This window comes from Lates calcarifer, linkage group LG16_LG22 (assembly GCF_001640805.2).
Source record: "Lates calcarifer isolate ASB-BC8 linkage group LG16_LG22, TLL_Latcal_v3, whole genome shotgun sequence".
Taxonomy (NCBI): Eukaryota; Metazoa; Chordata; class Actinopteri; family Centropomidae; genus Lates; species Lates calcarifer.
Genome location: NC_066848.1, coordinates 14,337,210 through 14,625,567, shown reverse-complemented (window position 1 = coordinate 14,625,567; position 288,358 = coordinate 14,337,210). Strand labels below are relative to the sequence as shown.

The 288,358-nt window shown below is 40.3% G+C and overlaps 10 protein-coding genes, 1 long non-coding RNA gene and 1 pseudogene across 13 annotated transcripts in view; 4 read left to right on the top strand and 8 right to left on the bottom strand.

Moving 5' to 3' along the window:
* Window positions 1-10,164, bottom strand: part of LOC108880541 (protein-cysteine N-palmitoyltransferase HHAT) — a 16,703-nt gene extending 6,539 nt beyond the window's left edge. Inside the window, 11 exon segments of the mRNA XM_051076646.1 lie at window positions 1,178-1,322; window positions 1,769-1,970; window positions 4,583-4,618; window positions 6,687-6,741; window positions 6,744-6,836; window positions 7,227-7,341; window positions 7,629-7,679; window positions 7,681-7,842; window positions 9,397-9,591; window positions 9,673-9,786; window positions 10,048-10,164. Of these exon segments, the coding sequence (XP_050932603.1) occupies window positions 1,178-1,322; window positions 1,769-1,970; window positions 4,583-4,618; window positions 6,687-6,741; window positions 6,744-6,836; window positions 7,227-7,341; window positions 7,629-7,679; window positions 7,681-7,842; window positions 9,397-9,591; window positions 9,673-9,786; window positions 10,048-10,119 (1,240 nt within the window). The 5' untranslated portion in view covers window positions 10,120-10,164.
* Window positions 1-11,913, bottom strand: part of hhat (hedgehog acyltransferase) — a 47,484-nt gene extending 35,571 nt beyond the window's left edge. Inside the window, exon 1 of the mRNA XM_051076575.1 lies at window positions 11,765-11,913. The gene's annotated coding sequence lies outside the window, so the exon portion shown is untranslated. The remainder of the gene's footprint in view (window positions 1-11,764) is intronic.
* Window positions 11,914-14,228: 2,315 nt separating this feature from the next.
* Window positions 14,229-19,329, bottom strand: LOC108896235 (myozenin-1). Of its 2 annotated transcripts, XM_018695271.2 has the most exons (7): window positions 19,218-19,329; window positions 19,049-19,085; window positions 17,248-17,334; window positions 16,573-16,760; window positions 16,061-16,343; window positions 15,174-15,333; window positions 14,229-15,092 (listed from the first exon to the last, which is right to left on the bottom strand). In XM_018695271.2, exons 3-7 carry the CDS (start codon window positions 17,330-17,332, stop codon window positions 14,858-14,860), a joined length of 951 nt encoding a protein of 316 aa, XP_018550787.1. In that variant the 5' UTR covers window positions 17,333-17,334; window positions 19,049-19,085; window positions 19,218-19,329; the 3' UTR covers window positions 14,229-14,857. The 2 variants fall into 2 exon arrangements, with proteins under 2 accessions (XP_018550787.1, XP_050932533.1); XM_051076576.1 differs by lacking the exon at window positions 19,218-19,329 and having other exon boundaries at window positions 19,049-19,211.
* A 2,946-nt stretch (window positions 19,330-22,275) lies between these two features.
* On the bottom strand, window positions 22,276-33,935 carry LOC108896233 (synaptopodin 2-like protein). The gene is given in 5 exon segments (XM_018695269.2): window positions 22,276-25,009; window positions 25,011-26,833; window positions 28,672-29,390; window positions 30,041-30,192; window positions 33,514-33,935. Coding segments are annotated over 5 exon segments (3,618 nt in total). The 5' UTR covers window positions 33,616-33,935; the 3' UTR covers window positions 22,276-24,187.
* Window positions 33,936-36,333: 2,398 nt separating this feature from the next.
* LOC108896234 (arylsulfatase I) lies at window positions 36,334-46,725 on the top strand. Its single transcript, XM_051076573.1, has 4 exons — window positions 36,334-36,438; window positions 42,777-43,319; window positions 44,116-44,448; window positions 44,533-46,725. Exons 2-4 carry the CDS (start codon window positions 43,033-43,035, stop codon window positions 45,617-45,619), a joined length of 1,707 nt encoding a protein of 568 aa, XP_050932530.1. The 5' UTR covers window positions 36,334-36,438; window positions 42,777-43,032; the 3' UTR covers window positions 45,620-46,725.
* An 8,749-nt stretch (window positions 46,726-55,474) lies between these two features.
* On the top strand, window positions 55,475-129,784 carry LOC108896225 (calcium/calmodulin-dependent protein kinase type II subunit gamma-like; annotated as a pseudogene).
* Window positions 123,559-131,456, bottom strand: LOC108896226 (uncharacterized). Its single transcript, XR_001963082.2, has 4 exons — window positions 131,336-131,456; window positions 131,010-131,128; window positions 125,677-127,943; window positions 123,559-125,364 (listed from the first exon to the last, which is right to left on the bottom strand). It is a non-coding gene; the product is annotated as an uncharacterized LOC108896226 (long non-coding RNA).
* A 949-nt stretch (window positions 131,457-132,405) lies between these two features.
* LOC108896224 (girdin) lies at window positions 132,406-197,437 on the bottom strand. Its single transcript, XM_018695260.2, is given in 37 exon segments — window positions 132,406-136,803; window positions 137,019-137,299; window positions 138,156-138,245; window positions 139,995-140,048; window positions 140,296-140,532; window positions 142,050-142,127; window positions 143,815-143,862; window positions 144,233-144,435; window positions 144,902-144,994; window positions 145,137-145,282; window positions 145,632-145,818; window positions 145,956-146,099; window positions 146,302-146,579; window positions 147,973-148,134; window positions 148,265-148,441; window positions 148,989-149,127; window positions 149,499-149,623; window positions 149,958-150,236; window positions 150,737-150,919; window positions 151,230-151,523; window positions 151,644-151,774; window positions 151,963-152,146; window positions 153,261-153,398; window positions 155,059-155,237; window positions 155,770-155,914; window positions 156,156-156,272; window positions 156,274-156,303; window positions 156,483-156,641; window positions 157,183-157,264; window positions 162,191-162,363; window positions 163,255-163,395; window positions 163,681-163,764; window positions 164,584-164,642; window positions 171,468-171,537; window positions 186,001-186,109; window positions 196,529-196,629; window positions 196,768-197,437. Coding segments are annotated over 37 exon segments (6,087 nt in total). The 5' UTR covers window positions 196,831-197,437; the 3' UTR covers window positions 132,406-135,879.
* Window positions 197,438-206,168: 8,731 nt separating this feature from the next.
* Window positions 206,169-214,927, top strand: LOC108896242 (polyribonucleotide nucleotidyltransferase 1, mitochondrial). Its single transcript, XM_018695280.2, has 28 exons — window positions 206,169-206,401; window positions 206,999-207,059; window positions 207,948-208,022; window positions 208,156-208,261; window positions 208,392-208,441; window positions 208,555-208,618; window positions 208,700-208,747; window positions 208,885-208,998; window positions 209,225-209,411; window positions 209,721-209,772; window positions 210,030-210,087; window positions 210,264-210,360; window positions 210,482-210,584; window positions 210,719-210,789; window positions 210,972-211,008; window positions 211,110-211,176; window positions 211,292-211,381; window positions 211,511-211,564; window positions 211,898-212,007; window positions 212,097-212,168; window positions 212,651-212,714; window positions 212,817-212,900; window positions 212,996-213,079; window positions 213,184-213,290; window positions 213,517-213,572; window positions 213,738-213,816; window positions 213,928-213,975; window positions 214,068-214,927. The coding sequence occupies exons 1-28, from the start codon at window positions 206,283-206,285 to the stop codon at window positions 214,221-214,223; spliced, it is 2,313 nt and encodes a 770-aa protein (XP_018550796.1). The 5' UTR covers window positions 206,169-206,282; the 3' UTR covers window positions 214,224-214,927.
* An 839-nt stretch (window positions 214,928-215,766) lies between these two features.
* ppp4r3b (protein phosphatase 4, regulatory subunit 3B) lies at window positions 215,767-224,873 on the top strand. Its single transcript, XM_018695261.2, has 16 exons — window positions 215,767-216,243; window positions 216,839-216,894; window positions 217,399-217,497; window positions 217,649-218,272; window positions 218,987-219,064; window positions 219,645-219,761; window positions 219,901-220,017; window positions 220,412-220,543; window positions 220,823-220,925; window positions 221,020-221,061; window positions 221,295-221,453; window positions 221,603-221,772; window positions 221,862-222,001; window positions 222,114-222,259; window positions 222,344-222,483; window positions 222,566-224,873. Exons 1-16 carry the CDS (start codon window positions 216,102-216,104, stop codon window positions 222,668-222,670), a joined length of 2,370 nt encoding a protein of 789 aa, XP_018550777.1. The 5' UTR covers window positions 215,767-216,101; the 3' UTR covers window positions 222,671-224,873.
* A 460-nt stretch (window positions 224,874-225,333) lies between these two features.
* Window positions 225,334-235,529, bottom strand: cfap36 (cilia and flagella associated protein 36). 2 transcript variants are annotated; one of them, XM_018695263.2, is made up of 11 exons: window positions 235,171-235,529; window positions 234,374-234,438; window positions 234,168-234,269; window positions 231,606-231,720; window positions 231,417-231,504; window positions 229,371-229,530; window positions 228,166-228,262; window positions 227,846-228,027; window positions 227,452-227,616; window positions 226,896-226,997; window positions 225,334-226,587 (listed from the first exon to the last, which is right to left on the bottom strand). In XM_018695263.2, exons 1-11 carry the CDS (start codon window positions 235,274-235,276, stop codon window positions 226,504-226,506), a joined length of 1,266 nt encoding a protein of 421 aa, XP_018550779.1. In that variant the 5' UTR covers window positions 235,277-235,529; the 3' UTR covers window positions 225,334-226,503. The 2 variants fall into 2 exon arrangements, with proteins under 2 accessions (XP_018550779.1, XP_018550780.1); XM_018695264.2 differs by lacking the exon at window positions 226,896-226,997.
* A 272-nt stretch (window positions 235,530-235,801) lies between these two features.
* LOC108896238 (inactive phospholipase D5) lies at window positions 235,802-287,518 on the bottom strand. Its single transcript, XM_018695274.2, has 10 exons — window positions 287,029-287,518; window positions 257,616-257,752; window positions 249,883-250,069; window positions 246,341-246,449; window positions 245,891-246,018; window positions 244,121-244,318; window positions 241,310-241,446; window positions 240,978-241,143; window positions 240,752-240,842; window positions 235,802-240,017 (listed from the first exon to the last, which is right to left on the bottom strand). Exons 1-10 carry the CDS (start codon window positions 287,032-287,034, stop codon window positions 239,467-239,469), a joined length of 1,710 nt encoding a protein of 569 aa, XP_018550790.1. The 5' UTR covers window positions 287,035-287,518; the 3' UTR covers window positions 235,802-239,466.
* Between the last annotated feature and the right edge of the window lie 840 nt (window positions 287,519-288,358).

Below are 288,358 nucleotides of genomic sequence, written 5' to 3'. Positions count from 1 at the left end.
AATCTATACGTCAGGGCAGAGCTACCTTTGGTGTTGCAGTGTTCAGATTGTACACCTCGCCACTGGACTCACTGTTCACACTATTTTACCTTTACCGAGCATCAATTCATATTAACATGAAGAAAGCATATCTGAGTTTCCAGATATATATTAGTCTAATTTAAAGCTGCACAAATAAATTTTTTTATTGTTAATAAATAATAATTACCATGTGTGATTTGAAATGGACCATGGTTTTGGTTTAACAACCCCCTGTTTTAGTTCAGTGTCACGACTCTCATCAATTCCCATTTCCAGCAGCAGGCAGCTGTTCTCAACAAAAAAAAAAAGCTTTGATAAAACCCACTGTACTCCTTCTGCTCAGCACCAAACAGCAGACAGACAAAGTTAGCGACCAGCTGATGAGCACAGTGGAGCCTTTAGCAGCTAAAGAGCCAAATATTTCCCTTAGGAGTTAGTGAGGCGAAAGAAAGAGCTACAAGGAAAGTAAATATTGGGCCAGAAACACAACTGTGTAAACAGGCAACAGTGGTTCCAATTTTATAATATAATGTCAACTAAATCAATTACACTGCTTGAAAAATAAGTAAACTATGAATTTTAATTCAGCATGAATCAAAAGTCCTGATTAATAAATTATATAAATTATATGGTGATGTGTGAACACTAAGCTGAGCTCTCAGCGCCCAAACCAGCGGCGATTGCAGCTCAGACTGCTTATCATGTGTAGACAGGCTTCAGGAGGGCCTGCCATCTTGCTTTAGGTACCAAATGAGCCAAATAAAGACACAGGGAGCAAAACAGGGACTGGCACATCCATGAAGCAGATGTCTCTCTATTTGGAGGAGTTTGCCCACGCAGATGCATAAAATTCCCCAGTATGACCACAGCCTCGCCCATCCACTGAAATATACAGACCCACTGAACAGCAGCATTTTTAATCACTGTATTATATTTTATTTATGATTTTACTTTCAGCCTATGTGAGCTGGCCTCTCGGTTGCTTTACACACACACTATCTTTAGCTGCTGTCACTGGAGGAGAATCTGTGATGTCCTCCAATTCAGCTAAATGACTGATGCTCCACACCGCTGACAAATTTATAAATGCCAACAATCCTGCAAAATAAAGGCACAAACAAATCCTATTGAGCAAGTGTTGTGGAAGACAATTTACCTTGAATGAAGACACGCTTCCAGAAGATTCTGCCAACATGTATCCCCCCAAGGAACACCAGATTAGAGAGGATGAGCATGGCAGTGGAGAAGGCAGAGAGAAGGGCAATGATTCGCCTTTTCATCGCCGCAGAGAAATTCTGCTCCTGGGAAATCAGTAAATAAATAAGCAAATTGCAGGAGAACCACAAAGAGATTTTCATCGTAAATCTGAAATACAAAGAACACCAAAGCACCTGGCACTAATGAACTGTGTGACCATAAACTAGGAGGACTACACAGCACGCCAACAGAGTTTATTACTATTTCGAGAACATGAACCTTCTCCCAAGGCTAGAGGCCAATAAAGCAAGAACAGCCTGGATGAATCTACCGGAGACAGACTTTTCACCCTCATTAATGTTGTGAGTTAGATGTGACAGAATCCAAGCAGTTTGTCTCCTGTCTTTACCTACTGTAGCATTATCTCTTATCTATTAGATTATATGACCCCTTTATTTCTGGTTACAGGAAAGATTTCGTCATGTCCACGCATCTTAACTGAACATCAAATCAATGGGAAAACCAGGGAATGCTTGGATTTCCAACTTACAACAATGGAGTGAATAAAGGATGACGCAAAGAGAGACTTCAGCCCGTTTTCCACCAGAACTCCAGCCCAGTTCATTAGGGCCCAGTACTGTAAGTAGTCATGGCCACCGTGCCAGTGGCAGACGAATCCAAACGCAAGGCCAGTGGATAATATTTTGTAAAGAGGGCCGTGTCGTGAGCCTCCCAACGGCACGTAGACATACCTGAAACATGAACACATAACATGAAAAAATAAGAACTTTAATGCGATTAGAAAAAATGTAATGTTTTAATGTTTTCAAGGAGATTATAACCTGTCCAAGTCAGTAAAAAGCAGTAAACTAAAGGTGGTAATAACAGACGGACAGACAGATAATTTAATGATTTAATTATTTTTCCTTAGTAGGACAGGAATATACTGCTGTCAGAGAATAGTGCAGCTGTAAAACAAAAGAGGACTGAAAATGGCACCACAATGCACAAATGAATTGCAAAGAACAACCTGTCACAGAAATGATTTTGTCATGTTCATTGATTTTTAATCAAATAAATGTTGCTCTGACGCCCAGTGCAAAAATAGAGGCACTCCAGGGAACATCAGTCCTGTAAAGTTGTTAATAATGCTGCAGCTGGGTTATTGATTCCAAAGTGGTTCCTATGACTGGAACATTTAACCCACTTTCTTGTTTTGGTTGGCTAAGGCCGGATGTCAACGAAATTGCTTATAAATTGAGGACAGGGAGTTAAATGAAATTGCAAAATTCATTTATTTTTTAATTTATCAAACAACTAATGTCTACAACGTAACACATGTAATTTTACAGAGGTTTTAGTGAGACATACAGCTGTGTACTCATGCAGTAGCCCACTTGATGTGAAGAATATCCCTCTCATCTGTAAAAAAAAATGTGTCACATCATGAAGAAAAATGGTCTCAGATACTCTGAGAACCTCATCTGTCCCAGAGGTACCGAGATTCTCAACATGCTACATCAGTCCAACACTTAGAAACAAACAACATGTTCTATCTAGTGTTGCTGAGCTAGGAACTAATTATCTCAGCCACCCTGTGGCTAATCAATGTTCCTGAAAGATGAGCCAGCATTTTCTGAGCCTTAAATAGAGTGGCCAGCTTGGCCATATTGGAGGATGAAAGTAGGTGCAAAAACAGATGGAGAGGTACCAGTGTTAGAGCCAGAGCAAACTGAATACCTAAACATACTCAGCATCCGTCCATCTGTTTGAATTATTTAGATGTAGATGGATTTGAAACAGATGTTAATCAAAATATGGTAATTTTGAGATGTACATTAAGACCTGAATTATCAGTGTGTTATGTAATACCTGAACACTGCAAGCTGATGGAGTAAGCAACATACAGGCTTTATAGACTAACAATGGAATTAACAGAGGAATTAGAGTCTAGCAACTATTAGTGTTGATTCTTAAGCTCTTATAGATAGTTCACTTGATCAAAGTGCAGTCAGAACCAGACCTGAATGCCAACCTCTACCCAACCCAACCATTGCCCCCCACTTCCTTATTTACAACTAATATTTCCCAGGATTTGGGCACTCTTTCTCATATGTAGCTGCACTAACTCCATCAAACAGACAGTAAACAGCTCTTTGTGTTGGCTGATAACTGTGTATGTGTGTGAAACAGAGAACCTGAGACACACCGTGGTGTACAGGCAGGGAGAGCGTAACGGAATGGCGAAGAATGAGCCACTTAGCTGCCCAGGGAGACGGGGTGTCAGTGAGTCATGTAAAGCACATCATTTAACACCTACGCACTCATCTAGCCCTCTTCAGACAATTTCAGCAGAATTTCAGAACTGCATTAAAACCTCTTTAAAAGCACTTTTCACAAGAAGGAACGTCGGGGCATTGTGTCATGGGTATCATTTTGCATCTGCAGTAGGATAATTGCAAGTGGTGCCATTAAGCAGGAGAAAACAATTTCCAATGGACACAGATTAAAATGGAAACTTGCATTTGCAATTTAAATTCTGGGATCTTACGCAAATTAATTGGGAGACAGTTAGAGACAGTCTGGTATTTCATATTTCATTCTAAACTCATCCCTAACATCTGAAAAGCTGACGTACACGTGCACCATCATACATGTCAAGCAACAGAAAACAACCAGTGAACACAAACACTAATTAGCAAACAATAACCAAGACAAGGGAACATTTTCACAGAATATCAGTGTAATTTCTGACAACCGTGCAAATGTAGCGTTGCCTTAATGTAGCAAACCGCGTCTACCAAATGGACCATAAACTCTCAATAGGCTGCATTCAGCCAAGTGTGCATCATTAAAAGCAGACAAACTAATAATGTGCGTTGTCCAAACTACAAGTGAGCAGGCACATAATGCTCCCATTACATATGCACATATTAAACAAGGAGGCATTTCTCCAGGGTGCAGGAGCAGTAACACAACAGAAGAACTGCTCACCAACAACACGCAACCTCATAATCATGAGAAAGCCTACATGCAAATGCAGCATCCTTGTCCATTATGATGACACATGCGGGCACACAGCTGGAGAATGGCACCTTTTTTTTTTTTTTCTAAGGATATTCAACCGACTACCTCAATGCCTCACAGGAAATAAGCTCTTAAATAACAGACACAGTACGATTAAACACATGCTAGTTCAAATATTATAATGAATAAAAACTAGATAGATAGATAGATAGATAGATAGATAGATAGATAGATATTCTAATATGAGAGCTATTATTTGATTTAGATGACATTTCACATTTTTAGTATGCATTAACATCTGAATTAGTCTGTCCACTGCTCATAAAGTGCCTCTTACCTGATGAGCCATCGATACAGACCCTCATCAAAGTGCCTGAGAGTGAAAAAAAAAATATTTGAGTCACAGATTTACATAATAATATAGCACTAACACCTGAGCACTGGGTTTTATAAACTGTGTCATCATAGGATGTATGTGTTTTTCTGTGCAAGTTCTTTGTCATTAAGAAGATTAGCCCCCCCCGCCCCCGTCTATATACTGGAGCTGTTCGGTCAGTGATGTCTGTCGACAGCTTTATGCATTCCATCAATGTTGTCAACATTGGCCAGCTCAGCACACACAGGCTGGATTGGAGTGCATCAGTGTCAGCACATCGGTCGAACTGGTCTACAGGCGGTGCATTTTTATTGCTAAACCAAACGCACAGACGTCCATCTCAACTTTATGTGCTCTAAATTAAGACTGCACTTCCTTATTGTTAATTACATTTAGGAACAGGAACTGATTTTGATTCTGTGACAAAGTGATACACAACACCCCCTGGTAATTTTACAGCTCAATCATACAGTTTTATTGTACATTATGAGGTTTGCATTTAATTGCACGTTTGCTCTGTTTAAACCACTCATACACTCACATGCCAGTTTATTAGGTACATCTAGCTGAAACTAATGCAGTCAACCCAGCCCTACAATAAATCCTACATTCATGAAAGTTATAATGTTCAGTTGTTGTTGAAATGTTTTTAGAGAGGTGTTATTCAAATTTATGATGTTTGTTCTTAATATCTGATCTAAATTTTTCACTGTCCTTACTTTTTATTTTATTTATTTAAATTATTTTATTGCCTCACGCCTGCTCTTTGTGAAGCTTTATAAAGTGCCATATAAATAAACTTTATTATTATTATCATTTCTGAGGCTGCAGTTTGTGGTGCTGTTGAACTGTATTGCATCACAAAAGAGGCACTTGTGATATGTGGCCTACCCTCATTGATAGAAATGGTCTAGACAAAATAAAAGCAACACCTGTCAGTATAATACAGTACAGTTCAACAGCACCACAGCCTCCAAAATGATCATGAGTTAAATCAAAACAGTTTCTACCAAAACAGAACATTTTAACTTCATGAAGGTGGGATTTATTAGCAGTACTGTTGTATTAGACTGGCAGCTTGGTGTGAATTACAGCATATTTTACAGCATATGAAACAAAAGTCTTTTTCTTCATCCAGAAGTGGTGAGCATCCTGGAGGACCTCGAAGCTAAATGGCAAACACAAATGGCACTGTAACACAAAATGTTCACAGTTACACATTCTTGACTGCCCTGAAATTCGGGCAGAAACTTTGTTGCCTTTGGCCTTTTCTATATTTGAAGTCTTGCTGATGAAGTTGCTTCATCCCTGTGTAACAAACACTGCAATGTGTGTGTTCATTAACTTGAGCAATTGTGACCCCTTCAGCATAAACAAGGCATAGTCCTTTGCTTTGTAATGAAAGTGTTAAATGAGGTTACTAAACATAGCAATCATCATGACATTTAATTTCATAATGTCCACTTTTTGTGGAGGTGGGTGAGACAAAAATAACTCAATATGAGGTGAGTGTGTGTGTGATTAAACATAACAGTTTTATGTTAAATGCTGGACTGTATAATACGCTCATAAGCTGGGAACTGTCAGATCTTATTTAAAACTGACATGCAGTTGTAATTTGCATTCTATTTTTGGTGATTTTAAGATGCAGACATGTTTTATGTTTAATGATTTACTTTATTGTCTTGGGAACGCTGCTACAAGCCTGTTTCTGTTTAGAGGGGGAAAAAAGGAAAAGATTTTGCCCGTGAAAACACCATTTGTACGACCAAACCATTTTAGCTCAAGCCTGAAAGAATGATATGATGTTCAGGGTGCAGGGGTGACCTATTGTTCTGATTGCCGGTAATAACAGAAGATGAGACATTTCTCTGTGCCCAGTCTGAATTTGATTGCCAAAGCACAGCAAGCACTTAAAGCACTTCACATTAAATGCACCTTTTCCTCGAGGATACTGGGGTTGCTAGCTTTTCCGGTCACTGACATGTTAAGGAATGCTGGCAGCGAAACCAGTATAGACCTGTATTAATTTCAGCAGTGTTAAATGGAGGTGGTATGATCTTACCTCCACATTCCTGTGAAACTGTACATGATGCTGACACAGGAAGGAAGCTTGGGGGATCCAGTTTATCCAAAGTAGCCAGCATGGATGGAAGACCAAACAGTACCAGATACTTCACATAGAAGAATTGGACGAGGGCCAGGGCCAGACCACCTGTGAATGATTTAATGATTAAGACAAGTTTTTTTTTTTTACTTTACTACAAATACCCAAGTATCTATAGACCACAGCAGCCACTTGCATAAACTATATATACTGCCCAAAACTTAATACACCAAGTGAAAATGAATATGTCAAATACAAACAAAATCACACTGAAAAAAAAAAATGGATAATGAATTGAGGGCAATGAAAACATCAGTAATCAGCATATCTGATGGAGTTTTAAAACCAGCAAAATCCTGTGTAACATGTTTTTTCATTCTGCATCTTGAAAACACATACAGTGTGTGTGTGTGTGTGTAGCGGCAGGGAACATTAAAGCTGAAACTCAATGTTATACTGTGCATGGAAGGCCAAAATATATACAGTATAAAGACTTACCCAAGGCCCAAGGAGGAAGAATTTGTAAGTAGGTCTCATTAGACTGGATGGAGTGCATGTACATTACATGGATCATGTACTCTGCAATGCACCACCACAGTAGGATCCGTCCGATCTGAGCACCAAGTAATAAGAGCAGATCCGTCCCTGTCACTCTCCTCGACAGGCCTCCGCATCTGCAAGTGGAAGGAAGAAAAAACCAGGATTGTAATAAAAGAGCAAACGCATACTGTATGAATATGTAGGAACTAGTTACTGTTAACTTCAAGTTACTGTCTGCTGGTCAATAGCCCACCACTGATGTGTTATCTGCTATGTTTTTAAAAAGCTGACCTGAGATACACCCGTACTTAGGAGCAGTAATCAGATTACCTCAGTAGTTGCCTTTGATGGCTCTCTTACCTGCTCAATGTAGTCTTTGTATGTGATAATGGGTCCATTGTAGAAAAAAGGGATGATAAAAGGTGTACGAAAACAACCAACAGAGCGGCACAACTCCACCACGGTCTGGAGGGCACCAGCAGTGCTCCAGGCTGAAGCTGATAAAGCGCAGACCGCAGACAGCAACACTGAAGAGCAGCAGATAGTACTCCTCCTCTGTCTCATACCAGCTTCTCTGAAATGCAGTGGGAAGGCCAATTATTTTTAACACATTTCAGGGGAATCCTTATATAAATAGTGACAGTTTGACACTAATTTAGATATGTTTTTAAAATCACACTTTACCTAGTAAGGCAGATTATAGAATATTTTGGACATAAGACTGCTTAAGATACTAACAAAAATATGCTTAAGACAACATTTAATGAGGTCTGCTTAACAGCATTGGGAATGTAATCGCTTTCAGAGTTGTGCTTGAACACATCAGTCAATTGTATGCAATTGCACTTGTGAAGGGGGGCTGAGAAGGGGAGGGGAATTTTTTAGAAGCGTGCACAAGTCTGTCAGGTCTGTTTCACTTTCTGAATTCAAATTTCTAACAACTGTGACTGGGAGCATAGTTTCCACGCTCTAACCATGCTTTATATGTCAAATACTGTGCAGTTAAAGGGTGTTTTTAGTGGATAGATTTGACTATGCTAAAAGTAGTGAAATACTAAGAGCCAGTTTCCATAATGACTAACCCTGAAATCATATTATTCATATTATTTACATCATTTAAATATCTTTTTGGTCTTTAATTCATTGCGTTCATTGTGGTGTATTGAATAAAAGGCAATTTAGTTAAATCTCACCATTCTGTGGTTATTCTTCATTGTCGCTTTGAGAATGAGGACTACTAGCATGTCTCCCACTGCCTCTCCCATTTCCACATTCTCGTAAGAAGATACTGAGCTCTTCCCAAACCTCAGGAAATACTAGAAATAACCTGCTTGATGTGTATGTTTTCAATAAATTCACTCAGCTTTTACAGATATAGAATTATGGAGCTGAGCAGGCTTTAACATTCCTTTAGTATCTTGCGCCCTCTTGTGTTTGTTGCAGATATTACATTTTGTGATAATCAAAAGGTAAAATCTGATTTAACTGCAATTCTAAAAATTCACTTTCAGTACCACAACATTAAAGAAACTGTAAATTTGTACGATGCCATTAAAGACACAGACACTTCCTCTGAATGGTACAAGTAGTGGCTGCAGTCAATTAGCTCGATTAGCTTGTTAAGGAACAGCCAATCTGGTGAGGAGAACAATCACCTATGCAGTACCCTTAGTACCAGTTTTCTGTTCTGCCTGGAGATTGAGACAAGGACTTGCCTTTCACAACTTTTGGAGTTTTGTGGGAGATTAATGGACTTTTTACATGTGTATATTGTGTGTGCAGCTACAGGTAAGTCTAGTTTCTTTATAGTTTAAAGTTAAGTGTTGTTTTAGGGCTGACTGAGTGTGTGAGAGATGCAGATCTTCAACAAATGAGATTGGTGGCTTTGTAAGGAAGTGTTTGCGTTTGGTTTAACAATTTTATCAGAGTAGAAATATAAGAGTTGTTAGAGCAATTTGTGGAGTTTTACTGCTGATGCAGTGAAAGCGATTTGTTTTTTTGCATGATTTCTGTTTTAGAGCCACATTCACATACTGAATGCATACCTACAGATGCTGAAGAAAAACTAGCTATCCTAGCCAAGATTTTATAGCCAGCTCTAGTGTAATCCAGTTGATAAACCACCCACCTGGATCTCTTGAAGTGGCTGGATGTGAAGTGTGGAGAGCAGCAGCAGGTTACATGCCCATGATAAAGTGGTTTTTCTCAGCTGGGCCACTGAAAAGGACAGGCCCAGATGTACCAGCAACACACTCACACCTTTAACCCCCAACACGCTGCTGGCTGCTAAGAGGCCATAGATCGTGAGTACTGGCACCCTGAGCTGTTGGAGAAACATGAAACGAGTTGGATTGAAATATAGCTCTAGAATCCCTTTAAGAGCACTGTAGCAGCTGCTTCCTACCTTGGGATAAAAGATGCTGGTCAGTCTCGATATGATGCCATGACCAGTCAGGGTCCACAGCAAAGACTTCTTAGCCCATTCAGTCCAGAAACTCCACTCAAAGTCTGATGGGTCCTAACAAAAACGATTAAGTTTAAAACACATCTGAGACCTGGGGAAAAGAGGAGCTTAATGGTGTGTTAAGGCCCTAATTTTTATGTATCAACCAAATAGATAAAGGCATTAAAAACTGAAATTGAAACTTAACTGAAATTAGCTTTTTTCTGTGACACAAAATAGTTTAAATTAGGGGCACTATGGACTTAAAAACAAACTTGACAACATAATGTTTGTTCAGACTAGGCTTTTAATCAGCAATTTAAATATTCTACTTACCCTTTTATAACCCTCAAGAAGACCCTTTTCCAACTGGAATTCTCTCTCTAATCCTGCTTCATGCTCTGACATACAAAACAGGAATTAACTTCATTATTCTTTAATGTCTCTTCTCAGTTCACCAAACCAACATTTGATATCTGTCCATCAAGCTTACGTTTGAGAACCTGTGCAATTGGTAGAAAGAATAGAGATGTGAGCCAAAGGACAGCACCCAATACGCAAGGATCTCTGTCCATGCAGGGGTGTCAACTGGGTCTTTGATTTAGATGTCATCAGGTAAAATCACTTTGCTATAAAGCACCTAAAACAGAGGGATTGAGAAACACAAACACACACCACACACACCACACCTTAAATCAGGTAATCAAATTCACAAGCAATAATTGGCACTAACACAGTGCCAAGTTGCTTAAAATCTGATTATGTAGGCCTATTACATGAATGTGAAACTGAAATTACTTATTTAGCTCTAGTTTTCAAACTGTCACAGACATAGACACAACAAATTGTACACGGATTTCTTTGATGGTGCTGTAGCATCATACTGTTTGATTCTTTTTCACATTTATTCTGGATTCAAAATTCACTTTCACGTGTCATAACCCGTTAAATGGTGCACTGCTGTTGACAAAAGTAGCGACTCGCAAAAGAAACTAGTTGTCATGTATTATTATGTAGTCTTTTACGATGTATTGTGTATTATTTCCACTGTACTACCTGGAGTAGCTAAAATTTCTTGAGTACATATCTAACCGTTATCAAACAGCAATCACTGCCGTTGCTAAGTAACACTGCGCCCAGACGTTGCGGACTATGACATAGCCCGACAATGGTGTTGCCAGGTTTGGTAGTTTTCCGCCCAGTGGGGCTACTTTTTCTTGAATCGGTCGGATAAAAATGGACCTGGAGGGGTTGTTATTATTCTGGCTGCTTGTTATATCATCGAAGTGGTTTACGTTTATATTCCAGGGGTTTAATCTGCATGGTGAGGTAATAATTAGCTACAGTGTGAGTTGAACAGGTCAACAGTTGAAGCTGCAGCAGTCGACTTCTTCAAGAACCTCAAGCGCCAGACTGCAGTACTTTCTGTCAAAAAGCGAAGTCTTAGCTCAGTTAAATCCCAACAGACCTAATACACCTGTTGTTGGATTCAATACGATTTACTCTTTCGGGTATATCATTATTCTGAAGTTCATCGCAAATTTACGTTTATTACGTTACGTTCTAAGAAATCATAGAAAAAAGGCGCTCCCCATTGCTCTGGAACTTGCCTGACACTCACTACAATTTTAAGTTTTCTTCAGTATCAAAGTGTTTCAGTGATAGCTGTCAGTTCACCCAATGGTGCACAATATACATAAACTGCTAATGACGAATTCGGCGTGCTTAATTTTCCAAAATCTTGACAAATCTAGGTTTAAAATGGGGCGATTGTATCGAATCGAATAACTTTTTACCAGTCAAATCTGGCAACAATGCCCCGCAAACGGGTAAAAAGTAAAGACCAAAGCAGGTAACGATACTTGGCATCATCTTGGCATTTGAGATCATAACGAGATCACTAAATACAAGTCGGTGTATTTGTACACGTTTCCGTGCTCGATTGGCCATTTGTTTTTATTCCCACATTGATGGGTTACCTGAAAACACGAGCTACGTTAGTAAGCTAACGTTAGCTAAGCGAGCTAATAATTTAAATAAGTTGCTGTGTTACCTAATAATACTGTGCTGGTGGTCATTGCGTCGCTGTAAATTGTAGACTGCACTGTCTGACGGTGCTTGGACCGTAGCAGCATGACGCTAGTAAACTCCGGTATCCATCATTCAAAGGTACTGAATTCTCCTTCTTTTTCCTTGTTTTACTTTGGCAAATGCCCTTTTAGAGCTCGATCGCCCCCACCTGTGTCGGAGTGGCCCGTTAGCTTATGCCAGGAAAACCGACTGGATGAACCGTGTGAAGTGTAAGTTCTGTAATTGAGTACTTTCAGTTTGTGCTTCTTTATTATTGTTATGCTACATTTATTTGAAAATTGTAGTTACTTTTAAGATGCATTTCTTGACTGTACTTTTGTCATCTCTACCTCTATTGTCCAGCAACAAGAGTACAACCTGTTTACTATATTTATTGTTATTATTCCAGTAAGATCCTGTCTCAACCTGGAAGAGAGAGACTTTCCTCCACTCCAGAGAGAGACAGTTAAACAGACAAAAAGAGAGGGACAAGAAAACAAGAGGATTCAGCCTCATAAGATGACTGCGACTGATGGACTGAAAAATAAAACACAGACAGTTGTGCCTCTGGAAGAGGCCATGTCCATTCAGCAGTCTGCGCAAAAAAAACAACGCACAGGCTGCATTAACAACCACAGTCCAGCCTGACATGACTCTAAAAACAGAGCCTGTGATAAGAATCCTTAAACGGCCTGAAGGGAATACCAAAGTCCCAGTCACAGAGACCCAGAGAGCAGAGCCTGTGATAAGTATACTCAAACAACCTGAAACAACTACTGAAATCCAACCTGCAGAAACTCCCACAGCAGAGCCTGCAATGACTAAGATAGCACTTCATCAGCTTATGGCTCAAAAGGACAACAAAAACTTACACTACCGTGGCAAGTCGAGCGATTAACACAACTCAGACATGTAGTGAAAGAAGCCAGTCAGGAGACTGGGGGGGGGGGGGATTATTGCTGAACTATACACAAAGGGAAAAAAGAAAAGGATGCAGTCTGAAATATAAAATGGAAACAAACAGAAAGAAGGTGCTTGAAGGAAACCTGGCCAGGCAGGAGGAGGAGACCTCTATGATTAAACAGACACTGGCCCAGGTCAAAAATGACCTGGAAAATTCCAGATGCCAGTGGGAGAGTGAGAGGTCCCATCTCCTCGCAGACCAAATCCAGGAAACATCTGCCCTCAAAGCTACATCTCTCCAGGAGCTGGACAAGACGACATCAGAGTGGGAGGAGGAAAGGTCCCGCCTGGTGGAGGAGCAAATGAAAGAAACCTACACCCTAAAAGCAGAACTTCTCCAGGACCTGGAGAAGAGGTCAGAGTAGGAGAAGGAAAGGTCTCACCTCCTGGAGGAGCAAATCAAGGCATCCTCCAGCTTCACAGCAACTCTGGCAAAAGCACAAGAAGACCTGGACAGAGAATGACTCCAGTGGAGCCATGAAAAGTCTGGCCTCCTGGATTCTCTTGAGTGTTTTCCAGCAGGCTCTGAGAGACAAACGAGAGAGAGAGAACTCTACAGATGGACTGATGAGTAGTGGGGGGGAATATGATGGAAGAGGTGCAAAGACATTCTCAAAGAAAATCTCTCAGGAAAAGATTCCTCCAGTTTTTCAGAAGACAGTAATATCACCCCTTTCCCATCACTAATTTCCTCCTGCTCTCTTCATCCCACACCTCCACCCCCACGCCCCCTTGACCCAACCGGTCAAGGCAGATGGCTGCCCACCCAGAGCCCTGGTGTTAGTAAATGGATTTTCTTTACCTGTGGACAGAGCCAGATTAACTTTTTCCAGTCTTTATAATAAGATAAGCAAACTTCCTGGTTCCAGTGCCACACTGAATAAACACACACTGTGGGAGACTGTCATCAATATTATCATCTAACTCTTGACAAGACAGTGAATAAGCAAATAACCGCTCAACATCACTTTGATAATCTTACAGCCACATAAGGCCTTAGTGTGATGGCATTATAAACAAAGCATTATAAAGTGTTTTCAGTGATTGAAGCTCTTTCTGTGGCTCTGTGGTTCTGATTCTGTGGTTGTACTGAATGGAAAGATATTGGCCATGTATGCCATTTGTGGACACTGTGACCCAGAGTATTTTGGTAGTACTGAAGAGAGTTGAAAGACACTTAATGCTACCTACATAAGTTAAAGAATCCTGGCCTGACACAAAAATGTTTCACATTCAAACTGAGTGATAAAATTAAACTCAGGGCTGTCTTTGTTTGGGCAAAGTTTTAGCAAGACACTTTTTACTTCTGTCATATACTTAAGTCATGAGTCTTTTACGCAACCTAGAAACACTTTTCCCATTTATAAGTTCTTCTGCCATGTCCTGAACAGATAGCTGAAATTTGTACATGCAAGTATGGGGAAAGTTGGGGAAACAAACAAACATGGGAAATTTAATTGGTAAGGATTTCCACACACACACAGTGATTTTCCCCTGACATTTTAATCACTCTGCTGGAGGATTGTTACAGTTTTACATGGTTTATTGAGGAAACTGTCGGTTAATGCATCAGCAACTGACTCTATACATGCATCCTGAATTAGGTTTGTAGCATTTTCATAGCTCAACAAAAGAATCTTAACAACAAAAAAGGCACTGGGAAATAACAAACATGGTAACAAGTTAACATTAAGACAGCATGCAAACAGTAACACAGCATAAATCTATCCCTCATACATGATCCATTCTTTCCTCACTGACAACATCTGCAACTTCTCACCCTGAACATTAACTTTTCTGACAAATTAAAGGAGTGTCTAGACTCCACTTATGAACTTAACAAATAAACATTTGATATTTCATCTCCCCGTAACAGCTAAGCCTATTTCTTTGCCTTACAACGAAATACAGAGCATAAGAACATGACCACATTTCATGTACGCTTTTCCGTTATCCACACTGAGAGATTCAAATTCATCAGTATAACATTTAATTGTAAGCTCATCTAGAGAGTGTGTGTGTGTGTGTGTGCATGCTAAAATGTATGCATGCATTCATGCTTGCCTGTGTGTATGTGCACAGAGAGTGTAATCACAGTATGAATATTGTTTTTTCACAGCTCGTCGGTCTCTCCATCGAAGGGCACGGCATCGTTCTCCATATGAATGCTGCTTGGCTCGCTGCTGCCCACCCAGCCAATAGGAGTGCGGTTGAAGGAAGGCCGGCAGCCGATGTCATGTTGGTATACCACTGCAGGTTCAGGCTCCTGTTTGGTCGCCTCAGTGTCTGGCAGCTGGAATTTCAGGAACTGGTTGGCCTTCTCAAAGCCGCCAAAGGGCATGGCAGACCTGGCAAGGTGAGGTGAGAAGATCATTAAAGCCTCCTAGTTGTCACAGAGCGCCTACAATGTCAGGTCTTGAGGGAAGTACCTGTTGAAGCATCTGTACTTGGGCAGTTCCTTTCGCTCAATGGGACCAGGCATTGCTGTTTTCAGGGTTGCTAACAGACCCTCATCACCCTTCATGGCCTTTTCCCATGGTGACACATACGTCTTCACAACAAGCTGCTTCTTAGATGCACCCCCACCTCCTGTGAAGGAAAAATCCACGGCTAGGGCTTATGACATGATGTTTATGGATCTTTAATGTAGATAAAAATGTGTAACATTTTTGGAAACATGCTTGTTCAATTTATTTCTTTATTTATTTTTGCTGAGATTTAGATGAGAATATTATTATCACTCTCATATTGGTACAAATATGTAGTTAGAGGCAGCATGGGAAAACACTTAGCCTGGCTCTATCCAAAAGTTGAAAACAAATCTGCCTACCAGCACCTTTTAAAGTTAACAACAATTATATCTCTGACACATTGTAGCCAAACTATTTCTTAACCATGCACAGCTGCTTCCTGGTATCTCTGCTGGGTGCCCGACAACATCATGATGATGACAGAATTGTTTTTGCACTTTGGATTTTGTATGGATTAAACAGACAAGATATACTGTTTCAGTTTGGTAAATTTTCAGAGGCACTGGTGGGTCGATTTTGTTACATTCAGCCAGAGCTGGGCCAGCTGTTTCTCTTCTTTCCAGTCTTTAAGCTAAGCTAAGATAAGCCAAATGGCCTCTGGTGGGAGCTTCATATTTACTCTACAGACTTAAGTTATCTCTCTATTGTTTGGATCTGTTAAGCAAAACCAAATGCATCACAGAAGATATGTGCTCTCTTGTGAATGTGTATTTAAATCCTTTCTGCAGCAACAGACACTGGAAAATAAAACAGAGAAATTACCAAAAATAAAAAGTGATACCAACCTTTTAGTGGAGACCACTCACTGGATCCTTCTCCTTTTCCACCTGTCCCATGTTCTCCACCAGCCAGTCCTCCTGCACCCCCTGCACCTCCTGCACCTCCTGCTCCTCTGGCTCCTGCACCTTTGCTTCCAGGCTTTGGAGGAGGCACAGGGGCTCCTCCTCCAGTGTTTAACCCTACAAAATTCAGCTGTCCGGCCTGCTTGCTTACATAATGCCCACCAACGTTTATCATCTGACCTCCCATTTGACCTCCCAGAGAGGGAACAAACTTCTGGAGGTAGTCCTGAAAGAAATGTGACCACAATAACCACATATGCCACACAGCACATTCATTTGTATCTACTGATTAACTTTGCTTCATCTTTATGTTGCACACAAACATTACCGAGCATTCTTACATATCTCCAAATTTCAAGGTTATTTCAAGGTTTATCTTTTTTCTGTGACTTTCCTCTGAAATTACGGAAAAGTGACCAGATTTTTTTTTTTTTCTCCACAAACTAGGCTCTCACCATCGACTCACTGCTGAAGACGTCGGGGTTGTTCTCATAGATGAACTTCTCCACTCTCTGCTGCCTCATCTTGAACATCTTGGAGCCGCGGTTCTTCATTAGGGAAAGCTCCTCCAGCATGATGTCTTTTGGAGTTCTGATCTTTGTTCCCAGGTCAAACTCAGATGCCTCTGGCTCCGACTCGTACTCTAGGTAAGGATCACCCGAACAAATGGGTGTAACATTTGAAAATGTGCGAGCAAAATGTTACTCAGAAGTAAAGAGGGTTTAAATCTTTTCATATTTAATCGGCAATTGTTTGTCCTTGTGGCAGGATTAAGTTTCCCTGTAGTAACATGCCAATGTGAAAAACTAGGGGAAAAAAATCATAAAAAAACTTAACTGATGATGATGGGCTGTTAAGATATTGACATAACTGTAATCATAACATGCATTTATTTGCATGTGTTTCCTCTGAAATAACAGAAATAATATGACCAAAGTTTAGCTGTTCAGTAACCACAGTTTACACACTCATTACATGTAGCATGTAGCATGTACCATGATACAGTAACTATTACCTATCATCCATCTATTTATGTATACTGTGTTTATATGAAAGAGCTGCACTGAGCAAGGTATCCTGACCATATGGAATTTTGGTTTCATGTTCGTGTCATTTCATGTCAGCCTTACCATCCTGAGTGATATGTGATAGGTCAGTTATGATCTTGGAGAGCTTTTTCCGCTTGTTTTGGGGGGCAGGTGCTTTCAGAGGCATGACTGGAAGGCCAGGAGAGAATATGGTGTTAGCAGTAATAATATTAGGGTTACAAACATACAGAGAAAATAACTTATTTGACACATGTACTTTTTGAACATATTCAGAAAGGATAGAATCAATGAAAGTCAACCTCTTTCTCTCAATAGACAAAACAAAAACAAAAAGTATCAAATGTTCAATACAGAATAAAACTAAAGCAAGAAAGGGAATTTAAAGAAAAATAGAAAAAAAAAAGTAAATGGTGTTTTTAGTGGAGCAACTTGAGGAAGTTCTGCTTGAGTCATATGTCACATAACATTGTGCCTATTCAAAGAAATTAATTGATAGTAATATGACTCTAAATCCACACAGCCACCGCCTCTGATTAAGGTTCAGCTGCACTTCAGGGAGTGTTTTTGTTTCTTCACCGTCAACACATACAGCCATCAACAACCCCTGAAAAGTGAGTCCATGGGACCTGAATGTAACAGACAGACGGACAACATGGCCCCTGCTCATTTTTCAGGTTCAAGGGGGATGTCAGTGACCTCAGATTCCCCACATTCCCCAGTGAAACACATGTCTGTGCCAACGGAAACATATAGCTTAATGCGTGTTTCAGTTGTGTTTGAGGTCACGAGATCTGTACACAGACTGACTCGACATAAACAGGAGCATGCTTTTGCATAGGCAGAAATTAGTGATCGATGCACCTTGGTGCTATTCTGCTGCAGTAAAAGTGATGGTCTCAGGATCATAAAATAGCAACGGCATTTATTCATATCATCTGATCATATTCCCCAATCTGCAGCCTGCATGGGAACATGTTGGCGGGGAAAGTGGGAGTAATACTTTCCTCTGTCTCATCTGTCGAGATATGAATCACTGTTGACCCCATATTAGCATTAATAATGAAATTTCTCATAACCTCCCTACTCTTGGATATGTATCTGGTTCTTACATTATGTTAGGTGTTTATGTTACAGTTTTTTTAACTTTCTACATGCATTTAAGCACCCTCCATTCTCAGTAGTTTCTTTAATTTCAAGTGGCAAAACATCACATCACATCTACTGGCTGTAACTCAACCCCCTGCAGCTATTTTTAAATGCCATCTCCAGCCAAGACATTTTAGCGACGTGTAATGGCGTCATTCGACTATCAAATGGGCTTGACACAACCCTTAAGGACACAATACACACCTCCAGAAAACAATTCAGAGTGTGTGTTCGAACCTCTCTCAAAACATGAGTGAGATTAGGAGCAGTAGTGGGTGTTAACGAGGAGGGTTTTGGACACTGTTTAAATTCCTTTAAATAATTACAAGCTTAGGGATCGCTCAGATTTACCACTACCCCCCCTGCCCCCCTCAGGGTTTGGTAACATCATATAAAATCTTTGCAACGCCCACAGAGAGGGATGGTCAGCACATTCACCCATTCCTTTGGTCATTTTAAGATGTACCAAGAAAATCTAAAAGCAGCAACGTGACTTCCAGTGCCATTTGTTGGTAGAATCAAAAGCATTTTCATCAAAAGCAAAGTAATAATTTGGTCTGCTGAGTTGTTGAGGTCGTCTTTTACGTTTTTTTCAGCTGCACAATCCACAGAAACTATGACTGGGATTATGTTGCACGTCTTCCCTCTTCCCATTTTTGTAGCAGCCAGACTTCAAATCCAAGCTGTTGTTTGATTAGTAGAACAAAGCACACCGATGGGATGCAGATCCACTCACCGGGTTTTTTGGTGTGATCCTGGGAGGAGAGACAGACCTATAAATACCAAACAGAGAAGAGGAGACACTGGGCTCAATTCTGGTGCTCTCGATCACAAGTTTACAAATCCCTCAGTGCCTCTGACCCCTCGTATGGCTGGACCCAGGTCCCGAGAAGTGCAAAACCCACCCTACGCTCAGATGGCAGATCTTCCAGAGGGTTGGGGGGTGTGGGTGGCAGCAGTGTTGGTGTCAAGACAGGAGGAGGAGGTGGTTGAGGTTAGGAGTATGAATAGGGATCTGGGGGGGTGGAGGGGTGGGAGGGTGTTGGGGGGATGTGTTAAGGCGGGGGGGGGGCTCTCTGTTGGCCTGCTGAAAGTGCTGATGGCGATATTAAGGGAACAAAATCATTCTCACAGATGGCTCAGAAGCCTATATTTAGTAGCAAAGAGTGAGGAGAACAGAACTCAGCTATAAGATAACCTCAAAGGACTCGGGGTGTGTTTGGGGAACACACAAGATTGATAGAGATGGCGAGTAGAGTATATACAAGCACACAGTTCAAGTTTAAGGTTAAATATATATGTGTAAGGGTCAGTTTGTGTTTCAAAGTTAGTGTTAGCTCCTTTACTTCCCGCATTACTCCAACCTGACAGTAGATTGTCACATTTTCAGTTTCTCTGAAGCATCATATGACTGGAGACAGTTATGTCAGACACTTGAGCAATATTTGCATGGCTAAAACAGCTTGTGCAAACACTACTAGAGAGCATTTTGTAGCTTTGTTTATTTTGAGAGCCCTGCAGTGTGTGAATGCATGAAAATTTTAAGTGTGCACAATTTGTTTGAAGACAAAATTACCTTAAAGTGAAATAATCTTTCCACAACTATGGACATCGGCCGTAGTTTCAGAAATACTAAAGTCATTAGTTCATGGGGTGAGCGCACTCACTGTACCTCATTGTGGCAGATCAGCATCTTGGAGCTGTGAATGGCAACTTTCATGGCAAACTATCAGATATATGTTGAGATATTTCAGTCTGCAACGAAGTGGGAAAACCCAAGGACAAATTGCAAACGCAGCTAAAAATCATCACACTCAAGAATAATGAGTAAAAAAGTCAACGTAGGTAATTTATGTGTCATTATAGAATGTAAACTTCTCCACTCATTACAACCTCCAAAACTGTAACTGAAACAATGCTGCCAAAAAAACTCTGACCCATTGGGGCATAGACTTGGGGTTTCCTGTGGTGTCTGGCACCGGGACATTGGCAGTGGATCTTCTGGGTCCTGTGGGTTGCGGGGTGGGGCCTTCATGGATCTGGTTTGTTCCAGTGCATCCCGAAGATGCTCAATCGGATTGGGATCTGGAGGGTTTGGGGGTCAGGTCAACGGGGCTTGGGCTCTTGGTGCGCTGTGGTTGTGCATTGTCCTGCTGAGGAAGGCCACCACTGTCATGGAGTGTTGTTGCCATGGGGGACAGTATATAGCATATCCTACCACATACTGCTGAAATGTCATTTCTGTGCAGCTTTTGTTGATGTGACTGAGTCTTTTTGAGTGTGTTTTCCTGTCGTACTTTAAATGTGACGCTGAACTTGCTGATCCATAGTATATTTATGGTTCTGTATAACTTGATATATAGCTGTCTAAATATGAAAGTGGTACATTTTGTAGCCTGGAATCTTGCCCAGCATCAGTGGCTTTGTTTATCATAAATGGTTCACCTATATTTAACTCAGTTCTGCCTTGATTTGAACATGTTCCTGTCCAGTCTGCTCTTAAAATACTAAAGTCTCGACCCTTCAGTTGTAAGTAATTTTAGACCCATCTCCAAATTTATATTTAAGCCAAAGTCTAGGGAAAGTTTCCTGTCATCTGCTGTATGATTGCTCAGTACAGTCAGCTTATAGTAAGCGAAGGATTTTCTCTGTGTCTTCCCTCAAATGACTTCTTTAAACTCACGTACTGTACATAGGCCTTCTCTTCTCTCTTTTATACATCAATCCAATCTTCCTGTTTCTGTTCCTGTTTTTTTTGTCATATTTTATTATTTTGACACACATCTTCGACAACTCTCTGAGGTAATTAATTGTTTGAGTGCTGATGTGACACCAAGAGAAGTGATAAATTAGAACATCTTATGAATAATTTTATTGTAGTCTATAGAAATTCAGACTACAATAATACATAACTACCAGGGAAACTACTGTACATGGTGTCTTCAGTAAATCTCTAAATAGAAACTTTCCGAAAACTGAGAAGCCAGTTTTGTTTATTTTTTTTGTTTAATCTTTTTAAGCAGTTAAATTAAGAATAAAGTTTTAATTACAGTAGCAACTTGGCAAAATGTCATTTTCACTATAAATAGTCTTCTGTTTGGATATTAACAGCCCTATATATAGGTACCCTATGAGTGTAGAGGTTGGAAACAAAATACCCTTCTGGTGGCACGCTCAGGCAGAGAAGAGTCCAACACAGACTCCACAGCACCTCTTAGTGGCAAACATTCATGCAGACAGTAAAAAAAAAAAACAACCCTCAATATGATGATAATAATAATAATAATATTCCCAGTATTTCCATGTATGAGCAGCTCCTATTCTGCAATTGTGAAAGGATAGAAACATGACCTTTCACACATTAAGCTGATATTTAAGGCAAAGTTCTCTGATTTACAAGAATTTACTGGATACGATTTAGATAAGAGAAATTTAAAATGTATTGGTATTATATATACCGTACACTTAAAATACTTTAAAATGCAGCAATTTAGAGCTCACCCAGATCTCACCAAATTTAGATTCAAAGGCGAATGAAAAACATGACTTTTGTTCTTTTCTGCACAGTGTTATTGTATTCAAGTGTTTTCCACCTCTCTCTCTCTCTCTCCCTCTCTCCCTCCCTCTCTCTCCCTCTCTCCCTCTAATATGCTTTGCCAGCCTCTAGTGGCATATTCATATGCAGAGATGGTTGAAAAGGTATGGTAAAAATGAACAGGCATATATGCCTCAAATAGTTACTGACAGTGTGTGTGTGTGTGTTTCCTCCTTTAAACAGGCACTTTTGAGTGTAGAGTTAAAAATCTTTTTTTATTAAAACTAATATACAGTTACAGTATTGCACTGCTCATTTATTAATCTTATCATTTAACGCATGCATGTACTGTACATTCAAAGAAAAAAGTAGGATCACACAGTCAACAACAGGGGGCAGTGTAAAATCAGACATGTCAGACAACTGGAGAGCTTTCAAATCTAATTTTATTCTTCTAAAAATGTCTCGTCTCTCAGTCAGTAAAAACTTCTACTAAGCATTAATAACAAACATTTCACACTTATTATTTAATGCAGCTACATTCAGACATATGTATTTATCGTATTTTACACCTCAACATAACTATATCCACAACAAAAATTCTGTAGCCATAATATTATGAAAACAAGAAAGAGCTGTAAGAGAAATTATATTTTAAAAATGGTAAAAAATAACAAAAGTATCTCCCCATGAATTCCACATCTGAACACAACATCTTCATTTCTTTCTTTCTTATTTGTTTCCATTAACATACTCAGTTTTGTCAAGGTATATAGCCATTAAATATGTTAATCCTTTACTTTTTCCATTGTTAATGGAAAAACTTCTGTGCCTCTTTCTATCAGCTTCTTTAGCTTCTCCAATACACTTCAGGTGCCAAACTTTCTTAGCCATCATTCTTTAATTTCCTCTGGCTGTGGGATTTCAAAACTATAAATAATCATAAGTCTCGGTTTTACTACATCTGATCATGAACTTTTCTGTGAAATGGACTGTGACCTAAAATGTTCCATCTGGGATTCCCATTCCCATACCTCCTCCCCACAGCCACTTTCATTCCTTGAACCCTTTTTGCAAATGCAGCACTCAGTTTATCAACTTCCCTTTGCACCCATTCAGATTGAATCGCAATTAAACAAAACAAAATACACATTCCTTCATCTGTGTTATTTGTTTAATAAAAGTTAAAGAATTTACATATATCTGCAAAGATCACACTGATACTAGGAAGACTCTGGTGTGCCTAAGTGGCAATTGGAAGCTGTGATATCCAGTGACAAGTGTACATTCAGTGACAGCCTGGGCACTTGTTGAATGTGACCCATGCTAAAAAGATAGCATTTCGCTCTCCGGCTATAGTGAGCAGAGGTATTTGGCACAACCTCACTAACGCATTTCAAGAGTAAGCCTTGTCTTCACATATAGTTCCACAGTGAGCTAAGGCGTTTAAAATCATTTTACAATTTTCAACTGGTTATGCATCACTTCAACCCCTGGAGACTAGGTCATCATAGGTTTCTTCTTGATAATGCTGCAGACAGTGGGTAAAAAACATTTTGTGCACATCATTTAGTAGGACAAATACTGAATAACAGAATACATGTTCAAAGATAAAAGCCTTTATCCACCTCCACCTGTCAACATGCTACAACATACATCTTCAGTGATTTAATCCTATGGTCAGAACTGCAACTATTCATTTTCAACATCTTTCAGACACTTCAAGTTTCAAAGAATAATTCAGTACAGGCTCTGTTTAGATGGTGTTTCTGCTTAATTAGTAGAAAGAGATCTCCAGTAGCCTTACACAAACCTCCCCCAGGACAGGCATATGGTGGACTATACAGCATACAGTATGTGCTAACACTCCCTTTTATTATTATTGTCCTTTGGATAATGTGTGAATAAATGTGTTGGTAGCAAAAAACATGTGATAAGCAGCATTTTGAACAGCAAGTAGATTATGATGATGTGTTAACATTAATCAAATACGAACACCTTTAATAAAAACGTGACTGGTTTCTGGATTTTAATGTTATACAGAATCACGCCATCACTTTATGTTTACAGCTAAAAATCTGTCTTAAATCAAGGGCTGAATTTTCATTTGTTTTTGTTCGACCAACCACCCAAAACCCTGAGATATTCCATTTACAAAGATCTAATAAAAGAAAAACAGAAAATTGGCACATTTGAGAGAGACTGGGGCATTTGGATTTTGGCATTTTTGCTTGCCCTAAATAATGAACCAATTAACATAACTGTTGTTGACTAATTTTTTGTCAATCAACTAGTCATGTCAGCACTAAATTCATAGTACATGAAGATGTCCAAAGCTGTTCACATTGCCCCTGGCCTCCAGACACGGGGCTGGACACCTCCCTTGGTGGCAACGAAACGCGGTTTGGGTGCTTGAACTGGACTGGACTTGAGTGAGGGCAGAGAGGAAAGAATACTGAGCTCAGGAGCGCTCTGGAACTGCTTGGCTCCCTGGAGCCCAGTGGTGTAGGAAACTGGAGTGTAAGGTGTAGCGACTGCAGGGGGCACAGGGTTTGGAAAAGGACCAGCAGAGAATTTTGGGAGGCTAGGCAGTCCAGCTGGTTGGGAGGGAGGTGAAGCTGGGGTCGGGGCACTGACCGGTGCTGGCGTCAAGAGAGAGGCCGAGCTGGGAGTGAATGGAGCATGAGGTGGGGAGGTCATGCCAGAGTGAGTCAAACGTTCTCCAAGGGTTGTGGCTGAGCGGGGTGCAATGACTTTTGGAGCCAAAGTGGGAGCTGACATGGGTGTGGGTGTGGAGAATCGCTTGATTTCATAGACGCGGGCTGTTTTGATGGGGATCTGCTTAGGTGAAGTTAGTGAACTGCCCACCATTGTTGTTGAGTACTCTCCCTGCTGCTGCCTCTGGGCCTGGTAAGAAGGCATGGCTGATAGATTAGTAGCACTGCCTCCATAGTTGAACATGGCAGAGTTGAGCTGGTAGGGCTGCCTTCTCATAAAATCCAGAGCTTTGATGCCCTCTCTTTGGGAGCCTCCTGTACCCCTGCTGTCTAGCTTTCTTGTATCCCTCTGAGGCCCTGTAGGGATAGAAGGGGCTAGGAGTGGATTGTATCCAATGGGTGGAGGGGCACGGACATTCGGGGAGTACTTCCACTGACTCGGGAATGGAAGGATTGAGAGAAGAGTCAAGGGGTTGGGCTGCACTGTGCATGGCCACTTCCTGCTGGTAAGGGGTCTCCGGTGGGGTGTCTACTACGTACATACCCATGCGGCTCTGCCTGCGGGCAAACAGCTCAGCCCCCTTACCCCCTGCTTGAAGAATCTGTGGGGCTTCGTGGATGACCCGAGGCTTGGGTGCCACTGGAGGAGGCACCCTCCCCATGCCAGCCTCACCACTCCTCTCTTCCTCTGCAGCATCATAGTTAGCCTCAGTGGGTGGTTGGCCATAGTTGTGTCGGTTGGACCTGTCATCCAGGTTCTGCACCATAGACAATAGCTCAGGATTGGGGGAGTTCTTTTTGACATCTGGCACATTGAACATAGGTTTGACTTTGGCACCGCGCCGCCGAGCCTCAAGCAAGATTCCTGTGCGACCCATTGGACCAGGAACAGGTGTTGGAGCTACAACTTCTGGTTGGGTGACCACTGATGCTTGAGCTACTGGTGCCATGGAAAATTGAGGTGGAGGTAGCTGAGCAGCTGGCACTTGAAATACAGGCACTGGAGCAGTTGTATCAGCTGAACCAGGAATTTGGGATACAGGAGGAACAGAAGTGGGAATCACTCGTGCTTGTGGAGCTTGTATGGAAGGCATAGACAGTGGAGGTGCAGTTGAAAATGGAGCCTGATGAACAGTTGTTACTGATGGTGCTGACTGCATTGTCTCTACAGAGGTAGAGGTGGCTGGAGGATGAAAGGTAACTGGAGTTTCTAGGGTTGTAGCCAAGGGACCTGGAGGTACAGAGGATAGTGGGAAGAGCACTGATGGAGCACTTGGGGATAGTTGTGACGTAGCAGATACAGCATTAATGGGTAGTTCAGATGCAGTGGAGAACGGTGGTGGCACAACAGCTGCTGAAGCAGGGCGCTGGGTCGTTTTTGTGATCGGTGGTCGAAACGTTACTGGGGCAGTTGCAGCTCGGATGCTGATGAAGCCAGGAGTGAAGGGACGTGCTGTTCTGTTGAGAACATTACTAGTAGGTAGTTCTGGTAATGGTGTTTCAGGGGGTTGTGCAGGACTGGTCAGAATAGTCACTGAAGCAGTGGCTGGTTTGGGTGCCACAGGTGGAGGTGACATCACCATGCTAGCTGTGCTAACTGTAGAGTAGGATAGGTCCCCATTAGACACTGCATGGGTGCCAGCAGCAGCTGGCCCTGTTGCTGGGGAGAGTTCTTGCTGCCTGGTTGTAGGCCCAGGTGGTATCGTCTGCTGAGGCTGGAGGTTTGGTTGTATCTCCGATTGTATCCCTGCATGCAACTGGCACATCTGAGCCTGTTCTTGGATTTGAGATTGTGGAGGAACCTGAGGTTGTGCTGCCTCCACCTTCTTGGCATGCTCAGCAGCTCTCTTCCTCTGCTGTTCAAACAGTTGAGCACCCTTGCCTGCAGTTTCACTCAACCCTGGACTCGGAGCATCCTCTGCCCCATCCCCACGACCTTCAGTGCCTGCAGTTGCCCTCTTTTCCAGCATATCCAAGTAGTCACTATCCCAAGTTGGGTCAGGAACTGAAGAGAAGCCATCTTCATCAAACTCTGATTCGCTGCCAGGGAATACACCATCCTCCTCTTGTGAGTCCTGACACCTGTCCTCATCCACACTACCAAAGCTGGTGAGGGTATACTTCTTAGAGCGCTGCCGCCTCTTTTTGAACATCAGTACCCCCTTGGAGTGAGGGTTTGGAGCATCAGTCAGCAGGGATGCAATTGTTCGGCACTTGCTTTTGGCTTCCTTTACATGCTTGTCTTGCTGTGTATCTCCTCGATTCAGTTCTACAGGGTATGAAAGCCATAACTATTAGAAGTTGCACAATAGCATACCATAAGTGGTGCAGTAAGGTCATGGGGGTCTGAATAAACAGATTTAAACTTTAAACCAAAAACTGACTCAGGCATGGCTATCTAAACCTTGACCACCTGGCCTTCAATAGACATCCGTCTCTTAACTTGCCATCACAGCACTTACGGTAAAATTCCAGGCAAGCCTTCAACTTGTCACATTAGCTGGGGTGAAGGAAAAATGTGCACATTATTAGGCTTATGTACCCTGACATCTAACTTGACTAAAAATATTTGCAAGCTAGTGAAAAGTTGCATGTTGTAGGTGCCTAGAAGGAGAACTTCAAAGGGTAGCCACCACATATCCTTTATCTTGTTATGGTATTAAGCAGATTATCATAGGCAACCTAAATTTGCTACCCAAATATGCACTGCCATTTAGTGTTAAGTGTTCCTAATTTGTCTTCAACAGGGCTCCTAAGTAGGACATAAGAATGTTAAACCGGTGCTCAGTGATGGCAAGGGGGATTTACAAAGTAAATTTATTTAAATTCTTAAAACAGCTTGTTGACTTCAAATAGCCCTACACTGTGCTTTTTGTGGGCCTATTATGGGTGATGGATAGGATGACAAGTTGTTGAAAAGAATGCTTTGTCAGTCTGAGTGGTTGTGTATTATGTCGTGCCACTGTATTATAACAATTTTTGACCTCTCCTGAAAGTTTGTGAAACAGTAAGAAATAACTGGTTGATTTTTCATGCTCTAGTAACTAGAATGATACATTACAATATACGGTATGGGAAGTCTTCACCTACAAGTCCAGGTGACTGTTCCCTTTTATATCTGTGACTTACCACAAATATATCATTTTCTCATAAATATTTGATAAAATTGCAAAACAAAAAGACGGCAAGAGAAATAGAGAAAGTAGAGAGGGCAAGTAAAATGAGAGTATCCCTGCTTTGGCACTTGATGCCTAAAAGCAGCTGTAGATGCTTTTCAGTGCTCCCAGACTGATCACTGGGGTTTTTACACACATAACTGGAGGTAAATATAGTAAACCATATTGGCCATGTGCTGTTCAACAGGCTTAACTTAGGTTGACACCCACTCATACTGGACTACTAAGGAAAATTTATGGAAGTTTTTTTAGTTATGGTGGTTGATTGTCAGATTAAATGACTGGAACACATTGATTTCCTTGCTTAGGATTCACATAAAGATTAAGACAAAATTACTCAAACACTATAATAGTACTATAATAAATGTTTTTTTTTTTTTTGTTTGTTTGTTTGTTTTTTTTTCAAAATGACATTTACTGCTTGCTGAACTGCCTAAAGGAGGTGGCAGTATTGTCAGTATGGTTCTCAAGCTGTACAGAACCTTCTGCAAATATCTACATTTCCTCTGAGCATATTTGTCTCAAGGAATGTACTGTACATATAATCTCTGCCTTGAGAATTAACTACTAGATAAAAGTCTAGTTTTACAATGACAAAAATTTCCTCTGTATTGGGAGCAAAATAGATCAGCAGATTTTATTTCTGTGCTACAAAGCAGATGCCACATAGAAATAGGACATAGAAAACAATTAGAATAATATAATGGAACAAACATGTATAAGGCAAAAAACAGTATCAAAAAGAACATGCTTGAAAAAAAGTATCTGAGTTTTAATGACATATTTATTTGTACAGTTTTGTTTGTGGAGTTAGAAAAAATTTTATGACGCTTGAACCGACAAGTGACATTTATCAGGAATGTATAAGTAAATGTGAATAACCTTTGTGGTGCACAGGCCCATGAGATTGTACTTCCTCATCTGTACTTACTGGCTTGCTTGGCCTTTTCCATGTAGGTTGTCGTAAGCTCCTCATCAATAGGTTTATTCACAGGACCCACCATAGGCACAAGCTGGCTGCGGGAGCCCAGCATCAGGGCCTCCTTTGCTCTCTCAGGGGATACCAGCGGCACATTAGCTATCTCTAGAAAGCCACTGTCCTCTTCTTGCCCTCCATCCCGTGGCCCCTGGTCATCTGCTGAGGAGATGATGGAGGAGGTCTCAGTGGATGTCTGGGAGGACCACATTCCTGGACCAGGAGGCTGATAAATCACCTCCCTCCTTGCCACCCCTGGCAGCCCTGCTCCTCCATCTCCATCTCCCCCGCGTCCATCCAGCAAAGTGGGGTAAACGTGGGCATCTGGAGCGCTGTCATAGCCACTCATCTCTGAGGTCTCTCCACCCTCAGGGGAGGCTCGTCCTGCCGGCTTCCCGGGGTTGGAATTGCTGGGGCTGCGGCGTTTCTGCCGGCGCTGCCTCTCATAGCCCGCCACGTCTGCATCACTATCAGTCTCACCATAGTAAGCCTCACTTCCAGGTGGAGATGTCAAGCCACTGGTTAGGGAGGAGCGACTACGGTGGACCTCTCGGACAGGTGCATGGTGGGGGTGGGTGGGTGACATGGCTTGCAGAGCAGCGCGATACTCTTTGTCTATACGGGGAGATGGGGCACGGGTCACAAGCACCACAGACTGAAAACCTGCAGGTGCCCTGCAAACAAGTAGAGGGTTTAACATGTTAATGGGGCCAAATGATGGCCCTTGGATGTGATATATAATCTAATTTCCTAATTCTATTATTTTTTATTTAATTATTTTGGGAATCTAATATAGTAGAGGCAAATATATGCACTTTGTAAATGGTGCATGTTTTGTGTCAGAACTGTGTGACATATATATAAATATCCTCCTGAGAACCAAGGGAAAAAAGTGTCTTACAATTTCTGTTTTTTTGTGATTTCCTATCTATTTGGGCCAAAAAAAACACCTTACAATTTAAATTTTTTTAAATATATTTTTTATTTTAATTTCACAGCATGTCCATTGTAGAGGACAACAGGACGATATCTGTGTGAAAATAGAACTAAATTTAGAAAACAAGAAAAAAGGAGCAGATTATATCTTTGGCTTGGAAGGGTAACTCCAAATACTTAAGAAAGATAAAGGTAAACAAAATGTCCATTATAAAGGACATAAATGAATGGGCCGGGTCTCAGGAGGATATATATATATATATATATATATATATATATATATATATATATATATATATATATATATATATATATATATATATATTTTTTTTTTTTTTTTTTTTTTTTTCTGGGTGGTTTATCATCAGTAAGACTTAAACTCTCTGACCTTTTGACCCGTATGTGTAACACCCCAGGGGAGCTGTCGATGAGGTTCATGGCCTGAGCGTGGGATAGCGTTCCACATGGCTGTTCATTGATGGACACCAGCTCATCAGCCTCCCGCAGCCCAGCTCTGCATGCCTTGCTGCGTTTACGCACCTAAGAGAGCAAAGGAAGGCAATGTTTCAAACACTTTATAGATGACAAAAAGTTAAACAGATGTTTGATAAGCTATATCAAGAATATTGTATTGAAGCCAATCTGTTGTAGTCTTTTGGGTAAGTCCAAGACAACTCTCAAGTCCTTCAGAAGACATCTAAGTCCTCAAGTCAAGCCTCAAGGCCTTGAGGACAAGCTCATATGAATTCCAAGGAATGCTTGCCTTTTAATATGTGAATGCAGGCAGTTAAAGGCAAGGATCCACTCATGCTGAAGTATTTATATTCTATTGTTCCAGGATTTATCAAATTTTATGAGTTGGATGTTTACACTTGCAATTCTGACATCAGATCTGAATGAGATTGAAGTCTCAATTAAGTAAACTTTCAGAGCAACTTGGCAAGTCCAAGTCTCAAGTCTACAACTCTGATTTGAAGAGCTGTGATGTAGAGACAACTGATACAAACATCAACACTTCTCAGGCTTTCTCTCACTACTGTTTTATTCTTTCCCACAGAATTGTATGTTTGGCTTTTGTAACCACAGGAATGAAAAAAAAAACAAAAACAGAGCTGTACTGCTGTCTTGTCTTGGTTTGTGATAGTGACTGACAGAGAGCAGATTTTGTCCTGACAGCTTGATCTTGCTGCGGACACATGCCACATATTGCAGCTTGAGTAGGGCACTCATACACACTTTAACAGGGAAATGCCAGCCAGCAGCCATCTTCATTTGGTGCTTTTCTATTTGTGCCCGAGGTCTGTTAGGACCATGGTGTTATGACCTAAATTGCCTAAGGTCTATGTTAACCGTGTCAACATGTCCCATAAAAGAAATTAATGCAGATGTTCAAAAACAATGACTGCAGTGTTGATTGTACTTTGTGAGAGCACTGCCCTATATTAAATGAATATTGTATGTTAGATTTCAGAGATATGGAAGTATTGCTTTGGTTGGCCTAATTAGTTTTCTTTCCAGCTATTCTGGTTTGGCTGTAATGAAATCCCACTTCTCCATTTAGCTAAGCCTTTCAAAGTGGCCTGTGCCTGTTAGCAGTAGAGGATGTCAGTTATTCATTTAGTCAGTCACCTTGTGGTTGCAAGTCATAACAGTTATAATGCCCTTACGTGCTTGCGCACGCACACTTATACTACATGCACTGATATAAAAATACACATAAACTCATATAAATAAACACACACACAGAAATCCAGCACTGACACACCAGCTCTTTCAGTGAAGCCCCAAACTGCTCCACCTGTTAGGGATGGTATGAGCCCTGACAAGATTACGCCTTCCTGTTCTCAGGGGTGAAGGAGCACACTGTTTTGGATGGTCAGACAGAAACAGCTGTCCGCTGCCGTAAAGGTGATTCGGTGTCCTGTAGCTCTCTTGTGTACCTACTGCTACATTCTGCACAAGTCAACTACATGTGGGATTAACATTTTCAAGAACATACATTCTTTAGATGTCAAATACTGTTTTGTGAATATGGTGAATATCTTAGAGGCTTTGAACCTGATTGAGAGGTACATACTAAAAATACAATGGTTTTCTTGGACGTAGACAAACAGAACAGCCTCCTTTATGATATTGTCACACAGTGTGGGAAAAAAAACAGAAGATTATTTGATCATTTATTCACAGTTCATGTGGTCCCTGAACTGGAATAATATGGAGAAACAGAGGTTTAACAATTAGGATTTCCTATGCATGTGAACCTACAGTAAAGGATTATATCCTCTTCTTTAGACAGCAAGATACTGAGTAGTCCATGTACAAAAATAGTGTATGAGGTTAATTTTTGAGCTGAAACACACACCTTGGCTGACCCTGTGACCTGCCGCTTCTTAACCAAAAATAGCAGCTCAGAAAAGTAGGTCTGCCCAGTGAATGGTTATTGAAAGTGTGTGGGGATATGTATGTATGTGTGATGTACATGTGCCCATGGATCATGTGTGTGCAGGTGTGCTGAAACCTGAACTGTCATATCCAGAAATAAGGTCTCTCTGTATAAATATTTTATTTGAAGAGAAAAGGAAGACCAATGTTGGTAGAGTGAGGAGCAACGACTATGGATAAATGATTTTTACAACTCGTGCCACAGATGGTGATGATGTAGAACATATTTAATACAAACAGCAAAGGATCAATATGAAATCAGAAAATGTAATGTTTTTAAGTATTTACTCTTTTTCTTGTTTTGTTTTTTCCATTCCAACCATTTTTCAGCTTTCTTTCTCAGAGGTACTATTTTTTTCTGCTTGTAAGCCTAATTAATCCTTTTATCCAGTATATGTTCTACTTTGGCTTACATATTAATCTATGCTTTCTGAAAAGGAGATCAAAATTCAAATCTGGACTTCAGTGGTGCTAAATGTGAGCACCAAATTCTTGTCCATGAAGAATTTGCTCTAGAGGAGTAAAGTGAGCTGAGCCTCCATATGAGAGTTGTAAGGTTAAATGTTTCCTTTACACAGTGAATATTTTCTTTCAGTGAACTAGAAAAAAAGTGGATATAATACATGTCTGTAATTCTCACAAAGCAGTGTAATTTTAGTATTTCACACCAATGTGACTCGAGTGTGGCCTGAACCACAGTGATTTTAACAACTGAACTAAATCCAGACTTTCATGACATTCATTGTTCACCTATGTGGTTTCCAAATAAATTTTGGGTAACCTGCCAGCTTAAACATGATCAAGCACAGCTGGGGTGACTTGAGTTTCTTATTGAAATGATGACATAATGGAAACATGCTAGTTTAGTTACACAAATCAGATCATGATTATGGGTGGATGATATGTGGAATCCATAAGCCCCCTCACAATTAAGACACATTAACAGTCTCTGCTACAATGTACATTTAACTGCTCGAAGCGCAGCTGAGGAAAATCATCAGAAAGTGGCAGACGGTCAAATTTATTTGTCAGATATTCCGGTCAGGATGACTCTAGTTTCACCTTTACCCAGTTTAATAGGAGAGGCAGCATTCATTAGAAGATATGCAACAGGACTGCCCTACATTCCCAGCTGAACTTGAAGTTTAAAGTTCACCCAATCAATCATCGGCGCACTTCTGTATGAAGACCGTTCTCAAACAAGATGATGACTCATATTCAGGCCCCAAACCAACCAGCATGATAGCCAATATTCCATTTCAACTATATTCACAGCTCTTTAAATCTCTACCTAATATATCTCAGCTGATGTTTCACTTCTCTTCAGCGAGACTGCTCAGTCTAATGCAGTTTTCTATTTTCTGTGTTCAACTCAGAAAACCATGACCTGACCACAACCTGCTGAGTGACCCATCTTACCTTAGCCACCTGGAGAGGTTTCTGATGTTCCACACCTCCCTGGAGACGAAAGCCCCACGGCGCTCCACCGGACAATGTAATTATCACTTCCTCTGCAACCATTGTTCTTTTCTGTTTGTCGTCTTTTTTTTTCCTTTTTTTTTTAGCTTTTCCTCTTCCTCTTGGTTATTTTACGTTCCTCTTTGGTTTTTATATTTCGTCTGGGGGGCCCTCAGTGCATTGGCCCCATGGTCAGCAGTCAGGGCCCCCTCAGAGAGCTCTGACCTGCTCTTCGCCTGCCACACTGTCCGGGTGCTGACTTCTGTCTGAGTCCAGCTCCAAGGCCAACACTCACACCTGAACGCACACACACACATGCGCTTCTGTGCGCCCACCCATACCCGGAGTGGGGCAACTATCATTGCCAAGGGAGAGGGAGAGGGAGAAGGAGAGAGAAATATGATGGGACGAGGGTCTGTGTCTGCTTACACTGAGGAATGCCTGCCCCAAATGAGCGAGGGGAGGGTCCTACGCAACACTTGTCCTGTCACTCAGACCTATGCCACTGGGTTGCTGATAGCCCTTCCAAAAATAGGACACAACCACCACCACCTCCACTGCTTTGCCTGCTCCTCTGCAGACCAAGGGAAAGTTAACATTCAGAGCATCCAAATGGCACCATTTCATATCTGGCTTTACAGCACTGAGGTCATTAGTAACCTTTAGTAGGGTTACAGCCACATTCTCCATGCTGAGACTTGCCATGATAGGACATTCCAGTCTTGATTAGATGCACTCAAATATCCTTTGATTTACTTGATGTAGACAATGACTACATTGATTTTGATGCAGGTTAGTCTTTAACCACTGCTGCGTATCGTTCCAGCTCTTCAGGATCTGGAGACATTCTAGGCTGTCATCGTTGAGCCTTTATTATCCTTCTCATGCAAGCTCTGGATGAACACCCTGCATAACTATATTGAAGTATGTCCCAAGTTAGAATTCCACAGTACTGACTGAATGACAAACACTTTGAAAGGGACCCATGGTTGGCTGTTTAAAAAAGAGACATGATAATATCTCTCTTTGTAGGTAGATATGGATTAATCCCACCACACGCTCAGGCATCTGTCACAATCTGGCCCCACATGCTCACACCCAGCCAAACTCTTGGATGTGGTGGCAGTTGTGGAGAGTCTGAAAGAAAGACATTTAGCACATAGAAACTAGTGGCTCTGTTAATCTGTCCTTAAATACAGTGGCACTTTGTGCTAAATTAGATTTTGAATTGTAATGAAAATATTTTTTATAAACTCTAAATTTTAATATCACATTACCTTTTTTTTCTTCCTTAGATTAATTGAATTTTATACTGTAGCTCATTGCAGTTGCAACAGTTTTTAACACTGCACAGTTGGAACAAAGACTTACTCACAGCCTTGCTTGAACTGAAAAGAAGGCTTTTGGGATGAAATCCATGATTACAACATAAATATGAGAGTGTAGGACTGAGCTTGTATAGGCACATAACACATAGCACACATGGGTCAGATATAGGTGTTACATCAAGGAAACTTACAAAATCCTACTCTTGTTAAAACTAAATGAAATGAGCTCCATGCTCATGAAGGACACTGACAAGTTTGATTGTAATATCAAAGATTAGAGAAATTGTGGTTATACATTTTTGATTTATGAATCCCGTGATCCAGTTCCAGTTATTTCCATTTCAATTATTTCACTTCTCTTCTCTTGTTCTTCTTCCTGGTCCTTATCTGTCCTGTCTTATCTACGTGTCCTATCTTAAACTCAAAACTTTCTTTAATCTTGATCTAGTGAAAGCACTGAAAAAAACAGACCTAAAAACTATCTGACAAACACAACATCACTGCACACAGTCTCAGTGGATGTAAAGCTTTGTTGCATTTTCCTTTGGGGCAGTGACAGGCATTTAAACCAGTGAATAAAGGTTGGATGATCCCCCTGCTAGAAAGGCAATGCTGCTATTATCAATGTTGCAGAAGGTTACCAATGATAGCTGCTCTTTTGCTTTGGCAGCCTTGCTCTGCAGCTGTCTCCAGACCTCAGGATAGTAACCAAGACCAGTCCTGGGTCAGACACTCAGAAAAAAAAAAAAAAAAAATGACACCCTCTCTTCCTGGAGACAGTATCAGATCTTATACAACACCACAGTTAAAGCAAACTCTCAACTGCACAGATACAACTAATCCAGTTTATATCAGATCTGTACTTACACAGGAAAAGTGAAATATTAGACACATATCATGAAACATGTAGTTGTGGATCAGTCATGACAACCACTCCCCCTAGTGGTTAAAAGTAGGATAGTCGTTGGCCTCTTGGACCTGTTTCTTCTCTGTTTACTTCTCAATAATTATACTATTTTAGGCATCTGTTTTGTGGTTTAAAAATAGCCAGAATTAGATTTGATGGATTTTTAAGTACCCTCTTGTGTTTTGTTCTGAACATTTCATTTCACAGCGAGTTTATGATACAGTGCAAGTAATTTGCACAGACCATATTGATTAAAATATCTTATTATATAAAGACACCAGTTGGCACCAGTATTTTAGCTTTATTAAGGTATTAGGTATCTGAACAGTAGATTCACTGGACTCATTATTTTCAAATTTTCACATTCCTCTGAGTCCAAAAAACACAACCCTAATCCTGTCCCAGTATTGTTGAGAGAGACTGTAAAGACCCTGTGACTTTGTGAGCAGGAAAGAAAATTTGTGATATTCTATAACAAACATATTCAGCTAAACCACCTGTTAGTAACTGTTTCCCTGTGAAACTGAGCAAAGGGACTGCACTGCAGAGAGTTGTGGCTTCAGTAGGCAGCCCTGCAAGAAGTCAGGAAGAGGTCTGCTAAGTCACTCTGCCCAGGACAGAAGTTGGCTGTCTTTCAAGAAAAGTAAAAAGGTCAAAATCCATATGCAGCATGGCTAGAATGTTTCTCCTTTCTGCTGTGGCTCCATATGTTTTTTTATTCTATAGTGTCTCTTTTGTGCTGTGGCAACAAAATGTCTCGCTGTTTGTTGCTTTAACTCAGGAAATGGAGGAAGCAGTGTTTTTTCCTGCGGACATGGGAGAACTGTTAAGTGAGGCGACAGCATCGTCCCTCTCATGTTCCCCCTGTTAATTAGCTTGTGTCTGCCTATCTCTCCTTTCAAGGCTTTCTCTCTCAGTCTCATAGTGTGTCTTATTTTCTCCTCTTTTTCAACCATTTTTCCCTGTGAAGAGCTTTGGACATTTTCTCTGTTCTCTCTGTTCTCTCTCGTTTTTTTCTGTTTAATGACTTCTCTGTAGGCCAACTTGCCTTCCCAAGTAGACTCTGACAGACAGATTTGTTGAGTAGCAGCAGGCGTAGACCCAGTGCCCTTTAACTGAGGCATCTGTGCCAGCATGGCTGACACTGCCAACCAGCAGCTGCCAGCGCTGCCATACAAAGAAACATAATGTAAACTGAGCTTTTGGAAAAGGCAGTACACAAAGTGAACAGTGTATATGTTTAGTTGAAGTGGATACAGAAAGTAAGGATGGTGACAAGAGGCTAAAGCAATCAAACAGGATGATGGGCGTTTTAAAAAAGTGAACACAAAACTTTAACATGTAAAGCATTGTAAACCTTCTAGTTTATTTTCTATGCAGGGAAATGCACACAGTAAATGTCAATTAAAAATGGAAGTTGATCTGCACAGTGAGAACATATTGTACTCGACATCATACTGTACCCTTTTTATGAAACACATTTTAAATGACCCCTGAGAGTCTCACATTTTTTAAATGTCAAGTTAAAAAGGTTGGTTTTCCCATCTAAGGAGGAATAATTCTGACATTTGGCAACATATTTTTAAACTCTAGCTTTTTGTAAGGTCCATAATTTGCAGGATTTCTTCAGGGAATTAATAATATTATTTAAGCAGAATCAGGCCCTGTGTGTGAAGACTGCCTCATGATACAGTTGATCTACTGTAATCTCATATAAATACATATGGTCCCTATTAAGTCATATGAATTATATGTGTATTTGATCTGTTTTTGGATATAAGTGCAACATTTCTGCAATTTTCAAGATGTCCAACTGTGTGTAGATGTCCAATGGCAGAAAATGTTTGAATAAGTTGGTCTGGCTTTAAGTTGGTCCAGATGTGAGTTTCCTGGTGAGTGTCAAGTCCCTCTTTCAGTTTTAATTCTTCCCATCACTAGGATGTCCTTTTCTTTACTTTATGAGATCTGTGTCAGCAAAAAGTTACTTCTCTAATTTCAGCTGCTTGAATTTTCCTTCACGCTGACAGACTCTCTCGTTCTGTGCCACCAGCCAGTTTCCCGCTCATACACTGAACTCCTGACCCCAGTATGTGACAGACAGTGCTGCATCTCTCCCAGGACTCCCACTGCCCTGGGAGAGATGAGTCCTGTGTCATCTTCTTCATGACACAGATGCAGGCATCACGCCAGGTGGCCCCTCATAACCTCTGTGTGTGTGTATGTGTGACACCCACTGGTGACAGCACACGGAGGTTACACACACTTCCAAGCTCGCATCAAACAATGGTGCAGACCATCTGTCTGAAAATATGTTATACAACACGCAACTCTAATCAAGCTCTGATTGGTCAAAGACAAAACCAGACGGATAGTTCACTGGTTGCTATGCAGTTTTTTTTTTGTGTGTGTGGTTAAGTGTCAGTAAACACTTCCTGCTTCCGTCCAAGCTAGCATTCATATGTAAGTTCTGTCTACCACTTTCAGGTGGTGGAAACTAACCACTGCATAAACATACAGTTATCCTTAATCAGTATTTATGCATTCTCAGTGACCTCAATCCTTCTTATCCAGTCCACTAAACTAATATTTAGTTGTACAGTATCACCATTACACCCATAATCGTGGTAATAGATATGTCTTTGTGGATGTTTGAGATTCAGTAAATAAATACTCTTTTTAAGTCTTAGAATAGCTTATTTTGGAGCAGTTCAGTGGCCGTCAGATCAGACTGTGTTCATACTGGACAGCTTCAGTGTGTTAATGTGCGTTTGTGAATGTGACATTCCTGAAAAATACCGTCACCGTCTTAGTTAAGTGTGTTAGCATGATAACATTTACCACTAAAATAGTGTTGGAAAAATTCAAATGAATGGTAATGGTACCTGAAACAGCAATGTAATCGAATGTCATGGCAATAGTTGTGAAGACATGTCACAAAAAACTAAAACTGTTGGTAGTGCAAGAGAAAAAGTCAGGGAATCAACAAAGGCAGTAGGATTCATTCTCTGAGGTGCAGACCTGTCCACAGAAGCCCCAGCTCTCTGCAGTCCATCCAATATTGAGATATTTCAGTCTGGACTAAAGTAATGGACCAATCGACCGACTGATATTGCCATTCATAGATCCACACTGATTGAATGTCTTAAAATTCTGAAAAGGAAAAGGGGATGTTCAATGAGGCAACAGTTTGACCATCAACATCAGGCAAATGTCCGTGTAAAAGAAAAGCTATATACAGACAAAAATCACAGCTCTACTTACATTTCCATCACGATATAAACAGTTAACAGGGATAATAGATTTTGCAGCATGCTATTTTTCACATACAGACCTTGATGGTTGTAATGTTGCTTCATTAACCTTTAGAGAGCTTGTAATATTTAATGTGAAGACTACCTCTCTCTTTCCTTTGTATGCTGCTTTTGTCCTTTTCCCAGCTGGTGTTGGATGTGCACTCTCTGCACCTTCTTTGCTTGTGACACTGAAAAGACCATACTTTGTTTTCTATCTATTTAGCGAGGGTTTTTAAAAAACTAATTTGGTGGTTTCTCTTTTACAACTAAGCCTTCATTAAACTTCATTTGAAGGAATAAATGCACCCTGTCTGCAAATGTAAGCACTCGTGCAGCACCCGTGCACACCCACTGTACCAGTCATTCTCACATGTTGCACATTTCCATGCCAACTTTCTGAGTTGAGCATATACTTCTTCCTCTCTGGTGCTAATTATTAGAATCAGCATCTATAGTAGCTGGATGAAAACAAAATCAGGAAGCTTGTTGGTCTCCATGGCATATTTTTGAGAAGCATGGCCTTTTCTCCTTTACCAACTTTGCCATTGAAATACATGCATTATTCCTTTAATCCTCACGGTGGCACTCTCCACTGACTGTACCAACACAGTACACACTCACACACTCACACTGAGCTTGTATAACCCCTTTCATTTTTGATGAGTCAAAGCCAGAACTTACTCTCCTTGTGGGAAATGTCTGATAGGTTGGAACGGCCCAGCCAAGGAGGTACTGTAAAGAGGAGGACGATAGCGCAGAGCAAAAGTTTACCCAAAGTTTTCTAATCTAACATAAGGCCACCAGCATCCTCTGTGTGGGTGGTATGTTTGATGGGATGAGACTGAGTGTTCCCCCACCCCCTCAGCCTCATCTTGTCAATCCATCACTGAGTAAGGTGAGGAGAATAGGGAGTGGATTGAGTTTCTGCCGGCTGGAAGATGATCCCTGAGCATTTCAGGAGCAGTAGAGCCGGGGTCTCTGTCAGCATCACATTCAGGGCTGGTGGGAGTCACTGTGTTTGTGTGATGTCTCGGAGCCCACTACTGAAGAGAAACAGACGTAACTTTAGACCACCTCACTTTAGATAGTGTGTATTTGTGCGTGCGCGTATTACCATTTTTCTGGGATGGTGCTTTAGTACTTTAATGGCACTTCTATCATGTTACACCGCCATTGTTGCAATTTTATAAAAATATTACCTGTTGTTGTTATTTAGCGCTGTCAGCATGCAAAATTACCAAGTTCAGCTTTAAATGCATATTTTAGGGAGAAAGCCAGCCCTGTGTTTTGAGTTAGGCAGGGATCCATAAATATCAATGATATCATCTACTGTACCATGAATACATCTGTGCTTATGGGGGACTATTTAAATTACCCCACAAAAAAAAGTCAGACGGGGACTTTTTAATAAAAAATTCTTTATTTTTTATGTGGGAAGATATGTTTTAAAATGAAAGTCATTTTTAGACGCAGTTTCACACACACACACACACACACACACACAGGCGAGGGCTTTAGCCCTAGCTCAAAAGAGTGACTCCAGATCGAGTGAGTCACTTATTCGTCGTCATGAATAAATCACACCCACTGCTACTCTCTTCTACTCTGCACCACTGCCTTTTCCAAAGTACACAGACACACACACACACACACACATACATATACATACATACAGAGATGTTCACACGCAAATCACTGTACAAATACACACTGGGCTGCAGTTTTTGCCCTTGCATAGACACTGACCAATTCTCCCTTTGTTGCACTGCAGAGTATTTTCCACGGTTTAGTATTTGTTGATGATGCAGTGTACAATATGTCCTGAAATGCTGCAAAAAGTTGAGCCCTTTTACCTTACTTTTAAAATGTTTATTTTTGACATGACATCAACATTTATTGTCATTTGTTTTTCTTTAACATGCACCTCTGCAGATAACATTATACAAAAGAAAACAACAGAATAGAGTTTTTGCTAATATATTTTCTTTGTGTCTCTGAAACACAGAGACAGTTGAGGGAAGACCACAATCCCTTGCTCTCTCTATTCCTCAAGAAGACATTTGTCACTTTCCATTTTTACAGCCTCCCTCCCTCCCGGTCCTCCCCCCTCTAAGCAGTAAAACGGAGTTCATGTCGCCCTGCATTTCCCTGAGGCAAACTGATGGCTACACCCAGAGACCCAGACGTACATACACAGCAAGACAAAGTGACTGCTCCTTTTATGCCACTTTGTTTATGTTGTCCTCCTTCATCTTAGACAGTGAAGCTCTCTTTCTCTCATGTGCACATTATTGCTTTCTGTCTCACTGTTATCCCTCTTTTTTTCCTCTCCTTTCCAATGCCCCCTGTGTCACTTTTACTTTGCTTTTTTATGTTATACGTTCCTTTTCACATGTTCCCATTTGCCACCAATTCTTTCATCTGATCCACTTCAATGCATCGCCCCTCCCCACTTCGTCAGCCTCATTCTTACCTCATCGTCGACTTGCCCTCTCCCGCTGTAGATCTCAATCTCTCCAGCATATGCCTCACTCTCACTGTGGGCAAAAAGCCTGTGAAATTTCCCACAGGGTAAGGCAACATGACTTTCCTTCTACAAAGTAGGAAATGGACTTGTATCTGAGGCATTGATTTCCTCTCAACATTATGGGAGGGAGATGGCAGTGAGGTGAGGGCTAAGAGCCCTGCGGTCGATACACATTCTCATCACAATACCGGATGTTCCTACATAGTCGGATTGGTTTCACTGCCCCAGCGCAGGCAGTAATTGTCATTGGGTGACTCTATTAATTGAGCAGTATCAAGCAATAAAAAAAAAAGAAAGAAAGAAAGATGACATAGATTATTTGATTTTCATTAGGGATTTACAATATATTTTGAAATGTGCAATGTGGGAAATCACAGTGGAAGTATTAGCTGCAGTTGTAATAGCACTTTTTTATTCAATAGGAGTGGCAGTCAGAGAAAAAAGCAGCAATGACATTATCAATGACAGCAATTGTGGTAGTGGCAGCAATATAGATTGGTTTTAAATGGTTTCCTCTGTAATAAGATATAACATATTAATCAGTGAGCTTTAGAGGTGTTTTTGGGCAGATTCAGTTAAATTCAGGTAGAGCCAGGCAACTTGTTGGCATCCGTTTCCAGTCTATATGCTAAGCTAACAGGCTGCTGGCTGTAGCTTCATCAATCTTTTCAGCTCACTCTCACCAAGAGAGAATAAGCGTATTTCCCAAAATGTTGAACTATGCCTTTAAGGCTATTGTTTTTATCAGCGTTTATTTTAAGCATGACATTCCCGAAGCTCTTTTGCTTTACTGTTCCTTTTAAACTCTCTTGTTTTTTGTCCTGCCAATCCTCCTACGATGGTGGCAATGAAGACAGATACCAGTATGACGAAAAGTTGACCATTTTGAGCAGATCTCAACTTTCCACAAGTAGTTTTACTTAGGTGTTCATAGAGCCATTTATAAAAGAATGGTTTAGGTTTTTAGCCAAGACCACAATGTCTGTATGTTCATGCATGTGTGAAACTGTATTTCAGTTATGCAGGTCTTCCCAGCCATCGTATGAGGCGCCTGGAAGTACAGAGGAATGTAGCAAGGGACTGTAAAGACGGAAGCCTCTCTCACTCTCTCTTTCTCTCTCTCTCTCTCTCACACACACACACCTGTACAAACTTCTTGCCCATCCTAGAGACAGCAGTTTTTCCCCACCCACCACAGCAGCTGGCACCAACTCAGCCCCATCTCACAAAACCCAAGAATAAGCCTCAGAAAAAGACGACAACTCATACTTAATGGACAGATAAGGCTTTTGGACGAGTTCCTCGGACACACGGATCTGCCTGTTTTTCTGCAGTTTGAGATTTACTGACTGCAGACTAAGCAGAACAGAAATATACAGACAAAATCAGACTTTAGTAGATATTAGCCACAGAGCATTTGCGGAGATGAGGGGAAGAATCTGCTCTGTGTTTTTCCTGGTGATTGTAGTGACCTTGCTCAGTGGCCTTAGCTGCCTCTGTGAGGCATTACCTTCAAATCAAAGTGTCGGGCCCAGGCCTCCTCACCTTATCTTTATCATGGTGGATGACCAGGGTTATGGAGATATTGGCTACCATGGCTCAGACATCCACACTCCTGTGTTGGACCAGCTGGCAGCAGAAGGGGTCAAACTTGAAAATTATTATGTCCAGCCTATCTGCTCTCCATCTCGCAGTCAACTCATGACAGGGCGGTGAGTAATTTCCTCATCATTACATCATTATTCTGGTGGGATAATCATTCAGCTACTGCATCAGTTCTTTTATAATGAAATCATGCATAGTATAGACAGGCTTTTTGTCTTTTGGTGACATCTGCAAGGGATTATTCAGTATTGAGGCAACATGCAATATATACAAGGCCAGAAAATATATAAAAAGATACTGTTTACCACCTGTAATGCCAAGATCAACCACTAGATTATTTGTCTTAGCTTATCACTGGAACAAAATGTACTTGTTTTTTGAGTTATGGATGGATAACAAAGACACTATTAATTAAAGAAGCATTATTTTCTTTCTAAATCCTGTTTTGTTGGAATAATAGCCTTTTGATTGATCATGATATTGGGTACAAAAGCAGAAATTATCTGTATGTAGGGATTGTCTGTCTTCAGTGCACACTGCTGGAGACACAGCTGTCTCACGTAATAGCAATATCAAAGCTGATGAGCTAAGATTAATCTAATCTTTAAAGGACAAATCCACAATAAAACACACTCTTAAAAAACATACCTTCCAGCAAAATAGCTATATATCTGAGTATGTTCTGTGAATAACTTGCAAACAGAAATTTTGCAGGTTGATGTAAAGTGGGTACAACAAAAAAGTCAAATTAGAACTCAGTACTTTTAAATCACTGAACATTTTAGTTTGATGAACACTGTGAGAGTATCCAAGGGTGCAATATTGCTTAAACCATCTGTGAAATTTAATATCTTATCAAGACACTGCTTTTGTCACATCTTTTCTCTCTCCCTCTCTTTCCAGCTACCAAATTCACACTGGACTCCAGCATTCAATCATCCGACCACGCCAGCCCCTCTGCCTGCCCCCGCACATTCCCACCCTACCGGAGCGACTGGTTGAGGCTGGATATGCAACACACATGGTGGGTAAATGGCACCTGGGATTCTGTAGAACGAGCTGCCTACCCACAGGACGTGGCTTTCAGAGTTTCCTGGGCACGCTGACTGGAAGCGGGGACCACTTCTCCTATCAGAGCTGCGATGGGGCTGAAGCTTGTGGGTTTGATCTGCATGACGGAGTCAGGCCTGCCTGGGAGATGACGGGCAACTACTCCACACTGCTTTACATAGAGAGGTGAGCCTGGAGGTATACATTAAATTAAATAAATTCATACATACAAAGAGACAAGCCTTTTTAATATTCCTTCTTTCCAACCAGAGTGAAGCAAATCCTGAGGAACCATGACCCCCATAAACCCCTATTCCTCTATCTGTCCCTTCAGGCCGCCCATACACCCTTACAGGTACCAGATAATTTTCTGCATTACTATGACTCCCAGGGCAATCGTCTCAGGCGCCATTACGCAGCCATGTTGAGCTGCCTGGATGATGGGGTTGGAGAAGTGGTCCGGGAACTGAAGACCAGTGGGCTCTATCAAAACTCAGTACTGATCTACTCATCTGATAATGGTGGGCAGCCGCTCTCTGGAGGAAGTAACTGGCCTCTGAGAGGTGGCAAAGGGACCTACTGGGAAGGGGGCATCAGGGCTGTGGGCTTTGTCCATAGTCCCCTCCTGAAGAAGAAGGGTGTAGTCAGCAGAGCACTGATCCACGTCTCTGACTGGTACCCCACATTACTGGGGCTGGCCGGGGCTCTGCAGTCCCACCATGGCCTTGACGGCCACAATGTTTGGGGTGCTATCAGCGAGGACCTACCCTGTCCTCGCACTGAAATCCTTTTCAACATTGACCCAGTCTCCAGGAAGCCCGGGGAGCCATATGACAAGGCGTTGGTACTCAACGGGTTTGGGATATGGGACACAGCCGTAAGGGCTGCAATAAGGGCAGGGGACTGGAAGCTACTTACAGGAAATGTAGGCGACGGGGACTGGATACCACCACAGGCTCTTCCCGTTGGTCCAGAACGGTGGCAGAAACTCGAGAAGCGGCGCAATGAGCTGGGGAAGTCAGTTTGGCTGTTTAATGTCACCTCTGACCCCTATGAGAGGTCAGACCTGGCGGAGGCTCGTCCAGAGGTGGTGAAACATCTGCTGACCAGGCTGGCAGAGTACAACCAGACAGCTGTGATGGCCAGGAATCCACCAGACGATCCTATGGCTGACCCTGAGCTCCATGGAGGGGTGTGGAGCCCATGGCTGGGCCTGGAGGGACAAGAGGGGGATAGTGTAGAGGAGGATGGCAGGAAAGAAAGGATGATGAAGATTAAGCACTGCAGAGTATGTAAATTAAAAGCTCTCTTCAAGAAGGTTGGATCACGTCTGGAGAGGAACACCCTGTTCTTCTAAATATCTCATCTAGCAACATTGATTGGACTGAAAGGCGTCAGTATGCTTCAAATAAACTAGGTTATATGAGGTGTCATCTGAACACATCCGAAGGCAGCTGTTAATACTGTTATGAATGACCACAGTCAAAGAAGGGTGAGGTGCTATGTGTCCTTCAGTAGGGAAATAGTCTCTCCTAAGAGGCACTCATGCGGTTGCCCTTTGTTTTGCACATGAAAAGTGACATAAGTAGTTGTGTGAAGGATAAAGTAATAAAAGAAAAACTTCAAATTATATATACTTTCTCCCATCAGGACATCTGATCAAGCATGAAGTTGGCATGCTTGTTGTACTGTCAATCTAAATTTGTGGAGGTATGAGGTTTCCTTCACTTCACAAGGTCATTTTTTGAAGCATACTGATGCCTTAACCAGGAGGAAGGGAGAGGAAAAGAGAGATGCAGGCAATGTAAAATACAGACCAACCAGGCAGGTCAGACAGACAAGATAAACCCACAATGAAATACTGAAGGTCGGCAGATAAACAGGCAGCCTGATAGACAAAGCAGACAGGGCTGTGCGGCTGGCTGAGCAAGCTGACTCACTTGCTGTCCTGCGGCCAAACTGCAGCAGGGTGACTTTGGGCCATCGTCGTTGGCCTGCAAAGGAAACGATGTGTGTGTCATCACTCATGTATGCCTGTATTCATGAATAGTTTGATTAATACAGATAGAGATAGAGCATGTGCATGTGGAAGTGAGGCCTGAAGAGATGGAAGAAAGGCACAGAGGATGACCTCTCTGTCTCTTGTCCTAATCATCCCAAGAGGACCCTTTAAGGATGACACAAAGACACCCACAGCGGTTGTTTGTCAAATGTCACCTTGTTCTTTTGTTCTTAGGGGTTATACGGATTCACACTCATATTGTGGCTCATTCCTCTGTCTTTGAAGGACCTCTGACTGTAATGTCCAGTCCCTGCAGCAATAACTATCTAACGAAAGCTCTGAAGCTGATACCATCAGTCTTTTCTTGGCTTTTAAATGCCTCTTAACTCAACTATAGTGTTATAAAAAGCTGGGAATATGATTCAAAAGATCTAAATAAAATGATGAATGCAAAAACTGAATGTTAGCATCTCATGACTACACACAATCTCTGCAGAAAGTCGTGGTTGTCTGTTGGGCAAATAAAGGTAGCTTTATTTAACAGCCCAATCATTTTCAAGATCTTTCTCTGAAGGAACTATATAATGTAGTACTAATTAAAGGGAAAATAAAGAGACTGTTACACCTCTGTACAATTAATTAAAATTAATTGCTGGTGTAACTTAGAGAGTATTTCTGAACATGCAACAATATGAAATTTGCCTACAGGCAAGCATACAATTCAACATATATGGACAATAACCTTTCCAGTGAATTAATAAATATATGAATAAATGAATGCTTATGTAGTGCCTTCCAGGACCTACCAAGTAAATTATGTAATAATAATAATAATTTCAACTATGTTGGAAATTAATAAGAAATTTACTTAATTACAAAAAATGCACAACCCTGTCATCAGACAAGACTGGATTATGTTCAATAACAGCATCTTAAAGATTTTCTGCAATATCTGTAGTTTGTTGAAGGTTAGGGGAAGATCATAGTGGCAATTAAAATATGACTAAGGAATTGTTATCTTAATCTGATAAAATAATTCAAGTAATGTCACTCACTAGAGTCAGCTGCTGTAAGGTGGGTCTGAAGACTGGTTTGAAAATGAGGAAAACCTGGGGGTGTGGGGTCAGAAAGAAGTGAACATAATGAAACATGAAGGTAATGGTGATGGTAAAAACAAAAACAATAAGCAAATGCTAATTACAGGTTTGTGACAGGACACGAACTCCTCCACCTCTCCACCCACACCTCGCTGCATAAGGGACACACTACTTCCTGAGCTGGCGTTGAACATTGGCAAAGGACCCAAATCATGAGGTGCAGAACCATATGGACATAAATTCCGAGGGACACTGGGCCAGGGAAGCCATAGTTTAGGCTCATGCTGTCTGATTAGGTGCAATGTATCTGCCTGCTGGTTAGGCTGCTGTTGTGCTGCTGATGTAGCTTGATAGGAATTAATCAGAGGTGGTGCTGCTGGGTCTTATTCAACATATTCCACTATAAACAGCTTCAGCATTGTTAGGCATAGATGTAGAAGTGTTTCTGGATGTGAGTGTCAGCAGCAGTCCCACACACAGTAGCAACAGGACTGTAGATTTCTCCCCAGTGGGTTGATAATGAATATTCAACTATCCTCACCATTTTTTCCCCGCTGGTCAACTCTCACATTTGCCTCCTCCTCCTCCCCCTCCCTCTGTGTCACTGTCCCTCCCTCCCTCCGTTTATCCCTCAGCTCTTTGCTCATTCCCTCTGCAAGCCAACCCCTCCTTTGTCTTTATTTCTCATTTTGTTCCTCATCCTACTCACTTGTTCGTGTTCATTTGAAAGATCGAGTTAGAAGTATTAGCCGTGTTTTGCTCAGAGCTCTGTGGCGTACAGTTAACTAAAAAGAGTGGAGGAGGCAAGAGAGAGAGGGTTCCCCAGGGGCTGCAGGGGGCTGTCATGTCTGAAGCGCTTGTAGATTAGATTAAAATGTCTTGTTTAGTGAAAAAGCCTCAGTGCATACATAACACATATCATCTAGTTACAGTAAGGATAAAATGAAACTTCAAGTCTTCAATTTTAAAGGATAAGGCTGGAGATATCCTATTTTTTGTTAACAAATCACATTAAATTCCACAATGCTTGACTTTGTGACAATTTCTGCCTTCCCTACCCTGTCTGTGGTTCTGAGCCAAGACCTCTGGTTTCTACTGAAGATGTAAATCTTAAAAAAAAAACAAAAATCAAAACAGATTACAAATACATAGTTACATTGTACAATGTATTTCTTAAACCAGTTGGGCACTTTTTTAGTAAATGTTACTTGCATAGGAGTAATTAGTGCATTTGTTTTGCACTATTTTCGCTCTCTAGTAAGTCATTCCAGCACCAGGACCTACCCTATTTTCTAGAGATTAAACCACAGCAGCAAATATATTTTTGTTTTGAAGTGTTGACTAACCATAGCATTAACTGTGTTGTACAATAGTTTTGAGAAAATACAATTTGTTGCTTGTGTATGTTAGTATGTTAACGTCCATTTTTCACTCCTCGTGACTACAGAAGGAATCTGCATTTTACATTTACATGGAGTCCAAGTGAATTTCCAGGGGCCCTGGAGCAGGTTATGGACATTTGCACAAGGATACCAACTGTTACAAACCAAATCTGTCATTTTAAAGTCATGGGCCACACTTTAACAACCCATCCATGCTGCCATCCAAAAAGAGAGAGAGGCTGATGGTTAGCAACACATTGCAAGAACGTGTGTGCCTGAGTGCATTGGTGCAAGATAACAGCTTAAGTACTATTAATGGGAACAGTATGTACAGTAGTAGGTGGACAAAACAGGAACATGACATCAGAAACTTTGAATTTACTGACTTACAAGTGCAGCAATTCAGGTCCGTCATGAGTCATGTGCACTTAGACTGATTTTAAGTGTTTTCAGTGCAATATGAAGGAAATGGTAGGCTTGTAAGGAGGAAAAACACATATTTGGTGCACAGAGTAAAGGCTTATCAATCACAGCAACTGCAGAGTTATTTCATTTTGTATAGATACCACTAAAAATCATGTCGTTTCTCAAACACAGACAAGCTGCGTCAGCACAGAGGAGCAGTGGAGCTTGTCAGCAGGAAAAGAAAGTTAACAGAGAGTTCTGTCACTAACTATAAAACCAGGTATGTTTAATGGTCTCCCTAAAGATGAAAGCCTTTGTTTTATTTTTTTTTTTGTATCATTTAAGTGAGAATGAAGATTATGTCTAATTTTAATTGCTTCTTATTACTGATTATATAATTAATTGAAGGCTACACATTTTAGTTAGTTGTCCTGCATTTCCATTATGTCCTCTCAGTTGTCTTTTAGGGAGGGAAACAAACTTATGAGAGTTATATTTCATCACTTAAGTGTCTTGTAAGTCCAGTCCAGTTGGGAATGACACAGACAACAACTATGGCTATTGTACAGTTTTAGCTATGCAACAGAATGGCTTTAGAGATGGTATTAGTATTGGTCTATCCACCACAGTGCTGTGGAGATAAATCTGGCTATGTGAGACTACTTGGCTCCAGAATGAAATATTTCAACAACTATTGGATGTCTTGCGCTGAACAACTGTAACTGGTACAGCCACTCATGGTCCCCAGAGGATGAATCCTGTGACTTCTTATCTAGCACCACCATCAGATCTAAGTTTGTCCAGTACTTTGGTTCATGACCAAATACTGCAAAACCAATGACATTCCCGTCAGCCTCTGCATTACTTTGTGTCCAGTACTAACTAGCAAATATTAGCATGCTATTACTGTAACCTAAGATAGTGAATATATAGTACTTTCTTAACATGGTAGCATTGTCACTGTGAACATATTAATGTATGCTAACATCAGCACTTAGCTCAAAGCACTACAGAAATCAAAAGCGTTTGTACATAGATGCAGCATAGATGCAACATCAGTTACATACAGTGATAATAACACAAACTTTCAGACAGTATCCTGGAAAGCACTGCACTGGGTTGTTCACACGAAAAGTGCCAGTTGTAGTCATGTAACACAAGAGAAAAGACAGCCAGAGACAGATGTTAAAACCCTAGATACTTTCTCCCCTCTGCACACCTGAATAATTGCTGCATGAAGTGGGTGTGAATGTGAGATTGTGGGTTTCGGAAACTTACCAAAACTGTCAGACACAGCTGACAGGGTATACAGGTGCTCAGTATACAATACACAGGTTTTGTTTACTGCAGCTAATTGTTCTTTTTGTGCCTGTTCATGGCCTTTTAACAAATCCCCTTATGTACTTCAAATGTAAGTGATGGGGAAGCTAATATGAGGCTTCAGCCATCCAGATTAGGTTAATCCATGGATATCTGTCATAGTTAAGGCATTTTAAGTATAAAATTTCCTCTTCTTGTTGCTGTCAACTGCAGCCCAACAGGGGACACAAAGAGGGAATTTTATACTAAAAGGACATAACTTTGAAAGATATCCACTTGATTTGACCAACTCAGGCAGCTTAAGCTTCATATTAGCTTTAGATAAACATTTGAATACATTTGTGGAACAGAACAAGAACAACTGGAGGCTTTCTACTCTCTGCACAGAGTTTGCGGCATATATGACATCACTCCAAGGAACATTGAAGCTGAAGGCACTTTGTTCACCTCCTGTATATTGGATGTGTACGCACAGAAAAAAAACCTCACACCCAACTAGACTCCAGTGATGAGATCTGATGAGACTGCTTTGGGTTAACATTAGCAGTGTTGCTCAGAGACCTTCAGAGTCCCATACATGTGAGAAACTGGTGAAGACAATGGGAATCAGATATGCCCACACATCTGATTCCCAGTATACTGCGATGGCCTGCAGAAATAAGGCACCGTCAGATGATATAAATCATGGAGGAGGTGTCACACACACACACACACACACACACCACACACACACACACACACACATGAATACACAGTGCTATCCAGTACGTGGGAGGGAGCTGTCATATCCACTGTTGGATAATCAGTTGAAGGTAAGGCTAACTTCAGATCTTAAGATTCTTTGGCGAAGTCGTGATGTTAAACACAATAGGCTCATGACACTGTTTCAAATATAACTTTTTTATTTTCCTGTGATGGACACTGTTGTACATAACAGTATGGCTAACTGTTCCATGCTGAAAGTAAATGTAGCCTTTTCTCAACACTCATTCAACAAGACACAGTGGTATCAACGACTCAGTGGGGACACATTCACTCAAGTCTCTTGCATCGTAAATTGCGGCCCATTAAGCATTGAAATAGCCCTGACGTACTATTAAATGCGTACTTGGGACAATGTGACGATTTAGTAATTGACAAAGAAAGGTAATAGATCCACTCTAATGTACTGTACATGACAGAGTGCTCCCAAGGAAACTGTTAAGATTAAAACCTGAAAAAAGATTTACTGAATGACATCCAGTCTCAGTGCAACTCAGCAGCAGATAAGAAGGTTTGGCCCCTTGGTGTTATGCTATGGAATGAGAGTGATCTCTCCCTGAGATAAACGCACACACACACACACACCTCAAGAAACATTAAAAGTCTTGTGATTTTACTGCTCAGCGTGAGAGAGGAGAGGCTCTTCAAAGATGCGCAGCCAAGTCGAAAACATTCCTGTTAAGTGAGTCATTCCCTTGTGGCTCCACAACACTACTATTACTGTATCATCAATACGGGTAGGTTTTGCATATTGCACATACAAAGATTACTCCACCCTGCCATGCTATGTTCTACAATGCTGAAGGTCTACATGACTACACGTTGAAGCCAAATCCAAACCTGCTGGTCTACCACAACAGTGGTTGCAAAGGGTTATGCAATAAGTCTTAGAGCTGGTGAGATGAGTAACAGTAAGGCAAACCTTTGGTTAGACAATATTATTTTTGTTTTTTAAGGACACAATTTATTTTACTCAAGTGACACAATCAGGTTAGAGGGGAAAGCACTTTTTGGTGACATTGCTCAGAACTCATGGGGATGTGCAACTTGTGACAAAGGTTTGCAGCTTTATTTTAAGGGGTCACATGGCTGAAAGGTTGGATAACTGCTGCTCTGTGCTCAATTGTTACCACCCACCTTTCAAACCTGCCATTGTGCAGCCTGTCCGAGACTCATCTGACAGGCACATCACAGAGAAAATGCAGCAATTCAGCAATTAATACGACGGTACCTCTGCACCCTCGCTAATTAGGCTTTCATATCAGAGCGGCTCCCTGTAATTATGGCAGAAAGTGGTTGCACTGCTCCTGTGCTCACTGCAAACACTCATTAATCGCCAGCAATGCTCTCTAAACACTGTTCCAAATATTCACTCACAGTTCAGGGGCAAGGCAGAGCGAAGGAGAAGAGATAGGAGATGCACATGTTTGCATTTACTCAGACTGAACATCTGAAATACGCTGTGCTGTATGATTTTAGCAGAGAGAGAGAGAGGAAAAAATGTATTCTGGGATTAAATAATACTCAGAAAAATTTCCCAAAAAGCCTTCCAGAACTCATTCTATTAATAAAAATGCTTGTTGACCTTTCAGTCTGCGTCATCTTTCAGTAATACTGGCAATAGGAAGCAGGACCGAAACACAGAGGCAGAGCAGAGCAGAGAGTGTTTTAAAGGTGTTTATAGGGTGGTAAGGTTACATACTTGAACAGAGCAGGCAGAAATGGCAGGAAGACAATAGCTACATAGCAAAAGTAATGATTTAGCAAACAAGAGAGGGTGAGCAGCTTTCTATTTATAGTAGGGAGCTAATGACTGAACTGAGAACAGCTGTGGAGGACAGTTGTTAGTCATCAGGTGATTGGCAGCAGTGGGAAAACCAGGTTTCCGACTAATAAACGTTTGTTCCAAAAGCTTCAGGTTGTGTTCCTTGAAGCAGCTAGTGGTGGATTTTAAGGTTTGCTTTGGGTCATTGTTTTGTTGTAGAAGCCACTGATGAAGATCATGTGATATGACCAAAACCTCCAGAACAGCTATTAAATTGATCTTGTGCTGAGAGGTAAAGAATGAACTTTGAACTTCTACTGCACAAATTACTTTTTCATCATATAGGACTAAAGACAAACACAAGTATCAGATTTATTAGTGCATCATCTAGAGAAAAAAGTTAGACAATTCTAATCAACAAACCATTTGTTGAGCTCACCCTGATAACCTTACTGAAGTGTGTGCAGCTGTAACAGACATACTCACAAACAGACGTACATACTTAAGCACAGTGGTAAAATTATATATTAATACCCTTCATGAGATATTCATGAAACCACACATATACCTTTACGGTGCAGCGGGCCATTACATAACACTTAGAATTCCCTGTGTTGTATATAATGATTCTCCAGCTTACAATTAAAATCTCTAAAACTATATGTACCAAATCGAAGTCTCAACTTCCTGAACAGGCAACGCTTAAGTTACTGATGCGTGGAAAAGTAGAAGGACAGAATGATGCATTGATAGTTAAAATAACTGCTGTCATTTTATTTGTTTATAAAATGACAGCAGTTATCAGAAAAATGCCCATTATAATTTCCAATACATTATACAGTGACATCCTTAGATGTCTTGTTTTGGTCAAAGATATTAAGTCAACTATCATGTGTTACAAAGAAATGTTTGAAATCCTCACTTCTGAGAAGATAGAAATATTTGGATTTTTTTTTGCTTAAGAAATGACTAAACAATTAATCAGTCATCAAAATAGTTACAGATTATTTCTTTGTTGATAAACTAGTCCATTAATTGACAAATAATTCCAGCTCTAAAACATTGCCAAACTAATGAAAATGTTAAAAGAAATATACAGACTTGTTTAAACAGCTGAAGTTTGTAAAAATATTTATATTAACTGCAGGTGTTTGGTGAACAGGAAGGTTTTTGTTGCTGAATATGATTAATAAAATGGTTTTATAGTTGGGCGACAAACAATCAGTAGTAGATGTGAAACAAAATCTTGATAGTGAATCATTGTTTCCTGATGCCACATTCTGAAGAGTTCCCCTTTTTTGGGAGGCCCAGTTTAGGAAATGAAAACCATAATATTGTGGCCATGCAGCTCATTGCTTTGTGCCAATATTAAAATATTGCGGCATCACAAGCAAATACACGACTTGGTCCATCAAGGATGCTGCTCTGGTGTCAGCTTTACCTTTGTGTGCATAGGATGAAAATGGATGAGAGAGATGGTGAAACTGAACCTGGATCTGCAGCTCCTGGTACGGCAGAAAAGATCTCGCGTGGCTTGCATCCCACCTCCACCACTTCTGCCAGAGATGAGAAAGTAGAAAGAGGTCTCACTCTACCATTATTTCTGGTTTTAGGAAATATTAAAACACAGCAGGAACATAGACATGTGTCACCTCCTGATTTATGTTGTTTACTTTGGTGAGCTCTGATGGTAGGAACCAGTATTACTGGACTAAAGTTCATTAGATGATGAACATCCACTTTTGCAAACCAGTTATTTTCCCCTTCTCTCTCCGCTTTCAGTCTAGACTTAAATATCTGTCTAGGAGCAGATGGATTGCCTCGAACTTTCATGTTCCCCAGCGGATGGATCCTAAAGACCTCAGACCATTTCCTTTAGAGCCACCAGTAGGCAAATGCTTTTACACCTTCGGGTAACCTGCTGTTGGCTGCAGCTTTATGGTACCTCTGTAATGGAGTAATACTTCTTTTCCCAAGGTTTTTGGAATGGTAATTACCTGTCACAGAGAAACAGCGGAGGCAGTTAGATAAAAGGCAAATTTACAGTAAATGAGCAAAATATAAATGGAAACCACTTCGGTTTTAAGACTACATTTTTGACTTAGGATCAATCTATAACACAACGCCACATCATGGAAGGTGGAGAACCTCACATAGTTCATACACCATCATACTTTGGTGGTTCTAATTTCTACCTAATGTTTGATTATTATGGAGACCCAAATGCTATGGAATAAAAATGGGGTAATACAACGTTGTACAAAGTGCATTTTCCTGATAATAAATACATACTTTTACTCAAGTAAAAGTTTGAATATAGGAATATTATATTAGATTACATTATGCCAGTTTTTGGTTACATTTTCATTTGTTTTTATTATTGTTTTTAAACACAGGGTGACACATCTTAACAATAGAGGATCTTTGTTACTACAGCTAGGCTCCCCTCTCTCCTCCCCCACCCTCGCTCTCCTCTCCTCTCCTCTCTCTCCCCTCCCACTCCCTGCTCCTCGCTCACAGCTCGAGCCTCTCTTCCCCCCTCTCTATCTTCACGAGTTCTCCTCCCGAAACCTGCGCGAGGCGGCCACTGAAGCGCGAGGCGATTCCCCCCTCTCCCCTTCACTTCAGTCAACATGGCTACAGTTGTAACCTCGACCAGATTCACAGACGAATATCAGCTGTATGAGGAACTCGGAAAGTAAGCGACCGTCAACACCACCACTACCACCACCGCCGCCGCCGCTGCTGCTCTTGTTGCATTCAGTCTGTGTATGTGTGTGTGTGTGTGTGTGTGTGTGAGCGAGCGAGCGTGTGTGTATGCGTGTGTTTGCACGTTTTTCTCCTCTCTGCTGCTGCTGCCATTGTGCGCGTTTACTTCAGTGTTGACAAGGCAGAGGGGGCTGTCAAAAAACGGGGAAGGGTAGGAGAACCTCCAGAGGCAGGTTCATGTTTGCACTACAGAGGCTTGTGTTTAATCCTCAGCGTGTTTTCAAAGGTGTATCGCAGCTTCGTAACCCGAAAAAGGTGTGAAACACCCGCTTATTGGACCAACTTGTTTGTCAGTGTATCCGCAGGCAGCACGCGTCGAAAAGTCGTTTGCATTTATCCGTTGCCTAGTGGCATCTCCAGGCTCCTGTTCAGTCATTCAGCTCTGTTGTTGTGCATTTTTGAGGAGACTGCAGGGCTACTGTATATGTCAAGCCCCAAAAAGATGAAGACAAGGCTTTGCTGCAAACAAGACTGTGGCGGTTGCTCATTTTGGCTATGCGCACCACCACTGTATTCATTTCAACATGAAAGGACCCATAGGTTACAGGGTATATCTTGGCTACAAAGCCACTCTGTAACATCTAATCTCTGCGTGTGGCTAATAGAGCTGCTCCACCTACCAATACAGCCGAATGTAAAGGAGGAGTCTGACAATCAGGCCTGAGAAGACACAGTTAAATGTTAATTCTACCTTTCAGTGGCTTCATTCTCCTGTGACCCTACTCACATTTCTCCCTGTGAGCTAATGACTGGGTCCTTTCACAATGAAACAAGCCCTCTCCTCCTCCCCCTGTCACGCACTAGTAGCCAGGACCTCTTCTCACATCTCATACACAGAATATCAGACTTTATGTTTTAATTATGCATGTGACACCCTTTCCCCCTTCTCCTTAGTTGTATGTGATTCATGCATTCCTTTAGTGTGTGACAAGTTCAGCGGCACAGCCGTGCACTTTCCCCCTGTGACACACAGATGTGATGGGCAGTTTTGTTACATTTGAAGTGGTCGTGTCGTCTCATCAATTTTTTTTTTCTCTGCTCCAGGGGTGCCTTCTCTGTCGTTCGCCGATGCGTCAAGAAGTCCACCGGGCAGGAGTATGCTGCTAAAATTATTAACACCAAAAAGCTCTCAGCCAGAGGTAAGTGCAGCTGATGTGCGTTGCGTGGCTCAGCATTACAGTCGAGGAGCCACATGAATTCATATGAACTGAAGGCTGACAACAGCAGGCTGCTGTCCACGCTGCTGTGGCTTCTCGGTGATGTCAGTTCAGCTGCAGGCTCGTTAGTTTATTTCCTTAAGAGCAGCGAGCCAGGCGCTCTGTCCCGTCCTTGTCAGCAGAGATTCCTGAAAAGCTCGAGGCCACTTGGCAGAGCTGTGCTGCTGTGGTTTGAATTGTACGGCGAGCTTCAGTGGGCTTTGGCAGTCGTCTGCGACCATTTTTGGTTTGTTATGGTTACTGTTGGTCTCTCGCAAAGGACTGTGTGTGCACCAGCTTGACCTTTAGCCTAAAATATCCTCAAGTCTTACAGCAGCTCAGCAGTCCTGGTTTAAAGCAACTCATTTTAATAGTTTTTGGACATAGTTTGTGTTGGTTATGAAAACATTGTACTCACACACTTAATTGCTGAAAATCTGGGAACACGACAACATTGATTAAAAGAGAACAAACAGAGCACGAAAGTCAGATGATCAGACAGGTTTTAAGCAAAGCCCGGGGTACAGACTGACTGTGCTCACAGTTTTCCTCAGCTCACAGCTGAGCCTCCATTTTTCTGGAAAGTAAATGTCTGACATTTTTTGAAAACTGCAGGACATTTATCTACACTTTCTGCTATTTTTAATCCTTATAGAGTCAACTAACTCTCTCAGTGATAACTTGCATGATGCACAATTTAAAAAGAAGGAAAAAACAAAGATTCTTAAACCATTTCTCAACATGCAGATCTGTTTTCAGATTAACATGTGTCTAGACCTGTTCGGTTTTGTTGTAGTGATGGTGACATGTTCAGAGATCTCAGCTGTTACTTTGGTGAGTGTAATGTTCTTGTAACACTTAGAAATTAAAAGCAAAAACTATGAAAATAAGACCCAAGTTATAATAACCTTGATTTACCCTTTGAGTCGATGTGATCTGCCAGTGAGTGAGTGAGTGTGTGTGTGTGTGTGTGTGTGTGTGTGTGTGTGTGTGTGTGTGTACGTGTACGTTCTCACACAGCAACACATGTTGAAATACCACCGCCTGTTCTTCAGTATTTGTGGCAGATTTGTTGTCCTTGTCATCAGTCTGCCTGTTGCACTGTGCGTGTGTCACAGTATTTCTTCTGCCACGTAGCTGAATCCAGGCATTTTTGTCTGTTGACTGTTTTGATTGTCACATGTGTTCATGTTTGCGCACGTATTTCATCGATCCCTCTCTGTAGCTCTTCTTGCCTTGCTGTGTGAGTGCAATGCAGACTGTGTGTGTCTGTGTGTATGTGTGTGTGAGTGTGTGCACGCACGCTGTATGTTTTGTCCAAATGAGCATCAGACCAGGCCACCAAAGGTTGACTGATGATGGGAGCAGCAGATCAAGGGCCAGTTCTGGACTGATTGGGCTGCTCTTTTCCCAGGGGCTGAATTTCTGTCTCCCCCTCTGCCTCCTCGCCTCCCTCTGTCTCTCGCAACCACCCCCACCCTTGTCATCTTCCTTCGTTTTCATGTTGTGTTGTTCTGTCTCCCGTCCTCTCCCTCCCATCTGTAAACAAAAGATTGATTTGAGGAAAGATTTTAAAAACCCTTCTCACCAGACGATTTTGATCTTGTGTGTGTGTGTGTGTGTGTGTGTGTGTGTGTGTGTGTGTGGAGGGCTGTGTTGGCAGTGGTCCGGAGCTAGTAACCCGGCAACAGCAGGGGTGAAACTCTTCATCCTAGAGGCTGTCTGGCAGAGAGACCGCTTTCTCTGTGTGTGTGTGTGTGTGTGTGTGTCTGAGTGGTAGTCGCAGTTGTCACACACACACACACACACACACACACACACACACACACACACACACACACACACACACAAACACATATGTGACTGCTCTTTTCTCACTTAAAGCACAAACACAGTTGCATACATTTTCCTCTCACCTACTTAATGGTTCTCACCCTTAAGTATATGCATACAAGCCTTCACTGTACACACAGTTTCACATTGTGAAATACACAGGCATTAGTCTCTCCACCAGTGCGCAGTGCCCTTAATCAGAGCTGAAATGCTCTGGCACTGCCAGTGTGTTTTTCACAAATGCAAGAAGCATGTTCTCCCTCCCTCAACCCCCCTACACACACCATGCCTTCAGAGCTGAGCGAAAGGCAAGGAGAAATGTGTCACAGGGACAGGCACCCTTGTGTTAAAGAATAATTCTGGTTTATTACTTAGGCCATTGAGATCTGGGAATGCATCAACATTGCTTAGAAGTCAGACTAGTTAGAGAGACTAAGCTCCTGGGTTAGCCAAATGGATTTGGAGACAAAAACAAATGCGAATGATACCATTATTAATCAAGCCATCTGTTAAGATGCATAAGAATGCATCACAATTTACAGACTGACTGCTTTGACCTGTAGTTTCTCAGTAGTTTTGTATGTACACTGTTTTTTGTGCCCCCATTACGTTAGAGTAACAGAGCATACAATAAAATCATTACACTGTCCATCACAGTCTTCTCAGTTTAACTTCAGCCCAGTGTCTGACCAGCGGAGTAATAGTGAGAGACTGAGCTGTTTGTCTTGACTTTCTTCCAAGTAGTAAAAAGATAGCAAGTTCTCTTTCTGTCCCCTAATTGCGACATGCTGCTCTTGTGGCCAGTTTCCATGCAACTTGTGATTTCCTGTCATGTTGATTTTGACACCTTTTATTAATCTCAAAACAGACACCATACTTGTGACCTATGCATGAGCAGGCGAGAGCCCTGCAGGCTTTGCAAATTCATCTGCAATTTGCGAGTGACAATGATATGTGTAACAGGACGCTGCTGCCATTTGATGTGATGATCAGTCAGTCATTGCCATGTGCTGAGCCAAATCTTCATACACTTTGTCTTGTTATCAGTATAGTTGATAGATAATATTTAAAAACAATTTGCCAAAATTATTAAATACAGGATCCTGTAGTGTGTAGTCATTTCCTCTGACATTTGTGGTCAAGCTCATTGTTGCCATGTTTGTAACTTTGTACGATCATCTGATACAAAGCTGCAAATATTCTGATAATTGATAAATCGTTTTGAGACACTGAGACATGTCAAAATTCTCTGGTTTTAGCTTCTCAACTGCTTCCTGGTTTCTGGTTTCTGTAGTCCTCTAGGACTGTTTATCAGACAAAATAAGGCATTTAAAGACATTACTTTGGGAAATTGGGATGGACATTATTCACAGTTTTTATTGAACAAACAATATTCATTGAGAATACAATCTATAGGTTAGTCAGTTGCAGCAATGTTGCTGTGTTCCCAGACCTCAGCAACTGCTTTAAGTACAATGTTATCATAACTGTTGATAGCCAAAAAATGCAAAAATAATCCAATTTACAGTCAAGATTACACAACTGCAATCAGAAACGTATCTTCATTTAGAGTAACAGCCATTTAGATTTTGCTGTCTCCATGCACATACAAACATTAATATGTCTGGGCTGCTCAGTACACACATAGTACTGTCACTATGTTGTACTGCAGCAGCTAGAGGTTCAGGATCTTGCTCTTAAGAACTCTTTACAGTGGTATGTTAACACACACACACACACACACACACACACACACTATACTGTACATGTTTAGTCTGGCCTGTGTGTTCCATGATCAGTGTTTGCAAACACTGAACGTACAGTATATTGGATTTGGTGGTTTGATGTCTGGGGAACTTTGGAGTATCGCTTGTACTTACGAAGTGTGTTTGTGTGTGTGTGTGCGTGTGTGTGTGTGTGTGTGTGCAGAGAACAGGGGATTAAGCCCTGTTCTCTGTGGCTCAGGCAGGGCACATTGGCTGGCGGTGAGGTCAGTGATTATGGCTGGGTCGTGTGGCGTCACGTGCATGCGCACAGTCGCTCAGACAGATACTCACACATTCACACGTGGTCTGTCACTTCTACTGGCATTCATACACGTGTGCATCGTCACAGACACACAATGTCAAGAACACAAGTTTAGGTATCTCTGTATTATATATTATATTTTCGATTTTGGATAATACATCATCTCATTATGAACCATGTTAGCTTTTTATCTCAGCTAAGTTTATGAATTCTTGAAACTGCAACAACAGATGATAAGATTGATACCACTCTCATATCTTTCTGGTTCAATATAAGGCTACAGCCAGCAGTTGGTTAGCTTAGCTTAGCATAAAGACTAGGAGCAGGGGGAAACAACTAGCCTGAATCTGTCCAACAGTAACAACATTCACTTACCAGCACATCTAAAGGTCACTAATTCATGTTGTATCTTATTTGTTTTTTTGACAGATATATTTTTATTGACAGAACAGAACAAATTTATACACTTTACAGTTCAGGTTTACATTGGCCATCCCCTCTTATTCTTGTAACAAGGGTATTGAAAGGTACACCTGTACATTATTTAAATATCAGGTACTGTTAATTTTCCAAACTACATTGACTCAGAGGATGTGTCATACAAGATGTGTATTGATGCTGCGCTGCTGTCAGTAGTTGCGGATGTGTTGCTCAAACTGCTCATCATGCACTGTGAATAACTGGCCACTCAGAAGTGTAAATGTTCCTTTAGTCCAAAACTGATACTTAAAGCCGCAAATGCGGTAATGCTGTATTTCACAAGACAAGCGGTAGTGACAGTAGCATCAGTTCACAGAAGTAGGTAATGACAATTATTGTTAGCTAGAGTCAGTAGTGACTACCTGATAAAAATCGTGGGAAGCAGAGGTCAAGAAGGGAAGTGGGCCCACAAGCTTATATTGCTTTTACCTTAGTGGTGGAGGGGCTCCTGCACACTGATGAGGAGGGGAGATAGAGTTTTCTCTTCTTTGTCGCTTTTGTGAGTAGCCATGACCTCTGTACACTTTCAGTAGAGACTTGAATCCATTTTGTCCAGAGATAAAGCACCAGAAGTCAGTGGCTAGATTTTAAAAATACAAAAAAAGGAAGATTAGCAGATATTTTCATTTCTCTTTCCTGATAGAGGGTTCAGCACAGCAGCTCATCTTATTTTGTAAAAACTAAACCAAGCATATCCACGCATACACTGTGGAAGGAAGTCAGCGTTTGCTTTTGCCTGCTCAGCTTTCGTCTGCTGCTTTCCATTTACGGAGCTCACTTTCATCACCAATCTTCTGCTTTTACTGTGTCCACTGATGATGTTGCAGTAAATTTACAAAAGCCCACTTTGGACACGTATTCTTTAATTTGAATGGCAGCTTAACATGTTGGTCTACTGAGTCATTTTTACGTTAAAGTCACAACTGCAGTCTCTCTAGGTTGGATTGAGTAACATTTTCATTTTTTTGTGAATGCCGTCATGTTAACGTACTCTTCTCAGATCTGAGTAATTTAAAGAAAACTTTTACCCTTGTGGTGCAACTTGAGCAAACGAGGTTTAGAAAACCCTACAGTAATAATCTGACCAGCACTCTCTCTGTATATCTTCAAATTTCATTTGTGTCAGGTACATGGATGAACAAATGAATATCCAGCAAAGGTTTTCTGGGCACGTCCAACTGGTACGAGATCCTGGGGTAGACCCAGAACACGCTAGAGAGACTATATAGCTCATCTAGCCTGGGAATGTCTCAGGGTCCCACAGGAGGAACTGGAAAATGTTGCTGGTGAGGGGGGGTGACTAACTTGCTTCACTGCTGTAGCTGCAACCTGGCCCCGGATAAGTGGCAGAAAAGCTGAAAGGCTTTACATACAGCAGAATAAAATGAGAGTTTTAACTTAACATCCTGTCACTCAGCCTGTCCCAGCTGTCATTGGGCGGGAAGCATGGGACACCCTGTATGGATTGTCAGTCCAATGCAGGGCCAACACATAGAGACAAACAACCAATCACACTCACATTCACACCTTTAGAGTCACCAATTAACCTAAGTTGCATATCTTTGGACTGTGTGAGGAAGCCGGAGTACCTGGAGAGAACCCATGCAGGCACAGAGAGAACATGCTCCACACAGAAAAGCCTCAGGCCTGAACCGGGGCTCAAACCCAGAACCTTCTTGCTATGAGGTGACAGTGCTAACTACTGCACCACCATGCACAAGACATACAAAGACAAAACAAACAACAACAATAAAAATAAAATAAAAATCACATATATGTACACATCTACCTACAAGCACACATAGTATAGTGATAATAATAATAATGATAATAATAATAATAATAATAATAGTCAATAACAATAACTAACTAACAGATATTTCTCCTGTAACCAGTAATCATCAGTGTCCTACTTCAACCTCTGTACAGACCACATACAGAGGTGGGCTAGGCCTGCATCCCAGTCTAACAGAGGAACCTATCAATCCTTCCTTAATTTCACTCCCCCAATCCAACAAACTTTCCAAATTAGTATGCTCAAGATAGTGAATAAAAGGCACTCATACTTTTTATTTTTTTAAATAAAAAGTTTTGTTTTCCTTTCAAATAATAAGTACATTTTTCTAAGGATACACATACAGACAGTTGTGTTAACCATTTACCAATACTTGGTCTATATACATTTTTCCATTTTGCTTGTAACAAACATAGATCTACAATGATCTGGTCCTTCTTTCTTAAGGTATGCTCTTTGGGAACAGAGCACTTTTTACTCCACTACAGTTATTTTATGGCTTTAGTGACTACTTAGAAACTGTTAAAGCTTCTTCTGCCAAAATATATGTGAAGCTGAAATAATTTTTCCCTGCTACATGCCAACATTTCACGTTTCTAGCTTCCTGTGGTATTAGAACTTTAATACAGGATCTGAGAACTTCCTCCGCCATTGGTCATGTATCAATAAAGCTGTAAGGAACATTAATGTGAATTATGTCTGAATGACAAAAAGCCGTCACTCTAACAGACAGCAAGCCAACAATTAATGTATTCATGTCTTAACACATGTTATTGTAAGTGAAATGCAAAGCCTACTGCTGAGGTTGTAAATGCTTCCAACACTGAGTCACATAAGGCTGAAATTCTCCAGAAAATCAGTGATCACAAAACAGGTATATCAGCTTTGCCAGGAAATGGAAACACCTGCTGTGACATCAGTGATTGGGGGTGTGGTCTGAGGCACAACATGCTTAAGAGCAGTGCTGCAGTGGTTTAGGCTCATCAAAGTTATTGAAATGAAAATATGGATGTACAAATCTTTTGTTTCAGTATAATCCCACTTGATAGAACTCTGTGACGCTGTTAGAAAAGCCTGTTTAAAAGCTCTGGAGCTCTGCAGCTTTTGTCAGAGCATACAACAAACAATAAATGTGTCAAGCAGTCATAATGGTGACTGTTGTGACTGGTGAGAAAGTGCACACAGTTAGAAGATTTATATTGGAAAATATATAAACTATATTTTTCAGCTTTGTTGTAAATTAGCACTTTTCTCAGAAAATGTAACCATTTAGTATTTTCTACATTAAACAAATCAATTCAATATGTTATATATAGCTTCTTGGCATGAATGCATTACTGGGCACAGGCCCAGGGGTCAGAGAGGTCAGGGCTCCCTTGGCTGTTAATATTTCTTAGTCATAGAGCTCACTTAAAATATACAAAATAACTATGAAGAGATGCACAATGATCCCAAAGAGACAAAGCGATCACAGAGAAAACCACAAAAAGACCGTAGCAACAACCGTAAAGACACATCTCCCACAAAAACAGACACATGACCACAAAAGGCCACTTAAAAAAAAAGCAAGATGACTATAAAGAGACAGAAAATAACTACAGATGACACTGTTGGTGTTGGTTGGGGGTCTTTGTGCTCAGGTGTTCATTTTCTCTTAAACTGTCTATGCTTCTTAGGTGACAGTATACAGATAAACGCAAGTTGTGTACCTGTTCAGTTGGTTTTTGGTGTCAGTTTCAAGGTTCAGTTTGCCTTTGCTTTCACCTCTTAGTTGTTGTCTCAGTGAAGTTGGGACTGACAGTGATCAAGCTAGTCCTTAGTGGCATCAAAATTGGAACTATCTTAAAAAACCAAAAAAATTGCAAGGGACTGCGTTGATGGAGGCGTGTTGCTACAGGTACTGGTGAGAAGATGAAATGCAACCTGGAGAGGCCAGTTTGGTTAATATATCCATGAGTAATGCTGCACAGTAGTTCACACAACTACTAGACAGGTTTTTCAACTCAAGAAATTTATGACAGTCACTCTCACTTCATGTATTGAGATATCTACTTTTACTTGAACAGTGTTTTATGAATGACATCAGCTAGAATTACATTTGTTACTTTTTGGTTAGTAGCCTCTTCTATGTGTGCACAAGTAAAGGACAATAAACGCAAGGTCTGTAATTTTAAGAGGCAACACCTGATTTTGGGGTCACTCCACACCCAGAGGTGACACTAACACCCTGTTTATGCAGAAGTGAGTAGTAGAGCAGCAGCTACAGGATGCGTTCAGGTGCTGTATGGAATACAGGTCACCTGTGTTTTGGCAGCGCTCAGAACCAGGTTTATGTTTACCTGACTGATTAACATAAGAGTGTGCATGATCAAGAAATGCAGCATCAACTGCTGTTCACAGTGAGATCTAGCTTGACGGTGTGTCATGTTATTTTTAGCTGCAATTATGTGCAAAACCGTAAAGCGCGTGTATTTTTACACTGTTATTAGGTAAGGCCTTGTGATGTCAGAGAAAGAGGGAGGGAGACTGAGGGAGAGGCTGGCGGCACTCGTCCCACTGTTTAATTATTGAGGTGCATGGCTGCTCTGCTCTCGCTGAACATGGACAAGAGCTGAGAAGTGGCCCCTCAGACTCCTTTTCTTTGCTTCCTCTCTTCATCCGATTTTCCCTCGCGTGTCTCATTTTTTCGTCAGCCACCATTCCTTTCCTTTTTTGTCTCACTGTTTCTTTTGCCACTTCTTCCTCCCTCTTTCTAGTCATTTCCTCCCCTCTCTCCCCTCCCTGCCAGGCTGCCGCATCGCAGGCCATGCAGGCAGACAACGTGTGTGTGTGTATGTGTACGTGTGTGAGAATGAGTGTGTGTGTTTTCAGGCTTTTGGTGGGCTTCTAGTGCACTCGCTGGAGGCTGATTGGCGGAGGGCAGATAAACGTAGCAGCACTGTGTGGTGAATGTTTAATGGGACCAAATGTGAATATTTGATGAGAGGGAGAGAGTGAGAGTCATATATGGAAAGAGAAAGATGTAGATATGGAAAGGGAGAGTGAGATGGTCAGGGTTATGTGCTCCAAAGCAGAAATAGTGCATTGTAACACATCACATGGTGTCAGTCTTACTCCCACAGCATGCAAACGGTCTTCTTTTCTTATAAAGGCTTTGATACTGTGTGTGTGTGTGTGTGTGTGTGTGTGTGTGTGTGTGTGTGTGTGTGTGTGTGAGAACTGAGGTTCAGTGTATATTTCCAAGACTTTCCTCCTGTCATATTCATCTTGCCCTCTTTTTCTCTCTCATCTGTTCATCATTATCCCCCCTGTCCGAAGCATATGGCATCTTGTGAGAGCCAACTTGAATAAAATTTTCATTTGCCATATAGTGCTGGACAAGGACGGGGGATGCTGACTAAGATTGTTACTTCTGAGGGGATCAGTGCGTCACTAGAAGCTAGATTAATGAGTCAGTAGGGCTGTGACTAACAATATGATACGTACAGTAGTAATAGTAAGGCTACAGCTTGCAGTGTTTTCATGATCTGTTTTCCTGATTTATTTCTCAATTACTTGTTTGGCCTGTAAAAAGTGTCAGTCCTCACATTGGAGAAGCTGGAACCAGTGATTGGCATTTCTGCTCTGTAAATGGCTTTAACAGTCAATCAATTAATCATTTTAGCACAGCAGTAATGTGACCCTGCTCTGTCCTGTTCTGTTTGATTCAGGCTGGGTACTGCTCTGTTGTGCATTTGTTTTATCTTGAGGATTTTTGGTCATTTTGTCCTTATTCAACAGTAGAACATAGAGATGCACAGAAAACATAGGGAGAGAGCACGGCTGGATTAACAGACTGGGCACAGGCTGAGGGGCCATATTGTCTCTCTATGACTTTCTCAGTGTTTGAAAGTCATAGAGAGACAATGTCAAAAGAACATAAAACAACCAAAAAAGTGCAAATGACCACTAAGAGAATCAGTGTGATAACAAAGAGACACAAAACAACCACAAAGGGAAGCACCCTCTTTCTAGTCATTTCCTCCCTCTCCCACGGTGTATTGTCTGGGGGTTTTGTATAGGAAAGTTGGGGGGCAGTTTACCTGTCGGAGCTCAGTGGCTCGTTTTCTTGTAATCCATCCAAGGAATGACTTGCAGCAAAAATCTCCAGTGACATGACAGATTGGTGGTATACATCTTGGACCATTAGGTCACCAGTTAAGTGTTGTTGCATCTCTGTGTTCTAGAGCTGAGAGAATTACGTTGATTAATCAGTCAGTCAATCAACAGAAAAATTTCAACAAAAATGCCAAACATGATGTAAATTTAAGCGTCTTAAATGTGAGGATTTACTGCTGAATGTCTTCAGGCTTTAGGCTGTTGATGGACAAAACAACAAATTTGAAGACATCATCTTGGGCTCTGGGGAATTACATTGACAGAATAATAAATCGATTAGATGAGGAAATTTTTAGGAGAATAATTGATCGAGTTGATTAATTGAATAATCATTGGTCGCAGCCCTACTGTGTCTGCCTGCCATTGGATTACATTACATTAGAGAATCTCAGGTTTGTGTGTGTGCATGTGCATCCATCTGCGTGTATGTTTGTGTGTACTTGCTTGTCACTTGCTGTCACGTCAGTGTGTGTGTGTGAGTCATGGAGGAGGTCTTGTTTGTGTATCCCTCTTCTTATATTGGCAGCACGTTCGTTCATGTATGAAGATTGAAGAAAGTCAGGCTTGCCTCACATAATGACTGTTGGACATACTGGAGTGTGCTGATGCTCATGCTATTATTTCTATTGTAGTCTAGCTCCAACGCGTAAAGTCATTCGCTTCTAAATAGCTCTTTGTCACCAGCTTCTTTTTGTTCTTTCTTATGTATTGTCTCTCTATTGCCACTGAAACAATTAGTTGATTAAGTGATTAGTTGTGTCCATTTTGATAACCAGTCAATCATATAAGTTGTTTTTCAAGCAAAATCATCAGCTGTTCTCTGCTTCTGTGTTGTATGACTAAAAGTAATTTGTAAAAGTGGATCAGATGTAAAAGATGATCAGTTGATTCTCAAAATGGTTGCTGCTAACTTTCTGATCATTGACTAATTGATTAATTGACAAATTGTTGCAGCTCTGCACACAGTATAGATTTGTGTTTGTCCATGGTTGTACAGCACCAGAAGTGGTTGAATTAACTGTGTGTAAGATCTCTCTCTGTCACACACACATGCATATAACAGACTCATATTCAGCTGTGAGACGGGTGCAGTAATTAAACTTAACAGGTAAGTGAGTTACCGACAGTGAGATAATACTGTTTCTTAAATAGAGAGGTTTTTATTGAGATTATTTATTGCGACAGTTTGAAGATTGAGAAGGCAATAACGCAGGGTACACACATGGGAGAGGCATCCAGCAATAATGTCTGAGACTGTGTGTTATTGTGTGTGAGTGTGTGCGTGTGACAATGAGATCACATCATGTTGGCAAGGCTCTTACTCTCCAAATTTTACTCTGTGCCTCCCTTGCTTTTCTTTCTCTCTGTACCTATCCACGTTTATGTAACAATTTGTCACGTGCACAAATTCACTGCATATTTTTTGGGTTCAGTTTTTTTTTCTTTTTCGATCAATTGATTAATTGTTTTTGTCTATAAAATGCTAGAAAATAGAAAAAATGCCTTTCATCATTTCCCGCAGACCAAGGTAATGTTGTCAGTTTGTTTTGTCTGGTCATCAGTCCAAAATTAGCAGATATTTTGTGTACGTATTTAGGTGGTTTAGGTTTATGTGTAAGATAAAGGTGTCAAATCCTCATATTTGAGCTGGAAACAGCAAATATTTGAAATTTTTGCCCAGAAGGGACTGAAAAATGGTTACTTTTGTGCTTTTGTATCCTGAATCTTTTTGGTTAGTTTGGTAAGTTAGTTTATTTTTGCATTTTTTGATATTCAGATTAAACACAGATAAATTCCTAAGAAGATCATCAGCTATGTCTGGCTGTGTGTATGTGTGTAAGTGTATATACGAATGTGTGTCCACGGCTCTCCAGGCTCTTCAGACATGCCAGGGGATAATCTATTCCTGATCACACACACTTACTGTCAAGCTGTCAATCAAGCTGCTCGTCACCATGGTAACAGCCACCTTACATGCATCCTATCTTTCACACCTGACAGCCAAGATTACATAAACTTGGTCACCATATTCACGGGGTGTCATGTACAATGAATAGTAACACAGTGCAGTCAGATTTACCATTTAACTCTCAAGCCTTAAGAACGCCCGACTGTCAATCAGACAAATTGGTGTTTAGCATTGCACCCATATAACACTGTCTGGAGATATTGTCTTTTTTATTCTACGCATTTGTCCTTGCCTACATCACCAACAGTTTGGTGGGAGATTTGCGTGCATGATTCTAGTAGCAGCTAGTGTAGCCTCTGTCTGCTAACCCCGAGAAGAGATGAGAGACTGTTCACTCACTTTAAAAAAAAAAAAAAATCTTCTTGCAGTCATGTGAGACAGCATCAGTATTTTACAGCAAATGCCCCAAAATGACATGTTCATGTTCAAGTGACAATGCCCTCTAGTGGCTGTAGTTATTATGGCGGGAGAAAAGGAGGAAGTCAGATGAAGTTAACAATAATCAACAAAACATTATTCAGCTGTTTATTAGCCATTTTAAATAGACAGTCAGTGTTGTTTCTTTTAAGCATAGATGTTAAATAATCTTAACCATGTGTTTATTATTGTAACCATGGCGATGAATGTCCTTTTAACCTTAATGAAATAAGTATTTCAACCCAAACTAGGATCTCTCTTTAAATCTGCCAGATCTATCCCAGAGTTTGGTCGTTTGTAGAGATGAGGCACTGGCTACAGAGGTCAGTAACTCCGCTCCTTCAGATTTTTTTCACTTTCAGACTTGAAGTCTTCAGACCCAACTGATGCTTAAGTAATGCCACTTGAGTCACTTAATCAGATTTCACGCAAAAGACTTTTTTCACGTTTGCAGTATTACTCCCCTGGACCTGTAAATAGACATTTACGTATAAAATCAACAGCGTTCCCCTTTAAGCTATTTAGGAGTGTGGTCAGTACAAACACGGTAAGTCTGGGCTTGTGTTAGTTGTCCCAGTGGTAGGTGAGCTACACTACCTTACGTGTATGTACTTTCAGCCAGATTCCCTGACTAACAGATGCAAAATCTCAGCTGCAGCAGCCTGAAACTGAAAGACCACTGACTGTCAGCGGATCCCATGAGAATGCATACTTTCCTACTCAACATTACCCAAACAGGAGTAAGTTCTGCATTTGCTGGGGACTATTTTCTGCGTCAGATTAATAAACATTTGGTGCTCTGTAGATTTTACGTTAACAGTATGGTGTTTGTGGGATTACCTCAAACTTGAAATGAGGCTGCCTTTATAACACTTGTTAGTAGGATGTTGTTGGAAGGTTGTTGGTTTTAGTCGTGTCATTGGATTTGTTAACAGTAAAAAAAAACAAAAACAAATGTAAAAGTGCATAAGAGCCAAGTGTTTGTGAGCTGTCGGTAGCTTTCGTGGGTCATGAATATGTGAGGCCTTTTTAGTAGGAGGAACAATGTTAGTCTTGCACGGAGTGGAAGCTTTGAATACTTTAGCCTCTTATGGTTGCCTTAATATTTCATTTATTTTGATACTGCCAAAGCATACTTCATTGTTATGGGTCGCATATTTCTAAACACTGCTATTTCTGCCTCATTTAACTTTTCTCTTTTGGTCTCATTTCACTCCGTAATCTCCTTTTAAAAATTATTTATACATGCAGCAGACGTTCTGTCCACAACATGTTACTTTGCATATCTGATCATTTTATTGGTGTATGCTTTTGACTTTTCATTTTACAAGATGCAAACCAGGTATGATATAACCAAAACCAGCAAACCGCACTGACATCCATATTCGGCTCTAAATGCAAGGAAACGCATTCAAACACACATATGCTACCCCATGCTCACACAGCATAGTGATCTGTGTCAATATTGATTCACCTTTTGTTGTCATTATCTCCATTTACACTAAGGTTTCTTTGCTCAAGGCTGCTTTTTTCCCAAGAGGAGGATGTTTGACCAACCACACACACACACACACTCAGTTTATTATTCTCTCCTATTTGTGATGCCTTGTCAGTTATGTCTGTTTAGTCGTAGTTTAACCTTAACAGTTGACACCTGCCTGCAGGCTCTTGGCTTAGTCAAAATCATTTGGTAATCCCTGCTGAAAGCTGCTCTGCAGCTCTAACAACAGCTTGTAGTATCCCAATAAATTCAATAGAGTTGAGTGTACGGCTACATCATTTGGTTGAAGTATGTACTCATGTTGACTGGCGCACCACCAACACAGTTGGTGCGTTTGTGTCTGCTTCCAAGGTTACAATCAAAACAGCCTTTCATAATAAAAGTCTGCTCACAATAAAGGTCCTACTCAGGGCCTGCTGCTTTGACACACTTTTTGTGAAAATGTGGGCAGCGATGCAGGTTTTGTGAAGGCTTTAGTGAAATGAAGCACCACTTGATCACCAGTGGATTGTAATTACAAAATGAGCTGCCCCAGTATCAAGAGAGTTTGATGTCAGCACTTTTTCAAATTATCCAGAACTAGGATCATTTTAGAGCAGAAAATAGTAACTTACTTAATATTTTTTCCTTAATTGGCTCAAATTGAACACATTTTACATTGAAGTTGGTATGTATTTAAAAAAAAAAAAAAAAAGGAAAAAAAAAAAAACCTTATACATATGCAATGTGTCCCATCCCTCCAGGTGTGTTAATATTTGTCTAGGTCAAAGTCTTTTAATCACTTCTTTAAACCCTTCAGGAAGACTAAATTCAGTTTCAGCAGCTGAGCAATATTTGTGAATGGAAATATAAATAAACAGTAATTATATAATTTATAACTGGCACCAAACATGTAAGCATAATAATCCTATCCAACCTGTGTAGCTCTGAAAAACACTCACTTGAGCACAATGTCATAAGAGCGAGCACAGCTCATTGCAGCTCAAGTGTTAAGGACCTGCACTGTGTCCCTGCTTGTTAAGGTTGGTCTTTGTACATACAACAAACAGGACCTGTTACACAAGCCCCAACATAAACATCGAACAATGTGGATTTTGCCTGATAGGAATTGTAGAGCATTCCTGGCACATGTAAAATAACATTATTATTTGCTTTTTATGGAGGATTAACTTAATCACACAGACTGTATCACTGCTCAGCTGTCAGACATGATCTATGTCAGCTGTTGCTCTTTCCACAGCTTTACTGGCTGCATTAGATTTTTGTTCTACTGAGGATGCATGTCCATGTGTGTCTCTTGATGTCTTACCATAAGGACTGCAGTCTCAACACACAATAGAGGTCATTATCCCTTCGCTCTGGGAATAATAAGAGATAAGTGTGTGTGTGTGTATGTGTATGTGTGTGTGGCCTGTCAGCCGCTCATCAATGATTAGTTATCACAAAACGAGGATCAAGGCTGCACTCTGACACATCAAGGCCTGGGAACCTGGGCAGTGTTATTTATGAGATGGAATAAAGGTGCCAGTATTTGCCTTCAGATCTATTCTTAGCACTAATTTGGATGTTGTCATCGCACTGTTTTTTTTAAACATTCCTCTTGTCAATAGCTTGTCTCAGCTAGAAAATTAACATGCAGTGTGGGAAACACAGCTGTTGTACCTCTCCAGTTAACACTGGCCAGCACAAACAAGTGATTGTTAATAAAAGCCAGGTAAAAACATTGAAGAGAGATGGACATATCTATACTCAAATAGTTTACATGGTAAATTATGTATAATGTATATTTCCATAGCACTAAAAGAATACTCCACCAATTTAGTACTGTCAGACTCAGGATGAGTGGGTTAAAAAAAAGGATCAAAATTGGTGCAGCAGAACCAGAGTCGTGTCTGTCTTGTTTATTCCATGCCTTTTGCTTCTTTGTCAAAACCTGTGGGCCACATTACCCACAATGTAACCTGCAGAGAGTTTGGTCGGAGACTGGCTAATGTAGCCTCAAGCTGCTAACCTCAAGCAGAGGATCGGGCTACATAGGTCTTGGTCATTTCTTTTTAAGACCACACCTTCAGAAAGTTTGTAGTCTTCAGACCCAACTGATGCTGCCTCCCATCAGCACAACAGCTCATGTCATAGAATTTCTCTTTTTAACAGAAAATATTTTACTTTCACTAATTATTTTCAGTTGCCTTCACACTTATGTTTTTTCAGTCGTCATAATTAATGAAACTCTGAACTTCCTGTACACATTTCACATTGAAAGCTTGTCAGAAACAAATGATACCCTTTTAGCCGCTGGGAGGCTACTGTTGGGAAATATTGAGTTTCATTGATGGTTGTGTTAAAACAATGGAAACGTTTTGAGAAAACTTAATGAATGGTAGGAAACAAAACTTAGTCGTATAAACAGCAAATTAAAACAGGCAGATCAGAAAATAAAGGAATGTGTTTACTTTGATTCTCAATTTTAAAAAAGTAAACTCAGTGTCTATAATCGTGCACATTTTCTTAACCTCACAAACTTTGTATAGTCGTTGGTTTAAACTAGTGAAAGGATCGTGCTCACAGCTCTAATGCTGATAAGCTTTCAAATGTACTTAATGACATGTGGCATCGTGAGTTAGCAGAGTATTTGTGATAAATCAAATTTACCTTTAATCTTGTGTTGTATTTGCTTAGCCGCAGTGCAGTGTGGTTGAGATAACAGGAGGGAAAAAAACAGGACTTGCAGCAATGTAAGAAACCACAGGTGGCTGCTGTTTATATTTAGATGTGTTACTACTTTTAGGGGTGCTGTGATGTCACTGTGTAATGTGTTTTCACCTCCATTTAGCGAAGGGAGTGTAAAACTTTCACACGCTGGACAGATTTCTGCTCTGATCCATTATTTTAAAAGAACAGTAAAACTAAGAACATTAGTTTGGGGTCACTGGACAAAAATGATGAGATGATGATGCAGCACTAATGCCCCGGATTTTCTCAGTTCAAATTTAATGAAAAATGAAGGTTAAGAAGGGATTCTGCACAATACCAGAATAATTTCTATAAAATATTTTTCCCTCTTTGGGGCAGAGGTGTTGGTACCTTTTTAGGGGATGACAGTGTTTTCTTTATTGGCTGGATTTCTATTAAAACTGGTTCATGATCCTTGAAGGATGAATCTACCTCTAAATCTAACATCCTAACATGCTGAACTTCAGTATGTCATCATGCCTATAGGTAGCATGACAGTAGTTGTTTGGGGCATCCCGGGTTCCATATGAAATAATTTGTTTCATTTTCTGCCCAACCAATCTGACATGGAGAATGTCCAAGGCTTGGACCTGTCTTACAAAATATCAAATTCTTTGATAACAAATCAATAGTATAAGCCTGTGTACATAAAAACACAGAGGAGATGGACTGACTACAACTCCCAAAGTGCATTTTGGTTATAAACATCCAGCCAGACAGCTTTCTCTTTGTTTTGTGAGCTAGTAATGTTGACTTTAAACTTGATAAAACATTCAACATCTTAAAATAGGTTCACCTTTGGATTTTAGGTCAAAATTTGTATGAATTCAGCAACTATGATGCAGTCTCTTATTCCCAATATCATCAGTATGTGGATCAAGTAGCTTGTTAAAAATGTGTCCGATGAAGATTAAAAACAACATGTCAAATCGATATCTGGTGTGGCCACTCTTTGCCATCTGTTTCAGGAACCCTTGTTCTTTTTGTTGCTGGAGATACTTCTTTATGACTCTGGCTGTATGTCTGTGGTTGTTATCATGCTACAGAATGAATCTGGGACCGGACGCCTCCCAGATGGTAGTGTCTGATAGATAAGCATCCCTAAACATCTAAAGTGCCTAGCACTAGTGCACAGTAGTATAGTTTGTTTCAAATATAGGTCAACCTTTACCTACTGAGTGTTGACATGCTGTATGCTGTGTAGTATGTTTAAAATCTGGGCTGGTTCCGAGTAAGGTGGTTGTCAAACCAATCCTTGTAAGGATTTGTGCATCTGTGTACAGATGGTAAGGCAGGATCTGAGAAGGTAATGTATGCTGTCACATGTTCGTTCCCTCTGTGTTTGCATTTGGTATGAAACAGGGTGGTGGTGGTGGTGATGATGTATGACTGATGAAGGTTACAGAGCAGACAAAGGCTTTGGGGCAGAGAAACAGACAGTCGGTGAGCACAAATGAATAAGAGTCCCTGTGTATCTACAGACTTACTGTAGATACACAGGGACAGAAACAGAGATGAAGGTGTGTGAGGAGGAGACCGTAGAGAGATGTTGCTATGGCCTCACTTTTGTCTTCACTACCACTGTTGATGTTAATTACAGCCGGACTGTGTGTGCCAAAGAAAGGAAGCAAATACTCTGAATCACTTTGAGTATCTGTTGTGTTTTAAAGCGGATAGAAAAAGTATTATTATTTATACTACTAGGTGTAATATTGAGAGGTGTAGTATATTCAGAAATTGTTGATAGGGTTGTAGCAAATAATCAAATTTGAGATGCTTGAACAAGAGAACAATTAATTAATAGACCAATCAGTTCAGTTTGAGCCACATCAATGAGCTAACTAATTGATTAGTCAAGTGGGAAAATGAATCTGTAATTATTTTGATACTCAATTCATTGTTCAAGTCAGGTTTTCAAGTCAAAAAATGCCAAATATTTTATGCTTTCAGGTATTTAAATGTAAGGAATTGCTTCATTTTGGTTGGACAAAACAAGACATTTGGTGACTTGGTGTTATAACACATCAGGATAGATATTGCCGATGGATGTGTTTTCTTACTAAGAGTTAATAAGAGGAGTAGATAGGAAGTGTTTCCTGCCCTAAAAATTATAGTATAAAACCATGGATATTTCCCTTTAGAAAGTAACCTTAAATTACCTTAATTTGCAGGAATACTTGATGGATTAGTTGTGTGGTCAACCTGGTTAGTTTGAGAAACGGCCCCCTCCAGCCCTGTCTTGTGTATTCCAGCATATGTTTGATTATCCCATAACAACATTGACATAACCCATGCTAGCCAGCATGGCCACAGGTCAGTTGTAAATCCACAGTGTGTATGTGCAGCAGTAAGCAAGGGGTTGTGCAACCTGTTGCCATTCACTGTGATGTTGAGATCTGTTCACTGTAAACAGTTTCAGAGAAGGGGAGAAAGAAAGAAATCTACTTCACATAAGACACAAAAAAGATAAATGATTACATGATCGTGGCTTATCACAGCTGAAATCCATTTCATAATGTATTTCATTCATTCAAATGTATTTTGCTTGTTATGTGTCACACCAGAAAGCAGGACTTTGGTTGCTAACAGGACTATAAATTCACACAGTTCACTCAAACCACAGTCATACTTTCGACTTCTATAACTGTCTGCAAACAGTTCCTCTTTTCTTGGGCGGTTTATACTGATAGAGAATGTTAAATTAAGTGTATGGTGCAGCACAGCTTAAAGCTATGATTGCTTCCTCCATTTTGGACTCCACAGTCCGTTCCACCAAAGGTCAGAATGTCAAGATCAAAAAATCAAATGGATTCAAAATCACTGCTTGTGGTGATTACATTGACATGATTTGTATAAAATGTCAGAAAAGGATGAACAATGCCCATCACCAGTCCCCAAAGTCCAAGGTAATGTCTTCAGATATCTTGTTTGTTGCAACCGAAAGGTATAACATGTATGCACTCATTGAAACAGTAGTTAGTTCATTTTCTGTTCATCAACTCATTGATTAATTGACAAATAGTTCAAGCTGTAATTGATTTTGATGCAAAAGTTTGAGCGGAGTGAAAGTGACAGCACACAGTGATTCAGAGGGAGAGAATGTGGACGAAGACACTCTGAATTTAAAATTAACTTAAAAAGCGTTTAATGTAGATCAAGCTGAGTGCATCATCTGTCCATGCATATTTCAGAACATCATGCTGTTCTGTCTCCTGTCTATAAAGGGACAGAACAACAAAACTGCAGAGTGAAGAACATACAAACCTGGGTTTCACCAGATGCTACAGTATTCTGTGACGGATTATGTGCAGAACATTGATGATCCACCATACACTATTTGTCTGTCTAGAACAGGAGTTTTCAAAGTCTGTCACTCCTATATATATAAAGATACATAAATATAAGCCCCTATTTTGGCGTATATTGGGCACCTATAAAAGTATGCTGAATTAGCTGTTGTTGGTTACTGTCCATAAATCCTGTGTGAATTTGTGGACATCAGAGAATATAAACTGTTTGTTATATCTGTGTGCTCAGATCCGAGAACCTTAATTGCATGAGTTGCGTGGCAGACTCTGCTGCAGCTCCAACTGCTGACTGTGTTGATACGGAGGACAAATAAGCAGGTCAAACTACAATAAATAGTTAACTTAGCATTGTTTTTAACACCCTGTCATGCATCTGTCACCTCATGTAGTATCTTTGTCTCATGTCTCACCCACCCTGCTCTAGGACATTTCAAAAGGAAAAAAAATATAACTCTCCCTCAGTAAACGTACATGTGCTCAAATAATTTGGCATGTGTCATGCGGACGCCTTAATCAGGTTATCTCACTCACATCAAGGCTTATCTGAGTACGCATAAATTAATTAACAGAGCTCAATTATTTGTTGATCTTTCATATTACTGTATAGTATACACCCTATTTTTTGTGTTTTGATTCTGTGCATGAAACAGATCAATGAGTTTGCCAGATCATAGCCGAGTATTTGAAAAAAGTGCAGCATGTCAAGTGATTAAAAAAAAAATTTCCAGATGCAAATGACGCTGCAAAAGAGGTGGCAGGTGCTAGGTGCTCTGTAAATCCATCAACAGTAAACGCTAAACACCAAGTGGTCGACCATATGGGTTTTTCAGTGGCTGATGCTGATGCTGATATTTAGAGAACAGGGCAGCTGATATATAGCTGAATATATAATGCTGATCATGAAGTTGTTGTTGTTGGTTCTTTTTTCCCCATTTAACTACAAACATTCATATGTTTATATACTGCTTATAAATTATGAATAGTAGGGGGTTAATGTCTAGTGCTACCCAAATTGCTTATTTGTCTGAACAACAATCCAAAACCCAAAGATATTAATTTACATCTTTTATATCACATACGATAAACAGTGAATCCTCATAACAGAGCTGGAACTAACCAATGTTTGGTATTTTTGATTAAACAGTCAACTATCAAAATGTTTGGTTTTCTGCCAATCAAAGACTTTGAACATGGGTGGGTGTTCTCCATAAGACCTACCAGGAGCCTTTAAGGCAAAGGTCAGGACCTCAAAAATAACCTCATTCCCCCTTGATGCTGGAGAGTGTTACTGTTACTGCTGCCGTCTTCCCATGGTGTAAACACCCCCAGCTATTGGGATCATAAAGAAGAGTCCATACCCTCCTCTACCATTTCCCAACAGGAGGAAGTTTAAAGGAGGTGAAGCTGTAGTCATAGTTGCTATCCCGTTGGTCAGAGTGAACTTTTCCAACTAAACGCTGCAAGGGGTCCTGGCAGGGATACACAGACTCTTTTCACAATGCTGAGCAGCAACCTAATGTTAATGGTCTCTCCCAGCAGGTCAGCTAAGGTCTGTTTAAGCTTCATTTAATGGTTCAGCTTAACACACCCAGTGTGCCACACACACTGACTGAAGACTCTTTCTCTAAGCATACAGAACATAATGCAGAACTGAGAACACTGTAGCAAAAAACAAAATGACAGGAAAGAAGGATACACAGTGTGTCACTACATGTTTTGGTTGAGTTATCTCTCAGACCACAGCACACACAAACGCACATACAGACTACTGTGCTGCTGTTGTTTCATCCTAATTTTGAGAACAGAAAAGAAAAAAAATAGAAGAACTATGACTGAGCATGTCCTTTTCTCATAATCATAAGTTAACTTGAACTACAGCGTATTTCACAATATAAACACGACTTGTGTTCAGAGCAAAATTTGAAAGGACAGGGAGCAGCCACGGGGTCAGAACAATTTAAACTTGAATGACCATGTTTTGTAGATGAGGCATGCTCGAGAGGAAGTGGAAATAAATGAATATTTTTTTACAGCTGTGCAAAGCTGCACACTCAAAGCTAAGCAAAGGCCAGGACAGTCTCATTATAAGTGATGAAAGCTGTTTGATTTTTGCATTACAGTATGCTATGATCATCAGGGGATCATCAGGAAAAGGGGGGGGGGGTTATGGAGGCTGACTTTTACCTTCACCTGACCTTTGAGTCTTCTTGGAAACCTGTTGTAATGTAGGTTAACATTTAAGAACCACATTTTGTTCATTTTTAGATATTTGGTGTTAGTCCCGACTAGTGTTGGGGAAGTTACTTGAAAACTGTAATTAATCACACATTACATATTACTCACTGAAAAAGTTGTCAGCTGCATCAAAGGTGCCTTCACTTATTCCAAACTCTTCACACCCCCACGTCTTCTTTTGTATTTAATGTGTAGAAATAGAAAGCAAGACGTTAGTTTAACAAGTAGGCAGCCATACAATCTGGAGGGATTTTCTGACCATCCAACAGCTAGCTTAACCTCGGTGACTGCACACAGCTCTCCCAAAGTCCTGACCTTAGAAGCTCAGTTACATGCCCTCCAGCTTTAAAAAAAGCATGCCTCTCCTGAATTCAATTCAAGATTCATGTGCAGGACATACAGAAAAATCGATAAAACATTTCTCTTTCTAACCGATATCAACCCTCAATCAAACATAGAATAAGACAGTGAACAATCCGACCTAACAGACCTAATTTAGAGTTACTGGGATGAATAACTGTAATGTAAATCACAATCCTGAAATAAGTCTAAAAAAAATGACAAAGTAATGTGTTACTGCTCTGGTCATGACTGATTGAAAAATAGTAGAGAATGAAAGAGGTACCAGTTTTGTTGTTTAATGCTTAAAACCACAAGTATCAGTTTGGGTTCCATTACCATAGTTGGTATTATCACCACTGTCACCAGACTTTACAAAACTGTCATGCTTACATCATTACGCTGTTGGCTTTGAGTAGGCAACATGAGCTTCAGCTTTGACCCACTAACACCAGACTGACCTCTCATGGCAGCGGGACCTCAGACTAGAGTCACTTGTTGATGGAGAAAGCAGCAACAGGAAGAGAACGAAAGAGAGATCTTATAAAGTCATTGTCAGACACTCCCCTCCTCCTTTTTCGTTTCTCTGCCTCCATCTGTCAGTCTTTCTCTGTTTCTGTTGCTGTGTCTCTCACTTTCTGTCTCATTGTGTCTCTGTCTCTGTGCTTGGTGATGCAGGGCGGGCCAGGTCAGCATGATTCAGGGCTGTAAGCCGGAGGAGGATTGGATCTATTTATAGTCTTGTCTGCTCTGGGCCACACTGACCCAAAGTCGCTGTCTGTTTTTCTTTCTTTCTGTCTGCCTGTCGGTTTCTGTCAGTCTGTCATTCATTTATTTCATATCAGCTGATCTTCCTTTTATCCTGTCTCACCCTCAGATAGGGAGACATTACCCTTCGACCATTTAATAGTCTGCCACACAGCGCAGCAATGTCTTCAAGATGCTCAAACTCATACTCAGGTCTTGTTTCTTCTTATCAATGAATTGTTTAATGCATTTATTAAGCCAAATGCCAAAATATTTGCCAGTTCCATCTTCTAAAATGTGAGAATTTTCTGCACTACTTTGTCTTATATGATGGTAAACAAAAAGTAATTTGGCTTTGGACTGAGGGTCAAATAAAACAAACAAAAGCTGGACGCCCCCCGCCTTCCATTACATATTTTAGATAGCATTGTCTTAAAATGATTAGCATTTTGCCATCACATGTCTGTTATGTAAAATATGTTATGTTACATACAGTAAATGCCTTATATAGATATTTTTAATATTGGACACATTTGCTGGCACTATTCCTCTGCATGGTAGCAGCATAATGTCTCTTATTAGTATCAACACTGAATCTCTGTGTTTTCTATCAGTTAGTTAGGGACACACCCAGTTTCAGGCAGTGTGTTTGTTTCAGAGAAGGACTCATAGAATCAAATGTCCAAAAGTGGTCTGTGTGTATTTGGGTTGTGTTGTTTGTTTTCTGTGAGTGCAGTGAGGGAACAAGGTTGAGAGCCATGCTTTTAGTGGTGCTCGCAGCACTGTTTTCATTGACATGACTGGAATGTCGCTAAAGGCTTCAAATGGAATCGCTAGGTTATCTAATGGGTTTGCTCGAATGAAAAAGACATGTACCTCAACACTAACACACACAAACAGCTTCCAACAAAAAGCAAATGCTCTCTCTTTCTCTCTCTCTCTCTCACACACACACATGCACACACACTGGCCTGAAGATTAGGTGAGTGACATTTTAGTATGTTACGCTATTTTGTACCACAGAGGGTCACAGATGTCTGACTTATCTAACAGCATTAGTGAATGACACTTCATCTACACATACATATGTACACACGTGTGTCTGTGCATGTGAGTATCAATATGCCTACATTCACCTGTAAAATATACCTATAAAAATATACCTATAAAATAAAACCAACAGATGCTGAGAGTGGTAGACAAAACACATCCAAATATGTAAGTGAGCAGCATGGTTTCCTACATGGTCAGCTGTGATATGAAGTGTAAGTGATTTATAACAAATAGGCTCAAACCTAAAAAACCACTGGTGCAATAGCAGTTATTTCTGTCAGTTCATGGCTGTTTTACATTTAAATCAAAGCCATGTGTAGATGTTGTGGTTTGCTCAGACTATACTGTCCATAAAATTCTCACAGACTGTGAGCATAAATAAATAGGCATACTGTAGTAGTTGTAATTTTAAACTGGGGGGCATAAGAAAAATCAATTCCAAGCACTCAAGTGCATGGTTAGAAATACAAATACAAACTGTAATTGTACTGTAATATTGATGAATTCATGCATCTGGAATTATTATTTTTTGCCAATTTGGGGTTTGTTTTCATTTTAAGCTACAGAAATATTGTTATGGATATTTTGATGTGTTGTCAACTGCTTTGCAGTATATCATGTATCCCTGACTCATCTGTATTGTGTTGATTTCAGTAACCTGGGTGGTGTGTCGTGACAGTATTGTAGGGATAGTTGTGTGTGACTACTTTGACACAATAGCGGCCGTGCATGAGTGGCTCTGTGATAAAGTTGTTTAAAATGGAGAAGCTGTTCTCTGTGTGTGCTGGTTGTGCCTAATCAGGGACTCATCATGCTAATATCAAACTATGCTTAGGGAGCAGATTGCCAGGTTTGTTCCAATCAGATGATGAAGAATAGTACATGGCAGCCGTGATCTTTGTTGACTCAGGCTGCTCAGTCTCTGACAGTCCCTTAGGAGAGCAGACTTTGACAGAACTGCAGACTGACACACTGACTATTTAAAGACCAGTAGTGACAGTTATAATCTTGCCAATGTCCATCAAACCTGTGACATGCATACTGTAAATAAACATTTTGCCATTCACTGTTTCCTGTGATAAAACTCCGCATCATTGCCATGTTATCTTATTGGGGAAAAAATCTCTAGGGAGCAGGATTTTGGTGCAGCTGGAAGAAGATGACACCATATTTCTTAGCAGCTACATGCTCTTACATTTGGCACCAAAATATAAGAATAACAATGTCAAAGTTTACCCGTAGGTGTTTTTGGCTGAACTCTTGTGTTCAGTTTGGCATTTATTATGAAGTATTGTCTGTCTCTTTCCCTGCAGGCAGAAGTTAATTGATGTACATGTGGAAGGGGGCATGGGTCATTTTTCAAACAGTGGATGTGGGCTGAAAGAAGCCATCCATCCATCCATCCATTCATCCATCCATCCACTACCCCAGTGTGTTCAGAGCTTCTAGATGAGATAGTAATAAGGGGAGGGCTGGATGGATAAATGAATATGATGATGTGCCATGCCGTCAGTCATCACTCAATCCAATTGGGCTAAGTGCTGTGTGTTCTTCTCTCTGGAGCAGACACTATGATATCACAGCTTCTCTCTGGATAGTTTTAAAAGGGGTGGGGGGTGTATGTGGGTGGGGATGTTATAGAAATGCCATGGCTTCTGACTTGAATATGTGATAATGTGATTTAACATGGAAAAAAAAATATAAATAATAAATAAAATAATTAATATGATTTTACTGTAAAATGGTTAAACTGCTTTAACTTGGTAGTCTCAATGAGTCAATTGTCAGTTTGGGTCCAAAACATTGTTGAGCCTTGAGTGAGCCTTACACACTGTGTAGCCACACACTTCATAGCTTCCTAAGATTTTCCTCAGGCGACTCCTCATTAAGAATGAGTGCATTGTTACAGAATTTATTTGTGTTTATATTGATGTTTGTGTTAGTTTGTAGCATGCAGTTTGATACAATAGTCTTGCAATAAATCCTACCACCATGACAGTTATAATGTACCGTTGGTGTTGAAACTGTTATAGAGAGGATGTAGTTTGTGCACTTTTGAACTGTATGTACAAAGAGATGTTTCTTTTATTTACCCCACCCTCATTGATATAAATGGGGTAGATGAGGGCAAGATGAAGATCTGAAAAACTTGCCTCAAAGCTAGTCCAAAATGTTACAGAGGTAGTATAAATTCTGAGGTCCTAATGGAACAAACTGGGGAATCCTGCTGCTATGTTAATCTAATATGTTTAGGTTTGATGATCAGCTTGCCTTTTGTGCTGATTTTACCAAGGGCTACTTGGCTGCAGAGCTACGTTACAGTATGGGATTGAATGCCCAGTAACTACTGTTTGTCACATTGAAAGGCTATTACCACAACAGTAAACAGTGAAACATCAACATTCTGAAAACAGTTACATACTCTAATTACATAAAGTCTAGGTTTACTGAAAGTATACTGCAAGTCCAGGACAAGTGGGGCTCTATGAGATTCTCTAATTGGCCCCTTTCAATTATGCGTCCCTCAGTTCTAATTACTCTCCACTGGTTGTGTTGGTTCTACAAAGAGCCTGCAGTTGCCTTCTGTATTTGACACTGATCAGCTTCTGTTAAGCTGTTGTCAGTTTCTCTTTTTTCCATTCTTTTCTATACAATTTGTTCTTTTGAAGCCTGTACTTAGTCTCTCATCTCTATTGAAACTCCTCAGTCAGCTCCTAGTGTTTCTAAGCAGCCAGCTGCCAAGACTGTCTGCCATCACAAGCATAATAAAGCCGTCATCCCAGGCCAGCATTGAAAAATAGTCCTATTTTTGCAGGCAGATCCAACTTCTAAGAATATAAGCAGCCAAAATAGCCCATTATGGCTCTGAGGAGAAGGTTGAGGAATGTCTGCAATATGCTTTGATTTCTCATCCTCTCAACACACTGGTCAGATTAAAGCTTGTGTGTGTGTGTGTGTGTGTGTGTGTGTGTGTGTGTGTGTGTGTGTGTGTGTGTGAGGTCTGAACAAAAGCATATTGAACTGGATATTGAACTGAACGGCACAGACCTGCATGTACACATGTCTGTATAGAGGATAAAAGCTGCAGCTGATTGGCTTAGCCCTGTGGGTCAGAGGTTTGGGGTCAGACTCGGGGTAGTGTTTTATCCCTCTCTGTGCTTTCCAGCAGGAGCTTGTTGGTGGTGAGGACAACTAATGCAATAGGAAATGACTTTAAAAGAAGAAGTGACTTTACATCCACAGGTGTACTGTACTGCACCTTTTAATTAGCAACACTTAGTGGCGAACATGGAATAACTGTTTTTTCTATCCTTCTGTCCAGTTAGATATAACTAAGCATGCTTACACAGCACTTTTACAGCAGTGTGATGTTGATTGAAGTTGTACTCATGAAGTTGTACTGGAATACACCAAGATTATTTTCATCATCGATTCTAGAGTTAAAACAATTCATTAGTGGGTCTATTGGCAGAAAATTAGTTTGCAGCCAGTCTGATCATCAAACATTCCTTGCTTGTTTTTTCAATTAATTGATTTAATTATTTGGTCTATAAAATATCAGAAAAAAAGTGAAAAATGTGTTACAGTTTCTCAGAGTCCAAGACAGCATCTTAAAATAGTTTGTTTTGTCTCAGTAGCAGCCTAAAACTAATTATATAAAACTAAGACAACATTTAATCAATTATGAGAATTCTTTCAGAATCATTTCAGTGTTAATTTACATCTTTTTGCCCAGTCTTCATTGTTCTTATCATCGCAGCAATCATAGCAAAACATTTCATCCTTCCCAGTCCAGCCAGACTTTTACTGCATGTCATTCCCCTACTCTCTCTCCCTGTTTCCTGCCTTTCTTCACTGTCCTGTCCAAATAAAGGTGAAAAAGCCTAAAAAAAATTATAATAATAATAAAAAAGCAAGCACATTGAGATTTGTGATAAATACTGAGTTTTACTGAATTAGGAAAGGATTCTTGAAATGCTAGCTCTCCTCAATGACTATACTGTAAATAAATAGTAAGATTATCAGTGTTAATTCAGTATTGCGGCCCCACCATAGCCAAGTGCCATTTAACTGTCACACATTTCAAATGGTTTGTATGCACAGAAGACCACAAATTACACATTTACATTGTAGTCATGGAATTGATTTTCCTTTGCCTCTTGCAGGCCCCCTCAGTGTTTGCTGTGGAGGAAGGAAGTATTTCCTATTCACTTTTCCTGACTGTGTTTTTCCAGCCAGCCAGGGAATTTGAACAAACTGATGCTTTATCTAACCTCTTCTTTACCTCCACCCTATTAGCTGGGGTCATTGATTACATGCAACTTGATAAATTTCCTCTCCAGTGGTGTCTGAGTTTGGGATTTCTGGTTCAGACGATAACTGCTGCCACAATTGTCAGAGTTTACTCCCTGTACAACTCCAAGTGAGGGACAGCTTTGCTAGTATACCATGTGTTGTTTGTGTTGACATTTTGTGTAGCTAGCTCTCCTAATCATTCAACAGCTATTACATAAGTTTGCTGACTCACCTGGGTTGAACATGGTCAACATAGATGTTTTCTCCAGGCAGGTTTGAACAAGACTCCTTTCTTATCTTCTCTGTTCTTCTCTTCTGTTTTTCCCTGTATCTACCAGCTACTGTTATGAGAATATATTTGAGAACAGGATAAGATTAGATAATTACTCCAGCACTATTAACTCTGATATATCATAACACATAGGATGATATTTGTGCTATTTTAACTATTTAATTTGTCACCTCTGACTCAGTTGTGCCTGTGTTGTTTTTATCAGCTGTGGATAAAGAAGGGGTGATGCAACAAGGGTCACTGTTGGCTTTGCTGTTATGAAGCAGGATATGCATCCTAGACACATTTTTTTACTTCATGTAACAGGAACTGACAGCAAGCCATTGGTTCTGTGTACTGTATAGTAGAAATTAATATAGGTAAAATAAATATGTATTCAAAGTCATGTCCGTCCACCGAAACTCAGGGTGTCCACAAATACTGAATGCAGATACAGTGTCTTTGCTATCCTCTATTTCTGCCCAAATTTTTAAATCTGTCCAACACCTACCTCGCTGCTACCTCTTTCAGATAATTAAGGTCATATTGTGCGCAAGGAATTGCTAACACTAAAAACTGAGTTGTGACTGAATAAATACCACAGCACCCCTTACTGCTGTACAGTACATAGCCTGTAGCTACTGCTCTGGGCTGTGTTTGTACCCTTGTGTCAGCTCTATATGCAGATGTGTTTACACTGTGTCTGTGTATACTGGTGCTTGAGGCTGCATGCTACAGCAGGTATTAATATGTTTGATTATCTAGACACTATGACACTGTCCAAAGCCTTGGATGGGAGGACAGTTAGGATAGGCCAACGTGACTGAATGATGTAACTTACAGAACAGCAGAAACTGTGACTTTTACAGTGACATTCCTGCAGAAAATGAATTAAATGTGGTCATGACTAATACTCAACTATCAGGTTGGTGGTGGGGCCCGGATGGGTACATTCCTCTTGATTAGTATGACAATTTTTCAATTTTTGTCAAACTTAAAAATATTTTGCAACATTAAGGCTTAAGTTTCTTTTGAATGTTTTTTCATCAACAAGTTTGTAAAAACAGGTAGATGGTGATGGAACTGTCAGAAAAAAAAGTGCTGCACAACATTGACATTATGACTCTGCACATAGCCTGTAGCCAGTGTTCTGGGTTGTGTTTATGTACATGCAGGTATGTTTGTACTATGAGCATGTATAATGCTGCTCATTACATTATGCTATAATAAGTAGTAATGTGTACTAGAGGTGAGGCAGTTCATCATTGAATGTAAGAAAGTAAATTTGTGATAGTGACTTTAACAGACAGGAAAGATGAGCAGAGAGACACAGACATGAGGTCATGAGGTCGGCTGCAACTAATGATTGTTTTTGTTAATTAATCTGCTGATTATATCCTTGATTAAATGATTTGACCACAGAACGTCAGAAAACACTTGAAATGACCAAGAAAAGCAGCAAATCTTAAATTTGTGAATTGATTGAATTTGATTTGATCAAAACAGTATGTGATTAATTTTCTGTCAGTGACTAATTTTTTAAACTAGCAGCCCTAGTTATTTAACCATTTATCTAACCACCAGTCTTATTTAAGCAGAAATGCCAAAAAAATTATAGGTTCCAATTTCTCAGATATTAAAATTTACTGGTTCTCACAGTTTCCTATGATACTACAAATAATTTTGGATTTTGGACTGCTGGACAAAACAAGCAGCTTGAATCTGTGAACTTTTAGGAAACAGGCATTTTCCACACTCCACTTCCATATTCTGGCATTTTTTGGAACAAATGATTGAATATTGAAAATTATCACAGTTGCAGCACTGTTGTGTTTGATTATTATGATACCATGATGCTGCCTAAAGCTTTGGATGGGACAGGGGATTAGGGATGTCCAGTGTCTCTCCTTCTCTGTCATGCACGCACACCCAAAACACATAACACACACCGGCATGTGCTCCCACATAAGCAGCCCATCTGTCCCCTGAGACCAGCAGCTGGTGGGTGGCAGGAAAGTCCAGTGTGAACTTGACCTCTAACACCCCTGCAACAGGAGACGCCATCCACTGTATCTATCTACTGTATCTGTCCTACAACCAATCTGTTTGTCCTAAATATGCAGCTGCACACACACACATAGTATATGCACACGGACATCCTTCCCTCGCCATTAGAATCATTAACTGGACACTGATTATATTAAGGCCGGACCCACAAGACTAATTTCACTAAGTGCAAAAAAGCTTGTGCTAGACGTTTTGTGTGTGTGTGTGTGTGTGTGTGTGTGTGTGTGTGTGGTGTGTGTGTGTTTGTGTGTGTGTACAGTATATAGCTGTCTGTCTGTCTACTTGTGTAAGCTCATCTTAGTTGGCAGCCACTGGCCTTCTAGCTTGTCTGGTTTGCTGCGTGTCTTACCTTTATGACATCCTGTCACCGTTGCTGTCCCCTCCAGTTAAAATCGACTTGATTTTAGTCACAACATGGCAGGTTTAAAGAAGCAGGAGCAGTCGTTAGTGGAGCGCGAGGAGCAGGAGAGAAAGTAGATTAAGTGTGTTTATGTGTTATAGCTGCAAAGTTGAAAGAAAATTTTTAATCAATTCACACAGTTGCTGGTGCGGGCGTTTTATGAAATTCTCCCAAACAAGATATCAAGATTTAATGGTTGCAAAAATCTTTGCTTTAGAAAAACTAAACAAATGATTTATAATTTAGTAGCACTTAAATATTGAACATGTATTAAAAGGTTACGTAGAAAAATCTATTTTCAAAATGCTTTTTTGCAAAAGTGATATTGAACAACATCAACTGCAGTCAGATGTGGTGAATGTTAATCTGCCCTTATTTTTGTGCTTGGTTTTGTGTTGACTCACAAAAGTGGGTTTACAAGAACTGTGTTTTTTTCCTGGTATTTTGGTCACCGTAGCGCACATGTTGGACAAAAACAAAGTATCATAAGTGCTTCTCTTCCCGGTGCTGACACTGTGTCCTTACTGATTCCCCTCTCTCTGCTCTTCTCTGTCCTCAGATCACCAGAAACTGGAGCGGGAGGCGAGAATCTGTCGTCTGCTGAAACATCCAAACATAGGTGAGTCACCTCTTAGAGCCAACAAACTAATGGATTAGTGGAACAGCGGTGTTAATTCAGAACTTTGGGAAAAGATGTTTAGAATGTGTCATTTTCATTTCATTTCATTAATAAACTATGAATGTTTAACCATAAAGCACCATTAACTTACAGAGCACATACCTACCTGCAGTTATTATCATTATGACATATAAGGCACCTTGCATATTACCCTCAGTTTCCCTTAAAGCTGAAGCTTCATAATGATTGTCTTATTTTATATCCAGTGTGCTGGAATACAAAGCTAAAAAAACAACATCTGTATCATTTTTAGGTAGTTAGGTCACCTCAGTGTTCAGTTTAATAATATCACTGAAGCAAATGGCCTTGGATCATAGGCAAATCAGCCAGTTACCTGGTATATCATGGAGTGTGACATTTGCATGGTGCAACTGGCCAGCAGCCAAAGAGGAGAAGTGAGTCTGAACACCAACACATGCACAGTCAGCTGGTCGCACTAATACGATCAACACTGTGTTTACTTTGTGTACTCTGTGTGTGTGTGTGTGAGTGAAGCTGGATGGTTAATGGTCACTAGATATTTGTCTCAATATTCACAGCATCCCTCATGTTGGTTTACTCTGTGGAGAGTAGAAAGAAGTATTTTTTCCTGTTTCTTCATTCGATCTTCATCATGTAAAAATGCTGCGTTGGCATTTCGTTTCACAATTCAGAGGTTTGTCTGCAAGCTTGATGGTCCTCATATTCTGTAACCTTGGGAATAAAGAGACTGCCCTTACCAGGAGCAGCATGGGTTGTTTGTTCAAACACCAATGTTTTTGTCACCACTGTAGTCTCTAAGTAGAGTGATGTTGTGGGGGACGATTGTTGGGTCAACAAAGCATATGACTTTGACACTCTAGACCATGGTTAATGTCATGTTTCATACAGTCAACACTGGGCCCTTTTTTCCCCTTTTCCCTAAGAAATAAAATGAGACTGTAAAACAAACACTGTGGTTTGGTACATCTGAATGACTGGCAGTAAAATGGATAATCCTTAATCATAATGAACTGGAAAATATGGATCATCTTACAAATATGTTGTTCAAAGAACATATGAGCTTATTAGCAGATTTTACCCACCAATGAAATCATACTGGACAAAGTTAACAGTGGGCATATATAGAGACAAACTGTATATAAATGAAGGATATGAACATTTTTGGGCCCTTACCCCATCTGCATGTGTGTCACTTCTTATGTACTGTGTATGTTGAATGTTTGGGTATGTCTTATTCTGTTGCCCTGAATCTGAACACACAGACACAATATGCATTAGATTCTGTGTGATTTACACTTTGCAAAAAAAGTAATTATCCTTGATTGTCCAGTGTCAACAAATCTCCACAACCTGCCTAAGAATCATTGTGTTTTTAAGTTTTCTGAAATATCAGTGTAATCCAGTGACACTTGTCTGTACATCGATGGGTACATTGTAAACAGGAACAGCTAATGGCTAATTCGGCATACTTTTAATGGTACCAGCGAGATACCAGTGCCATAAAGAGCTAAAATGCTTTGTTTAGTCTCTGTAGCAATGTATTGTCAGGTTTATAGATTTTTGTGCCTGTAAATGTTGAAAATCTGTCTTGAGCTTGAGTTTCAAATATCTTGAGATTCTGTGTGTGTTCTTGAGTGTGAAATCCAGACAGTAGGCAGTGGCCCATTGGAAAGGAAGGAAATGGTGAAGTATCTTTGTTGCAGAACTGCAAAGTGTCTTATCATAATGTGCCGCCCAGTCCAAGTGCAAATGTACACACACACACACACAGACACACACGCACGCAGAGTATGATAACGGCATAATAGGTAGTCTGTTGCTATCATTGGTCTCTCCTTCTTTGTACCGACCTGATTTCTGCTCCTTCATCATCCTATTCTTCCTTTCTTTTCCTCCCATGGCTGCTCTTTTTTATCCAATTCTCAAGGGGAGAGCTCTTCAAGTTTTCTTTTCTCTAAATGTGCGTCATCTGAAGGAGGAAGGCAGAGTAACATACATTTTCAGGCTTTATTCTAGAACTTAAGCACCTTCACCCACCTTGACACAAGCAATTTACCTGTGAAAACCCTGTTAATAGGGTTGCTGTATTTCCAAATTGTATTGGCCTCAGGAGCTGTTGATTAAAGAAAGCTGTTGGTTAATGTTCCTTTTGGCAATAACTCTTCCAGTGTGAATAAGAAATAACCTTTCACTCGTCTGTGCACAGAGGGGTTTACTGCCTGATTTTGTGCTTCTTTAACACAGAGGAAACCTAAAAAGGAAATTAGCAATATCACATCAGCTATAAATGATTAAAATGTGGCAGCTATTCTGTCAGCTTTGCCATCAAATAGCTGATTCCCTGTTGCCAACCGTCCAGGTGGCACTCAGATTGTAGAAACCTACTGTCAAGTCCTGGAGTGGATAATTTCAGATAGGAATGAAAAAACAGTTCAGCTTGAAACCTCGTGTCTCCAGGGGAAGAATCACATTGACCTTGTGTATTTTCAATATGATTGTGTAATGAACATATCATAATAACATTGTGCTGATATGTGTTCTCGTGCCAGTCTGAGTGATTAATGAATGTTATTATTAAGGATGTGTAGATTGTCTGCCACATCATGATAAGTAGTCATTAATATACCATCCAGGTAAATGGCACCTTTTATTGTGCCTTCCCTTTCTCGTGAAAAACACACTGGGATGGTTGCTCTTTAAATGCACACTGCAAGTATTAAGCAGCTGGATTTTTCACCTTGAGGATACATAAATATTGTTGTGCCAACTTTGCACTTTTTCCACTAACATGTTCCTTTAATGATCAGATAACTAACACTGATTATTTTATCACCGATGATTTACATCCTTAGTTATAGGCAGTGCTAGGCAAGTTACTTGAAAAGAAATGAATCACTCAAAAAGTTAGATTACTCATTACTTTACTCAGCCCAGTAAGGTGACTTTAACCTTCCTTTTATGTCAGTATGACCCATATCTGCCTCTTCTGGTTACCCTCTCTTTTCCTCCATTAAATTCCTTGTTTTTTCATCATTTAGGGTGTAAAATGTGGACACACTTATGTGTTATGTTGAAATGTCTTTTACTGAATTTTCTATGCAGTGTTGATGTTAAAAGTCAATTTTCAGATACTGTGGTGTGCAGATCTGGAATGCCATTGTACTTGTTATGAAGAGCTTTGAAAAATTTAAAAAGAAATTGTCATCACATTTAATACATAATGATTAAATACTTCCTACTTCCTTATGATAATTCTTCTTCTTTTGATACAGTTATTGTCTCTTGACTTGGTGAACTCTTCTGTTTTTGTATGTTTCTTACTGTCATTATTTTTTTTGTATATCTGCTATATTATGTTGCATTACAGCTCAAACACTGGTTATAAACCACAAGTCATTTTAACCATTACTGTCCCCCACACACTCATATACCGACAGAGATTCTTTGTAGGTGATGGCTCCTAGAGAGTTTCCGTACAGAAGATCATGTACCTTATCAGTTGTTTCTAATTGAAGACTCTGTCTCTCTGTTTCTCCATCACTAGTACGACTCCATGACAGCATCTCAGAGGAAGGTTTCCATTACCTTGTCTTTGACCTGTAAGTAAATCACATTAACACACACGCACACACACACACACACAGGTCATAGGTTCAGACTGGAGTACTGCTCCAGGATGAATTGCTTCACCTAAGCAACAAGTAAGTCTAAGTCATTTTCCCTCTTTATTTTCCATGACAGTCATCATTCACAGCAGCACAGTTCATCAGTTTTTCCACCACGAAGCTGATATTATATGACATGTAAGTGAGTCTTGTAGAGGCTCTGGTTGGTTGCAGTGATTGCTAACATCAACATAAATCAATATCCTTTCTCGAAAGCCTTTAGTTGTACCACCTATCACACCAGAGTCAAAGAAAGGCATTATGATATTCTCTGCAGCATGCATTTTCCATTTGTCTCAAGTTTTCCATAGTAGAAAAGAGGAATAACAGTCCCTGTTTTGTCTATGTGTCTCTTTGCAGTGTCACTGGAGGAGAGCTGTTTGAGGACATTGTCGCTCGAGAGTATTACAGCGAGGCAGATGCCAGGTACAGTATGTCGTCATAATAATGTGCGGACATGTTCCGTAGTGAATTAGTCAATTCAGTAGTCAGTTTTCCTGCAAATTATGTTTTTTTGTGGCCACAGTAAAAATTTCAGGCTGCCAAGGCAGAAAAGTTAGAGGGTGATGAAAGCACAAAATGTTTTGCCCGTTTAAATCTGCGTTAATGTACTTTGTGCTTCGGCAGCAGAGGAAACTCTTGTTCAGTTCTCTGAGTTGTTGTTTTCAGTACACCGTATATACTTTCTCCTTGACCGTGTGACTCAGGGTTTTTAAATTTAATTTCATTAATAAATAATGACAAAGCTGTTCTAAGTTTTGAAACTTTATTTTAAGCCTGTTCTCCAAGGTAACACTTGGAGGTTTTTGAGGTTTTTGTTGTGCAGCACATTACCAGACTTGTTAAACCATAAGGCATGTTGTTGGTCAGTCATGTGGCAGTTAAACAAAAAATTATCTAACAACATGGTCACAGTCCAGTGGCAACCTATGTGATGACAGGCTGAACCTTGTAAATGTAAAGCTGAAGTTATCTTTAATACAGAATCTACTAATTGTTTACAGTGAATGGTCAGTTAATTCTGAGTTTAGTTCACAAGACGTCTTATGTTTGCTTGTTTCCCAGAAGAAAAGGTGGTAGGTGAGAGCTCATGACCCCAACAGATCAAATAAAAAACACAATGCTTCATCTTACACAAGAACTTGGCCTGTTTGCCTCTTACTACGGCCTGTACAGGTTGTTGACACAGGCCTGATCTACGCGTCAGGGTGGATGTGTAGGTTCTCACGCTGAGCAAAGTTTTCATCCTGGCTATGTGGGGGGTCTCAGCTTAAGCCAAGCCTCATGTTTATACAAAGAAGCAGAAAAGATAGAGACGTGAGCACTCAAAACTTTCTACTAAAAACACAGCTTGTGATTGACCAGAACAGAATGAAAACACGTGTTATTATACTCACGAAATGTATGTTCAGTCAGTCAGTTTGAATGCCTCACTTTGAAGCTGTGTAGAAATAACAGCTAGAAATGTTATTTACAAAGTTTATGTTTCACATTGTATGATACAGCTGTTTGTTATATTCCTAGCCACAGGACTTGTCAGGGCTGCCAGGCTCTAACTTTTGGTTGTCTTTTCTGATATTGATCTGTATAGGTGATCCTACACCAAAGACCCCATTTTCAGCCAGAAAAAAATGAAGGACAGAAGAAAGAAAGGCAGGTCAGATATTAGCTGAAGAGTAGCGGAGACAGGGAAAGGGAAAAACTATAACAGTGCTTAGGAGAATAAAGATAGCAGCAAGGTAGTTTGATGGGCACTATATTAGCTGCAGAAGTGGGGGAGGCAGATAAAATGGGTCTAGTGAAATGCTTAAATGAGTATGAATGTGTGTGTGTGTGTGTGTGTGTGTGTGTGCGCGTGTGTGTGTGTGTGTGTGTGTGTGGTGTGTGTGTGTGTGTGTGTGTGTGTGTGACTGTCTGGTTAAGGAAAGGCTAGAGGAGATATGCAGAATAAAATGTGGAGTCCAGATTTAGCCTAATTTGGACACAACGCCAGGAGCTTTTCTTTTGATTCTGTCTTACAGAGAGAGGACACCACTCTCCAAAAATCTGTCTGTCTACACCCTCCTGCTGCTGACCCCAACTTCACCTTTACTGATGTCAAGCTCGATTTAATTTAGAAGAAATAATAGTAATTTTAACTGCGCATCAGACCAGCAGAATTGCTGATGTGCAAGCTTAGGACAAGCTTACATAAGATACCCCACACTGCCTCAACAACAAACACACGCACACATTCTTGCACACATTCATTCACATAAAAATGCACCAAACTTTACTCCTGTGTGCACTACTTAACATTAATTTACCAACTGTTATGATTGAATTTGTCAAAATGAGCAAGAAGAGATGATCTAATGAACAAAACCCCTGGTTGCAGGGTTTTGCTCCCATTCAGCCACAAGAGCATTAGGGCTGGGTAATGCTTGAACAGAACTAGTTCATATGACGCGTTGTCCAACCACATTGCGAATCAAAAGTGTGTAGAATTGTTCCAAATAGCCATGCTGGAAGGCGGAGTGAAAAGCCGGTTGTCATAGAGAGGGGAGAGACATGATATAATTTAAATAATGGGATAATGGCACACAGTTTCAGACAGTCTCTCCTCGAAAGCACTCATAGTATTGCACTCGGTTGTTCACATGAAAAGTGACAGAAATAGTTGTGCAATGAATGAAAAAAAGAGCTAGTGAGATGAGTTCGAACACAGGCTCCTTTCACTCTCACACACTGTGCAGCCGGCCAGTCCAGGTGTGAGGCTGGTGTCAACGTCCGATTGTCTGTTTTGGAATGTTATGGAAACGGTCAGACACAGTCCCACCAATCCGGTATCAGAAAAGCGTTGGAAGGAAATGGTTTTGTGAAGCTTTTCCACCATCCAGCAAACAGTTCTGATGAAGCATACTGCCACTTTAAGTGATGTTGTGTGGTTGTGTGGGTGTCCACATACTTTTGGCCATATAGTGTCGTTTTTAAAATGTTCATCATTTTGTGGCCTGCCACTCCTTCACCCACTCCATCTTGTTATCTCCTCTCATTGTTGTTGACCTTACTGGGCACAACTGGACAGATTTTAACTTTTCAAAGAGTCCGCTGGTAGTTTCTTTCTTTCCTGTTGTAAGAAGTCACCTAAACCTTCTCTAGTATCTCGATTCAAAACATGAGAGCTGAAATAATCAGTCAAGCAATCATTTAGTCAATCAGTTTGAGTAATTTTTCTCGCAAGAATATACAGAAATTGGCTTTTTTTTTTTTTTTTTTTTGCTCCTCTGATGTGGGGATTTTCCCGTTCTTCTCTGTTTCATGTCAAAGAAAACTGAATATATTTGACTTTTGGACTTTATATCAAAGTAAATGAGACATTTAAGATGTCACCTTGGGCACTGTGATGGATGTTTTTAATTATATTATCAACCACGCAACTAATCAATTAATCAAGAACAATAATTGGCAGATCAATCAACGATGAAAATAATAAAATAATGGTTAGCTGTCTGTACTCCAGTGTCATGTACCTGTTGTGAATTGACAGGTGTGTTTCTCCTCTGTTTCTCATTCCTCTCTGTCTCCTCCAGCCACTGCATCAATCAGATCCTGGAGAGCGTTAGTCACATCCACCAGCATGACATTGTGCACAGGGACCTCAAGGTGAGTTATTGTATACCAGGGGTGAATATGGGAGGACTTTCTAAAATGCTAGTTAGACACACACAGAAATCTCTTATAGAGATGTAACAATGTGTTTTAAATGAAGATGAAAGGTATCGGTGCAGACTCACAACTAGGGTCTGAACGCACACAAGCACACACACTCGCGCAGACGTCACGCTGTGACGTTAAGAACTACTTAAGGGATGAGCGTCATCCTTCTCATCACCTGCTTTCTCTCCTCCTTACTTCTCCATTCCCATCTTCCTCTACATCTATACCCCCTCCCCTTTTTTCACCCCCCCACGCGCTGCTGAGGAGTGACGAAAGCAGACCAGCTGCTATTAATAGCGGTTCAGTGGGTGAGATGACGGCCAGTTGACGATTTCCCTTGCAGCAAAATTGTTCACCCCTAGCAGAAACCAACGGCACCCTGACCTCTTCAGCTGTGTTATTTCATTTTAGTGTTACAGTGAATGAAGACAGCGAATTAAGCTGAGATTTAAACACCTGGATAATTGCACTGCATTTATTTTATTGCCAATACTAGGTTCACAGTCCTAAACTTTAATAGTTTACCTAATAATCTGGTCTATTACTTTTATGTGACAGTGCAGAATTAAACCATTACGCTAGGGTAAATAGACAAACGTAATTGGAAAATAAACAATCTGTTTCTGTGTGCGAGTGGTGTAAATGGACTTACATTGCTTTTCATTGATTTTTACCTTGCATAGGGATCTCTGTATCAAATGAACTTGGAGAGGGAAGAGTTTTAGAAAGACAATAATGATGATAGATGATGAGGGCAGTGGACAGAAATCATTAGTTGCTAATGTACAACTCTCTTTTAATGCAATCAAACCACATTCGTGCATCAGTACTGCAGTTTGTTCTTGAATGGTGTACTGAAAAAAAAATCAATATTTCTAGAAATAACCCATTGAACCTCACTGGCCTGCTGTTAGGGCAGTCTTTATAAAGGCATGCTGTGCAGCCAGATATTGTTCATCCACATCTAAATATTGTAATAATATTTTAGATTTTAGCAATGATGCCAAAGTTTCCAGAAATATTAAATATGTGTGGCTGAATTTGAGGGAAATTTGTCTAAAATGATGCACAAGACATCTGGAACATTAATATTTGATGGAATGAAGCAACATTAAAACATGAAGTCTTTTATTTGAATATTTCACTCAATATAAACATCATAATTCATTATATTATTACAGTATTTGGCAAATGCCTTTGCCTCTGTGTTGTCTAAAATGAAAAGCTGGAACAAGCAGATACAGAATATATATCAAACCTGTAAGACTGAGTGAAATAAGATGATTTTTCCAACCTTAAACCTGCTATAAACGTGTCAAACTCTGATTTATTGTTCAGGTTTACTGTTGCACAGCCTTGTTTCCAACAGCAGCAGCAGTCAGCTGCAGCAAAAAAGCTCAGATAATCCATATGCTACTTTTTCAGACAGTGTTGCTTTGTATTTGCTGGTGATGTATGCAACTATTTGCTAACATGTTAACCATATTTCGGTGTTGTGTTTACAGCCCTTATGCAGCCCAATAAATGAATGAATAACTAAAGAATTAACACTACTTTAAAGCATTAATTTAGAGAGTGATGACAAAGTTTGCCATAGCACTTAGTCCAATCACCGGACAGCTAGAAAGAAAGCAACATCTGGTTTTATTGTACTTTTTATTTTTTCAAAGAACTTCCCAGGGATAAAGCTGCCAAAAGTGACATCTGTATTGGAGCCATAAACATAGTACTAATGCCAACAAAGTGTGCCACAGAGAGGTGTGACCTCACGCTTGCACACACACACACACACACACACACATCATATCATATTTTTGCCTCCCTGTCATCTCAGGAGGGCCACTCGCTGAGGGGAAAACAAGAATTAGAGAGAAAGAGTTGAGTGCTGTTGGCTGGTGGCAGGCTGGGTTGCCATGGTAACTGTAGGGTGAGGTCACCCGGCTGCTGCAGCGCCAGCGTAGGGACTCATTATGCCACCTCCCATCTATCTATCTCTATCTGTCTCTCTCTCTGTTCTCCTGTTGCTTTATTTCCAGCTCTGTCCCTGTGCAGTCCCCCTTCTCCTCCCTCTCTCTCTCTGCTATTGTTTCAGCTCTGCCTGATAGAGGGGAAAAATGGTAGGAAGATGGGTGGATGGATGTATGGATGGATGTATGGATGGATGTATGGATGGATGGATGGATGGATGTATGGATGAATGATAACTAGATGGATAAAGCGCAAGCAAGACTGACAGATGAAAAGAAACAGACTAGAGCACAAAGACAGTTGGTACAAGTGTCAGACATCTGTCCATCTGTCCGCATTTAAGGCAATGAGGCCAGCTACTGCTGCAAAGTCTTTTGCCCTCAAGACACAGACACACACACACACATACACAGGCCTGCCATTTTAGACCTGTATTCTAGAATGTAGACACACCCCACTGTTTAAGCGACCTGGAGCCTGTCCCAGCATGCACTAGGTACCAGTCTTTCAGCACATAGACCCCTTTTACACCTGGTATTAACCTGCTATTAGTAAGAGTTCTCGTTATCTCAGTTCTCCTCACACTGTGATCAGATCTTAATTCTTAATGTGCAAATTAGGTAGGCAGAAAGGAGGACATGTCAGTGAACATGGTGTGTGTTAGGTAAGATACTCACGATGGATGCCAACGAGGTGAAAGATGAGGGTTGTGTGACAGATGCAGACAGCAAAAGACTAACTTGCTAACTAGGCTAACATTACTTACATTCTATGAGGTTAATCAGTGTCAGTGTAGAAGCTTGCTAGCTCTAGCTTGGCCACCATCATCTGACCCTTGAGTTGCATCTTCACTGTCTCCTGAAGCAGAGCTGCTGTGTATATAGTTTTTTTTTTATAGTTTCTCTCTTGCTGAGGAAGACGTCATCTCTTTGACAAGCAGCTTGAGATAGCAGGAAAAGGAGAGTTAGGAGACCTTCAATGGATTTCCTCTGTTAAAAACAAAGTCAAACGTCACACATTTCATTTACTCCTGGCTGAGATCTGATCACAGTGCAAACCAGATTTGATTTGATTGCGTTCCAGTTGCAGTGTGTTGTGCATGTGTTTACATCAACATTATGGTACAGTAAAGTACATGCTGGACACTTTTCTTAACTCTGAAATTCTGCTGATCTTCTTGAGGGAATTAACACTAAACACAAAAACACAAAAGAGCTTTCAAGAAGTAGTGAAGGATCACATAACAGAAAGTCCACAGAAACGCCCCTGTCCGGGATTTCCCATTCCTCATACAACATTTGGGGCCCTTTTATTATTAAACTGATAATATGTGAGTTAATGTCTGGGGGTTGTGGTGCATTGCGTCAAGGGTGGACTTTGCAACTGGGCCAGAGAAAACCTGCAAAAACTCTTCAGACAAAAGGCGAAAATGGCTGTTAGAGTCAAAGCAAAGACCTTCGTGCTGTGAGGTGACAGTGCTAACCACTGAGCTGTTGTACAAAGAAAAACCTATATTATCAAGAAAAATCTGAAACAAGTAAATCTAAAACAGCTGTGCAGCTATATAAATAACCTCTTTCCTTAATTTCTTTTCCTTAAGTGAGTTGAGTTACATCAACTATGATGTAAGGAAAATGAGGAAAGCGAGGAGGCAGACAACTAAAGACAACTAAAACACACACAATATGTGCTTATCTTTGCCAAGTCCTGACTTCTTGCTTGATCATGTAATCAGAAGGGCAGCATCAAAGTCCTTTGTTAAATCCTGACAGCTGAAAGAAAATGTCTTTCCTTAGGGGAGTGGAGGATTGGGCCTTTGTCGCCTGTTTGACCAAATCATGCCTCATTACTGCTGTAGATGTCATTGTGCTCCTGCTGCTCGTCCAGTCATGCAGACAGACAGGACATGTCCTGAAGGAGGGGACATGCCTTAAATGTATTTTTCCCCTCTTACTACTCATAAATGTGCTGTAGTTTATTTTTACTATGCAGAACTTCTTAGAGCTTGTCCAAAGATAAATTTAACAACCTGTTCTTGCTAATGTCTGGATGTTGCTCATAGTTTGTCAAATTTGAGGGTTTTATCTTTGCAAACATCTGGGCTTTTTCAGTGTTGAGCAGACAAAATATGAAATATTGAGTCATCGTTTTGTGATGGACATTTGTGTGTATTTTTAACATACATAAATACTAACTGACAGCAGAATACTAAAAACAGTTTTTATGTGTTGTCTGAGTGAAAACATTGCATCCTAAAGAACTGTTTGTCTCTGTGTCCCAGCCAGAGAACTTGCTTCTGGCCAGTAAGATGAAGGGAGCAGCTGTGAAGCTTGCAGACTTCGGTCTCGCCATCGAGGTGCAGGGAGACCAGCAGGCTTGGTTTGGTAAGAAATCACAAATCTCTGCTAGCAACTTGAATTTTTAACCTTATTCTATGTATGTTCACTTTCAGCAGCTTCAGCAAGAACATCACCGTTATTGCTTATGGAAATAAAAAAGTAGTATATTAGTAGCAAGCTAGTTAGCTCAGGACCTTATGATGATAATATATTGTACTCTTGTTACTGTAGAGGAGAAAAGTAAGAAATAAAAACATACATTTTCCAAGGGGAAATAAATACAGGACACATTTTTTAAAAGAATTGCCAATCTAATACATGTGTGCATTGAGAACAGTCCTGTAAAATTATTGCATTTTAGTCAACTATACATTGAAGTCATAAAAAGTTATTACTGTGAATATTAGTTCTGTGGTACTGAATTGTTTTATCTAGTTATAACATAAAAAAGAAACAGGACCAGAGGAACATGAGGAGGGAGAACTGTTGAGATAATGTCATTGTGCTCATTTGTCTGTCCAAAACACACTGAATTAAAAAACATGTTTGTATTTTTGCAGGTTTTGCAGGAACTCCAGGATATCTGTCCCCAGAGGTTTTGAGAAAGGACCCATATGGCAAGCCAGTGGACATATGGGCATGTGGTCAGTTAGCCAGAATTCACCTTTTTTATCTATTTGTATGCTGCAACATTCACATTGTCACCAATATTCACTTGGAAAATTATGCCTCTGGAACTAGATTTTACATGTAAGTTTGTATGCACACTATATTTATACAGATTATTTGTGTGTGTGTGTGTGTGTGTGTGTGTGTGTGTGTGTGTCAGGTGTGATCCTGTACATCTTGTTGGTGGGTTACCCTCCCTTCTGGGACGAGGACCAACACAAACTGTACCAACAAATCAAGGCCGGTGCATATGATGTGAGTTCTCCTCTCTCTCATTTTCTTGCAGTTATCTTCCACAGTAGTTCAGTGCAGTTTGCCTGAAAACAATTGATGCGACATGATATGGAATAAATCTTACATTGTGAAACACTGTCAGCTACACAAACTAGGCTAAACAATGGTTATTGTTCACACCTCTCTGCAAATAACACATCAGTATGACCCACCATGGGTGTGCAATGCAGTGCGTGACTCTTCTGAGGAAATGTGAATTTATCAAGACAACAGGTAAACATGGAGGAAGTTTCGAGTTTGCGTTAAATGGGGAACAGAGGAAATTAGAAATAATGGCCTATTTCCCCCAGCCACTGAGGTAGATAAAGGACACTTGGGAATTTATGGCTGTCTTTTAGTCTATTATTAATATAAAAATATTGATTGGTGCAGCTTTAACAAATGCCCCTCTCTTACGGAGTTCATATTTGCTCATATTTGATTCACAAAGATGAGAGTCAAAGTCTGTAGAGTCTGTTACAGGGGCTCCACCTGCGTTCATGATACCTGAAACCTAATACATAATCTCTGTTTCCTGTTTGAAATATAATTTATGTGAACTGGCGAGCACAAGAGCCTCGACATGAGCCCTGCAGGACACCTTCAGTTCAAGTCGAGTAACACACTCTGAATTCTGCCATGCAAGTACTTTAGAAATTAAATTGTAGTTTTTAATTGCTTGCTACTTGTTATTGCATAATTTTCATCTTCGACTTTGTAGAAAGTGATAGACTATGTGAGCGCAATAGGCTTATTTATCAGATCTTGTCATAGTCCTCTGGGAGATGGGAATTTATTACCCGTATTAATTTCCATAATTGGAAGCAACCACATCTAATGAATGTGCATAATATGAACATTGATATGAACTGACTGTGACAAGCACTTGTAATAATGTGCACTCCTTGAATATCATCACTGTCATGCAGATACCTTGAATGAGTTTTTCTTTATGTCAGTAATCGACAACTGATACTTAAACATTTGGAGTAAATGTCTCTTGACAACTTGCTTGATTTTTAGTAGTAAACATGTTTGCTGGCACTTAATGCTACTGGCTGGAGGGATGAGGGTGGCAGGTATGGGTGACTGGAGTGAGAGAAACTACACTGACTTTCAAAACTGCCATGTGTTATTCCAGAAGGACTTCATGCATTGACTTTTCTTTCAGCATATAATCATCAGTGAATGGTTTTTAATTTAATTTTTTCTTTTCATCGCTCCAAACCATTATTTTACACAAAAACAATCAGAATATATTAACAATAAAGCTACTGCATTGTATTGTACAACACAGAGGGACAGGTTTACTAAAAAAAAAAATGTGTGTGTGCGATTTTGATAGTTTACACCCTGATACATGATCCTGTGATTTCTGCCTTACTGCCTCGTGTGTAACCCATTTTGTATTTTGCATTTAGGCTCTGTAAACTGTAACATTTCTTAAATATTTCTGTATTATATGATGACGTGTCAATTTTAAATCACAAGTTGAATCTTTACCTGAAAGTGTGTATTTGTGCATATGCATGTGTATTACATGTTCAATGAAAGCATATTATCTGTAATACACATCTCTAACATTTCTTCCTCTATATCTTCTGCTTTCAGTTTCCCTCTCCAGAGTGGGACACAGTGACCCCTGAGGCCAAGAATCTGATCAATCAGATGTTAACGATTAACCCTGCCTAAAAGGATCACTGCCGACCAGGCCCTCAAGCATCCCTGGGTCTGCGTAAGTCACACTTGTCGAGATCTTTTCCTGCATCTGAAATACTGATGCAAGTGTTCGTGTCAGCTTCAAACAATTTATGTCACATTTTTTCACTATCGGCCACATCAAGCGGTCACTCATTGACTCGATTTAGGAATACCTTGGCAGGACACTCTGATGAGGAGCTCTCAGATATAAATTGTAAAATATGTTAAGCAGTTTATTTTTGGCACACAGCTGTTCAAAACAAGAATGCAATATGGTCCAGCAGCCTAGTGTTAAAATCATATACTACTGAACACAGAGGCCTACATATACTCAAAACAAGACTGTATCGGTAGCATCGATACTTTGGGGATCAATCCCCCAGCCCTAAGGCACAATAATATATAACGTGGAGTTGTTCTAATATAGAAAATAATGAACTCTTTCGCACTCTTGTCTATTATTTTAATCTATATTCTGTATTCTGTTATTCTGTAATGTTATGTCCTGCAAATACAGCAACGCTCCACTGTGGCCTCCATGATGCACCGTCAAGAGACTGTGGAATGTCTCCGCAAATTCAACGCCAGGAGGAAACTTAAAGTGAGTGTGGACACAGTCACACATAAACACATGCATGCACATCCACGTCACGCAAATCCTTATAATGTTGGTTTCTGTGTCTCTCTAGGGAGCTATCCTCACAACGATGCTGGTGTCCAGGAACTTTTCAGGTGAGTTTTTAGCACTGATGCAAACAACAAATTACACATCCAGAGACAACTGTTTGACTCACACAAAAAAATGAACTGGTTGAAGTTGTATACATTTTTTCTCTGATCTGATAATTAGAGTCCAAATGAGTCTGTTGTTCTTCTACTGTACTTCCGGTCCATTTTTTTTCTCTTTTTAGCCTGAATCTAGTTTCCTTAACCACAGATTTTTACTCTTGTTCAAATTCTCTTGTCAGCTTTGTCTGCAGTTTTGATTTCGCACTTCAGGGGTTTGGCTTGGATTTCCTCCTCCTAAGCAGTTTGATCGCTGAAACACAGTGCACTTGTGATTGAACACCCAATTTGTGGGCTGGACAATGGCTTAGCAAGCTAATGCATTAATGCTATTGGTCCTGTGTTTATATGCTTTCATGTAAGTAAAGCAACTCTTGTGGATTATGGCCAACTGCTTTCTACTGGTCAAGATTGATCTAGACTGCATAAAGCCGATCGGCCAGACCTCTGAAATGCTTCATACGTAACTGTAGGCATGTTTATCAAGTGAATGTCAATGGAAATAAGATTAATAATTTCAGGGTGTAGGTCTTTTGGTGCTGAGAAGATTTCCTGTCTGCTGCTTCACTTTATCATAATGAAAAACGAGTGAGGTATCAGAGAAAATCTTATCTCTAAAGTTATCTCCAACGGTCATGAATGGTTAGAAGCTCTTTGGGTGACACAGGATCTGTATGACCACTTGATCCAAACACTCTCTGGAAATGTGTCTAAAAGTTTATTAACTTGGAGAAACTAAGGAAGAAAAAGGTTGTCAGGCTTTAGTGAGGCTCTTGTCTCACCTGTGCCGCTGCATTGAATCCCTCTCTGTCCAATAGTGGGACGGCAGCATACCAGCCCTGCCGCTACCACCAGCACGGCCGCAATGGCACAGGAAGGTATGTCTGCTAGAAGGGGTGTTGAAGCCGGGCACTGCCAACTTTGTACTTGGGCTGTTGGCATGTGGCCCGGGCTACCTGAACCTCTCCACCTGCTGCCTGCTGCCTGCACACTGATGGACCACCTTTGAAGGGTCGTCATTGCACTTGGGCATCTTATAAGCACACACAGACATGTAAATGAAAACCACAAATGAAGCTCAGTCCTTCAGCACTGCTGCATGTTCTGATGCTCTAATGAACAGGGCCATCCAGGACTGGCTGATTAATTTCCTGTGTTGAACACAGCAGCCTTTTACCTGATACCCAGCATGACCCTCTGACCTCCTCCCAACGACCGCAGCTGCTACTGAGCCAAGCTGTGTTTACACATCTCTGCATTAACACAACTGGTGCAGGTTGCATAACTTTTCCTCTGCAGCATAACCATTTTAACCGATACAAATACAAACAGACACACTAGCATCCAACCTTCGTAACACTTACAGTTTTGACTCCTTTGAATTGGTTTGTATCCACAGTACGTGACTGATGCCCAGTCGATGCCTGCCTATGCTCGCTGCAACGTTTCCTCCGCATGGCTCTGGCTCAACAGCCAGCCAAGCATGTGTATGAGCGTACAGTACAGTACAGTATGCCAACCTGCATGGAAAGCTGGATAAACAGAATGCACAGTGTCCTTTGTTATCTATTTTTCTTTGTTTCCTCTTTCCTGCCTGCCTCTGTTTTGTGTGTGTGTATGTGAGTGTGTGTGTGTGTGTGTGAACAGACAAAACCACTAAAAACGTAACGCCATCAGTATGCTTCAGACAAAATGAGTGTCAAACAGCATCTGTAACCCTTAATACCTGTGGTGTTTATGAAGTTTCCACACTTAAAATCACCTTGAAGAGGTTTATGTTTATCACCCTTTTAGAACCAACTATCCGACAAGCATGTCTTCTTCTCATCATCTGAACCTCTGCCCTGTTATCCCCATTTATATGTTTCATTCCATGTCACCCATCTCAGTGAGGTGCCGATGATTCAGAACAGCTATAAACACTTTTGCCTTCACACATGCTCAGTGGATGCATCGTATAAACTAGTTTGTTTGAAGCATACTGAACCCTTTACAGGTGAATGTCAGTCATGTGACAGGGCGAGCTACATGCTCAAAGGCCATTTATGCAGGAATCCTGGTTTGATCAGGTGGATCCTATGCTGAGAAGTTGTTAATAATGGTTGATATGCTTGATTCCGATTGTTTATTAAGATTGTTACAGACAGTGTTGCAGAGATGATGTCCTGAACTTAAAGGGTTCTGCTCAGTTAACGTAACCGTTGGGAATGCACTCATTGCTCCACTTTTTAAGATAAAGACTTTGAAGTGGATGCTGCATGCCAGACATGTTGATAAGCCACTGTCATCGCATGAACCCACCACCTCTGTGAAATTGATTTCAGAGTGCCTTTTAACATAAAGTGAAAACCTGACAGGTGTTTGTGCCTGCAGTTGTCATCCAGTTTTCAGGTTTTTTTTCAGCAATATTATATACATTAATGTTTTTTTGCCTTCTTCATCGCCCTCCTTCCTACTTTATAAATGGAAGGTAAGGGGGATCATCGAGACATGATTTTAACACAGATATGAGTGTTTATACAGTAAGAGTATCCATGTTTATTTTAGTTTACAGTTGTTTCATAAACTATTTGGACACAGTCACTTTTTCCACTGTGTTGTACATTTAATTTTAAATGGATGAAATTGCCATTTTTGCCACACTCTGTAACCCAAAATGACAAAATTAATATGTTTTTAGATTTTTTTTGCAGATTACATTCCGGTCAGGTGCATCCTGTTTGCTTTAATTATCTTTGACATGTGTCTGTAACTTGACTGGAGCCCACTTGTGGCACAATTAATTGACTGGACATAGGCGCACACCTGTGTATCTAATGGTCCCAAAATTCACACTGCATGTCAGGACAAAAACCAGACTCAACCAAGAAGACTCAAAGCTTGCTGCCAAATGAAAGATTTCTTAAAAACATGTTTTCATTTTGTCATTTTAGGGTTGTTGAGTGTACATTAATGAGTGTACAAAAATGGTAGTTTTATCCATTTAAAATGAAATCTACAACATAATTATGTGTGCAAAAAACGATCTGAATACTTTCTGAAGGGACTGTATGTTTGTGTGTATGCATGCATTTTTTTAGTTTCCTGATAGTTGTGTGTGTTGGTGTCATTTTTATGTGGTGAAGTTTCCAGGTGCACGCACATGATATGTCAACTACCAGTCGGTTTCACTTAACATGACCTGGTCATATTATAGCAGGTGGTGCTTGACCTGATGGAGCAGTCAACTAAAGCATATGTCAAAAATTTGAATTTTTGTCTTTTTTTCTGCCTGACTTTTCACAAAGTCATTCCAGCACTAGTGGTTCAGTTGACAAGTGTTAGAGATTATATTTTCTTTGGTGATACATTGATTTCAATGAGGAGCACCAACGTATGGCTGTTTTGGATAGAAGCACATTGTGGGTTCCCATTCACTCATTCATTTCACTCATTGGTTAATTAATTCATCACTGAGCCATATTCGCTTCTTGAAGGCTATCAGGAGGGAGGATGATTGTCTATAGGTCAAACATTGAACCAGGATCAATTATTAGTCGTACTGTAAAGCTGTGTTGTGTACTTTGTGGCATTGTGCTGAAAATGAATGTCTTTTCTTGTTTAACCTACGACATTTACTGTATTAACTGCCCCAAAAAATGTTAATAGTATGGAAGATGATTTTACCAAACAAGAATGTTAAATATAAATTGTTAATGCATTTGTTGCACTACAGAGAGGTATAAATATGGAATAAATATGGATGAGTAAATGTAAGAGTTTAAGTAAAAACTAGAAAAACTAGATAAGCTTAAAAATACATATCTATATAATTTCCTTTGTATTTTTATTTTTTCACTTACTTTTATTTTTTTACTTATTTTTTCACAAAGATACAGAGGCTAATTTTCACAAGGAAAAATAAAAAATTGATAAAGCTATGAATGATAAAAATAAAAGTGCTCATGGTAAGTTAAAATTATAAGATATACTAAGATAGCAAGTCAAAACTTTACTTAGGTTTTAAACACAAGTTTTGACCTTTTATCACTTTAATTATTTACTTTCATAATTATAGCTTATTAACTCATAATACTGACTTACTATGTCATCATTTGACTTGCTGTCTCATAATTTTGACTATAATAGGCAATAGTCTGAATTATGACATGATAATTGGTAGAAATGGGCCTCCATAGAAACATCAACAGGGTGCTGGAAGGAAATTGTGAGAGTTGGTGACATTTTTGTGCTTTTTAACAACAATCAAGTGAACATATATTGAAACAGAAAATGAGAATACAAAAAGGCCAAAAGCTGCATACCTGTTCCAAAAGGTTTTTTGTTGTTGTTTTGGTTTCATTTTTTTTTCATTTTAATAATAGAATAAAAATAAAATGTCTCCAGATTTTCACTCTGGTTTTTCCATTTTCCAAATTGGCTTTTCATTTTCAGTTTAGTATTTCTGTATTATGACTATCAAATTTCCTTTTAAACATTTTTGGGGAGATTATCCCCAGTAATGAAGAAAGAATACTTTTAGGTAGGATTGTCCCTCATATAACAGCTCCACTCTTATTAATGTGAAATGAGGTGAACACTTCACCAGACTACTTTACTGGACCATCTTTTTCCTTTGTTTGTCCTGTTAACTGAGTGATCTCAACCACTTTCCTGTTTGCTGGACAATTGTTTCTCCATGACTGTGTCCTAAACATCTTTTTTTCTTTTTATTTCAGCATGCAAAACCTTACTAAACAAAAAGTCGGACGGTGTGAAGGTAAGTTCTCTGACCCATGAGGGTTTTATTGACTTCACTGTTTCTGTCTTTCTTACTCTTCCTATCTTCTGTTGTCTCCCTTTTGGTCTGTCACCCTAACTACTCTGTAACAACATGTATCTTTGATATTATGAGCATACGTAAAAGCAGTACGTTGTTTAAGGTGGATTAGCTTTGAGTTCTGGTGCTCCTTTGTTAGTTTTTCTAAGGTCTATTAAATGTGATTTCAAATGGCCTAGTGAAGGGTTGACCTTAAAAATCAAGTAGCTGTTTGATCATGTTTATGAGTTAGTAGTTAAATTTGGATCACAGGTATAAAGATTTGAGAATAAAGTGAAAGTAAGGAACATAATAAAGAACAGTAGGCTTTTAAATGCTGTTTGCTTTTTACCACCAGTTTTTTCTTTGATTCACAGCGATTCGAGCTACCTTCATGTCTCAGTGCTCTTTTGTTTTGGTCGACAGTCAGCGTCAATGCATGCAGTGAAGCGCCATTATCAACAAGGCCCAAAATAAAATTCCAATTACATACAGTAACTTAAACAATAATCAACCCCAGCCCTCCAAAATACATTATACTAATAAACTGCACAACCAGTGATTTAAATCTGTCCACTCTCCTTTAAAAATTAACTTCCTATATTGTTTTTGCAGCTGATTCTTTTTTTAAATTCTGAAGCCCTCTTAGTATCCTTTTGTCTCTGTTTTCTTTTCCTCTTTCTGGGATCAATCTGGCAGCTTCACTTTTTTACTCTTTTGATTAGTTCCTTGTTTCCCGATGACCCCTTATTTTTTTCCTCCTCCTTTCCATTGCTGTCTGTCAGAAAAGGAAGTCCAGCTCGAGTGTTTGTTTGATGGTGAGATCGGCTCTGTCGTTTTCATCCATTTTTCATTCTTTGTCTCTCTCTTCTTCTTTCTGAGTCTTTTTCCCCCTCCAGTCCCCCTCCCCTCCTTTTTTCCGTCTCATTTGTTTTTTGTTTTTATTTTCTTTTTGGCAGAGATGCTTGAGGCATCGTGTATGACAGTTTTCGTCTTGTCCTATTTGTGTTGGATTTCCCAGCTTCATCCAGTATCTCTGCATCCCCTTCTGCCATAAGTGTCACCTAAACCATTTCAACTCTTGACAAGCAACAAACACACACACAGACACACACACACTCATCCCCCTCCAGTTATCTTCTTCTGACCCATCTGCCTATGGGTAAAATCAGGCATTTTGACTGAGCTACCAACATCCCTGACCATCATAGGAGTGTTAGTGCAATTCTTCTTTATTTATTGTACTGTCATTATTTTTCATTTGAGCGAACTTTTTTTTATGTTTTCCCTCCTTCTATTAATAAAACAGCTGTCTTGGTCATCTGCAGATAATCACCATGTAACTAAAGACAGTTAAAGTGTAACAGACTTAGGATCACACTACATAATAGAAGTATCAAGTAATTAAGTAAAAAAATACTTAAAGATAATTTCAGTATTGCCTTAGGAATTTTGTCTGGTCATCTGTTTGAATTAGTTACACTTACACTTTACAAAAATAAATAAATAAATAAATAACTGATACCTAGGCAGTTTGTGAGCAATTTTACCTCTAAGTAGAAAAAAGAAAGAAGAATCTAAAAAATAGATAAATTGTGCACAACAAAAATAAAAGTACTCATGGTGAGTAAGGATTATGAATCGAGTGGTGTTCATAATATAACGAAGTAAAAATTCATAAGTTTTTAAGATAATTTTAGTAATTCAGTGATTCAGAAAATTGATACATGTACTGTTAAAACTCTTTTTTTATATTGATATTGACTGAATGAGATATACCCTAAAATTAACAATTGGCATATTTGAGCTACCACTAAGAAGGTATTTAGGTTTGATATTGAGCCCTAATAAACAGTTTCAGTGATAAATAACATGCTACCCTGAACATTTCTAGTAAACACCCTTTTTGTAGCTATTTGGAAAAAAAACAACAACAACAACAAAAAAAACCCTAACAAATATAAAACTCTCAGAGTGAGTCTGAGGTTTGGATCCCTGGATCTGTGGAAGGGAAATTAACTCTCTTCTTTTTCCAAACAAATGATCCTTGAACACTGTGCAAAACTGAATAATTAGCAGGTATGAATGTGTGTCAGTTGGTAAGAAAATAATATATGTCTCCAGTAACCTTCTCTGGGTCAATAAATATTAGGTCTTGAAACAGTCATCCCTGATCCTGTAACATAATCTCAAGGCTGTAGAAGATGAACAACACCAGCAAAGACTTCCATTAGTGGCGTCATAATGCTGATGTTTACAATAACAATAACATTTTCACAGTTGTAGATAATACTAGTGAAATAAAGCCTACTTATCCGTGATTCTTGAAGGTTCAGATGTTTCTCATTAATTGAAAAAGCCACAAAGTGACCTTCATTTCTCCACCAGCTCTGGATTACTGTAAAAGATGGGAGGAGTCTTTGTTGGTCTCAGCGTTGCACATCAGTATTTCTGTTATAAGATGTTCCTAGTCGGCTACAGAGACTGCCAAAATATTTTTTTATAGTCACAGTGGAGCATTTGCTCATCTAAGAGTTGTAGAAAAAGCAGCTGAAAAACCTCCCAGCATTTTGCTCCTAACCTTTTATTGACGTAATTCATTTGTCCACACCTCTTAACTTTCTCGTGGGAATACTGATTTGCATTCAAGAAGCCTCTCTTTCTCTTCCCCCTCCAGTTAGCCTCAGGCCAAAGGGAGAGTCCAGCTCAAACTATGTTTTCTGGATAACATCACACATTCCATCTATACATCTGTACCTACAGTATAATTTACAGCCCTGTTATGCAGCTGAACCAGTATTCTTGGTTGCAGGTTTAAAAAAACAGGGAAAAAAAGTCTTTAAGTCAAGTGACAAAGCAACAACAAATTTAAGGCATACTGGACGCATTTAGTATTACACTTCTGTAAAGTTGTGAGACTACTACAAACAACAATGATACACTGAGCACTAGATCCACCATCTCCCAGAAACCCACACACCCACCAGTTTGTTGTGCTCACACGTACTTGTCTGTGTAGGGTCTGCACACCAACTGCGCATACATCCTCGAAGCCGAATCCAAGCAGACAAGAAAGACTATCATAAGAACTACTACTGTTTGTTTGCATGTCTGCAAGGGATTATAATTGAGGCTCAATGCCCTGTGTTTGCCACAGAGATTTCCAGTTGAAAATAGGTACCAATCCCAAGCTGAGAAATCACAATGACATGACTGGGTCATGTTTTTCTGACTTATCAAAGCTCCTCCAGAGCAACAGAGGACATTACACAACTGTTTTCACAGGTCACAGAGTGGTACAAACCATGAACAGTTATTTGTATTTACTAAAACACACTGTAAATACATCTCAGTAGCTTCAAATCTACTTAAAATGTATGGCTTTCATTGTAACAGTTGAATTACTGAGAGTGCAGCCAATTAGTTTAATAGTAAACTTTAACTAAAACTTGGTATATGCTAGATATATTGTGGTCTAGCAGAGTGCACTGCAGTACCTGGAAGAGCAATATTAATTCAGTAAAAAATATATTGTTACAGACTGTGAAGGAGACTGTTGAGACAGTATTTTATCTAACCTAAGATGCAAATGTTACTGAAAATTAGTTTGTTTTTTTTTTAAATTTCATATTAGAAAATTCTTGAAACCAAATATTGCTTAAAATGTTACAATCAAATCTTTTTACTTATTTTGTTTGATAGAGATTTTGGGCTGAGTTGTCAAAAGTTCAGGCAAAACAATGAACAGGGTTTGTTCAAGACAAAGGGGTGAACTAAACCTGCAGTAATTCTAAAATAGTCTTCAGCTGACTCTGCATGAGCTTAAGGAGGGAAATAACAACATGCAGTGCATACCTCCATGCATGCACACACACACTCCACAATTAGAGAAAAACCTTTCATATCAAGGCCTTTCACTGCATGCACAGACCTGGACTGGTAACTATATTTATTAATGTATTTTCTGAATCTCTTGCACACATTTTGGCTGTGTTACTGCCAGAAATGGGCCACTAATTGCTGGTACTTGTTTCAGATATAAACTTGTGATTTCTCTTAAAGTGCTGGGAAAATACTTCAAAATCCAGTCTGAAACTATGTTCATTGTTTTAAAATGCATGTGCTGACTAACTGTTTTGTATCTTTACTTTTCTTTTTTAATGTTGTCCAAAAGTTGTAGACGTTTAATGCAGGCGTACACAAAGAGCCCTTCAGTCTCTCAATACACAGGTTTATAACAGAAGCAAAATATACTCATGTCAATTAAACATGTCACATGTTAAAGGAGCAGGTCAACTCAACCTGTCTCTACAAGTTCCTGATGAACAAAAGAAGGGTCATGTTGAAGATTAAGAAATTATTTGGAAGCTACGTGCACAACAGAGAATACAGGAGAATACAACAACAACTGCCCTTTAAAATGCACAAGGCAGTAAGGTGTAGATGATTGATACAGATATTCAGATAAATCTGTTTAGCATTGAACTCCTCCATATACGCTCCACTCCCAGATTATGTAGCTTTAAAGCTTACTCACTTACTTTATGTGGAATAGTGATATATGGCTCTATTCCCGTTTTCCACTGAAGATACCCATAGGGTGGTTTATGGTTTAGACCCAGTGGGAGCGGTGGGAGTCATTCTGTGTTGTGTTTCTTTGCCCCCAGTCGCAGGGAAACAACAGTAAAAACAGTGTAGTAAGCAGCAGCAGCACCAAAGACAGCAGCATGTCATCTTCAGCACCAATGGTACCTCATCTCTATTTGGTTTCTCTCACGTTGCTTTTTATGGCATCATTTCATTGTTTCCATCTTTTTAATGTTCAGTTCTGTCTCCTCCTCATCTTTTTGTTACATCCCATGTTAAGTAAAATCTTCTCTGTACTTGGTCCTCTCTCTCGTCCTTCATCCTCTGCCTCTCTGCTTCTGTTCTGAACACAAATTGTGATGTTGGCGGGGGGATTTGATGACTTTAAAACTGAACGACTGGTTTGTTCCTTTGAGTGTCTCCCCTGGCTTGTGTTTTACCCAGACCTCCTGTGGACACATGCACGTATATATATTTAAACAGTGCTCAACACTGACAGGTAGACAAATGACTTTCATTTTGCCGTACAACAGCAGACACTTCAATCAGTTCTGTTCAGCCGCATCCTGGTTACTCCTTTGTCTTTTCAACTGTGTCACCTGAGCTCTGTTAATGGTTTGTCTTTGAAGTAGGACAGGGTTATTGCTATTTCTTGAAAAACAGAGCTCAAACTCAAAGGTTGAACCTCTACTACATCAAAAGACGGCATTTTACAGATTGCTCTTCAATATGTGAATTGTAAATTATGAGGACTTCTGGGTAAAACAGGAGTAAGAGTGGATGGGTAATAGAGGTCATACATGTATGAGGATGCAGCCCCTGTGTTCATTTATGTAATGGGATTGAGTCATATATATATATAATATACAATCGAGCTTGAACAAAGCTTTCTCCGGCTTTCAAATATGGCAAATATAGCAGCACAAAAAAAATCTCAACTTAATGAAAGTAAAACATCTTCTCTTACCAGTTAATACATCAGCAAAGTCCACTGTGTGGCCAGCTGCTTTTTTTACCTTTAGACACAGCCAGGCTTCAGATAAACTGTACAGATGTGGTAGTAGCATCAATCTTCTTACCTAACTCTGGAGGAAACTCTACATGGTGCCCATTACTTTCTACATAATGCCAGTACTGAATTTTACATTCTAGCAAAAGCTAGAGAGTGAACATGCAAAACTGAGCTAGGGATTGCATTTCCTCAGACTAGCTAAATCTTTCTAAATTCCCCATAATCGGGCACCCTTGTAAGTTAGGGGTTAAGACCATACTTTAATTCCCTATAATCCAGTATGTCATTGAAGGGGCTGCATGTTCTAAGGTTGTAGTTTCTGGATGTTGGGTCCAGTGCTGATCGGGATCAGGAGTGTGTGACTCACTGACTGAACCACTAAACTGTGGGTTTGTTTTCCAAACAACGCAACACTTGGAGCTCTTGAATTGCTATGTGCTGAATGTCACTGCAGCAGGGTCAAGGTTGAGGATGAGGAGTGGCTACACAAACACATAGTCAACATGGCAAATGTAGCGGTTACCCCATGAAGGATGGGAAATTGTAATGGAAAAAGATTCACATGGTCACAAGTCTGAAGTGCTCATGGTGTCACATGACTTGAATGAATGAGAGAAATCAGGTGATAATCATTAGTTTTTATATGCAGTGCAATACAAATAAGCTTCTTCTGGGTGAAGTGGCTGCACTCCCAAAACACAAAAAATGTCAGTACAGTGGCCTCAGTTTAATTTTATTTCTTATGCTAACACATTTCTGTAAGCAGGGCTTGATCCTAATAATAGCATAAGTAATAAACTGGTAAACTGAGTGCATCATATCGTGTGTTTTTGGAGCACTTGTTATCCTAGTTCACTGATGCATCAGTATTCATTTGCTTCTCAGATACTTCTGTAATTATTTAGCATCAAATTGGATATAATCAGAGCTTCCCAGATGAAGCTTGGATGTTGAAGTGAACTGCATTTATGTGTTTAACCTGGTAAATACAATAACTTCCGGATGACCAGCACTCACGCTTCCGCAAGCATACAGTCACTCACAGAACCCTCCTCCTCAGTCATGGTCCTGGCTGGTGAATATGTGTTTAGCTGTTCATGAGTGTTCATGGCTGTTTTTTTTTTGCATTTTGGAGACTCTTAAATGATCCTGTAGGCCAATGGGGAACAGACTCACCACAAATGCTCCACAGACTCTGTGCTGTAGCTCCTGTGCTTTTGTTTTGGTGTGCGCACACGTGTCTTATGTTTGTCTTCATGGAATACATTGATATTCCCTGGTATTTTCCCTGGTGCCTCCCCCACCCATCCCATCCCTGCATGGTAAAGTGTCTCCTACCTCCCCCCAGGAAGCCCAGACAACTGTTGTACACAACCCAGCTGACGGCACCAAGGTAAGCCGCTCCTTCTGCCACCACTAGCCACCAGCTACTACTAACACTCGCAGGTAACTGGTGGAGGATTTTCTCTAAGTACACTCCATACATCACTGTCCAAAAAAAAAAAAAAAAACCTGTTTAAAAAAACAAACAAAAAAAAACCCTGTAATGACTGTTTACACTTCATTGTGCACCTAATGTGAGTGGGCTTCTGTCAGCATAGTTCATTATTATTCTACCTGACTACTAGAAATCATTTCTGCTTGTAGTGTGTGTAGCTGACATTTCAGCCAGTGTGAAGGTGCACCATTACTGAGCCACTGGAATAAATGTAGACTTTCATTGTATTATTTTAATCAATTAATAAATAAAAAAAATGCCATTAACTATATAAATGATGCATGAATAAACCCAAAGGTTATAAAGAAGTTTTTTTTTTTTTTTTAACTTTGCCAATTACTATTTGTATTTTCTCATTCTGTTATGATGATGAATTAATGCTTGAATGCAGTTGAGAGTGGGCCCAAGCTAATTAGCCAACATATAAAATTTGGCCAATCAGATCTCTTCTTGTTGCACTGGGTGTTGGACCTGATTCAGGAAGCAAAAGAATTGGGGTTAAAAAAAAAAAAAAAAAAACAAAACAAAAAAAAAACAAGCGAGCAAAAAGAGTTCTGCAATTAAATAAAATCCAATTATTAATTCAGCATCATGACATGTCAAAGGAAAATAACTTGGCAAACTTGATGATATTAATGTGAGTAAATGCAAATTCAATCACTTAAGACTATGTTTTTACAATACTAACTTCAAGTTAGTTAAAAGGTCTTATCACACATCAGCACCTGATTTTGACTGACTGGGCAGCTTTTCCCAGCTTTATCTTTTTCCCCTGACTTTACGACATGCCGCACTGATGAATTACTGCAAAGCAAACATGTGATGTGGTCAGTCACCTGCTGAACTGAATCAGACAGATCCTGATCCTCATTTCATCATGTAATGAATGTAGTAACTAAATGATGGTTTAAACAAAGTATGTGGCCTTACATATGATACATAACACCACTGCTTTTTTGCCTTAAGCTTAAGAAGCCAAATATAATGTTTAATAAAAATAGAATTATTCCTTCTAATGTTAGCAGAGTTGCTATTGATTTCAGGCAACTAGAAAACACTTCAAGAAACTCTGAATTGATTATGATTGTACAGTCAAAGTATATAATTGTTCCAGTGGTACCTTTCAGGATCCATGAAACATTAAATCTGAATTTATATGAAAGAGAAAACCCTACATTGTCCTTAACAGCAGCACGTGCACTGTATCTTCAAATGCTCAGACTTTTTATTAAAACAGGATCCAGCTACCACTCTACTTACACTGTCATGTTAGTGGACAAGCTTGCTAAACAGTAGTTTCACTACATAATGAAATGCTGTTGCACAGTTTTCTTTACATCAGTGCTCCTCTCACAACTACCTTGCCTCACTGGCTTGCTTCCTCTCGAGGAGCAGTTACACACTGACGTCCCCTTGCACACTCCTTCCTGTTTGAATCAACGACAGGATTTCAAATTGCCCGCACACTTTGTTGCTTTGACATGTGTGGCTCTCTGCGCTTCCCCTCGCTGCTGTCCTGGCTGGTTTGTGCCCCTGGGAGGGAGTTTGTCCACCTGTTCACCTGTCCCGTCAGGTTGTCTGTGTGTCCATTTCGGTATATAAGTGTCCAAAGCTTCCCAATCCCATCACTTACACACTGGAAAAAATGATTTGCCATGCTATTGTTCTTTTCTCCCCTTATCCATCTTTCTCTCTTTCTCCACCCACTCCTCTGCCTATCTCTCTGTTTTTTATGTCTTGTCTCAACCCTTTCTGTTTGATAGGGCTCCACAGAGAGCTGTAATAACACAGAAGAGGAGGAGATGAAAGGTAGGAAAGGTACTTGTCCAACTTTCACCTACTCTGCATGCCTGTTTTTGTTCACTTTATACCTCCAGATCAGATAGAGCAATATCACGATATATCTCATATTGATTTTCTTCACTTAATATTTTGGGTAATGCGTGTCTGCTGGTTAGAAATTTCACATGCCTGTGAGTATCACAGGAAAGACATAGACACAGGCAGTTTCATGTCAACGCTGTGCATGTATGATGAAAACAGAAAATACTTGTTTCTATTCACGTCTTCAGTGCAAACTAACAGCGTGGTGGTGTGGTAGTTTGTCCGTGCTGTTTACTTGCTCCACAGCCTCAAGGATCTGTTGGAGAATCAGATTGATAGGACATGCCACTGTGTTCAGCACGAGGACATGCTGCTCTTACAGTATTTACATCCAGATTTGCCAAGGCTCAAGTACAGGATCCCTTGAATGTGACGCATCAAATGCATCAGTATGTCAGTATGCGTGAGTGTGTGCATGCTTGCATCACACACCACTTAAGCCTTTAATTAGTTGTCTGCTGCCCACGGATGACCTCTTAATGTTTTCAGGTGAATGAGGTAGGACAGAGAGCTACCTGCAGCTTTCCAGAAAAGAGTTAATCCAGTCACTTGAGCAGCTTTCCCTGGGTTTACCAGCACTTGATCTTATAGTGGATCATCGCTGACATGCAATCAAGAGGCTGTTTGTTCCTGTTCCCTCTTCTGTCCTTCTCTGAGGTTGAATGCACTTAGTTTAAGTTGCTCTGGATGCAATTGTTCTTGTCTTCTCTGAAATGCAAACACAGCAAGGACGCATCAGCTCCTCCATTTGCAACATCAGGGTCTCTAAGATTAGGCACTGGGTTGGCAGTGCCAGAGTTACAGAAGAAAGTGACCAGAATGTTACATAGTCTGCAACTGTATAACAGCAATTCTGCAGCTACACATTCTCTGCAGCCTGCTGCACCACTGGATTGTGTGTTTGAGTTTAAATTAACACTAATTGCTACTTGTAACTACCTAAGAAATTACTCACACCTTCTTGGGGCAGGTGTACATAATGACGATATGAAAACAGTCTGTCAGTATGAACATGGTCAGTCGTAATGGTGAACCTACAGAGAATTGTCAGTTGAATGTGCAGCTCTCCTCTTTATGGAGCTTTGTGGTGAGTTTCAGCTCGTTGTTTGTCTGTCATTGTTTTGGTTCACTCACCGCTTTCATAATGTTGTTTCAGCTGTTATCAACAAAAAAAAGGTTAGTGACTAGTGTGCTCGATATTTCCCTCAGGAGTTGGACAAATACATACATAACCACAAGGGGAGTCAATATTGAACTTATATTCATCATGTGGCCAGAAACATGACTTCAACTGAATGATAACATTGCTCTGTAACTGTTGTTTGCTAACGAGTTAACAATATGTGGTAGTGTTACGTTAACAACTTGTTTCCACTGCCCCCAAGTGGGGGTTAAGGTTTAAGTCGTACCTTCATTCTTTGCTGTAACCACCTTGTATGATGCAGCTTGTCGTTACTCCCACACTACTTTCAATCTAAGCTAGGTTTGTATTTAACTGGTGCAACAGGCTGCTGATCTTCATGCGGTCTCGATACTTGCGCTCATAGCTTCTGAACGTTTACTTGCTTTAGAGCACAAGTGACGTGCATGGTGTGGCTTGTCCAGCTTATGTTTCTTATTGTCTAGTGTCTCAATCAGCTGGCTTTGACTATTTCTATATGTGTGAGTGTGTGTGTGTATATATGCAGTTGGTTTCCACCTCAGTGATCTTTATATCAGTGTGCATTGTAATAAGTGATAGAATACTCAGCTGTTGTGTTGAAATATTTAGTCAGTTAATTGAGTAGTAGATTGACAGAGAATTAATTAACAACCACTGTAATAACCAGTTTGCTTCTTTTCTTTTTTTATGTGAATGAAAATTGAATAGTGTTGAATTTTGGTCAAACATAACGAGCAGTTTGAAGATATCACCTTGGGCTCTGGGAACATGTGATGGATAGATTAAATTATGAGTTCCTACTAGACCGTAGGAACATCTTCTCAGGCTCTCTGCCTATGCGCCTCTGTTTTTATGTGTGTGTTTGTCTTGTGACGGGGGCAGTGGCTGTCTGTGATTCCACTAGTACAGACAGTGCAGTGTTAAGCCAGTGCAGCACAACTGAGGAAGAGACCCCGACCCCGTCTCCTCACTGCCCACCACCCACCTGTAAGTTGGCAGCAGTTTGCCCGATTTAACTCTCAGCTCTGACCTTTGTGTCCCGAACTTTCCTCTTGTACCCGACAACTGACCCTCAGCAACAAATGTACCTCACAAGCAAAACAAGACATGTTAACGTTAAAAAAAAATCTGATCTCTTCACTTCCACTCCTTCACCAACTTACTGCACTAGTACCCCTCTGCCCTCCTGTGCTGCCATCTACTGGCATCCAGGCCTGACTGCAGACTACTGCTCCCTCTCTGCACTCTCTGATGGTCATTTATAACTTGAGTCTAATTTCCTGTAATCACTGTTTGATATACTTTCTGCAGGATAAACAATGTTAAATGCTTATTTTTATATACATAGCTCCTAAGCTTTCCTAAATATAACTTTATCTTACTGGGATGACTGTACCTGCCAGCAGCTGGTCCCCTGCAGGAGGCTGCTAACAGCCCCAGACTCCCTGTAGCTCAGACCAGTCCAGCTCAGAGCTCCTGTCCTGAACCAGAGTCCCCTGTGTCACCCCCCACAGTCAGCAGCAGCAGCAACCCACAGCAGAGTAAGTGCCAGGCAGGTTGTGCGGTGCTTGTGCGAAATCTCCTGAAGCAGTGTTCATACTGTCTGTTTTAACTTCCTGTGCCACTTAATGACAGGCAGTTTAAGGACTTGGGGAAACAAACAGACTTATTTTTAAGACTTTATGAACACAGTGTTTCATGCAGGTGTGCAGGGTTTTGGCTCAGCAGTTGTATGTTAGTGAAAAAAAAGAGTCATTTTTGTCATGTCCATCCATAAGCCCTGGTGTGTGTTTGCAGTTTGTGCTTTACCGGTGTGGTATACTTGCTTTTTCTTGAATTGTGTGCCTCACTCTCTTAATTTCTGGTGTATTTGAGTGAATATGTACAATCTCCCCACATAATTTGGTGGTTTTGGATTAAAAACATTGCTGTGGATTTTATTGGTGTGGGTTTGTGTGTGCACAGTGAAAGACTTTTGGGGGTTGTGTAAGGGTTTTTTTTTTTTTTTTTGTTAGAGACATTTAAGGATTCACTGGATGTATCAAGCAGAGCAGAGAGTGTTGTGTGTTTTGTACAGGCTGACTTCAAATGTCACTGTCATTATTACCGGAGGCGGTGCCCAAGTGATGAACTTATTTCAAATGTCAGAGGTTTTCAGCCTTGTAATTCAGCAAGAGTCTGTGAGAACATTAGGAGTGGTACTGGCATGTCCAAACTCCAAATGATTTCTGACCTCCTTTAACCTCTTCTGGTTGTCTTCCCTTGTTTTTCTCTCTGTCTCACTGTTTCCAGCTCGTAAACAGGAGATAATAAAGATGACAGAGCAGTTGATTGAGGCCATCAACAATGGAGATTTTGAGGCTTACACGTAAGTTTGCACATCCAACTCAAACTTCTCTGTGGACTAGTTGTCTTCTATTAAGTTCCGTGTTTTATTTTTTGATTTTTGTGTCGTTGAAAACATTTTGTCACCTTTAACACAACTATTATTTGTTGTGAAAAAAACTATTTAACTAAAAAACTATTTATTTCTTGTAAAATACACTTGTTAACTTCAGAATGTTCATTTTAGGTTCAACGCATACCTTGATCTCATTAAAGCGTCAAGTCATGTCATCTGTTCTGCTGCATTCAGTCCTCGTCATTCTTCACGGGCACTTCACTTCACTTCAAGGATAAATTCTTTAAGAAAAAGCAAATGTTTATTTATGCTCGTGTTTTCTTCTGACAGGAGAATCTGTGACCCTGGACTGACTTCTTTTGAGCCAGAAGCTCTTGGAAACCTGGTGGAGGGCATGGACTTTCACAAGTTCTACTTTGAGAATCGTAAGTTCAGTTTCACTCTGTTTTGTGGATTTGTAAACTGAGAGACCATGATGTTGGTGATGATATGGTGAACGGATATTAATATTGAATCAGGTTTGTTGTAGATATCTTTTAATGAAATAAATTTTGGTAACATATTTAATTCCAAATTTCATTCAGATTAAGCCATTGTAAGTAATAAGGCAAATGAATGTTTTCCCCTGTGAAGAAGAGCAGTTTATCTTTTCATCTTAAATCACCTATACTGCCTTTTGAGAATAAGTCTGTATGACTCGATCTTGTGTGAGGCTTGTTGCGTGTATTCTTTTCTCCAAAAAAGCATGATGAATGTATGTACTTCCTCAAATTTTATACAAAGCCAGTTTTTAAAATATTTTTGTTAGCTTTTTATCTTCTCAATTAATTGGTTTCCTAAAAGTTGACTTATTCAGACTGCTTGCTTTGTCCAGCAGTCTACTATTGTACTATTGTCAGTTTACCATTGTAGAGGACCAAGAGAACAGCAAATATTCACATTTGGAAAGTTTGACCCAGTGAATTTGGGGCATTTTCTGCTTAAAAATGACATAACTAATCATTACACCTGTCATTTTATAATTTTACAAATCTTTAATATCAATGTATGAGTAGCAGGGATATTAATCTTTCATGCTGAATTTTGGTGTGTAACTGATGAGTGAGACATCTACAATGTGTCCATTCAATGGCAGTAAACGTGATTTGAAGTGATCAGTTAATCTAAACAGTTAGCTCCCCCAGCAGCTTGAAGCTGCCAGGTATTCCCTATGGCAGCTATAATATGCTAAATATTGTCAAATTGGGTTATTTAGCTTTACATTGACACCTGACAAGTCAGTTTACAAACTGCTGAGCTGTACATTTCCATCCCCACAGTGCTGAGTAAAAACAGCAAGCCAGTGCACACCACCATCCTCAACCCCCATGTCCATCTGATTGGCGAGGACGCTGCCTGCATCGCCTACATCCGTCTGACGCAGTACATCGACAGCCAGGGCCGACCGCGCTCATGCCAGTCTGAGGAGACACGCGTGTGGCATCGCCGCGATGCCAAATGGCTCAATGTGCACTTCCACTGCTCAGGAGCACCGGCTGCACCCCTGCAGTGAACTGACAACCCCGGCTCAGGTAAGATGATAACAGATTGCTATTATGACAGTCTCAAGGGAGCAATAACAGGATTTTTATTGTGCAACATTTTCTTTTAAAGCTACTATATGCATCCTGTAGCCTTGAGGCAGCAAAGCTTTGTTGTTAGTCTCCCCTTGCTCCCTATTGGGCTAGTCCCTGCCCCAGGACTCTTCCCGATGAGTGAGTGTCTGCCTTAGAACTGAGACAACAGGCATCAAGTTTACTGGAGGCACTGACAAAATTAACAGTAAATCAATCTAAAATGAAAAGACAAATTTTCCACAAACATGATACTGTAGATTATGATTTTATTAGTTTCACTTGACATTCATTTTCTGAACATCATTTGAAATCCAGTTTGAAGGAAGACACATACAGATTAATTTAATGTTATCGTAAAGGAATAGTTCAGTATTTGCAACACATGCAGATAATTAGTTGAGAAGCTTGATGCCACTCATGTCTGTGCATTAAATATGGAGCTTGAGTTGGGATGTGGTTGGCCTTAGTATAAATACTGGAGATCTTAATGCTAAGCTGTATTTTGTGTTTAAGTCACACACAGTCACTGCACCCAGCTGTTGTTCTTGAGGAAATAGCATGTAACCCCCTGAAACCAAATTGTTTTTACATCTCCATTTCACTTCAGACACAGTCAGGCAAGCTGTTTCCCCCTGCTTACAGTTTTACATTAAACTAATAGCTAGGCTATGGACATCCTGACTCAAACTTCATACAAATGCACATGAAGATGAAACAGATCTTCTCATCTCTTTCTTAATTTCTGTCACAGTACATTAGGGGACCCTAAAATACACCTGATACAACTACTAACACTGCCCCATTTGTAATGTTTTTGTCTGCTGATTTCCAACAGCAGGGCATGAGGCTCTGCAGTGTGACATTATTCTTTTCTACCTTTCTATCACATGTATGTGAATGAAACTTGCCCACAGACAGAGCAGAACAGCCTTACATAGCAGTTTGGGGGCACTGATTCCTATATGCTGATAATCAAAAACCCATCTTCTCCTGAGCAGAGGAAACAGGCTGAATCAACAGTTTTCAGTTCGTGTCGTTTACAGAGTTTGAGGATGATGATTTGGACCAAAGGTTCAGTTTAAGATACAAGGATACAAAAATGTTCCTGCTTGAGGCTTCTGGATAATCCACAGACCTTGTTCTGAAGTTTTATTCGGAACTACTTTGATGTTATTCCGATGAAAAATGTTCACACTAAGGTCTGTGGGTTATCTAGAGTAAGACAACTATACAGCTTCATGCAAGAGCATTTTTCTTATACAGTAATTCTCCTAAATTATTCATTATAGCCTGATGAATGTCACCTGTTCATGAGGAGGTCCACATTTTTGAGATTTCATCATCAGCATAATCAGTGCTGTTTAATTTGCCCTATAAGGCTGCCTGTTCTGCTCTACTGTTGGTAAGTTTAATTCACAAATTGTTACCAAAGAGAACAAAGAACAGCTTCAGTGTGTAACTTCCAATCCTGCTGTTGGAAATAAGCAGACAAATTTAGCAGTGTTAGTATAGTGGTATTAGGGGATCAATTAGAAAATATTAATGATACAGCTGTGAGAGACATAAAGAGGAAATTATTCAATATGAGTTAGAAGCAAAATAACTTCTGAATTGTACATTGGGTGGGGGGCTTTGTAGTCTTCTTTGACAAGAGAGTCCAAGAGGACTACAGAGTCCAGGTGCTGCCCTTTCTAGGACCCTGCCCAAAGACTCTGAGAAGACAGTATTCAGAGCCAGTGCAGTGTGTGGAGGTGAGCCCTACTATATCTAGTTGGTAACGCTCCGCCTACTGCACCAACTCTTGCTTCTCCTCTGCCAGTAAGGTGACATTTCAGGTCCGTAGGACTTGGCTTACATACCACCGGAATCCAATTCCTATCCCTGTTGGTGGTGGACACACAGGGTGGCAACTCAAAATTTTTTGGGGCTGAGTCCAACCAGGCCCCATGGGTCAAGACCCTGCCACCAGAGGGGCACTGGTGAGCCCCCACCCCCTGGGGCCTGGCTGCAGAATGGGATGTTGGTTACCCTGGTCTGGGTGAGGTGACACGTCTCCTGGGGAAAACAAAAAGTCCATCAGGGTTGCATGAATACTGCAGAAAGTGCTGGGCTAAAATATGCTGATAAAATCCAAAGACAGAATGCTCACATACTGACACGCCAAGATAACTATAAATTCATTCAGTTTAGGTCATTATAATTCTTTATGACAAATACTAGTTTGACATAAAACACAAGTGAAATTCCATTCACCTCCATTGTCTTGGAGAAAAAGAAGAAATTATGTAGTTCTCAAAGCCTGGATGAATTAATCCAAAATTATCTGCAATGCTACACACCATTAGGAAATACATTTTACACACTAACCATTGCATTCTTGCCTCTCCAGCTTTGCCTGAAGTTGTTTGGAGCATTTATCCTCCGCGGTCGGATTGGTACCTGGATCCTGGCTGGGAAGAGGCTGCTTGGAAAGTTGTAAAAACACAAAAGAGGGGGAAATACATTACAAAAAAAAAATAACCAAAAAAAAAAAACCAAAACAAAAAAAGCATATATCAAAAGCCTGACTGAATGACTGACCAACACCAATCCAGTCCAACCCTAGCTAGATGATGTTGGGGCCCTGACGTCAGCCCCTTCTCGCAGATGGTGCATGCTTCTGGTGGCAACACAGGGGTGGTGCTGTCCTGGTCCTCTTCTCCCATGGCCTTTATTTCCCGTCTTTGTTCTGTCTGCTGTCTGGAAAAGTATTAACATGTTTTTAAAAAAATAATATATATAGATATATATATACATATATATATAACAACAGAAAATCAAATACACTTCACACACATAGTGAATAGGAATTGGGGGGCAAGTATAATATGAGGGAAACTGATTTCTTTCTGTCTTGAGAGAGCAGCAGAATGTCTACTTTAATACAAGTGTTGTTTGTTTTACAGCTAATAGGTATGTGTAGGGGGTTTTATGGGAATGGGAGCAGCTAATATCTACTCAATATCAGAATTTAACACACATTTTAAGTGTCAGGTTTGAGCATCTGTACACAATGTTTTAAAGAGGCTTAGACAATGTGATATGTTACTGAAGGGACCTTTATTTTTATTTTGTCTTTTTGTATTATGTATTATTAAGCTGTTTGATTTTTATCTCATGAATGGTGTATTTTAAAGTATTTTGTGTTGAAAAAAGGTCGTTTTTAATCAAAAGGGGGATTTTATTTAATAGAGTTGTGTATAAATAGATATTTATATAGGAGAAAAGGGGAAACATGATTTACTTTCAGGGTGTAGGGAAGGGAGTTAAGCATGAGAGTGTGGGTGTATTTTTCTGTTTTGATGTCCCTAGGTGTAAATACAAACACACACCATGCATGCATGCACGTGTGCACACACGCACACACACACTCACTCAAGTTCCCTGTGCTTCAGCCTTTAGGCTTGAGCTTTGTCTTGAGCTTTAGACACAACATCCAGGCCAGCTCATCCTGAAGTTGCAGAGGGGCTCCATCTGTCTGCCCTGCAGTGTTTGGAGTCAAACACTGGGAGGCGCCACCGGTCAAAGTCTAAAGCTTGTCACATCTCTGAACTACCTAATGTAAAAGCACGGACACTCTCATGTTAGCTTTTTAGTTTTACTTAATCTGTTTTAGTGTATTTTTGATGTGAAGCATGATTTCTTTGAATTATCTAATGGCCTGTACTGTTTCTGCACAGACACTTAAGACTTTATGCTGTTGTGTTCGCTCTTCTGAGGGAGTGAACCTTTCTGCAACTTCAGGTTACGCTCACCAGAATCATTCCCTTCCACCCTACCTCTTACCCCTCTACTTCAATCAATCATCATTCCTGCCTCTTATGCTCTACACATCTGTTAAACCCCCCCTCCCCTCCCAAAAATCGCTGTCTTAGTAACGCCACACCATGTGATAATGATGATGATGTCACCCTTATGCCTGTCTCTTGTTTTGATTGTGTTCTTAAAATGTGTATATTGTCCGTCTTGGCTTGCTGTACTTCTGTGTGAAGTCCTGGCACTATAAAAAGCATGTTAAAAAGGGAATGCAGCTGAGGGATTGGACAAAAACAAGACATGATGGGAGGAGGGCTACACTGGCTCGAGGAGTTGTGGGACCTTCGCTGATGGCAATCAATAGATTTGGTCCCTTTTGTCAAAGTTTCTGTTGTAAATGTTGTAGTTGTTAGTGTTTTGATGTTGATATTTTTATCAGTTGTTTTAGCCAGAACTATAAAAAAAAATTAGGGGTTGAACTGAATGGAGGCTGAAACTGCCACAACCCTGTTTTTTTTACTGTGCCCGTTGTTCCCTCACACACTGATCAATACACACAGAATGCTGAAATCTTGGGGGCAAAAAAACACTTAATACACTTCTGTGGCTAACTGTATTGAAATTCACAACATCATATAAGCACATGAGATCAAAGGACGAAACATATCTCTGTGTCAGTGGTGAAACTTTGCAGCACTGTTTTTTTTTCCCCACTGTGTTGTAGAAACTGTGTGTGACTTCATACCAGTGGAGAGATGAGGCTCACCGTCTGTCCTGTCTCTGTGGCTACACTGCTCCATTGTAACTCATGCAGTAGGTAGGCTGTTGCTGATGGTCACCTAGAAGCAGAAACCACAACGATGCTTCAAGTCATCACATATCACGTCTATGTACAAGCACAGACACAGTTGAGCAGATTTTAAAAAAGAAAAAGAATAAAAGTTGTGAATCATTTGTGAGCCCTGTCCTACTGTATCAACCGCCTGTGCTTCTTTATGAGTGCTGTGACATATCTGACACGCCATGAAAACTGTGTCCCCCCACCCCACCCCCAACCACTTTTTGCACCATGACGACGATGCGTTGTAAAATCAGTACTGAAACTATGTGATGTTTTTTATGGCTCTAAGTAGTTCTGTTTGTGCTGTGGGCACTGGCCCAGTTGTCTGTTGATACCACCAATCTGACAAGATGCTTTTCTTTCATTGTGTGTATATTTCCACACAGTAATGGGAATGTTTAAAATCAAATTGTGAGGCGCAGGTAAACAGAGGAGGGAAACTGATCTGAGGGAACAAACAGCTGCATAGTCAAGAGTTTGCTAAAGTATCTGAACAGTTGGATCAAGTAGTAGTAATAGTAATTAGTAGTTTTGTTCGACCAATACAGCATGAAGCCACAGCAGATATTCTGACATATTGTAGCAGGAGAGGTACGGGTGTAAATGATAACAATTTAGGCTGCATCCTGTTAAGTTTTGCCAGTACCAATGTCCTGGTTTTGCTCTCTTCTTTAATGGAACTGAGCCAGCATTCATTTTGCTGGTTCGACTTGTGTTTTTACTGACATAACAAGTCGACTGTGACTCTGAGTCAAAAGAATAAGCAGCTGGTGCAGTGAGCCCTCTTACTCTTCTTTTTAATGCTGTGTTGTATAACACAACATAATATAACAATATACATTTCCAAGGTTTTTGCCTTATGACTTGTTAAAATGAAGCTGTATCCACTCACGGCTCCTCATTTTCTCCACCTAATTGGGAAATTCAATTACTACAAAACACTGAATGCTCAGATTTAAGTACCACTGTATTCGCTATCTGTGAATTTATGTGGTTTAATCTGCACCACCTAAATAAAATTTCAACATTATTATTCAGTAAAAAATTAAGTCACAATTAATCAATTTGTGCATCAAATTAAAATTATTCTGGCCTGTCTTTGCTTCCACAGAAGTACTACAGAGTGAACTTCCAAATCCATTGTTATGTAATAGATTATGTTCTAACTTAACAGGGTATCAACTTTTGAGCCTCACTGTTGTATATAGTATATGAGACCAAATATAAAATTAACTTTACACAGAATAACTTTTGGCTGATGGTACAAACTACCTACAAGAGAAACATCATTCACAGTTAGGTAAAGTAGTTAGCTGTCGGTTGTTTTGCTTCATATAAATTTTAGTTTTAAAACTAAAATGAACCATATAGTTCAGATACTTTGGCAAATGTCTCATACATGTTAGATTAAAACAGTACCTGACTGAACTGAGGGGAGAAAAAGATTCTTGAAACAAATGTTGAAAAAGTATAATTAAATCCACAATCTTCAACAGCAACACTATATATGCAGTTTTACAAATGGAAGAAATATGCATGTCTACTTTCTGGTAATTTTTCACTGTTTACTTGATAAAGAAATGGAACTCTATGTTACTTGCATCCTCGAGGTAATGAAATGGCTCTGTCTGAGATATCAAAATCAAAGTGATGTTATCTCACATTAAAATGCATAAAAGATTAGCAAAAGCCTTAGCTTGTATGTACCCCTTTGTAAGTAAATTTATTGCATTGTAACCTTATACTAAAGGGGCTACATATGTCTATACTCTGAGTTTCAATTGGATGCTGGATTTTTGCATGACCATACAGTTAATAAAAATCATACATTTAAAACTATCATGTGTTTGTTTGGGTGGTTGTTCTTCATAGCTTTGTTATTACTGGAAAATTAAAAGAGTATTTAATAAAAATAGCATTTCAATATTGGTGTCCATTTCTCTCTTGTTGCAGCTTAAAACACAAACAAATGTTGATCATTTATCAAGTTCCAGAGGTATTGTACATTAATATATAGTATTTAAATATTTATCTTTTTAAATAATGACTGTAAGGAAATTGTAATGAAAAATTAATGCATTTAAGTTTTGGTTTACATGTTTAAAACATACAACAGTAAAATACTGTTAAATATATTTGCCTATTGCTCTGATGATTTTGCATATACTTACTATTTATGTGCTATATATCAGTATTCAAAAAGTGCCATATTGCTCTTAACCATATGGACCATATGATTCCACTAAATATCAGCAAACTCTTCACATGTCCTGCAGTCAGTAAAGAAAGTGAAAAGAGGCCAACTTCTACAACAGACCAAAGTTACAAAGCACAGCTCAAAATCCACCATGAACTACTTCAAGAAACAGCCCTCACAGTCCTCAGTTCAATATCACTGGAAATCTGTGGTTAGATTTTAAACAACCTGCACCTGCAAGACAGCCCATATGTATCTCAGAACTTGGAAGTGGTCTACAGGAGGGGTGCGTTAAAATTCCTAAATCAAGACTAGAAAGACTCTATAGCTGGCTACAATTTGCAAGCTGTGATATCTGCCAGAGGGGAAGTTACCAAGTACTGACTCATTAGGGTGTACAATCTTTTGCACATGACACAATTAGTTAATTTTTCCCCAATTCTTTTAAGTTCACGGAAAAAAAGTAACAGTGCACTAAGATGCATCACAACATGTGTGCTGCATGGGTTGTTTTTACTCTTCTCACCTCAAAAACATACAATTTGCCCAGGAGTGGCCAAACTTTTGCACACAGCTCTGCGGTATATTACATCGTCTGTTTTAACTGCAGTACTGACAGTCACCTCCGGGCAGTGCCAAAGACCTAACACATCAATCAATGGCTGTGAATCTCCCCCATCAGAAGCCTGAAGGGATCTTTTAATGGCCAGTTTGCACAGGAGGAATGAACAGCAAGCAAAAACTGTTTCAGTGTATAGGATTATCAGAACGTGACTATTGTTTTAGGACAGGCTTGAAAAAAAAAAAAAACTTATCCTTAACTTATCCTTTAAGCTTCAGCTCCTAGGTGAGGGTGAGTGTTCCTACCTCTGATTCAAGGCGATGCCTTTCCTCCATCCCTCAGGCAGGTGTGTTCTCACCACAGGTGCGCCGTCCTGGACATGACGTACAGATATAGTCCTTCATAGTGGGGGGGCACGGGGTTTCTACACAGGCCGAAGGGGAAAAAGGAAACAAGGGGAAAATCTGGTCAGGTTAAGTTGGGCACAACTACACTAGGAATTGCACAGGGTCATCAAACATCTTGTACTAATAAAATGTATGGATGGATGGATGATGATTTTTTTTTTTTTTTTACAGTCCTTACGTGAGTGTTTAGGTGACATTCAAACAAATAACTGTCAATACAATACCTGTGAGCCTGTGCTTGGCTTGCCCATCCACTACTCTGTGCATAAGTTGTCCAAATTGTCCCACCTTGACCTTAGAGGTATAATAAACTTAACAGAACAGTGAGATGGCAGCCAAGCGCCGTCTGTGAGCACCTGAGAGCGTCATGAGACTAATCAGCCGTAAGTGAGAACACCTGAGTAGATCGCGGCTGTGAAGGAAGCCTTCACCAATATTTTAACATTTTAAGAAAGCTAATTTACTGCTTTTTGCACTGAATAAATACATTTGGTATAGAAAACACCTCGAATTAAACCTGAAAGAGTTTAATACTATTTTTATTTTGTACTTTTACACATAAAGTCTATTTACAGGTCTTGCAGAGTACGTGAAAAAGTAGTACAAAGCTACTTGTGGCTTCGAAGTCTATTAAACTGTCTTAACTCAGTAATTGCGGCTGCAAACAATTTAAAAACTGATAATGATAAATAAAAATATCTAAGGTGTGGAGTTCAAAAACAGTGAACTTACCAGTCCTCTGTGGCCTGCTCCTCATCTCTGCTTGAGTACACCGGTAGAATCTCTGACGCAACTGTCAACGGTTGCATCATGGGTAATGTAGGCCAAGGTTTTAACACAAATCGGTAAAATGCACAGAATAGAAAAGGCGACACTTCTGGTCCCACAGTACAGTGTTAAATCAGTGCAGTACTCTTTTAAGCACTCTACATTAACCCTCTGTTTTGCCCTCCTCATTTTCATACATCAGAGGACCAGAATATTAGAAACGCCTCTTACTATAAAAGCATTTGTTACTCAGTTTTCCATCGTTGATATAAACAGGATGAACAAAATGTTAGAAACACTTCAACTGCATTCAAGGCTGTTGAGTATTATCAGCAATATTGACTTATAAAATATAAAAGTTAAATACCCCCAGTTAACTACGTAACTAGGTGTATCTAAATTATTCTATATACTGTTGGGTTGAGTTCTCCTCCACTATTTTCAGTTTTTGTAAAGGTGTGCAGGTTAACATGGACATCTGAGTCTGTACACTCAGGGAGAGCTCGGCATAAAAAACAAACACAAGTAGTCTTGATGAGTTTTAATTACATCAAATGGATTTATGTAAAAGTGGAAAAGGAGGAAAACACTGGGTCTCATCATCATCATCATGTTCAACATCACAGCAACAGAAATGTGAACGTTCTGTATTTTACCGGGCAAGTTGCAGGTCACCTATACTTCAGTCAGATTTATAAACAGTGAGCGCCTTCTCAGAAAGTAGATACACAATACTGTGATATTAATGAAGTGTCAGTGTACTTTTATGGTCTTATTTTCCGTCTCAGAGCAGGACAGGTAACTGTAAATGAGATGCTTTCATGTGATTTGGTCAATGACCTGCTGTACGATGATATATAATTTAAGCGAAGATGGCGAGCGCGTAGGGTTTGTTTCTCTGCGGTGACATAAGCCATGGCTGTCAACTGTCACATAGGTGACCTGTAACGCTCCCAAGATGACTCTCTCTCTCTCTCTCTCTTTCTCTCTCTCCCAGATCACACAACCTTCACTCTTGATTGGCAAATGCCAATCACACAGCTGCAATGGCTTCCAGTCCAAGTCCTTTTGGCATCCTGGCAATTAAAATCCCCACTTAACACTGTCCGTCCTCTTTAATCGGGCAAAGGAAGTTGGGGTGATTGGCTGATTGATTGCTCCATGCAGATTGTGATTCTTCGGTCTGACAGTAGGTTGAGTCGGAAACGTTTGTGCGGACATGCTTTGAAAATGTTTCGTCTTTGCTTGTGCATGCTGCCCGTTTACAAAAACACTTGTTTTCTTGTGATCGTGGCATCGGGCAGAGGAAGGTGCGGCTGACGATTTTGCACAAAGGGTCCAAAACGGAGTCATCAGTCTGGTTTGAGATCGCCCTTTTGGCTGCTGTGTGAACATTGGCACTTCAATCTTAGTCCGTGGAGACTAGTGCACATCTAGGAGTCCGACACACTGAAGGACACATGGCAGTGCAATCTGCCACAGCAGTCTTTATAGAAAAAAAAACTCTCACCGCAACATTTTTTAGTATTTTTTTCGTTTCCTTGATTCAAGGAAGAAAAACAAAACAGAGAAGGAAGCCACTTTTCTCTACTGAAGTGTTCTGGGTTTAAAAAAAAAACAACAACAAAAAAAAAGGGGGGGGGAAGAAAAAGGAAACTGGGATATACAATCTTTTCTCACTGCAGACGGTCTCAGCAGATTAACTCTACTAGGCTTCAGACACACATCTCCAAGGCCACCTTTCTCTCTGAGTCCCAGGCAAGCAAAGAGGAGTGGAAAGAGTAAGAAAAGAAAGAAAAGGAGACAGGTTAGAAAAATAAGGAAGCTAAGGAGAAAGAAGACAGAACACAAAGGAAGACAAAGTAAAAAACAGAGAAAGAAGAAAGTTTAAGTCAGAAATTGTATCAGTAAAGACAGTCAGTGAAGCACAAGAGGAGACAGCAGCCGGCCTGGATCTACATGCATTGTCGAGGAAAGGAGAAGAGGGGAAGGATTTCAGCGCTACACCAAAGCCATGCAGCAACAATGAGCAGCCTGAAAACAGTAAAGGGCCTACTTTTTTTCCTCCAGCAGGACACTCAGCAGTCACCTTTACCCAAAACACAAAAAGCATCACGGAAGGAGGAGGAGGAGGAGGGACACAGTGAGCTCCTCTTGCTGTGGGGGGACTTGGGGACACAACATGGTAAAATGGCCCATATGCCATGCAGACCCAGGTCCCATCAGGTTCTGTGAACAGGCGTTTAGCACCACAGGGACAGTGAGGCAACGGACAGGACAGTGAGGGGAAGGGGGTTGGGGTGGGTCTGGGGTGGGGGTGCTTTGGGGTAACAGCTTAGAGAAGCAGGGGAGGCAAGCGCACGGCAGGATGGGCGACATCTGTTACACCATGTTTTAGGTTCCCATGGAGACAAGAAAAAACTCCCACCCTCCCTCCACCACCTCCACCATCCCACCCCATATATTCCTCCCGCTCGAGCAGCACTCACTCACCACGCGCTCACAGCATGGTAGCAGACAGACGAGGGTGAAGGGAAGGGAGGGGTTTAGCAGCTTTGCTGCGGCTCCCCACTCCTGCTTTTTGACTTTCTGCCCTCCTCATCTGTAGGACAAAGGCAATGTTTATGTTACATCTGTAGACAGTGACAAGAACATTTTCATAATTTCCACCTACTTTATACCTGCATATACTGTAGATCAGGATAAATACAATAAAGCAACTTCAAAACTGTGACTACAGAGTACAAAAGCAGAAATAAATAAGGATCTAGATGCAGACGGTTCTACTAGTATTGGCACATAAAACAGTGCTCGTCTTTGATTATAACTTAATGATTACAACAATCTGTACAAGATCTTGTCAGTCTAAATACATTATCAAATATTAACCATTCTCAAGTTGTGGCATGTCAGGGATGGGTAAATAAAAGTTTCAAGATACCAAAAGAAATGATGTTAGCTTCATTCACAAAACAATCTGACCACTGCAGACTACTCTCAACTTACTGTAATGACTCCCTGTTTCAATAAGTCCATCAGAAACTGCCTACAACTAAAATGTAATAATCACTCTGGTCATATTCCTCTACCTTCACTGTCAACTTTCACTTAACCAACTAAATCCTCCCTTCAGATCATTCTGGGAATGAAGCTTCATCATTTTGTCACCAGCCCAAGAAGTCCGCCAGGTCAAAACCCATCATCCACAGAGCAAATGCTCCAGTTAATATATGTTAAAAAAAAAAAAAAAAATACAGAAAAAGGGGGTCAAATGTACAAACAAACACAATACAAACCGTCAATAGAAAACAAAAAGAGGATAAACATAAACATTTTGATCACAGTAATCAAAATGAGCGTTTCAGGTCAGACAGAATAAAGCCATGCAATTTAGTGGATAATGCAACTGAGTTAAGAGCAGTGAGAAAGACGCGCTCCCATACACTGCAACACAATGATAAACAAGTAGTGACAAGTGAATCTATTATCTGACATATTGAAATAAATTGCTAGCATGAGATCTGTCCCACAATGCTTTGCTCCTTATCCAGAAACAGCTATTTCTGGTGCTCTTTATGGCTGAAACTCAAACATTTGTCCAGATACTAAGCCTTAACTGTGATGTGTAAACCCGCTACAGCAGATAATAGTATAGTGTTAGCTAATGAAACAGATTTGATGAGGAAACAATAATATGGTAAAGGCCTGTTGGACGGAAGAACATTCATCAAAGTCCAACCATAGAGAACAGAACAGGACAGAAAAAAGGTCAGAACAGGAAGTGACAAAATAAAAATAAAAATAAGATAAACAAAACAGCAAATCACCAATCAGCACCATGGCAAACAGAAAAGCATGAAACCAATACACCACACAGAGATAGACAGTGCTCTGATAAATTCATGCAGGAGGAGGAGGATTTGTCATTTATCCATCCTTTCATTCTCCACTCTAAGTCAAGTCTGGTATAAAGATCAGCAAGCCAGAACCTCCCTGTCATTCACACACACCCATACTCGTACCACAGAGACTGGTTGTCCTCTGGGCTCAGTGACTGGTCTGGATTATTCACAAGATTGGGGTCAACGCCCTCCCTATACTCTTTCAGACTGGCTGGGCTGGACCTCATCTGGCCGTTTGATTGGCTGTGAGGGGTCTGGTTTTGGGTGGAAATGTGGTTTGCGACAGGTGGGACAGGTGAGGTTTTATTTGTTACAGGTGGACCACTGATATTGCTGACTAGGGTGGGGTTTAGAGACAGGAAGGGGAGGTTTTTGCCTGCTGACTCACTAAAGATGGAGTCCATGAACACTGAGTCTACAGTGAAGGAAGGGCCGAGGAAAGACTCGAGGGTGGAGAGGTCAGGATCCTCCGAGCTATGGCAAGGTAAGCTGAGTGACTTGGGCAGAGGAGTGGTGGTGGTGGTGATAAGGGATCCTTTTAGGTTGGTGCTGATGGGGTGGTACTCACTGGGTGTAGGCTGGGAGCGCACCCCAGCCTTGGTGGAGGCGACGGGAGGAGAGACGTCGACCGACACAGGCTGCCGGTTGTCCTTGGAGAGCAGGTCGTGGATGCTGGTGCGCCGCGTGGTGCCCTCGGCCGTGGAGATGACGCTGCTGGCTCGGGGCAGCGTGGAGGAAGCGGAGTCCAGGCGTTCCGAGACGGACGTGGCCTTGCCCTGTGAGGACAGGCTGGAGCGGATGGGGACGGAGCCTTTCACGCGGGTGCTCTCCGCCTTCCGCAGGGTTGGGCGACCTGGTTGTCCCGAGGATCTCGGCGGGCGGTCGGAGCTCACCGGCGCTGCCTTCCCGCTGGAAGAGCGTAATATGCCCCGGCCCTTTGTGGAAGTGCGCTCTTTCTGCACATGGTCAGAGGAAGTGGAGAGGCGAGGAGAATCTACAGTGAGGTTCTCCTGACTGCCAGACTACAGAAGAAAGAGCAAAGAACCATCAAAAACATCATACAATTCTGTGAAAGGATTTTTATTGTTTTGTTAAATTCTGCAGTTTTACACCAAAAATCTTTGATATTGCCTCGAGTCTTGAAAAATGTCAATTGATCAGCCAGTTGCAGGTTGTAGTCAAAAACAAAGATAACAGCAACATAACTCATCAGTTGTAACTGACTTAGAGGCCTCACCTCTGCAGGATCAATACCCTCATCCAGGAACTGCTGCAGGGAAAGTACCTCGCTGCCTGGGGATCCTGTCTTCCTGATCTGGGTCTGGCCGGGGCTGCCCGTGGCGCTGGATGGGTCGAGCGACCTGCGCAGCTGCAGGGGGCTCTGGTGGGAGGAGCGCGAGGAGGTGGGCTGCTGGACGGGGCTGCTGCCACTGCTGGACCACACGTCCTGGTCCAAGCTCAGGCTGAACTCGCCGCTGCTCTCACTGTGAGGTCGGCTGAGGCTGCCGTTCAGTGTGCCTGTGGCAATGGAAGGCAATGATTAGGTCACAAGGAAATTATATAAAAATTCCTCACATTTTCACATTATTTACAGTATTAAATCAAGTCAATTAGAATTTAGATTACTTCAGTGTTATTTGCTTTTGCTGCTCTAGATATAAGCTTATTGTGTCCATCCATCATTGATGACTTGAAAATGAGAGGAAAGATAACAACTTTAGGAGTGTGATGAAATTCACATAAGCTCTGAATTGTAAATACATTAAAACCTGTGATGAATGTTTTATAATTTATGATTTTTATACCATAGTGTGGTAAACATGCACCAGTGATCCATTTGGATTTACTAAATAAACCCGTGCCAGTAAAATATAGGTATCAGTCACACCATCTTACTGGATATCAGAACATCCTAATATGTTTTAGGGCTGTAATTATCAATTCATTTCATTATCAATAAATCTGTTGATTTTCTCAATTAGTCATTTGATCTACAAAACATCAGAAAACAATGGTAAATACCTAATTAAATGTCCAAAACCCTGAGATATTTGCTTTAACATGAATATAAATACTCTCATTTAAGAACACGACATGTCTTTTTGCTTGTAAAATGTCTTTAACAATTTATCAGTTCTTAAAAAAGCTATTAAAAGCTATTAATTTTCTTTAGACCGCCTAATCGATTGCAGATCTGACTGATTTTGAATAAGACAATTAATTCTTTTCTCACAGACAGAAAAACCAAACCCACAGGGCACCTTAAAGTAGGTCTGAGTAAAGCTATGAAAGAAAAAGATAAAGGGAGCAGAAGAGGATGGCAGGAGTAGTTAGTTGAGAGGGAGGAGGGGGGTTAAGGGAAGGAGGAGCATACCTTTGCCCTCCAGAGGAGAAGTGAGGTGGGAGTTATTGTTACTATTACTACTGGTGGTCCTGTTGCTATGGAGACTGGAGGGTCTGGTGGCTAGGTAAGGGACAAGAGGGAAGACACATGCACACAAACACACATACACACACACACAGTTAGGTTTTATATATACGCGTACATGTTTCCTCACCAACATGCACCAACACAAAGAGTAGCACATAGGGCCGCTAACAGTCTGATAGAAGGTCTCCCACTGGGGCAGCAGATGGCACATGCCAGGCAGAGGGACAGGAAGGGTGGCTCAGTGCCAGGCTGCATCCTCAATATGTCAGTTAGTAAACAAAAACTGCAGAGGAAAGGGCCAAGGCATCTAAATCCAAGGACCAATCCACCTTAAGGATAAAGGGCAACTGATAGAGGCAATAGTGAATAACAGGGGATCTCAGTGCAAGTAAATTAGTATTAAAAGAAGACGTTAGATGCCCTGTGTCTTGTGAGTATGAGGAGGAGGAGGAGAAAGTGAGAAGGCACAAAAAGAAAGGAAAGGAAAAAAGAAGTGGTGACAATGTGACCTTGCTCTTTCCTGTGTAAGCAGGGACTGTTTCAGGTGGAAACCAGGGACCGTGAAATCATTTCAAACTGGTTTTCAGGACATGGGTGACACCAAATTAGAATTCAAATTAACCTTTACATTACTGATCAGTATCCAAGTTCTTATCATGTCTAGGAAACCAGCCCACTGTCTGTGGCCCAGAGTGGGATTCAGTGCCGAGGAGTTATCACTTACTGCAGATGCTATAGGGCACTCTGCACATAATGCTCAGTTCAACAGGTGAGGGATACAGAGCTGTAGCACTGCGATACACCTGCAAGCCTGATAAAACACACACATACACATGTAGCACCCCCTGGTTGTATGCATAAAATGGATACATCACACTTCTCATTAATGCTGCCTGCAATACAAAAGCAAAGTTCAATAGTTTGAAAGCCAGACAGAAACATGAAACTAAAAAGTGTTGTGGCAGCCAAAAGTTGCTTTAAAAATCAATACGTATCTGAAACTACCATTAATGACTTTATAGATACAATAACATCTCTAGAAGATGAACTAATGACTGATACATTATAAGTAATGTCCGGTGTGTCAAAGTGGAAGGCAGCTTCCTCCAGCCATTATGGAGATGTACCGGAAAATGGGTCTGACAGCAACGTATTGGATTTTATGAGTGCATTCTGGAAACTCATCAGCTGAGCAGAATACAGGTTGGGAACTAATGCTACACCAATGTCCTGGGGAACCAGTTTAATGATCTTCTGGGACTATATGTTACTTATTTTGGGTAGGCAGCTACAAAACCCATTTAAACTAAAGGAAAATAGAGACAAAACTGATGGGAATGGGGTGTGGACCAAGCTTAAATGCTAGGAATGTATGTCAGTACTTTTGTGGCTGTTTAACAACTGGGTCATCTACATTAGAGCAGCACAGAACTGATGAATAGCTGCCTGGTCGCAGATTAACTGCCCTGGATAACACCCTAAAGCCTGGAATAGAGTCAATCCTACTTTCAATGGAGGCAGATCTCGCTCTCTTTTGCTCTCCACTAAAATTGCTTTTCCAACTGTAGATCAGGCTTAATCGCAGTGCAGGAAGGCAGCCCAAAGATTAGCAGTGGGACTGCTGAGGACATGACCTGCTTTTTGGGGGGCTTTTCATTCTTTTCTCACTCCTTGTTCTAGAGACCTTCAGATTCTTGGCTGGTGTTGAGAGGCTACAGCAATTACCAGTCCTTTTCCTTTTCATCTGACAAGTCTACAGTTTAATTTTATGTCAAGTCTTACCTTGACTCTTGGGGTCATCTGAGGAGCCGGCAACATCCTCACAGGAGACATTATCTGTTGAGACACAGAAGAGGATGATGCTACAACTGTTTTTCCCCACTCTGAACTGATGAAATTTCACTATCTTCACATGAATTTTGAGTTCAGTCTGCTATATATATTTTTTACAGGGGCAAAATGTATCCCAAACATACCTACAGATCTATTCTTATACCTAAAAGGTGGTCAGTAATACATCAGCCAACTGAGTAAATGCATCAGAGACTCAATACCCTCCCACAATTAAAACCAGCACCCTGACCTTTAACTTGAAGCCGGAGCTTGGCCCTGCTGTGCCCTGCAGAGGGCAGGGTGAGGGCGGCACAGTCGATGGCGTTGGTGGAAAAGGCGAGCTCCTTCATGCGTTGCCCGCCGCGCCTGCTTCTGCCTGTCATGCCGGCGTCTCCGCCCTCAGCGCCGTCTAGGTTCTCGGAGCTGCCAGCCCACTGAGCCCCTGGACCGCCTGCCACTGCCATAGTCTGCAGCAGGTCATTCATGGCTGAATGGATGGACGGAGGGACAGAAAGGAACATGAGGATGGGAACATTATAAAATTGTACATTTTATTACATCTTATCTCACCTCAAGTTATGGTCCAGATTTTGTAGCCAGATAATTTTAATTTCAGATTGTTTTTTTTGTTTTTTTTTAACTCAATGTCAGAGACATTTGCCATCCCTTTACTAAGACATAGTGACTTGGGGATGGAAAAAAGGATGAGATAAAAGATTCAAACAAGTATTATCTTAAGTGCATAAAGATGGCAGCTGCACCATGTGTCATCTTTAATACCTGCTCAAGCAGAAACTTTTTTGGACAGACAATACGTCACCCTTTGAGGCCACTGTCTTTATGCACTTTGTTTACTGAGTTGTACGCGACGGTAGAGATGCACGAAGGCATGCAGAGCTGCTCCGAGCAGCAGCAGCAGCACTGTACACAAAATATCAGAGCCAGAATCAGGGCAAGGCGAGTATCCATGTCAGCAGAATAAGATCTGAAATGCAGCACGCTGACAGAGGAAAAGAGAACGAGAGAGACAGAGAGAGAAGTACAGAGAGAGAAAAGGCTCCATTTCAAGTCCTCCATGGTGAGTGTGAGCGGCGGTAATCAAGCAGCGGGTGATTTTTTTTTTTTTTTTAAGTCATGCTGTAATCAAAGATGGGAGAAGACACAGCACAGGCGCATGAAAGGCAAACCTGCACTCTCTCATTCTCTCGCCTGAACACACATACACACACACATAGAGCCTTTCATTCATTAAACACAAATAAAATGAAACCACAGAGCACATGACAAAGCTGCCCAATAAGGTGCCCATTGCATAGTGATTCCCTTAACCACTGAACTGAAATATAAGCTTTGGGAAATGACACTCAGAACTAAGATGGATGAAAATCAAAGTGCATGACACTACAACACAGAGATCTACACAAAGAGAAAACCCCTACTGTTTTTGCATTATATCATTTTTCATTTGTACATCTTTGCTTTCAGACAAAGTTAGTGAAGTTTGTGTTATTCATTCATCAGTAACTAATGAGAATAAAGTCACATCACACTGGTGAATGTGGGTAAAAGCTGGGAGTAGATACTCTACAGGAGGGAGTGAAGGCGGCAGACGCAGAGAGGTGACAGACGAGTTAGAGCTGCTAGGAAAAAATTAAAAGGACGAGTCACTGATGTCACCAAATGCAGCATGGGGGTATGGTGACAATGCAATAAATTTCAAACTTGAATAAATCTTTGGCAGACATCTCTAAAAGACATCAGATAATTTCACCACTCTGACAACCTCTGACATAAACAGTGAAAGTAATCACACATTTATGACTGTAAGTCTGATTTAAGGGCTATGACTGAAACCTGAAACGTCAAACTGTCACTGCCACACCCCCACACTGCAGCCCAGCCACCCTGAAATCAGTGACTGTTCCTTCTTTGTTTCTCCTAGTGTGACGATGACGGGGAGAGGAGGCGGAGGAAGGCTAGCATGGCGGCTAACGGAGGTCTTACACATGGAGCGCCGGTAGATGGCCTTGGCCTTGTCTTTGTCCTTGGATCTGTTCCTCATGAAAGGCAACCTTTTTATAGCTGTCAGAGCGCAGCCAGAGACAGACAGAGAGGGATAGACAGACAGACAGACGAGGAGGGAGGGGGGGGGCAAAACAATCCCAAAGGAGGTGGAGGAAAAGAAAACAAAAAGAAAAAGGAGGGCAGAACAGAGGGATGTGGTTAACGTTTTCACAAAGAGAGCCAGGGGAGAGATGCAGAGTGAGAGAGCTGAGCTCCTGGACACTCAACTGGACAAAAGACAACAATGTAATAGACACTACAATTTATGATTTAGGAGCAAATCATGTAATAACAAAGTCTATTTGATTTTGATAGGACTGCATTTCAGTCCATACAAATGCACTTCAACAATACAGAGCTTTTGTGTGGTAAACCTTGTGCTCTGACAGTTGTGCACATTTGCTTGTTTTTTTAAAATATCCCACAGAGATTGTGTTCGGCCCCCTTTTTTTTTTACTAGCTTTAGTAATACATTCTAACAATTTAGGTTAATATTTAAATAAAATACTTGTTTAAGTGCTTTTTGGATGGATTAAAATGTCTTCCATAGACTTTTTAAAAACCTGAATAATACTTTTAAGGGCAGACCTCTGTACAAAAACACATTAATGCAAACAAATACAACAATATAAACACATTATGCAAATACACACACACACACGCACATTCTATCAGCACACGAAACCACACCCAAACACTCTCATGTTTATGGTCATGAGTGTAGTATTTTACATTTCCGCCTGGTTTTAAAGCATTACATACATCACACAACAACACAAGTCAACATATTACCACACCTAGATGAGACATAGAAGACGAAGAGTATTAAAGGGTGCAATCAGGAGAGTGAAAAGGTCAAAGGTCAGGTTAACAGCATCAAGGAGGACTGCAGTGATTCCAGTAAAGACATTTCCAAGAACCAGAAAAAATAAGTAATTACTAACTTTATCACTGCATACTTGACTGTGTAATGTCTTTGGTACAGTTGTAATGTTCATTTTACTACCTGGTTATTAAAGACAACTCCTCTTCCTCTTATAGCAATTATGGTTAATTTAAATGGAAATAAAAAATACATTTTGTACTTTGTGTTCATTTATGTGATTTTCCACTGGCTTCTAGATTTTACCCTTCCTCACATACTTATTTTTTGCAGATACTAAAACAAACAGATCTACATGCTTATCTTAAGAAGTAAACCTACTCACCCATGTACAGTTAAGATAAGCAAAAGTGAGTATGACCAACCTGGATTTTGACATGTTGCTTTGACTGGAAGTGAGCCGCAAAGCGTTGCACCTTTTAATAGCTATGATGCTACGTTAGAGGGCGTCTCTTTCCTATTTACAGGTGAACTGCACAGATCAGCAGGTTGACATGTCTGTAACAGAGGTAGTGAGCCTTAGACCTGTTGTGGGATGGAGTTAATAGTGAACTGGACCTGGTTTAAAACTATATTATACTTGAGTTGCACCTTACATAAGGTTATAGAAATCGGGCACTCCCTCTGTTGTTTCAAACACAGGAAATGCATCTACTTTTTGAACCAGGTCTGTGGTCGAGAGTCAACCTTGTGGTGCTGCACAGCTCAACCGTAACCTCTAGGACAGCTGAGTGACACAGACAATGGACTCACGAAAACATGCCCCGAGAGACGGAACATTCGGGTCACAAACCCCGCCCACCCTCCCCATCCGCAGCATACCATTGGAAGAACCCTGCCCTTGGGCATGGGACTGCTGCCCTCTCCTCCCTTCACAGAGAGAGAGATAAAGAAGCAAAGGAGCCGTTAGGGGAAGAAAGACCCATTCAAACCACACACACACACACACCCACACACACACACACGCGCACAAACACACACAGTCACACCAAGCAGCAGTGTGTTTTCTGTTATGTATTAGGGAAAGAAAACTCAGCATCAATAAGGTGTGCATGTACATTTGTGTATAAAACAGTGAGCATTTTATCACAGCATCTTTTACTCAACATGTCTGTATAGGAAATATGTCTCATTTATCTTGAAAACACTGAGACAAAGTCCTTAAGCCAAGCTTGAAACTATAAGTGATTTTGAATCTTTGGTCTACATCTGTGAGTATATGTGTTTCCTTTGTACTCACTGGAGCTCCTCTTATGTTGGAGTGCGTCGTCCAGCGAGTTGGAGCCAGAGCCAATGGACGAGCTGTCCTGGCTATCCTGGGGAAAGGTCAGAAAGCCGTCGCCAGACTCCGAGCGAGATGGAGTCAGCGTGAGAGAACGCATCCTCTCTCGGCTTTTTGGCTTGATCAGCTTCCTCATCTTCAGAGTGATCCAGTTGCCACGCCTACAGAAGAGAGACAAGACAGAGAGACTATAAGGAACAAGAGGAGAAAATAAAATGGATAAAAAAAAAAATATGCATGTTGGATGTCTTTCAACTACCTGGTTTGTCACATGTGTGTACACTGCTTTAAAGCGTTATTTCAGCCTCTCAGTCTTTCCTCAACATAAAAAATGTTGCAGTATACAGCTGTTTAAAAGCTCTGCAGACCATAAATATTTCATGCATCCCCTCCTGAGTGTTTTCTGTCATTGCCCCACCTCAGAGATAAGAGTCAACAAGCAAACAGAATTTTTTGCATCACTGTTTTCCATGATCCACTGACTTGTCAGAGTCATTCTGATTCACCACTGTTACACCACTTATAGTCTGGTTGTTTACACAAACTAACTTACTTAATTGTTGTTTTTTGGGTGTTTTCTTGTCAATTATTTTTAAACGCAAGTCATTTGATGAGGTTGCTTTTTACCTGCGTGGAGGTGAGGGGTCGTAAAACTTGTACTGGTCCATGATCTTCTCCTCTAGCTTCTCCTTCTGTCTCCTCAGCTCATTTAGCTTGTCTCTGAAAGGGGAGAGATAGGAGAGGTTCAGTAAGACAGACAAGAGTGAAAATGTGTGCAATCCAAATATGAATAGAACTGATGGAAACTCAACAGACAACATGTTTGGTGTCCATTTTAAACAAAAAAATATCAGGGGTTTACATGTATTGTCTTTGTTCTACGTGGAACAGATCTTTGCTCTCCATGGTCTGCTCCAGCAGCGTGCGATTCTGTAGCATCAGAGTCTGGATCTGGTCCAACAGGTGACGATTCTCCTCCTCCAGGTTTCCTTTCAGCTGGCTCAACAACTAACAGACACACAGACACATAGATTATTAAAGAGATGCTACTACACCTGGCTCAAACACAAATACGCTGCATTAAAGGGATAAACCCTCCACAACACAGCTGGCTTAAGAAGTTGTTCGTACAAATATCACACATTAAAAACGGGTAAACCAATCAAAGACAGTTGGCTGTAAAAGTGGCACACATACACATGATAGGAAAGCCCCAGGAGAAGAGAAGAGAAGAGAAGAGAAGAGAAGAGAAGAGAGAGGAGAGGACAGGAAGGATATAGAGGAAGAGGAGAGGAGAGGAGGGGACAGGAAAGGATATAAGAGGAAGAGGAGAGGAGAGGAGAAACCCTCTTCTTACTTCACACTGGTTGGTGAGTTTGGTGGAGGTAATGTCCAGCTGTTGGTACTGCTCCTTCAGTTTAGAGAACTCAGCCTCCAGTTTGGTCTGCTCCAGCTTGGCGCTGTTTAACTGGCTCTTCATGTTCTTATGGTCCAGCTGGAGATTCTCATTGTCCCTCACCAGCTGACGATAGGTAGTATTAAGTCTGAGGGAAGAGCAGAGGGACTCCTGAATATATAGACATGTCTGCGTGTAAAGGAGGCTTAAAATTCAGGAATTCAAAAGGATGAGTCACATTGTTAGCATGTTGTTAATACATTTGCTTGTGATAAAAATACTGACCTATCATTTTCTTCTTTGAGCAGTTTGCACTGGTCAGCTGTGGCTTGGTGTGTTTGGTTCTCCAGTGCCATCTTTTCCTGCTGCTCCTTCAGATTTTTCTCCAGCTCCTCCAGGTCCCCCTTCCTCTGCAGGAGCTGCTTGTACCTACACACATTAATACATGTTACAAACTGTTTGCGAGTTACATAAAGAAGTACAACATAAAGCAGAGATAGATTGTTTAACATTGCCATCATAGGATAATGTACAAAAGAAGGTCACAGTAGTGTATAAAGTCATCAGTGAGACTTGAGCTGTGATTAGATTTGAGCATGTGCCCATCCCACGCTTGTGAACCCCATCTCACTTGTCCTCCAAGTCCCTGTGCTGCTGCTCCAGGCTCTTGTGGGAGCTCTTCAGGCCGCCGTGCTTTCCAATCAGGGCCTCGTACTCAGCCGCCTGCCGCTCATGGAGCGCCGCAAGCTTCTCGTGATCACGGAGAAGCAGCTCATAGGTGGCCCTCAGCTCTTCTTTCTCCTTCAGCGCCCCCTCGCGCTCGCCTTCTACGCTGCTCTGCTGACTCTGCAGCTGGGCGTTCTGGGCCATGAGGGCTGCACTCTGCGAGCTCAGTGTAGAGTTCTCCACCTAAAAGGAAAGGATGAAGATATGTTAAGTAAAAAGGTGTGAAGAGGGAGGCGTGGAGGGTGAGGAGAAGAAGAAAGGGATGGAGAGGGAGGGGTATGGAGCACAAAGATGGAGGAAAAGGAGAAGAGACAGAAGAGAAAAGAGGAAAAGGAATGATATGGGTGAGAAAAAATGACAATAAGGCCTATAGGAGAATTGTGAAGGAGGAGAGGAAAAGGGGGTGGGGTGGGGTGAACAAGAAGAGTGGAGGAAGGTGAGGAAAGTAGGGATTGTAAAATTTGAGAGCAGTTTAAAAGACAGATTCTCCTGTCAATATTTTGTCATCTATCTACACTTATTAAAAATGTGTGGGGAGTACTTAGCTCCTCGAATCAAACGTCAAAGAAAATGTCAATATGGTAAATAGATGTTATTACTGTTTTAGTCTATAGGGGGCACTATGTCTCTATTTGGTTTGTTCTCCCCTTTTGTCGTAATCTCCATCTACACAACATCAGCAAGAAAACTGTTTCTTTTCATGTTTCCTTTGTGGTCACAGTGGTTTCCTGGTCTCAAATCCCTCTTCAGTCGTGTGCAGTGTGTGTATTCTCATTCTCACCTCCCCCCCCCGTCCCCTCTCACACACACACACACTTTTGTCCAGGTGCTGACACACTTTCTGTACCTTTTAAAAAGAGACAGTTTTTTCCCTTCAGCACACACACAGACAAACCTGTCTTACATATGCTCTCAAATAGACACGTTACACATCAAAAGACACCCACAGAACAGCTAGAAGCTACTGTATGGTCAGTGTAAATCCTGACGCCCATAAGAAGGGTTTGAATCGCTGCCAAACAGGGAGTACAAGTCTAAATCCATTCCAGGGAGCTAAGCAGCCTTGGCAAGGCAACTGTACAAACAGACCAATATAGACAGAAGGTTAGACAGTGTTGGATTTTGTGTTGAAAATGTGAAACTGGTGATGTATTATTATGTTATATACAATGTGTGCAGTATTTCAGAAATCATTTTTTCTTTGATGACCCTAGTATTATCATATCATTCATTAAATAGAATTAAAACACATGACAATAGCCATATAACCAAAAGCTCCAAAACAGCAACGAAATGGACCTTGAGGTGAGATTATCAGCTAATCAAGCTATCGTGTGATAACTTGATGTAAAATCATCACTTTCGAGTGTGTCTACCATAGACTGCAGATTGATTGTTGTAATAATATAAACCTGTTGCAGTCTGAGACCTGTTACTGTTACTATCTTATCCCATCATGCCCGTGGTTCCAATTGTACACTGACAGCTCTGCTTTCTGCATCTAATGTATTCCCCTGTAGGAAAGCAGTCATCCATTGGGAGGTCATTGCTTATTGTACACTGTGTAGGGGATTACCTGCAGCTTGGCATTCTGTGTCTGCAGTGTTGTATTGTTCTCCTGTAAGGAGGCGGTCTGTCTCTGCAGGGCCACTATCTGAGCCTGCAGGTTGGAGCTCTGAGTTTCCAGTTGTTTGAGCTGGCTCCTCAGGGCTGCCTTCTCAGCCTGCAGTGTGGCATTCTGAGAAAAACACACACAAATAAAATGATATCATACATGGACAAATATATTCAGAAAAGTGAAATGATGCTCTGTGTGTGTGTGTGTGTATGTATGAGTTTGTCTATTGTTTGAAACCACGTTAACTTACATTCCTCTCCACCTCAATGAGTCTGTCTTTGACTTTCAGCAGTTCCCTGGTGGTTTCATGGCTCTCCTTCTCCCATTTACTGACAGACTGAGGGTCCTCCCCTCCTCTAGGGGGCGAGCTCTGCACCATCCTCTCCTCCTCCTCCCTCTGACGCAGCGCTTCATAGTTTTTCTTCACCTGGGGAGAGACAAATAAATCAACACCTCCAACATGGACCTCATGTTAATCCAAGATAGCTGAGAGTAAGATACAGTTCATGGGGTTGACTGGAAAAACCAAAAACAAAACTGGCAAATACTCTACTACAGTATGTCCTGAGTAATGGCCACAGCAGACCAGATCCATCCATCCAGTTTCACAGCTGAAAATTTAGAGTGCATCCACAGATGACTCAACTTTTCCACTCAACATTTAAGCTTTGGGTCAGACTTATGTCCACCAGTGCAAAACACAAACACTTCCTTACAAGAGCAGACATCCTCCACTCCACCTTTTTCACAGACTCCTACCGCCTCATGAATAGATAAACTGGTGATAGAAGTGGGAGAGTGGATAAATAAATAATGTATTGGCCTTGAGAAATCCTCAGTGTTTCTGAGTGTTTTTGACTGCGGATTGGTGTTTTTACTTCTTGTTATATATGTATAGTGGTAGTGCTAAGCATCTGTATGCAACGAGTCCTTCTGATTGCTTATTAGTATGGATTTCTGTATGTGTTTCTCACTGTCTTGAGTTCCTGGCGAAGTTGCTGGTTGAGGTTCGAGGACTCCTGCAGTCTGGCCTCTAGGGCAGCAATCTTCTCCTCTTTAATCTCCAGAGATGATTTCAGAGTTGACTCCAGTTTGGTTTCCAGGAGCTTAAACCTACAAATAAAGGTTACAGGTACACATTTGTAATCCTAAACACAGGTAAGGTATCATCGTAGACCAAAGTGTAGCCAGGCTAGCTGATTTCTTGGCAAGACTGTAGCAAGTGGGGGTGATATTGGCTCAGAAATCTCCCACAGGACAAGTTTGCATTAGACTCAGATTAATTAAAACTACAGCACCTAATCTAAAATGAGCCACAGACCTGATTTATTTGGACTCCCACTTGTACTGATAGCCTGTACTTGTACGTTCTGATCCCAAGACGATAGACTAAGTTCTTATTTGGGTTCCAGGCTGAAAGAGTTTTAGGAGCCACGACAGAATGGTAAATATAGTGACGTGTGTGTGAGTGTGAGAGCAAATACCTGTCATCTGAGCCCTCGTCAAGCAGCAGCCTTTCCTTGTTCAGTCCAATTTTCTCCAGCTCATGGGTCAGTTTCTCCAGATCGTTATTCATCTGCTGAGTCTTTAGCTTCTCACTCACAAGCTCCTAAACACACATGTACACACTTTGAGTGTCTCTACACCACAATTCTGACAACAACAATTTATTTAAAAATAACTAATAATCAAGTTGTTTGATTTCAACGGTCATAGCTCTCAGTGGCTTAGGACAAAAGAATATAAATCAATTTCTATCAATAATCATGAATGTTTGAGACTTTCAGTTGTGATTTAGAAGTTCCTTCAAGTTACTTTTTTAAAATAAATTTGATGATTCCAGCACCAACAGCAGATTGTGAATATAATGCTGAGCCTCAAGACATTTTGGAATAATCTGATAATATTTGCAGATGTCTGACAGTGTTGGGGGCTCTGCTTACCTCTCTGAGTGTAATCAGGGTCTTCTTATCAATGGTGGCCTGTTTGACCAGCTCCTTGTTCTCTCGCTCCAGGTCTTTGACCCTTGTGCAGGAGTCCCTGAAGAAGATCATCTCCTTGCCCATGGTTCGATTCTCTTTCTCCAATGAGGAGATCCGCTGGTTGTTGTCATCCAGCTTGGAGTCACGGATCTCGGCCTGCTGCCTTAGCCGCTTGTTTTCCTTCTCCAGAAGTTTCTTGTCTTTCTCCAGCTGGGAGCTTTCCTGCTCCAGAGTCTTGTTCTGGCGAATAACGGGACGTAATGGAGAGCAGATGGATAAAACATCATTTGATGGGATTACTTTTAACCTAAATGCCTTGTAAATACATGTTTGGCCAGGAGTGGACACAGATTAACTCAAAGGACTCAAATAATCTGGGATAATCCAACTCTGCTGGGAAACGTGCTGTAATTTTATCAGAATGAACTATAAGAGTGGCGGTGTTGCTCAAGTGCCAAATAACAAAAACATTTTCACTTTTAACACTGCTACATCACAAACACTACACTATCAGTCTGCCTCAACTACAGTTTTTGGGCCAATCTGGCTGGCCTCATTCTGCCAGGCAGAATCAGTCCATCCCAAAAAAAGGTCACTGAAGCTGTGTCAGTTAAACACCTACAGCTATTCCACTGGATGTTGTACCTGTTCTGCTCCAGAGAGGAGTGCTGCCCAAAAAAGTGTCAAAATGTGATTATTACTACTGAATGACTGCATGTGGAACAGTTTTTTTTCCCTACCTCCTGCTCTAGCTGCTCCAGGCGTTTGCTAGAGATCTTGAGCTCCTCCAGGTTGCGTTGGAGAGTTTGATTCTCAGTCTCCACCTCTTGCAGTTCTGCCTCCAACTGCTGGATCTTCTTGCTGCTGTTCTCTAAAGCCTTCTGCAGACGCTGGTTCTCTGTATCTAGGCCCTGGTAACTCACCTGGGAGAGGGATAGTCAGATTAGGATATTAAAAGCATCCATGAACTAGTTGTGCCGCTCCCTGACGCCACTGTATGCCAGATCCTCTAAATATTCATTGGTTATGATAAATTACAAAAATATAATGTGTAAGATGCATTTAACTCTACAGCAATTCTTGTGTAATGACTCAAGTTATCTCAGGTAACCTATGCATAACCACCACTGGTGCTGATTACACTGAACACTGTTACTAGCACTAGCCTGCATTCTATTTCTCGAAGAATTCGCTGAAGTACTCGTTGTAAAACTGGCAGTCCTGAAGCCTTACCTCTAATCTCTCTGTCTTCTTGGATGAGGCCTTGAGCAGTTCCAGGCTGCGCTTCAACTGGCTCCTCTCGCTCTCCAGCTCCCTGTTCTCGGCTTCGAGCTGAGCGGCCTTGGCCCCCGCCGACCGGAGGCTCTCGGCCGAGCGCCGAAGCTCCAGGTTCTCCTGCTCTAGCTGGGAGTTCTCCTTTTCCAGAGCCTCCAGCTGGAAGGCCATGTTCTTTAGAGCATCCAGCTTCTTCTTCAGACGACGGCCCTCTGCCTCCAGCTCCGTGTTCTCCTTCTCCAAAGAAGACACCTACAGACACACGGAAGTGATGGTGTTGGTGTGGTTGTGGTGGTGCTGTGTAATGGCAGACTAAAACTTTGTACTGACTGACATCTGACATCTATAGACTAGACAGGAAACAAACCGGACCTTTTCACACGTGATTCCAAGACTGGCGACCTTTTTCTGCAGGCTCTCGTTATCCCTTTCCAGCTTCTGCATCTGAATCTCCAGCTCCTCTGCTCTCTCACCTTTCTCCTTCATCACCTCAAGTTCCTTACCTGCATAAAAGAGACACACATTCTTTACAAACAACCAAGATGTTGAGCCTGTGAATTAAAAATGAACAAAACGCAACTCAATGTCTACAAAAGGAAGCCAGAAATTAATGACAGCTATCAAAATTGTCCTTCTTTGAAATCAAAAAGGATAGGTGGAGAAAAAAGAACCACAAAAACATGTTACTCACGTAGTTGTTTCCTTTCAAACTCCATCTTATTGAGTTTGGCAGTCGTTTCGCAGATGGACTCGTGGAGAACACGATTCTCCTTCTCCACATCCTTGACCCGGGCCTCGGCACCCACCTGGCAGCGCTGACGCAGAGACGACACTGTCTGGCTCAGATGCTTATTTTCCTGCTCTAGACCCTTCATCTGGAGAACAGACAGAGTTTTAATAACTAAAGTCATATTAAATAGAAATGATTTTGACTGGCTCTCCCACCTGCTGTTTGTGGACTGGGGCTCCTGAAAAATGTCTGTTTGTTCGTGTGTTTCAGATTTGTTTGCTTTGTAACTTCTTATATAAAAAATCCAGCTGGATGTAATGAGACTGGCTGTGTGAACCAATGCTTATACGAGAAAGAAGCCTGAAGTTCCTGCTTCACGTTTTCATTTAGTCTAATTTAGTCAAATTAGAGGCTTCTTCAAAAAACTCATAACATTTAAAAGACATCAGGAAGGACCCACTAATGACACATAGAAACACAAAAGACACAAAAGCTTACGAGAATTTTACAAAACTGTAGTTTATTTGAATATTACGTTTGCTGGAACAGCACTGCATCGGTTCCATCTCATTACGTTTACTACTGACTGGAAAGAAATGCCCACAGTAAACAGTGAGAACAGTGTGTTTTCTCAGCCCTCTGTAGCTCATCAAGGCAGGATTTAACAAATCAGATGGTTAAACTAATCATAGGTGTCAGATTTGGGTCTTAGAGCTATTAAGTCCCTGCAGACACACAATGAGCAACTGCATCTAAGTGCCAGAAATCTGTGCAGTCAATAAAACATAGTGGTAGTTCTACTTAATAGTTTTCTGAGCCAAAAGCAAATCAATTGCACAAAGATTGCTCTCAAGAAAACTCAGCCTAGACTTTAGTAAATTACATGGCTTAGTCGTGTTATTTTCTTGGAGCTTCCTGGACCGGGAATCAATGATGGTTTTGTGGAGAGAGCGGCGTGCGTGACGCACAGTCTCAAAGCTCTGTTTGTCAGAATGTGTTGGTGTATCTGACCATATGCTTGTCCAGTACACAGACTGTAGCTTTAACTATGTTTTAAAGCACATGAATACTTGATGTGATTACAGCCATTCTCTCAAAAGCTGCTCTGCTGAACTGCGCCAACTTGTTCTGCCATCTCAAACATACTGGGCCTAATCAGTTAACAGAATTAATTCAGCAAAAATGTGACAATTAATTATCACTGAGAAGATTTAATACACCTAGAGTGTGTGTGTGTGTGTGTGTGTGTGTGTGTGTACCTGTCTCTCGGAGTTTTCTCTGAGTGTTTCAAGAGTCTTCTCCAGTAAAGCTTTCTCCTTCATCAGGTCAGTGCTGAGTGACTCAGCACTGCGTAGAGACTCTCTGTCTGCTGTCAGCTCACTCTGCAGATGCTCAAACTGCACACAAACAAAGTAACATCTTAAAATGTCGCACTTTCTCACCTCTCACCTCATTAGTAAGTGCTCTATGTCCATCTGGACATCCATCTTAAACAGAGGTGGTGGCCTACAGCGCCAACTATCAGCCACCTATAACGCAGTCTTGACATCCTTACCAAGGCAATTTAACCCTCAATCACACCTCGAGCCATGTGACCCCGATGACTCACAACAAGTCATACTTGGGCTCATGTGACCCTAATGGCGCACATGACAACAGGGTGGGTGACTCTCAGGAGCACCTCCAAGAGGTTACCTGGGACTCCCCAACCAGCTTTTAGAACTGAGGAAGCCTTTCGGATGAGAGGTGAAACGTCTTCAAGAAACCTCAAAGAAATCCAGCAGCCTTCAACTTCAGCACTTAAGACTACCATAACCTAGATGACTGAGAACCTACACAGACATTTTCTTGCATAACATCCTGTGTTGCACAGTCACCTGTATTGTGATACCATTGCTATTATAGTTACTCTACTTTTGGAATCATACAGAAGCTGGTGCAGTTTTTAATCCATGATAGAAACATAATATATCATCTCAGTCTGTTACAACTCTGCAGACGAACACACACAAGTTAATCTATTTCTGTTGGTTGAGTCTACTGGCAGCTGCATTCACATTTTAATGTGTTTTGGCTCTAGACCACAAGACACTCACTTCGGATTTTCTCTTTGTGAGAGAAAAACACAATTTCATGCGTTTTATTCAGAGAGCACAGAGAGAGGCTTATGTTTCTGAAAATAGCTGAGGGACTTCTCTTAGAGAGGGGCGTTCGAGTGTCAAAGACTGGAAAAGAAAAGGCAAGGGGCTGCCTGGATTTACAGCTTTGCTTTCATCCACCCTATCCGCCTTTTTCTATGTGCTCTCCGTCCTTCTCTTTTTTATTTCTCACTGCCACTGTGTGAAAAGGTCTAAGGCCAAGTGTTAGGGTGATATATTATGGAGGAGCACTGGTCCAATATGCTAATCTTGGTGGTGATGCTAATAAGGGGCAGAAAATGAAACTGCAAAGGTGTCTCACAGACAGACACAGTACACTTAGTCTATCTATAGTACAAATGAATACTGATACATCTTTATACTTGCTTTATTTAACTGTCACAGAAACCTAGGTTTTGGCTTTTGTATTATTATATGTTCAATAAGTGCAACAGGCATGTTGTAGCCTACAGATGAAAACAGTCCAATCTATCTATCCACATAACTTTCTTTATTATCCTATTATTAAGTTCGCCGCTTCGCAAATTGCTAGATGTATTTTTATGATGCACTTATTTTACAGTTAATCTGAAGGATGAATAGTTGAAAAAACTATGTAACTGAGCGATGACTAATTTATTCTTCATTATTTTGTGTATATAGGTAATCGAAATAATTGAAATATTAAAATAATAAATATATCAAGTTGTCACATTATGACATTTGTATCATCTTCAGTGAGTACCAGCTGCATTTTTCAAGAAGCATTCATATAAATTACAAAGAGCAAGGATAGAGCCCTGAGGTATCCCTCAGAGGATGGTGTTGGAAATAATCTTTTGCATTGAGACAAAATGATGACACACTCAATTCTTTCCCAACCAAAGAAAAACACTTAAACACACAGTTAATTACTTACTTTCTGGTTCAGTTTCTGGTTTTCTTGGGTGAGTTTAGCCAGTTTTGCCACAGTGTCCTGACCGGCTGCTCCTCTGAGCTCCTCCACAGTCTTCAGCAGGGTCTGGTTGTCTTTCTCCAGCTTCAACAGACGGCTGGAGGTCAACTCATTCACCTCCTCACCCAGAGACTTCTGAGGAGCTGAGATAATGACAACAAGAAAACAAGATTTGCACATCAAAGTTTTAAGTCACTATACCAAAAAAGTTAATATCACTGGGATTACAGTAAGTCCATCAAAAATTAAATTAATACAATGCCCTATGGTCCTACTTTACAGGTCTTAAAGCTTTTAAAGTGCCATTTAACAAACAACCCCCCACCCCCACCCCACACACAAAGTCTTGATCCAGATCCCTGGCTAGTTAAACCTCTTAACAGCTTTTATAACCCAAACGCACAGATTATCCTCCAGGAGCCACTGAATATTAATTACAGGTTTTAACCAAGTGGAAAGAAACCCCAGTGGAGGCTGGCAAATGTACAAGGCCAGAGGGGATGAAGCCAGGGGCAAGAGCCAATGACCAAAGCCTGGTCTGTTGGCCTTCGAAAGCCTTCAGCCTGGTCAACTCAGGTGACTGTAAACTGCATGGTATTTTAGCTCAAAATCCCATTCTTTATCGTCCTCTTTGTGCACCAGTTTTTAGGTTACTCTTGCTGCCAGTCAGCATACTTTCAGTCAGCTCTGGTGTCTTGGCTAGTTGCTCCAGCTCCCAGCCCAGGTGCAGAGACTCATCCATGCTCTGTTTCTGGGCCATTTCAAGCACAAGGTTCTCTTCCAACAGCTCCTCCATACGCTTACGGTCCAAGTCCCGCTCCTGGAGATAACAGAGAGATTGGGTGTGTTGAAATTAAAAAAAAAATGCTGGACACACACCTGCTGAAATGACTGTACTTGTTCTCTAATCCTGGTTTGAACCTCAGGCTCTCTACCTCGACCTCTTATCACTTTATGTACACTCCAATCTACATCTATCAACTGAATAATGAATCTAGGAATGATCCAAAAATCAATCTACATTGATGCTGGAATACTGATCAATAAATCCATCGCCTCACCATTTCCAGGTCATGGATCTTGGATTTGAGCTGCAGATTCTCTTTCTCCAGGAGGTGCAGTTTGTCAGATCGGGTCCTGCTCGCATCCAGCTGTTCCTCCAGCATGGTCTTAGTCTCCTAGCAGGACTTGATTGTCCTCCTTCAGCTCCTACAGAAATCACCACATTGCATTCTGTTCACAAGGTCCAGTTTGAACTAATATCATTAAGATTTGTTTATGTTTCAAATAATAGCTAGTTCCTTTTATGCTCAAGTATCCCAAGCATGTGCTTTTACAAACACTGTGTTCTTGGCTGGACATAACGCTCTGTGTGTGCAGTTGTGTACCTCGACTCTGGCCTTGTAAAACTCAATGTCGTGAAGTCTCTCCTTGTATCGGCTCAGCTCGCTCTCCAGTTTGTCGACACGGATCGCTTTCTCTCTGAGTGCGTCCAGCTCGTCACGGTAGGCCCGAGCCGACCGGGCATCCGACAACAGCTGGTAGCTCTGCAGGGGTTGATAGCAAATATAAAGCATGAATATGTGGAAATGTGTGTAAGTATTTGAAAATGCATTCACTTGTATATTCTTTTTTTTTTTTTTTAACAAGTTAGTGCACTGACTCTGTAATCTTGTAGCCTAAGTGTTGTCTTTGTTACACTAACAGATGATGAAAAGAACAAACTGTCCACACTCAAATTATCACACATTCACACGCCAGCACGCACACACAGACACACATGCACACTGTCCTCCATGCCCTAAACTCATCCACCTGGTTTACAGCATCCAGCCTGTTAGCCAGGCAGTCAGCCTGCCGCCCACTCCAAATCAAAAGCCATGTGAGGCTGTTGCTAGACTAAAGATAGCTCTAATAGCCCCTAATGAGCTAAGTCACTAGCTAGCTGATTAAAGCCTGGCAGCGTTGCAGAAACAAAGTACTTAGAAAGAGAAGGGAGGAGCAGGTGGAGGGAACGGAGAGTTATACGAATGTTTGTGTGCTGTGTGTATGTAGGTGTGCCAAGGTTGCCGTGACTTGTGGCATTACCTCTTGCTGAAGTCTCTTGAGCTCCACCTCCATGTTCTCAAGCTCCTGTCTGGTGTCCAAAAGCTGCTCACTCTTCTCCTCTCTGAAATAAAAGAAACGAGAGGATGAGTAGTTAAACATTGGACAATGGAAAAGGTCAGAGGATGTAACCTAGAAAGAGAAAGGACAGAGGAATGCCAGGAGGAAGAGAAAGACAGGTTTTTATGTAGCAAAGAAAGTAAGAAAATTCTGTTTTTCTTGCTGACAGTACACTTAGCATGAAGCCATACACCAAACATCATGTGCTAGGTTGTTTTTTAAAGTGTGCATGCTTGGGCATGTATCAACAAGGACATTGCTTTAGGGCTATTTCCATTTCAAGGCTCGCAGCTAAATCATTTAATGGTGGCAACTTATTGACACAGAATAGTTGCATTTTTTTGAATTTGCACAAACAGCTTCACCATCTTCACTTTACTCTCAGTATTCAGCAGAAGCCGTTTCAGTAACCTGACAGTTCTTACATTGTTTGGGTTGGTTTCAGTAAATTATTGCTATCATGCAAGAGGTGGTGGCAAGGCAAACTGTGCAAGTTTTAGCATAATTTTCAACACAGTTACATAGTCAACCTGAGGAGAGAACTGAAGGCTCAGCTAAAAATATTTAAAGCAATCATACTTAAGTATTTGGAGGTTATATATAGACTCAAGTGATTGGTTACAGGTGCCATTTTGATTATAATTTCGAAGAGTTTGGGGAAAAAAAGCCTCTTAATTTAAAAACAACTGTAACCTTGGACACACAGCAGAGTCAACATCCCATGAAGCACAACAGGCTTTTGTTGGCAAGTTAGAAAAGTCAGCAACACGCAAATTGATTTCAAGACATCAGTAAACCCACAAACCCAGTTTCTTAAGTAAAATTAGCCTATTGTGTCTAGTGTGTTCGAGCAGAGGTGGTCGGAACACAACGTCTTTCATGTGTCTTGCCCTGAACTGGGGCTATGAATAAACAACCTCTTTCTGCTGGACATCACAGTTAGCACAACATATACACTGGCAAGGAACAACATATAGTATCCTGTGACTACTTCAGGGGTAAACATATGCAAATCTGGCCCTGAGCTTCAAACCTCGTCTTCCTTTATTCTGGAGTAACCAATACAACAGATAAGATTAGAGCAGGAGGAGACAGTTTTAGTTTCTGGTTGTGCAAGTGCTACACAAAACAAAATTAAATTACTCCTTCTCTCACCCTCAATAATAGGTCTTGCTATCTACTATCTAATGCTCTCCTGTATCATCTGGTTAAATGGCAATGAAATAGGGCATCCTGACATTTGTTGTCTGTGTGAATTTGTGTGTGTGTGTGTGTGCAAATTCTCCTCTCTCCTACCATAACCGGAGAACGTGTCACACTGCTTTGAAGGAAAACGACTGCATTCCTGAGATGCTGTTCTGTGTGTGTGTGTGTGTGTGTGTGTGTGTGTGTGTGTGTGTGTGTCAAACCGCTCCACTGAACATCTGATGGCCTATTTGATTACAGCTCTCTGGAGTCTCAGGGTGCATCTCAATAAGGAAAAGGCATCCGTCTTTTTTGTACTCTCATTTATCTCCTCCCTCCTCCCGCAGCTAACGTTATTTGGGAAGCTGCACGTCGATTCAGGCATGGATGTTACTTCAGCCATTTCAGTTTTTGTTTCATCAGTTAACCCCCCTCCACCTCCTGCAGCCTCTCCCTCTCCCTCATGACTCCCCCACCCCTTCCCCAAATCACAAACACCTGTCAAGTCTAGCATGGCAGATTAGCTTTGGGCTCATATTAAGGATTCAGCTGGCTCTGCTGCTTATGTTAATGGTTTAACACTCAGACAGACACAAACACGTGTATGCACTGCTATATTTATAAAGCAAAGGAATAAAGGCAACCTTTATTCCTCATCTGATGCATGTCAAGCTGCTATCCCCCTTACTAATCTTTAATTCTATCCATAAACCTAAATCTTGGCTCCTATTTCAAGAATAGATCTTTCTAAAAACCAACAAAAGCCGCTGTCTTAATACTTCCACAGATGATGCAGCACTAAAATATGAAGCTATAACAGATTGTGTCAGAGACTACTGAACATCACCTCAGCAGCAATCACTATAGTATCACCTAGAAGTGGCTCACCTATGTCATGTATGTATCAAATGCACCACATGCACACTCACATGTACTGTACATATATACACAGCTTGGTGCTAAACATTTCCACACATGAAAAAAATCAATCTTACTGAATTTCAGTGTTCACTCCTACAGTTACAAATAATGTATTCAGTTAATGAGTCCTGCAAGGACACTTGTTGAACAAGGATTACAACAGCAGACTAGTTAGTCTAGAAGAAAATGTGCACATTAAGTTTGGTTGTCTCCCATTCCAGAAAAACAAAACATCCCTGTTTTTCAGCTCACTGAGTTAGTTTGAATTTGTAGTAGTTAATGATCTACTTTTCTGGCATTCAAGGTGGCCGGCTCGGTTGACTTTATGTGAGTAACAGTAAACGGATAATGGTTTTCCATCGCCACATTTTTGTTTCCTATCAGTCTACTTGTTGTTGAAAGGATATAACACTTGAAAATATGTGTCTGTTTAAATCAACTAGCTGGGTTACTGTTTTGTAGTAACTAATGTCATATTTCAAATCCAAAGAACTCAACTAAAATAAAAATGTATTTTCTATCTGGATGTTTCAAAGTTGTCTAAATTCTACAATAATAACTGACTGTCTTGAAAAAGAATAGGTACAATACATCTATATTTAAAGCTAATGAGGGACTTTTGGAGGAAGATAAATGGAAACAGTACAAAATAAATGTTTGACCTGGGAATCAGGTAATGACTCACTGTGGAATAACAGACCTAAATACTACTCTAAATGTGTTTTTGTAGCCATAAACTCAATATGTGTTTGAGCTAGAACAGGAGGAAGAAAAGCAGCCAAGCTGCAGTAGCTTTAACAGACACATTAACAAACAGACCACTGTGGGAATACTGAACCATACCCCCCGGCTCTGACCTGGTCTCCTTCAGATATACACAAGACGACACAGTAGACATTCACATCCACATTTTAATGCAGAGACAATTTCTTCACTCCTCTTTTGCCCCAGAAAAGAAACCACAATCATGTGATCGGACTGTATTGGCATGGACAGACTTTTTGTCCCTTGTCCAGCCCATCACATGACAACAAGTTTCTGTCACAGAGACCACAGCAACAAGTAAACAATACCATAGTAACTAACAAACAAAACAACTCACTGCCTTGTTGGCCACTGTTTTGTGGCCCTATTTAGGTCTGCTGAAGAAATCTTCGTAATGTAGGTCAAGGAAGTGTAAAGGGAGATGTCTACAGTGATAAATGTTAGACTTTTTCAGCACAAGAACCCCTAATGAATGACTTCAGGCTCACTAAAGGAGAGATGCTTTTCACTCTTTTCATGTGACTGAGCAGAGAGTGACCTGAACTCCATTCTGAATTACAACCACTTGTTAAAAAACCATAATTCAAGCTTTCAGCTAGCCCTCACACAGACCATTGTCCATCTGACAAAGGGGAGAGAACAAAATCTTCTGCAAATTACAGGGACTAAATGATACACCTAAATACGTCCTTAATCCTTTTCCAAATCATTACGGTCCACTGCTAAAGTTACCATATGGATGACATTTAACACATTTTCAACTATTATAATGGTTATTTAATTATATTTTTGTATTTCTTTATCTGAGCAGCTCTAACAAAACTCCAATGTAACATTAGGTAGCTGCATTTATTTTCATGCTGCAAAGTTAATGAATGCACTTCTAGTCTGGAAATTAAAGCCACTCAAGCATGCAAATGATTCCCCTAAAGAAGGAACTACAGGTTATTGGACCTAACAAAGACCATTACTGAAATCTAATCCTAGATGACTTTCAGTGGTGACTTGAGTATGAAGTATAAAACACTTAAATTCACATTCTTTCAACTATACAATTTCAATCAGAGCCTACAATATCAGCAACGACCTCATGACACCAGCCAGTGTGTTAAATTATTTGTTATGTTTGGGGAACACTGAAATGCTTCTGCTTGAAATGAAAAGAAGAAATGACAGTAGGTCGTCCTTTCCTTCTAACTTATCTGTGTAGACCATTAAACCTTTGTCTAGCGGGGGACAATAGCACTTTAAAAAGGAAACTCTATTATTCATGAACAGAAGTTAAAAGGCCTTTTCAAGGTTTGTGCGTTTACTCGTGTGTGTGTGTGTGTGTGTGTGTGTGTGTGTGTGTGGTGTGTGTGTGTTTGTGAGGGGCAGTGTGACATCACAGCTGGCAATTCTCATCTAAGTAATGGAGAAGCAGGGGGGGAAATGGGACTGCTGGTCTCCATGATTCTTTCACTCTGCTTCATCATTGCTGTTTTTTAGGCGTCATGTTTGAGGCCTGAATACAGGTCATTAAACCTCACAATAACTATAGAGGTCTGACAACTAAGAGTACAGATTTATAGTAAACTCTCTTCAAGACCATAATGAAAATATAAGCTTAGTCATAGCTCTAAAACAATGTTTAAATTTTCTTTTTTGGATACATATTCAATTTCTAGAAATAATAATAAACTGCGATGATAAAATGAAAAAATTATGACAGAAGTCTAGATTCCTGTTGATGTGTGATCTGTCGTATGAAGTAATGACCTTGATGACCTTACATCACTATCTTCAAGAATTTAAGTTAACGATTAGGGTTCAGATCAAACATGCAATAGTAAGAGAAGCTGCAATGGTAACAAAATGGGAACTTCAGTAGCAAACAAGATTAGGAGTGATAGCTGCTGTCTCATTCCAGCTTATGACCTCTTTGGATGTTGTGCTTGAACTTGCTTAGTCAAAACTACCGAGATTGAATCTGGTTTGTTTGCGGTTCCTGTTTCTTCTGATTTTCTGTCTCCAATTTAAGGAATTACTTCTCTAGCTGATAATGCACTGTGGCACTCACAGTTCTTGTCGCAGGCGTCTGATCTTAGCCTTGGCATCAGCCAGCTCCACGGAGAGATGTTGTCTGCTTTCGGTCCTTCTCATGCTGGGGGAGTCGCCAGGAGACTGTGTTGGACAGGGAGCCAGTGGAGACAACTGCACACAGTCTCTCTCCTGGGTTAACTCCACTATAGTCTGGATGGAAGAAGAAGAAAAGAGAGAGCAGGAAGTGAGATTTCTAGCTGGAGAGATCAAGCAAGGCCAGATTTAGGAAAAAATGCTGTAAAAAAACACGTTAAAATATCTTTTATCTGTATTTAGGAGACTCTGTAACAAACTGGTCACTACTTTCTACAGCAGCAGTTAAAGGTAAAATACTTCGGACCAGAGCAGCCTGTGATTCAGCAATGGGACTAAAATTGACTTCAAAACAAAGAAGAGAGTAGATAAATAGATCCAACAAGAGCACCCCCAAACCAAGAATTAGACTGCAGGCACTAGGGCAAAAAGTACATCCACAGTCCCACACACAGCCTATTTTAATCTAGTGCCCATGACAGGAAATGGGATTTTAATTGAGAGCGGCTGGACTACACAGTGATAATCTGGAGGCTATTAGAACCCCTGACACACACACACACATATACACATACACACACACACACACAGATCTGCTATATCAGTCGTAAGCATCTGCACCCTATGGGTTGGAAACTCATTTAATGACGCATATACTCTACGTGAAACACACACACACACACACACACCCTACATGTATGAGACAGTTAACAGTTTCAACCCTTCCTTCCTGAGGCTGCTCTCTTGTGGTAATGGCAAAAAAGGGAAAAGTTTCCACATAACGCTCCGAAACACAGCCCATCATTTTCATTAGCAAAAGTCTGTTTGGAGAAGATGTAACACACATCCACAAATGCACATCTGCACTTGACAATGTCCCACCAACACAAGAAAAGGAGTAACAAAAAAACACACAACATCTACCACCTACCTTTGCTCTGCCCTGTTAACTGTATTTTTGGTTATAAACGTAATTTTTACTAAAGCACCCATGTATATTGTCATTACCTCCAGCTGTATGTCCCTTTCATCCACCAGGCGTTTGAGGTGGAAAGCCAGGTTTCTGGAGAGGCTGTCCAGATCTTCAGGTGGCATTTCTCCACTTTCCAACCACTGCAGGTCCACTACATTCTCCTGGTTATGAGTCACCTAAAATTACCACCATAGTATCATTTAGAAAACTTTGTCACTGGTGGAAAACAAAAGATTGCTGTTTAGAGATTCATAACACTTTGCATTCATGACACCCTGTCAGACTTGCACATTTTACAAAAATTTGACTTTCAACACTCCCACTGCCAGACAGTGATCCATTCATCAGCCCATCCCACTATAACCACACATCAGATAAGGGATCCAAAAGAGGTCTACCAAGGTCTAAGAAGTTAAATATCTTAATTCTTTCCAGTTTTGTTTACTAAGGAGTAGAAATACCTCTTGAATGTGGGATGCTATGGCAGCTTTGCTGTCAAAGTCCAGAGTCTGGATACGCTCAATGTACTCTTCCTTTTTCTCGCACTGTAAACAGAGGGGGGGGGGGCACAGAAAAAGCAAGGAAGACTGTGGTTATATTTCATATATGAATGTTCAGCAAAGAGAAGAGGAGAGAAGAGAAGAGAGAAGCGTTAGGTAGGTTGGGGTCAAGTTGAGGTTAGTAGATCAACAGTGCAGACATAAAGCAGAAGTTGATCTGATACACAGGTCTCCAGGAAGGCAGTAGCTGTATTCTGGAAAGAAGTTTAGTCTTCAAATGCATGTTTATCTTCTGGATCAGACAAAGATCATTTTCCTCTCTTGCTGGCAGAAGATGAGATTAGAACTAAGACTGTTCACTCAAGATTTTAGCCCTCTCTTTTTCACTGTGCACTAATTCTTATTCAGTAACAATGCAGCTGTGCTTAATACAGGTTTGAAGTTGACACAACAGTATGTCAGAGTTACTCACATGAATGCAACTATGGTGCATTTTTGTTAAAACAATAGAGCTGGTGAAAGGTCAGTGTTCTTGTTTGACATGCAGTGAGTAAGAGCTGAATAGGGGCTTTGTCATAAAACAGGAAAAGGTCTGCTGCGCCATTCATTACACACCATTAGCTGTATGATAGAGTTAGAGTTTAATCATTTTATCAATGGAAGCAAGTGACAGTCAATCACATTGAACTAAATAGAGACTTTTTTCAAAATTAGATTTCTGGCTTTGGAATTAAATTGCTACAAGATGACCAATGAAAGTAATAAAAATTTGACTGCCACTTTCTTGCTTTGTTCCTGCTCCTTGAAACCTGAATTACATATACACATGCATTTGTGTCTAAATGGACTAAACTGTGCACTTACCTGAACAGCACAGCCTAGTAGTAGCAGCAACAGTTTCTTCATCTCCTCCAGACCTTGCTCTAAAAAACACACACAAAAATACAGAGGGTTATGAATAGACCACTTTAAACATGTCTGAATGAAACACCACAAACAACAACAGACAATTTGTTATCAATGCAATTCTGTCTCGTTCCTGTTATGTCTTGTCTGATGTTTTGTTTAATTGACTCAACATTAGTGGCTTAAGAAAAAATAAAAACCCACAGAGGTTTACAAATACATTACATGCAATACATAGATAATTTTTTGCCTCAAGCACCTCATTAGAAAACGGAGAGCTGGTGATTGATGGAGGATGAGAAATTATTATTATTATTATTATCATTATTTCTGATTTCTGATGTTTTACAATGCTTTTTTTCGGTTAGAGTTATAAAATTATCTAGATCACAGCCAATGTTTTTTGAAGGCAGATGGGATCTTACTCATCTACTTCCTCTGGCACATTCTCATACATTTGTTTTCCCATAAAAATAAACCTAAATATCTAGTAAGACATGATGGGGGGGGGGGGGGGGGCATTAGCGCATTAGCCTCATTTTAAGGCTGAAAAAAATCTCTGTCTATCCCACATTTACTTCCAATTAGCTACATTCTGAGGTTGTGAAATTTCCCCCTTATAAAACCCCCTCCTCTAGTTACAGTGCCACAGTGTTTTCCACAGTAAAGTGGGCTGGCAGGATGAACTTCTAGTTCTCTTCCACATGTCAGGACATATTGTCAGAAACTGCTGAAACCCACAAACAGCTGCTAGCATGCGCAACAGGCCTGAGCTCATCTGTGGGATTTGGGGCTGAACAACAAGTAAACCAGGTGGTGTATGTGTGTGTTACTCACTGACTAAGTGGTATGGTATATGCAAGTTGGGTGCATCTGTGTCTATGTCTGTGTGCTCTCCCTGTTTGGAGCAGGGTGTGTGTGTGTGTGAGTTTGATAAGCCAGCTCATCATGTGGTCCAGGGGGTAGTGAGTGCTAACACTGTCCGGCTCTAATAGCAATAAATCCAGATTAGTGACAGCATGTTTTCTGTGGAGGGTGGTCTGTTTGCTTCTCAGTTTAATGGGCCAATCATCACAGCAGGAACAGCTAAATAGTAGGCATACAGAAAGACAATTTTAATCTAAGTCTTAACCATTTGTGGGTCTTTCCAAATTATTGAAAGGGGAAATCACTTGAAATGAATGAAAACACTTCTTCTCTCATCACAAATTATAGAGTAATCTTCCAAAAACCATGCTGGAGAAAGGAGTCTGGTTTTCTGTATAAAGCACTAGTTTAGAGAGTGACAAACAGACGGCCCAGTAATCTCTATGGGAGGGCTCAGTATGCCAAAACAGAGTGTGTCCCATTGTCAAGATCTATCCATCAGTTTTACAGAATCTCACACACAATCAAACCAATCCCCATTCTCTCATTCCTCTTGAATCAATACAGATACACAAGTCGGTGTGTTATTGAGCAACCGAGACCTCCCTGTGGTCATCATGTGGCAGGTTAAACCCTCACCCTTTATGATTAACATCAAGGTTATTTTCATCACAGTTAATAATTCTTTTTTCTTCTTCATTTCTTTGAATTTTGTCAGTCCTGTATGTTTTTCTAATTGACTGACAGTAAAGATGAACTGAACTAACTGAACTGAACTGAAAGGATCTAAAGTCCAAGCCAGGTTGAGTACTAGTTGTTGGGTGAGTTTTAAAAACATGTTGCTGCATTAGTTTCTATAGACTCTATAAACTTTCCAATGCTTATGTTTGGGTATTTTTTTATCACAATACAGAAATTCAGTTGTAATTGCATTTATTCTGTACTACAGCCAAGGAACCATGGAATTTGTTTTTGTAGCTCTTACAAAAACTTTACAGTCATGAGGTTGAACAGCTAAACAAATGTAAAAAAAAAAAAAAACTGTATTATAAGCTCAGAACGTCTGGATGTGAATTGGACTGCAAGAAAAGAAAGTTTAAACTTCTCTCTCAAACTCTCTCTTCATTATTTACACAACTACTCCTGTCACCTTTGGTGTGTACAACACTGCCTCCCAGGAGGAGCCTGTCTAAAAGTGGGTGCCATTATGCCTATATTATAACTACTATCATGTCTTGAAACATCTATGGCAGCAGCCTTTTCACCCCGCCTTCAAGTGAGGCTGCTCTGACACTTTTGCCTTCCACTGTGGTCAGATGACATGTCACACAAATTAGGCCTTTTCAGGCACACCCAGACCTTAATGATGTCTACTCCTGCAGCAACTTTTAATAACATGCTAAAACAACTTCACCTGCAGAGGTTTGGCTATATTTGTGTTTACTGGGACACTGTTGGAAAAGCTCAAATAGAGACTTAAGTTTCTTGTGCGTTATCCAACCATTTTTGAAAAGCTACTTTTCGTTACTAAAATTCATTGTTAAGAATATACTTTAATTCAAAGTAATCACTTATATGAAATATTTTGTCAATAAAGAAGAACTTCTATCTGCTGTGATGGTGTTCAATCAATCAAGTGGATTTTAGTGTTTTCGGAGAGTGAGTATTGTGTCAATATTAGAGAAAGATACAAAATGTCTGAATTCATCACCAGCACCTGCATTCATGATATATAAAAACATATAAAGAGAATATGAGCAAAATTGGGCCTTAGAAGGGTGACAGGCTGATAAAATGTAATTCTCGATGCTGCTGGGCTTAACAGTACTCTATTAGAGCCATAGGAAACTATTCTAGTCAGGGAAGGGATTTAGCTCAGCAAATCTGCTGGAGCAACGGAGGAATAAGATAAGGCACCTCATAGGATAAATAATTTATACAGCTAGAGAGGGAGAACAAGAGGGAGAAATGGTACAGGGGAGAGATGAAAGGAAGAGAGAGACAAAAGCAGGGAAGCACCACAGAGCAACACAAACACAAGGGAAGAATAGAGAAATAGAGAAACCAAGAGAGAAAGAAGGAGAGCAAGAGGAAGGCAAAGAGGCAAGGTTGAAAATAGACAAAAGAAATCTCCCTCAAGCAGCAGCAGCAGCAGCAAGGAGGCTTCAAGGAGGTGCTACCCATCTCTCTCACAGCCTCCTATTTTCTCTATCCCTCTCTTCCTTTCCTTTTATACACACTCACTTCATCCAATCCATTTATTCTCTACAACATACATCCACCCATCCTTCCTTCCTTCCCTCGGCATTGTTACAAATCATCTGCACCTCGTGAGTGTTTGCATTCACTCATCTAGGCTTCCTTTTTTACCTCCTTTCCTCCCTCCCTGCTTTATGCTCTTAGCAGGAAACCAGAGGTCAGAGGGACAGTGACTAACCCTTCTTCCTGCACTGCCATTGTTAATCTGTCTGTGAGGATGTTGAGTGAACACGAAGGAAAATAAAATGTGTGTTTGCGTGCATTTGCAATCCATTGCTTGAAATCTATCGTCTGCCACGATGAATAGAGTCGTTCAGGCCCCAATGACTTGCATGTCAGTGATAAAACCAACACAAGCAATCTGATATTGCTTTGACAGCATGCCAGAGTTTATTCAACCACCTCAATAGAGCAGGGGACAGAGATGGCTGAACCTTATTTTCAGATTATTTTAGGCCATTTGTGTTTTATAAGACAAGATACAGTGTCAAGTGACATAAAAGACAGACAGCCTGGAGCTGAGGTCAGAGTTATAAACAGCAATGCACAAAACCCAGTCTGACTAAGGACCACACTAGGACCACTGAACTGAACTGAAGATAGCAAGGAATTATAAAATAATGAAAGATAATTGGCATTTTCTCCAGTTTGTCTCCACTGCTTCCAGTTTCACATCTTTCAAAGCTAACTTGGCAGCTACATCTTAGTCATACACGCACAAACATTTCTGTCTTTTCTATTGTTTCATATGGAGACACTGGACACCACAACACTGTGAAAACAGACTGTATAAACACACCAAACGTTCGCCTACACACACAGACCGCTGTTTAAGTTTTCAAGCAGGCCTGACTTTTTTTAAACTACTCCTTTCCATACACATGTATGTATATTATACACAGTATGTAAATGTGTTCACCCACACACATGCACACACCTGTCAAGCCCCTCCGTTTATGCTTTCTGTCAGCTGTCAGTGAACAACAGTTGTCTTTCCTGTTGTTGCTACTGTTGCAAGAATTTCTGCTCATGAAGACCTGCTTTCATCTAAAGCCGTGTTTTGTCTTCCATATGCCATATTTATTTATTCATAAAATCTATATTTATGAAAGATAAATAAGTAAGGACTGCATCTGGGATTTTTAAGTGATAAGCTGTCAGCTTTTCAGTGTTGTTTTTTTTTTTTTTTTTGGTGAGTCACAGTATATTTATTGCTGTACATTTATTACAATCCGCAGTTGTAATCATGCCATAATGATAACTACCGGCGACAAATGGCTTGACTGAAGCAGCTACAGATCAGCCAATACATCAGGACTCAGTTTTGGGGTGGAGAGGAACACTGATGGTCACAAACAACTTTTTTTTTTTTTTTTTTTTTAAAGAAAATCAGAAAATTCACAGGCTTTAAGACAGACTAAACAAAGGGGGTACTGTGTGTGTTTGTGTGCCTGTGTGTGCGCTGACATGTGCATGCAAGCACAGTCACTAAACACTATTTGCATGCACAAGTAAGTGTGTGCCTGCGCATCTCACAGTGCGTGTGTATACAAGGCAGACCAGGGTAAATCACAGCCTGGGGGGGGTGTAGTACTACAGTGCATTCCCACTGTTCAGTGTTGTGAAGGCACCCCTCCCCCATCCACCGACTAAACACACACACATGCATGCGCTCACACACACACGCAGAGTCCTCCCCTGCCCCCTAATGAGAGCATAATAAAAGCCACATGGCCAATGACTTTCAGCTGGCAGCCGCTGAGCCAGAGAGCCAGAGAGCCAGACTCATACAGCCACCGCTGGTCTGACTGGCTGGCTGACTGGCTGGCTGACTGGCTGGCTGACTGGCTGGCTGACTGACTGATTATCTGACAAGCTAGAGGGCAAAGGGCAAAAGAAACCCAGAGGAATGCAGTCTAATGCTTTTGGCTTGCTCTGGTCCACTTGCTAAGAGCTGCCCTCCGCTCTATCGGGTCGACTTCAGAATTCACTTAGTAATCACTTCAGCCGTGTGTAAGGCTGTAGATCTGGAAGATTTTCATGGCACCGTGCGCACAGCAGAACTTTAGAAATCTACTGCTGTGAAACTGGCTACTCAAACAGTAGATATTATGTTTGCAAGTTCTGTTACTGAAACAATTTCTCTTGGCTTCACAATGACTAGACTGGATTATTATGGGAAGCAGCACAGGGAGGAATAAATAAAATGCCAAAAGAAAGCTGTTTAATAGTTATGGTGTGTGTTGCCAATAGTTGTGATCATTAATAGTTGCAGAGATGTTTAGAATAACCACAATACTTTTTTTGCTGCAATAAACTGAAAACTAAGGGAACGTGTGGCTTTGTCTCAAAATGATGAAAATTAGTTTTTACTGTTACCTTGGCAGAGCAGCAGATTTTATTTTATTTTTTATCCCTGCGGTAAATCAACAACAGAGTTATCCTTGCATGAAACAGAAACACAGTCAAACACAATGATACACTCACTGTAATGTGCACTCACTGCAGCCCCCTTTGTTTGTCTATTTACCATTCATGTCAGTGTGTGTGCATGAAAATTAAAGAGGTAACTGTGACCGCTGAAAAGTGATGAAAACCCATATATACCAGCTAAGGCTGTGGTGAAAGTGTGACAAAGGCAGCTGACTGGGGAGAGAGTTTAGAAGCCATTTCATCTGTTTAAAAAGGTACAGATAACTTTCAACAAGCTCCGCCAGCTGCGCCTGGAAACAATTCACTTTGAAGAGCTAATGATTACGTTCGCAGAGACGTACATAAAGGCAACGAACCTTTGGGTGGACACTGTTTTGCAAAAGTAAAACAACCAATCCAAAGTAGTTAAAGTGGTTTTAGCAGAAGTTTTGTAGTGGGGCCACTAATTGATCTGTGAGGGCTGAGAATCAAACATTTATTTATCACATAGCTCTCCTTTTATCCATCTATACACCGATCTCAAATGATGCTGCGTCTAGTCATCTTATGTTCAGTGTTATCATGTCACATTGAAATACTGAGTAACTTGCAAGTAACAGTCAAATGCTCAAAAATGTTATAAAAACAGCACACTGTTAGCACTCAGACAAATCAAAAAGTGTGCTGATCACAGTCAAAGCTTGCTGCAAACGTTAAACTGAATTTGAATGAACTGGAGTTGAACACTTCAGGTTGTAGAAATCCACAGACTTGCTGCAATGTTGCCACGGTGAGCATGAGGATTTGCATAATACAACTCTTACCAAGACAAGAGTGACAAAGGAATGAATAACTTGGTTTTGTCCCTCAAACCAACCTTTTACTCTGTCAGTTTCCCATCACCTGAACAAAAAAATCATCATTTTCCCCATTAATTCTGCCATTATATCCATTTTTCTTAACAGCATGGGTTATGAATGACAGCTAAATAGACAGCTTATTACTGAGCACATGGGGAAACAAAGACAAGTAGTCATTGGAAAATGAAATGTACAGCCAGAGATAAAGTCACTTAAAACATCAAAAACAGTGGATGATTAAAGGTCTATTGTTGCTTTCTACTGAAATGACAAAAGCACTGTAAAATTATAAGTCTGTGATCTTGCTGTCCTTGTGATCCAACTAGTTGTTTTGGAGGCATGAATATTTTTTGTTTTCTTTTGTTTAGAAGCCATGAGCACAGCCCTGGTCAAAGTATCAGCCATGTTGTGGTTGTATTTTTTTTTTAGTACATTAACACTTACCAGACAGAGGGTTCCGGCCCAGTACCAGAACGTTTGGTAAAGGCATCATGACCAGTTGCTGGAGATTCTCCTGTCACACAAAGGATAAAAAAGGAAGTGGTCAGAGGGAGAGAGCATGCAAATATTCAGAATTTAAAAAGAATTACAAATCAGAAAATGAAAAAACACAATTTACATGATTCTAACCGAGCCCAAATAACTTCAACTACTGACAGAGTTTTTAAGAGTTTGTGTGTGTTTGGTCAACATGTCAATGGAAGATTCAAGTATGATTTACATATGACTGTTGAAATAACTGTAATACCATTGGACTTATTATAAGTCCAAACTGTTAGCAGGATTTCACGTCTATTCTACCCAGGAGAGCAGAGTTTTCAATCTGAGAAGAGGATTACAGTAAGAGGACAACACTATAACCACAATCCTCAGGGCTCTGATATTAGACCGTAATATCATCTCTAATCAAAGACAGTGATAGTGAATGGCAGGCCTGAGGTATATGTTTCAACAGTGTTATAGTCTGGGCAAGGTATAAACTTCAAAAGATTATCAAGACAGCCAAGGGACACCAATATTAACAGTATCAATCTTCTACAGTGGACAAGAGAGATGGTCTCATGTGCACTGGTGATGTTACCCAATGTGTGTGTGTGTGTGTGTGTGTGTGTGTGTGTGTGTGTGTGTGTGTGTGGGTGGGTGGGTGTGTGTGAGATGATGCAAGTGACAGTGGTATTTATGTGGGTTAAATTGCTGGTGTGGGTTATGCCGCAGGGCCCCCTCCATTCACATGTCAATCATGAAAACCAAAATGAAACCATGAGCTGCAACTCACAACACCCATGGAGACACGATGTACATGTGCACACACTAATACACAGACAAACAGAGGGTAAGGATGGGCAAGACTTGAACTGCTGTTGATGTTTTGGTTTAAGTCAAATCAATTTAAATCATGGGTGCTGCAGTAGAACACAAACAAGCTATGAGCAACAACAAATTACTTAACATTCATATCTTTACATATTATTGCCAAATGATTGCCCTAGCTATAATGCCAAGTGCATTCACTTGAAAAAGGTTTATGATACCCATTTTGTCTGGCAATGCATTGTATATTGTACATGCAGGCTTTGACTCAACAGCCTGCCAAAATATTTTTATAGTCCTAACCTTTAGAGCAGTATAAACCAAGTCCAAACCACAAAAAGGAAAGCTGGTTGCTTAAAACAGAAAGGACATGACGTTCAGCTAACTTGAATATTTAATATCTACCTGATGGCAGAGAACAGTCTGAACTCATCTGACCCGACAGTTCAAATACAGCATGCAGGTTACTGCTGAAGTCATGAAAAAGAGGCTTATATAAGTAAGGGGTTTTAGAAACAACCCCACCCCCGTAACCATCTGCCCTATACATATTGCATTACCTCAGCATGGAGGTAACAGGGGGCAGGAAATCTGACATCACTGGGTGTTTATGATTGGTTAAAAAATAGAGCCGCATACGTGTTGTTTTCATGAATTCCCAAAATAATCAAGATAAACAAGAGCTGATTAATTCATAACTGTACTCCTAACATACCATCTACACATTTCGACTCTACCTCAAAATCACATTTGTAGAAACACATGTGCTGAAGGAATAGGGAAAAAAAGAAATCTGCTACTTGCCACTGCTAAGGCTAAGAGGGAGGACACCGTACTTACACGTGTCCTTATTCCTACATGTCAGGGCCAATTTATTCAGTAGAGCTGCAAACACAACTTCAGCTATATCCGCCTTATCAGAGTTTGCAGCAGAGGCGACTCTGGCGCCTGTGGTCGTCTAAGCCTTTGTTGGCTGTTTGATTTGATGCACAGACAGAAAACCAGGGGTTTACAGGGGAAGGTGTGGAGAATGGGGTGACAGATGGACAGTGCTTCACCCACACCTGGTTTCAAGCTGATAACAGCACAGCCTGAGAGACAGACAATGAGCTGCAATAAGATGTATCACACTATAAAAAGTATTTTTCTTAATTTGTCCCCACCTGTGTTTAATGATGGTGGGTCATTTGACTAAATGTCTTCAAGGGGACCAGAGCAGAATCATGACAAACAGATCTACGCTTTAACCTCCACACACACACACACACACACACAAAGGCATATATGACCTGAGGTGAAGGTCAAAGTTTGGGTTGCAGTGGTCAGTCATGGTTATTATGTTAGGGAGTGTGGTTGCCATGGTTTCCTGTCAGTGGTGATAAGAGCACTGACCTCAATTGCCCTGTCCGTCTATCTTTCTGTCTTTCTGTCTAGACTTGTTTAAAGGACATGCAGGCAAAGAGGTTATGGTACATTATGATACCATTCTTGAAAAAATAAGCCCAGCCATGTCCAAACATGTCGACAGAAAATTTATGAGGCAGTTATCTTTATTGGCCTTTAAGCACTGTGACAAATAATATCACAAATACCATCAAACTGTTGTATAAATGCAATCAACAAATCCGGTGATGGCAACAGTGACACTGACAATGATGATATATTGTGATCGGAATAACAATGATGACTAATATCAGGCAGTTCCAGTCTGAAATGACCAAACAGCCATAATGTCTGAGACAGATTGACTCAACAAGCGTCAGACAGAATAATCAGCATAGCTCAGACGGCCACAGTTGGTGTCTCACAGAGAGGCGTTTGGTGTGCCTGACAGCCAATTCACCATGCAAGAACTCATGACAGCCACCTTGGGCAAAATCAACCAAGGCTTTAAAGGGCAAATCTGCATCATCAAAGAATTCTATGAAGCCTAGAGTTAGCCTATCTAAAAGCTTTAAGACATTCTGGGACATCTCCCGAGCTGTGTCTCCAGTGTTCAGAGGGAAACAAATCAGTCTGATTCCTTTGCTGTTTTATGCAATACCACAGGCTCAGGCCGTGGCTTGGGAAACGGCTGGCTTGTTAAGTCTTGATGTAACAACTTGTATTTATGCTGCTGTGGACAGTTAAACACAGACTCAAGTTCGTGACATACTGGGCCCTTTTGTGGACAACACCAGCAGAACAGAGTTGTTCTCGTGCTAACTGTGCCCTTAGCTTTCTAGAAATGATGAGTCACCACAGAGAAGAGAACTCCTACTGGATCTGTGGTTTGGCAACAGCACACACACACACACACACACACACACACTTTTCTCAGTCTCCCCTCAACCACCTGTCCCACCTCTGACCACTGCCCCCCATCAACTCACGCTCACACCTGTCCCCTTCAATGGCAGCATGTGTTTGCTGTGCAAGCACGACATTTCAGGCTGTCACTTTTCATACCACCCAAACATACAGTACAGCCATTATAGGTTCACAAGGCTGGGATTTAAGTATTTAGCTTTTAAAGAAAACAAGGGCAAAATTTACATTAAAGCTTAGCTTGAGAGTTCTGGCACGCTTGTTCCACTCCCAAAATGATACACTTCAATTGATTTCCCCTCTTCTCAGTTAAATAGCTTGCTCTGTACAGCACATAGTCATGCGCGTAGTTCAACACTATGCTTATTCAGAACCACTTTTCCTTCCTTTCCTTCCCTTCTCAAGGGTCCCTTGAACTGCTCTGTTAGTCAGTGTGTCTCTGATCTTCCCTGGTGTTAGCTTGGAGTTCATGAGCTTCTGATGCATTATTCTGTACCTGACTTTATAACAGTTAATAGACAGATTGTAGCTCTACAGAACTAATGCTTGTTAAATGTTGAGAGTAGTAACACCACTGTGTCCTTCCTGCAGAGTCTAGCTCAGTCACAGCTTTATCTCTCACAGCTTCATTAAATCACTGCTTCCAAACAAAGGCACAAGTCCAACCAACTTTATTGGCATGTTGATAAAATTAGAAAATGCATGTGCTCCCAATACAGCACCTTAAATACAGTATACTGCTAGTCAAATGCACTGTATTTTTTAGGGATGTGGGTAAGAACATGCTTTGAGGATTAGCTGCAGGCTAATAACAGAGCTAAACTACAGTAGCCTAATATGCCTCTTGGATTAACTGGTGAAGGCTTAGCTCTCATACATAAAACATGATGGACACTGCAGGGGAGAGACCAGCCACCACACTGAGCATGTCATGGCAATGTGCTGCAAACACTGAGAAGCGTGCATGTGTGCACACATGCTAACGCAGCTTGCGAAACAGAAAGCTCTCGCTGCCTCACCGTAGCTGCGACGGCAGAAAACGTCCTTGGCTCGGTCACTGTGTCACTCTTCAATATTCACTATCTAATCATTACACATGGGGAATGTGGAATAGTCAGTCGTTTAAATTTTCAAAAAAGCCAATATTCACACAGAGAGGGAGCGTGTGATGAGGCAGGAAAAAAATCATTGGGAGGATGGAGAAAAAATACAATAGAGGGGGGGAAAGGGAAGAATGTGAGAAACAGAGAGAGAGATGCAGCTTTGATCCCATCACTTCTCACTCCAGGCACGCAGGGCTGAGCTGCCTCCTCCTCTCTTCCTCCTCTTCTCAACATCTTTCCTTCACTCCCCCATCCCATCCCCCTATCCTGACACTATATTGCTGTATTATTGATTCCAGCAGGACTCGCAGCCCCTCAACACTAGCTCCTCTTCCATCCCACTGAGACACTTAGACAGACGAGCTGTCAGTTAAAGGGGAGCACAATGGAATTTCCTCACTCAGTATATTTTGTCTGTATGCATACAATGTGCAAAAAGATGTTCCTTTGTGTATATGTGAAGCAGAAAAATTAAATCTTCAAGTCAGCTCTGCAGGTCTGCGAAAACTGATAATACAGACTGATCTGCGTCATCCTCCCTCTGCTGCTCATACACTCCTAAGGAAAGGATGCACTAGAGCATAAAGAGAAAATTAAAGAGAAAATTATAAGGCAGGTATGACTCTGAGCTCTGCATCCTACTCTAATGTTTTATGATAAATGTGGGCTGACAATAAAGATAGTAGCCTGGTAGACAACCCTTACACACACACACACACACACACACACACACACACAAAGCTGTGAATGCAATACACAGCAAGGGCCATGTTAAGATAAACAGTGCATGTGTTCATAGAGTAGGTAAGCATGAGGCTGTATTAAAGTGGTGTCAGTGGAAAGGTTATAAGGCTGCTGTGTTTCTGTCTCACAGGAGCCCTGCCTGTTAAACTAGCCCTTCCCACCACACACACACACCTCGCTACAACTCCTTCCCATCTATCCGCCCAAGCACAAGTTCCGCTACCGGCACAGCTTTAACAGGGGACTAATTGTACTGCTGCTGTGTGTGCGTGAGTGTGTGTCTCTTCGTGCATGTACGTACAAATGCTGCCTGAACCCTGAAAGCCTGAATCACACCCATTCTGCAGACATGGAGTGTTACCATAGAAACGAGGAGATGGGTTTATTTTCCCAGTGCTAGTGAGTCTGACACGCATAGTACAGTACATGTTCAAACCCACATGCACACCCACACCCACACCCACACACACACACACACACACACACACACACACACAGATAAGCCCTCTCCTGGGTATGGCACTGCGGACTTCTCTCCTGCTGAAAAACTGCAGAGATTACGAACTTGAAAAGGTTATTACCACCAACAAGGGGAAGGAGCATGCTTCCTCTTTCTCTCACACTGAACACACACAGGCACACCCACAAACACAGAAACCACTTAACACCAGGTCTCACTTCATCCCCATGATGTGAATCAATGCAAATAAAGCTTTTCCTGCTGTTCAGCGCAGCAATAGACCCATAAGAACACAGCTTATTGGATGGATGACTAAAGGCTTTCCTCTGATACACTTTTTTTCCTCTTCCTCAGACTCAGGAACAAGTATCTTAACAGGGAAAAAACATTGATTGTTTACAGATGAAAGCTGAACACAAGCAGGTAAATTAGGGTTAAATTAGCATGGTAACTCAAAATGTTTAAAAGGCAAAGACCACTTAGGATTTCTTTTAATCTAGAGTCCCTAATCATTTGCACAGAAAAAAAGTTCCCTTAATGATAATGTTAAATCAGTATTGTTAGTAGAATACTGAGAGGCTGAACAAATTTGGTCTTTTTTTTTTTTTTTAACTTAGACAATTTCTTTTTTGTTAAAGTTTTTAACTAAAAAAATGAATCATGGATGATTATTACTCAGCAAGTTGTTCTACAAATTATCACATAATTCCAAGCCAGTGTGCTTGGTGAAGTATTAATTAATTAGATTTGACCTGAAAAACAAAATCAACAGTTGCTCCTGGCTCAACAGTAAACACCACTGAAAAGAACAGCAGTCGGGGTCTACTGTTGGCCAGATGGACAGATCATCTCTTACATGAGGAGGAGGAGAGAACAAGCCATTAGTACCCCGTTTCTTTTGTTCTCTGTTGTTATCTATCAGCTAGAGTGCTTTTTACAACAGAGCCCTGAGGCTGAACGAGTAGACGAGTTGATCCTGCTGCTCGTCTCAAAGGTGGAAGCAGGTGGGTTGGGGAGGTCTGACCTCAGCCCCCTCCCTATCACCCCAGGGCTCTGCTTCACACTGGCTGCAAAAGTTCACACAAGCACACACACAAGTCATTCTATGCAATTTACGACTTTGCAATTAGGCTTCACTCAAATGAAGCTTGATTGTTTCGGTCGATTGTTTCTTTAACTCTAATCTACTGTTTTCAATTCAGTTTAATTAGCTAAATAGATTTGTCACACCAAACATGCAGAGCAGCTGCAATAATTGTTTTCTGCAGTTATGGTTTAGTTTGAAATGAGGTCATTTTAATAAAGGGGGCTCATGTCAATTGTAGGAGTGACAATGGACCTCCTCGTTTTGCAAATTTTGTATTATAAATGTGTGACTGCTGCATGAATACAGTGTAAACAAATTCAAATAACCTCGAAATTTGAATCTTAATGCTCAATTTTATTTTTTCTGTCGCAGAGCGATGACTGCAGCAGACGCAGCCCACATGCTCCAGTTCAGTGATGGAAAAGAAGAACCCAGCCTCCAGCTTCCCCTTAATACAGCAGCTCTGCTAGCACCTAAAAATAGCTCTCTTTTAACATATGGGAACCTACTCTACATCATATCTGCCACAAATTCCCCTTCACATGTACTCTATCTCTCACACACACACACAAAATAAGTTCTTGCAGGCATGTACACACACTTACAGGCATACTGTGTTATTTTGGTAAGCCAATGTTCAGTTCCCAATCAAGGTTGTGATTATGTGATGTGACTGGTGAGTGGTTCTGGGTGTAAACGGGAACACCGCTCAACATGAAGGTCTTGAAAGCTCAAACAGTGGGGATGTTTGTGTATAAATATGTCTCAGAATAAGTGAGTGTTTGTTTGCTGCGAGCAGTTAATTCCAGTGCTGGCAGCAATGAATGACACTTGGATGACATTTACTAGAATACTTCCCTTGTTGCTTAAGATCAGAAAAGCTATAACGTTTGATGTGTTCAGAATGAATCATATCAATGACAGGAATGTGAAAGCAGAAAAAATTGCCACACAGGAAGCCATATTTACTGTAACTTTGATATTAACAAATTTCACTTGTGTGGGACAAGTTACTGCATCAACAGGCTGGATCAAACTGTACTGAGCACTTGTAAACTTGTTCAGATCAGCTTGTGGTTTTGGCAGAAATAAGTAACCGATATTGACTTTTAACATGCTGCACAATTAAGGATATAGCTATGTGATGATTCTTTTAAATACTCTCAAGTATTTGATTAGGGATATTAGTAGTGTCTTGTAATAGTCATTAAGTAATTCCGCATTTTTATCTCATCTTGCAGCCATAGCATTTACAGCAGCTTAAACCAAGCACATGTTTTTAGGAATGGGACACAAAAAAAGCTCCAAGTTTATTTTATGGCTTGAGCCAGACAGATCAATCTAATTCACCTCTGTATTGAATTTTATTCCCTTATTCACCTCCATTAGGGGGCATCTGGCTCCCTGCTGCCTAGGTGATTTGTTTAAAAACCTGGCTAGTTAGCTAGCTGCTGCAACATCATCAACAGGGCATGCAGACTAACTAGCATGTGAGTCTGCATGACAACACACAAATTTAGCCTGCAGCTATAAGCACATGCCCTAATAAACTGATTTGCTCATGACTGATGCTGAAAGGGGCAGAAAGACAGGGGGTTGAAGGGGAATTCCAGACTCATAAGAGAAGATAGATATAAATATATTTGTAAACTGTATTTTGCCCATGTTCTAGTTGAAGGTAATAAAAATAACTGCCGGCTTGAGGCAAAAGCTGTAATAACAGGGATTACAAATTATTCTCCCCCTTCATGATGAAGTCAAAAACAAAAACAACCATCAAAAGCTACACTATGTTTCAGCACATGAGTGCATGTGAGTAAGGGTGAGAGTGTATACTGTATGCGTGTCTGTGTTTCAGCTTTGCTCTGGCCCAGTAACAGAGCATCTTTGTGAGGCTTTAGGTCAACAAGAAATGCCCACAAATCAAGCAACACTTAAGTATGCTGAATTCTGGAGGTCTTCATCACCTTAAAAAATGTTAAACTGGGAAGAACATTTACAGAAAATTTGTATAACACATTAAATACATTAGTATAATTTGTGGTATTTTAGATAGCAGATGAGGAAACAGGTATTAATGTTGGTAATTAAACAAGTGTGTTCTTTTAGCCTGACAGAAAAGGCAAAGGAGTCATGTCATCTTAAAGATTTAATAGTCATGCTTCAGTTTTAATGCTAGCAGAGACTTGAATCACTAATTCCCATTAAATAGATACTAAGACCAAATGAGGGAGAGAGAGAGAGTAAAATTATGTGCTGAAATGTTCAAAAAATGTTTTTTTCCTCAAAGGACTGTGTAACTTCCTTTCTTTCATTGTGCCCAGGGGAATCAAAAATATTCTCATGCTGGTCTCTGATAAACATAGGCTACAGATGATAATAAAACAGCTAAAGAAAGTCTGGTAACCTATCCTACATTACCTATTCTCAGAGCTCTACCAAAGAACCTTTGGGGCCTGGCCCGCTCGGCATGAATGGTGGCCTCTGTTACCCTTAAAAACAGTCAAAACAGAGCTCCCAGCCTTTACGCCACACCCCAAACCAAAGCAGTGGCAACGAGAGGACAGGACTGCTTTTATTTCCAAAGTAACATCTAAAGCTTTTTTAAAAGCAGAGAAAGAGAAGGATGTTTACTCTTAACTGCACACCAATGCAAATTACCCTGCAATAAAACAAACTCACATTGAATATCATCCTCTGGAGCTTACAGATTTTTATCAAACCGTCTTAACGAAAGTAGCCATTTTCTTCTTTGAAGAAAAAAAGGATATTACTGCTCCCAACAGTCTGAATGAATAGTTTTGACGTTGAATGGCACCAGATGTTCTCCGAGTCTCATTTTCATAAACCTGGATAAAGGGATTCACTTAGCAAGCTTTGAGAAAAGCCAGAAAAAGCACAAAGAATTTAGTTCAGCTGGCTGTGGCTCTATATTACCCCACCCTTAAGAATGCCAGACCAAGGCCACTAAATTAAAAAGAGGCCCAGCATATATTTGGACTGACCACCAGAGAAATGAAACCTTCCTTGGACTCTGCTGTACAGAAATGACAGAGTAACCGGAAAAGTTAATATCCCACTCTGAAAAGCAGAAATGTGATAATCACATAATGACATTACACAAAATATTTCACTACATTTATCATGTCTGCTTCTATGTAACATTAAAAATCCACAGGACATTCATTCGGATGAGCATATACGCAGGTTTACAGCTGTTCAGCCTTGATCTGTTCGCCATATCCAGAAATCAAAGCCTGAGGCCTGTCTAGACATTGACCAACTCCTACACAATCTACTGCACCAGAGCAGTAACACAGACTTTGAACACAGACACACACACAAACATGCACACTGGCACACACTCCTTATATGCAAGTTGAGCCCAAGAGAGCTCATGCTATGAAATGAAAACCATTATTATTGAATTTCTTGTCTTGCACCAATTCACTTTTTACAACTTCTGCACCAAGTCGATCTCTATGTGTTTCTCATGTGGAAAATGTACGTACACATACACACACACACAGAGCTAGGATTACATCTCATACAGAAGCGAAGGGACAGGGAGGGAGAGTGAAAAAGGAGTCACGGTAAGGGATGGGGGAGGAGAGGGACAAAGTCTCTTGAAAGCTCCTTGACTGTGTTCCCTATGATGGTTCAAAAAGGTTAATGAATTAGTTTTCTCTCGACACCAGAAGATCGTTTTGGCGAGTCGGCAAGGGCTCCAATTCAATAAAGCATTCCCCCTCCTTTTTCCTCCCCGACACTCAGAATGAAATATAGTGCTTTTATAGAGAAGACAACATATCTATGGGCACCAGTGCATGGGTTACTGCAATGCCTTCAGTAACATACTGTATTTCCTTTATGCATATGAATTTAGCTCATGTTGATGCATTACTTTTAGGTTTTTAGAACACTTTTTTATGTTAACATACAGTGATATCCATACCTAGAGTGGTTTTGAACCAATTCTGATCTGAGATTACTGGGGAAATGTAATTAAAAGAGTCTTAAGTGAGATCAATTTATTGAATCACAGGAAGCAACCAACCATACAAGGCTTCCACTCAGTCCAAGTCCTCTTTCAAAGTGCTGAGTAGAACACTAAATTAAAAAACCTGCTAAATCCATTAGACCTGCCTGGTTCTGTCTTTATCCATATGGCTCTGGAAATGCGAAACCGGTAAGTGACAAACCAACTACAGGGAATAGACTAACACAAATGCATATTTCAAAGCCAGTTTTACTCTTCATTACCCCAATAAGAACTAGCTCCTATAAACTCCAGAGCAGAAACTGGGCATGGGTAGGTGCAGTGTGACTCGTAAGGAAGTGCTGCACAGTTTGTGTTGTTGTGGCTCTGTATTCCAACACAACTGATTTGTATTCAAATTGCAACAGAGGCTGAAAAGCTGAATTTCGTCTTCCATACTGGGTACGCCACCACCCTCCAGTTTGTCAACACCACAGCTGGAAAAAAAAAAAACATCTTCTAAAACTATTCAACAAATATGGATTATGTTGACACCTCAGATTAAAGCTGACAGTCAGCACTTTAATCTTGAAGTCGCTGATTAGATACACTTCCACTTGCTCTCTTCCTTATGAATTCTTGAATTGTGTATTTTAGCCTACCTCTGATCATTACTATTCTGAGCCAAGTCACTCTGATTAGATACAAATTATCCATCCTGTTGACACTTTAAGTGGTTCTTATTTTACTACTGAAATTATTGCAGCTGGTAATCAACTAAAAGTCTCTAACACCTGTAAATCAAAAAGAAATTAAAGAGATTAAAGAAAAATGCATGAAGGAACTGAGATCATTTAAAGAGTAGACACTCAAGGGGGGTCTAAACCAAACAAGCAAAGTCTACTCATTATTTTTTTTCCATAACCCAACTCTAAATTCTTTGATATGAAGAAATGATAGCCCCATGTAATCAAAAACCACATTACAGGACAATGTGGCTTTTGTCTAAAATACACACTAAAATGTTCACTTAAATGGTTAAGTCCATCTCATCACCAGCTCACTGAAAGATTTTCAGTGGTTGGTTGAGCCCTTAAAAGGCCATCAAGGGGGCAGACAGACACACAGCAAGGACAGGGATTTTAACCTGTAGGTGGTCTCTGTCAGGCAGAGCCTGCAGACAGAAGGGGCTGAACAACAGTGTGACCAGGAGGTCAACAGAGCGATACAGGGACAAACAGAGAAGATTAACGAAACACCATATACGAACAAAAGATCGTTAGCTTATGTTGTCAACTCAGATTACCAACAGAATGGGTTAAATGCCCCCAAAACAAATAAATGATGTAATTCTTGCCCTGCATTTAGATCCCAGAAACAACATCCAAAAAATGTAACCATCATAAATATGCTGGACGATATCCTGGACAATAAAGATACAGGGTGTGTCTTGTAGTTAATCAAGTCACCCAGAAGCCCCCAGTAAGGTCCTTAACCCTTCCCGTCATCTCATCATCCACCCACTCTGCTGGTCACTTCTTAACTCTAGCAGCCATTGACCCAACCGCTCACTCTGAGACAGATAATTCTGCTAGCCGTTTGAGGTGGCCTAGTGGAGGCTTAGAACGTCAAAGCCTGCACAATAGCCTGATTGTTTAACTAAGATGATCCGGGAGTGATTAACAGGATGTTTAGAACTAAGGCAAACCAGATCTAACAAATCAATTAACCAACCACTGACACTCTTCACTCGACTTTAGACATGAAACCAGCAGATTTATAAAAAATAACAACCTTAAGAACTGTTCACTGTTATTCTAACACTATCAAGTTACAGAGAAAATGTAATTAGATCTGACTAAAAGCCACAGTCGGCTTTGCAATTCATTGTTACGCCATTTGTTATTTCTTTATTTGGATGCTACCATTTATATGACAAGTAAGTGCCTTTACACAGTCCTTGCACAGCCGCAGCCCCTGAGGATATGGGTCACAGTCCTAAGTCTTAAGTGTGGGAAATCTGTGTCTCTGTCGGAGCGACTGCGTGGCCACGATAACATTCCTGAACTCACTGCACTGTCGCAACAGCATGCTGGGTCATGCTCAATTCCTGGTTATCACAAAGACAGACGAGACTGTGCGGCGATGCAGAGAATTTCAGAATCAGCATAACAGTTACACACAACACAGAACTGGCACTGTACATTTAAGTTCTGTATGACAGCACATTGTAAGAGGAAACATTTAAAGCCAAAGAACAGCACAACTGCAGCATTATTTGTCATGATTCCCGATTTGTGTTGAAATCACATTACTGTGTAGAATATGATCAGAAACAATCACTTATCGTTAATGTTGACACCTTGACAGAAAATGCCCTGACAATAAGGATACGTGATATATCATATCATGTAATAATGTCATGATAACACACTGTCTAGTCATCAGTTTGCACAATGTGGAGAAACTGGGACCATGTGCTATTAAACCAAGCCAGGCTTTGCTTTAGCTATTTTCACAGGGGTCTCACAGGGGTCACTTAGACAGTTCAGGATCACAGGTCATGTTCAGACCAAATATATTGTACTTAGATACATCAAGAATGTGCATAGATCTGGTACTGCTATCCCCTTTCACTTTAGATATTATCTGTGAGAAACTGTGAGCACTGCTAGGTGAGTAAAATGACAAATTAAGCCCATAGATAGAGATAAAATACAGATCAGGATCACATTGACCTTTTAGCATTTAGTCTTTGGTACAGGTTGCAAACCCTTATCTAAGCTGTTTCACTCTGGCAAATTAACCCTGTAGAGTGTTTTATATGCATACTGTAACCTTGACCAAGTGTCCAAGAGATGAGTGTGTGCAGTGTAGTACAAGTACAAATATTTTCCTGACTAATCACGCATCAATTCCCACCAGTATTTAACAGCTTTCCACTTGTGACCAGATCGCCAACCATGCACTGAAGTGCTGTGTGAGAGAAGTGTGGGACTCACTTGATGATATCCTGTTATCAAAGAGCCCCTCTTTCATCACCTCTCCATCTTTTAACTCCCCCCACACTTCCTCCTCCACTTTCTCTTTAGCCCATTAGATTAAAAGGAAGTCTCAATCGTTTCCTTTTGGTCCAAATAATGATTAACTGTGGTGAGAATGCAAACTGACATGTTCAGGGCCTGATGAGCTGATATTGTGCTAAGCAGTAAACACAGCCCGAATGTGAGATAAGACTTCACTACATGTGACTTGGTGTACTTCTGTCATATCCATGTCTCTCTGACTAGAGCTTCCAAGTCTGTCTTGTTGGCAGCAAGTAATGATGGAGCTGCATTTTCGTAGTTTTGGTCTCTGCCCAGTACATGTGCGACAAACTGAATCCAAAATAAGGCTGATACATATATCTATACCATCATCCAAGAGGGAAATAGGTGCTTGATGATTTTTGAGATAAAAAAGAAAAGTAAATGAAGCAAAATGAAATGAAATAAATACCAGACATGCATAAGCAGGAGATGCAGAACCACATCAGTGGCTTTTTGTGTTTCACATTCCTGATGTCTTTGTATATCACTGGGCCTTCACCAACATCTGGATGGGGGTGATTATACCACATCACACACAGTCTAACACACACATACACACACATCTGAAAATATATCTCTGTTAATGCTGCCAAGTCTTTATGTGGCATGTGCTTGTGTGAACACATTCAATTCTGTGTGTGCTAGTGAAAGCTGTGTTGTCTGACTGTAGTTTTTCCTAAACTTAGCTTAAGACCAAACCACCGACCAGTGTGTTTATACAAGTTATTCATCATGATTTTCCCTGTATCAGTACATGAGATTAGATAACTGCAAAAAATCTCTCTCAACCTTTACCTTCAAAATGGACATTGCTGAACAACCATAACTTCTGATCAAGAAAAAAGAGGAACAAGTGATATCTGACTTTGCAGCTTGCTCAGCTGAAATCAATCTTACCTGATAGTAGGCTTTAATCTGCCTGATGAGAATGGAGAGGTTCTGGATGCGCAGTGTGGGGTCATTGTTCACTTTCTTGTTGGTCCTCTGCACTGTGGCCTTGGGATTTCTGTGGGGAAAAATGGCAAAGTGTTTCTTAATCTCTGTTTGTAGCGAAGATAAGTGTCAGCTGAAGATGAGGACAGACGCACTTTAAAGTTTATGTTTTTAAGTAAGTGTCACTGGTTTGTTTTCAGTTTGACACTGTCGTTGCTCTGTTTGATGGAACAGGCATGTGTTTGATTAAAAACATTAGCAGCACAATGACAATGGAGCCTTGTTTAAGTAGGTCCAGTGCCATAACCATGTCAAAGAAACCACAGACACATTAAAAGGCAGAGCCAAATAAAAAACCTTCCCCATACATCTGGTGGCAAAAGCATTTCACACTGAGTTGTCTGTGAAACATTTACATTATTAGGCTACATTTTCATAGATATTTGTTTTGAAACAAATTCTACAATATATCTTCTGTAAACTGTACAAAAGGGTTTCATTAGTATGTTGAAGGGAATAAACAGTCAGCTGGGCTCAAAAATCAGGTCAATAATTTTCTCTTTAACCATGATCTCAATTTCTTCTAATTTGTCTGAATCAAAGAGAAGAAGTATCTTCTTAGTGGCTTACAGAATAAAGAAGAAGCTGTGTGTTTATCTGACTGTGTCTTGCCCAAAGGAGCATGCATGACATCTGATGTTATCACGGGTGTCAACATGTTTTAGTGAGCTTCATAGACATTCCTCACACTGACACAGTACCACCTCCCCAGCTGCTCTTATCTGCAACAAATTACCATTTGCATATCTGCTAAAATTACCTTTAGAATATCAAAGCTCATTTCAAGTCAAACCTCCTTTTAACCAAGGTTAATAGTGTAATTAACTAATGAAAAAGGATGCCCTAGAAATTTGCATGTCTGTCCCTCTATCTCGTTGGAAAGCTTGACATGTCAACTATCTGTCAGTTACGTGCATATTACTAAGCAGCCACCCATGCATTTATCAGCTAATTACTTTTCCATGTTTTAACTCTAAAGTTAAAGTGCCAGTGTTCCTAACTGCAACCACAGACATGCATGAGAAGTATTGATTAAAAGCTTGTTCAAATGGTATTTTTTGCAAACAGACTAATACTGTGCAAGACCGGTGGCCTTAATGTGATACTTACCAATCCCCCGTAGGGGAATTTCTCATTCCTAGACTGTCTACTTTACAGAACAGAGGTGGTGACAAAGCAGCAACCCTAGAGCTGATATGGTTTCACCAAGTCACAGAGTGACACTTTGCTGACTTGTAAGGCAGTAAGGCAGTGTAAGGCAGTGGGATCTCACTTTAACACTTAGGTCTCCCATATACTCAGCTTAGACTCTTTTCATACAATACAATGCATTCGATGACAAACGTCAAACACATCCAAAATACATCCAAAAACACAATGTTGAATTCATAGTCAAATGAAATACAGCACAACTGACATAACTGTCAATTGTCATTACTGGACGATTACAGCATCACTTATTGCTCTAAAAATCACTTGCAGCTATTGAAACAACCTGAGCAGCACGTTTTTGACAATTTTATCCTTCGTCTACTTTGCACCAAACCCAAGAGGGTAAAATAGTACAATCCCACCCGCCCTTACCTCTGTAATTAATTCATGATACATGTTACGTTTGCCTTGTGATTGTCTAGGAAAACAACACTACTCATGTGCTTGAGACTTTCAGAGCCTTACATCAACACTGTTAGAGAGAAGCTCTCTTTTTCAAGATATGCACTTCAGATTTCAAAGCATGTACATCCCGTGACCTATATATGAGGGTCAACATGCCCTGAGTGGAGGGGAGGGGGGGGGAGTCCTGGCTGCTTGTGACTGTATGCATGCTTGCATGTGTGCATGTGGTGTGTAGCACATGTGTAGTCATGCATGGATATGCATGTCTGTGTCTGTGCTCTTGCACTCCAGGATAGCACAACCATATCTGTGTCTGCACAGCTCAATGTGAAATACCACAAAGGCAGTATATAATCAAAAAATGCTTTCAATGCATACTTGCTCTGTTTGAGAGAGGTCAAAGGTGAAGGATTATTTATCTTCCTCAAGGACATTCAGCTTGGTGGATGCTTATAGTCACAGGGGACTTCTGGTTGAATAGCATCTTCCTAATCAGTATACTATGCTGCTGCCCTGTTTGTACTGAGACCAATAAAACATACATCTGTCTGAAATAAATCAAAAACTGTGCTGTTAGAATTTGCTGTAATACTGCTTTAGGTAGCAAATCATTTCTTTAAAAAGTACAATAGATATTATGTTACATAAGGAATAAAGGGCAGAATTTCAGATTTCTTAAGTCAACTGGCTGCAGTGTGGATGTGTTAATTAGCCTTTTAATAAGCCTCACCCTTAATACACCCACACATATACACACACACACACAATGATGCTAATCAAAAGGACACTGGGTTCTTTTTAATAGTGGTCTAAATGAACAGTCATGTGACATCCCCATCTCCCCCCTCCACACACACACTCAGCCCCTTTCGAGGTCCATAGTAGGGGGTCTATTTAACCCATTAATTAAAAAGCACAGAGGAGGCTGTAATCCTGTCAGGGCGAGGAGGGTGATATGGTGAATGAGGTGTGTGTGTGTGTGTGTGTGTGTGTGTGTGTGTGTGAGGGAAAGAGACTGAAAGAGAGAAAAACAGCGAGGAAAAAGAGGTTTCCCATTCATACATTCCATCACCATCAGAGTCAGCCAAGAACATGGCGGCCACAACAAGAAGACCATGACAACAGTACAGCAATTTGCCCCCCATTTCTATGGCTCCGTCTCTGATGCCACACATAGGAGCACGAGACAGGATAACCCCCCCTGTGGATGAGCAGGAGAATTAATACAGGGACTTAAAACAGTAACAGGGGTCAAAAATCCCTCTTATTGCCTCGCTCCCTGTTCCTGCTGATACAGTAAACCTAAGACTTTAAATAGACAAATAGATTAGGGATAGACAGGCGGAAAGCCAACTAAACAGCCAGCAAGGCAGACAACTAGTCAGCAAGTCAGCCAGACGGCCAGTCAATAAGCCGGTGCTGTTGATAGGCACTGCAGCCTTATGTGGAGCCTGGGGCCACTGGGCTTTCTCCTCTCATCTCCTGGCTTTGATTGGCTGGGTAGGTTAGGGTGTAGTGTTAACCTATATATGACAGGCTACATTACAGTCAGCATGGGCAGCCAGGCACATGCCCATGCCCACACACACACACACACACACACACACACACACACACACACACACACACACACACACACAGAAAGCAGGCTAAATACACACACACAAAGAGAATGAAGGCTACATTTGGCCACGTGCTGGGAGATAGAGCTTATGAGCTGTGCTGTCCAAACACAGCAGGGGAGAGTGTGTTTGTGACTCCATATGTGATACACACACACACACACACACACACACAAACACACACACACACACACACACACACACACACACACCGACCAAACAACTACAGTAAAAGGAATCTCAGGAGGATTCCTTTAGCCATGGTAATGTTAACAGCTCAGTCTAGGATAATTCTGTGAGTGTGTTTCTGTAACATCCACACAACAAATTAGAACAGGCTGACACCAACATGAGCAGTCACCCTCTCACAGCACACTGAAACATTAAATCAAGAGTGTCAAAATGTTTACCTACACTCAGTAAATGCATATGATCAAAATGATACCTCAGTTAAACCATTTACATGTCACGCAACTAACCCAATTACCTATAAAATGTACATACATGTTTCTTGATGCGTTTCCTATTACCTGAAAGGCCAACAAGAAACGAGTAGGAAAATGAATTAACATACTGACTGAATTTATAGGTTTTTGTGTTGAATCGTGCAGGACACCTTATTGCCAAAAATGGGCCACGCCAAATACATCACTCTGTGCCATTTATGGCGTCTGCACAGAAACAAGGACTAGGTGATCGTGCATAGATGTCAAAGGAGTCTCGAGAGTAATCTGGCTCTGTGAATCACATCATTAGTACTCAGAGTATAACCTCAAGTTTGTTTGAATGTTTGCACGGCAGATACAATAATTGGAACTCTGCCTTGATCTTGTTATAATCAAATCTTGTTATACTGGAGTGCATGTTAACACACTAACTGCCTTTCCAAATGGAAGTTTTTAAGTACTGCAAGCACAAACAGACAAGCTAACTTGTGCTTTTACAAATGCAATTAAGCTCAATCTAGTGAAGTATGAGGTATTGACCATACAGCATCATATGTTACAGTTACAGTTATCCTTCCGCTTCCAAATTTGTGTGGTAAACACATTTTCCCCTCCTTGGAAACATATTAAAAATAACTTATCAGTATCACAGTAATTTAGATTTAATGAATGCATCCCCCACCCCACCCCACCCACCCTTTTCTCAAGGGAATTGTAGTAAACAAGGAGGATCTGACCATTGGTATGTGGTACTCATCACCCCATTTCCTTGTCTTAGCTTTTCATGGACTCATTTCTCTCCTGTCTTTGTCATTCTGTTTCCACTGGGCCTCCTCCCATTCCTCTCCTTTGCCACTGTATCCATAGGGACTGCTAAACTCACTCCTGTCAAGTTAGATGCATTACTGTATACTGGACTACAAGCACACTCAATCAGGATTCATTGTCTAAAATAACAGGCAAAATTGCCTGTCTTATAATGGCTCCTGAGGTAAATAAAGCAAGGTGAATTTCCTCAGTATGTCAACATAGTCATGCCATACTAACTACTCAGCTGCTCGGAGTTTCTCTTTTAAAAAGAAATATTGCACTTGTTCACTGATTAGTTAATTCTCAGAGTTAAGCTTCAGTTAATGAAATTCAACACTTCCTGCAGATGTTTCACAGCAAAAGTCTTCCAGGGAACAGAAGGGATTATGTCCCCTGAGCTGCTGAAGGGCTTGTAACATGAAACAGATGGAGGAAATGTTGAGTTTGCATTAACGGCAAACAGCAGTGACAGCATATTAACACACAAAATGGGAGCAGGTCAGACAAATTTGATCAGGTATAATCAAACATAAAGTAGGGGAAATGGGAAATTAGGAATAAACACCTGTCTCTAGTAATGTTTCAGTCTCAAAAAAGGCCTGTCTCTGTCTTAAATTGAGGTAAATAATACAATTTAAGAATTAACAGTATCCTGATTTCTATTAGAGTCCTCCTAAGTTGACAATACAAGCATCAGTACAATCCAAAAACAACACATGAAATTCCAATAATCTTTGTTTTAAATGCCAGTCACTGTAAACCATACTGACTTTGAATTCCTAAAGCTGAAAAACCACAAGCAACCCTGTGTCTACGGTCCTCAACTGGTCCCTGTGGGGTTCACACGTCCTTGGTTCTGAGGTTTTGAGTGCCTCACAGTCTTGTTAAAGTTTTGTCCTCTCAAGGTCACAGCTGCCATTTCCTGTCTGACTTGATACACATCCTCCTACTAGACAGACACAGAGGGAATGGCATGACACAAAGATGATTACGAGAGTTCCCTGACTGATGTCTGATTCTACACTTTGATGTAGAAAGCCGTGGACCCCACAGTCCGAGGAGCAGCAGAGGTGGGAGCCGAACAGACTGACAGCCCAGCAGCAGCACCGCCTGTCTCCTTTTCTCTAGTCCAGCAGGAATCCCAACTATGTCTGCTGTAACTAGCCCTAGAAACGGCCAACAAAGGCTTCAACATGCTGCTCAAAGAAAACAGAGGAGAGAAAGAGGGAGGGAGGGCAGGAGAGGTGAGGCATGGATAGAACAGCAGACACAGAGATGGAGAAGAAAAAGAAACCAGCAGGAGGAGGAATGGGAGAGACATGTTAAAAACAGATGGAAGACAGGGAGAGGACCTGAAGTGTGGAGAAATAAAGGGGAGAGAAGAGAAAAAAAAAACAAGGTGAGAAAAGAGAAAAAGGCTTAAGACGTCAGATGAATAAGACAAGGAAGGAAGTTAAAATAGTAGTCAAGATTGCTTATTTCTTATGCTTTATTACAATTAAAAGAGCTCCATAAACATGATTTTGGTTCTGCAAGGATTCTGCACACAGTAAGGTTTATTTTTCTCTCCACCATCTGTTATAATGTAGGATTCTCAAACGTCCAGGAGTTCTCATTCAACAACAGTACAAAAGATGCATGTAAGATTGTGATAAACAACAGAAGAAGAGCCGACTCAAACGTCTCTTTGTATGTGGCCTTATCTAGATTCTGCCTGTAATAATAAAACATTGCCAGATGGTTGTCTAACCTCAGAATATTCTACTAGTGAAACAAAGCCACACAAGGCACAGCACAGTAACCTCCATATGTTAGAATAACAGTTATCAGAGAGTCAAATAATGCATCTGACAATGTACAACAAGTCTAAGTCCAGGACTTAAACAAACACATCTTTCATTACTGTTGCCCCAAAAACCAAAACTCTTCTACAAAGCTCTACAAGCTCTGTGTGTGTATGTTTGTGTGTGCATGATGTGTCAAAAAGCCAAATCTGTCATGAAAGGAAGTGATGACAGGCATAGTGAGGACTACATCCTGTGTATGAGTCTACACAGCGGTCTCACTGTAATGTGGCCTTGAGAGTCGTTTTTAATAGACCCATGTCCACTGACTCACAAATTTACCTCTGTCTGAAATACAATCACTGGTGAGCACCGTCGTCTGCACGCTGTCTGCAGAGAAAAAATGCAATGAAAATGCTGGAAGGTGACAGTTACCATCACTTTATTTATACTCTCATCCCCCGTGTGCAGCCATTCAGACAGTTTTACAGACATGCACAGATCTGTCTGAGCAGAAACATTCCCCTTCAGAGGACACACAAAAGCATTCTTTTCGTGATCCACTTATGTTTTACCTCTCCACACTTGCACTCTCTTCACCCAAATTAGCAAACAATCTGCTTTTGACTAATTCTCAGGGTTGAAGTTGGGTTACACAATTATGCCGTGCAAGACAGTTCAAGTTAAGTAACAAAAGGACACATTAAATCTTTTTTTCAAAATTCCTTGCTCACATAACTCTTGCCCAGCGGCCCATAGAGGCCGAACCGAACCGAGCAGTCTACAGAATTTGCAGGAAAGCAAAGAATTCAACTGGACAATTGTCACTCTGACAAAAATTTAATTGGCCCCCACTCACTGAGCGGGAAAACTAATTGGTTTGACAGCACTGAGGAGACGATGTAATTGGCTAGGTAATGTCAGTCACGAGAGGGCGGGGGGGACGGGGGTGCCATCTGGGTGTCAGCAAACCGTTAGATAATCCGGGGGTCTCTTTTTTTTTTTTTCCTCTCTCTATGCTCCCATGCTGTCCCGATGACAACTGCTGCCAGCCTGTCTGCTATGTCTCTTGCTTAATGTCAGACAGAGACATTCACACAGCAGCACCACAGCTTACACTACAACAGCTGGCATCACCAGTAAAAATGTGAAAAGCTCATGTTTCTTCAGCTTGAGAACTGTAAGTGTGAGTCTATTAAGGAGAAAGAAAAAAAGCATATTCAAGTAAAATAATTCAACCATGTTTAACATGTTTATCTTTGCTGAGTTTCATCATTCTCTCTGGAAGACAAGTGTGTTTCTTGGGTGCAGAGAACATGTTCTTCAATTTCAGTTTTTGTCGGTGCTGAACTCGTATGTTTTCTGAGTAAAAACAACAGCAACTGGCTGGAGGCTAGGGACCAGCAGAGCCTTTTAAGCATGAGCGGATCAATCGCAAGTAGCGCAATGCCAACTAACACTCAACAATATATTTCAAGCTGTTAGAACATAGGGGGTGAGGAGAAAACAAAATGCATAAGAGAGAGTGTGTTTGTGGGAGCCCAGGAATAAGAATGAATACAAACTTTGTTAATTATTGCCTACACTTCTCAAAAGTTGAACTCACCTATGGTTTCTAAGCTTCTTTTAATGAAAGTAAGAAGGAGGGAGGCATTACAGAACAGCCATTTAAATCTTCTTGTCAACATACAGGCACATAAAATGTGAACAAATTTGGGATAAATATACCCTGTTTCATCTATATTTCTGCATTTTAACATTGAATGTTCTACGTTTTAATAAATGAACAGGACTAAGAAAAGGGACACAGCGTAAGTCTTTAATGGGTATCGCCACCCAAAACTCCCTCCAACAGCGGCAAAGTTTAGATGCATGCGCTGTAACATACTTTGCAGTTAATGTACAGTCTATTTTAGTTAGCTGAGTCTACTGAAGGTGAATACATAGTGGTGGTAGAGGCAGACAAAGAGCACTCTCACCAATATAACATCTGACCAATACTGTAGGCCTTCTGTGTGGGAGGGTGGCTGGGCAAGACAACTACCAACAGCTGCCTCAGTCCAAAACCAAATGCACAGAAAAAAAAGAAAGAAAAAACTCTCAGATACACATACTCCCACACAGACACAGAAGCCCTGAAGAAAAGCACACAGACACACACACACACACACACACGCACACACAAACATAAACACACAGAGCTGGCTGTGAGTGGCAATCCCCGACATCCTGTCAGGCGATCACTAAGCCAGTCACAGTTCATTTCAGCTCAACGCTGGCTGTTCTCTCCAGGAGCACTCAACCAACCACAGAAAAATCCCGTCCAGTTCATTCCATTTATTCGCAGACAGAAATCCTACTGCGTACCTGGTCAAACATCTTAGTCTTAATGTGCAGGGATGAGGAGACGCAGTGTGGCTCAGCTAACTGGGGGCTTGAATTTGTCTTGTATTTTCTTTGCACATCATCTCTGTCATGTTTGTAACCATTATGGCAAATCATTTGCTGCCTCGCTCACTCCTATAACCCTTCCCCCTAATATCCTTCCGGTTGCTTCCCACCATACAATGTCCCATAGGGAGAAAATACTGCTGAATTGTATACAGTTTCAAAGAGGCTGAATGTGGAAGAGGAAGGACGCCCTAGTCAAACTGAACCTGCAATGGCCTCCCTAAACACTTTTCTGTTTTGAGGGATTCCTCTGAGAGTCTAGAAGCAGCCTGAAGGAGGAGGAGGATGGAAAGACAAGCATGGAAAAGAAAGGTGGATGAGGTAGATCAAACATCAAGGTAGGCAGCTTAGTAGAAGGATAGAGCCTAGCAGCAGGAGGCTGAGGACACTGGAGCTGGAGGAAGAGGACACCAACCAGAAACAGGAAACAGCCTGGTTAATCAGCTCCTCATGCACCACAGCTACGGCTTAATCCTTCTCAAAACAATTCACACTGGATATTTAGGTAATCTCTGCACAGATACAAATGCGATGAAAGACTTGTACAGAAGACCTTATCCATACAATTCAGCCAAATTAACCTCTGGGTATGAGATGCTGAAGCAAGATGACATCAGAAGTTGTAACATGAAAGTGCAACACATAATCTCTTGAGAAGTGAAAATCAATTCCAAGCAGGCATGGTTGAATGCTCCTTTGACAGGCAAGCAGGAGTGGTAAATGCTGACAGTGTGGAGTGTGGCATTAGTGGAAAATATGAAAAATTGTTTGGCTAGCGGGAAGCAGCAATCTGGAGCCAGACAAAGAAAGGGAAAATTTCCTTCTGTCATGCTATATATGTTAGGAGGTGAGTGGAAAGACGGACAGATTTGACGTCTGATGCCTCAGCCTCATCCAGCAGCCACCCTGTCTCACCATCAAGAGACCTGCCATGGCGTCTACTTCCCTTTTAATTGACTAAAAACAAACAAACGTGTGTCTGTGCCAGGCTGCTGCATTGCCGTGTAATCGGTTTCCAGTGCGCCGCTACCAGTGTTTCTCCGCTTAAGGCTCCTATTTCAAGTTTAATCTACAGCACAGCAGGAAATGTGAGTGCTGCAGCTTCCAGGGGCGGGGTGACTCCCTGTCGGCTGCAGATGACAGCGCAGGATGACTGAAAACAAAAAATCAAGAGGGATGGGAAGTTGTGGAGCTGCCTGCTGCCACGGATGCTTGCAGACAATCTGCACAGCTCCAAGGGATCCTAACAATAGCTGTCTGCAAAGATTTCTGACAGTGTGACCCATCATTGCCCCCAATACGAGGTCCCTTTGTGCATAGCCTACATTCATTCACTTCAATTCAGTTTCAAGTGCTGGACAGAGGCTGGAGTCCTTGGAAAAATGACTCAATTTGTTCACACTGGGCTGACCCCACAAAAGCCCCCAGGGTGAGTATCACTTTAACCCTCCTCCACACCTACAGACCCTGTACAATGAGCAAACCCACTGCCAATACTGTATATATACTCATTCAGGCACTATTTCAAGTGGAATATGAAGCTTTTGCGGCATTCATACATCTATGAACGTGGTGCGTTTGAGGACCCAAGCATATGTCTGCATGCCCTCGTTTAGCCAATCCTGTTACACTGTGGTGGCCAAATGCACGGGGACAGATGGGTCAGTCTGGAACATTTCTGAATGTGTGTCAGTTTACTTACATCTCAAGCATTATCTCGTTCAGGTAAATCCCGTCCACTAATTCAATATATTCCGATAGTTTGGTGCCATCGGTCACTGCCAGCTGCCCGACAGTCTTCACCTGAAAATAAATGGGACAATGCAAATAAGGTGTTAAGCTAATCAATAAGCACTTAAAAGAAATGCTTTCACAGGGCAGGGCTGTTTAATTAGCGAGCTTTAAGACACGTTTGAATGGCTAATTAGGGAGCTTACTTACCCAGCAGACCAGAGGCGTGAGCATAAACTGCTCCAGCAAAGGGGTGAAAACCTCGCTTTCCATATTTTTCCAGGGCAACTGGCGCCGTTTATTTCAGCAGATATGGAAGAGAAAAAAAATGTGCACTCCCTGGGAGAGAAATGTGTGTTTATTTAGACTCCGATCATGTAGTTGATTCAATTAAATCGACGCTCATTTTGGCTAAAGGCCACTGAAACATGTCTGGGGAGGTTTCTTGAGGGGGAAAAAAAACGTTAATCCACAATTTTCTCGACACGACCCAGCTGTTTGAGATGCCAACGACGGGGCTTGGCTACCTCATGGGAAAGAGAAGGAATTACATCTTTTTGTTTAAAAAAAAATGAGCGTAAAGACAGACAACATGAGACCTGTGCCAGGGAATGTAATGGTTTTATCCTGTCGGCTTACTCTGAGAAATTGACGGTTACTAGCAAAACAGAGGGTAGTCAAACATTAATGACTGAATACAAGAAAATATCCACTTCGGGAAAAAAAAAAATCCAGAGGTTTAAAATCCTGGTTTTCAAATCGTCGGTTTCCTCCTCATATGTATTGTTAAGTCATTTCTGGCCGGTTACTTGTCGCCTCCCGGCTGCCTCCGTTCAAATGCTGCATGCTACTGAACAGTCAGAGTTGAGAGGATGACCGGAGGACACTGGAGGACCGCCTCCCTCTCTCTCTATCCTGTGCATCTCCCTCCGCCTCTTTTTGCTCTGAGAGAAAAATAGGGCATTGCTTAAAGCATCAATTTCTATTTAGAATTTTTTGTCAGTGTCAGGAATGGTTCTTAGAAACTATTTGTTCGTGTGGTGCAACTGAATTATTGAAGAACTGTGTTGGAAAGAAGTGAGGGTTTTTTAATGAATGGTGGAGACATAAATGGGATGGGTTCAGCTGAGTTTAGCTGCAGCTCCAGTGATGTTATTTATATGCCATGGCATACTAAACATTTTTTGCTTGTTTTATTTCTTTTCAAGTAGAAGTACTTGGGTGCCATGCTTACCTTTTGTTTGATTTACACCATACTGTACATTACAACAGCAAGGCAAGTGGGCTACTGACACCTGGTGGGTAATGTATGGAGAGGCTACTGTAAATGTACAGTAAAGGATTAGTCTGGGAGCTTTATTGCCTTTCAGCCAAGGAAATTACTCTTATCCAGCTGACATGATTATTTGCAGTCACATGCCACATTTAAGCTGCAGCTAACCCTTATTGTCATCAGTGATTAATTTGCTCATTATTTCCTGGATTGTTCATGTAGTCTGTCTAACACCAGGACTGACCATTTCAGATGTCTTGTTTTGTCCGACCAACAGCACAAAACCCCAAAATATTCAATTAACTATTATGCAAGATAAAGCAAAGCAGGAAATCCTTACATTTAAGAACCTGAACATTTTGGCATTTTTGCTTGAAAAAAAATGACATTGAACAATTAACTGTTACAGATAAATTTTCTTTCAATAAGCTCTATATCACCTTTATGACCTGGTCCTCTATATTTTGATAGCTGAAGAATCACTCAAGGCGAAAATGCCAAACATTATCTCCAGCTTCTCCAGTGTGAAGCTGTGCAGCTTTTCTCTGTTTTATGTAATTGTAAACTTAATATCTTTGGGTTTTTGTTTGCAAGTTGGAAAAAACAAAACATTTCAAGAAGTTATTCATGTATTGCTTTTGAATTTATAGATTACACAGTTAATCAAGTGCAGCTGAGATGTGAATGTTCCCTAACCCTGCCGAGATACAAAACATATACCATATTAAAAGCCAAGTTAAGTTTACTGAAATAAATGATGAAATGAAAGAAATGCATGCTGAGCTAGAGTTTACACTAGGAACCAGTTATTTTAAACAGTACAGTACACAGTATTTGTTTCAGCTGTGTCAGCACTGTGGTAATGACTGAAAGATAAGTCCAGCCCCATAGATATTCACTATAGAGGTAAGAGACACCTAATCAACAATTGATGAATGGCTCTGTCAGTATGAATAGGCAGCAGAGGCCATGTGGCCAAATAGCCAATTAAACCGCAATCACTGATTTGGGAACTTGGGACCTGGTTCATTTCTCAGAAATCCTCTTGCAATAAATAGATTATTGTATGTTCCCTTAAAATTATTCATAAGCACATTTTGGCGGCAGCAGCAGCAGCCAACTCATTTGGATAAGCAGAAGTTCTCATTTCCATTTAGAATAACGGTCGCTCTTGTTGGTGCTTCAGCTTGAGGCAAGGCAGTATGAGACCTGTTGTGTCTTGTTTTCTGCAAAACAGGTTTGGACTACAGGGATGTGAGCTGAGCTAGTGCACAACAGGGGGTTACAGTGTATGGTGCAGCTTTTTGAAAATCCACTGTATGTCTAAACAGCTCAGCAAACATCAATAAAAGTATTTTATATGCTGTATTTGTCACTCACACTGAAATCTGCATTTTCATTTGGATGTTAAACCAGTTAAACAGAGCTCTGATCGTCTCAGTTTAGGCCACAGCAAAATGCTCGTTAGGTCTAGCATCAAGGAGACGCTTGGTTAAAGTCACATACTGTATTTTTTGCATTTTTATTTTCTGACTGTGTCTTTGTCCAGACTGCTCTGAAGTGAGATCTGACATATTTGCACTGCATAGGTGTCACTGGAGACTGTACTTTCTCCAAAATCAATTGTGACACAAGGATCAAGACATTTATTTTAGTAGAAAAGCTGCTATACAGCATATCTTGCATACTAAATACAAGCACCAATGCATTAATTTCCTGTTTTATAGTTCAGTTGATTTGTTTTAAAGACTCTGCAAATGTACCCTTTGGTAAACAGTTGCCTTTTGTCCTCATTATGACCATTGCAAAAAATGTAATGAAAGAATAGTACAAGCAGAGTCGTGTCATGATGTTAGCAAACTGACTTGGCAACATGCTTTATACAGGAATATCCATCTAAATTTTGCTAGCATTAGCTTACATTAGCGTTGGCTGACATTAGCCACCACTGTATTTCACAGAATTGAGCAAGAGTGTGTTTTGCATTTGTCATATTTGACTGACAGTGGTTTGGCAACATGAGCAAACAGCCCCACATCTGTCATCATGTTTTGATTCAAATGTGGCTACATCTGGATTGGTAGAGATATATAAACACGGAGTCACACCCAGTGAGAAGAACAAAAAATACAGAAAATCTCTTGGGTGAAATATTTGAAACTGACTGAATTAGGCAGAACATGTTTTCATGTAGGACCCACTTGCTAACAAGCTAATTAAAAAAATATTTTAAGGAGATTTCTACTTTGTTCTCCGGCTGTATGTTTGCCCATTGCTTCCACAAAAATTCAATTCCCCCCCCCAGAAATAAGTGAAATTGATCTCATCCTAATATGTGTAATAAAAAGGGGAATTTGCTTAAGAATCTACTCAAACCAAATCTTTTCAAATCAAATAGCCTATAGCCCTTTTCTGAGGCAACCCACTCACATCTCCTCTAACCCTGTCACCCCAGCAGACGATTAAACATTGGTGCAGATAATGAAAACCTTTCATGGCGCGTGTAGAGCCTGCTTACCCACACAGCGGCCTGAACACAATTATGCTCTGCTCAATTACTGTGGAGGATTAGATGGATATTTTGTAAAGCTCAGTGTGCTGTTTGTGTTTAGGTTGGATTCATTAACCTTGGACTGAACAGGGTGCTCCTGCCTGATTCATCAAAAATCTATTAATCACGATGCTTTTAAGTTGTTTTTTTTTTTTTTTTTTTTTCGCAAAGTAGCATCCACCTCCACTTAATGACTCAGTGATTGTGCAGAACCACAGCAGCATTCCTCACACACACTCAGCTATGAAAGCAGGCAAAACCACCCAGTGGAAACCCACCAACTGCCTTCTTTTGGCTGAAACTCTACAGAACTAGTGTACATATGGAACCACATGGAAAATTTCCCTCTAGTTTGGTATTAATCCAACCCAGGGTTTAAAAAAAATATTTTCACTGACCACTCAGTAACCTTACTCTGAAATCTACAACAGAAAAAAAATCTCTCTCTGAACAATTGCAGCTTCTCTCTCAGATAAAATTCTCTCTCTGTTTTCTTTAGATGACTGCAGTTTCCTGTTAGTTATTTCACAAGAATTTACAAGTCACCACAAACATGTTGGTTTGGAGCTGAAATGATTTTATGCGGCCATGAATGCAGGATGGCTGAGTAATCCTGGGTATATTGTTTAACTGGTAACCATTTTCTCTTTCTTCAAGTAACATATAACCAGTATTGACTTGCCCTGAGGTAATATGACTAATACTGTGAGAAGAAGGAAAGCGTTAAGTTTTTGTTGATAAGGAGAGATAATAATTTTCCATACAAAAAGCCACACGCACAAGTCAGAACCAAACAGCACATTCTGACAAAAATTTATGCTTAACAAATTTAATGAAATTAAGTTGATAATAATGAGAACTACAAGGTCACAAACATGACGTTAAAAACATCAGGATTCATGTGAGGACAACAAATATTTATACCACATTTCATGTCAATCTGACCAGAATTCACTGAGTTTCTTTGTCACACTGATCCAGTCATCAAGCTTGACAACATGTCAGGAGGTGACCAAAGTCCAAAGTGAATGCCATTAGGAATCATAGTCTTTGTCATTATATCATCAAATTTAATGGTAATCTGGTTAGTATCTGTAGAGATATTTTGCTTTGATCCAGAACAGACAGACCAACATTACCATCCTTACACAAGACAGCTGTAAATCTGATACATATTCACACTGTTGGAAGACTCTCCTTAGTGAGTAAAATATGGTATTCTGGGTGTGTATAGTTGTGGTTAGTTTCCCCCCAGACCTAAGGTTGTGCACAGATATATATGAAAATACACCATCAGAAATATGAGCATAATAACATATCTCCACATATTTCCATAGAAAAAGCACACCTTTCACATCATCAAACATCACTTGTGCCTTTCAAGATTGACAAAATAATTGAAAGGTCTGACCTTCTCAGTGGAGGTCACTCTGACCATCCACTCTGTCTCTGTTTGCCTCCATCCTGTAGTGTTGCAGAGGGAAATCAATGTCTGACACTGAAATCTCCTGCTGAAATGATGAAGACCCCCGGAGCTCTGTCAAAACCTAATTGCATAACATTACAGAGCAATAAAGGTGTGTGTGTCTCAACCCTTTGTATCCTGCAAATCTGTTATAAAATTCTGATGCATCCGTCATAGAGACATACAGATACATTACTCTTGTATCATTATTATAGCAATGCAGTTCTCTTTTCTCCCATCTCAAACATCAAGCTGTAGTGGAGCTTAGTATGAAGACCTTTACTGGCAGAATATTGATGAACACTCATTCATTAATCATGTCTTACCAGCTCTGCATTAGTTTATGGTGGATTTTAATATTTTGTCTTTGTCTGTTTTATTGTTGTATTGCTATATTTAGGTCATTTAACTCATCAAGAGCCACAGCAGAGTCTGGGGTCATCAGGATGAGTCTTAATGAATGCTCTGGATTCAAGGCTTGAGACCAAGAACTAATCAGCTCTTTGCAGTCCAGGCCCCAAGGCTTTAAATTACTCTATCTGCCCTATGTCTGAGAGGGTTTTTAGATCAACAACACCGCAGGGAGCCAATATTTAGGAATGCAAAAGGCAGAGTTGTAATGAAACAAAGATTAGCTCCTCTGTACGTTTCATGAGAATGTTTATTGCAAGACAAGAACCAAATAAGCATTGATTTTGTCTTCGGGAAACCTGATGTTATTGATGCTGTGAAGAGTGTTCTCTCTGCTGAAATCATGTTTTTTCATGTTTTAAACATAGGAGTTGTACAATCTATACACTTTGCTATCTGCTAACTATACCAAGTAATTGTTTAAAACTAATGGCTTTGGTTTTATCATAACCGTTGTACTTATACTATCAAACATGACCTTCAGTGGTATTATCAGTACCCTCGGTGAATAATTAGACCTTTCTGCGCATTTATCTCATATTTTGTCCAATGTTCTTCATCAATCATTTAATCTTGCTCTGGTTTGATTAGACACTTACCCAGTCATCAATGAATCATCATATGCAGGCAGTCTATACACACACACACACACACACAAACAAACACAACCTGGGGGGGGGGTTCCTAATCTGCATCTAATCAATAAGTTGATCCTGTGAGGTTTATTTAATATGGAAGCAAAGCTAACCTGCTACTGAACTGTATGTGTATAGAGAGCTGATACTTGAGTACTACTTTTACTGCACTAAATTTTAGAGGGAACTTCACTACAATCAGTTGACCACTATGACTACTATTTTCAATGCAAAGCATATGAGGAGCTTAAAAGATATGATGCTTTGTTAAAGGTTATAAACAATGCAACAGTATATAATATTAGAGCTGAAATTATTAATCAGTTGACAGAAAATTAGCTGGCGATGGTTCTGATATTAATTTAAGTCATTTTTATGTGGAAATGTCACTTATGATTCCTGCTGAAATGTGAGGGTATGCTGCTTTTCCTTTCCGTTATTCTGTGGTTTGGACTTTTGATTGGACAAAATGAGCAATGTGAAGGTGTTGATTTGGGCACTGGTGATCCATCATGGTGGTGGGATCTCCCAGCATTAAAATTTTTAGGACTCTTATTTGTAATGAAGTATTTGTACGCCACGGTATTAGTACTTTTTCTTAAGAAGAGTACTTCACCATCATTGTGTTCTTCTATTCTATTCTATTGCTTTCCCAAAAGCTACAGTTCTACTCTGCTTTGTTCTATAAGTGTGGAACCTTATTATATGGAACTGTGCCATGTACCATAATGTAATCATTATGCTTGTGACAAAGAAAATGAAACCGTGCCAGATCATGTCATGAAGACCTGGTTCGCTCAAGCTTATGCATGTCCATATCAGTCCAAGGAATGGTGGATCCAATTTCTTTTCATGGACACAGAGGAGCGGTGGTGAGATGTTATTTAACCACAAGAAAGAATGAATGCAAGTAATTTCAACATCACTGTTGGTGAAAATTAGCCCAATGCTGCAGTCTTTTCAGTCAAAAATTTGTAAAAAAAAAAAAAAAAAAAAAAAAAAAAAGAGCTACCAAAAAACAAAACAAACAAAAAAAAAAACATTCATCATGGGTTCCTACATGAAAAAAGTCAGTTCAGTGCAGCTTTCAGTGGATGATAGGTAATCTCCCATTAAAGACGCAGCCAGGTCTGGTTGCCAAGGACCCAGAAAAAACTCAGTTGTCACTGCTTCTGAAAATCCTGTGGATTCTGCATCTGTGTGTGTGTTCATGTGTGTGTAAAAGAGATCAGTGCATTGCGTGCACACACCTCCTGAAACACAGCAGTATGAAAATCTGAGAAGCACTTAAACCTCTTGAGTCCTGAAGTGACAGAGGCACATGGGGCAAGACTAAAGCTGATTTTCCTTTTGACATTACACCTGCAATTAATTACTGTGGTTCAAATATTCTCCAGAATCTGCACTGCTGAGGCATTTATAATGAAGCAAATACACATTTAAGTAGACTGGTATTATTTAATTTGTGTGCTCTGTGGTCTGTCTTTGTTTCAGGTCTTTTTGCTCCATTGAAATGTGAATGCAGTGATCAATCCCATCAGATCAATGCCTTGTCTCTTTACTAAGAGTGATCCAAATTATTTCAAGGGTCACAGAGGTCTCTGTAGGATTACTAGGTATGGACTGGTGTATAGATTGACAGGCAGTTGACAGATGACAAATTGATTTCTGTGTTTTTTGATGGACATTTATAAGAGAAGATTCTCCAGAAAGAAACCTCTTCAAGACAAAGCAACACAACATCCTCCACTGAGCTGTTTATGATCCCTGTAGTCTCCCACTAAACACTGACTGGTCCATTACTCCCTAATAATCCATGGCTCTGCTTGGTAATAATGAGATCTCAATGTGTCCTGGAGCCATGGAAACAAGATTATACTAGAAGAAACCTTTGTAATAAGGGGGAATGTGTGCTTTTGTGTTTCAGTGTGTGTGTATGTGTGTGTGTGAAATCCTGCTATTCTCCCCTGCAATTAGCTGGAGTGTGTGCATGTGTGCACGTGTGTGTGTGTGTGTGTGTGTGTATGTGTGAAAGTAATCCAGAGAGTGTTAGGGATGCTGTTAACACTGATCTGTTGCCATAACAACAGCAGGAGCCCCACTGTTAGTGTGTTGGCTCACTGACTGACTGGAGGGCTGTCTGGTTGCTAAACTAACTTCCAGACTGACTGTTTGACCAGCAAGCAAGGTCACTGATGTACTGACTGTCTGTTATACTGACAGATGATTTCAGCAACATTTCACAGTTAACAGTAAAAATTATATTTACTTGACTACCAGCTGGCTAAGGCAGAGGCGCCTTTTCACTATATGCAGGAGATACAGATATAGACTCAGCAGTTTTTCTAGCCTTTTGTGAAATACATTTGAAAAAAGTTTCAGTGGTGTATATCTGAAAAGTAGCCCTGTGGCTATCAAACTAAATGAAATATAGGCATAAACCCTTTAAAATGTTATTAAGTCAATAAACGTGGTATTCAGTGATGCATGTATTATGAAAGGGAGACGGTTGATCACTTTATTTATAAGTGGTCATGAGTGCTGAAAGGTCTTTGTGAGATACTTCTGACACCTAATGGTGAGATTTTCAAATTGCATATTTGAATCATAGGCTTCTATAACCCTATAAATTATGACAAACACATCATTTTAACAGTCAAAACCACACGTTTCTGTGTGTCATTCTGAACTCAAAGACTGCATAATAAAGCTGGAAAACCTGTAAAAATGGGACCAGCCAAACAGAGAGAAACTGCAGAATGCCCGCAGCCCTGCAGAGAATAATAGAAGAATAGAATAATAAAGCCTAGTAAAGCATATTGCAGAATTTCTGATTAATTTCTGTAACAAATATGGTAAGGTGGCACAATCCATATGGTACAGAGGTGCCATTCTTTTTGCTGGTATGGAATTTTGGTTTATTCAAAAATAAGATGAAGTAAAGTAAAAGTTACTTCAAAGACATTAGTGATACATTTTGTGATGCTGCCTGTTGTTGGTGGTTTTTGTGTCACTGCGTAATGAATGACAAAGTGTTGGGAGACAAATGTTGTCCGTGTTCTGGTGCAAGAGTTGGTGTTTTAATTGAGCATTTTCGGTGTAGGTTAAGCTGCATATTGGTAAAGACAAGACACGTGTGTGAAAGGTGACGCTTTTTTGTGAACGCGTGCAAAAAAGAAAAGAAATACATAAAGCGGAACCGTTGTGTATCGGGTGTTACGGACATTTTTGATGTTACACCCTCACCTCGCTCAGTCCAATCAGAAGACGCGGCTCGATAACGTCATTCCGTACATGTGATGAACTGTCATGGAAGCCCCCATGCGTATATCTAAACTGTAAAAGGCACCCAGATTATTTTCCAGTTTTGTTTTACGTGGTTTTTTAGATATGCGGTATTTGCTTCGACTCGGGCACTCGTTTGCCCGCCTTCATGTCCGCTTATGTCATCAAAGTGTTTACAGCAGCCACGCAAACCCACGAAGACTGGGAGTGGACCTTGGGGAAAAGTGAGTTGACTTTCCCAGCTTTTATTCTCTTCCAGTATCTGTTAACGAACAAGGCACGAGTTTAAATTAGACCGGTTTCTGTTGTGTGTTCGTACCTCTGGTGTGTCCTCATTTTTTCTCGTGTAACTCTGAACCAAAACCAGAACAGACAACTGGGCCGAGTTGTTGCAGAGCTCAGAATTATATGCACTTGTCTGGGCACCCCGGGCAAATTACACATTTTGTTTATCAACCCTTACAACAACAGACGTTGAATAATGAGCCTTTCTTCATTTCCACCACACTCTTCTTTGCACATCACTTCAAGTTCTGAGATATTTATAAGCTTTCCTGCACACAAAGCATGCTTAAGATCTACCCACAGATTTGCAATTATATTCAACTCTGGGGACTGTGACAGCAGCTTTGCATTTCTTGAAGTATTTAATAGTTTTTAATTTTGTTTTTAGGTCTGCTTTGGATCATTGTCCTGTCATATTAGCCAACAGCCAGCATGTAACTTTCAAAACTTGCACAACTGTAGTTATTGCATGTAAATAGTAGAGTGGTTTCATATCCCAGGTGTTTTGATGTGTTGTGGTTTTGTTGTTTTTGTAGGAAGCTTGAAATCTCTTCGGGGAAGTTTGCCAAGTTTGCTGATGGATCTGCTGTAGTACAGGTACAGAAAACCTTTTACAGTTGCACCAAACAGATACTTGGCAACCCCTGAAAGTTGCCTGTTTGATGAACATTCTTCATATCATCTATACATGATTTACCTGCTATTATCCTCAATTGCTACCTCTGTTTTCTCTCTATTTATTTATCTGTTGTATGAGTTCTGTACATTATTTTGGTGGAGCTTTTTCTTTTTTCTGAATAAGGAGTCTTACGGATTGGCAGTATCTATAATGTACTGATTGGTTAGCCATGAGGTTTGTTATTTTACGCTTTTGCACACAAAGAAATGTGCATGTAATCTAATGTACCGTTACCATAACTTTTCTTAGTTTTCAGATGAAGGTTTATGTTATGGTTTATGCTAACACATTCATAAGGCAGTGTAGAAAATGGCTAGATTATCCCATCAGGGAGCCTGGCAATATTACATCTGACCCTTGGTTGGTACTTTGTTAAACTAAAAAATATGTAGGAATATGCATCATGTACATTTCAGCACATATAAAAAAACAGGTAGACAAAACAGGCAATACTGCAGAACTGACACTGTTATAATTTCAGTTGATATTGCCAAACAAATTTCTTAGTTAATCACATTAATATAAACCAATAAAATATATAATATATAAACAAATGGTATGAGAACATGGGGCCTGTGGGGCCCTTGGGCAGTTAGTCCACTTTGTCCAGCCATAGTGATCAAGCCATAGTAATAGAGCTAAAAATGCAGACCCCTACAAAAAATTAAGTGAAGAAGACTTCTTCGTGTGTAGAAAAAAGTGTATGCTAGGGCTAAACTGGGCTGTCCTAGATTGTTGCTGTTGTGTGTGATTTTTTTTTTGTACATTTTTTTGGTAACCTGTTCCATCTCTTTCTCTGCCTGAAGCTGGGGGATACCTCTGTGATGGTGACTGCTGTGAGCAAAACCAAACCTTCTCTGTCTCAGTTCATGCCGCTTGTGGTACGTTCTCCAAACAACAGTCCCACTGAGTTCATTGAGCTCATCTAGAGGAGTTGGTCTCTAGACATGTTATAGGTGGAAGATAGAAAGTGTTCTCCAGCCTTACGCCATCATTTGTAACTTTTATTGACAGGTGGACTACAGACAGAAAGCAGCTGCTGCAGGTCGAATCCCCACGAACTACTTGAGGCGAGAGCTGGGCACCACCGACAATGAGATCCTCACCAGCAGACTAATAGGTGAGTTGATATGAATGTGTTTTGTTATATGTCTGCCTTTGATTCATCAGCTCTGTGTAGTGATATTGTAATGTGGGTGTATTTGACTTGAGCACTCTGACTAACTGTCGCTCATGTCTCTGTTCCTCAGACAGGTCGATTAGGCCACTTTTCCCTCCTGGTTACTTCTATGACACTCAGGTCAGTTCAGTTTGGAAGTAATTATGTGATTATATTTTTGCCCTCTATTGCCTTAAATAAATGTGTATCTGTTTCTAACTTTGTGTGTGTGTGTATGCTCATGTCTCCTGAAGATCCTTTGTAACCTGCTAGCAGTTGATGGTGTCAATGATCCAGATGTGCTGGCTATTAATGCTGGTGAGTTAAATCTCAGCAATCCATGTTTCATGGAGCATTTTTTAGATTGCTACCTAAACCCAATATTTTCTTTCATTAAAGCTTCTGCTGCTCTGGCACTGTCTGACATCCCCTGGAATGGACCCATAGGTGGGGAACACACAACATTTTCAAACCTATTCACATATTTAGATTTATTAAATCCTGTTTAATTTCAGTTTCTGGGATGTTATTGTACTTTTCTTTAAATTCGGCTTGGGACTGCTGTTGTCTTTGTGTTCTTACAGGTGCTGTGCGTGTGGGCATGGTAGATGGAGAATTGCTGATCAACCCCACCAGGGCTGAGATGACTTCCAGTACTCTTAACCTGATTGTGGCTGGAGGCCCCAGCAGTCAAGTGGGTAAGTTGGCAAACACTGTAACATACAGGACGTAGAGCAGGTCGTCCACTAATCGTTAGTTTGATTCCCGGCTCCTCTGGCTGAAATGTCCTTGGGCAAGATACTGAACCCTAAATTACACTGATACCTGTTCTATCTAAGCGTGCATGTGTGTGAATGAGGATGTGTGAATCTGTATGTGAATGGTGAATGTGCTGCCTCTTTAATGTGACTCCATCTCCACCAGTGATGATTGAGGCGTCGGCCGAGAACGTGCTGCAGCAGGACTTCTGCCACGCGGTGAAGGTGGGAGTCAAACACACCCAGCAGATCATACTGGCCATCCAGCAGCTGGCGCGAGAGCAGAAGGTCACTAAGCGCACCCCGGTCAAGGTCTTCTCAGCCCCGACTGACATGTTGGAACATGTTCGGCAGTAAGACCAATCATGATACTGTTTGCCATTGTTTCAGAATGATGAAGGTGATACAAATGTAATTCAGTGAACACTAAGATTGTCTCTAGATGTAATTTCCTGAATTGAATTAATGACTTTTAGAAGTGTTTGTTTTCTGAATAAAACTGCCAGTAAATAAGACATAGGTGGACATTATTCAATGGGTTCACTTGAAGCTCTGGGGAACTCGAACTAGCAGTATCTGAGCTTGATTTATCAAAGGTCAGTGACCTAGGATTCATTGTTTCAGATGTAAAGTAATGAGTTTTTTCATTTTCGTCCTTGCAGATTAGCTTCTGAGAGGATCTATGCTGTTTTCACAGATTACACACATGATAAGGTAAAGTCAGATCTCTGTTGACTCAGTTATGTCCGTCTGTTTGTTTTCTCTTGACACCTCATGTGACCATTTTGTACTCCATTAGTATTTAGTCTTTCTGTGGCTGTTTTGGATGTGTTGTGAAGTGAAATTCTTATTATTTCAAAGCAGCCAGGATCATTTAATCCTCATTTAGTCTACACTGGTCATAGAAAGGTTTATGTACTTGAGCAGAATACCTTGTCTCTTGATTATTAACAATAATAATTGTGTCTTAGATTTCTAGAGATGAAGCTATCAATAAAATCCGACTGGAAACAGAAGAGAATCTAAAAGGTGGGTCATGCTCAGTGTTTATGTTGCATGGAAATAATTTTAAGTGTTTCAAATCATGTTGCAGTTCTTTCTAGATAGTAATTCAAAATTGTATGACAGTCTTTCTCGCAGTCATACATTCTCTGTTACATTTCAGTTTTCAGTTTTCAGTATTGATTGACTTCTCTCTTATGTAGAAAAATTCCCTCAGGCTGAGCCTTTTGAAATCATTGAATCCTTCAACATTGTGAGCAAAGAAATCTTCCGCAATTTAGTACTTAATGAGTACAGGAGGTAAGCACTGTTCATGGTGAAATGAATGCATATTCTCATGACACATGGTGTGCTTTTGTAAGTGATGCAAACATTGTATTACACTGGCTAATATGAGTGGGGGTTTGTTGTATATGTTGAGGTGTGATGGAAGGGAACTGACTGCCTTAAGGAATATTTCTTGCGACGTAGACCTCTTTAAGCCGCTCCATGGTTCAGCTCTGTTTCAGAGGGGACAAACACAGGTGTGTAAAAAGGATGAAGACCACAAATATTTTCTTTTGAAACATTAAAAAAAGAAGAATGCCACTGTGGCACAAGGCTGTTACAGTCTTTTATCATAGAAAGCTCAGTCCTCATTCCCTTCTGTTTCCTGTAGGTGCTGTGCAGCGTCACATTTGATTCTCTGGAATCCAGTATCAAAACAGATATTATCACCACAGCTTTGAGGTAAAATGATCACAGTGAAACCACACATTCATACTGTTAACATGATCAGAACAGTAGTGTTGACTGTTCTCAAGAACAAGAAACCACTTGGTACTTTCCTTTCCTTTTGTATTGTATTACAGTTTGAAATGATCCACACAGACTAAAATAAACCTTACCTCTTTCATTCTTTTTTCCTGCAGTGGCATCAAAGACAAAAACTTCATGCTTCATTATGAAGTGAGTAAAATCCTTTTTTTCATTTGTGAAGCCTCATAGAGAATTAGGTATGATCCTGTATCCTTTCGAGTGGGACTTAAAATCAATACCTTTCATTTCAGTTCCCTCCTTACGCAACCAATGAAATTGGAAAGATGGGAGGCCTCAACAGGAGAGAGCTTGGTCATGGTTTGTATTAAAAATTACATCTTCTACCATTACTCATTGTCTGCTAACCACATATCTCCATTAAGAATCATATATATGGTTGTGAATGTACTTGTTCATGGATGTGTGTTCCCAGGGGCCCTGGCTGAGAAGGCTCTGAGACCAGTCATTCCTAAAGACTTCCCTTTCACTATCAGGGTCACTGCTGAGGTGTTAGAGTCAAATGGTGAGTCAGTGTTTTTAAAGTGTTAAAATAATACACTCACCATTGGAAATTTGATTACAGGAGCAAACAGGAACATGGGGTCACATGGGGTCTGTCGCTCTTTTTTTCTTCGTCTTTATCTCCTCTCAGGATCCTCGTCAATGGCTTCAGCATGTGGAGGCAGCCTAGCACTAATGGATGCAGGTACCAGAGTGAGAATGCATGAGACAAATCTTGTACTGCTGGTAATATAGGTCAATAATCATATGCTTTGTAAGTACTACAGACACAATTTTGAAAATATGTTATTTGTGCATTAAATATCTGTTATTCGTTTCCAGTATTGGTATTAGTTTTTCCAATAATGAAGCCACTGTCCATTTTACAAATACTCAACATACCATACAACCCAACATGTTTTATCATACAGGATTTTTGACAAAGCAATTAGACACCACAATTTAAAAATGTAAAGATTTAGTAAAATGTAATTGTGTGATAACATGCGGCTCATACGTCCACATTTGTGTCTCCCAGGTGTGCCCATCTCCTCTGCTGTGGCAGGTGTAGCTGTCGGCCTCATCTCCAAGGCCAACCCAGAGAAACCTGCTGAGATCCAAGACTATAGATTGCTAACTGATATTCTGGTATGTACAGTACAACTGCTATTGTCAGTGTCCTTGCTCAATTTAAATTGAAGATGTTGAACAAGAGCTAATCATTAATTTCTAAACAGGGCATAGAGGATTACCTTGGAGACATGGACTTCAAACTGGCAGGAACAAACAAGGGCATCACTGCTTTGCAGGTGATTACTACATCTGATCATTTTTTTTTTATTATTATTATTTTTAGCTCACTCTGTAGCTGAAAAAGGCAGGAAAACAATACATTTCTTGACACTTGGCCAATTTTTAGTTTTGTGTAAATATGACCTGGTGCTGTATGAAACATTAAAGAGGAGACCAAAGCACATTTAGAGCATTAATTTAAGGTTTCCTTGCTGAAAATACATTAAGTTTGTTATTTATTAGAAAACACTGCCACACTGTGTTAAATCATTGTAACAATCCTGTCCTGCTTTCGCATGGAGCACTGTACAGTGACCACCAGGAATAAGGACAATGCCAAAGACTACTGAAATGTTATCCTTCATGCTTTATCTGCCAAAGATGAATTTTAGTGGCACTTAAGTTGGTGCTTTCTTTGTAATCTGCCTAAGCTAGAGATCAAGAGTGATTCTCCCAATGCTAATTCCAGTCTCTTCCTTTCCCTTTATTTAACCTCCAGGCCGATGTGAAGATACCAGGTTTGCCTCTGAAGGTGGTAATGGAAGCTATCCAACAGGCCACAGGTAATCCCAAATGACAGTGAAACTTCACATTTCACACTAAAGAATAAAGTGAGTATTCTGTGGTGATTTGATGGCCTTCGTCTCAATGTTATTATGTTTCAGTGGCAAAGAGAGAAATCTTGGGCATCATGAACAAATGCTTAGCAAAGCCTAGAGACTCTAGGAAAGAGAGTGGACCTGTTGTTGGTAGGTGTTGTGTTTGAATATTTGTAAATGTGCACATTTTAAACAAGATTAACATACTGTGTCCTGATGTGTGTGAGCTTTTTTTCTGCTTTCAGAAAATGTCCGGGTGCCTGTCTCCAAACGAGCTCGCTTTGTTGGTCCAGGGGGCTATAACCTTCGCAGGCTACAAGCTCAAACGGGTAAAAATTCAAGTTACACGTTCACATTGAAGTGTTTCTGCTGCACAACACGAACTCTTTGGCAGGATGCAGAAAGTTCAGCACACTTTGTTTTTCCTCTCAAGGTGTGACAATAAGTCAGGTGGATGAGGAGACTTTCTCTGTGTTCGCTCCATCACCGGGAGCCATGAACGAAGCTCAAGACTTCATCACTGAGATCTGCAAAGATGATGTGAGTCTCCACCACTTGTAGGGACCTCTTAAACTCATTAAAAAATAATGAATAGACTGCACCATGTTACTGTTACTGTACTGAATTTATGCACATTTGTTATTGACTTAAATATCACAATACAAACATAAAATAACTATTTGATCGAATAAAAACTAATCCATATATGTGCACATCTATAAATACTGTACATATACCAAGAATGTATATTTATTTTATTTTGCAGCAAGAACAGCAGCTGGAGTTTGGTGCTATCTACACAGCAACCATCACTGAAATAAGGTAAGCTAATACATTGTGTTATTTACCTGTCATTAGTACTCACCTTCAGCATGCTATCAAAGAGAATTTTTGAATGTTCCCAGTCACACTGGGAAGTTAAACTATGGCTAAATCAAACCTTTAGTATTCAAACAACTCCTAAAGGCTTTTCCTCCCCTGCTTTAGGGACATTGGTGTGATGGTAAAACTTTATCCCAACATGAGTCCTGCCCTGCTACACAACTCACAGCTGGATCACAAACGGGTCAGTAAATTTGCCTTTATGTACTGTTTTCCTGTGCATCCGTGTTTCTATGAGTGTGTGAGAGTGAAATCATGACTTTTAAGGTAATTTATTTGTGTTTTTCTCTTTTAGATCAAACATCCAAGTGCTTTGGGTTTAGAGGTTGGACAGCAGATACAGGTATGTCAATAACTGCAAGCTGTATTATCAAAAGCACAAAAACTGTGTTTATGTCGTGGGCTACTCGTCTCTAACTGGAGTTCTGCTAACAGGTCAAGTACTTTGGACGGGACCCAACAGATGGTAGAATGAGACTCTCACGTAAGGTGCTCCAGTCTCCTGCTGCAACCGTTATCAAGACACTCAGTGAGAAACAGAGCATCTCCATGGGTTCAAGCAACAGCCACACGACCAGCACTGATTTGTGACACGCCAACACAAACGGCTAACTTCTGGCTTTACCACTAAAGTGGATTTGAAACTGGATAGATTTTTCTACGAAACAGTCCTGGTGATAAAAATCCACCAAATCAAGAGCACCCACCAGATTTTGTTACAAACTGAACCAGTGTTGTACATAAAGACAGTTACTCATTTGTTGTGGATATGGACTACACTGGACTGAACTGTGTCTCATCAAATACAGTGTCCTGCTTACATTGTGCTTCAGTGGATGTGCACAAACTGAGAAGAACCCTAAATAATTATGAGCAGGGCACACATGGTTTCAAAAATTTGAAATCTGTTGTCTTTTAATTATCTCCTTTTATGGTGTCTTGTTTTCAAATTTGTCACTTCTAGTACTGACTGCATCTAGTTGTAAGGGGGTTAGATTTTTTCTTAGCTTCCCTCAACAACAATAATGTTGCAGCTTTTCCCCAGTAGACACAGTACAAATTTAACAATGGTTTTGTTATTTACATGCGTGATAATACCACCTCTCATGATATGGGACTTCTATACTGGGTGTCAACTCTAAGCTGCTGGGATCAAGATACAGACAAAGAAGGCAAAGTGGGAGAAATAGTCCACTTCATTTTCAATATTCATTCTAAGTTGTGTTTCACTTCTGGTATATGTGTCTCATCTGTAAATAAAAAAAGTACTGGTTGCTTCGTACTGTTAAAATTCACAGACACTAGTGGTCACAAAAATACAATGCACGCATAACGAACCAAACTTTACTCTGGTACATTATTCCAATGCCAGATTTTTTGTACAAAAACCCCTACAGAGAAACTGAAATCCCACAAATTGTCAATACAACCACCTGAAACTGTATAAAACCAATAATGGTAAAAGGCTAAATTTGCTTTTGCAATGTACCTCCATGTGGGTGAAAATTAAGTCAGTTTTAATACAGTCAATTAAACTCTATTAATTCATACCATCTTCCATTCCACATTGAACTGGAAACTGGAAACAGAAAAAGTCTCAGAATGTGTTGCATTATACAGAGTTGTTCCTGTTATTTAGTCTAACCTCACTGCTATGAATGGGGTGGACAAAAAATAGAAACCTATCCACATAACACAATAATATAATAATTATTATATAATTCAACAGCACCACAAACTGCAGCCTCCAAAATGACTGTAAAGTTAAATCAAAATCTAAAATGTTTAGAATACAAACTGAACATGATAACCTTTATAAAGGTAGAATTTACTGTTTTGTTATACTGCATTAGTGTCGACTGAATGTTACCATGGTGTGTTTATTTGATTAAGCAGTTAGTATAGTTCTGTATTGTCATAGCTATATATCAAAAACTGTTCAAAAATACATAATCTGTTTAGTAGTCTCGCTTCGGCAAATCTGTCTTCACAGCGCTGCGTTAGTCCGATAGATTTGAAGATCTGAAGGTAACTGGTGCTGCTGCTGATACTTTTCTCGCCTGTAGGTGGCGCGTTGAACTCTGCCATTGGATGATACCGCTTGGAGGGGGAGACCCCGCAGCAGTGAGCGTTTGATTGACGTCGAGGAAGAAAAAGAACACAAGATCGGATTACAAGATGGCGGTCTGTGGACGTTAGCAAGGAGGCCGTTGGAATAGTTGTGCTCTGTGTGAATTTACAGTTTGATATTAAGCCTCCTGTTGAGTTGTTTTACGTCGTAAACGTAATGTGTTTATGAAATAGCTAATGGTATATTTCGTTGCTGTTGTGAACTTTACTTAGACGTGCATGTTTTGTAACATGCGGGTGGAAACAAAGTTAACAGGTCGAGGGTAGGAAAACACTAGACGGGGTGAGGTGATAGCTTGTTAGCAGCCTGCTAGCCTGCTAGCTCCGACTCGGTTAACCATGTCGGACACTCGGCGACGAGTGAAAGTATATACGCTAAATGAAGACCGGCAATGGGATGATCGGGGTACCGGACACGTTTCGTCAACCTTTGTTGAACAAGTGAAGGGAATATCATTATTAGTTCGGGCTGAATCAGACGGTAAGTTCCCAGTTAGCATAGCCGCACTGACGGTCGTTGGCTAACGTTAGCGTGCTAACTTCTGGCTGCTCGGATATAATGTCTCAATTGCCCGCTCTGCATACTTGGTTAACTTATTAGGGCTTATTTGCTGTAGCATTTAGAGCCAATGGTTTTAGAATGCTGAAATAACTATTATTAGCCGTATTTGTAGATAATAGGCAAGAATCCATTGAATAGCTGGTGCTAGCAAACCCGTTAGTTGAGCTGGCGACGTGATCTCAGTAGCATGGGGGCCCTCAAAGTCTGGTCTTAAATCTACAAACTTGTTATCGCTCACAACGGTAAACCGTTATGTGTTCATACATAGATCACAAAAAATAACAACTGTGGAACCGGCTGGCGGGGGGTAATAAGTCCTTCTGTTGAAAGTTTTAACTTTGAAATCTTGCGTCATTGTTCTATTCTGCTTTTCATAGTATCTTCTTAGCGTGAAATGCTTTCTGTCATGCACGTTAATTGACCTTAACCTTAAAGAACCGGTTAAGGTATCATTTGGTATTCTTTGTTGTAATTGTTTGCACTGGCTTGAAAGTTAAGCTTCTTTGTGTTTTAGGATCACTACTATTGGAGTCAAAGATAAGCCCGAATACTGCATATCAGAAACAACAGGTAAGCATAGACTGAGTCTGGATCAGCCATAAAAGGCATGTAGATACATACGTGTTTATAGACTTGAGTGTTAAATTTGAACTGTTACAGTTCAACATTTAGACTTGTTGCTGGATAGTTATTACTATAATGATAAATCGCAGACAATGGAAATTCATTATCTGGTCTAATTGAAAACCTATAAAGTACCAGGCTGGTCGCATAATTGGTAATTGCATTACTAGTCACTATCATGGCATAAATCTGTAACAGAAACTTGCCATATAATTTGAAATCACAGATCTGAGTCAAATTCAGTCATCATTTTAAAGCACTTGTTTCCAGGCACAAACAGTTACAAGCATGAAAGAACTTGTGTTGAGCTAATAACTAAGGTCTCACTTTTTTTGAAGTGTGTTTTGAGTATGTAACCTGCATGTGTGAGTGCATGCAAGAATGCTCGAGTGTATTGCGATGAATATACTGCTGAGCATACAGTTTGATGTTTCTCTCTCATCTTTTCAGGACACACTGATTGTCTGGTCAGAAGCAGATAACTATGACCTTGCCCTGAGTTTCCAGGAAAAGGCTGGCTGTGATGAGATCTGGGAGAAAATTTGTCAGGTAAAGACAATTTAGTTTTACCAAATTTTATTACATTGTGTAATGGGTAAACAAGGGATGCTGGTTTGCAGATGGTGACATTTCAGTGACACTACCACAATGGCCAAGAGGTAGTGCATTGATTTATATTTACTTATTATTTATTTCTCAGGTTCAAGGCAAGGACCCTGCCCTGGACATCACCCAGGACCCCATTGATGAGTCGGAGGAGGAACGCTTTGAGGAGATTCCAGAGACAAGCCACCTGGTAGAGCTCCCTCCTTGTGAACTCAGCCGCCTGGAGGAGATCGCTGACCTGGTTACCTCTGTCCTGTCTTCGCCCATCCGGAGGGAAAAACTCGCCCTGGCCCTGATGAGTGAGGGCTACATCAAGAAACTCCTGGGTCTCTTCAGAGTATGTGAGGATCTGGACAACAGAGAGGGCTTACATCACCTCTATGAGATTGTCCGGGGTGTCTTGTTCCTCAATAAAGCAGCCCTCTTTGAGGTGATGTTCTCTGACGATTGTATCATGGATGTGGTGGGCTGCCTTGAGTATGACCCAGCGCTGGTTCAGCCTAAACGGCACCGGGAGTTCTTGACCAAGACAGCAAAGTTTAAGGAGGTGATCCCTATCACGGACTCTGAGCTGCGGCAGAAGATTCACCAGACTTACCGAGTGCAGTACATCCAGGACATCATCCTGCCCACACCATCTGTCTTTGAGGAGAACTTCCTGTCCACACTCACCTCCTTCATCTTCTTCAACAAGGTTGAGATTGTCAGTATGTTGCAGGTAAGGATCCAAAAAAGGTAGCATCTAATATTCTTTTAGGCAGAATTTATATATAAGCTCTCATCTAATGGGTTTTTCCAGACCAGATGTCTTTGCAAGTTGAACACTTGTGCATAGTTAATCTACAGTTTCATAAATCTACTGTGTAGTTTGGCTAGTACCTCGTTTTCCACTCTGCCTATCACTCCTGTGGTTCAAGACAAAAGCATAACTCATACTTAATGATAAATGAAAAACTGAACTTTGATCATTAAATAGTTTGTGATAATCTTCCTGTACATGTTTTAATACATAGTGCATATAGCCGCTCCAGAGAATTTTCAGTTTCGGATTTTGGTTTTTGTCCACAATTGAAAGATGTGTCTCCTTTGTAATGTGACGATTGACCGATTCAAAATTATGGTAAATGTTTTTGTAAGGTTATTTAATGGTCTGTTGTATTGCTTTTAAGTGCCAGTCTGTCCATCTCATTGTCAAGTGTTGGGCATCCAGTGATTGTATTTCAGGCCTAATGAGAAGTGAAGTGACTGTCTCTAAGAACCACGGGTCTCTCTCAGTGTTTTTGGAATAGTACACCTTTTCGATGCTTGTTGCAACAAAACCTGAGCTCAAACTGTTCAGGATTAAATTTTATATTCCTCTGTTGTTTCTTTGTATTTTAGCTTTATTTCTTCACTGTCTTGGTGTCTTAACCTTGTTTTTCCTCTGCTACAGGAGGATGAGAAGTTCCTAACGGAGGTATTTGCACAGCTCACAGATGAAGGCACAGATGACAGTAAAAGGAGAGAGCTTGTAAGTCAAACAATTGTCAGATCTCTGGACTGGATGCATTGATAATATTTTAGTTAGTAAAATGTAGAAACCGAAAGGTTGGGCTGTATTGCACTATGTATTGTAGTATTGGCTTTCATTGCTTTGAGAGTGAAATGTGTGCAGTATTGATGTTGTTGTTACATGGATTCAGTCTGCTTTCTGTAATGCCATTCTTTTCACAGTGGTTAAATATTTACTGACTTTTCTGCATGGTTTTTCTGTAATGATTTTGATGTAAATTACTTCTTTGTCTGCGGGCTTGTAATACAACAACATTTGCAGTGTTAATCACTCAGCATGGCACATTTTCATTGAGAGTGAGACAGGAAATAATTCAATTTATTGGTCCATGCCGTTGTCAGTCAGTCAACTTTGGAAAACCTTTGCATCCTGTGATGGTGTGAGAGTCTGAACCAGAAATGAATTTCCCTGTTGCTGTAAAATATCTCAAATTAATCAATGCTTGGGGATATTGTTTTGTGGTTGCCCTGTAATGGCTTGCATTAATGTCTCAAATACTTAAAAACTCATCACATTTGTGGTTTTTGTCTCTCTCTAGGTGAACTTTGTCAAGGAATTCTGTGCTTTTTCACAAACGTTGCAACCGCAAAACAGGGACGCTTTCTTCAAAACTCTGGCAAACCTAGGCATTTTACCTGCTCTTGAAATAGTCATGGTATGTTATATGAATATCTTAACTTGGTGCTAAAATAACATTTTTCCTTTTGTATCTGAATGGTCAGTCAAAACATAGTGTGTGAATGTTCAATTTTCTCTATGTCCATATCTTTAAGTCTTATTTTTCTCGTGCTCAGGGAATGGATGACCTGCAGGTGAGGGCAGCAGCCACAGACATCTTCTCTTACCTGGTGGAATTCAGCCCCTCCATGGTCCGAGAGTTTGTCATGCAGGAACCACAGCAGACGGATGACGTAAGCATTTTAACGGTTGTTACGTGATTTTAGACACTTTGATTTACTCCAATCAATCAGATAAACAATAAAGTAAAATAAAAAGTGGATGGGCAATAACCTACAACTGTTATAGAAACAGTAAACTATGCATTTGAAGAAATTCTGTTCAATGAAGGGTTCAGGATTTTCAGTAGTGGAACGTAACATACATGTAGGTACAAGTGGTCTTATGTCTAAAGCAGTAATTCAAATGCTTTTTTTGGTCAAATTTGAATGTAAATGTGACAACACTATATGCTTTGCTGAGGCAATGCAAATTTTCTGTTGAATTTCTCTTTTTAATCAGAGTGCACAGTTGGACTGAAACTGCATCATGTTGACTGTATCTTCTACTGTGTGTGCATGTTTCCAGGATGTTCTGCTGATAAATGTTGTGATCAAGCAGATGATTTGTGACTCTGACCCAGAGTTAGGAGGGGCTGTCCAGCTGATGGGTCTGCTCAGGACGCTCATTGACCCAGAGAACATGCTGGCTTCCACCAATGTATGACATATACATACATACATACACATTTTGTTTTAATCTAGATTGATTATACAAGTATGTATTAACAGTAAGGTCAGAATCATTTGTCTAACTCCAGTCAGACTTGTAAGCACACAAGGATATTTGAGTTACTGTTAAAACTTAAATATCTGTTTTCCCACATTTGTTTTCTCATCTAAATCCTGATGCTTTCCAGACACACAGCTGTTAAACTGCAAACTCAATTTGTTCAACAATACAACACTTACAACACTCTTGTCATTTGTTTCCTTTTAGAAAACTGAGAAGACAGAATTTTTGAGTTTCTTCTACAAGTACTGCATGCATGTCCTGACTGCTCCTCTGCTGGCCAACACTGCACATGACAAAAATTCAAAAGGTGATCTGGGGAGAGAGAACTCAGATAAACTGCAGTGTTTCAGACTGTAAGATAATGACGAATTTGACAGTTATTTTGTGTCTGGGTGTTTCAGATCTGCAGGAGGGGTCAACTAAGATCAACCCAGTCTGTCCGGGTAGGTGAAAGTGAAATAAATGACCAGTATTATAATGGATGTATATGAAGAATGAATGGTAATTGTATATTCTATGATTACATGCTTGCTTTAAAATTAATTGCCAAAGAATTATCAAGCTGGTGTTTGGGGGAAAATGGCAGGACTGCAAAATATAGTCTATGTTTAATGTGAATTTTGAAATGTTGCATTGCATGTAACAGCGTTTATTTTGCTGTGTTTATTTTGTGCAGACAACTTCCAGACAGCTCAGCTGCTGGCACTGATCCTGGAGCTTCTGACCTTTTGTGTGGAGCACCACACCTATCACATCAAGACCTACATCATGAACAAAGACCTACTCAGGAGAGTGCTGGTGCTGATGAACTCAAAGCACACCTTCCTCGCTCTTTGTGAGTTACCACACTTACACAAAAGGTTCTCACATGTTCTCATTCATTCTTTCTGAATGAATGAGTTTTTAACCATACCAGAGCTGTTTTCTTCATTAAGCACAAACACTTCTTCAATTTTAACAAGTTGTCATCTGTGTTTGTTCAAGGTGCGCTGCGTTTCATGCGCAGGATCATTGGTCTGAAGGATGAGTACTACAACCGCTACATCATCAAAGGAAACCTGTTTGAGCCTGTCATTAATGCCCTGCTGGACAACGGCACCCGTTACAACCTCCTCAACTCAGCCATCATAGAGCTCTTTGAGTTCATTAAAGTGGTACGCAAACACACAGTCATTTACATTGTGTTGGCACATGGCACTGAAAGTGGATTGTTTGTGATTGCTGCCATATCTTCTCTCTCCAGGAGGACATCAAATCTCTCATAGCTCACATTGTGGATAACTTCTACAAAGCACTTGAATCCATTGAGTATGTCCAGACTTTCAAGGGGCTGAAAGGCCGGTATGAGCAGGAAAAAGACAGACAGAGCCAGAGACTGAACAGGTCAGTAGACTGATTGGACACAGAGGTCAAAGTAGTGTTCCCAGTTGACACTGCTCACCACATGTTTCTGTAGAGAACAGTTTTTCATGCAGCAGTTTTTTGCCCCCGGTAGATATCGCAGGGATGCACGGTCGTTGGACAAGGATGAGGAGCTGTGGTTCAATGATGATGAAGACGACGATGATGGCGAGGCTGTTGATAAGCGGATGGAGGATGACTTCTCTGACAGCTACGGCAAATACATGGAAGCCAAAAAAGGTAAGCTTCACGTGTGTTACTGTCTATATGTTCCTGGATAGTCTAGTCCCTTTTTAAGTTGGATATTAACAGTCTGTTCTGCAGGAGCTGCCAACGGATCTAATGGTGCCAACAACAATGGGAAAGCTGCTGTAATCCCACCTTCCTCACCAGCCGTCACTCCAAACAACAGTTCAACTTCCTCTGTCAAAACAGTTGCTCTTCCTGCCACACCAGTAGTGAAGGTAATCTCTACGAATAGTGCTGTGAAGATGAGATCTGAGTCCCCAGTCTCTTTGTTTTAATCTGGTTTGTTGTTTCTCTCAGACTGCACTGGTTGGGTTGGTGGACTACCCTGACGACGAGGATGAAGAAGAGGAGGATGAGGAGGAGGAGCAGTCTCCGAGGAAGCGGCCCCGTCTGAGCTCTTAAGGCTAATTGTCCTCTGTTTGGTCGCGGTGGATGGACACTGAGTCCCTCCCATCCTCCCTCCTTTGGTCGTCTCATTGGTCCTTTGGCCTGCCTGTGCCATCCGTCAGTCTCACTGAGGAAGACGGGCAAAGACGAGCTCCCACCTCACTCAGTCCCTCCTGATCTCTGCTCCTCTTTTTCCCCCAGCGGAAGGAGATGGAGAGCTTCTCTTTTTACTGGAAAGAAAGACAGATCAGTCTGTTCCTCCAGCCCGTCGATTTTACCTCTTCCTTTTACCAACAACCTCCTCCAGGAGAATGCCAGAATCTCCTTTCTTCCACTTGACCCTTTGCAAACTCATCCCTCCTCCTCTTTCATCACACTCTTTTGCTCTCCCAGTTCTCACCTCTGTCTGAACAACTTCTTTCTCTCAACTTTCTCCTCCTCATCCACCTCATCCTACATATTGACCAGAGAGGCTGTGGTGGAGATCACAGTGGCAAGGCGGTTCCAAACTCTGCTCTGTTGCTATAGCAACAGTAGCAAGGAAGCTGCGGTACTACAGCAACCCCACAGGAACCCTCACTCGTCCTCATTTGAACTCTCCCTTCCATCCCTCTTGAACCTGAACCAGTGAGCTCCAGAGACAGAGGAAGCCAGAACACAACCAGCCAGTGTACGAACTGTTCAGCAGGCCAGTCAGGCTAGCAGGACTAGCTGTCATAGTAATAGAAAGCTTGACTGGCTGAAGCAGCGTGTGTGCCGCCCTGCCGCAGAACTGTTGGGGGGGGGGGTAGAGGGATCTAGGCAACGTGGAAGAACTGAAACAAAAACATCAAGAGACAAGGGAGGTGACAAATGACAAAATGTACCAGAATGAAAACTCAGCAGTAATGAGGCTTAGATCCATAGGAGCGGGACTCAAACCTTCAAAAGCCATGGCGTCTGTTTGGCCAAGGCACACACAAAACACAACACACAACGTCTCACACACAGGACTGCGTTAGCCAGAAATCCTGTATTTCATGACTTTGTTAAAAAGTACTGTACAGATGTTTTTTTTTTTTTCTTTTTAATCATTTGCCCCTGATCTGATTTTGAAAGGGGAGCGAGATACCTACCTAACTGTGTAATTTTTTTTGTCGTCGTCGCACAAAAAGGTGGGGTCACTGTTCACCCTTTCAGTCCAGTTCATTTGATTCAATGTAAAATGCTGGTTTTAAAAATAACATATTAAAACTGCAGTAAAGTCATTTTTGCAGCCAACATTTTGAGGATGTCTGGAGTTTTGTATTTTAGTGGCCTCATTATGATGCACATGTAGCCTGGTTTTTGTTTTAACTGGGCGAAAACCCCAGTGCACGCTTTTGTTTCAGGAGGTTCAAGTCTTGGCGCCCTCCTCCCAGACAGATCTCAGGTTCAGACTTCAATTTGCATCATAAACAAAAAGCTGCCCACACTGCTAGTTGGTGAAACATCTCACATTTATCACTGAGTGGAGAATGATTCTAGTGAGATATAAGCAGCTTGAGGTGCCAGGGGTTTTTATCCCAGTTTGAAGGACTTTAATGTTCAGATCCAGGTCAGAAGTATTCGGCTTAATTCCACAGTATAATTTCAACTTTTCTTTGGCTTGTCCAGAAAAACAACTGTACATCAAAAATACATTGAGGGAAAACTAAAAAAAAAAAAAAAAACTTTTTAATTCAAACTTCATGAATGGATGACCTGTTTTTATTAGTTATGATAAAGATGTTTTAACCCCAGAGTTGATGCAGTGCAGTTTTTGACTCAAACAGCATTGCTCAAGCGTAATATTTCTGACACAACTCACAGATTTGTCAATGTCAGAGGGCAGTGAGACATTTCAGTGTCAGGTCAAAACATTTCTCATGTTATATCTTCTCTCCTGGTCTTACCACAAGCACACCTGAGAGGCAGATGAAGGGAAACTTGCTAGAAATGCTAGTGTTAAATCACAAGCAGCAGGGGTAGGAGCACAAGTAAAACTTGTTATTGCCAATGTGCTTTTCAGGAGTTCAGGAGTTCAGCAGTACATGAGCAGTGAATTGTCTTTCCTCCTGTCTGTTAGTCGCCCAACAATATGACTGTTTATGCGCTCCCTTGATGAATTTGTACCAAGTGCATTTACTACCACTATCCATTCTTAACATTTGTATGAATTTGATAAGTTTTGAAATTAAATGTGACCCTGACATTGAAATTGTGAATCGAGCTTTGTTTTAATAATTTACTGATTTGGCAATTGGAGCTACAAAATTTCTAATTGATTCTCCAACTGTTCCTTTGAGTCCAGATGGTTGTATTTGATCAAATCTCACAAATTTGACTTTTGGTAGAACTGTACCCAAATATTGTTAATGCCATTTATCCATTTTTAGGATATTGACAATTCCTGAAATAGTTACTAGATTATTTGAAATTCTACAGAAAGGAGATTGTGTTCTTAGAAACTGACTCATACACAGTATATTCTGTATTCAGGAAAGTTCCAAATATAAATGTGATTTTATGGTAATTTGTGATAAAGTGCATCATATTTTGTTCTGAAAATCAAACACACAACATTTTTTAGATAAAAACAGAAGATCAGTCTGAAACCAGCTACCTACCAACTGACCGTAGCATCACAGCTTTAATATATTCAAAGTCTGGAGTCCAGGTCGTTTCTATAAAATGTGATTTATTAAACAGCATACCTGATAACAGTATTACATAGAAACTGGTGCATCATGCTTAAAGTGAAGACTGCAGATTGGTTTGACGATCAATACAGCATTCCACATAGAAAGTGACACACTGTTCTCTTGGCCCCTTTAAGAACACATTACAGTGTGCTCATCGTGTGACAACTTCTACAGCTCTCTCTGCTGCTACAGTGTTTTCAGCTATATGATGTAGCTGACTCTTCCCTCTGGGAATGCTAACGACTGTGGAAAGCAAAACCTTGAGCTAGCTAATGTTGCCAATCAAGTCTTCGCCCAGCATTAACACTTAACTCAGGCCAGCTGTGCCCAATGTTGAGTGTGTTTCACCACACAGCCCATTTATGACATTTTAGACTGTTTTCTACAGAGAAACAAGCCCAGGGCCGTGTCCAAAGTCACTCCTTCGGTCACTGCTCCCTACACAATAATCATTAGTTCACCCTGCAGTAAGCAGTAAAGTGAGACTTCAGATACCATGATTTTATGCCATTACTGAAGTGATGCATAATTTTCACATTATCTGAAGGTGAAGCATTGCATTGTGAGATTATTTGCCTCCTACAAATAATCATTTTCATTACTGATTAACTGTTTTGTCCAAAAAAAGGTCAGAAAATTGTGAAAAATGCCCATTATAATTTCCCACAGTCATTGTAGTCTATTTAGTGGCAAATGAGGAGGGATTTTGGACACAAGCCAGATCCATCTAGTAGCGTAAAGTAAAAGAAATCTGGGTTCTCCACTTAAGCCTAGTAACAATGGCAGCATCTTGCCTCACTGGTCGTGAGTTTCAGTTTGCCTGACATTTTCTCAACTTTCTTGGTCAAACAGTTTTAACTAACAGATCTTAGGTTAATTGAGTATGTCTGTTGTGAGTGGAGAATGCCACATACCAGTACATCCAAAATATAAAAGAAGATGTATCTGTTTCTTCTTCTGACAGCCATGAGAAGAACTCAGAAGAGGGAAGATCTCGAACTTTTTATTTTTCTTTGGAAAAACCCTGAAATGTGTTATGTAAAGTGAATTATCTGTCTGAAGGAGGCAGTGCAAAGGAAGCCATGTGTTTGATTACTGGAGTAAAGTGATGGGATTTTAACGAGAATACTGCAGTCGGAGGGGAACTTATTTCTTGATCACCTCCTCTTTCAGCTTGTCAGCCAGATGTTTTCTCTTCTGTAGCTTCTTCCTCTCCTCGGCAGATATCTCCTGTATAAAGAGACCAGACCAGTCAGTCAGGCTGAAAAATATTATAATAACCACCACCAGTGGCTTAAGACAAAATGTTGGGGGGGTGAAAAAGCAGCAAGAATGACAACACAGCACACATATATACATGTATGAACTACAAAGCTAAATGAAAGCAGCTGGGGTTGGGAATGTGGCTATGCTATTTTGAGGGTTTTCAGAGTGATATCAAATAATCAAATACAGCACTACACAGCAAAACCAGAGTAACGCATCAGCCGTGAATGAGTACACGAGTTCACATCAGGCAGAGGCAGCCGATGGATCACCTTCTGTTTGGAGGAGTTAGCAGAGTGTTGTGCTTGAGGAGGAGGAGGAGCAGGAAGAGGAGGGGTGCAGGCCCCATTCCTCTGGGGCTGCCCCACTGCCTCCTGACAGGTCAGACCAGGTTAGATACAGGCAGAGGGAAATGAAGAACAGGAACTCAATAAACAAGTCAGGAGGAGGAAAAACAAAGGAAAATCAGGAGTAAAATGTGGGTTAAAGAAACGTGGGTGAAATCAAGAATTAAACCAGAACTTAAAGACAAAAATATGACCAAAATGAAAACTGAATATCACATCTGAACTATAGAGTCCTGGCACAAACTGAGACACAATCTGCAGCCAGTGTCAAATTGAATTTAACTGTAGCCTGTACTGATAATGACTTTTAATAATATCTCAAATGAGCCAAATGAGTGAAATTACATTACAATTACATCTAACCTAAAGTACATTGTAACGAGACCCAATCAATACATTTTTTGCACTCCTTCAACTGGTCAGGTATTTACTGACCTCTGACCTTTTTGTGAAGGGAGGGACAGGAACAGGCTGTATTTACCGGGGTGGTGGTAGGTGCTGGTGCAGGGTTGCTGGGTGCCTCCTCTGACGTGGCTGTCTGCTTGGTTTTCTGCTGTTCTTTCTTCAGCGCGTGCAGCTTGTCTCGCTGCTGGCGGAGATACGCTGCCCTCTGCTGGAGCTGCTCCTGCTGTGACGCTGACAACTCCTGGAGGGAAGAGGAGGTGAGGGTGAAACAGGAGGAGTGCTGCTAATACTTATGTACTTTTGCTTAAGTAAGATTTTTCATGCAGGACTTTTAATAGAGTACTTTACAATCCTGTATTGCCCCACCCCCTTCCTCTTTCTGTCGACTCCATACTGCTCTGCTCTGTGCATGACACTGATAAAATAAATAAATCACATGGAGCATACTGCATCCATGTTCACAGACTCACAGTATATGGCTTAGAGAAGCCAGCCTCCCTGTGTGCCTCCTCCAGCCATGTCTCAGCTGCAGTCTGGCTGCTGCTGCTCTGCTCCTTGGTAAGAGGACTGCTGCTGACGGAGGGCTCAGAGGACTTTACTGGAGCTCTCACTGCTGGAAGGACTCTGGATTCCACACTGTTACTGCCACATTCTGAATACACACATTCAAATCAGTTTGTTGGCTTGTAGCTCTCTCAGGTTGGCTGATATCTCACACAATATTATCAAAAATATGTTGATACTATAATAAATATTAATTTATTTTCACTTTGTACATTGTCTGCATTACCTGGTATGAGTTTAGACAAAGACTTAGCTGCACTTTTAGCATCTCCACCTCCTTGGGCAGCCATCTTCTCCTCTTTTATGACAGGGTTGCCATTGGTCTGGAGGGAGCAACCCAGAGGCATTAATACATACAGTACAGTGCAGATGACACAAACACTGTATCAATTTCAGTGTTCTAAACATCAGTGTAGGAGATTTTCTGTGTACTGAAAAACACATGCCACATTTTCCAGTTAACCCAATTCTCTTTCTTTCCTTTTGAGGATACCTGACCAGACATGCACTTTATACTTCTGGTCAACTCTGATAGTTAAGCTCTGATTGGTAACAAATTGGTCAGGGAAGGTCCTTGCTGGTGGTATTTAAATTACCTCTGAATAACTACAATGTTTAACATCAAATTCTTAATAGCATGTAAAATGCAGCACTTTCCAATCACCCTGCAGTCAGCACATGTTTTTAATCCACTGATAACACACGCACAATCTAATTCACAGGCTTTAAAACTAGAGCTTCTAAATGACCAACCCACTATGTGGCTATGAAACAGAAATGTTTCCATGTGCCCTCAGGATGCACTGATACCTAGACTTCGAAAGTCATCCCAATACTAGTGTATATGCCTTAAATTTTAGTATCAGAGAAAATCTGTGATTCTTACCTGTTAACAAGAGTAGGCCTACCATGCCAAAGATCAAGCAAAAGAACTTTTTTACCCACCAATTCAGATATATTCCAGTTTTACATTTACTCTGTGTCATTTATAGATATAGTTGGAATGGTATTAATGCATCCTCAGATTAGGCAGAAAACTGCAGAGTACTTATTATCAGGTCACTGATTAAAAAGATACTACATGGATGGATTGGTTACCAGAGTAAATTCAGTGGAAGTGTTTCCATTCACTAGTGGGGTGAGGTGAGAATTACTGCTGCTGCTGTCGTCACCATTCCCCCCGCTTTGACCTTAGCATGGGATAAATAGCACATTGCAGACAGTGTCACATTATACAACATGGGGCTTTAAGGGGAAAAGGGATGTTGGCAATAAACATTAAGCATTATTAACATCAGGCAGTACACACAAAAAATCTGAGTTGAAGGTTTCTTGTTGGTGCAGCTTGCACCAAAAGCCTCACAGGGTTCGTATGAGGTTCCACAGTTTGGCTGGTCCACAGGTCTTATTTGGCAGCTCATGATGCCTTACCTTGGCAGTACTGCTTTGTTGGCTGGGAGCAGAAATGGTATTTCTGGCTTCGCCACTCTTTGCCAGTGGCTTATTAGAGCAGATGCTGGAGGTGGAACCAACCTCTTCCTCTAACAGCAACCTCCTGGACATTTCCTCATCATACTCCTCTTTTGATTTTCTGCAGATAGAGTTATAGGAGAGAAAAACAAAAGTGTTCAGTTCTTTAATTTGTTAGAATTTCCACTATTCGTAAATTAGCCCAAGGCCTAAAACTGGCCCTGCTAGAGACCATTCAAGAGCCCCTTTGGACTGTCTGAGTATGTTTAGTAGTCCAGGTGTGATAATAGCCTTGTTAATCTAGAGTTAAGTAGGTTCTACCATCCATTTTGCCTTTGGCTAACAGCGTATACTAGAATAAGGTAAGAACGTCATGGTAACCACGCCATGCCCTAGCTTACTCACAGGCATCACCAGGGCACCACACACAGATCCTTTAATATGATTTATTTAACAACGTAAATTGCCTTAGTGAAGCCTTCCGCCAAGTATTAATCACCAGGTAAACAGATAGAGGGAGACACCATGTGAAACAGCAGGGAAAAGGACAGTCAGCATGTCATCATGATAGGTGTTTAAGGAAACAAAGATTATGCTATAAAATCAAGGAAACACCAGCATGACGTTTATTGAGTACTCGCCGAGAAAAGGACACTATATACTTAGACTGAATAAATGACAGTATAGTTGCATTACAGCATTTTTTTTCCCAGTTATTTCAGCTATTACTGTGACTGTACCTTGTCAGAAATCCTGTGGGAAAGGTGACTGACATATTGACAGCACAGCAACACATTTGGACAGTCAATTAAGCCAAAAACAGTTTCTGACCTGTCTTTTTGTAATGGCACTCTAACCACAGTACAGTGGGACTCAAGAGAGAAATTCAAATCACTCAACGTGACCTGAGACTACTGTATCCCTGTGCTCTAAAAGGATCTTCTTTCAGTGCACTAAGGTTTCACACAAATTCCCCAGACCAGTGGCTTTAAGTCCCGTCAGTATAGAATGAAAGTCAACTTGAAGACTTGAGATTGGTCATTCAGATCCCTCACAGAAAATATTTACACACATTATAATTTTAAAGGTATGTTATTATTGCAGTCAAGTGAATTCAGCTGCACAAAAGCATTGCCTTAACAGGATACGGTGAAAGATTTGTTAGTCTAAATCTAACCCAGTTGATTTTCAGATCAAACTGAAATGAACTGAAACCAGTGGTGATCTGAGAGGGAGGAAATGCTGGATAATGCCGTGTTGATAAGCAGCCAAGGTATCCTGGTAAGACAGAGGGGATAAATTACTATTTCCTCAGTTGCTTGTTTAGTGTCATTCCCTCTAACCTAAATTAGCTAGACCCTAAGGAGCTTAACTGCAGCCCATTAGACTCAATGTGTTCTACTTGGTGAGGCTGCCACTAGCAAAATCCCATTAGAGAGCAGCAGCAGGAGCTTCTAGAAACCTGGACACATACAGGCAATGGACGCCTGAAGAAAATGTGGACACATCAGGGCAAAATAATGCAGAAAAAACTCAGATTAATTAAATATGACTTGCCAATTTAGTGTGGAAAGCTCTTGCATATATGATGGCATGAATATATTTGTGAGATTCATAAAAGGTTTAGGGTGTAGACCTAACTAAAAAAACTGTCAGTGACATTACGTAGCTATCTTACACAGCTGACGTAGTGCCTTTTCTTAGAAATAATAAAAAGTATTAGTAAATAGTAAAAATTCAAGCCACATGAGGATAAGATTATTAGCAAACTCATGTGCTACCTATAACATCACAGCTCCACAGTTTAGAGGAAACATAGTATTTCTTTGCTTCAATTTCAACTATACTGGAAACTATTCAAGATCTGCCAAAAAAACTCTTTCGCATAAGTGATATGATATTGAAGAATATGAACCTTGTGAGTGTTTGTGAGGGTGTATATGAGAAAAAAAAGATCATTATGAGAGAATAAGACAGAAACAAGAACAAAGAGAACAAGTGACTTACTTGAGAACCTCCTGCAGGATTTTCATCTCTTGCTGTTGCAGCTCTGACATCACGTCCACACCATCAGTCAGACACTCTGGGAGGGCCCCTAAATACACATAGGTGTATTACTTGCAGCTATATCATTGGTGTTTCCTGTTTCTGAGCGTGTTTGGGTGCATGTACAGTAAATGCATTAATCCATCTTACCGTTTCTTTCTTTAATGACCCTGAGGGCTTGAAGCTGTAGCTCCATGTTCTTCTGGACCATCAGTGAGCGAAACATCTGGAAGTCATCTGTAGCCAGAACTGGCTGGAACACCGACTGAACAACAAAAACAACAACTATATAAAACCATGAAAAATCACTGTACCCACAAGATACTTCTAAATGAAAGCCATTATGACTAGGCAGAGAGAAGCATCTGAAACAGCAGATAATGGGTCAATATACACAGCTAAATAAACACAGCACATGTGAGTGCTGATAAAGGTTGAACATAATATGCATTATTTGATGCTGGTCATCATTATGTAAGCTAAAGATCAGTTTATTTAAATATTAGATGTTCTTTTAGCATCTTACTTATTCAGTAGATCAAACTTTCTGTCTCACAGAGGTCATCTAACATTTCACATAAAAACAATCAAGATACTGACACAACTTTGGTAGTCATTCAATTGGCTATGAGTTTTAAAATGACAATCTACTTGATTTTGGTTCACTACATCAAGTTCTCCATTCTCCTTCTTTTGACTTCAAGTGTACCACCAGTCCTCTACATCTACACCCAGTTCTAACCAAACTTTAAATGATAAATACTCAATGTTCTTATAAGGTTATTGTCTATTAGCCTCCAACAGATCTGTACAGTGCCCCCTATAAAACTGAGCTGTTTGTAAGTAGTTATGCTTGTAACATTTGACCTCCATCTATGTTAAAGCTAGGCAAGTCTTTCTGACCAAACTTCAATACACAGCTTAGCAAAATAAGGCTTTTGAACTACTGTTTTATATAACTGCATGAACTGCTTTGTCATTTTTGTGTCTGCATGGTTAAACTTAACATCACACAGACCTCTGCACACTGTGAAATGAAACTTCTGCAACAGTCCATCTTTGCTGTAGGAGATCGTCACCTGCTCTGCAGACTTAAACTACTTATCTCACTGGTAATCAATGAGATCCTAGTACCCTGAGGATTGTAATGAAATCCAGATGTCCATTTCTGCCAGTCTGGCACAGCCACATTAGATCTATTGATCAGTGCAAATAAAATGTGGCTGACACTACACTTTTAAAACCTCATGTTATCTGGCAAGTTGTCATCTGCAACCGAAAGGCATCTCTGGAATGTGGGCCCAGTCACATCTGAACAACAAGCATAAGTAGGCCACTGAGTACCAGCGCCAGAGTTGACAATTATTGAGGGAAGGAGCCCACCTGTTTGCTGATGACCATCCAAATACAATGTTTACTTTCCAACTTTTCTACCACCTTTTCAGTGACTCGTCAGGTACTGCCAATTACCTCTACCACCATGGACAGACCGGCTCTATCTGTTTCTCTGTAACTGCTTCTTTATAAGAGAACTTCATGAAAGAACTCAACAGTTGAGATTTTTGCAACAGACAACATAGGGGCTGCAGGGGTGGGCGTGAAAAGCCATACTGATGCACTGATGTAGTATTAAACTATGTAAACAAGCTGAAGCTGAAGCACATCCTGTGTGAAAGAAAATACATGGGCACACTGGAGAGCTAATTTCTGCTTTAGATACAGGAACCTTATCAGTTTCTCCAAAAACAGTTGTATATAGTCCATCAAAAGGACTACTGCACAAATATTTAGTGTTGACAGGCTACATGGTGCAGTATGAACAGGAGCATGAACAGGAGTGTCTCATACCAAGTTTTAGGTTATGTAAACATGAGAGATTCCAGATATTGTGTATATAGCCAGACTACAGAGCAAACTTCTGTTGTAAGTCAGTTGCTTGGAACTGACTTGTCTTGACAACTGAACTGTACTTTGTGTAATATCTATTTAGGACACTATTTGAGTAACACACTTTTGTCTGACAACGTCATGGCACTCAAATAGAATGGATGTTTAGATTATTATCCATAATGTAATACCATCAGGGAGGTATCTGATTGGTCCCAAATTCACAATACAGCATGACAACAGCCCAAAACATACAGCCGGAGTCATAGAGAAGTATCTTCAGCAATGAGAGGAGCAAGGATCCCTGCAACAAATGATATGGCCCCCACAAGGAACTGACATCATGTAGACAGTCACTGATTACATGAAGGGTCAAACACAAAGACAGCCTGACTACAAAGACAAAATTATGTAAATTCTCCAAGGTGGTTGGAACAACCTAGCTGCCAAGTACACTGAAAAACTGTGTACCAAGGACAACTGGCGCTGTTTTAAAGGCAAAGGGTGGTCACACCAAATAAATTTGATTTAGTTTTCTTCTGTTTCCTGGACCTTGTCTGAACTATTCGGGCATTGTTTATTTCAAAAGCATCCTCCCTTTACTTTTAGTGCTTAAAACCTAGATTCACATTTTTCTGATTTGTCTGCTAATACTTAAAGAATAGATGGATGGCTGTATCATGAATACACGCATCTGCTTTGAAGGAGAAACCACCTATATTTGGCACCACTGGGGTGCCAACTAGGGTTGTGTAAGCAAATCCCATCCTTGATTCTAAATTCAGGTTAACTGGCAGGCTGACAGTGGTGTGCAAACAGGGATACCTGCAGAGTTTTGGACTTGGCAAAAGGAGAGGTGCATGCATCCAGAAACTGCTGCTCATTGATGCCAACCTCCTGCATGTAGTTCTCTAACAGCTTCTCCACCTACAAAAGCAAAGTAGCTTACATCATTCCAGTTTGATGAATCAGCAATATAAAACAAAAAAATCTTTCAGTTTTCAGTTACATTTGACAAAGACTTTACTCACCAGTTTCTTATACTGTTGATGGATTTCTGTGTATGATAACTTATTTTCATCTTCGTCATCAAAAACTGAAAAATATGTTAATGTTTATGTTAATGTTAATAACAGATAAATGTCAGTGATTCAGATATCATACTGTGCCCATTGGAGACATTTGGAAAAACACCTCCCACGCTATACTTTGTGGCATTAACTTGTTAACTTGACTTTATTTTGTCATGATACAACCCACACATAACATACTATATATTCTAAATGAATAATCAACTATTTGGATTCAAAACAACATATAACATATGTAACATAAAGAGTAAAGACTGGGACTGGGACTGTTCAAAACAAACCACAAGTAGCATAAAGAACAAACAAAATGTTATGCATAAAATTGAGGAAGACACATTAACTAAAAAAACATTAAAAGTTATAATAACTTTCCATAATGGTCTTGCCAACAGAAAGTTAAAATGCATGAGCTGAAAGTGGCTACGGCTTCTACCTAGCAGTCTACCTAGCCGTGGTTACCCTTACTGTGATACGACTTGCTATTTTTATCCTCACTTGTGTTTTGTGGGTAAATGTCGAGACAAATGTTCTGAAATTCTGAGCTCGCAACAAGGATGCGTATTAAGTAGTGTCGAGCTGTCAGGTAGTAAAATAACAAATAATATAACTACGTCAACAAAAACATCGCAGTCACAAGTTAGCTTTAGCTTAGCCACCACGCTAACGGTACAGAAAGGCTTTAGGTTACTGTGTAGCCAGATATTCAAGACTGAACATAGTGGATAACCTGATTTTACCTGTGCATTTGTTTTCCATAAAATCCGTGACAGGAATGACCCATTCGGGACTTCCCAAGTAGCCAACGATGCTCTCCACAACCCATTCACTGTCATCCTCAGCCATGTTGGCTGCAGCTTGGTAACGTTAGCAACAACAGCACCCGCACAGCGATGTTCTTCAGGTCTGCACGTCCAGCTCCGCTACAGCACGAACACACACAGCCCAAACAGACGGGAAAAGACATCTGGTTCAATGTCCTTCATAAACTTGCCCCCATAGCGCAACCCGGTGACTGTTAGTCCGCTCTAGACTGGACGGTCTCCGATAAGAAATGCGCACTCATGAATTTGCAGTGAGGAGTGGTGACGCTTAATCGGTTACTAAGGCAACTGTTACGTCAGTCCGCTGCTGCTCGAGTCCAGACAGGTAGCAGCCACAGGGTCACTGGCTGCTGTTTTTATGTTTTATGGTTTGCTTTTACTTTTTGCTTATTTTGTTCGTTTATCTGCACGAAGTTCACTTTTAACAAAATAGTTCACACAGCTCTGTTTGCCAACTTGCAGGTCAGCACAACACTTAATTCAACCAAACTCTTCATACACAGAATAAATGCTCAAACACACCAACACACACACAAACACAAAAAGCTGAGTGTAACTTATTTTTTATTAAGAGTAAAAATGTAGTGGTCAGATAATTCAGTAGTGTGCATTAACAAGGATATTCAATAAATATACATTCCTTCTGTATTTTTAAAGGTATATAAGATTTCATTAATATCATCATCTCTACAAAGGCTCATAGCTACTGTGCACAGTTCATAAAGGCAAGGCATGCAAGCAGCAGTCATGCCGAAAAATTCAACAGAATAAAGGTAGGCGACATTAAAAAGCTTTTACAGTGACCATCATTGTGTTTAACTATGCAACAATTTCAAACCCATCTACTTTCCATTCCAGCTTCCAGAAAAACCTTATCTGTCACAGAGTATTGAAAGTTGCTCATTTTTCCTTAGTCTCACTGGAAAGATGGACAGACTGTCAGTGCACACCTGGTGATACATAAGCACTTTTTTTTTCTTGGATTTTGTCATTTGAATGTAGCACACTGTAAACCATTGCTGATTTCAAACCTTGGCATCTGCATTCTCGTTCACGCTAACTGGAAAACAGTCTCTGTTGGTCAACAGTTTTTGAACAAGTAAACAATTAAAGTACACAAAGTCCTGGGTATAGGATGCATTATGAGCATTCCTGCCCTTGTATAATAATCATATAGCAGCATAAAGTAGTGAATCTGACTACAAGCTGTCAGATTACAAGCAATGCAGCATGGGGACATAGTGCTTTACGTGAAAATAAGTGGCTGTTATTATTGAGATAATGCTTTTCAAGCTACATACTCACTCTGTATGGAGAAACTGTTCTACAGGTGACACAGGTGATTGTGTTTATATAGACATTAGTGTCACGAGATATGAATCGGTTTACGAATGGGTTAATGACCATGTCTCTTACAGAAAAAGTGTCAGCGCAGCAGCAAAAAAGTAATATTTAAAGTAAATTAGTTTTTTGCATGTTAGAATTAAACACTTAATTGTTTTTTAAATTACATGTTTTACTCTGGGTGTTTAATATATTAACATCACATGATCCTGTAGTATCCCGTGACTACTATATGTGCTGTTTCTCAAAGAATTAATAATTTTCTGATCTCTTGATATCAAGAAATATTAACTATCAACATAATTTCAGTTCAGACATATAAACAGTAGTTATGAACCAACTTGTATACTTAATCAAGGCTGATTTTCATGTCATATTGTAGCAGTTAAAAAGAAATGTTCTTTCTCGTGACATCCTCTAGATGGCAGACGTTATTCATCATGACCAGATTACAATTGTTGAGGGGCGTGTTTTTGAGTGACAAAGTGTTCAACTTTTCACTGGTATTAAGGTTAAGCTGCATGCATCCTGTCTGTACATATAGGGAACATGTTATGACAGGACTGAGTCTGTATTGTGGCTTATATTTGACCTGTATCAAAAACAGAGCAGGCACATATACTGTACACACTGTACTTGCTCTGAAAATAGGTGTAACACTAGATGGTTTCCACCAAAATCTGGTGTTATATTATTCCAGGCCTTCTGCTAATGATTATTTTCATTATTGATGAAGCTGGCAGTTGAGTTACTGATTAATCAGTTGATAGTTTGGTCCATAAAATGTCTGAAACCTACCCATCACATTTTCTATTACCAGAATAGTTGCTGATAAATTGTTGTTGGTTGACAAATTAATCAGTCAACTAATTGTTTCAGCTCTGTATTATTACCCACAATGACTATCTGTTTTTCTTTTTACTCCTGTGAGAGCTTCACTTTATCAGCAGAATGAAATTATTTAATTCATCTTGCTAATTGAATTCAGACAAAACACTGATTACACCTGTGTGGCTTTCACGTTAAAGCACTGACCATAACAACCTGCAAATTGTTGATGAAGACATCACTGTGGAGCTCTCTCTGGTAATGTTTTCCTATTTCCTTGATTAATGGCTTTGGAAGTTAAAAATGCCTCAAACAACATAAACCCACAAGCATTGCTGCTAAAAATTGCCCTCATAGCAAAGAGAATATAAAGATCTTAAACTGACATGCAATCATTCAAAATACAAATGAAAGTTGCTACAAGCAAGTGTAAATTACTTGATCTTTACTAACAATCTTGTATTTCTAGCTCTGACTCCACATGTTAAAGGTAATATATATTCAGTCACAGGCATGACATTACAGGCCACCGTGTCCTTGGGGTTAAACTGCAGCAACTGCAACTGTCAAGCTCTGTTAAAAATTCATTGTATTGATTTGGTTGACAGCAGAGACCCTTTGGCCCCTTTTTTCAAACTGCTTCCTCAGTATTTGTTCAATAAGTCACAACATTGCATTTGGAGGGATACTATAGATATCCTTTCAATTCATCTTCTTTTCCTAGGATTTGTATATGGAAACAGTAATGATTATCTTTAAGGCCCTTTCAGATCAATAGCCTCTCTGACTCCGGGGAAAAAATACTGTAATGAAGGCTGTATAGAAGGCTGTACAGAATAAGTGCATCATCTAATTCAATTATTCCCTCTATAAAATAAAACATTTTAATATCCACCATCCTGCTATGGAGAGATATACGATGCATCGAGTCCTAGGTTACATAAGCGGTGTCTGTACAGTGTTTAGCATCTGTGGCACTGAGATTAAAACATGGTGGACATGAATTGATCAATACTTTTAGAGCCCCCCAACTGTGGGGCAGTACTCAAAATGATTTACAGGCAGTTTCCATCACAAGACTAATGGCAATGTTCAATAGTTTTAGCAGTGAGAGTAAAAATGATTAATTTTGGAAATGTTTAAAAATCTTTTACAGGCATCTGTGTTAATAAATATTAGTTCTAAATAAGTTTAAATGTTGAAGAGTTCAACATATTTTAACAGAAAAACACAAATTCTGTTCATCTTTACACACAGTTGAATAAATTATTTAACAGGGCCATATGAGGTTGTCTGTTTCCATTCATTTTTATTTAACCAAATGTTGTCTATTAAACTTATGGTTTCTGGCTGATTTGGTCTGGAATGAGTTCAGTGCACAGTAACTTACTCGGTGTACTGCTTGAGAAGCACAAAATAATTTACTGTAGGCCAAAGCACCCACTACCCATCTGAGTTTCTGAGGCAATTAAGAAATCCACAACATGAAAAGCTGTGTGATTAATCTTCCACTACGTTGGAGTGTATTTTGAATGCTACCTGTAACGAGTGTAGCTACATATGCTCAATTGCCTCCCATCTCTGCGTAGGCATGCAGTAGTCATTCTCCCTTTTAAAGGGTGATAAATACGGCTGCCATAAACAGCTTAAGTGACTTACAATAATTAGACAATCAGTAGAATTCAGCCTTGTCCCTTTTGCTTCAACAAGGACGGTAAAAGTTTAAATAAGTAGCAAGGTGGTAAGTTATTACAGTATATTAATCAATATTTTTTCTTAACCAAAATGTTTTTGGTTTTGTTCTTAAAGAATCAGTCAAACATGCCAGACTGCAGAGAAGTGTCTCCTTTCCTTCCTGAGTTCTTCCGTGTACATTATCAAGTCCTGCAAACCAGATATTATAATCTTCAAATATTTTGTTCTCTACAAAATGACAATAATAAAATGCTACAAAGGTCCAGTGATATAAGTCCATTGTCACTGGAAGAGATCAATTCTCCAAACATCATTCAGTGGAGAGGAACCCATCGTGCTTTGCAGTCACAGTGATCCATTGGAGATCTCTCTGCTGCCGCTGCTCTCAGCTGACTGACTGGGTGGATCCATTGGATTGTCGTGGTGATTACCTTTGATTTGCACCTGTCTGTTTTCAAGGTGACTTATTTTGACTTGTCCCCTCTCTTGGTAACTGTCTATAATTGGCACCAGTCCATTTGCATTGCCTTGGTGGCTAATTTTGCTTAGTCTGTCGTCATGGTGTCTTGTTTTGATCGGCGTCTGCCCGTCATCTTTGTGACTGTTTCTCATTGGTGCAGGTCCGTTATCATGCTGGCCTGTTCTGATAGGCACTGGTCCATTGTCTAGGTGGCTGGTTTTCACTGGCACAAGCCTGTTGATCTGGTGCTTGTTGCAAACAGGGATCTTATTGGCCTGCAGGGAGCGGGTGTAACGTGAAAACCAGTCCCTGTCAAATGCAGCCCGTAGCTGCTCCACCACTGTGGAATTCCTCTCCTCAACACCCTCTGGCTGACTGATCACCAGACCTGCTCCAGCATTAAAGGTAAACTCATTCCCCACCCAGTCAAGGTTACCTGTCAGGATACAGAGGAAAAAACAAATAAGGAATCACAGTTTTGCAGAGCATAAGACAAAAACACCTTACCAAGATAACAAAATAACAAGCAGAATTTAAATGCCATGTAGCATCAATGAACTTAATTTTTGATTCATTTTCTACAGGAATCATTGCCCATATAACGTTGATTGAGTAAAATATCAGAATCAGGAGATGATTAGCTTAGCTTAGCATAAAGACTGGAAGTAAGGGGAAATAGCTAGCCCTACTCTCTTCAGAGTTCAAAAATACAAATATTAGTACCTTGTTATTTACAGGTCTATGCAGTGACTTCCCAAAGTACTGGGCTAGATGCCTAAATCCTTGTTTGTCCAGAAACTGTTGTACAATACAATTTCACAGCAAATGGTTGTTTTTACTTTACTCTTTACCTGCATGGTAAACAATTCAGATACATCAATTGGTGAGGTGCTTGTAGGTGTATTTTTGAACTTTGGTGAGAACCAGGCTTGCTGTTTTCACCTGCTTCCAGTATTTATGCCAAGCTAGGCTAATCTCTTTTAGCTCCGTAGTTAATGCACAGGATTCAGAGTATTGATCTTCTCTTAACTCTTGTCATCTGACTCTGACAAACAAATAACTGCACTTCTCAAAATGCTGAACTATTCCTATGCCCACTGAAAATAAGATCTGCATTAACTGTGCAGAGGCAAATAGGACACAGTCATAAAGTCTAGGCGATGAGCTCACCTAAATAAATGGCTTTGTCGGTCACCATAAACCTGTTGTGGTTTATTCCCTGGAGACTGCCATCCCTCTGCACTCTAGGGTTGAAGAATTTCTACACACACACAAACACACACACACACACACACACACACACACACACACACACACACACACACACACAGACTGGTGAGTCCTGATAAAGTGTATCTGTAGATTTGAAAATAGTACATAGTGGCCTTGTACTTACAGCTTCTAGTGAACAGTTGGCCTGCTCCATACACAGACTCCTCAGAGACCAGATGAAGTTAAATGTAAGTGGATGAGTCTTTTCCCAGCAACTTATCAGCAGACGGACCCGCACCTTCCTCAGGATCAGAGCCTCCCGGATAAGTCCGTCGATACGAGACCAGTACCTTGGCACAGATACAGACACACACACACAACTGTTGGCACACAGCCTGACTGACACGCGGCCATACACAGAGATTAATCACTTGAGTCAAAGCAGGGCATTTGAGCTTTTGATGATAAACACCTGCCAAATCATTCCAAAGACAGTAAATCTTGAGTGTTTCTAACCTGTGGGCATTGCTGCTGAGGAGGGGTAGGTAATCGATGATGGAGATATATATGAAATGCCGGGCCTCTTGGATGACCCAGGAAATGGCTTCCAGATCACTGCTACGATCTTTGGGGATGAAAACATCTGGGGAGCTCTGTCAATAGAAGAGGAAAGATGGCAAAGACAATTAGGAACTGTCATACGCCTCTCTGAAGAAATCCACATGAAAGACAGTCAGTGTGTTGTGTAAACAAATGTTTATTACCACAATGATGTTAACTCAGAGAGGGGTCATAAAAATATGTAGAATTACCATCATGATCGTTATTATCATAACAACTGACTCAGCTCTCATCATCATTACTGTTCACCTTAAGGACCATTAGGATCTGAGTGTCTTCCTTTTTTTTAGGCGTGTGTGTGACTGCATTTCTTGTACATCTGAGTAATAACTGGAAATAGAAAAGCCTTGAAATTTTAGTTTTAATTTTAGTTTGTGGACAGGCACCTCTGCATATTTAACTGAGTGCTTGGTAGTGTGTGTGCACTTTTTGTGTTGATATTAATCTTGCAGAGATGGACAGTCCATCCTGATCAATTGCAGGTAGGATGACATTGCCATCACTCATCTCCAGGATGCAGCTGATGCTGAAAGACACAGTGTCCCACTGAGATGCAGTATATGAAAAATTTACTCTCCCTCCTATCTGTCACCTCCACTAGAGTTGCTGCACTTGAATGTTTTGAACATACAAAAAGTGAAGACAGACTCTGTATTCTCAACCTCCAAGTTGGATATATCGGAGTTGAATGCTGATGAGAACATTATTTACAAATTGGAATAATGTCAATAACTCCACCATGACATGAATGATGATCAGTCAGAATAACTTAAAACATCTGTGTATGTGTAGGTCCTTTAAAGGTCTCAGGCTATGTCCAAGGATATTCTACATTACACACTGAGAGTTAAATTTATGCTCTACATACTGCCCTCACCCATTCACACAATGGATTGAAATGCATACAGACTACTCTCTGCAAACTATGCAAAAAAAATTACAGTCGTGCAACATCTCCCCTTTCAGACAAAAATGATGATGATGAAGTGTCCAAATCTCCATTTACTACTCACTACAGAGCAAACTATTGATTGTTATGTAGGGAATAACGATTGAGTGAATGAGCTTTGGTAAACCATGCCAGTGAGCCACAACAACAGCTGTTCTTATTAGAAGCTTATTCATAAATAATTTTACTACAATTTGTACAACAGGTATATGATTAATAAGAATGTTAAAGATTTGTACAATGATGAGTGGAAACAAAAGCGGATCTTGTCTATTCTTCACTTGGTGGATGATGTTGGTACTTTCTTATTATGTGACCATTTCATCATGACATATGATCTGAGCTGCTCAATTAGACAGTTCACCTCTGTTATAAGGGCAGTTTTTACTGCTGTAATTAATCTTGTGAAAGGCTCTTTAACTCATTCAAGGATTGCAGCTATACTACCACCTCTAATGATAGATACCTTCAAATTCATTTATAAGACATGCACTAAATCATTAATGGTGCAGTGACTGAAGAAGTACACCTAGTGAGGAAAGGAGTACTGAAATATGAAAAGAATCAGAACCAGTTACAGTGTGTTTCTGTGTTTCCTGTATAAGTTTCAAAGAAGGATACACTGTATGCTCGCAGTAAATTCCTACATAAATACTCAGATTGTTACTTATGTGTGTTTTGTAAAAATTATGTATCTATATTTGCAGTTTTTGAAAAGACTTTGATGACTGGATCTCAAAGGACAAAAATGATTGAATTTCTGTAACCTAGCAACCTACTCTGATTAACTTGGCTTTCTTTTCTGTCTTTCTTTTTTGTGGTCCTTTGTTGGATGTGCATGAATGTCTGCTCTGTTCAGCTGAATTGGTTTTGGAGTTGAGCTCTTCCTTTCTGATTGTATGAACTTGGGAGTTCAATAAAAGTTGGAAAGAAAAACTGTCTGACTTGTGCTAAACGGAGATAACTCAGTTCCATTAAATGTCCCAGTGAGCCCGTATGCACAGTGCTGAAGCTCTGGAGCAAGCTCACCTAAATGATAGTTGTATTAATGTTATAAATATATATAATGTAATAAATTTTCCTTTTAGAGCATGTAAAGTTGAGGAAGTTGAAAATCTAAATGGAATACAGTCAGTATAATAATTTAAATAATTTAAGATATCAAAATATTGTGAATCAGTAATGTTAGTTCTCTACAACTGAAATACAGACTTGTCCCAAATGTCCAATCAGGCTAACTGAGCCAGACAATTAAGCTCACTTTTGAACAGCATGTTCTAACATGCCATTTCAGTCCTGTCCCTGATTTATGCAAGCCACCATTTAAGTGTAATATTCCTTTAAGTGTAAGCTTTGGAATTAAATTGAGTTATCTAATATAGAGTCATTTGTTGGTTTACTAGATATACTTGAACCTGTAAAGTATAACTTTAGACCACAAATACAAAACAGTGTTAGCTGAGTCAAGAAGAAGAGCCAACAAATTGGCAGATGTCTTATGTTTTAAATGATTATTTTACTGTAAGCATCTCTTTAAATAAATGTTCTTGTTTTTGAAACCCAACTCTTTTTTACAAACCTTCTCCTCTCCTTATGCCATCAATACAGGCTGTCTCTTAAGTTATGGGCTGGCGTGTTAACCTTGACCTTGATGTATCCACCAGGAATTCCCACACAGTAAAAGCACTGCTCCGATAGAGCACATGTTTTCCCAGGACTAATGTACAATGCAATCTAATGCGATCACTGTCACTCACAGAGACGTAGGCCTGAGCCTTGGTGCTGTTGAGAGTGAGCTCCAGAGGGGCGTTCTTGTTGAAGAGAGCAAAGAGGCGTTTGGACCAGAAGGAGGGGATGAAGTCTTTGTATTGGAGCCCCCAGTAGAGACTGAACACTCTGTGGAGGTCCAGAGCCAGACAGCTGCAGTTGTACACCAACACACCCAACTCCTTCCTCTGGAGAACAAACAAAACCTGTGTTAGATCACCGTTAGAATGGAGACAGACGACATCTACATCAAAATCTTTCTAATGATCCTGATCATTATTGCATTACTTTCACAATCACCAACAAAAATGGTGTCCATCTATATTTCCATCAGATTTCCTTTCAAAGTAATTTGTCTATATTTCGCTCTTTCAACACTTTTAGACATCCATCTGCCTACATATAAATAGCATACACTTTTCCCTGGTAAAGCCATATTGGCCACAAAGTCTCATCCAATTACAGGCCTTCATTCATCGTCACAGCAACAGCAGGGAATGAGAAGACACTACAGTGGTTCTTCTCTCTGTTCTCATTTTTCCCCTTTGCCCTCTGCAGCATTTTCATTTCAAAGAGACACTTCTCAATTTCATCTTCTCACCTTGTAGCTTATAAATTGCCTTCTCTTTCTCTGATTCACTCAGTCTCTCTCTGCAGTGTCCACATGAGTAAAGTATTCCTCAAGCTTAGATCCCACAAACCTATTTTTCCCTATCAAAACACACCAATATAAACTGTGAAGACATGGTCATGGATGTCCTGATTCTGTGAATGCAATTTTTATTTTGGCTCGGGAAGCCTGTTGCTTCCACTAAGTGTTGACGGCAAAATGCCATGAAAAAATGTAAAAACTACATAGAACATATTACATACATTAAAATATACAGTATAAAACACAAATGTGCCAAATAACTTTGGACTTTTGCCGGCCACCTTGAGCTCCTTGCAAGTCACCTTCCTAAATCAAAGCCCCTTGTATCGTTGGGTGTCTAAAGATAGATGGAGCTGCCTAACAAACAGGGCTGCACTTTAATGAACCAAAGATATCCAGCTTTGAAGAAGGAGATGAAAGAATGGCCACTCTCTATTTTTGGATGCCACCACTCTGCATCCTCTCCCCCATCTACAACTTTTTGAAGAAGAGACACTGATGTGGAACTCATGCATAAATAAAAAGCTCTATACAAATGTGTATTTAATGGGGCTCATAACTTTTACACGAATGTAATTGTGCATATATGGTTCATGCCTATGTTTGTATCAACTTAATCTTCTAATGCATCTAAAAAAAACAAACAAAAACAAATATACAACCTTTCAGACATCTATAAATATTATTACTTAATAGACATTTAAAGTAAAGCACTTTACTTATCATTCAATTTGTCTGCACAAATATATCAAACTGTGATAATGATACCATTTCAAGTTATTTTAGATGATGCAGTTTTCACATACAGCCTTCTCACATAAGAGTGTTGGGAACTTCAAATAAAATGCTGTACCATTATCAAAGCACCTCACATTAGGGAATAAAGAACTTGTTATGCAATTAAATCTCATGTAAATCTCTAAGGACACATGGTGTCAACTATGACCTCTTATTGTAATAAGTTGCATAATTTGTGTTACAATACATCTTAGTGAAATTACAGATCTGATCCGAGAATGTTGTATTTCCACAAATGTGTGTGAGGGACTGCGTTCAGTGTTTGTGCTTCTGTGTGTGTTTTGTGATGTGTGTTGTGTTTTTTTGATACTGTGGCCAGGGATCTCCAGTCCATGCTGGCGCTGCCAATGTAGATATGTCTCCTGTCAACCACCCAGAAGGAGGAGAAGAGGTGGCCTTTGGTCAGAGCTGTCATATTCACATAGTGGACCTCAGCATCTAGAAATGGAGAGAGAGAGAGAGAGAGAGAGAGAGAGTCAGAGATTTCAAGAGAGAGACAAAGGGCAGCAAGAAAAACTAAGATAGAAAGGTTGAAATAGAGCAAGCTACATGTGAGACAAGGAGAGGGATAAAGAGAGATCAGACCAAAGATGCAAAGACAGATGAAGGAAAAGATGGAAAGTGAGTGAGAGACTGAAAGGACAGAGGACAAATAGGGAGAGAGGACAGTCAACAGACTAAACAGACAGAGCTAAGCTGCAGCATGTTTGAACACAAACAGACACACAGAATATGTAATACAGTGAGAGCGAGCGCTGACTGTGTCTGGCGAGCGTCCTGAGCTCAGTCGAGTCAATCATCCCGCTGGAGATCTTCAGCTGGATTCCTTTCGCTTTCAGCCCCTGCAGCCTGGACAGCAGATCCCTGCCCTGAGGGAGACATGCCAACAAATCACGCTATAGCATGAAATTCATGCAGTGTCTATTCAAACAAAACTCTAGCTTAGTTTTTGGATTTTCATCCATATTGTGGCATCATCAGCAGTCATTTATGTGCTGTTTTTGGCCTATATTTCATCCATTTTAGATTTTAGAACAATGCATCTTTAAAATATCCATAAACTATATATATATTATGTGCAAATGTCACAGATCATTTGGAGTTTCAGCAGTTAAACAATACTTTCACTTAATGGAGAGACTATTCTCCACTTTCAAGATGTTTTCCCACAATCAGAATACTAGATATGTAAGTGGCACTCTTCATGAAATACACTGAAAAGCTACGTAAAGTTAAAAACCCATCACACCTCACCTCATTTAAGAGTTAGAGATGGATTTTAAAGTTCTGAGACAAATGAAATGCAGTAAGGAGACACTGTTGACATTGGGAAGTCTGTTGTACAATAACATATTGAAATTTTATAGAATGACTGGTACAGCTCTTTTAAAATATAGAAATGTGATTGAATAGGCACTGATTTAAGTTTTGGTTTGGTTTTAGTTTCTAGTTTGGTGTCAGGCTTTCAAGCAGAAAACCTCGAGCACTAGAAACCATAACCAGAAACTTGAGCAAGCAAAGCCTCTTGAATTCCTTCTAATTGTTATGATTTGAGGTGATGTATGTATAGCAACAGCCACACTGTTGTGAGTCACAGACCTGAGTTGTCAAAGGACACAAACAGACATACAATGCACATGCCTGCTAAAAGAGCATCTTCACCTCTACTCCTTGTAATTTTGCCTTTACAGTATATTAAATTTCCTGTTTCAGCCTCCCTCCCGATGAGGTATCTTTTTTTGGCACCTGTTTGCTGAGAGATTGCTACTGGCTGAAAGGCCATTAGCTCTTCTCTGCTCTGAGGCCTCTAAAGGAGCTATTACTTTCCAATCAGCAGCCTTGGGCTTTCATTAGTCCTGACACACACTATTTCTTCAAACAGAACTCTGTGTGTGTGTGTGTGTGTGTGTGTGTGTGTGTGTGTGTGTGTGTGTGTGGTGTGTGTGTGTGTGTGCATATAGCCTGACCAAACCCCCCAGGCATCTGTCAATAACACACATCTGGTTCAAATTCAAAATGAATAGTTTGCTTCAAGCAGCCTGAAAACAGTCCTGACTGTTATTTTACCAACAAGTGCAATTCTAAAAGGACAGTTATTGATTTCCTACTTTGGTGATCATTTGTAGCCATTCATCTATATCTTACTGTCATTGGGTTTATTTTGACATTATTGTCTGTCTTGGCTGAAGCAGAAAAACACCTTTTAGTTGAATGACCTGTCTAGATATGAAAAATAGGAGATATGTTGATAATAAAATCAAACAGCCCCTATGATTAACAGCTATGCCTTTTCTGTCACACTAAGTAACTATGTATATTTACTGAGGACTTGAATACAGTTACTACAGAAGTTACTGGAAATACTTCTCTTGAGTATTTCCAGTTCATGCTGCTTTATACTTCAACTCAACAGCAAACTACAACTTCAACAGCAAAGGGAATTATTGTACTTTTAAGTTCACTGGGTTTATTTGACCACTGTAGTTGCTAATTAACTTTCAGATTTGGATTTGATGTTTTTTTTTTTGTTGTTGTTGTTTTTTTCAAACATATCGCAGCAATGCATTCTCTCAGAAGATCTAAACAAGCTGAGGTTTCCACTTCATTGGGGTGCATCAATAACTTCTCAGGACAGAACAACCTTTAATCACCAAACCTTCAAACCTCAACACTCACAGCCCAAACATATTTGCTCTTAATACTGACTGAATACTGAAATGACCACAAATAATCTGTAGGAGGAGCAGGAACACTACAGAACAAACACAGCATAATTACACATAATAACAATACCAGTAATGTTGCAGAAACATGCATATATAGAGAATGGCAGAAAGGCAGTGTCCAGTTAAGCCCCTTTATTAGATGTTTATGAGTTGTTAACACACACACACACACACACACACACACACACACACACACACACAGAGTGTATAAGTAAATAATAAGTAAACACAGACCAACCTCCCCACTCATAACATGAGAAAAGTACCAATACAACAGTGTAAAAATACTCTGTGATAAGCAGAAGGAGCAGGTGTAAAAGAAAGTGGTGAATTATCCCTACGAACACCCCACCATATTTCCTGCTTTCCTTTTTTGCTAGACTAAGACTTTCCTTGCAAATACATAGTAACCACTAAATTATCCCCACATGGATATTGCTTTGACCTCAATGAATCAAAAATCTAATTTCACTTCTCAGGAGTTTCCCCTTTGAGAAAGTAAGTATGTGCCAGTTGGCTGACTGAAAGTGTTTGTGTGTCCAAATGAGGAATTATGCTTTATCTGTGTTCACTCATTAGTGTTTGTGCTTGAATGAGCACGGCACTACAATGTTTTAACCAAATTAAAACCAAAACTGTAAAGGATTTCTTATTTTTCCACCAGAGTTGTATTCATGACAGGCTTTGAATATTTTTTCCCTCATTTATTTACGTTTTTACCTCCACATTTATTTATTCATGCATCCATTTCAACCTCGTTGTTTACCTTATACAGTAAGTCTGATATAATAAGAAGTACCTCGGACATTAAAAATAAAGTTAATCATTTTAATTGGCCGAATTGGTTGTGTGGGAGGAAACCAGGGTACCCGGAGAAAACCCAGAGCGACAGCAACAGCAACAAGTGCAACAAGCAAGTGTCAGGTTGATGTGATACTGACAGTGTTGCTGTTATGTGCAGCTCTTTAGAGCTGGCTGCAGAGCTGCAAACATGGACAGAAGTATTGTATGATCAACCTGAAACTGAATTTGTTTAGATTTGAAAGTAAAGTTCTCTGCTTGAATAATTGCATTAGAAAAAATTCTGAATAACCTGATTTGTTTGGAACTGAAAGTCTAATCTGAACATTACCTCCCGGTGTCATAACATGACATTAGCTACGCCTCGAAAAGCTACAACAGCAAAATGTTGCTTGAGCTTTTATGCATCATTAACAATATAATAATGTTAATAATACTAACAATAATGATATATAACCTATAGGGGCCATTTTTATGGAGTGCAAGTACATTTAATTTGATGTTTTCTTAGTTTAACATTTTGCTGATGATACTTCTTATTGAAATAAAATTTTAAATGCAGAACCTTTCCTAATAAGGAAGTATTTTCACATTGTTGTATTGACACTTTTACTTAAGTAAAATATCAGAGCACTTCTTCCACAGCTCATTCTTATGTAGAGGAGGCAGACAGGCCAATTCATACAAAGACACAGAAAAGGAAACAGACAAAACAGGCACAAAATTTAAATAAACACCGCAACTTCAGTAGAGTCAAATCGCTTGCCCTGGTTACCTGTCTGGCAGCAGGCTGAAAACTGGATTCATAATCAGAGGAGTTGAGGAGCCACAGCGGGGAAACTATCTCCACAACCCGGATAGCTTGGTCCAGTAAGTTGTAGAGCCCCGCTGAAAGAGGGAGGTGGGACGTACCATTGTCTAAGAAGGAGATGTCTTCTGGGATGTTCTCAACAAGTACTACTCTGTGGAAAATAATGGGAGAAAACTGAGTAAAGAAGAAAAGAGGGGAAAAAAATATTTATATGTAAGACATGCATGAAAAAAGCCAAAAAAGCCACAAAAAAGCACCATTAACCTGGGCTGTAGAGACCTGCTAATGGTAATATACTGAAGAAATGAATGTGAGGTTCATGGTCTTGCACAAAGCAATTATCTGTTTGCATTAGTGGCAGAATTATTATGAGCTTGCGTACGACTGAGAGGAGATTATGTTCTTTCTCTCCTCAGTAAAAACTACTCCATGACAAATAAGCTAACAGCATCTCTCTTCCTTCTTCTCTCTCTGGCTCGTTGGCTTAATGAAGGAAATCAAGATTTCTAGACCGCTGTGCCCTAAGCGTCATTAAATCTTGTACAGGTTGCTGCCGGCAAGGGCTGAGAATAAATGAAGGTTGATGTTCAGAGATGTCAGCAGTGGAGATTCAATTACACCTGGTCAGGGAAAAGTGACGCATTTTTGCTGTATTCATGTTGGTTTCTCCCTGTGCTATCACATGGTGCATTTTAATGTCATCAGCAGCAGTCTGGAGTAATATACTGTAGCTGCAGAGAGCAGGATGCATAATATAATGAAATCATATACAGAAGCAGTGTAAATCTACTTTATGTGAGATCCAGTGAATTGCATTAAAGTACATCACATCTGTATCCTTGAGATTATCTACTGAAGATTCAGTGCTGTCAGAGATTTCTCTTTATCATATAACTGTTCCACCAACCTAAATGTTAAATGACGTGGAAAATGTTCTCACTGAGAACTGTTTTGCTTTTTAATGTTTTGTATACATCACATGAATATCCCAGCACTTTCAGCCAAGGTGTAATGTCAAGTTATCTGGCTAACCATGACTCTCAGCTCTCCCTAATGTATTTCCAGCTCTCACTTTACCCCACCAGGATGCCGGGAAACGACAGGGGCATTTACCACTGGAGTCAACAAATTGAATTTACCGTGGCAGCCTCAGATCTGCAGCCACACAGAACCAGGTTATTAACGGGCTCCAGTGCTCGCCGCATTCTCTCTGGATCTGGCTTTGAAATCGATTTCTGCCAACTGGATTTTTAACAGAGAAATATAAAGGTGGAGAGGGAGATCAGCAGGGGTGAGCAGCTCAGACATAAATTCTGCAGCATCTCTATGGTTGATTAAAATGCTGTTCAAGAAATTGGCAAAAACACTCCTGCCCAAGAATTTATTCAATTCCATGTGAGGCGATGAATTATAGTAAGAAATATTATGATAAATATACTTGGTTTGGGGGCTCAGGTGGCAGAACATGGCACTCAATATGGCAAACAATCTGCTCATATCTAAGTCATTGTGAAAGTGTGCATGATAGCAGTGAAGCAGGAGATGTGCCAAACTGCCTCTTTAAAGCACAGCGTTCCCTCTGAATATGAATGCATCAGAACACCCCAGCCTTAACACAAACTGAAAATGATAAGCTTTATCACTTCAAGGCTATTTTATTGGATTGTACTGGACTGTAAAGTGTCACCCTTTTATTTTGTCCACAGCTTAAACATCATATACTATTAAATTAGATTGAAACCATATGGAAAGGTGAGTTGCAGTCTGGGTCAAATTTTAAGTAATATTAATATTATCTAACTGATTAACTGATTTTTTGCCACTTGAGGTGAGTGGAACAAAAAGTTGACATATTGTCACCTTATAAAGTTGATATGTTCAATATACTAGTTGCCTATTTACACATCTCCTAGGAGACAATGTAACGCTATCATTCATTTGAGGTTGTGTTTCTGGTCACTTTACACAAGTCCAATAATCACTCTCATCTCAGTTCTGTGCTCATCTCTAGTCATTCCTAACAAACATGCACTATGTGTCCCCGAAGGTGCTAAATGCTCCGCTATGTTCTGTACTCTGCTAACTGTGTCTGTATGCTGTTTGGTGTTAGACAGGTACACTGTGGCTTTTATGTGAGATTCTTTGCTGAGAATGGAAAACTATGCTGATTAGAGCACGAGAGTGGCCGAAACAGTAAGGCTGCAGGCTGTAAAACCAAAGCAAAAACACTGACCGGGACTGAGCTGTGTGATCATTCTCTGCGAGTCTGTCACTTTGAGTGAGGCCTTTCACATTACATATAGTCATTTGATCCATTGTTGATATAACAATATCGATTAGTGCAGCTTTAAAATTAACTCCTGCAACAGTGTTGAGTGTTTTCATTGTGGCTGTGTATTGATTGTTCCTCTTAGCCAGCTGATAAAATCTATTTTTGGTAAATTATCAAATTGCATATGTGGTTCAAAACTTTGGAGAGCTCACTTAAGGTTGATGTCATTAATCAAGTTAGAATACCTTCATCAAATACACAGTACGCCATCTCCCAGTTGTATTAGCTACCTAATAATTAACCAGTAAAAAACAATATTCATGTTTCCCTGGTTTTTCAAACTTCTGGCTATAAAACACAGAAGAATCTGTCCTGATGGTCTCCCTGGTAAGGGCTTTGTAATACCAAAAAGACTTAGACCAGTCAGAGCACAGGGTCAGCCAAAGTGAGACAGCCCAGGGTCTAGCGGGTGCTTTACTCAAGGGCACACTGGTGGGAGCATGTGCTGTAGGTGATAATGTACTGGCATCACATTGAGAGGCAAGTTGCCAGCTGCGCAGTATTTCTGGCTGTAATAAAGCTAGCTCAGATTTTGGAAAGTAGCCAAGGGTCAAACTGTAGGACTCACACCCTCTGTGATGATAACATGCTAATTCCTGCTCATGGAGATGCCAATCAATATCTTTAGTGAAGCAGAGTTTGGGTGAATCACAAGAAAACTTGGTTCATGGGACATATTCTTCCATTTGTCAGCATCATTGAACACTGAGACTGAGTAAAACGAAGAGCGTGAAAAGGTACAAGGAAACCAATCCAGTGAGCTGTGATAAAATTACAGAGAAGATTAATGTTCAAACATTGTAGAGTATCCATCTTTGTTCTGAAAAGACAGCAAAAACTAGGACAGCTATGGTAAACACCTCACAATGAGGAAAAACAAGGATGGATGGAAAGGAGAGGGAGGTAATCTCATTCTGGGAGAAATCCTCTCAGTCCACTCTAATGGCTTTGAGGTATGATGAATGGTGATTCTGAGTAGTTCAAGCAGCCAGACAAGATTTGGTATTAAAAGAAGATAATGCAGAGATGCAGTGGTTATTTCTGTCTGCAAAGGATTCATTGATTTTTGCAGCCAGTTGAGTCCACTGCAGGTCCTAACTTCAGAATTTCACGCCATTATGGGGTTGAGGCTTGTTTACATATTAAATAAACCACCACAACATGTAAGGAAAATGTACATTATATATGCCAATTAACGTGCAAATGTTTGTGATACTATCTGTCTGTTACAGCACTTAGAGTAACAGCAGGGGGTCATGTTGAAAATCAATCAAGTGTGGCAGAGTCAGCTCCTGACATCTGATATAAATTATCCACCCCTCTCATAAGCTGCCCTGAGCTCCGGGTGTACAGCAATGAGAACATTAATATGGATATCTCAAGAGCTGCTGCTGTTTTGCTTCCTGCATGCTATTCTTTTTAAACCTAAATATGTTTCATCAGGTACAACCACAACACAGTTTCCACAGTAAACACACTTACTGTGTAAATTTCAATTCATTATCTGAAACCTGAGCTACTTTGAGATGTTTCTAACCTCTGTGGGGGTTTTTTATGCAAATGAATATAGACTGAAGATACTGAATTCATGACACTGTCTGCCACGACTGCTGGCCCAGATGTTTGTGGACACAGCTGATGGCCAATAGTTTGCCTTGGCTGATCTGCCTTATTATTTGCCAGACCTGTCAAGCCCCTTATAGGATATACTGTATACCATAATGTTCCACATGCTAGTTGTTGAGGCTCAGAGGCTATCTTCGCTCCAGTCAGTTCTGCATTGAGCCATTTGAGCCATTTGATTAGTTTAGTTGCTTAATGTCTCTGGCTTGTTCAGCTGTTTTTCTCTGGACATTCAGTAGTGTGTCTTGTTTTCTTAAAAGATTTAAATAAGGAAACTGAAGTCTGAAATAGTGCCTGTGGTGTGTTCTCTGTTCTTAAGCCATAGAGCTAGTTGCACAAGCTCTATTTATGTTCAAACTTACTATAGTTGCAACCTATGCATTTATTAAGTGGAGATTTACACTTTCATAGAAATTAATTTTCTCTCTATTCTGACACCAACCAACTGCCAGGTTACCTGTTGTATAGCTAACAGAACTTGGTAGCTTAGCAGACAAAACTTACATTGGATAATACATGACTTGTTGAGATTTTAGAACTAAAGCAATAAAATAAATATCACTTCAGATACCCTGACATAATTGGGTATTTCCTACTCAGTCTAAATTCCCTGAATAATACTCACCATGAGAACCAGTGGCATGTGTCATGTGTATCAATGTTTCAGTCTTGCTCTCTACAGCTATCTAATTTTAGTACCACACATTACGTACACAATACTATTTTATCTCTTTCTTCTTATTTTTGTTCAAGGAAACATGATAAACTGTGGAAACCACCCTGCTGTTTTTTAAAATACTAATGGAAGGAAGGCACATTTGCTCTCAGAAATGTTTTGAAATGTTGTATCCAGAGGCAGCCGACTGCTCAGGAGGTGCTAAAAGCTACACAAATTTGGGGGATGAGTTAAGTTTGATTCTCCAAGCATGATTTCTGCTATTCCACAAGGCAACAGTAGATCAATACTAACATGTTTATCATCCGTCCGACACCAGGCAATTACACATGTACATGAGGGGATGTATCAGATGTATCATTTGGATAAAATCAGATGAGAGGGTGTAAACTGCTCCCACTTTGCTCCAACAACCAAGCGCAGCTGTAAGCCTAAGAGGAACCATGTTTTACTACAATCAGAGCTGGAGATGTTCGCCCTCAGTGGGAAAAATATTAATCAAATTAATTATGTGTTTGGTTGTACTGCCAGACAATTACATGAAGCAACAATGTGGACCAGGGGGAGACATTTTTTTTCTATGCAGATGGACAGTAGCAACAACCCATCCCAGGTCTCCTGTCCCTGAAATGCAAGCATTAGCATCATTCATTATGCGGGTAAAAACAGATGAAAGGGAAATTTACATAAGAAAACAACCAACTATGTATGACATGTCTAAATTACAACATCACAAACAAAAAAAGCTGCTGAGTCATCATGTGGGCAGCTAAAAGGCTTAGAAAGAGCTTTTTTTTTCTGTGAGAAGAGAGTAATGCCTACAAAGCAAGACAGGATAGCAGGCCAATCCGCTGTAATTAGATTCTTCAGTAAGAAAAGTCTCATGCATTTCATTTTAAGTTAATCACTGGATAATTTACAAAGTGTGAACACTTGGTGTAAGAAATGACACATGCATTTCCTTTGATGAATTACAAGTACCTTTAGGAATTTAAGTGAGCATGAGTGAGGCTCGCTGCACCCTATTATAAATGTGTCAGCCTCGAAGTAATCTGTCACTTTTCCTGTTTTGCAGTGGAACTTGCTTTGAAAAAAATACTTTATGAAATCATTAATTATGTTACAGTTGCACACCTTATAGGTCTTTCAAATTATGCATGTCACGTTAAAACTTAATCATTAAGCTTATGGGATATAAATAACAGTACATGCTTGAAAATCTGACAGCACACATTTCTGAAACTTAGAGTCTGGAACTGACAAGTCCCCCCATCATCCCAGATGGCAAACCAATAACAGCTGATGAATCTATTCATCTCTCACCCAATTCAACTCCAAATCTTCTATGATGTCCTCATAGACTGGCTCCCCATCATCCCACCCACAGCCTCACATTTATCTCTCATTCTACCCTCAAGCTCCGGGGGTCCTTCAGAGGAGGAGAGGAGCCCAATTCAGCTTTACAAGTCGGGATAACACTTCCAACTTTAAGTGGAAGAGAGGGGTGCCTGACAGGGTTTTCTGGAAGGCTGTTAAAAGGCTGATGTGAGGAAGAAGAGGAAGAGACAAGATGGACACAGACCTAATGAAAGAGAGAGGGGGAAGTAATTCAAGTGTGGATGGTAAATTGAATGATAAGAGTCTAATGAAAGGGGAACCAGTAGGAAGTGGAGACTAAGAGAACAGGAACTGCTGTATCAGCCAAAGGACTGCTGATCAACCAGTTTCACTCCAGACCACCAGGAAATACTGCAGTGTTTTTCAGACTTTTTTGTCTGGGGATCCATACTCCTAAAATGTAGATTGTAGAAACTTGCCAAAGTAACTTTCAAAACAGCCTGGTAATCATTTTAGGGCAGTGTGGGTGGTCACAATAGGTTATGGGAACACATACCTATTCTGCTTTGGTGCTACTTTTTATATGAATTTTTTCATATTGCTTCTTTTTTTTTTCTTTCAGACCACACTATACTCCATTTTAATTATTGCAAGCAATGTCAAAAGGTCTGCAGCCCCTCACTGCAGTATTTATCTTGTGCCAGTGTGTTACACCTGCTGGACTGCAGCATCACACAGACTGGAACTGCTTTATGATTAAAACTGAACAAAAACTGAAGTTGGTGAAACATACAACAAAGAAAAACATGGGCCCATGGCTACTAAATCAATCATGTCAAACATAGTCTCAACAGATTTATATGTTACAGTTCATTACTTTTTTTTTTACCTTACTGTTTTACTGCGTACATTGTGGCTCCTATAAATTAAGATATAATGTAACTGAATAAAACTGACAAAATGGGATGAATTAAATAAAAGACACACATTTCATCATGTGGCAGAAAGGCATTTATGTCATGACTCGTCCCGAGTGACTATTGTTTCCTATTTTATTTTGAAAAACTCCCCTCTTGTGTGTTTTGTGATTTTTACTTCTTGTCTTTGTTCTTTTCCCGCCTGTTTTTTTTGCCTCACCTGTGTTTCATTGGTTCATTAGTCCTAGTCTATATACAGTCCTGTCTTTCCCCCTTGACTTTGTCTGAGTACTGTGTTATGTTGGTTTCCTGTGTGCTTTGTGGCACCCTGTGTTTGCCTGCTCTCCCTGTGTATGGACATTTTGCTTGTTTACCTGGTTTTTGGAGTTCTACCTGTGTTTCCCCATGGATTTGCCTCCACACAGTAAGTTTTTTTTTTTTTTTCTTGTTCTTTTGTTTGGTAAAACAAATCACCGGACTGTCAGGCCTTGACGCATGTTCTGTGTTTGGGTCTTTTCTCTAGTGTTTCTGGTTAACACATGACAATTTGGGACAAAATTTGCTTAATAATGAGCCTTAGAGGTCTGGATTGGGTCAAGAGATAAATTTGAGGAAGGGGAAGAAAGACCCAGAGAAGAAGGAAAAATTGTTACTTCTACACAAAACTTGTTTTTTTCTTTCTTTCTTCAGACCTCCGAAAAATACTTTAAATCAAACATTCTGGTAAAGGAATGAAATCACTCTTTGGCCATAATGTGCGATGAAGGTGTTCATGGACAATAAATTGAATTTGTGATTGTGCACTTCTCACCTGCAGTTCTTGCTGCAGTTCTCCTCTGTGATTCCGTCTTCATCTTCACCCCAAATGTCCACAGCTGAGAAAATCAACGCCACCAGTATGGCGAAGCAGCACACCAACGCAAAGATCACAATGCACTTCTGCTGAGACTGCAAGAAAGAGAAGGAACGCAACATTGATTTCCAAGGTGATTTTTTTTTTTCTTTTTTTTTTTTTCTCTTCAACCCTACAGTAAAAACAAGGGCAAAGTGCCCCAACCTCTGTTCCCATTAGCTGGCTGCCCTGGTTGACACATCTCCTGATTTAATGCATGCCTCAGCAGGTCATAACATGATATAGAGGGGAATTCAACACAAACATATAGAAGGTTGACATGTGACCTTGCAAGTTCAGGCTTTCATATAAAGAACATGAAAAAGAGGGAAGGGAGTAAAGACTGTTTGTTTGGCTGTGGCCTTATTTTTAGTCATTAACACTGGCTATTTGGATCAAGTCCAAACAATCCCATATGTTAGAAGGAAGTAAGGGTCACTGTGTTCTATAAGGGAGGTGAAAATGTGAAGGAGACATATTTACAGCTGTTAGTCAGCCACTAGCTCAGTTCAGTCCATCTGCCCACAGGATAACTATGGGTTTTACTGCCATATCTCAATACCAGCTTTTTGTGTTAATTATGAGTAAAATCTTCAAATGGTGTTAGCTTTCGATGGAGTTCTATTGTGAGGTTTTAATGTGATAATACACCAGGTGAATGTTGTCATAATTAATCTGAAAGCTCTGCACAAAATAAGTTACTGCAGCTCCAGTTATGAAATATAATGACCTGTGTTAGCATTTTTTATTTTTAGGTTAATCTGCCCTCTGCAAAGATCTCCACACTAACCAGAATGTAGTTTTGGCTCATGTATTGGCAACCAATTATAAGAAAGAAAAACCTGGAACTCATCAGCCAAATAACCCCTCTGGTTGCAAAAAAGAGAACACAATCCATTATTGTTGACAGGAGGTGGGAGAGTATTTCCTCAGGGGATTTGTAGAGCTTTGGACCTGGTGGCAAAGGCAGTGAAGAAATGTGCAAAGTTCTCTGCTGCATGGTGTCATCCCATTAAAAAAAAAAAAAAAAAACAAACAGACCTGCAGGACACTCAATGAAGATATGAATAAAAATATTGCAACTGTAAGCTACAGCAGATAAATCACAGACTTTTTTTTTTTTTTTTTTTTGGGGGGTTGCATTTGCAGCAGCTTTGAGTTTATCACCTGAAAAACATTTGAGCCTCAGAAGCTGCAGTATATGGAGTGGGACCAGTTCAAGGATACTGGTAAATGTTTTCACGAGAGTGATTAGCTTGTATGTTCTTCTTTATTATAGCACCTGTGCTCTCAGTAGGGTCATGTCATTGACAGATGTTTGTGGTATTCTAGTGCTGATATGAGAGCTTTCATGTTCTCTCAGACAAGCTTAAACCAAGAATAGAACAGACCATTTTCACCAACCCTTTCTCCTGGAAATTATATTTCTATAGTACTTATTTGTTTTGCCAAATGTGTAATTTCTGCGAGTAAATGTTTACTGGCAAAATTTTATCATTCAAGAAAGTGCTATATTCTTGTATCACACAAGGGTTTTGGGACATTTTGATTCAAGTAATGGAATAATATTTTTAAATGTTAATAAAATAAACAAGTTGTGTCTGACTTTTTGAGCATTTAACCAAGACCAAACTTTGCCCAAATACTTTGAGTGCCTAAAAATAACCATAAAACACTAATTATGCTGTAGTTGCTGCAGGCACATATAAGGAAATGTTTTGACATTGATATTTGACGTTAGATATGTTCTATGTGAACATTTTGCAACTTTGCAAGCACGTTCATGAACAACGTTGATAGAAAATTTGGTCGACATTGCATTCCATTCAAAAGGGATTTGCAAATTAGCTGCAGTTAAATATAATTTCTGTGAGACGGGGTTATTTTCAAACCCAACATTTTGACTTGATATAACTAATAATGTTAGTATATGTCAAAATGTCTGCTGTTAAAAAGGTCTATACATCTCTGCTGGACAATTGAGGCCTGTGTATTGATTACTACCTGATACTGTGGTCATTACAATGCTAGACTAGTCAGTGGTGTAAAGACAATTGTTTTTCTGTTGTTTTGGTCATAACACCACCTCTTGTTCCTATTTTAAGAATGTAAACTCATTATCTATATTATTATCAATGTATTTATTTCATTATATATATATATATCAAACCTAGGGCTGAAACTAAACACATTACAGTAAGTACATCTATTAGAGACTTGGGGTGTCCAGGTTGAGCTGCTGATGTACAGTAGATTTGACCTACTTACTGGGAAACGCCCCAGCTATTTGTAGAACAATAACAAATGTATCCCAATCCCTTTGAAAGCTGCCAGAAGAGCCAAAACTAATTATCCTTGAGCACAGCAGATCATTAGCTCAGTCAGCTAGACTCATTATCCTGGGAGACAAATCTCATATCGTACACCATCGACCTCTGCGAGCCGTACAAACACAAAATTATTTTATCGTGTTTTCTGGTAGCTTAAAACATTCATGCCAATAGGTTCTCATGTGGGAATTAAATGAATCTACCAGTCAATGGAGTGTTCCCCAGTGGACCAGAGAGACACTGGCGGAGATTTTAGCTTCGTATTCTCATTGTCACACAACCATCTGTCTGAGCTGATGTCTGACATGGGAATAATGTTTTCTATTTCCTGGCAGTGCTGGTGGGTGGAATATTATTCCTGTTTCCTAAGTGCACCTGTGGTCTGCTCAACCAACTAGTGAGTAGCTATCTAAAAGGGTGAATGAACTGTGGACCACGAGGCACCTAGTTCACATCCACAGACCTGATGGGGGGGGGGGGAAGAAACATTCATCTCTACTGCTCCTGCCGTTAAAGGACTGTAGGAACTTAACAAAAGCATACTAGGCAAACACTCATGAGCTAAATGGAGGTTAATTCAAGACTCTCACTGCTGGACCTCATGCCATAACATAATGAAATAAAAGCAGGATAGATGAAGGTCTACCTGCACGAGACTCAGGCACTCTCATATTGTCTACCAGCCGCTGCGTTCACATGTAGTCGGATGTGATATGAGCATCATGGCAGATATATGAAGAGGTCAGACTCAAAGTGTGCACTAGGGATGGTGTTACCTGACACTGGAGCACAGCTATGGATCAATATGCCTTCAATTACAGGAAGCAGTCCACCTCACAGTAACTGTTTAGAAATACACAGACTCTGTTTAAACAAGAGAAGAAAGAAGTAGAGGCTATTTTTCACGGCAAACAGAAATACATTTACATCTATTATACTGAGGTGGTGACAGAAATCTCAGAAACACATCTCTCAAAACCTGAGCCACTAAAAGAGAAACTGTTTGCATGGCTAGATTCTACTGAGGGTACGTGTCTGTTTGTAATTTGGGTGAAATGACCCTTAAACAATGTATTTCTAGGGCAGCTACTACCTGCCCTTGCCATATTGCTGCCTCACTGCAAACTGAACCCTGTAGCAGCCACTGAATATCATCACAAAAGCAATAACTTCACTTTAAATAAGCTAACATATACAAACTTTTGTGATTTTTTTTTTTTCTGCATCAGTACTTTCGAGAGGCTGTTTACAGTTACAGTTAATTACAGTGGCATGTGCTAGAAACTTCCACTCCTCTACCAGCCGCAAAGTAAGCGTTGAGTGACTTGCAAAAAAGAGTCATAAATAACATGATTTAGAGAGACTGCTCGCCGGCTGTTTTAAAAAGCTCTCCAGAGTCAATCTAAAAAAGGCTGTGCAAGGTGGATGGCACAATGCCAGACTCTCTCTCTCTCTCTCACACACACACACAAAAACAAATACACATTCTCTGTTACTATCTCTCTGCTTGCACACAAACACAACAGACAGAGGTGAAGGCCAGGCCAGAGAGGGTGGATGTTTATATCCTCAGATCAGAGGCAGAAGTTTTTAGCAGAGGCTGTCTGCCCTTCTCTCTGCCAGATCTCTCAGTTGTTTAAAGTCTGCTCTCTGCTGTCTGTTGAAGGATTGGCACATCCTGCTCATCTACAAGTGAGATGGAAAACTATCTGCTTTACGGAGTTTGGGAACAGGGAGTGTGGCGATTGTCTAAAGTAGGATCTATTTTTCTTATGTCCCAGTTTGTTTTGTGCTGCTATGTCTCCATTATACTTGGTGAAGTAAAGCAGAAGGACACAAATGTTGCAGTGAGCTTGCGGTTCATGAACACTAGTCGCACGGCCCCTGCAGCTTTGGAGGCACATTTAAGGAAATCTTAGAGTGCACCTGCAGAGAAGCAGAATAAGTTTCTCCTCATAGCTTGAGGAAAGTGTCAAGGGCCCAATTATCCTCTTATGAGTGTTTCCTCTGTCAGTGCATGGTGAGATCAAGGAGCCATGCGGCTCAGAGGGAAAGAGAAGTTTACATCACACCAACAACGCAAGAGAAATCAGGGTGAACTATCAACAACATATCCTGATCTAATTTGTCTAATGAGCGCTTGGAGCACTGCAGATGTCGTGTGGATGCAAGGAGGGCAGATAGAGTGCAAGATCACCACGAGCCTGGTAACAGGATGAGTTTTGCTTGCATTTCAAGAGACAGTCTTGTTTTTAGTGAAGTTTGCATGTTTGCTGAGAGAAGAGATAGAGATTAAAAGAGAGAGAAAAAGAAAGGGAGAGAAAGAGGAAGGGAAGAGGTAGTGAGTGTGGCATGACACTGATTGGGTCAGGTGATTGCATAACCATATATCTACAAACCTACTGAGCTAGTGCCCTTGAACATGTTTTCACTACATTGTCAGACTGGATAATCAAACTTTGAAGCAGTGGTTGCTCTAAGACCATTTCATTTTTAAACTGATGTTTGTTCACTGCTGAACTGCTGAGCTATTCACACATTATGAAAGTCTTAACCGGCAAAGACAATACTCCATCACAAGTAAGAGTCCTGGATTTAAAATCCTACTTAAGATGAAGTACAGATGTATTTTAGTCTTGTGGTCCCCAGACCTCAAAAAGGTCATAATATAAAGCTGAACGCTGAAGCTTATTTATATGAAACTATATGAGAAGTTTAGTCATTAGGTTGGTTGGTTTAAATTTTAATAAAGTATTTAAGCCTATCATATGTTTTTTTTTTTTTTCATGGAAAATCAATTTGAAAAGAAGCCAAGAGCTTCATCCATTCATCCATTAACTATAGCCATACTTAATCTTTGGAGGTTTTGGTGAGCTGAGACTGGGTGAGAGGCAGGGAGCACCAAGAACTACAGCTGCCAAATAACCATCGTGAAGTAAAAATTGCAATTTTTCCCTTTGAAATGTAATGGTGTAGAAGAGTAAAGTAGCATAAAGTGAAAATACTCAAGTATAGTACCTCAAAATCGCACTTGAGTATAGTACTTCAGTAAATGTATTTTGTTTTGGAAATATTTCTCTGTTAGAAAGTACCTTAAAAACAAGAATTAAATCTGACAACTCAGGTTGCATGCATGTAAATATTATTTATACAGGCTTTACAAATCAGATATGATCTAACAGACCGCTAGATCCATATGTCAAGTATCTACAGGGTTGGAGGGTGCTGCTGTTGCCTCAAACTCAATGCATGTGTGGGTAGGCCGATGAGTCTTCAAACATAATGATACTCTGAAACTCCTACAATGATCACAGACATGTGGTCTCTCTCCAGAGTAGATGCATTCATGTTTTTTGAAACTGCATCGAGCAGTGAAACTCCTCTCATGCTTGTCACAGACGTATGGCTTTTCTCCAGTGTGGATGCGCTGATGCTGTCTGAGACTCCATCGAGCAGCGAAACACCTTTTGCACTGGTCACAGACGTACGGCTTTTCTCCAGTGTGGGTGCGCTGATGATGTGTGAGATTGCATCGAGTAGTGTAACTCTTCCCACACTGGTCACAGACATATGGCTTCTTTCCAGTGTGGGTGCGCTGATGCTGTCTGAGACTCCATCGAGCAGCGAAACACCTTTTGCATTGGTCACAGACGTACGGCTTTTCTCCAGTGTGGATGCGCCGATGTTCTACGAGAATCCTTCGAGTAGTGTAACTCTTCTCACGCTGGTCGCAGCAGTGTGGTTTCTTTACTGTGTTGACACGCTGTTGCTGATCATGGTGTCCTTGACTAAAACTCTCCTCACCCCCATCACAAGGTCCAGCTAGGTTTTGCTCCATATTTTTCTACCAACAAAAACAAAAAAAAACACAGGCACTCAGTAATTCTTATTATCATAATAATGAACGTTGCAATACTTTGCAGTGTTACATTACAAGAGATGTAATGAATAATCACTGTAGTAACCACTGATATAAAAATATACAGTTTATTCTACAGATACATACCTTGTTTGCTGATTTGAATTGTTGAATTTGTCACTGACTGCAGTTTGTTCAGTTTTTTTTCTCTGTTTTCTCCATTCAAATACGTACAATGGTAAGTGAATGCATCACTGCAATGTTCAGCACTAATTCTGACTGTCAATACAACCACTGCATTTAAGGTTGACAGTTCAGCACTGACTTATTTTCCAGTAGTTATCAGATTCAGATTGTTTCTGTGGCCTTTGTTTAACAAGGAAGCCTCGTAACTGAGCTGATGATGGCTCTGTCAGTCATCAGTGAGGAGAGCTCCAAATTCTAAAAGCTACTGATTCTGCCCCTGAAAATGGTGGTAGAATCAGTTCACTTTGAGGATTCAGTGGTAAAGGTTCATTTGTGCATGTACTGAGTTTGTTCACATCTGGACATGTAAAGGAACTGCGGAAGAAAAAGCTGGAATATGAGCCTTTTTTCAGGCATGGTGAATTATTAAATTGGTTTAACTTATTCTGGTCTGCTCTGTCCTCTGCAGCCAGAGACTGTACCTCCATGAAAACAACAGCACCAGTTGCACATTCAAATGAGGTTATTATAGAGTCCTTTAGTGAGGAAAATAACCAGTAAATGAGTAAACAAAGTATGTGACTTTGACACAGGAGAACTCTGGTTGGTTGTTTTGTTTTAAACCATGACTACAATCTTTCCCTAAGTCTTTTTAATGTCTAAAGCTAATTAAATCATGTAAAAGTTTTTGCAATGCAATGATAGAGGCTCATTCCTGAACTGAATATTGTTAAATATCTGTATGAGCACATGAATGAGCTGGCTAATATATAATCAAATATCATTTGAATATACTGCACAAGTGAATGAGATAGTGTTACCTAGAGAAATAAGTTAAGACTGTTTGCACACCTATGGTATATTTCAAGTTATTCTCTATTTGAATGTCAACAGACTATTCTCTATTTCAGATTGATGAAATAGAGAATAGTCTGTTGACTTTAGCCCCTTTATCTCAGTTTCTCTGGGTTGGATTCATGGGTTTTTTTTTTTTTTTTTGGTTTGTTTGTTTTTTTTTTCAATTCAGTTTCTTCACATAGTAGTTTTAAAGTTACAGTCATTTTTCTACTTACCTTTGCGAGGGAACTCATTTTTCTGCCAGTGTTTTCCTTCTTCCTCACCTCCATCGGTGAGTCAACTCTGACATAGAAAACAATAAAGACAGTAAGACAAGGATAATCCACACAAAACAACTAGATCAGCTGCAATTTACTGAACAAATCAGCTAATTTTACTAAATACAGATAATACCTGAACTCACACTGAACTAAAATTGTTTCCTCTTGAGTCTGTACTCTTATTTTTCTTTTTTCTTTTCTTTTTTTTTTTTTTTTTTTACCAAATACTTCTCTAAACTGATCATCACTCAGCTAGACTACAAAGATAAAACAGATAAAGAAAGTTTGTTCTTACCGTTTAAATGTTAACATATAGCTTGATGCCTGGAGGTGAAGGCTGTCTTCGTGCCGTTCAGAGTTGCAGGTTTGACTGATGACCTGCGGTTTCTATGGTAACCAAGGCTGAATCAATCCAATACAAACAGCCTGGTATCCAAAAGCTTTTTTTAAAATACACAGGCCAAAAACACTTTTAAAAACAAACACGCCAGACCAGGCATTCTACTAAACAGATATATAACCTGATGAGTTTTGCAAAACGGTGCACTGAGCACAGCTTTTAGACCAAATGAAAGAATTATGGAGAATGGAATTTTGTGGATCATACAACAGGATCATCAGTAGAAAGCCTCAGTGCAAATACTGTATGTCAGCTTAACTTGCACATTCTTACACACATCAGTACAACTTATGTATGAGGTGGCAAAAAAAGAAGAAAAAAATCACAAGAAAACATTAAGATGAGATGTTAGGAGAATACTGGCAAACCTCTGTTTGATACCTTCCATCACTCTCTCAATTACCATTTCTGTCTGAGGTTGAATCACATTTGTGATAAGCAAAGAGTCCTAAGTGGAAACAAAACACATTGTCCTGTTTTTGGTTCATCCTTTAGGCAAAGGCAGATGGTTCACACAGTTGCTGGAAACCAGATGACAACTAATCGTGCAAGTAAGGTACAGTATGCACACAATGCATACGCAGTAAGTGTATCAGTTCCACTCATGCAAAAACATGTTTGCATGGACACACACTTGTACTGTATGTGTCTGTCCAGCAACAACAAAGAGGTTTTTCTTTTAAAACTTGTCCTCTTGCTGATACACTGGACTATCAATGGGAAGCTGATGACAGACAGGGTGTTATAGTGTGATTGATGAACAAATTAAAACAACCTGTTTTTTTTTTTTTTTTTTTTTTTTTTTTTTAAGTTGAATATATGCACTGTTACATTAACACACATTTAATTTCTTTCCTGATTATTACCGCTGAAGAGACATCACTGAGAACAAGCATCTCAGCATATTTGACTAAGCATGAGCGAGTTTGTGTTTTCAGTGAGTGCAGCGTAGCAGGAAGTGAAGCTATATTTGCATGAGCCTTACACATTACACATACAGTACGAGTTAAAAAAAAAAATCCACCCTAAAGCTCTAATCCTGCGAGTAGTGAGGCAAACACAGATGATGTGATATCACAGTAAGATATTTCAAGCCCAACTACAATCACCTTTTGTTGGAGAAAACCTTTCATCTGTCCAAAACATCATCAGTAAATGTCAGATGTTGGTGTCAGTCCCTCAGAATCAAAGAACTATGGCTTATTTATAGACTCGCCTTGGTTGCGCCGTTACAATCACACAAAAACACATTTATCCTACAGAAAGCAGTCATACTGAATTATCTACCAACAATGAATCTAAACCAAACTCAATGCAATAAAACTACAAGACACTGTATGTATGTGATGAGAGTGTGGTGCTAGTGAAATGCCATAGAGTACTGTGTGCCATGTGCTGCAGTATTTTCTGTTCGATTCTGGCTCTGGAACCTTCTTGTATCTCATGTATGTATCTAATGTATCTAATTCTGGTATCTCTGTTGTGGCTGTGGTTCTGATGTTTAGTTACATTTTTCATGAGGTCCATGTCAGCAATGGCATAGCCCACTGGTACTATCACATTACACTGGCATATAAATATATTGCTTTCCAATTGCTGCACAATGCATAAAGTCAATTGTGTGTTTCTTGTTTTGGTGCAGTTTTGCCAACACTGACGCACAGCGTTTGGAAATGGAAAAGTCATTTTTTCGGCAAAGATGTGTAAAATTGCAATATTTAGGGAAGAAGAAGACTCTGACAAGCAGCTCATTAGTGGCCAAAGAGAAGGTATGCAGACATTTAATGAGGTGAATTGTTATTAGAGACACACAGTAGGTGTAGTCTAAGCTCTCAGTTAAGTGTTATTTTCACTTATTGTTATCTGGACATTGTACTGCATACAGTTGTGTGTATCTATGGCTTAACACTGTGGCGTTTGTATACTTTCAGGTGATGTATAATGTTCACACTGCTGCTGAACACACACACACACACACACACACACACACACACACACACCCACAGACCACAGACCACAGTTGCACCTCAGAGCTGCCTGGTCCAACTGCAGTCCTGGCTTCTGCACCAGAGTTTACTATTAACTAATTTATCACATTCAAGCAACACTCACATGGAGTGAAATGAATATTATACACCTAAATCAAGTGAATCTGGGTACAATAAACAATGCATCAATGCAGATACATTCTGCAAAGTTTTTTTTTTTTTAGCTTAGGCTGGCATTTTGAACATAAAAAAAAATAATTTTCATTTCTCAAACCAAAATACTGGTCTGGTATTGTAGTATAACGAAGGAAAATCTGCATTTTTATAATGGTATTTGTATGATCTGGCACTGTACAACTGGTTCATGTAATGCATACATAGAAAATGGGTTTATGTGTTTTTGTACTGTGTTGGTGTTTCGATATAGATAAATGTTCGGACTTGTTAAAGGTGTTTCCAAATGCACCAATATCAATGTGGACTGAGTGACAGTAGCTTCAAATTAAACCTAATTTGTAGACTTCCTCATTAGTAAAGCCAAGATGTATAACATCCAAAGCTGAGCTCACAGCTCCCAAATTCAAGGCTACTGCTTCCACAACCACATTAATCACCACTGATGGCTGAAATCTATCAGTTGTCCTTCAATAGGTACATCCTGTGTTTGTCTATCATGTCTCTGTCTGACAGGATGTAAAATTTTTAATAAAGATAAATTAACAGGAATTTTAACCAAACTCAGATGGAATTACGCTGTGTTTTCCTAATATGGCTGTTGTGAGGTTCCAACATTTACCCTTATACACATATACAGCTAGACAGTAGCTCTATGTATTTGTGTGTCCTTGCATGCACTTTAACTTATGTACAGTAGCTTTTGAATGCCAGAGATGCAGAATGAGTGACAGCAATATCAGACAGGGTGCTGCCATTTGGTCTAAGTGCTGAGGAGACAGGTTTCTTTGAGTGTGTATTTGTGTGTGCGGTTTGATGTTTGGAGCACAGTTCATTCAGTCTGGTTTCTCTCTCTCTCTCTCTCTCTCTCTCTCTCTCTCTCTCTCTCTCTCTCTCTCTCTGACTTGCCATATCTCTTTAGCTCTCTGTATTGGTTTGAGATATAGTTTATAAAGTTATGCTTGTCATTATACTGTTTACTGTCTGAGTCTGTGCCTGTGTCCCTTCCCTTCTGTCTATTTCTGTCTCTGTGGCTCCCTTCTCTTTCCAGTGTGTTAACTCTATTGTAATCATTTCAAGTATCACAAATAAAAAGACAGTATACTCTTAGCAAAGAGATATGTTCAGTTTATTAAGCCCTCTATCAGTGACGACTGGACAACTTCACAGGTGGACTCAACGCATATCTTGCTTAAAACAAAAGTTTGAGATTTGGGAAATGAGAGGGTTGATATCACCCTCATGCTTGTGGTAAATATCACCCTGTAGCCAGATGGCTAGTTCAGCTTAGCATAAAGAATAGAAACAAGGGGAAACGGCTAGCCTAACCTGACCTCGCATGTATCCAATGGTAACAAAATATGTTATATCTTGTCTGTTTAGTCTGCACAAAAACTTAAATGTAAACTGACAATTTTTTTTTTACAGTTGGTTATGTGCTGGAAATGTTCTTGGCTGAGACAGCTATAAGCTATACGACTTATCCTTTGAGGGTTGCAGGAGGGCTGGAGCCGATTGGTTGACGTACTACATTAATTATTGAGCTTTAGAAGTATTGGTAGGCAGATTTTGTTATGTTTAGACAGACTCAGGCTAGTTGTGTCCCTCTGTTTCTATTCTTTATCCTCAGATAGACTGGCTGGCTTATGGCTGTAGCCTTATATTATATTACAACACATCACAACACAAATTTTGTGGGTTTTTGTGGATCAGACACTTTCCATTTTTAATCACATCCCCAATCAAGGCAACAACCACTATCACTGACAGTTGACATTTGCATGGAAGTGTCTTCAGATGCAGTTCCTCTCATGCAGGCTCAAAAAAGCTGTCAATTGTAATACAAGTATGTAAGCCCAATTTAATTCAAAGTGTGAAGTCAATACATTAGTTCACCCTGTTTGCCCCCTGCTGCCAAAATTTGGCTTCTCTGGCAGTACATTAATGCAAGTGGCGAATCCAATTCCCAGCTTCAAAGTATCTCTTCTGACAACCATGACCAACATCACACATACTGTCTATAACCTCATTTGATCTCTATTTAAATGATAAACTTGCTTCACCAGCCTCAGGTATTTTCAAGTAACCACTTTTGTGGGGAGATTTTGAGAGGTTTTGATCCTAAGCCAGTTTTCTGACGTCTATAAAACTCTTTGTCACTCTATTGTCAGCTCCTAGACCCTGTCTGTCTGTGCCACTGTGTGGTCATTACATGAAGAGGTGCTGTTCTGACACAGAGCTGAGTGATTATATATTTGATTCAGGCAGGTAGATTTAGGCTGGAATGGGTCAAAAGACACTCGTCTTTTTCATCTGGTGTCATAAGTCCTTTTTACTGTCTGTGATCAAGGTCAAAACAAGGTTTTACTCCAGGCTGTGAGGACTGTATGGTCCAAGGGAAATTCATCGAAACTGAAATGGAGGTTGAAGGGATGTTAAAGGATTTTGACTCCGATTCCAAGGCTTTTAGTGCGGAGATGGCCAAAATGTTTACATGTATGCAAGATGTAGGGATTCAAAATGATAGACTGAGCAACAGAATACAGAAAGAATACAGAAAGAACATATTGGTCAAAAGAAAGGCTGAGTATGCACACAGGTGATAGAGGCAGAACGTAACGCAGACTGACAAGAGACTTTGTAATGACATTGATGCACAGTAGAAAATGCATTTGTGAATTTCTGCGTGTCTAATCTTTTTTATATGCACAGTATACAGTATATGAGGAAGTATATGTGTTATGTACAGTTTGTGTTGTTGTAACACTTATAAGCTGAGTGTGAAGTGTGAGCATGCCCTACTATAGACCATTTAACCGTATATTCATGATGAACATCACAGTATAGTGTGATCCATCAAGTGATGTGACGGTACACAAGGTCAACAGAGAGATTAGATCACAGGCAGCACAAATTCTAACTGAAAATGTTTCAAGTTGAGCAAAATATTCACACTTTTCCTGGGGCTTTACGAATCTGCGCACAGAGAGAAGGGGAAAAGGGAGAGACTGGAAATTACTGAATGAGCTGAGGTTTATTTGTTGCTAGCTAGCCAAGAACTAATGTCTGCACAGTCTGTAAATTGAGACTGTGTCCAAAATGACCCCCTTGTTCACTCATTCACAAGTCCCTGTGTTATGGACACTCAATGATTTACTTAAAAGTGAACATTAACTTAAGAATTCGGAGAATGCTACTAGAGACGCACAACAACAATTTTCGCATGTAAAAATGTGGAGCACTGCATTGTGGGATTGATAATGGAGTACTTTTTTCTTTCCATTGTGGAGTGTTTGAGGGCAGTGTAGTGATGTTGTGTACAACATAGTGAATAGGAGGATTTCAGACACTGTCTGGATTTGGAGTGCAGTTTGTTTGGATGTTATTTTACAGCTTCTTACTGTGATCTGTAAAAAGTGTTCTGAGTGTTTGGGATTTGATCACCTTGAGTATGTTTTGCACAGGTAATGTCTGTTATGACTTTGACTAGTTTGGACCAAGCATTTCATTCTGAAGAGAATAATTCTCCCTCTGAGCTTTCCTTCAGAGCTCCATTGCTTCATGACAGCAGTATATTGTCTACAGAGAGCAAGATGGTCATCTGCTGCCACCTGCCCTGACTCCAGCTCCATATGTCACCAAAGACTGTTTGATTTGTTGTTGCTGTTGCTTGCTAGACTTGATTTTTCAAACTGGTGTCTTCTGATCCTCCTTATCACAGTCCTTTGTTAGCCAGGATTAGTCTGCATCATCACTTCAAAAAACCACTAGAACTACTTTGATACTAAGAAATACTAAGAGCTGACTGCATTCATGCTGTCATAGCTTATCACCTTTGGGCCACTACCTGCTCCTGCCTTATGGAAAGTGACACTGAGTGCTCCTCTCCAGAGAAACCCCTGCGCTCTTAGTTCAGCTCAGTGTCTGTACAGGTCTCCTGAGTGAACCCAGGGCTCCAAGTGCTCTGCCAGTCGAATGAACAGTCAAACAATTCTGCCCTTACTCATGCATAATCACAGCAGCTTTATAAGGATGTGACTTCATAATAACACAGGGCTCACCTTAACAGAGAGAGAGCGCAATGTTTATTAAGATTATCAGTCATCCAGGACAGTAAGACAAAGGCCAACTGGACATGCATCAAAACTAGACAAGAGTTTAACATGTGGAACAACTGAGGACTAAGTGTTTGGATGAATAGGAAATGTCTTCAAAACTACAAAGCAAGTCCAGTTGACTTTGACTTACAGAGTGCAGTAGCTGGTTGGCAGAGGGCCCTTTTTCCATCTCTGGTTAATTTGAAAAAGTAGTGATCATCTCAGCTTGACGCCACTGGTCAAATAAAAGGAAGGAATGGATGACCAGATTCTTGGCACTTGGTTTGTAATGGCTGGAAGCCCAGGGCTACATGTCTTTGATGATTTTCCACTATCAGTCTGTTTGACAGTTCTGTCATGTCTTGTGCATTTATGGATCTGCTCACTTTTGTGTTGATGACTGTGGAGCAGGAACTGTTCCTAGAAACCTATGTAGCCTAATTCACTTGACCAACGAGATGTAAGTTATAAATATATATTGTACTTGTATATATAACAATGTCAGCAGTGTAATTCCATGAAACATTATCTCATGTTGACAGTAAAAGTGACTGCTACTGTACTTCCACTGTGAAGTAACAAGGCAAACCGAGCACATTTAATGTCACGTTTAAAAATGCCCCATTCTGTTATTTTTGGCCAATTTCTGGGAGGTGGGCTTATGGTGCTTTGTTTTGACTCAACCAATCAGTAGATCATGACATACCCATCCCATCAATGTTATTTTATAATGTCTGACATTTTGTGAAATGTTCTAATTTGCTGAGTGCTGAGATTTGGATGAGAAGGTCAATACCACTTTCATGCCTTTATGCTGAATATGAAACCAGAGCAAGGAGGCAGTTAGCTGTTAGAGGGAGACAGCTGTCTGGCTGTATTCACTCAGGTCTAAGGAGCTAATCCCAGGACCTGGTTCCAGGTTGGGTCTTGGCAGAACCACCTAAAAAATCAGAAGTGAGCAATAATTCAGAGGTCTAGGACTCAGCTACTATGCTGTTTCTTGCAGGCCAGTGTATATTACTCTATGCTTCACGAGTAAGTGGGACAAATGGTTGACAAATTTAATGAAAAACCATAAAGTGTTGGGTCACCATGAGCCTCCGGAACAGCATCAATGCTCGTCATCCAAGTCTCTGAACTCCACTGAGGGGATGAGTATCATTCCTCTACATGTTTCCTCATTTGGAGCTTTAATGATGTTACTGGAGATCACTGTCTGACAAAGAAGTCTACAATCTCCCACTGGGTTGAGATCTGGCGATTGTGAAGGCTGTAACATGTGATTCATTTCATTTCATCCCTGTACAGAGACATCTGCATTTGTTATGCTCTTTCACTTATTTATCAAAGATTTTCTGTAATATGTCACATGTCTCTTCATTATGCTTTTATTATTACTCTGCTTTGCTTTATGTTAATTATACACTGTGTCATAGTTTTTTGACACTTTTTGATCTTGCATTAGAAACCACTGTGATGCACTCATGGGTCCAGATGGCCTACTGCTTATAAGGCATAAAAATGGATAATGGGATTTTTATTATGGACTAAACTTAACCAAAGATTCCTTTGTTTCCCGTAGCTTTTCTTTGGGAGCTCTATACATGCTCTGATGGTCTAAGGCCAATGGTGCCATTATACTTTCTTTATATAGTTCTTTAAGACTCACTCATGGTAAATGTATGTAAAAATAAAGTGACACTATTTTTCACTTTTCTCCAATTTATCTTCTGTCTGTTTTTACACAGGCATATCTATTTAAAACCTCTTGCTAACAGAAACAGTGTTTGGCTTAATGCCTGTCTTTTTCACTTTCAGTCTGAACCCATACGATATCCAATCAATACAGCGGGAACATCATCCATTATTAAGACAGGTACACACACAGGGCAAGGGTGTGATCTAGAATTTTCTTGTGGTCCTTGACAGTTGAATGTCCAGGGAAAGAAGAATGATTTTCCAGTGGTGCTGCGAACAAATAACTTAATTTCTGTGTATTAAATTTGGAAATACCTAATCAAATTGAGATTGTGAACATTTGTAGCAGCATTAGAAATCAAATCTGTTTTGGTCTCCACTAACTCCTGTGGGAAACCTGTGGTTCTTTAGCTGCCAAATACTAGACTATGATCACCAGCTGGTTGCTGACATTATTTGTGTGGTAGTGTACAGAGGACTTTTAAAGCCCTTTGTTTTTTTTTGCTCTAAACATCTGCCTCCTGTGGCTGAAACCAAATGCTGTGAGAGTAACGAATAGAGTCTACATGTTTATGTGTATATTTCACACTTTATACATTTGTTTTGTGTCCCTTGATTTAATTTATGTGACATTACTTTATAAATAAAATGACTTTTGGCATAGTATGAACCTATTTCATCCCTATGTTCTTGTGCCTCTGAGGCTTATAAATAAAGTTGTGCTAAATTGAATTGCTTCTGGCTCTATTCCTCTGTAAAAGCGGAGGGTGAGGCCATCCATCACTTCTCCAGGCAGTCGGGGGACGAGCGAGTTGGGAACTAAACAATCCCACCAGCTTCAGTCTCTCCCAGATTTACTCTGACAGTCATGCACCCCATCACACCTCCACTCTGTAAAAAAAAAATCCTCAATTCCTGCTCAGCTGGGAACTGTGCTCCCATCTCTCAGTCTGTTCATTTTACCTCTCTGTCTGCACCCTAGATCTATTCTACTGTTCCAGGGAATCGAAGAATAGATAGCGTCGGCACTGAAGGTTACCATATTGGATTGTTCAGAGGTCTGCTGAAGTTGTCAATCACCTGGTTTAATCTACTATGTCATGTTTTGACAAGGGAGGCTGAGACTCAGAAGCTGTGTAGCTTATGTGTGTGATTTGTGCAGGGAAACTCTCTGTAGCGATAAAAAACAGAATTTATGATTTTGATTGCAGCACACTGGTCGCAGAGTGTATCCTAGCCGACAGTCAGTTTGGACCAGAGAGATATCAATGTCTGAAGGACCGACAGGCACAACAACAGGGACTGTGACTGATGCACCTTTCTATCAAGAGAACACTAGAACTAATTGGTTTCTGTGATCTAGTGAGAATGCATCTGCAGGCCCTGGTTGGATGTGGACACCTGTGTGCCCCAGCCAGTCAGGACTGATTAATGGTTGTTCAATGGGAGTGATAAGTGATTTAGAAACTCAGTGATGGCCTACTTAGAACTGACATTTATCTAAATGAACAAAAGGTGACAGTGACAATATAAATCAGAAATTCTACTAAGGCTCTCATTTGGAATTTTTTCAACTTTTTAAATGAAAGGGCAGTACTGGGAAAACTTTCAGATAACATATTGTTTTTTTTTTTTAGTAGCACTTCTACTAACATTCAAACATCCAAGATAGCCACCTATACATCACCTTTTGATGGCCAGTCAGGTGAGGCAGTACAGTTTGCCCTTCCCTCACTGTAGCTTTTGGCTGACATTTATCCTGACCTTTTCAGTAACTGACTTAAGAGAGAGGTCAGTGTCCACCTCTGAAGACAAACGCCAGCACTGGCCTTAAAGCTGACCTGCAAAGTGTGATGTACAGTCCTAAAAAGCTGAAAGTGTTTGTGCATGTGAGGAAGACAGACAGAGGTCTGAGACAAAGAGGGGAAGGAGGGATTAAAACATGACAAGATGATGAATTGCCAAGTTATAGGCAGCTGGTCTCATGAAAACCAGACTCCTATTGATTCTTAAATCCTCTGTGAAGAAAGAAATACAGCCTGCAGGGTTTTTACTCAGTGTACATTTATGTGTTATCACCTTTTTAAGACACGGTAGAGGCAATTCTGTGTTTGTGTGTTTGTTCTTGTGCCACAGTGTGAAGGTTTCAAGAACCTGTGTTAAAATGACAGAGATTTGAGGGCAGGGACAAAGCAAATTCGGTAAAATACTGTAGTATTTTGAGGGGCCCTCTGTAGCAAGCAACCAAGTTTCAGCCAGAAAGCAACAACAGTGGTTAAATGGATATGATGAGACATAATAGAAGGTGTAGATTCCACTTCTGGAGTCAGAAAAGGCATTTATCAGTAGTAATATTCTGTCCTGAACTGTTCTCAGGTGTAGCATTTCAACCATTCCCCTGTGTTTGTGTCCTGATTCTGACTGAAATATCTCAAAAGCTTTTGGATGAATTTCCATGCAGACATTATTAGTGCAAGTATATACTCAATTGTCAGTTTATTAGGAACACCTGTGACTAAAACTAAGTCAGTCTAATACAGCAGTCCAGTTTTTGTTGAAACTGCGTCAAAGGTGTTGATTCAACCGTATGATCATTTTGGAAACATTAATTTCTGATGCTGTTGAATTGTATGACATAATACAAAGAGGTTTAGTCTACCTTCACTGTTCAACAGCACCACATGCCACATCCTCCAAAATGATCATGAACATGAAACCTTCATGAAGGTAGGAATTACCGCAGGACTGTTTTACTGGACTGCTTTAGTTTTAGCCTGTTCCTAATAAATTGACAACAGACTGTAGTAAATGTTAACATGCTAACACACTACACTATGGTAAACCTTATACCTGCTAAACATCAGCATGATAACCTTGTCCTTGTGAGCATGACAGTATGCTGATGTTAGCATTTAGCTCAAAGCACTGCTGTGCACAGCCTCACAGTGCTGTTAGCATGGCTGCAGCCTCCTAATCTGTTACCATGAAATAAAATAAATAAAAATAACTGGAGGCACCTGTCACTTATCTGTCCTTTACTGCAGAACAGTCTGTACTATTAGACACTAAAACATTTGCTTTTGCTTGACACAACTTTTTTTTTTTTTTTTTTTTACCTTGAGCAGAGTGCATGATAGGAATTTCATTATTTCATTGTGTGTACGGCCCTGACAGTCTGTCAGCTTTCTGTGTCATCAGGGACACTGATGCCCACAGTGATGAGCTGGCACATCAGCTCTTGCAGAAGTTTAGTGGCAGAGTTAACACCAGGACAGGAAGCTAACTGCTGACACGCCTCGTTCATATAGTTTGTCTGATCTGACTGCTTGCCCACTGCCCAATTGGAAATCTGTTTGTTTGACCTCTGAACTTTGTAAACATCATGTTATTTGACCAGTGGAGTCTTGGTTTCTGTATTTAGGTCCTCATTCCTGTCACCAGTGATCCAAAGTAAAGCAGACTACTGCACTATTGTATCAAATACTTAATAATTTCTTTGACTCTTTGCACCATTTCCCTTATTTTATATGTCTTAAATTGACTATTAAGGTATTATGCTTTTCCTTATGCCCTGCACTCCAGGGCAACACTCACCACCACTGGGACTGCGTGAGGAAAATATGCCTCTTTCTGGTTTAGCTGAACTGACTCTTTAAAACTCAAATGATGACATTTTATTCACCTTGTGTTACAATAGGCTTTTGCAGAGCAGACCCACACAGACTCGGAGTGACCTTTACTTTGCCATCAAATCTGAGCAAGGCTATTATCACAAGAACTCCTTGTACCTTCATTATTTCAGCTTACTTCTATGCACCAGGAGCTTGAAGATGTCTGTGTGAACAATGACCATTAGTTATGTACCATCTTTTGTAACTCTGAGTACATAAGACTGTGCCTGTTAGCATCCCAGCTGTAGATACCCTGGAATTCTGCTTCACATCGTGTGCTGATAATTTGTTAAATGTCATTGCTATCCCTTTTACAGTCTTTACAACCATATCTCAGACACTATCATGCACTCCATCTACTCTCTCTCTTCATGTCTCCCTCCCTTGCAAAACAGCTGTGCCCATTGATCCCAGCTGTGCTCTCAAAATCAATATGTCAATTACAGTCCCATTAAAAGGACATGAGAACCCTGCTGACCATGATGAGATATGAGCCCATTGTTAACCTGCTCAGTCAACCCCCAGTCCATCCATCCAGTCAACCCTGTCCAAGCCTTCTTCTCTGTCCAGTCTTAAAGCTGTGAGCACTTGGTCGTATAAGACACACAACAGAACTGCATGCATTGTCTAAGCCACACCATGCTTTTGTCAGCTCTGACACGCTATGTATTTTGATATATGCACAGCAAGAACGTTTTTTCAGCTTTTGCTGGTTCAGCAGTAAGAAAAAGGAAAATATGTGTCAGGAGTTTATCGTCTTTTCTTCTTTTGTCCCTTTTGGAGTCTGAACCGCTCAGAGTAGAGTTTAAGTAAAGCCGAACTGCATCATCTTTATTTTATCTGTTTTTCCTGCATCTAAGAGGAGATGGGAGGCAGTGAAACAGCTGCCTGCTTCAGCCAAGAAAGTGGGTGAACCAACTGTCACACAGCTTTCACATTGCTATTTAAATTTGTTATTATAAAAATCTTGACTATAGCCACTTTGTAAGCAACAGTTGTTTTTGTACTTGCCTTCATTAGCACACTTGAAACTGATCATCTGTAGGACTTGTTTTTCTTAAATTAAATTGGACTACAGGTAATCTATATTTCTTGAGATACATGCTGTTTCATTTACTGTATGTTATAGTATGATATAGTAGCTGTATTAGTAGTTTTCTGGAGTGTCAGCTCTCCATCTCATCTGCACCACCACCCCCACAAAACACACATTCCTTAATTTAAATATTTTTAAACTGTTTTTATCTCTCAACTTTTACCATTTATCCTCTTTTCACAGTATTTAATTGTCTCTGTGTCTTTTTATTCCACCTGCTATTACTTCTGGCCTGTTTTTCTTTTTTCCATTTACTCTGGAGAGCGCATTGTAGTTCTGTTAAGAAAAGTTCTTTAAGTATAAAGTTTATTGCCATTATTATTAGCATTATTATTATTATAATTATTCTGCAGAGTACATTCTCTCCATCTCATTACCTCCACCACACACACACACATACACACAGGCACAAAAAAAAAAAAACCATTAACACCTGCAAACACTGCCAATCCTCTACGCCCAGATTTCAACCCTCCTCCTTTACAATTTCTCTATTTAATTAGCAGAACTGTCACTCTTACAATATGCTGCTGCTGGTGTAGCGACACATGAGATATGTGCTTTTTGTTGACTACAGTACTACAGCTACCAAAGCGTTCTCATCTTACTAAAAAGTAGATGTTTTTGCAGACCCCTGCATTTTTCTCCACACTTCCGACCATCCAGTGGCATTTCCTGCCACTGCTCTCTCTCTCTTCTGTATATCCATAATAGCAACTGTATCCTATTGCTGCTGTTCACGACACCACCAACACAAGTGTGTGTGTGTGTGTGTCCGTGAGTGTATCCATGTGTTTGTGGTGGAATCAGCAGGATGTTCAATTACACTGCCTCAGCTGGTGTATATAGACAAGAGAGGGTGGTTTAAAGAGTACCTCCCCCTCCAAACACACACATACACACATCACACACACCCACTCGAGCACACACATCTTCAGTGAGCCAAAAGCGTTTCATTAAAGCTCTGCCAGTAGAGCTGCTTGGGCTTGATCCCTTGACAAGCCACAGGCCTCGGCTAAATTACCATGATGGCAGGAAACAAGGAAAGACAGAGAGAGAGCAGGAGAGGGAGACTGTCATGAATCGATTGACAATCAGCTCTATGTCCCCTCTTGTTTAATTTAATTTGACTGGGTTCCATTTGAGGACATTACCATCAGTTTTAAAAACAGGATATCAGCTAATCAAAGATCAAACCAACATGTCTCATATTTGAATTTTAAGAGACTGATTTGTTTGTGGAAGTTGATGAGAAAGATTTCTGTATCATCTCCAAACAGTTGAATTCACAAATACACATGAAAACAAACATACCCAGCACAAGTCAGTTGATCAAACTTAATTCAGTACCAGAACTCTTTGCCTTTTTTTCCTGCATCAAAGTCAGAGTCGTTTTTTTATAGGCGAATAAAGTTATCGCCTCGGGGACAGGGAGATGAACTGCTCTCCAGAAGGGGCTTCGGAACAATATCTGCAGTGCAGCTAAAATACAGCTGATCAACAGCTCTCCACCGATGACCTTTTACAGAGACTTGTAGCCCCTACAACTTTTCACAATGTACAACTTTTACAGCAGTTACAGCAGTTTTCTTTTTGTCTGTGCTTTTGTACTTTGGGTGCCTCCCTGTGTGTGCATGCTATTACAATAAAGATATAAATGTGTGTTGCTTTTGACACAAATTAAAACCCAGCAGCAGCTCCTTGACAATGTGTCAGTTGACAGGAACAGCATGTGTGAGTGTTTATTGGTCCTGGTGTGAGTGGCTTATATGTGTTTGTGTAGTGCTGTCAGCCTGTCAACCTATGTTGACGTGTGTGTGAGTGAAAAGAGATGCTCCAAATGCCTCTTCAACTGATTATGTCGCAGCATCAGATTAAGAACCAGACCATTTCCATGTAAAACCACCATCACTGTTTAGTTCCTCTGATGATGACAGATTTGTAGACAGTAATGTCAGCTGGTTGGGCAGTTGATTGGTTACAGACTGATGTATCTCAGAAACTATTGATCAATCTCCATTCAAGGTCCCCAGAGGATGAACTGTAATGACTTTGGTGATCCTCTGAACCTTTCCTCCACTGTGAGGTTCCCACCATTATGAGGCTGGTATTTGTGGCTTTGAATTACATATCTCAACAACTTTCAAATGGTCTGGCATCAGATTTGGTACACACATTCATGTTCCCCTCAGGATGAATGGTGATAACTTTGGTGATTAACTTTTCATCCAGTGCCATCATCAGGTCAGAACTGAAATTTGTTCAATATTTTATTCTATGACCAAATATCTGCAAAGTTAATCATATTATCAGATATATAATTAACATTACTTTATAGCATTGTCTTTGTGAGCATGTTAGCATGCTGATGTTAGCATTTAGCTCAAAGCACTACCTTAAAGAGCAGCTAACATGGCTGCTTATTAAAATGTTACCAAGAAATAAACAACTGAAGAAGCAGTTGGTACTTGTCTCTCCTTTGTTGTAGAACAGTCTGTACTGTTAGACACTGGTACAACTGCTTCTGCTTGACGCTACTTTTTACCTTGAGCAGAGTGCATGACAGGAATTTCATTGTGGCTATGGCCCTGACAGTCTGTCACCTTTCTGTGTTGCAGGCCTCCTTTCCCTCATGCACACACCAGGGGCTGCTGACGCTCACATAATGAGCTGGCACATCGAGAAGTTTAGCAGCAAAGTTAACAACAGAACAGGGAGCTAACTTTAAAATCACTGAGTCCAGAGTTTTCTGCACTGATAATAACACTGCCACAAAAAAACTTTATCTCCTGCAAATCATCTGCAGTCCTCTTAAGCCCCTTCCAGATGTGGCTATTAAAAAGTACAGCATGTAAAATTGCTCTGACCCTGGGACACGAAGACAATGTTTTTCTATTTCCTTACAATTTTTTAAGAAGTTACCAGTAAAAGGACGAATCTGGAAACCAGGTTCTTGAAAACTACTCAAAATTTTTATAGTACCGTTAATGTGAGTAACAATTTCTTAGTTACTTGTGGTCATGGTGAATAAGCAAGTAATAGTACCGTAATAAACCACCGTAGACATTTTGACTTCTCATTGCAACAAAAACTGAGGTCTAATTAACTGTGATGATGGCTCAGTTCGGTTGCTGTGGCTCAGTAAGTCATGCCATTGAGCCAGCATGCACAATACCAGGGCCCTGAACAGCAACAGCCTGAACAGTGCCAGTACAATATTTCAATGCCAATGTTTGCCTTTTTCAGTTTTGGTTTTGTTTTCAATGCCAAATTTTATTTTCACAGTCAATATTTTAATGTCACTGTTCTAGCTCTGTAACTGTGAGGCTTGAGCACTACAAAGGTATCTTTTAGTACAAATATTCCCTTTTTTTTGTTTCCACATAGGCTGCAACTTGTGAGGATACGCTCTTCATTTGTCTGTTTGTTTTTACTAATGACTGAATCCCATGTAGTTCTGTCAGTACCAGACCCGTAATATTTTGCATGACAAGTAACTAATGTGGCACTTGAATGCAACAGAGCCATTGTTAATGTTATTAGCAATGTTATGATGAGTTTAAAATGGCTGCTGTGTAAACATATTAAAATACAGAGATTTTTCTGTAAACCCACTGCTCCCATTAATCATTTTCTTCGAGATAATGGCACATCTTTTTGACAAACTGCATGCTCTACCTCCCCTAGTTAATTTAAGTGAAACGAACTTAGCTGTTTATCGCACAATTAATTAGAACGGCAGAGTGAAGCTGAAGTGGATGAGCTCTTACACTTTTGTTGTACAAAACACTGAACTATCAGAGACGTGAGGAATGTGGCGGAGGAGCCTGTTCTCGAAGCACACAGAAAATCAAGGACAAACACTCACACGGACATGCACATCCCAGACTTCACCAAGTTGCAGGATTTACAGCTGTTAAAAATGCACACCACCAGTTTCACAACAGTGCCATCTGTCACACAGACAACAACTATAAAACTGTAAAATTATACTGATGTATTATCATTGTAGTGTAATTTAATCTGTCTCACCCTTGTGTCGAAACTATCAAGTTCATGCACATCAAAACACTAATTTATAAAATGTGTAGGGAGTAGAAATTTAGACAAAGACAAATTATTAAATGACTTAAATGACTCCTCTCCACTCCTCTCCTCTGCATCTGGTGTAATAAACGTCCATCCATAATTAATGCTTTGATTAAATCAGACTGTGTGTTCTCAGCATAGATCTTGTAATGTGTAACGTCTGAGAGGTGTCGTTTGTTTTGCCTGGTTAAACCCTTATGAGCACAAGATGACGGATAATGTGTCTGTCGACAGGGCTAGAATCAGGGGCTTCGGAAAGTGTGTGTGTGTGTGTGTGTGTGGGCAAGCCTGTATCAGTAGTGGTGGCGCATAGTGCCAAGGGTGCAGTGACAATGCAACACTTGAAACATATAGCATGTATGCTGACTGCTATCACTGCTGTTATACACACACAGACACACAAACACAGAGGCTGTGACCTTCTCTGTTCCTCTGTTAATGCAGAGGATGGAAATTGTTTTTGGACATGAGATGAGTAAAAAGATTTGAGGTTTGTTTCCTGGGTTTCCTGAGGGAAAAATGGACACATGCTCCTCTGGCTTTGAAGTAACCTCTGTACAAGATCTAGAGTGACACTGGACTGAATTCTGCCTCTTTTATCATCTCTGAGGACATTTTCAGGAATTGCTTTAATCCAGGGCCACTGTCACTCACTGTGGAACTGAACATCAGCTAATGCCTGCAAGTGCAAGGAGGGTCCTGTGGATTTACTCAGTTAAAACGAGCACTGACATATCTGAACAAGACGAGTCTGATGTTTTTGTGGCACAGCACAAAGTAATAATGTGGTCAAGGTGGTGGTTGAATGTTCAGTGCTTTAGCCTTTGACACTAGAGGCCCAGTTTTTGCAATGTTTTCCAAGATATTAAATAATTAAAAGAAATTTTCCCTGAACTTACCTGACCACACTGTATCTTACTCATACAGGTCCAGAGTCTTAGTATTATATATAAACAAGGATAGTCACAGTTTACTTGGACTCTTAATGTACATGGAAAAGAACCATCATTAATGATTTTAGTTGTGTCTGACCTTCCACAGCCAAGGCCACTTAAAATGTCTGCTGTGAAAGAAGTTTATTAAATAAAATGTTTGCCATCCAAAACATTGTGATCTAATGTTAATCTAGAGTCTTGTAGAAATGACCAATATCAACATTTTGCTTGACAATTTCTAGTTTTGGATTTGGTAGCTCACAATGGTTGAAGTAAACTCTATGCTGTATTGTACAACTGAGTATACCACAGACTGGCAGACTACAAACTCATATAGACATCTAAATATTTACAAAAAGAGATGCAGAAAATGCATTAAATAAATGTCTAATTTCAGTGTGTTTGCAGGTCAGACTTTGATTTGATCAATTTTTTCTTTGCAAAGTTTGTCAACTGCCCACCACCGACTACAGAACAAATAAATCATGCTGTTCTGCATCTCACTACTGAAATGTCACCTGACAGAGTATCAACCTCTGGACATCTGTCAGAGTGACAGCCACGACAGCACAAACCACAGCTCTATAGGAATTGGCGGCATAATGCATTTTCATTTTCTCAGCTTTTTTCTCCCTTTTCTTCCAGCAGAGCTTATTTGATAACATGAGACATTCTTCCACAGTGCAGCCAAGTTTCTGACACACTCAGCATACAGGTAGCAGCCTAAGCACTGTCCTTAAATGACAGGATCAGGAAGTGAAATTATTTCAGAATCAGTCTGTGAGGCACATTGAAAAAAATGACAGTTGAATAATGCATTTTGGAAAGTGCATTATAATCATACATTCACTGATATAACCGGTACTTACAAATGCACACTCTACACATAAGCCACTACCCTACAATAATAAGCATGTTCATGTATTTTCACTGCAAACAACATTCAGTTAAATGCAGTTATATGTCAACAATGGTAAGTTCTCAGAGAGCACATACTTCTGCACAATCCTCTAAATTTGTCACAGTATTTTAATCGCAGAGAATATTTTAATATATTTGAAATTCATTTGGATGTGTATCAAAATAAACCAGCTGTGCAAATGTAAAGCAGACTCGCTGATGGCAGTCATGATTTTGGGTATAAATCCTATGCTGGAATATCAAGGTATCAATTGTGGAAAAAGGTATCTTGCTTCTATACCTGAATGTAAAGTGCTAATGTGGCCATATGTAGAGATGGAGGCACAATCTGCACCAGGAAGCAATCACTTGTCTCTTAGGCACTACTTATTAGTTTTCCATTATTACAGTGCAGTTTTTAGTTGGGTCTACCACTTGTAGAATGGCAACAGAGCTGCAAGAGAATGAAAGCAGAGGGAGGTATAGTCTCTGCTGTCTACATGCATTGAATCAGATTGCTTCAACTCTGAACTTCAGCTAATCCAAACTCTAACCTCCACTTTACACAAACCTCTCTGAAAAGTGAGTTCTGGCCAGAATGACCCATCTTTGAAGAAATATCACATAGAGTGAATGCACTGGCTCTGGATCCGTCCCACTGTTTTTGACTAACTCACAGCAGCCAGTAGTTTGGTTGCCATGGATACCATTTCAGGTGTTTTAGGCTATACTCTCTGCTGGTGCTTTAGCACCATGGTCTGATGGCTTCTGGATCTGTTATGCACGCATCCATGCATGTTTGTGTGTGTGTGTGTGTGTGCAAGTGTACTGATGTGGAAGTGTGTCCCTCTGTGTACCACCCAGCATACTGATGCTGTCTGTGAGCAGAATTACCAAAGACTTTTTTTCTCTCTACCACACCACCTATTCTCTGTCTGTTATCCTCTTCTCTTCTCTCTTACAGAGCCAGATTTTTACCCCTCCCATTCTTTCCATACCCCACCTTTTTCAGCCTCTCTCCATTCCCACATCTCCCTCTTCTTTCCCTCTCCTACCCCTCAGATAGACAATCAGAGTGTAGTAGGTCAGGCTTGGACAGCCCATTTTGGCCCAGCAGCCCACTTGTCAGGAAGTGCTCTGTGCACCCAGGCTGAAAGACCGATGGGACCAGGAGACAGGAAGGGACAGAAACGGAGCAGAGGAATCAAAGGGAGAGACAGAGGGAAATAAAGAGTTATGGTAACGAGAAAAGCGAGCTGCAAAGGTTGGGCTGATTTATAGTTGTCTGTGATGATCTGATAGCACACACTGGATGAAATTACAGTAAGATGTGATTACACAAATACTTACTGCTTGATATCTTAATGGGTCTGAGTCATGTATTGTGCACTGACCAGTGATTCACTCTAAAGCAGCCAGTGAGAGCTGGCCAGTTCACAGTAAGGTGAGACCTGTTCACAGTAAGGTGAGACCTGTGTGTGTTTTGATGAAAAATGTCCGTAATATATGTAAGGAAATGCACCTACATCAGCGGTAAAGGTTATACTTTGTATCCATGTATATATCCATAAAAAATGTTATGAAACTCAAAGAAATTCAAAGGTGAATGTATTCCTTTGTCTTCATAGTTTATATTTGATACCATAGACACCCAGTGGTACAGCTCAAATACATTAGGCTAATCTCGTCATCCAACATACATACAAACTGTTTGCAGAGACAAACAAAGGCATCATCTGCTTCTGAAAGTCCTGCAAATATGTCCCTTTCACATAGTCAAAGTCATACCCTGAGTGTGTGATTTCTGTGATTAAAATGCTTTTATTACATCCTTACCACACCCTCGCCCCCAGAACATAACCTCAGAATAAAATAAGAGATGTCCAGGAGTTTGCAGAGAAAGGTAGAAGTGACATAATGAATAGATCTGAACCCATTTTCCTCCCATTGCCAAATAAATCAGCACATAAAAAAGAAAAAAAGAGAGATCATATCTGTCATTAAAAGTCTCACTGCCTCTGCTCAGCATCAGAGATGCACTTCACAGGTTCTAAAGGTACTAAAGGAGCTGTGATGCTGCGCTAAGACAGTGTTGCTACATACAGGCTGGTTGCCTGCAATTTCACCCTGTGGGCATGTTTGTCAGGTGTACAACAGTCAGTCACTGAATAAAATATTCACATGATCAAGTCTAGATGTACTCAAGTCTGAATGAGTATGCACAGTGCTCACATGCACTCACATGCAAGTATATACAGCACATATAGTACATTAAAATACATCTGAGCTACTCTTAAACACATCAGTGGAACAAATAAAATGTGCACATCCTTACAACTCACTGTGCTTTTCAGGAACAAAGCTCAATATCCAAGAACACCACTATCCCTACACTAGTCAAGACTCCCTCTTTGGACACATGCACACATGCATTCCCACAGTTAAAAAGCCACTTGAGTGTGAAGCCAAAGAACAGTCAGAACACCTGACACTTCCCATAAGAAACATTATCACTTTCTCATCTGCAGTGCACCGGTCAAATTATTCATAGTTCAAGACATTAGGCAAGAAGATAGATAGATAGATAGATAGATAGATAGATAGATAGATAGATAGATAGATAGAGTCAAAGTAATCATAGTAAGACAGTAAAAAATTAATGAAACCAATTTATGAACATGCTTTTGGCTGACAGCCCAAAAACAATAATACACACACACACACACACACACACACACACACACACACACACACATGAAAACTAAACAAATGTATAGTAAGGAGACCTCACCTTCATGGTGCATCCCTCAGTTGCTGGTCCACTCTGAAACACATGGGCTTTTCTGGGTGTGTGAGATTAGAGAGACACAGAAAGAGTGTGCGCTCGTCTATGATTGTGTGATTAGTCTGTGTGCGTGTGAGCAATAAAATCTGTCGCTTCCCCTCTCCCCCTGGAGTCACAGGGGAGGGGAGTCCGTCGCTCTCCGCAGCAAGAGTGTGTGTGTGTTGGTGTTTGTAAATGCACGTGTATGTGCGTGAGATGGGTGTGTGTGTGTGTGTGTGTGTGTTGGAGAGAGAAAGTGGTGCTCCTCCTACCCTCTCCTGCTGTTAATGAATGAAAACTCTAAGAGAAAAGTCAATCTATCTATCTATCTATCTATCTATCTATCTATCTATCTATCTATCTATCTATCTATCTATCTATCTTGCTCTCCTCTCTTTAGATTTCCTGTCCTTCCTCTTTCCCTCCCATCTCCTCTCTGTCTCATTTTCCTCTTCTCCTCTCCTCTCACGGTATCATGTGTTTGTCCACCTCCTTCTAACTCTCTCTCTCCATCCCTCCCTCTCTCCCTCTCCCTCTCTCCCTCTCTCCCTCCACATCTCCCCACCCTCTCCATCTAATAGAAAGCTCACATTTCTCTGTTCTCCCATACAGACACAGAAAGAGGCAGGGAAGAGAGAATAAATAGACAGTCCGGCTCTCCTCTTTTTTCACTGTCCATCCGTACATCTCTTCTCACCTTACTGTAAGCTACCCTGCCCTTGCTCTAGCTTTATTAATCTCTATGTGATTAAAACACACATTACACACCTCTGCTCTTTTCAGTGTTAGTGCTTTTTTGTCCACATGAGTGGCTGAGGCAAAAAGGTTGAGGGTACAGAAAGAGGAGCTACATGGTATTTCTGAGTGAATCTCAATGTGAGTGAGTTCAGAGACATCAAGCAGCGATATCATAAACTAATCCTCAGAGGTTGACTTCACACTTTTTAGTATGCAATGACAACATTGGCAGCACATTGAAATGCAGTGCATCTCCTGTTTGGATGCAGAGTAGGGATAGTAAATCTTTTAAAGTAAGTCCGCCCTGCAGCTGTGTACTGACAAAGTATAGCCAACAGGGGGTGCTGTCACACTTCACAGGCCAGGCTCATTATAATGCAGTAAAGGAGAGGAGAGGAGAGAGGATAAACAGCGCTATGGCTTGGAGGGTCTCTCTACAACATAATTTTTTGTCGGTCAGTTGTCAGCCAGTGCCATTGTATTATGGTAATACGGCTCTAATCCTGGGAGTTAGTAGAAGTTTCATTTTTTGGGCATAAAAACAGTCAATCATCAAATG

Coding starts and splice junctions, on each gene's coding strand:
- LOC108896235 (XM_018695271.2), bottom strand. CDS start 17,332: ATGCCTCTGAAAGCACCTGCCCCCCAAAACAAGCGGAAAAAGCTCTCC. Junction 16,344..16,572: donor TCTTCAGCAGTGAGTCGATG/GTGAGAGCCTAG, acceptor CATTTCTTTCAG/GACTACCTCCAGAAGTTTGT. Junction 15,334..16,060: donor TGAGTGGTCTCCACTAAAAG/GTTGGTATCACT, acceptor TTTCCTTCACAG/GAGGTGGGGGTGCATCTAAG.
- LOC108896234 (XM_051076573.1), top strand. CDS start 43,033: ATGAGGGGAAGAATCTGCTCTGTGTTTTTCCTGGTGATTGTAGTGACC. Junction 43,320..44,115: donor AGTCAACTCATGACAGGGCG/GTGAGTAATTTC, acceptor CTCTCTTTCCAG/CTACCAAATTCACACTGGAC. Junction 44,449..44,532: donor ACACTGCTTTACATAGAGAG/GTGAGCCTGGAG, acceptor CTTTCCAACCAG/AGTGAAGCAAATCCTGAGGA.
- LOC108896242 (XM_018695280.2), top strand. CDS start 206,283: ATGCGGTATTTGCTTCGACTCGGGCACTCGTTTGCCCGCCTTCATGTC. Junction 210,361..210,481: donor GTACTTAATGAGTACAGGAG/GTAAGCACTGTT, acceptor GTATATGTTGAG/GTGTGATGGAAGGGAACTGA. Junction 213,976..214,067: donor AGGTTGGACAGCAGATACAG/GTATGTCAATAA, acceptor TTCTGCTAACAG/GTCAAGTACTTTGGACGGGA.
- ppp4r3b (XM_018695261.2), top strand. CDS start 216,102: ATGTCGGACACTCGGCGACGAGTGAAAGTATATACGCTAAATGAAGAC. Junction 218,273..218,986: donor AGATTGTCAGTATGTTGCAG/GTAAGGATCCAA, acceptor CCTCTGCTACAG/GAGGATGAGAAGTTCCTAAC. Junction 222,002..222,113: donor CAGAGCCAGAGACTGAACAG/GTCAGTAGACTG, acceptor TGCCCCCGGTAG/ATATCGCAGGGATGCACGGT.
- cfap36 (XM_018695263.2), bottom strand. CDS start 235,276: ATGGCTGAGGATGACAGTGAATGGGTTGTGGAGAGCATCGTTGGCTAC. Junction 228,028..228,165: donor TTTGTCTAAACTCATACCAG/GTAATGCAGACA, acceptor GTGTGTATTCAG/AATGTGGCAGTAACAGTGTG. Junction 226,588..226,895: donor CTAACTCCTCCAAACAGAAG/GTGATCCATCGG, acceptor CTCTTTATACAG/GAGATATCTGCCGAGGAGAG.
- LOC108896238 (XM_018695274.2), bottom strand. Junction 244,319..245,890: donor ACTGGAGATCCCTGGCCACA/GTATCAAAAAAA, acceptor TTTGTTCTCCAG/AGGAAGGAGTTGGGTGTGTT. Junction 241,447..244,120: donor AGGCTCAGGCCTACGTCTCT/GTGAGTGACAGT, acceptor TTCTATTGACAG/AGCTCCCCAGATGTTTTCAT.